Source organism: Caloenas nicobarica, chromosome 1 (genome assembly GCF_036013445.1).
Source record: "Caloenas nicobarica isolate bCalNic1 chromosome 1, bCalNic1.hap1, whole genome shotgun sequence".
Taxonomy (NCBI): Eukaryota; Metazoa; Chordata; class Aves; order Columbiformes; family Columbidae; genus Caloenas; species Caloenas nicobarica.
The window spans coordinates 98,873,507-99,161,864 of record NC_088245.1 but is presented as its reverse complement, the minus strand read 5'-3'; the positions used below and the strand labels follow the sequence as shown (position 1 = coordinate 99,161,864).

Here is a 288,358-nt window from a genome sequence, read left to right as displayed (position 1 = left end):
ATGGCATCAAGCCATTAGCAAGGTACAGGATGAAATTTAGCATGGGAAAAAGAGTGAACGTGGTCCCTGTGGCCAGGCCATGCTAGTTCCTGACTAACCACATGAACCATCTTCCCTTTTTTCCTGGGATGGGGTGTCAAGTTTGGATCAGGAGCAGCACAAGGGCAGCCCCAGCAGCAAATGCATGAGGGAATAGCACAAACACCACCCCAGATGTAATTGACTGTGCCATAAGCCAGATGCCTTGCCAGATGCCCAGGGGGCCTCTCAGTAAAGCCAAAGGCAAACAGAATTGGCCATCCTCTTGTCATGTCCCATGGAAAGGTAGGAGGGCTGGTGTCCACAGCTTCAAGAGAGTCTGGGGAAGTAGAGCTACCTGACTTTCTGTCCTGATTTGAGGCTTTGATTTGATAAAGATCCACTCTTACAGCTTTGAGTTGTTATAGTTGTTTTTTTCTTGCCTTTTATTTTCCCCAAACACTAACCTGGAAAGTGGAACTCCAGCACCCCAGGAGGGTATTACTGATGTGATGCAACATGGCAACATGTAACTACTGTCTCTTTCCTGCATTTCTACTCTCGAGTATTCTATAAAGACAGTATTTTTTCCAAAGCTGTGTTGTGCCAAGGACTCATTTAATCTGTACCTCACTGTGGCAAATAAGCTTTTTTTTTCCCCTGTAAATGACCATTACTCGATAGCTCTCCTTGCGGTGAATCTTGCCAAACTGTAAAGTTTTACACTGCGTTACATTAAGTTGCATCTTCTGAATAATGCAGGTGGATTATCAACTCTCATATTTTGAGTTTTCTCATGACTTTGGGTGATCCAAATAGCTGACCAGAGGTAGGTCCATTAATTAATATCACTGATAACTCAGAGCTTGTTTTCTGGCTCCCTCTTTTGAGAGGGAGATTTGTTTTGTTTGTTTGATTGCTCTTCATGCCATGTGTTCATGTCTGCCCAGGTTTTTACACTGTGCCTATCATTGTGAAACGTGAGATGACTGATAACTCTCTTCTAATTCACAGAACAGATACTGTCTCAGTAGCAGCACGTTTTGGCCTGAAAAGCAGTATTTGAGGCCTGACATGTAATATATGGATTTGTCTAAACTAATTAGTGCCACTTGCATCAGTGTTTTTATGATATAGATGTACACCCACTCAGAAAATCACTAAAGCTACAGAGTCAGCTGCCAGGCAGTCATTCCATCAACTTGTGTTCACTTCTGGGTTGGAAATGACTTGAAAGATGCTATAGAGGTGGAAGGCCCTCAAACACATCATCAGTCCCTTAAACAACATATTTTCCTACGACTCTGTTCATAGTCAAGTACTCTTTTATTAGTTTAGCCTCCGATTTTCACTAATTTCATTGAACTTCCTTGAAATTAGGTAAAATTCAGGTTTGGTTGATGTCAGTGATAAAACTTCTACAGCAATAAATACTGAATATATCTATTTTTAAGAAAACAGCATGAGAGTTGAGCTAAATTAATATGCATCGAGCACTGTGCAGCAGTGCCAGACAAATTGCCATACTCGAGCTTGCTTGTTGACAGTTGCCTTTAGTATTTCTAACATGCGTGGCCCTCTTTAATGCAGGCACATTCCAAGAACAGTTGGCCATATATATTTACTGGGCATCATAGACATGGTTCTGACACTCGTTCTCCAAGGAATTGTTCTGTGAGTCTCAAAATCATTCTAATAAACCAGAATATGTCTCCTTACATTTTGTTGAATGTAAAATTTCTGTGAAACCATTTAAAACTAGGCATGCAATGAAAGATCATATTTAGAAGTGATCAGCGTGTCTGACTTTCTGGACCTCAATGGCCTCCAGCTAACACCAGTGTAAATCACAAGCCTTTTACTGACACCCCCAAAGTTTTAAGCAAAAGCAATTGCCCTAAAAAAGAAAGGTATTAGGCTAGCTGGATGTTTTCACTGGTAAAGGAATCAAAAAGTGTTATTTATTTCAACCTGAACTCATCAGGCTTCTTCCTGATCTGCCTCTGTCTTCACTGCAAGAGGGAAATATGTTGGGTTTGCACTGCTGCTGGTCTCAGGTTTATGGTGAGCGAGGATTAGTAGTTACAGCTCCTCTGTTGGCACAAGTCTTATCCCACCACCACAGATCACTGGTCGCTCCCTTCTCAAACACCACAGCCCGTTCCTGGGGATTTGGTGGCTTCAGATGCCCTCCCAGACCAGGGATGTGTTGCGAGTGGGCAGGACTTTTCCCCATTCGTGGAATCTGTGGTGACACGAACTGGCCAAGCCTGGGCAAATAAAATCAACCCTCCTTTTCCAATAGGTTATAGTTCGTCTGAATAAACTCCATGGCAGGAGGACTGGACAGCCCAGAGGAAGCTGTCATAATTTCATACTGGCTAAGGTTGCCTGTGAACTTAATAAGAAACAGCCCAGTCTCCTTGTGCCATCTATGCTGCATAAGCATTTGGTACATTCACATGGGATTTAATCTGGGCGTTTAAAGCTGCCAGCATTAGCTTGTGATTGTGGGTCTTTACACCCATCTTTTGTGTGTGTTCTTCCTTGCAAATGTGTATTTGCTGCAGCACATTTTCAAAGGGAATTAAGAAAGAGAAAACTAAAAGCTACATGTATTATTATTCCTGTTTAATTTAATATCGGCTTACAAGGTGGAAATTAAAATTATTTTTCTGTCACTGTTATCTCCCTTCGTTTGGCAAAGATCAATTTCCTTCTTCTCCGCTGCTTACTAATAAGACATCTGAAAACTAAGATGGTTTTTATGTTTACTTCCTTGTTTAAATCAGCTTTCTCAACTAAGGACAGCTTTGGCAATGTATTTGCTTTTTAACTTGTGATTTCTGTGTTGGCTCAGATTCCGCTAGTGACAGAACATCAAACATGGAGAGGCTATATATTTTTAATTACTCAGGGATGCCCTTGTGCATAAGTACATGCAAATTAAACAAGCAGAATTCAAAACCTGTCCAGAACAGATTGCACACGTTACACAATCAGTCACATTTTGGGCTCAGAAATGATGGTGCATTATTTTGCTTCTCATGCTGACAAGTAGGGAGGTATCAGCCATCAGCTGGTACCATGACATGCCAGTGCTACTACTGCGTCTGACACTGCCAGGTTCGGTACCACTTTCTTGAGAGCTGACAAGCCAAGGTAGGTGGATAGCAATGCATGAATGCTCGAGTGTGAAAATCAGCTGAACAAGTAGTCTACGTGGAATACACCTTCCTACAAAGGAAATACTAGTGACCAGGAAGAGGATTAGAAAAAATAAGCAAAGTTGTTTGGAGTCCAAGCTGCATTTTATGAACTTGGTACTTGTACCCCGGTATCATTACAGCTCCAGCCAAGGTGTAATTATTTCAAAAGACAAAAACCTTCAGTGAAAATGTTGCAGTGTAAGGCAGTCACACCATAGGGAAAAGAAATATGGTCATCTGCATACTGCAGATGAGGAACTGAAACTCTAGAGACAGAGGTAGCACAGTGAGTATCCCTGCAGAGCTGACCATTCTTCCTGTAAGAAAAAGCTGAGCTTTTTCAAAAAGTCAAGTAATGTGTTCTGCAACACATTCACTTGGGATATTATCTCATACCCTTTAGACATTTCATTGTGTCAGAGTCTCCTTATTTAACAGCCTGGCATTTCTCTTTCATATTTTCTTTCCATTGCCCTTTCTTAAATTCCTATGCTCAGCATTATTAACAATTTTTTCCTCTACGGTGTTTATGCCTGGAATACCTATATAGCATTATCTTACCTTCTTCCTCTCAAACTTGATTATCCTTTGTTTATCCAGTTTATATGTATTGAAGTTTTAATCTTTCCTTCTCCTTCTTGAAAGAGTTGCTCTTGTCCTTCTTGGGGGGATGATGCCTGAAGGTTCATTTCAGCCCTGTCTTGCATGGTTCTATGACTTCCTTTAGTGACTCTGTATTCTTGGTGCAGTTGCACCCAGAACGGAAATCCAGTGAGCTCCTTCTGTGAAGACACACCTGGCTCTGTCCCCATGAGAGATCCAAGGTGACAACTCCTTGCATTGCACCCGCAGCAGTTCAGTCTGTATGAGCGGCCTGTCCCCCACCAAGTGTGCTCTTGCCAGCCACGTGCATGAGTGACCTGGGGCAAGGGCTCTGCATCTCCGGTTGCCTTCCAGCACAGAGCTGGTCTTGGGGCACCTCGTTCCTTCCCGGGGAGCCCGGTCCTGCCCTGCTGTACCGGGTGGTAGGCAGGTGTCTGGACACACTGCAGATGGTGAGTGCCAAGGCTGGAGTGCAAAGGCCGCAGCAGGTTGTGACCTGTCCCGACCTGCCAGAATAAAACCAGCCTTTTAATATCATCGGAGACGGGAGGGATGACTTTTCCGTTTAGGAAACAGGGACAAGCCTCAGCACCCAGTCGGTCTCCAGTGGGCAGTGAGCACGGTGGAGACGCCATGCGCGGGCGGAGGGGGTGGACGAGGAAAGGAAATCCCGGTCCTTCGCACCACCCTGCAGTTACAACCACAGCACGCACCCGGGCGGCGGGGGGCGGGCGGGCGCGCAGGAGGCGGTGGCGGAGGAGGAGGAGGGAGGTGGGGGCGAACGGCGGCGAAGGGAGGGAAAACCCCGGCTGGGCGGAACACGCCAGCCGGCGCGGTCCCAGTCTGCCGCGGCCGGGCTGCCCGTGCTGCCGGCGACTCCTTCTGCCCCCGCACGGTCCCCCCGGGGCCGGGGGCGGCGGTGCCCGCCGCGTCCCACCCGCAACTTTCCCCTCCCCCGTGGATGGCTTTCGTCGGAGACCTGCAGGGCAGCCGGGCGCTTGACACCTGTCCCCCATGGGCCGCCCCCGCGCCTAAGTTTGCGGGCGCCCGGCGCCCCCCCGCCGCCGCAGGGCGGGCTTGAAGCCGCGGCGGGGGCCGCGGTGCCCATGGCCGGGCGTCCCGCCGCGCCGAGGTGTCCGTGCGCGCCGCCCCGTCCCGCCCGCCGGGGAGCCGCCGCGCCCGCCGGAGCGCCGCAGCGGGGGCGCTGAGGGAGGCAGCCCCCGGCACACCGCCACCGGCTCGGCGCCAGCCGCCGTTGCCCGCCGGGTCCCTGGCGGCGGCGGGGCCGCGGGATCCGTCCGCACTCGCTGCCCCCGTGTAGTTGCCGAGTCGTCTGTCCTCGGCGGCGGCCCGCGGGTGACATGCAGTCCCTCATCTCTCCGGTGACCAAGGCTATCCTGGTGGCTTTGTTCATCTTCGCCATCCTGCTGATCCTCTACGTGATTCTGTGGTACATCTGCCGCGATGTGGATTGCGACCATGGGATCTGAGCCGCGCCGCGGGGCCAGGGCTTAGGGAGCCGGGATTCACCCCGCGGGGCCGGGAGCGGCAGCGGGAGCCCCGCCAGGCAGCAGCCGCCGCCACCGCGGCCGGAGCGGAGGAAGGGGAAGGAAAAAAAAAAAAAAAAAAAGAAGGGAAAAAAAAAGAGAGAGAGAGGAAAAAGCCGAGCCGAAAGAGCCCGGAGGACAACTGCAATCAAGAAACCAACCTGAGCTTGACCTTCAGAGACCAGGGTGACCCGGTGAGTCTCCGCTCTCCGCGGCGCGGGGGATGCGCGGGTGCGGCGGGGCTGCCTCTCTCCCGCCCCGCTCCCCTCTCATGCACACACACGCACACGGATGTGCCACACACACCCCAAGCCGCGCACACACACGCAGACACACGCACAGCCCGGTCTATGTGCGTGCCCGAGTGCCTGCTGCACACATGCATGCGTGTCCCCAGGCGACAAGCAGGAGCCGTCCTGCTGGCAGGGGGCAATTGTGCCTGTCCCTGTGTTCCCCACGCTTTAAATGACAACGCGCGAAAGGCAGCGCGCCCGCGGGAGCCGCCGGGGCCGGGCGCGGGTGCGGGAGGGCGGCGGGGCGGCTGCCGCGCTGCCTTTGCGGCCCCACATTGGTATGCAGGCGGTGGCTGCGCCGCCAGGCAGACCGAAAAGGTGAGCCCGGGGGATGGGGGAAAGGCAGCGCTTTATCTGCCCGGGGGCAAATCGGGGAAGTAACGCTAAAATGAAGGGGAAGATATCGGGTAGCCGGCGGGCAGCAGCAGGCAGACTTCGGGGAGGGGATGCGAAGTGGGATGAGTTTCTCCTTCCCGGGTGCAGGTTGGTGGAAAGAGGTGGGGGAGATGACAGAAAAATGTGTATTGGAAGTTCTGCATGGCAGCGGTCCTTGTCTGGTCTCACCGATGCTGCGTTTCCTACATGATAACCCCCGCAAAAGGGTTAATGCTTCAGGGTTAAACACATGCCCGAACCCGGCAATGTCAAAAAATGTTGATAAAAAAGTAGGCAATTGATGATCATGGACGTGCCAAGCGTGCTGGGACACTACAGAGGACGTATCCTGCCCAGCTGTTTTCCCACCTGAAAGAATTTGTCATTGGCTATTTCTGCTCCTATCGTTTGTTTGTATTGAATACCTTGTGCTAAAGTGGAGAGACAGCAACACATTGTGTTTAAAGTGAAAAAGACCTACTCAAAGAAAAATGGTCCTAAACACTTGGGCTGTAAATGTTTCTGTCCTTGACAGACAAGCTGTCAGGCATAGGAGCAAACTCCAGCTGCGAGCATTATCCTCCCTGGGGATGTATTCGGATGCCACAGGAGGCGGGTGCGTGTACGCAGTGAGGAATAAGACAAAAATCGTATTTGGGTTTAAAGAGTGGGAACGGGGACCTAGCCAAGTGTAAAGTGTGATTGAGTGATTCAAGCTGATTTGACATTGAATGTTGGTGACCGAAAACTCACCTTTGCAACAGGGGTCTGCGTTTGGAAGGAAACTGTTTGGAAGTCGATCCTCTTGCCGTTTTGGTTTGTGCTTCTGTTCAAATTGTATTTTGAAGGGTTTTTGACCTGACTAGTTGATCGAACATGACATTACCGTTAACGCACTCTACTAATGTGATTATAGCAGCAGTGACATCAATGTTTCCTTGCCCTGCAACTACAGTAGCCATGCATTTGTTTACTTCCCCTGTGCACACTCTGAAATGTCTGTTACTCAACAGCTCTGAACAGCAAGAGAAGAAGGGAGGAGGAAGAAGGAGGAAGATCTTAAAGGGATTTTAAAATGGCCATAGCTCTGTTTTCCTTATGTGTTTAATTATGCAGAAATAAAATAGCCTCCAAGTCCTCTTTTTTCTTTTATTCTTTTCAATTTCACCAGTCGGTACACTTGTTTTTACTGAAGTGCAAAAGCCTCTTCACACTTTGACATGTCAGGTTGTGTCACATGTTCCCTTCCAAATTAACAGCGGTGCGCACCTTCTGCCCCTCTCCCAGCTGGCAGGAGTGATACGGTTATAGAGGCTTTGCCATTTAGTGTTAATTATTTCACAGTAAACCAGTATTTCAAACTGTTATTTATAGAACTGGATGGAACATGGCAAATTAAAATGGTTTTCATGAATTTTTAAATATTGACAGATAATGCGTGTGTGTGATTAAATGACTGGAGTGTAGATATGACCAAATGTGTTTTATAGTACCCATCATAACTAACGTTAATCAGCTTAATATTTGCAGAAACTGTGAAACGGTCCATTCAGTTATTGTCTGACCATTAATGTTTCCAGCTGGCTCATTATTATTTTAAGCATATAGTTTCTAGGAGACAAGATCTAGAAAATGTTTTTTTTTCTAACAGCGTTTATTCTAAATAAAGCAAATATATATGTGTTTATATATAAATATGTATATGTGCATTTGTATAAACATGAATGGGTATTTTTCAGCCTAGTACAACTGAAAAATAAGCAGAGCAATAATTAGCAATTTTGTATTTGATTTGTAGTTGAAGCCACAGATTTGTTGCTTTGGATTGATACTATGCATGTTCATTATTGTGTATTAATAAGTGCAGAACCCTAAAGAACCCTTTCCTATTGCTACAATGCCTGATACAAGAGGATGAAATCCTGGCTTTGCTGAGGTCAGTGTGGAATTTTGCAGTTGATTTTAACAGAATCAGAAAAATAGTGACAGATTTGCATGTGAATTTGAAACAGCAGGATGTTACTGAAATTGAGGGAACTATTAAAACAGTAAACAAGGGCAAATCAGTTACACTGGAGTGCTTACAAACCTTAGTTTTATATTTATTTAAATGCTCAGAGCTTTGGTGATGATTTTATTTCTATTTAGTGTTATTAGGTGCTCCTGCCCCAACTCAACAGTTTTCACTGGCTTGCTTTCTCTTAATGTTTGGTGGTGTTTCAAAGGTGATACCTGAAATATCATCTGTGACTGAGGTACAGAGTACAAAAGCATCAGGTAGATATAGATCACCTGTAAGGATTTTTTGCCGTAAGATGGGTTGTAACATGACGAGTAGTACCTTTGTTCAAGCTGAAGACAACCTATGATCAGGTTCCTACTTGAGCCAAAAGAAATCTTTACCATTCTGCAGAAATTGGTAAAGTCAGAGGCTGAAAGTGTGTTATTAGTCCAAAAGCAATTTAATAGGCTATTCAAGCATTGTGTAAAAAGACATTTCAAAGCTTTTCTTTTTTGTGTGGAAAAGACTGTGAAGAAATTACCACTGCCTCACCAGCAGAAGTGTAATGAATTTTATGGATTAATTGCTACTGCAAGGCAGCATGCTGTAGCATGGTTCCAGAATCCCATCACATCTGACTTAAATGTGCAGTATGTTTCTGGATAAGTCATTCTTTACTCAATCTCTATTCTGGAAAATTCCCTGAATGTTTATTAAATATTTTCTGAAAGTGGCCTGCAAGTGTAACTGGTCAATGAACATCACAGGTTTGCTTATTTTCTAGTTCCTTCCTCATAAAATGGGTTAATAAGAGTCGGCGTCTTCATGGTATGCACTCTGTGCATCTTATACCATTTCCCTAAAACAGGCTTAAAATGAGCATTGCAGACCATTCCAGCGCAGGAGGGTCTCTGTAAAGACAGAAAGTTAGCCAAGGTCCAAGGATGGCCAGTGCTGCATCCTGGAGATGTCCTTGTATCGTATGAGTGCTCAGCTGTGCTTTCTCCCCTCCAGGTGAGTGTAAAGTTGAGTAACCTTCAGGCTGCTGTCAGGCAGGACACATAGATCTGCCCTACACAGCTCCAGCCTCTTTCAGTGGAGGGCTTGATGCGGGAGCGATTTTCTACTGTTTTTACGTGAGAGGTCAGACACGACGATTTTGTAATCATTCCTCGTGACCTTAAAATCTGTGACTCTTTGATTTTTAGTAATGTGACAAGCACTTGGTATGATTTGTGTGTTCATAAACAGCTTGGAGGTGGGATTAATTATATGATTTATGCCGTGATTATAACATGTGAAACTGGCAAGGCCCTTTAAATGACAAATTTTGGGGCACTGTTAGGGAATATGGTATCACTGTAACAGGCATATTAAACCTGCAGCATAAGCAGGCCATGTCTTCTTTCTTTGCTAGAATAGCGATCTTGTATTGGTAATGTTAATACAACCTCTGGTGGTGTCGTGATGGAGTTATAAAGGAGTGTTTGCCCTTCACAGAAAGAGCACACATAGGGTACATATGTCAGGGCTGGAACTGGATGTTGAAACGCACAGAAAACTTCCACTGCTGTTTCTCAACAGAGGGATTTTCCCCCAGTTTTTGTTTGATGCATAAGTGTTTTCTCCCTTCCCTCCTAAGCGGTAATCCTCTGAACTCTGGCTGTTCAGGGCATAATGCAGTTTGTAGACAAACTGCATAAATTGATTTTCTTGAAGTGGGCTGACAAAATGATGAGTGTATTGGAAAGCAGCACACACTTGCTTATTTGTTGTTCTACATTAAGCTAGATTTTTCAAGTTAATATCCTCTAAAATATCATTTAAAAAAAATGATCATGTTGCTTTTAATATGCATAGCCAATATGCTTCCTATAGTTGCACAGAAGCATCTGTTCTTGTTAGAGGCACTCTGATAGCTTTCAAAATTTTACCCAAACGAGAAAATTTAAGCTACAGCTTGGAGGGGCTCATAACATTGGCTGCTGTTGAGAATTACATCCTCAGTTTGAATGTTTCGATGTACTACTTTGGAATATTAAAGATTCTTACTGGCGTTTTCACCAGTCACCATTAAATGAAATCATATGCAGAGGATACCAATAAGGTGACATTCGGAGTTTCTTTGTAGAATGTATTATGAATGTGGATTATAGTTGAAAAAAAGATGTGGAAAAAATTGATTCTGGCTGGAAAGAAAGGAAAGGAATGGGAAAAGAAAGAAGGAAGAATGTTTCATCAAGATGGAAGAAGAGACACTCCAGAGTATGTAAATTTTTAAAAGTGCAGATAATGCAGAGTAAAATGCTAAGCATACAGAACAAAAATTGCCACTTTCCTTTACAGAAAGTATATATATATATGCATATACATGTATGTGTGTGCATATGTGCACGTACATATGTACAACCTATGTGATTGAATTAGAAATCTGCATCTCTAGAATGAGCTGAGAATCTTTACATGGGTGATTTTATTCCTTTATCCCTGAAGTCTGGCTCTATTATTGCCTAATATGCATTTACTTTAAAACCAGATATTATTGCAGATGTTTTCTCAAGGACTTTGTGATCAAATATGAGTGATATTGTACACTGAAATTATAAATGAATCATTCTTATAGAGAGAATGCTAACATTCTGTTCACTTTGAAAAAGAATGAGTTCAGGTTTTATGGACAGGAAGAAATACATTAATAACAAATAGATTTTGTGTCTTGTTTTTTCCACTGACCTCGAAGAGACAAAGCCCTCACATTCTAGAGAAAAAGCCTATTAGGTAATTAACTTATTATGACAAAAAATGTATGTGAGAAAAGAGCATCTCAGAGAGCAGATAGCAGAATTGTAATATTTTGGCTAAAACCAGTAATAGCCAATGCCTTCTTACAAAAGTACAAATCTTTTATGTAATATATGTTTTGTACTTATGTCTTTAAGTGCAAGGGAGGAAAGAAATCCCCTGAAGTTATGAGTGCTAAAACTTATGCATAGTGAAACCTGCTACATGGTCATGATGCTTTTTGGGTATTGTGGTGCCTGAGAGAATGTCTGGGTTTGTGTGGAACAGGGGAATGTGTGTGCCAAGAGCTGGGGAAAGAAAAAAAAAAAGGCTTTTGTATGAATAGCCTCTTCCATATTTGTTGCATATTGTTGTAAACCTGGACACATGAAGAAAGTTTTATTATATTTGTTATTCAGTATCCATTTAAGTGGTGGGTTGCATGCACTGTGAACCCTATTAAATGAATACCCAACAAACAGGTCATGATGACTACAGCAAAAAATAAAAAAGGTCTTCTTAAAGTTGAGGTCTTCATGCAAAATATATATGACATAGTTAGCTAACTTGCAGGACATGTTTCTTATACAGCTCTTTCAATTAATTTGTTTCTGAATGTACTATCATCACCACTCTTGTGAGATATGTATGTATAAATGGGTTTAAAACTTAATTTACAATCCATCTCTATTCTATTGACTTGTTTTTATTTTCTACTGTAGTACCATTCCGACATGCTTAATAGGGACTATAACTAAGTGGGAGTTTAATGAAGTCTTGGTATTGGTGAAGATAAAAGGAAGACACTGTGAGCACACAGAAGGACACTCATCAGGAGTTGTTTCTAGTGACCGACATAGTATAATTGAGCTGTAATGTGAGTTAAGAGCTAAGGAATATGCATTTATTCATTGATGCAATGAAGCAGAGAGATGGCACATTACTTCACCTATCAACCTCTGCCCTCAGGCCACTTCAGCCTTAGTATTCACCTCAGTTTGAGGATTCTGGCACAAAAGAATGTAGGATTTGCAGGAGTGTGAGCACTGCCAATCTGTGAGGTGAGATGAAGGTTTTTTTGTAAGGTTTCTCTACAAGGCTATCTCAGAGTATTCACTGTAAGTTCCTATAAGTCCTGTTAACCCTCCCTAGGGAACAAAAATGTGGCCTCAGGAAGCAAGTAGCAATAATGGTGATCGCAATTAATGCTACCAAGATTTGAAGAGAAATTTTATTCCAAGGTTCTTAGGGCACTGCCCAGAGCATTTTAGATCTGCCGTCCACATTTTATGCATGGAGAAAGAAAACTATGGGGGGATCCGGTGACTTTTTAAAGCCACCTAGCAGTTCGTTGACAACATACAGGATAGTCTTCAGCAGAAGAGAAGTTGTGTAGTCTCCATGCTTGGATGTTTTCAAGACTCTCTGAGCAATGTCGTCTGACCTCAAAGCTGACCCTGCTTTGAGCGGTAGAGCGGACTACAGACCTCCTGAGGTCCCTTCCAACTTGAATTTTCCTAGGATTGTCTGATTTTACAAAGTATGTACTCTTGGGAGTCTTCCACTGGAATGAGCAGTGGCTTCCTTGTAGGACACTCTCTCCCTTAACTCTGAATGTGTGCTAGCCAGGTAAACTTAAAAGATGGAGGCACAGAACTGTGACTGGGTCAGAGTAGGGATCTGTTCTCAGTAGCCATGACCATCCTTAGATTTTATACCTACAGCGCCTACGCAACATTTCTGGGTATGGCGTGGTCTGGAGCTGAAATGGCACACACACGGCAGTACACCCCTGGAGCAGAGTGACCACCATGCAGAGAATGAAGCCGTCACAGATAACAGTGGCCTGAAGGTTGAAGACAAAAATTACAATGTACTTATAGTCTGTTTAATTCTTACACCTCTGTGGGGACGCTAGCACATTTCTAGGAACTGGAAATTAATTCAGTTACATTGCTCTGACTATAATATAATCATGCTGGGCATACTCTTGTGCAGTATAATATTTTCCATTATATTGTCCAATTTCTATCTTTCTTTGTGTTTGTCTTCAGCTGTACAAAGCCTATTAACTACAATGTCCATATAGGTGGTTGATTCAGTAGGATATTCAGGTACTGCCTGGCTTCAATGTGAACCACTTCAAAAAGAGAAACGATCCCATGGGAACTGCACGCTTCAGCATCAAACCTGTTATCTCATGCCTAGGCTACTCACAGTTTATATTTAGGTAGAGAACAGAATATTAACTGGAGAAAAAAGACACTTAATGCAGAAGGCCATTATACTTTTTTTCTCCCAGGGAGAAAAAGCCTTCTCAGTGCTCGGATATTTGCCGTGACACCTGTCTGCCAATGGCAGTGCCAGGCAGGCACTGCTGAGAGCGGGGAAGTTTCACAAGGTGACAGTGGACCCACTTTATTCTGATGTTTCAGTGTACACCCAAGTTTATTGCAAAATTCAATACTAAGCTATAAAGAGTAATTGTTTTCAGTGCAAACCCAAAATAAATGAGAGCTGCAGTGCATCTGTTGTCAGGGGTTCAGACTTTGATTCTCTCACGTTAGTGCACAGACTCACTGCCACCCCCCTCATTAAACTCATGGAAAGCCACATTTGTATACCTCAGTTGATTTTTTTACTTGAAGATGTGTCAAATCATGATGAAAAACATTTTGAGCCTCAAAAAAAAACCAAACCAAAAAATCCCAGACTGTTTGAATGCATAAACTGCTATTTTGGAGATTTCTGAAGTGACTTTATTTTTTTTCTCATGTGGGCTTAGCGGCCTGGAGAGATTTTAAATTAAAGGCAGAAGAGAAAACGTGCTTTTTAGGTGAGTTTATGAAAGCTCTCTTAGTTCTAAAGCTAAATTATGGATGAAGCAGCAAGATCCTGTATTGTGTATTAAATTCACATGATGATTCCCTTTTTAAAATTTTACAGAGTACTCAGGTGAATTAACTGGATATAGATAGTATATTTAATGTATTTATTCCAGAACCTATTTCTTTGAGGAATTAAATGACTGACTGTTCCTGTCCCAGGAACAAGACGTTGACACCAAATTCCTTTAACTTGAGTCCATGCATTGAAGGTGCTGTGGATTCCAAGGATAAACGTGTGGCAGTATTATGAACTAGTATTACCATTTTGATCAGCCAAGGGTTTTTTCTTTTCTTTCTGGCTTTACCAATAAGGTCAGCGGGAAGGTAGAGCACAACAGAGGAGATGGGAACAGGCTTGGAAGACACTGTAGCCGCTATTGTGAGTCATTCTCTTTTAATCACATAGGAAAAATCCTATGGGCATGTGGGATGAGACATAAACGAAGGCAAAATTTTGCGTGCTGTGGAGCAGCTGCTCATTTGTTACAAACATTCAGCTGACTTTGGTGGAGTGGTGCCAATTTCTATTAGCAAAGGCTTTGGTTCTGAGGATACATATATGCATTAATAAATGGTTGAAGTTTTTCTTCAGGCTGCAGACAGTAACAGCCACGTAAGTGATGTAGCTAGGATGACATCCAGCCACCTTTGTCACTCTTCAGCCCATGTAGCCAAGTACCCTTTTTTTAAAAGTGATTTGGCAATGGTTGATGTGACACACAGACCTTAAAACTAATAATGCTTATTAATAACGTGTAATGTGTGTTCTGTATAAAGTGTTGCTAAATTCAGAGGCAGACTGCTAACCATGAGAAGAAAATGTTAATGGTATATGGTTGAAGTATATATCTATGTAATGCAAGCCTTTGGTTCAGCAGATTTCATGAAAAAAACTGAAAGAATCAGCACTCCAAAGAACCTCCGTATGTACCAAAAAGGAGCCATTCCAGGATAAGCTTGTGGGTATGCTCCTGCTATTTTTATGGATGTCAGCTAGGCAAACTAGACTTATATAGAGTTTGGTGCTCTAGATGATTAGAGAAATCAAGTGGTTCTTCTGATAACGGTAAAAATAAATAAAAGCCTCTTGAGATTCAGCAAGGAGAGGGCTAACAGAAAGACAGCATCCTGGTTGAGATATACTGGTGGTAGCTGCACTTCGGGGGATGAGAAGAGTTTCATAGGACACCTCACTAGTAGCTGGAACAAGAAATTAGTGTATAGTATGGCATGGATAGATGGATGGGTGGATGGTAGGAAGGCAAATCCTTTGGGAACTTGCATACCCCAGGTAAGTCTGGGCATGCCAGCCCTTGTGATGCATGTCTCACATGGAGACACCTTGAGGACAGAGGAGTCTCCCTTGATGGGGGCTATCCAGTGTCTGATGAGGAGATGAAGTGTAGAGCTAGACCATGAGGTCAGGACTTGTTGTATTGTGGCAGTCACCCTTTGGTGCAGGCTTGAAAACAAGCTGAAATACATGGTACTAAATGTATAGTGATGTGCCTTAACAACGCAATGTTGTGACCCAGTGTGGGCATGCATCAATGTGTTTAATTAATATTTTATTAAATAACATCTTCAGTTGTGTAGGAAGACGTATTTCTTAATTTGCCACTTTTAAGATAGCTGTTGCTTGACTTGAGCCTGTGAATAACCTGTCTCACATTCCTATGATGCCTGCATGGGTACTGTGACTTCAGTTCTCTTTGAGCTACAGTTCTGTGAGATCAGATGCTCGAACTGTGAAACTCATTTATTTTCCTCTTAACATTTCAGTTATGTAAAAGTTTTAAGACTGTAGATGTTGATCTCATTTTCAGCTGGATGTTGCCTACTGCTTGATTTCGGTTCTGACACAGTTTCTTCATGCTTATTTATCCTCATGTACAGCCCAACAGCCACCTACCAGCCTCATCCTCCTTCCACTGGAGCTATTCTTCTGGAAACCTGTGCTGGATTTCCCTTTCAACACTTAGGCAACGGTTTTTGTGTTCTGATAGAGGACAGGCTGAAAAATGCCAATTTATCATCACCTTTGAGCGTAACAAGAAAAGAATAAGCACTTTCAATGGAGAAAGTGATTATGTTTTTCCATCTCTTGCCATAATAGTAGCAGATGGCACTTGTGGCCCAGAATACACTGTCCTTTGAATGATGGTCCTTGCCAAGGAAAGCTTGATTTTGTTTTTCCATGTGTAAAAAGTTGATTTTTTTTTTTTTTAATGTAAAAGCAAAAGCAAGTCTTGTTCTTTACTTGCATGTTGCTGGTTTTTTACCAATCATCATGGTTCATTTTTTAAAACATTCTCTATGATATCTATTACATTATCATTTGCACCAAAAGGATTTGTTATTGTTAGTTTAAAGAGATGTTATGCATATGCACATATGTACATACCCATTGCCAATGAATATGTAATTATGCTTGGGAATAAAAATGGTCACTTCTCATTTGCCCATTTCACAGAATCACAGAATTGCTGGGTGTTGCAAGGGACCTCTGGAGATCATCTAGTCTAACCTACCTACTAAAGCACGTATACCTAGAGTAGATTTCCACCAAAAAGTCCTTGTTTTGCTTAGTCTTGGGTCACAGCTTATTACATGAGCTGGGTCAGTTCCCCAGAAATGAAGGGTGAGACTGCTTGGCTTGCAAAAGCAGCTCCTGGAATTCATTACAATCTGAAGCTCATATGGCTTTCCAATACATTTATGCCAATTCTTTGTGAGGAAAGGAGTGAGATGCAAAAAGATTCCATCATAATTTAAAGGTGCTTCTGAGCTAAGTTTCTGGATGGACTTTATCTCTGGTCAAGACGGTGGCCCGTCCATGACTGTCTCCTTTCCTCCTCAACACCTTTGGGTAGGGGATTCTTTGTTTCAAGAGCATCCTCAGCTTTGGCTCATGGTGGTGGAGTGCCCTTCTATCAATGCTGAAGTGTGGTGGGGACCCCATGGTCTTATAACTGACAACGCTCAGATTTGGAAAGTCTCTTGGTTTTCACCTGACCTGACATGCTCAGCTCTTACTTTTTTGGACAGCGTAGATGTGGTGCTTAGGGACATGGTTTAGAGATGAACTTGACAGTGCTAGGTTGACGGTTGGACTTGATGAGGTCTTTTCCAACCTAAACAATGCTATGATTTTATATGTATATGTATCTTTATATAAATTTTACAACTTAATATAAAATGTAAATGATAAAATTCTTATTATATAGTTTTTTATTAAAAAGTAATTCTAAATACAGAAACATAAATCAGGAAATGAGGAACTATTTAAGGAAAGGAGGAAGGAAGAGTTAATTTATGTTATATTGCTTATTAAGTATGTCATTGAAATATGACATTGCTTTATTATTTAGTTAAGGACAAAATGAATACATAAAAGAATAAACAATATTTCTTCTGTTAAGAAAACTGCTGTTCTTTGTCTCAGGGAGTTGACCAAAACATAAAAATATTTCTGTGAAGATCTCATGAAAGGTTTTTCTATTTATATTTGAGGATGGTTTGTGCATTTTTACAAAGAGCAAGATGTACTAGAAAAGGCCTGGTCAATTTGTAGAGAAAATTATTGATTTTTCCTGTAAGTTTAAGTGCACTGGTGTGGAAAGGATGGTCTTACACTTCTAAAGCAGTTTTCAAATGTAAACAGTGGTGAGCTTTGTCCAGCCTGCATTCGTGTTTTCTCAGGACCCAGCACCCTGGAGACACAATACTGTAGTAATAGGAATAATATCACTGTAAAAATAGAACAAAACCTGTAATAACAGGAATAATATCTAGCATCTATGCTGTAAATATAAAACTACATAGCACTGTGATGTCCAGACACTGACTGCTTTAAAGGAGAGGAGACTGAAGCTGAGGAGGCTGGGGGGACTTCCCTGAATTCGCCACTGGGACCATGGAAGAACCAGGCTGATAAACTGACTCTGCACATCCCAGTCCAGTGATCAACCCTTGAAACTGCTCTGGAATAAGATAATGATGTTGGTGATTACTGTGTTTTGATCTGAGAATGTAGTGGTAGTGGTTTACATATCACTACACTATCATTTTATGTAATTTTCCAAACATTTATAAATAATTCAAACTTCAGGTTGGATGTGGCACATCAAAGGTATCTTGTCACATCCCGTTGTCTTTTTACATCAAAGAAGCATTGGAGACAGTGCTGACATGTTATAGCCATTAAATAAAATGCAGCATTTTGTAGCGAGTGACATTTGAGTACCAGACTTTGGCTTATAAGGGGAAAGTAAGAGCTTTGCTAATATATCTGGTTAGAGCACTGCCATCCTGAGGACAGTCAGGGCAGCATATTGACACTGGAAACCTTTGTTATTTTAAAGAAAGACTAAACGCTGTTGTTGACAAGATGAAAGAAGGTTGTTGGGTGGAGAGGCCACGGTTGTTCATTGTGACCATTCCTCTTAAATAACATGTCATTATTTTAATGACACATTGTCCATGTCAGCTTATGCAGAAGTGGGAACTGCTGCTTTCTGCAAAAGGAAACAGCATCCCAGACTCAAATTGAAAACCAAAGCAAACCTAAACTTTAGGTTTGATTTTATTAATATGTAAAACTAGAGATGTTTGAAGATACGTTTGACCTTCAAACTCTTTTCTTAAATATGGGAACAACAGATGATGTTCCTGAATGTCTAAAGATTCGTGAACGACACCTTTAGAGATGGACATGGTGCAGACAAAGCCTAGAAACACTTGGGAAGGATTCAGAAGGCAGGACTGTCCAATAAATTAAGAAAGCATCCAACATAAGCAATGATTGGCCATAGCATGCTGGCAAAAACCAACACAGTTTTGTTGTTAGTCACACAAGAAAGGAAACAAAGCTCATTCTTTGTGAGGTCACCTAAACTGCTGTTGCCCTTTTTAAATTTGGAGAGTTGTGTTACAGACAGGAACACAAACTTCCCTGGGGTGCATGTGAAGAAGGTAATGCAAATGAAACCAATATGGAGAATCCTATTAGTGAGTGAAAATGCAATAACCTCCTGTGACAGGAGATTTGGGAAGTAATGTAGGCAATTTAAGGAGGTTTCAATCAATCTATTACAAGGCTCGCTAGGAGAGAAATGCCATTTTTCAATGAAAGCTTAAGAGATGTTCTATTTAAACTGTCTGGATATTATTAATACAACATGATTGCTTTTTTTAGGTACCGTAATAATTTTTGCAGCAAAGACATGTAGATAAAAGATCTGCAGGGATCATTAGTTTAATCTATTGAAATGTACAGTGCTCCACTGCCCTCTTTTGCCATGTACCTGGAAGAGCAGCAGTCACAGTAATGTGCCATCACAGCAATGGGCACCTTTCTCTTCCAAGGCTTGCACCTTTAAGTGGCTTGCAGACCAGTGACAGCATACAGGTCATCCTTTGGGACTCCTTGCTTTCTTGCTACAAAAGGAAAAATGCTGCAAATATGACCTCTTATTTTACGTGCCTGAGGATCAAATATTCATCCCTCACTTCTGCAGAATTTCCACTGAATTCTTAAGTGATAATTAGAATTTGATCTCAAACGGATTTGTTCAGAGGGTATTGCTATGCAAAACATCTAATAGGGAGCCTGAAGAAATGGAATTAAAGACTACATCATGGCTTGCTGTCCATAACCATTTCAGCCTGGTTAGTATTGCCTCTGTAAGCTATTTTGCAAATGAGAAAATCACCTTAATTGTTTATTTTCTGCCTATTTTTCTTATCAGGAAGAAATGTGTTTAGAAAATTCTGTGCTAGCCCTTCAAAATCTTCGTGTTATCAGGGCACATTTGAATAATTGTGTGTATAGTTATCTTTCTGTTTTTCACAGTTGGCAGTACCCTCTAGCAGCTTGAACAGTATTTTGGTTTTTCTACCATTTTGACACTGAAATTTATGTAGAGAAATAATAGCCTTGGGCTTATGTTGGTGTCTTATTGTCTTGCCAAGATATTTTTTTGCTTTCGCACAAGCACTACTGACAGTGAAAACACAGCTCTTGGAACTGTTTTTATCTGTTAGAGTTCCTGCAAAGTTCGTAAAGAATAATAATGCATCATAAGCAAATTAATCCATCCTAAAGCAGAGTTACCTTCTGGGTAAACTTGCCTGTATGCATTTTTACAGTTAGCATTTTCAGTTTAGTTTTTGTATTTTACGGGAATATGAGCCTTTAATGCACTAATTATTTGTACAAAAATATAAGTAGAAACATATAGAAACATATTACATAGAAAATGTTTATGCTTACATGTAACATGTGTCCTATTTTGTTGGAAATTATTGGACTGCCAATTACAAGATCTAGGTTCCCAACATCTAGCCAAGGTTCGCTTTTAACGTGAAGAGGTAATACTCCAAGGATACTCAACTTTTGTTCCTGTTATCATCAATGACAACTCATTTGTTGCCATTGAAAATATCCATTGAAGAGTTTTCAATGAATATTTCCACAAGTTAGCTAATAACCGTCATTGACATGTTGATGCAGTAGCATACCCATTGCTGTATTGAAGTCTGGGAGCAGGCGAGTTGGAGGGAAGAAATTGGGAAGACTCTTGGGGAGGCAAAAAGGCATTGCACAGCTTGAGAGAGCTTCCCCTTCCCTTCCCTTCCCTTCCCTTCCCTTCCCTTCCCTTCCCTTCCCTTCCCTTCCCTTCCCTTCCCTTCCCTTCCCTTCCCATTGCAAAGGTTCCTTTTTTCCCTTTTTCTTGTTTTAGAAAAAAACCTTATTTGAAGCCAAAAGCCCAGGAAGCTAAGTTATGCTTTCCGAGTGCTCAAAACTCGGTTTCCTACTTTCAAGTGATATTTTTGTAAACTCGTAATTTTGTTTTATTTGCTGAAGATAAAATGCATGAAGAACTGGAGCACCATGACACAGCACCAACGTAAAAACCTGTAATAGTAGGGCTTAACTACCACCCCATGGGATCAATGGAAAGCATCTACATTAGTGTTTTGCTTTGGATCAAGAAAATGCTTTTGAAATGAGACTGCTGCTGATCACCACTTCCCAGACTTTGGTTCATATCACAGAGCTCTCCCAGTGAGCGTGAGAGGGCTCTTCTTTAGGCATCACAGGATTCAGTCCAGAAGCCCTCCTGATGGGCTCCAGCTATCATTTATTTGTGATACTGGTCCCACACAGCTGCCAGAAAAACATGACCATCTTTTGGAAGTTACAGAATTTTCCAAAAGCTTCAACTGTAAGTGCTTCAAGCTCTAACTAGCTCTGAACCGACTCCAAAATGCTGCTTAGGACAGAATCCACAGAAGTGATTTTTTTCCCATGTTTTGTGGAATTTTTGCCTGTTTAAAGCAATCATTGATGGTCTCCAGAAACTTCACCTTTAAACTCCGTCTCATAACATTTAGGCAGTTTGTGTACCAGCAACTGAAGCTCCCTATCATGGGTATTTTACGAGATATCTGATGATTCTTCTTTATCTAGCAACATCCTGTACTTGATAGTATTTTTAGCTCTAGAAGTGTATAGCAGAAGCTGTAAAAATCTAATTTAATTAAGGTTAGTATCAAGAAAATACTAAAATGTTCATATTTTGTCTTCTGTAATTTGGGAATTTGTGTCATTATAGATATAGATAATTCTGCAATTCTCTTCTTTATGAGGCCATAGCTTTAATCTACAAAGCAGTTAGATACTTGCCATCAACTCAGATTAGTTTGAGATTTCACTTTGAATTTTTCCATTATATCATACAATATTTTTCTATTTCAATGATCAAATACAGTATGTCAGTGATCAAAATTTTCACCCAGTGTATTAAAGAGAGGTGTGTGCTGTTATTCCACCAAATTATTATTTTTTACATTATGAATGCACAATATTTTGTGGGTGTACCTGTGAAAAGATGCAAATTTCCAAAGATAAAATCATATTGGATAATGTCAGATTTTTCTAAGGAGATATAAAAAGAGAATTACTAGAGATTGTAGTATGTCTAGAGTGTAATAAAACATTTGATATTGTGTCTCACAAAGCACTATGTTGAAAACGAGAAGATTGGTTTTGGTACAGTAAACACTTGTGTCAACATTGACAAACTGGAGGACTGTATGAAAGGTGGCAGGTGTTAGAAATTAGACAGGGACATTTTCAGTGAGATATCTGAAAAGAAATTACAGGGCATACTTTATTTAACGTTTCATCAGTGGTCCGCTTTGACTACAGATTCCTTTGGTCAGGAACATCCTTGGTCTTGTGTTTCCCTGGTCTGTAGTAGACTTCCCTTGGTTACGGGGTGGTAATAATAATTGATTCAAAAATCAAGTATGTATTTTGCAAATTTCACTTTATCCATTTGCAAGACAAGTTTTGCTGCTCAGGGTTTAGTTTAGGGTCATCTCTTAAATGTTCAGGGGAGTCTTCCACTGGATCTATTATGTGGGATACATTAAGGCTGATTTTTTGGATGGCCACTCTTCCTGGGATCTTCTGTTTTGAGCAGCAACGGGAGAGGTCTCCATTCAGTATCTTATTTAATTACTTTGGGTCACCATCTAGACAGGTCTGTCACTCTCCATTAGCTAAACAGGAAGCTTGGAGGTCTTACTCTTTAGGCTCATCAAAGGCACATAAGCAAGTCCTAGTCCTGATGAAGTCTGTTCAAACCTTCTCCAATTATGACAGGATGAAGTTTGAGCAGATGTACCACAGTACTGCACTGCTGAGGTAACTAACAGAGGCTGTATTGTAAGAAATGGTCTGAATTTAATGTCAAAGGAGGGAGTTTGCCATTGTTGTTTGGAGAAATATGTATGTACATTAGCAGCACCGAGAGGAAAATTTAAGCTACCTTAAAACATAAAGTTTATTGACTCCTGAAATTCAAGCAGAGTGGAAATAAATGTTTCTAGGCAATCAATATCTCAAGCTGGTATTGTAGATTGGACTCTGGCAGAAGTGAAGACTCTCCTCTGAAGGCACTCAGCACAGTAGTCAGAAAGCCAGGCTGTTCCCACCATTGAGTTCAGTTTCCATCCTTTGGCACCAAGGAGAAACCAAAAGACGGAAGATGCAGCATCGGAGCTGTGGCTGGTATTGCATGGCAGTGGTGCATTGCCAGCGGTTCCGTGGTGACTAAATGAACACCGAAGACCAGCTGAACCAAGTGGCCGGTACCTTCCACCCGCGATGTGTCAACAGCAGCATCTGCCTCCAGATTTTAAGTGAGAAGAGCACAAAACTGACTTGGGGTAGAAAATGGTAATGAGCTAACATCACTGTGTGACTTGGCAAGCCAAAAAGAGCTCTTTAGTTCAAATGGCTTTAATATCAACCCACAAAAGTCACAACTGTAAACCCTACTTGCTGATAAGATAATTGTCTGGCACAGATAGAAACAAAGACCAAGGCCTCCATGGTCTGGACGTCCTACCTCAGTGTCCCGAGTCTGCAACAGGATGGTTTGAGACACTGACAGTACCATGACGATGGCTGCACACCTGAGGATCCAGCTGTCATCAGGGTTTCTAGGCCAAGTATATTCCGTCAGATTTGTATGTGGAATAATAGAAAAACTACAGAAGACTCAGCAGCATAAATTTAAATGTTAAATACATAGTCAACCTAATTAGCAAGAAAGTAAAAATATATTGAACAAGTCATCTGCCTTGAAAGGTACAAAGAACAGTGAGGGAAATGAGGTTTTTCAGTCTGTTTCCTCTTCAAAGGACTATGTTTAGCAACTGAAAAAACATAGTGAGTGTCCATGAAGGGCTGTGGAACAAGCGTTGAGTTGTACAGTACCTAGTCTGAGCAGAGCAAGCAAAAGGCTGTTGGGGGCTGGCTATGAGTCTGTGACAGATTCTTCCTTTGTGCCTCTTTATTTCTGAAATAAAAATGGAGAGGAAGGGTAATTATGCTTTAACATGGGATAGGCTAAGCAAGTCAACAGCTGAGTTGTTTCTGCTCGTGACTGGTAGGACTTGTGATTTTTGATTGTAACAACTAACTAATGATTCAGTAATGCTTGAAGTACTATTTCTACTTTATTTAATAATCTTAAGGAAAAAAACCCAAATTGGTATTTTTCTGAAAAGGGGAAAAATTAAAAATATTATTTTATTAAATAAATTAGAGAGAAATCTCTGTAATAGCTTGCAGTGTGAACATAATGGAGGGTAAACCAGAACAAAAGAAATGTACCGTCTGATAAAAGACTTCAGTGCAAAGAGATGTATGTTTTCAAAGAATCTTGTGAATAGCAATCAATTTTTATATTCATATGGTTTTATCGATTTGTTTATTTCACAAATTGTAATATCAATTTTTACAACATTTATTAAAAATACATTTTTTGCTTACTCTCCCTTCTCCCTAGAGGAACACCAATGAATGCCAAGTTTTCTTCTGAGATGCATAAAGATCCCATTGACTTTAATGAGAGCTTAATATCTACCCTTTGATGAGAGAATTTGTTCCTAAGATGTGTCCAATTAAAGAAGTGTCCAAAGAAAGATTCTCTTCATAATGGAGCTTTCATGAGAGTTACTAGTGACCTGCAGTGATTTTTTTCATGCAGTCAGTACATTCTTATTTCTGAAGCCCAGTGTTTTTGCTGAATGTGGAATGTTCAATAAAAAGCAACATTGCTGATCAGAGTGCTCTTGTTTTATGTTAGGTTTTCCTTTTTTATCACAGTGCCAGCTAACATTTTACCTGACATTTTAGAATCCAGCTAGAAATTTTTCACTTTGGATCTTTTGTCATGCTGAAGTCATGTGAGTGCTCCATGTTTTTAATAAAAAAAAAATGAGGTGGCATGTTGCTGCCCCTGTGATGAGGGAGACCCTGGGGCTCCATAGGGTGTCACTGAAGTCACTGAACCTCTGTGAAAACTCTGGTTCCACCTTTTCAATTTTCTTTGGGTTGTCTGCAAGTTTCTGAAAGCTGTGATACCCAGTTGTGGCTTCAGAGCAGTGTGAAAAACTTTGGCATGTGTGGATCCCATCAAAGACCCAGGTCTAGTAAAAAGAAGAAACGCAAACGAATAAAAAAGTGATGTAAAAATATAATTAAAAATGGTCTGAGACTAGCCCCTATGTTGGTGAAAACACGTGGAAAATTTAAAAGGGAAATTGCTGTAAGTACTGTGACAGTGATGACAGCTGTCATGATTGTGTTTGATTAGGTTGTGGTGTTTTTAAAATCCTCAACTTTGACTTTCTAGTTACATCTGATTACATTAGCCTCCCCATACTTTTAGGAAAAGCATGTGTCTAATGATCAGCATTGTAGAAAAAAGTTGCATCTTGTGCTGAAAGGTTCAAAGACTAGGTAACAGGTTTTTAAAAACAAAACAGAAGTTGTGGTTTAACCCGAGCTAGCAATATAACCATGATAGCCGCTCACTCACCCCCCTCCCCACCCCACCCCTGCTCCAAGTAGGAGAGAGAATCAAAAGGGAAGGGAGAACCTAGGGTTGAGATAAACATAGTTTAATAAATTAACAAAATGCTAATACAATACTAGTAAATATATGCATAAAATAGAAATAGAATATAATATAAAATAAAAGATATTCAATGTGATTTTTCATGAACTCCGTCCACACCGAGCAGCCAGTCCCAGGAAACAGCACCTGGTCCCAACAGCTGATCCCAGGGAGAGAAAAGAGGAAAAAAGGCAGAAAGGCCCAGAGGCCTCTAAAAATGGCAGGATGGCAAAGGCCGAACTAACAAAAGTCCCGAACAGCCCTCCCCTGGCTCTGACAAAGAGAGCAAAAAAGGTGAAGAAAACACGAGAGAGAGAGACGGGAAGATCCCAACTCTCCTTAAATATGAAGTGTGATGCTAATGGGATGGAATACTCTTATTGATCAGCCTGGATGTCAGTCAAGTTCTGCCCCATCCATGCCCCCCTTCCTCGATGCCTCCCACCTGTGGGCAGAGCGCTCAGAATGTCCTTGGTTCTCAGACCAGAGCAATTAAAATATTAATTCTGTGCTGGGGTGTTATCTTCTTGTTCTCAAACTAAGCCCAAATAATGACCGTGTTAGCTATGAAAAAGAAAGGTTTCTAACTGCAAGAAGAAAATTAACTCATTTTCAGACAAAGCAGCACAACAAAACAAAAACAAACAAAAGACAAATGAACAAAAAGCTAATTTTTTAGAGTGCTATTGTTTTTTAGGCTAATCAAGCTATTTTGAGATAGATGCCTGCTAGAATGTGCTAAAATAGATCGGGCTTGCCCAAGCCAGACATTCAGATGATGGTTCGGGATGACCTCTCCTGGTGGCAAGAGGCAGGAGCTGGGGGAGTCCCCAGAGGGAGATGCTGCCCAGCGAACTCACCACCTTGACAGAGGGGAGCCTGGCTCCCTGGAGGCCCCTCAGCCCCAGCTCTTCCTGGGCTTCACTGGGCTCCTGGGGCTCAGGTGGAAGCCAAGTGCCGCTTTATCTCACAGTCCTGAGCACTTGGCTCTGGCAGTGCTGGTTTACCAGCATACGCTGCTGGTGAATTTTATCCCCGGCGCTTGCGTTCCCACTGCTCCAAGAGCCATTTGCAAGGAGATTGCAAATTTCACGAGGCACTCGGCATTAAAAAGGTTTCTGTGCTGTATTCAGGTGCTTATTTTTATGAAAACCCATCTTTAGTTGGCACTGTTTTGAAGTAGCTGAGTGTCTGGTGAGACTTCTAAGGGTAATGCCCAGGCTGCCGGCAGGACGGGCACTGTGGCAGCACCTGAGCAGAACAAGAGCAGGAGATGCCCCAGCACCAGTGGTGGCACGCTGAGGAACACCTCATATTTTTCGGGAGTTCGTGGTTGGGAACTTTTGCAATAAGTCATATATCTGTTACTCTTCAGTGCTTGCTCAGGCACAGGCTGGGTGCTGAAGTTCATCAGGAAATCAGGAATATCACTATCCTACTTGGCAGTTTGGCAACATATTGAAAATCCCACCATCGGCCATCGGCTTCTCAGTGTGAGCGTGTCCCTGCTAATGACATTGGCTCAGATAAGCTTGTTAAGTGATGCAGACTGACATTTGCTCCTGGAGAGAGCTGCCTTTATTTGGGAAAGTCATCCGATATTAGAATGATTCATCTGCTACTTCAGGCTAGCTATTCAGTTTTCCTTCAAGTCAAATCAAATAGTTGCCATTGCCATGAAAAACAGGAAGGCAGGCAGAGTAAGAGAAAAGACACCTTCTTATTTAAATCAGGCATGATCTTATATCTTACTTCACTATACTGCTGAAGAAAATGGCAGGTTTTACTTCCAAATATTTAGATACTCCAAGCAATATTCAGTTGTAGCAACGCAGTTTTAGACTAAGCAAGAGCTAGTATTACAGTAGGAAGATTATCTAAGTATATTTAAATGCTCTTTATCTTAAATGGCAACATAATCTTTGAAAAAAAAACCCCAAACAGTGTGGGCCTCGTAAAATGGACATTGACACAGTCACAAAGTGGCAGCTGACCTGCAAGTGTGGTGTTGCCTAGCAATCCTTCACCATCAGGCAAATTGGGAAAGTGGGTTAGAGTGATTTTATGCCAGGGAAGAGGTAAATGCTAATTTTCTTCGGAAGATTCTGGTTTCTGTGGTTATGAGGAAGGACAGTAGCTCATAACCCTCTCTTCTTCCTTTTTTCTTTTTCTTTTTTATCAAGCTGAAGAGCATTTTCAAACAGATAATCAGTTCAAAGAAAAGTCTGGGAGAACACAAGTGCATTTGCTTCCAGAACACTAATTTAACAAACAGTTGATAAAACTGATAAGTTTGGAAGGGAAGAATGATAAATAACAGAAAGGGAATGTTTTTTTAACACTTCTGTCAAAGTTTTCTTAACCACTTTGATTTCTGGATCAGTTGCCAGAGTCCTGACCCTGCTGCAGAGTCTGTGCAGGTGGGATGCTGAACCTGCCTGGAGGCTCAGCTGCTGTCAGAGGCTGGGCCAGCCCACCTGAGCTCACCACAGGACCCCGGCCTGAGTTAACTGGTGGTCTGGGTTGAGAGGGATGAGACAGAAAAAGCTCACATGCTCACTGGCTCAAGTCATTAGGAAGCTCTTGTACCAATGCATCACAATGGAAAGGGAGTTATTTTGAATTTGGAAACTCGGTGGCAGAGGTTGAGAGTTTGATGGAGTTATTATAATAAACTTCTTCTCCTTCATCCCATTTTGATGTCTGATACACTTTTCATGCCTCCATAGCAGCAGGTAAGGAAGGGGGAGGCATTTTGTTTCACCCTGGTTGACTAGTCCAGACAGATATCTTACTGGATGTGAGCAGTAAGTTGAAAGCTTTGTCTATCAGACTTTCTGGTTATACTGTAGAAGATGACAGACTTTTTAGCAGGGCCTACTGCAACAGGACAAGGGGTGATGGTTTTACACTAAAGGAGAGGAGATTCAGGCTAGACATGAGGAAGACATTTTTTGCACTGAGGGTGGTGAAACCCTTGCACAGGTTGCCCAGAGAGGTGGTAGCTGCCCCATCCCTGGAGACATTCCAGGCCAGGCTGGACGCGGCTCTGAGCAACCTGATCTAGTTGAAGATGTTCCCGCTCATTGCAGGGGGTTGGACTAGATGACCTTTGAAGGTCCCTTCCAACCCAAACTATTCTATGATTCCATGATTCTTTGATTCTATATAGGATGCAACCATGCCTTCTGGTTGTACTGTGTAGCTGACAGAACACCTTTCCACTGTATGTGATAGAGGTGCACTCTCTTGCTCTTCCTGGAGATTTTTCCTGTGTCTTACAAATCACAAAAGGGTAGCTGTGGTTCCATCTCCTTCTCATTCCTCAAAAACACTGGGGGCCAGGCAGCTGTTGTGCTTCAAGAGTGTAGGGGCTCTAGGTGTGCCAAGCCTCTTTGTGTAAAACATATAAATTCCCTGTACTCCCTCCCACTTAGGTCTGCACAAAGCCTAAAGCCAGACCAAGCTCTCACTTCCAGAAGTTTCTGTATGGAATTAATGTTGCACTCTAATAAGTTGAGCTTGTAGCATCCCAGAAATACATCCACCCGAGAGGTGCAGCATGTTTGCTGTGTGTGACACATGAGTTGCTCTGTGCGAAGATCTTGAGAACTGAAGCATAGTATGGGGTATAGTAGGTGGAATATTCACGACTGTAATATGTATATTGTGTGATGGATTTCCATGGAAGCTATTACCAAATGTAGTAGATGCCCTCAGAAAATAAGCACAATAGCTTTTAATTTGCTCCTTATTTTAGCACATGGTCAAAGAGTGAAAAGAATTTAATACTTCTATCACTTAATCTGGAACTCTGACATTTCTGTAGCCAATGATAAATTATTTTCCAGGCACGTTTCAGAGTTTATTTAAACTGAGAGGTAGCTGTTATCTTTTTGAAATGTCAGAATGCTTGTCTGAGGAATACAGGTACTCCTCTCCTTTAAGTGGCATTAAGTATGTGAGAGCAGTATGCACAGGGTCAGATGCAGACCCCTTTGTGCAATGAACAACTCCCAAGTCATAGATCATCTCTTTATATAGGTATCCAAAAAGTTTTCAGCACATTTTTGTCTTGACCTTTTAACACAGCCAATAGTACTTCTGCTTGCTAGGCAACTGATTTTTGCTCATCTCTTGAGAGGTTAAAATGAAATAGCAGTGATTTTTTTAACCACTGCTTCAGAGAACTGCAGAAAGGAAAGATATTCAATCAGAATGCATAGCTTCAGGAAATCACCAGCTGCTATTGGGAAAATAACTGAAAATATTTCAGAATCCCCCACCGTTACAAATGGGACCGCTTGCCAGTGTACCATTTTTATGATAATTTCAAGAGGAGACAAAGCCTGATGACATGTATCATGACAGGGAAATCAAAGCTGCTTCCAGAGAGAGCAACTTCAAGCAGGAAGCAGTGAAAGAGTTTCCCAGTTCCTTTCAGATAAACATAAGCAATATGGAAATGCGGAAAATAAATTAAAACGCGGCATAAAAACTTATCTCCTAAGTAAGGTAGTGAAGAAAATCCCCTCAAAATGTACCTAAAACTTGCTGTGGGCGTGTGTTTTCCCGGTGTCATCACTTCAGCTTCCTGTGGCTTTGACAATAAAAACCAGAACCAAACCCTATTAATGATTTAGTAACAGTGAATTAAGTGACTATGCATGTTTTATTAATATTTGCCTTTTACCTTTATTGAGAGAGACTTTGCTAAACCATCAGAATCACTGTTTTTGGAAGGGAGGGGGGTGGAGTGACAAGCATGTTTCTGTTTGACAGAACAGTGAGAAAATGAATTTCCTTACCTGTAAGTTAAAATACAACATTTTAATCCAAAGTTCATACGAAGTCTGATCATATTCCCATCTTTATACAGACTTTGCTTTTGCAGGGTACTGCGCCAGCTTCCCATTCTCAGATGAACTGTGCAAAACTGCATCTGTCCATCTGCCTAACAGCAAACGCTCCCTGAAGAACTGTGAAGATGCTGACTGTGTTTGCATGGGCATCCCCTTAGCTCGCACGCCTCGTCTGTGCCCTCAGTGCCAAATTCACGGCCAGAACCTGCTCCCTCCCACTCTCAGCTGGAGCATTGGGCAGGTTAGCCAAGGCTGCAGAAGCTGGAGTCTGGATTTGGGGGGTCTGTGCTCGCTCTTCCCTGTCTTCATTAAGACAGCAGCCATCATGCAATGTCATTAGCTACTTGCCCTTTCCCAGCCTGGAAAAGTCACCTACGGAGCAAGAAGTGCCATTGAACCAAAGTGATAAGACTGACAAAGAAGCGCAGAGTGTTCCTGGCTTTGTCAAAAACATTTTGCTTACCAAACAGCGCAGCCTTGGCAGTCTGAGAGACCTTTAGCAGAGAGGAACTGTGGAAGAGGAGTTCTGGGCTCGTTTTGCTGTGCATGTCAGGCGGCGGCCAAAACCAGAGTAGCTGTGCTAACATGTGAAAAGTCATCTGATAAAAGGCTGCTGCCAAAGAGGCACAACTTGGAGGAGGAATAGCCTCAATACATTCTTTTTCTTGGTTTTGGTTCCAGAAGATGCCTCTGTCTCATGACTGTAATAATACTCAATCATCATGCTATAATTAAGGGCTTTTCGTGTAATCATCTGTAGAACTGATTACTTTGGGCTATACCCTGCTCATGCTGAGCTTCCTGGCAAAATTCCCACTGACATCAGTAAGAGAATGATCAGACCTTTCCTCAGCAGTTTACCACTATTGTTTGATAATACCATACTTTTCAGACAGTTCACAGTGGAGATTAAATATTTAGACTCTTAATTCTTGGAATATTAAAATGACACCATAAAGACAGCAGGCTCTTTCTCAGAAGCCCGAGTTTGTTCTGGTCATTATTGCTCCCAAGGAGTACAACAGCAAAACAAGGCATGAACAGGTACGAAAAAGATTTTATCCAAGAGGCTGAAAATGATAGAATCTCAAGGCATGAAAAACAGGATGGAGTATGAAAGATTTTATATTGCGGATGATGTAGCAACATTCACTTGCTTTTTCTTGCAGTTCAAAACAACAACCAATTAAACAATCAAACCCACTAAAAGTTCAAAAGACAATACACCCGCAGCTTTATTCATTATTTTAAAAAAAAAAAAAAGTGTTTCAACATTTTTTAGCCAAGTTTTGTCATTAACTCTGATGGGACCAGGATGGCCAGGAGATTAAGTAGGATCAGAAAAAGCGTTGGATGTTTATAGGGGTAGCCAGAACACACATGATGTGAACTCAATAAACTCTTGTCTGTAAAGGTTGAGAGCTTGCTTTTCAAAGTACGGAATGTATGTAATTCATTTTGACTTGAGCTGGAGTTCAGTGCAAGCAGCAGTGTTACAGAACAGACCTTAATTTCCTGTCACAAGGGCCGAGTGTCTCTATATTTGGATATTCTTGCTTTTCATAATTTGCACTGCAGTAGCAATTAAGGGATAACATGATAGACAATGATCCCATTGTGCTAGAAATAACAGTTGTTCATTACTCCAGAGGCCTTCGACTTTAAAGCCGAGGCAATTATTGGAGACAGTTTACTGAAAAGAGCAAATTCCTGCAGTGCTTGTATTTCGGCACCAAGTGTAGGTGCCTGAATGTGGAGGCCACTCCACTGAGTTCTTTTTTGGCCAGCGTGCAAGCAGGTCACTGCAGGTGACAGAGGTGCCTGAGTTTTGTGCAAGGGGACACTGCAGCTTTCCCTCTAGGGACCCTGGAGGTTGGGGCCGGTGAGCCCGGCCTGCTCACGTCGGGGACAGGGCAAGCACCCGGCTGTGGAACTGCGGCTCTCACTGTTGGGTGAGAGACACAACATTGCCGAACATTATTTCTTCCTCCTTCTGGTGAAGCTTTTGGTGCAGTTCACTGTCAGAAGGAGAACAGAAGGATGTTCTGCACTGCAGCTTGAGTTTTCAGTGAGCTAGGCGTTCATGAGTGTGTTCAGGAGGGCTGGTTGCCTCCATGTCCAGCTGAGGCGTCTCCTGTGAGGGTGTCACAGAAGGCATCCTGCCTGAGGACCCAGTTTCCATCCATGGAGAAGCAGATGAAGGTGTTACAGAGATGGGTCAGGGTGTGCAGGAGCACTTCTCCACCTCCCAGCATAACCATTTCCTTTACAGGTAGATAATGTGGGTGCACCTATGTTACCCTGCGCTGTGCTCTACCATAGGGCTTGTATGTTTCCATAGCATCTTAACTGCATTTCTTAAGGATTATACGTAACGAATACTTTCAAAAAGATCCAATCATAACTAATAGTTGCAGGGATATTCCAAATACCATGGATGACATGTAGATTTTTTTACAGCTACTTCTGCACCAGCAACAGCCCAGCTCGGCAGAAGCAGACCAGAGGAAAAAGGAGCTGGTACCCCAGAGTGGGTTCTCACAGAATCACAGAATGTTAGGGATTGGAAGGGATCTCAAAAGATCATCTAATCCAACCCCCCTGCCGGAGCAGGAACACCTAGGTGAGGTTACACAGGAAGGCGTCCAGGCGGGTTTTGAATGTCTCCAGAGAAGGAGACTCCACAACCTCCCTGGGCAGCCTGTTCCAGGGCTCTGTTACCCTCACTGAGAAGAAGTTTCTTCTCATATTTAAGTGGAACCTCCTGTGTTCCAGTTTGAACCCATTACCCCTTGTCCTATCATCGATTGTCACCGAGAAGAGCCTGGCTCCATCCTCGTGACACCCACCCTTCATATATTTATAAACATTGATGAGATCACCCCTCAGTCTCCTCTTCTCCAAGCTGAAGAGACCCAGCTCCCTCAGCCTTTCCTCATAAGGGAGATGCTCCACTCCCTTCATCATCTTTGTGGCCCTGCGCTGGACGCTCTCCAGCAGTTCCCTGTCCTTCCTGAACTGAGGGTCTCAGAACGGGACACAATATTCCAGATGAGGTCTCACCAGGGCAGAGTAGAGGGAGTAAACTCCAGGGGGTTTTCCTTCAGACTATGTCTGGTTTGATGGCACGGCCTGAGTGCCTGCACACGCTAGGAGTGTCTCATGAGGCATATCCCAGATGGCTCAGCGGTGCAAGCCAGGCAGGCTGCTGGGCCCTCACACAGAACGCCCCTTGGTCTCAACTAGAAGACCGGCGAAGGTGCACCCGCTACCTGCACTCGCATGTGCGTGAATTGTGTTGTCAGAAATACACTGAAAATCTGGTTTTATGCATGGCGCTTCAGCTGGCCGATCTCTTCTGTGAGCTGATGCACTGAGCCATTTTTCAAGAGGCACAACAGTCTGAAGCACAGTGCAAGACCCAGGGCTATGCTGCTTCTAATCCAAGCTCTCCCGTTAAATGCACACCTCTCTTCGTCCATCATTTAATCTGCTTATTTGCCTTGCTTGGATTTTATGAGGAGTCAATTTTGAGGACCTCAGTGTGAAGGTGTCTATATAACCAGGCACTGTACAAATACAGTAATAAAGCTTCTTAGTCATCATACTACTGGAAAGGAAGAAAAAGGAAGGAAGTGAGAAGAAAAGAAAAACCGCTTGATCAGGATATTGTCAAAGAGAAGAAGTGCTAAGAGGTGTCAAAACTTAGCTAGTAAAACAATAGTGGACGAAAAAAATTACTGTCAGCAATTTTTTTTTTTTTTTTCAAAATGCAAACATTTCCACAGTGCTGAAAATCTCATCCCAGCATCCTTGTTCAACACCAAAATATTCTGCTTTGTTAACTGGAAGTGTTTAATTTTCCTATTCCATTCATGTTGACTTTGTAATCATACTGGAATACCAAATTAAATATTACAATATGTTCCTACTAGGTACTGCAGATATTGATATATGTAGGACAGTGTTTTGACAGTATCTATATTTAATACCTAAGAATTGTAATTTTTCAAAATTCGTCTCTGAGAGGAATTTGAATTTTTTAATTCTGATTCAACGGGAAAACAAATGTTGAAATGTTAGCATTTCCCTGAGCGTGGAAATTCTTACCAGCTGTAATTATAATTATCCTAAATAATTTTGTTTCTGAAGCCAAATAGAGCAATGGCAGCTAGAATATGCAAGTCTACACATTGTAGTCTATTGATATTCGCAGCTTATGCTTTTCATTTGAGCAATTTTCCTTAATTTTTATTTTCTACTTGTGTATGCGACTTATGCAAGACACACTTATTGTAAAATAGCTTTCAGTCATTTAAATCTTTTGCTCTATTGTTTCTAACATCAGACATTTCAGCATTGGGATCTTAGCAAAGCATTAAATGTCTCTAATTTTATAAGATGACATTTGTTTGACCTGTTTCTTTATTGGTTAGGTTATGAGAGTAGAGAAAAATAGATCATTGATGTTCAAGGAAAAATACATATGGAAAGTTAAGATTTTTCCAGTAAATCATTCAAATATGAGCTCAAATCTTTTTTTGTATACAAGATTTTTTTTTCTTCAGTATTGCGTGTCTTTGTATGAGTATGTCTAAAGATATTCACAGCCCCAGGTGAAAGCCCAGAGGATTGAAGGGAAAGAACGCACCATCTGGAACATTTTTTTCAGTTTATACATTTATGTGATTTAGCCATACCCGCCAGCTCCGCACCTCGGCACCGAAGTCAACTGGCATTTTTCTAATTGTCCCAGGGGATTTACGGTTCTGCAGGCCAAATCCATCTTCCAGTCACACTTTTGCAACCCCACCAACTGTTAATGGCATTGTATGGGGGTAATTGAGGATGTAATTTGGTCTGCAGTTATGTAGAATCATGCAACACTTTTATTTTATTTTTCTCAGGGTCACTTTCTGCAGCAAAACACAGCTTGATTACAGGGGGGCTGCGGTCAGTAAATAAATTTGAGACTCGAATGCCATGTTGCAGAGATTGGTGCTAAAGCAGAATAATCCCAGTTTGGAGGACAGATCCTCTACAGCATTTACATTTTAGTTAGGGTTACTTTTTTTTCATCCTTGGGAAACCTGTTCTAAAAGCAGGCTGGCCACTCTGAGGACTGGAAAGGCGCCCCGAGGATCTATGAGATGGAAGATCGGCTCCTAGGTTGCTCAAAGAGGCTGCTGGAGAGAAACGAGGCCTTTTCGTTATGATCAATGTAGAGAAATATTTTTATGTTGGAACGTGATTTCAGCTGCACTTTTGTTTTCTGTTTGTCATCTATTGTAACAGACCCGAAAGGATGCTGGGTATTTCCAGCCAGTCCTCCCTCCCCATCCTCCCTTCTTCAATATTCTCAAATATTCTGCCCAGCTCTGCCTTTTCTGTTCATTTTGCAGTTGGATGTCATGTCCAAAGAGAACCAAAGCCTACCAAGTTGTGTTTCACAGACTTGCTGGGCTTCAAGTCTTGCGCTTAACGAGTTACCAGAGAAAATACTCAACCCAGGCATTTTGTATACTTCTTGTAGAAGGTACTAACAGCTGCCAGTTAGCTTTTGACAGAGGGTTTTCAGCCTGGCCATAGCACCAGGACTTTCATGGAGATAGTTGGCAGTATTGGCCACAAGACTGTGCAGCCCCTTTATCCTTCCTTGAGCTGGACCATACCCGCTGCTGGGTTGTTGCACCTTGTGACACACAAAATGACAGGTGAAGTTGAAACTTAATTTTAAGCTTTTAACTTCTCATGTCACTTGACTGTACCCTCTAAGGAAAGTGATTTATGATACTGGTTTTGCCCTCCTTGCTCTGCAATGACTGACAGGGAGTATCCATCTTAATTGCTGCTGTTTTGATTGGAATGGTGGGTGCTAAAGATGAAGGAGACAGTTACAGTGCTTTTTGGAACATTAGGAGGTGAAGAAATGCGCTTGAGGAACTGTCAGATTATTGGCGGGGGTGGGGGTGGAAGCAGAAAAAAAAAATGTCAGGAAACCAATGTTTGTTTGCTGACTCTACTAATAATTCCATGGGGGTTTTGTCATGTAATTGTCACTGATTTTAATAGATACATTACTTTCTAGATGCACACTAGGGCTTATTTCTTAGATTTGAATATTTGCAATGAGTTTCTTCTATAAGCAAATTAATAAGCACACTGACACTGACAAACAGGCAAAGCCAAAACTTTTGCAAATCCAACAATTATCACACAATTACTATGGGAGGATTTATTCTGCTTTCCAGACTGCCAGCAATACTGGCAGCACTGGCGGGCAATCAGCAGTGCTTGGAATTCTGGTAGGGACCCTCCTCCCTCCCCATCTAGCCCCTCGGAAGAGTCCTGGCATGGAGACATGAGAGCACGAGTTCAGGTTTCTCTGTAGAGATATCAGAGGCAGCAGGTTTACGCGTGAAGTGCAGGTACAAGGCAAAGAAGAAAGATAAACAGAAGCTTTGCAGATTGAAGCAAGGAAACAACATAATAAATAAATGACTAGGTAGATGAAATGCCACGCTTATTTTCTCATTTCCAAGCTCTGCCTAGGAAGGCTGGTAAACAAAACCAGTCAATCCGTGGAATGATTCCTAGATGAGAAAATGAGTTAATGCACAGCAGAGAGTGGGGCTGGTGGAAGGAGGCTGTGTGCGCCATCACTACCTGCTGGCTCATTTTCCTCTGAAACCAATGTTTCCTATTCATCATTAAAGATAATTTCTGGAGGTGCTGGACAGAGGTGACTAAACCACTCCGCACTTCAGATGCATGTGGCTTTGAGTCACTAATAATCTGGATTAGTTTTTGATCAGTGGCTACAAGTTACCAATAAATGTATCTTCAGGGTAGTGAAACCTATTCTCCTCTCCCTTTTAAATGTGGAATAAACTTGAAGTCAGTAGTGTGCCACTGATGCGTAGCAAGCTTAATTGAAGGTAAAATGATTTCTATTTGCAGGCACAATGCTAATACTGAAAGAAGAGCAAAGTTCCCCTTTGTGCAAGAGGCCTGAATGCAGCAAAAAATAACCTTCCGAGCACTCAAAATGATGTACTTCCTGACCGTCTCTAGAGGAGTGAGTGAATTTCATTCAAAGGACACAAAACAACCAAATATAAAAACTTCCAGTTGGTTGGATTTTGTACTGGATTCATTGTAGTTTTTATGAATGGAAACTGGCTGGTCTGGGAGAAAAAAAAAAAACCAAGCTGAAGTATATGTACTTAATAGGATCGTCATCCAGTGCAGTGATCAGAAAAATGGCTTGAGGTTATTAAGGGAAAATCATTGAAACTATCAGCCTAGTGCATAGCAAAAAACCCAAACAAGATAATAGATTGCAATAGATTACTCTATGTAAGCAAGAAAGTAACAGAGAACATGTCTGATTCTTGGTATATGGAAAATCATATTTTTCTGGGAGAAAACCTGAAGCATCTGTACCCTCAACAGTTGTGTTCATATTCACATATTACATAGTTTGCAGCTTGTATTTCAATGTGTACATCAAGTGTTTACTTTTAGAAAATTATATTGATTTATTTTTTTATCTTTTTTAGAAAAAGCATTGCAATACATACTACGAGCATAGAGAATGACACAGCAAAAGTAAGAGAGAAGTAATCAGCATGGTTCCCCCCCCAGCAGGAATGAATCGTTATAACTATAAATCAAACAAGCTATTATAGGGCTCAAACAGCCCTGAAAATTCCAAGTAGCAGCAGTAGATAATTAAAGAGGAAAAGCTGAGACCCAGCCTTACATTTAAAATGTTTCAAGAACTCATTGTGAATACCTTTGTTTTCTTTCTTTTTTTTTTTTTCCCTCTCTCACTCCCTCTCTCAAGTGGCAGCCAATAATAATTGGAAAAAGAAAAGTGCAGAAAAAACATTACTTACAAATTGTCCTTGGCAGAGTAGTGAGCCAACTGGAGAAGGGGCGATGCGGTCCTGGATTACTGATGGACAATGGCAGAGAGGGAGAACTTTTGTGTGCTGATGAGAGAGCAGATGCTGTTGAAGGCATTTTGTGGCATTAGATGAGGTTCTGTCTCGTCTCCATTGGCAGAACTGATCTCGTTACCCTCAGCACGTAAAGAGATTTCACCCTCCAACTGCAGGGCTCGATGGCTGTAATGAGGTGCACCAGTGCTGGAGACAGCCAAGAGAGCCTGGGAGCAGAATTTTAGGAAAACATCTCGCATCGTTGCCATTTGTATTTTCCTATGATCTCACAGTTAGAAATAAGGAAGAGAGCTGCACGGTATGACTAGCCAATTCTGTGCAGGCCTTAACAAGAACATCTCTTGTCCGTAGTTCACTTAATACTCATACTTCAATCTGTTCCTAATTTACTCTTGCAGTTTCGCAGTGTAAATATATTAAATTCTCTTTATACTGACACCTCTTGCTGTATATCAGTCTCAGTTACATTAATAGACACTCCATAGTACACTTTGAACAGGAGGTGTCTATATAAAAGTTAACAGATTGTATTGCATTGCGAACTCCCTCTGAAGAGACATAAAAGATCTTTTACAGTAAACAGGAAATGAGTAAGACGAGAAAGTATATAAAATAATGTCATTTAAAGATAGACTGGGAATTTTGCTTTTCTGCCTCATAATACAGAAATAAAGGGCTGTGCAATGAAATTAGAAGGTAATAAATTATAAAACACTAAAATATTTTGTTACACAACATATATGATCAGACCATGAAACCCAGCACAAGAGACTTATAAAATTCAAAATTAGTTTGGAGTCATCCATAATCCATATATCATATATATCTAAAGAGACAGTTAACAGTGGCAGGACAAAAAAAAATATTGATAATCTTCAGAATTTTGGTCTAACAACCATTACGAATTATTGGTATGATAGGTGGAGATGAGAAAGTAAGTGGAGATTATCATGTAGGAGGTTGTCTGCTAAGAAGATTTTAAACTTCCCTCCGAGATATCCAGTCCTGGTCATTTTAACAGATATATCCAAATCTGTGCTGATCTTCCATGTCATCCAATGTGGCTGTTCAGTGTTTGATCCTGTCCCTGAACTACAGATCACGCATTTGTCCATATGCATTTCTGAAGTTGAGTAAAATTTTCTTTCATAACATCATGATTTAAATTAACCTTTTTATTAGAGCAGGAACAGTTAATAATTAAATAGAGGGAAAACTAACCCTGCATGTAAAAACCCCTATGTTTTTGGGCCTGACTACAGGCAAATTTATGCCCTTTTGTGTAAATAAACCGTATTTTGATAAAGCAGTCAAGTTCTGTTTCGGTTTGTACTCTCCCTATTTAATCAACAACAGCAAGAGAGATAGAATCAGATCTTTGATCACTATTGATGGCTTATTGTAAACAGTTGGTTGCAAGATGATGCAAAACAAGAGCATGATTGATATTGTGACAAACATAAAACAAGGACAGCCAGATGCAGAATTCCATTTTTACCTTGATTCCTCCTTGAAAAAAATATTTAAACATAGTGAATTGGCTGTTAATAATCTCATTATTAGTAAGCAAAAACCCAATAAAAGACAAGCTGGCCACGAGTGAGATCGGTGCAAGACCCAACATGCAAGTTGCAGGAAACCCCCTTGTTTTGCAATTAGAAACCCAGCCAGCAGAATCATGAGCAGAAAGCCACTCATCCTGTATGCAATGTATGGTTTGGTTACTCACTTTTCTTTAATCTGGAACAGTAGTAAAGGCTCCTGAGTTTACACTTCTGATAGATAAAAACCTGTTTGCTAAGGCTTGCAACTTGAATGTGGTTACCAGGGAATTTGCTCCCCACCTACAATTTTTGTGTAACAAGTGCATGTTATAGCCAATTTAACTCTTTTATTGAAAGTAGTAACGACGCTCTAATGTGATTTATATAGAAAAAGATCCCTACTCTTTTGAGGAAAGAAGTAACAGCATAAACCAACTTCTTTAAACACTTTTAAGTCCTGAGTGCAGGAAATGCTATTCCCCTTTCACATGCTTAATGAAATTTCAAAATGCAATTTTACCTCTCTATACACATAAATGTGCATATACATTTAAAATATATATGTATATTCTGGTTTTTATTACAAGAAGTTGTCTAAACTCACTTTAGGAATCTAGACCTTAGATAAATCTGCTTTGAAGTGAGTCAGGTAGTAGGAAAACATCTTCTAGCTGGGATTGTGGAATAAAAGCTCTGCAATGCTAAACCAGCTTATCCTAAACTTACCAATTAACAGTCAAAGTGCCATGTAGTGGATCACTGGGCGATGGTCTTTTGCAAGGTCCTAGGAAAACAAAACAAACTCAGACTGGTTTTAAGAAGTAGCTTTAAAGATTGTAACTTTTCACTTGAATTATTGGTTGGTTTGGATGAAGGCCTTTTACTAGATGAAAAATACTTGTTATAAAACAGGCTTAAATCTTAGTTTTAAAAGCTTCTTATGCCTATGAACTACTTATGTCACTTTATAATGTCATTCTGCTACTTAAAAGAGTACTCTTTACACATACACAAAACCAAAAAATACAAACCAACCAACCAACCAAAACCCCACCACCACCAACCCAGAAACTAAAAATATATCTAACATATATACAAGCAGTGATATGCAAGTCCTTCATGTTAGGCTTATCGTCATTAAGTACTGAATGTAAATGGCTGATACTACTGAAACAGCAGCAGCAGATTAGAAAACAATACAAACTCAAGACTAATCTAGAATCTGAAATGCACTGTTTCTAACCACTGCACCTCTTGGGAATCCAAACATTATCCATCAGGTTCGAGCAATCTCAGCTCTCAGGGCAGCCAGCGAACTGAGAAATACCCACTTTGTTACACATTTGTGAGTCTCTAGTGAAAGCTTTTTAAAAATGGCTGATCTTTCATTCTGCACTGTCTCAGCAGACTGGGATGTGATGGTGGTGTTGAATTAAACTGCTGTCTTAATAGACTTGGAAATTAAACTATCATATTACGTATTATATATAATCAGGATAGTTTATTACTTTTGAAAAATATGAAGGCTAATATCATATGTATAATTGGAAGCAGACATCTTTAGATTATTCTGAAAGTGTATCCTTAACAACTGTCATAGTGAGCCCTTGGCTTTCTCCAGCCTTTAAATTATTTTTATCAGCAGAATGAATTATCTGTGATAATTTCTAGTGCATGTATTCTAGGGGGTCAAAGTACAATTCTGGAACATTTTATGGTTCCTCACAGACAAGTGTTAGAGAAGAAAGTTTAAGGTCTGAGCCTGGCTCTCTGTAGTTGTTCTTAAGGCAATTTGGCACTGATCGCACGATGATTTCCTTTTACACTGACAAAAAAGAGATGAAGAATGAAAAATAAAGCTTGGTGTTTATAGAGATTTGGATCACCCCAAGGACAAGGAATGAGAAACGTTTTTTTCAGATGTCTCCTCTTACCTCATCTATGTCACATGTGAATTTGTGCTCAAGAATAGCAGGACCTCTTTATTTCTTTTTTTTAACTTTTTGCTTTAAATTTAGAATGTTGAGTCTGCTCTTTTCTTGGCCTTGCTAGCTTTTTACACAGTTGTTTTGTGCTTAGTAAATTAATATAATGCTATAGAATATCCAAAATCCAAACCATTACTGCACAAGCCAAACATAAACAAGTTATATAACACTGCAATAATTAATTTATTAAAGTAAGTGGAAAATTCAAGGCGTACGTAATCTTTTTGGACAACTGACAGGCAGGTGTGATCAAGCGAACCGGGAATCCACTGATTGTAGGCAGATAGAGAGACAGGTTTGTCCGGGTGATTAGAAGGTAAAGTGAGATGGAATTGGGAAAAATGAGAGAGACCATTGGCTGTCCCAGGACAAGGAGAAGTAACAGTGCAGAGACAGCCGGGGGGTTTAGAGGAACCAGCTGCCACAGTAATAAACATCTCGGGAGATTCAGGAGCCAGGACCCATTGACAAACAGAACTGCAAAGCAGCTGTGCCAGAAAAGTGATAACAAGAAGTACAGAGCAAGCTTAAAGAACTGCTGGATGCTCTCCGATTCTCAGTAAACCCCTCAGTATATTTTATATAGAAAGGAGAAAGGTAACACAGGGCTTTGGGCATCTCCAGCTCAGGTCACTGTGTGCATCACTCCTGTTTGTGGTCCACCTCACTGTAAACCCCATGAGAACACCTCTGCCCAGGGTGGAGGGACAGCTGGCCCCAGCCCTGTCACAGGAAGGGAGGTTTTACTGCACCAGGGCTTTCCAGCTCCACTTGCTTTCAGGGATCCTCACTCTACAAACCAGATCAGCTCACGCAACATCACTGTTACTGAAAATTGCCCATCTTCATCCTTCCCACTGCATGCCATGATCTGGATTAGCAGAGAGATGGACCATTTTCTGGCAAAGGTAAACCAAAGCCAACCCGTGTCTAGCATTTCTCACAACTCTTTTCTGTTATCGGTATGTCTTCCTTTGCTCAGCATTTGCATCATATTTTGGCCTGATCTTCTTCCCTTCAGCTTGTTCTACGCATCTCTTTACCCATCACCACATTTGCTCTCTCATATGCCACAGCCTAGAGACAGGCAGTCGGAAACACCCCAGCCAGTCTTTAACAACAACAACAACAAAAATAAGAGATGCTCTTCCCATGTTGCATTTGCAGAGCACTGCAGGCAGGACCTGCCCACAAGGAGCCCAGGAAATAATCATAGAATCACAGAATCGTTTTGGTTGGAAGAGACCCTCAAGATCATCGAGTTCAAACATAACCTAACTCTAGCACTAAACTGTGTCCCTAAGAACCTCATCTGTACATCTTTTAAACCCCTCCAGGAATGGTGACTCAAACACTTCCCTGTGCGGCCTGTTCCAATGCCTGACAACCCTTTCCATGAATAAATTTTTCCTAATATCCAATCTGAACTTCCCCTGGTGTAACTTGAGGCCATCTGTGCAGTTAAGTACAAAAGCAGTGTAGGTCCTAAAGAGAACATGCATTAGCTCCAATTCAAGAAGTCGATTGGTGAAACAGGAATACATGAGGAAAAGTATCTTAACGCCGGTGTGAGGCACACACAACAGACCAGGGCACAAAGCCAGGTCACTTCAAGCAGTATGACAAGTTTCAAACACGTAAGAATAGCTCTCTTTGGGCAGCAGCAGATGTCTCCCCTGATTGTCGCAAACATCAGCCACAGCCATGACCACATGAGCATTTCTGTGTGGCACAACCCTTGCCCTTTTGTCCATTTCTGCACCGCTCTGAAGATCTTGACACCCACATGTCATCTCTCAGCTTCTTTGATCTGGCCACCCACCCATCATCAGTGTGAGGGCTCCCTGCTTGTTATGTGGAGTCGCTTGTTTATCTGTAACGGGTGAGACCTAATGCATCCTGCGTGCCCAAAACTAAGGCTCCCACATATTTGTGGGGTTCAGTCCCACCGTTTCCTGAGGCCGGCTGTGAGAGCTGTGACAGCGGTAGGTGCTGTCTTCAGGGAAGTGCCCACAGACAGCATGGATGAGACCACTGAACTCTGCTACCGAACCTTGAATACTAATAGTAGCAGTGTTGTCATAGCCCTGTTTGGCCAAGGGGACGGGCAGGGTTACGTGTGCCTGAAAGCTTGTCTGCTGTATTCTCCCACAGACCTTGCCTTGTGTAATATTGTTTACGTGGTACTCATGTTTTCTTGCAAGCAGATGCAACAAAAATACAGGTGCAGATCAACTTGTGATATCCAGTTTGTGATGGTTGATTCTGCTTTTTTATTTCCTTCACATTAGAACAGTGCTAACCAAGTTTCTGATGAAAGACATGTTTATCTTACTGTATTGCTAAGGTAGAAATCGTAGACACATGGATGACCTGGTGTCATGGAAAACTCTTGCTTCGGACCATAATCATCTTCTTGGCTGTTTGCTGAATGCTGACAAAATACTCTCACCTATGGGTTGGACAGTGTGCACAGGGTATGCCACAGGTGCTTGCAGACATCACTATACAAACATTGAAATAACCACACTGCAATTATTGACACTAGATATTTTTAACACAAAGGAACTAACTGTCAACAAATCCATTTTTATAGTGGGTATAATTAATCATTTTTTAATAGCATTATTTTATTAGTGTTGGAATATTGGCAGTCCACCTCGCTTGTTTAAATCTGCCTGAAATTCCACCGCTCCTCTCTCACCTCAACTAGTAGAAATAACACTGTGTCATTTTGCTGCAACAGCTTTTCCCTTACCCCACCCAAGACATGAAGGAGTGTATTAGCCAGGGTTGGATGTGGTATAGAAACTCAACACCTTGCTGTTATTTTGTTCTGATTTCCCCATGTAAGTCACTTACTTTGTTTCACTCTTGTTTTACTGTAGGCTTTTGTTTCTTTTCTTCTTTTTTTGTAAATATGCTGGATCTTAGCCCCCCCAATTTCTTAGCATGCTTTGTGCGCAGGATCTTGTCAAAGTGCTTTTGAAACTTTGTGTATGCTAGTCAATCAGTTTATCTTCTTATGGACATTTTCCAATAAAGTGCCGGAACTAGGTGAGAACTAATTTCCCACTGCCGATTCACCAAATCGAGTTGCCAAGTATAGTTTGTAGGCTTCTAATACTCCTGCTCAATTCTAAATAGATTTACATTTTTAAGTGTTTTATGACAGAAGCTGTTTTTAACAATAGCTTGTGTATTTTTGTTAGCAGCTTACCCGCTTCATACTTAGGTTTCTGCAGAAGTTTTGTATGCAAACACGTGTGTTTGGGGTTGTTTTAAAATTGTTTGAATTTAATTTTATTTTTTATTTTTGTTACTGCTGTTTTCTGCATGCCATCTTCTGACACTTTGGTCTCCCAAGTCTTGACTGAACTGTAGGGAGGACACTCAGATCTTATGTAATATGGAGCAAGGGTACTGGGGAGGATGCAAACCCAGCTCCAACTACTCATGCTCCAGGCTTTCCAAACCAGATACCTCCTGAAAGTGCGACATGTCCTGAATACTCAGATGCACAAATACAATAGTTGCTGCAGGGGCAGTTGCTTTAAAAAACCTGAGCAACTGTAATAAGCACATCGTGCGTCTTGCATAATAGCTGAGTAGTTAGAGAATTTAGTTGAAGAGGGGAAGTTGACCCTGTTCCAGGACTCTATTTGCACTTATTAGTCCATATTTTCTCTAATTCTTCTCTAGTCTAAAAACCTTAGGCTCTTCAGGGAATATGGACTGCAGCTCTGTCTCGCCGTTCCCACGAACTTAAATGCCAGGCTGAAAAGACTAAGATTTATTTTCTTTACTGTGTTCCTGGGCTTCACATGCTTGTCGCTATAGCTACACCAGCAAGGGTCAGTTTTTCCCAGTTGAACTATTGTATTGAAAAGTGAAGTATTTGAAAAAGACCAAGAAGAATCACAAGCCATCCCCATTCATGGGTAAATGTTGTAGCCCTGGTTCTGTTATGCAGAAGGTCAGTCTTACACCCATCTACTATCTTCCCCAGCGTTACTAAAGAGAAATAAGTATGTCCCATCAGATGATTGCCCACGGAAGAGGAGCCTGCTCTCAGTCCCCGGGACTTCCTACTGCGTAGCTTGCAGACACCTCTCCCCTTGACAAAGTTTCTTTCCCCTTCCAGGTAACCAAGCCTCCCCAAGCTACTACAGAGGGTGCCCAAGAGCTTCCTGCTCCATATGGTCCTGCTCTGCTCAAGTGCCCAATATTAGATAGATGATGCCTAGTTTGGGGATATCTAAAATGACTCTGTTTTTGCATGGAGTTGGTAGCCGGTCATGACTGGTATTCCCCAGGGCTCAGTATTGGGGCCGGTTCTGTTTAATCTCTTTATCGATGATTGGGACAAGTGGATTAAGTGCACCATCAGTAAGTTTGCAGATGATACCAAGTTGGGTGGGAGTGTTGATCTGCTGGAGGGTAGGAAGGTTCTACAGAGGGATCTGGACCAACTGGATCGTTGGGCCAAGGCCAATTGTATGAGGTTTAACAAGGCCAAGTGCCGGGTCCTGCCCTTGGGTCACAATGACCCCATGCAACCCTACAGGCTCAGGGAAGAGTGCCTGGAAAGCTACCCAGCAGTAAAGGACCCGGAGGTGATGGCTGACAGCTGGCTGAACATGAGCCAGCAGTGTTCCCAGGTGGCCAAAAAGGCCAATAGCATCCTGGCTTGTGTCAGAAATAGTGTGGTCAGCAGGACTAAAGAAGTGATTGTGCCACTGTACTCGGTGCTGTGAGGCCCCACCTTGAATACCGTGTTCAGTTTTGGGCCCCTCACCACATACAAGAAAGACATTGAGGTGCAGGAGAGAGTGCAGAGAAGAGCAACAAAGCTGATGAGGGGTCTGGAGCCCAAGCCTGATGAGGAGCAGCTGAGGGAACTGGAGCTGTTTAGCCTGGAGAAAAGGAGGCTGAGGGGAGACCTGATCGCTCTCTGCAACCACCTGAAAGGAGGTTGTAGCATGGAGAGTGTTGGTCTCTTTTCACAAGTAGTAAGTGATAGGACAAGAGGAAATGACCTCAAGTTGCGCCAGGGAAGATTTAGATTGGACATTAGGAAAAATTTCTTCATGGAAAGGGTTGTGAAACACTGGAACAGGCTGCCCAGGAAAGTGTTTGAGTCACCATCCCTGGAGGGCTTTAAAAGACATATAGATGAGGTTCTTAGGGACATGGTTTAGTGCTAGAGTTAGGTTATGGTTGGACTCAATGATCTTGAGGGTCTTTTCCAACCAAAATGATTCTATGATTCTAAAAAAAAAAAAAAAAAAAAAGGCATATGTAGCCCATCAGAGTTCTCTGCAGGTGCTCAAAACCCCACATGAATTCCAGAAGCAATCCCAACCCACTGTTTCCCAGCACTGCCTAATCTTATGAACATCTCCCTACTAAACCTGAAAGCTCCTCAGGCATTTAACTTTATTCACCCACACATGTTAAGGAGATTCTGTTTGGGGAAGATAGGTACTTATCTCTTGCCTCAAGTCCCACTGCAATTCAGCTTAGGAAGACAGGCATTTAAATCCCTTTTAGAAGCCTGAAAAATTAGCAGCAGTCAGAATTATGTCTGGCTTCTTCTAGCATGGGCCATCAGCTTTGACATACATGCAAAATGCAGAGAGCACGTCTCAAGCTAAGCATAGGAGTGGAAGTGTACATTTTTCCATTTGACAGGGATTGATGTGACACCATCCACATCTTACAAGACTGTCCCAGCTATGACGCCATGCCCAGGCAAAAAGCATCGATCTCTCCAACTGAACTTGAACCACTGCATGGTGAATACAAGGAGTTGTTGGCTCCATTTCTCATCTCAATAGGAGGAAAACCAAGGGGAGCAAACCCACATATCTGTAAAAGATGTGTCGTATGGGAGATTGTCATAGAACAAGCAAGAAAAATATGGCATAACCTCTTAACCCTCCACCCCGTGCCAGAGAGCATCTGAACTACTAGGATAACATTGAGTTCACTTTTGTCTGCTTTGATGTGGCCCTGTGCCTCGCACATTCCTGGCTGCGCGGGCTCTCAGCTGCAACACGTACCATCCATGCTACCCGATGGTTGCTGGTCATGCCATTCTGCTGGGAAGTTTGAGTTCAGGGCTTAATTAGAGTCTAGAAACATCACTCACTTCCTTTCTTATGGCTTTCTGCGTCTTTATGCAAAATGTGAGTGGAAGCACCGCGATCACTGCTTCATCAGTGCCAGTCCTGCAGGAGGGACAGATAGGCTGGAGCTTGTGTCGATGGAGCATTACCGGTGTTTCCCATGACTTTCCAAGAGGATATCTGTGCTCTAACCACAGGCTGCCTTTGCCCACTGGTGCTGTGAGGTCACTTACTTGTTGGTGGAAAGAAGGAAGCCCTCTAAGCACCTCAAAGGAAGCAGTTATCTTCTGCAGGTCTTCACAAGTGCCTCTCTCTGTCTGCTGGCCATACAGCAAAGCTGAGGCAATTCGATTGCTCCTTTCATCCCTTCCAGGGCTCAGACACCTAAAATTTCATTGAAGTAATAGATACCTCAGTGAGGTATCTAAAGTAGATGGATGAGATTCCAGCCTGAATACTTGAGGCTTTGCTGTTAATGATTGCAAGAAAAAAAACCCCAAAATATCAGTAAGTAAAGATGGTGACTACTGAAAACCAAAGAAAAGGAAGTATCAGTTAAAATTTGCATATGACACCATTTGAAAACAGTCTAAGACCTACAGCCTTTTGTTAATATTTTCATTTCTCCTTCATGTTCCATCAGCCTTTAGAAAAAATAATTTATTATAGCGTTGAAAGAAATTTTTCGCATCCTTTCTATGAAGCCATAGTCATGAACCATGGGGGGTTTAAAATAATTTTAACACCCTAAGAAAAAGTAGTGGGATCAATAAGACCATGATGCTAACACATTGGTTGTTCCCCACTTAGGCTAGTTCTTTGGATAGCGCTGTCTGAAAAAAAGACAGAGGAGAATTTATTTCCATAGCTTGAGTGTGCATTGATTGAGATTATTATACTAGAAAACCTGAGAAAGCCTGGTATATTTATATACAGATCATGTAAATACAATGTAGAGAAGTTTCTTATTTTAATGTTGCAAAGGGCTTTCATTAGTGCTGTAGTTCTGAGAGAAGGATGTAAAGCATCATAAAGGAGTCGAGATTTGATTTATACTGAGATAAGTTGAAGGAGTAATGCATCTTTACTAAATGTCAGCGTTTCTTCTTTCATGTCTTTTTATGTGACGCTCTTTCTACCACTCCATGCATGGCTGAGAACAATGTACATTAAGAATGAATCCCTCACAGATGTGACTTCATGATGTTCTGTTTATTATTTATGTTTGCATAATTCCATGTGTTAATAAAAAAATAAATAATTCACCCAAGATACATAAAATTAAATGGTTGGTTTTGTCCCGGAGCAACACCACACTGTGCTTTTACTTTATGCATATTTCTGAGAGCAGACAGAAAGTCAGTTCTGCTGAGTGATCTGATCCGACATTGAAAAAGTTTATTGTTAACTGTATTTTTTTTTTAGAAAGTATGTTTATTTTTTTAAGGAGGGTGGGGCGGAGAGATTACATTTCAAATGCACTTCCAGAACTTTGTTAGTTACCTAAGGATTTGAAATTGAATATATAGGTCAACGTCTCATCTTGTGAAACGACCGTTCATGGTTTTTGTTTTGTGATATTGAGGCTCATCTGTCTTTGTGAAGCGCTGCCAGTTCTCTGAATGAAAGCCACGACGTCAGGGCTGGGCGCTGCATTTCCCGGAGCCGAAACCAGCCATCTACCCGAAGAACCGGTAGGCAGGACGTGCTCTTCGGCCCCAAGTACTGGGCGCATTAAAAAATTAGGCTGAGGATTTAAAACTGACAAAACTTTCGAGGTAAACCCTGTGATACGCTGGGTATCACTGTACAGAATGCTTTCATCAGGCTGGTAGAAAGTTTAGACGCCTCGATGTACGAAGGCTGTGTACATAAAGCTGCACTTGGAGAAATCGGTATGTGCGACTGCCAGGGCTGCAGCCAGGAGAGGACTGAGCCTGACGGGTGCCCGAGGTGACGGGGTCGCGCCCAGACCGAGCGATGCCCGTGGGATTCAGCAGCAGCAGCCGCCCCTCACCAGTGCCAGAGAGAAGGGAAACCTTCAGACAACTCAGTGAGCGCCTTCAGCCACGGGGTTCTGAGGCAGACCCGGCTGCCTCACCCCCGCCCAGGCACTTCTCACCGCTTGTGGCTGTGACAGACCTGGCAGCCAGAGTCGCTGCAACCAAAACCCGACGGGACGGCCTCCCCGGGCGGCCTGCCACCGCGCCGCCGCCTCCTGCTGCTGAGTCACGCCACAGCGCAGCGCCGCTCCCCTCGCCCCCTGCCCCGCTCCCCGGGCGGCCCGGCGGGGGCCGAGCCGCCGCCCCGTCGCTACCGGCGACCGGTCACCCCGCCGCCGCCGCCCCGTCCCTCCCCGCGCCGGCCGCGGCGCGGCCCTTCCCCCGCCGCACATGCCCAGAAGGGCGGGAGCCGCGGCGCGCCCGGGCGCTGCTGCTGTGACAGCGGCGGCGCTTTCCCTTCCGCTGGGTGGGGGCTGCGCCGCGCCGCGCCCCCCCCCGGCCCGGCCCGCCGGCGGCGGCGGAGAGCCACCGCGCCACGGACAGGCCGCCCGCCGAGCTCCTTCCCCGCCTCGGCCCGAGCCAGCCGCCGCGGGGCGGGAGGCGGCCATGTCGCTATTGTCTGCGCTGGTGCCCTTGCTCCGGGTGTACCGCATCGGCCTCCTCGTCATGCTGCACCAGCTGCGCCGCCACCTCCGCCCGCGCTGCCCCCCGGCCCCAGGTGAGCACCTCAGCCGGCGCCGCGGGGCGGGGCGGCTGCGGGCTGGGGGGTGGCGGCCCCCGCCGCAGAGACGAGAAAAGTTTGCCGCGGTTCCCCCCCGCCCACCCCGCTGGAGGGCGGGGGCGGCAGCGCCGGTGCTGTGGGGAGAGCGGGGCCAAGAGCTCGCGGCCCGGCCGCGGGGTGAGCGGGCGGCCCGGCCAGGGCAGGGCAGCAGCGACCTTGCCCGCGGCGGCGGGTCGTCCGGGCCGCGCCGCTTCCCCGCAGCAAGGCAGGGGCTGAGGCACCGCCGTGGCTCCGGCCCGGGCCCGGCTGCCGCCGCCGCCGCCGGCTCCTCCCCCGCCCCCCTCCGCGGACAGGGCCCACCGCGCCGCCCGAGGGCAGCGGCCCCGGGGGGCTGCGGCTGGCGGGACGCCTTCCCCGCCCCCGCCGGACCCCGCCCTCGCTGCCGCCGGCGGGTGGTGGGCCCCGGCCCCTACCGCCCCGTCCGGCCCCCCGGGCCGCGGCCGCCCCGGACGCGGGGCGGGGCGGGGGGCCGGGCCCGTGACGGGCGCCTGGCTGCGCGGCGGCCTGACTGAGGCGGCGTGGGGGCTCCGCGGGCCGGGGGTCCCCGCATCTCCTCTCCTTCTTTTCGTGCTGCCTGACGGTTTCGCCTCAGACCTCGGCTCAGAGCCGCGCGGGCGCTGCTTCCCTCCGCCCAGGTAGGTGCTCGCAAGGCGGGCAGCGGCGGGCAGCCTCCCGCTGGCCCGGCCGCGGCGCCCGGCGCTGCTGCCGCCGCCCGCCGTGCCCCCGCCCGGTACCGGCCCCGCCGGCCGCTGTCCCCGCCCGCCCGGGCGGCTGGGACCTCCGGCCAGGCCTCCCTGCCCCCCCGGCCGCTCCGGGAGGGGAACGTACCCACGCTCTGAAAACTTGAGTCTCTGATAGCGGCTGTCACTCGCTGCCAGGCTTTAAGCTGACGAGCGAGTGACACTTGTAGTTTTCTCCAAGGGACTTCAGATCAGTTACTTGTTGGAGAAGTTACGCTTGTGAGCTTTTCCCGATTTGGGTCGATAGCAAGTTTAATCCTGACTAGAGGAAACTTTTTGAGTTGGCCAGAAAACAAGGATCTGAATTTCTTCTTTCCTTACATTACTCATAAAGACTTTAAAATGCTTCAAAGTTTATAAACTTACAGCAAACTATGAGTCCGGATGGATGCGTATGATACCATCAGAGCTGAGTGTACAACTTCATGCAAGTCAGTGTCTTTAACTTTCTCTCCTTAACAGCAAGTGAGCCTTTGTGACTCTAGTTTTAACCAGAGGAACAGTAAAAAAACCCCAAACAAACAGCACTGAGAGGGCATAGTGTTTCGGTAGGGAGATGAGGCAGGTGAGGACATTGTTTTAGAGAATATCTGCAGCACTGGGGAGGAGATGGGACACATACGCCACACAGAGTGTATTTGTGCATTTCATCACACGTGGCTTCCTCGGGTAACATTTTTTCCTACATTTAATTCATTCTTGATACTTCTGCGATAGGCTGGGATTCTCCTTTCTCGTTCTTGAAAGACGGAGATAAAACCCCCAAACAAATGAGAGAACTCTGGTGACAAAAAGGGCAGATGTGCCTACAGTTTGAAGTCATCTGAGCATTTTTCTAGCATTAGTTTTTCTTGGCAGAGTGAAGCTGAGTATTGTGCCTAGAGTGTGTAACACTTTCCAAATCTTTTTTCGAACCAGAGAGAAACAGCATGACGAAAATGTGACCCGAGTGTTTTGTTGCAGCCCAATTTTTAGCTGCTATTAAAAAAAAAAAAGTATTGAATTTGGAGATGCTGGAGGAAGGCACTGAAGATCCAACCTGTGAAATGTCAGCCGCCTGAGTAGGACCAGGGCAGATTTGACAGATGTGGAAAGTTTTCTTTCAGCCCTGACTTGGGGTGGTTTCTTCCAAGAACAAGAAGTTTCCTCTTCAGATAGTTGTTTGTGCGCAGTTCCTTCTTGGCAGTTACCTGCTGCCTTGCTTCGACTCACGGTGTCCAGACGTTGCTTAAAAAAGTGAATCAGCTTGTCAACGGGACCTTTTTTACCCAGATTAACCTCGTTTCCATAATAACTTCAAAATAGTGACTGCAGTGCAACAAAAAGCGAAAGTGTTGGTTAGAACATTCAGAATTAAAGCTTGGATCAGTAAACTACAGTTGCTGTAAGAAAATGCCAAGTAACTTTTCCAGGCAGTAACCTAGAAAGGTGCGTATTTTTAAAATTTTCTGTGTTTTTTTTGAGAGGGTGTCCAAATCTCTCATCGGTACAGGTGTTTTATTGTCAGGGTACCTTCCTGGGGAGAGCCTGGTGGTCGGAAGTGGGGCTGGGAAGGGCAGGACGGCAGAGTCAGTCGTGCGTCCGATCCCGTCTCCTTCGCCACGGTTCCCCAGACAGGGTTCTCACTCTTTATATGGCAGTGGTGCAGGTCTCCCCTGGAAGGTTTAAAACGGGGATGCCCAGTGGCTTGTCCTTGAGCTCTGTGGGTAAGCAAAGGGCTCTGGTGTCAGTGCAGCCCTTCTGCCTCCAGATTTTCTTGGAAAAGCTTGCTTGCTTGCACTTGCTGGAAAGAAGAGTTCAGGATTTCAATCCAAGTAAACTAAATTAGTTTCATTTTTATTTTCCTTTACCCTAGAGTTGCATGTGCTTCTGCATGGCTTTTGAAAGTGACTGTCTGTTCTGTCACATCCTACTGGGGTTCATCTAATTTTTGTAGGTGGGATTCAAGACAGCTTTTTGAAGAAAGAGGGGAGTTTGAGCTCTGAAATTTAGATTCAGTGCAACAACTTGGTAATTGTTTTGAGTTGCAATCCGAAAAGTTAGTAATATTTGCTAGCAGTGAGCCTCCCTGTCCCCCCAATACGCACTAGGGAAGTTGGTCTGAAATTCTCATCTTGGAGTTCAGGGAAGGATAAATGGGGGGCAGTCAGTGATTGCTTCGCTAACTCAAATCAGTGTGGAGTAGTAAAGAGGAACTTATGTTTTAACTTAAAACATTTTTCCAGGTACTAATCGCATAAATGGTATAACTGCTGATAGGTAGTGTAAACTGTGTTAGTGATCAGTGGTCTAAACAATTAATAGTTTCATTAGAAATTACCTTGGGTTTTGTTTTTTTTTTTTTTACAGTGCTTAATTAATTGAAGGGAAAAAAAAGCCCCTAAAGATCTTGACATAACCAGCTTTTTAAAACCAGAAATCTTATCAGTGGATTGATAAAAGGCAAACTAATATTAATTGTGACACCAGGATAATAACACTGGGAATGTGGTCACTGAAAGTCATCCTACTGATAACAAAAATGGTTAATTTAATAATATCTTTTAGTATTTTAAAAGCATCGTAAGGAACTTACTTGGCATCTTCCTCCTGCATTTTCTTTTCTTCTGCATGTTTCGTTGAAATTTCGTAGGGGAGGACTTAAATGCAGAGTATTTTGTAGTTTTGAAGTCCTCAGTAGTTAAATTTGATATCTGTGATGTTTAGAAAACTGGCTACTGAAGAAAGTGGTAGTGGCTGAGGTTCAGAAGACCTTGAAGCTGACTGCTGTTCTTCCTAAAAACGATTGAGATATAATTTGCCCCAATTTCTAGATAATCAGCGTCATCATTTGTACTGAGTTTCTTTAAAATTAATCGTGAAATATTAATTTAGGAACATGAATCTCTTAATTTCAGTTCATGTATTGAGGGCTTTTACTTTGTATGAATAAACCATCCTGCTCCAAGCCGTATGAGCTCCAGGTTGTAAAACATCCAGAGGTGGGTAGAAAAGCGACCAGGTAGGAACCATTGTCAGCAGACAGAAGCGATTAATCCCTCTCCCCGATGCATGCACCTGAGAGAGTTATTTAGGTAGTTTTAGAAGCAAGGAGACACTTGTTTTATGGTCGCCCCTGCGCTGAGTGAGGCAAGGGCTGTGCGGTGATGCCCACCATGTAGTTGGAGAGGCGCCATCGCTGTGTGCACATGGCGGGGCAGGCAGAGCTGACTCTGTGGGGTGGCTGCACACCCCGAGTTTCCTCACATCCCCGTGCTTGGTTTCACAACCCGAGTGACTCTCATATGGGTTTTGAACCTATTTTCTTCGCCACTGGGGAAGCCGAGCCCTGTCGTGGTGCAAGGGCGGCACCACTGCCCTCCGCAACGTGCGTCATCACTGGTGTTTCACTATTTTGGCCCAAGCCCTGTCCTAGAGAGGGGAGTCATGGGTTTGTGTTAGGGGAGTGAGAGGGGTCTGAGGAGGCAGCACAGCCGGTCCCAGGGAGAATGGGGATGAGGGGTTAGGGGTGGGAAAGCTTGACCCTTCCTCTTCTTCCTCCTGTGGCAGCTGGGTGGGCTGCAAGGCCGCAGGGAATCCTGTCTGCAGGCTCTTAAAAGCCTGGGTCCTGATACTGGCTGGTGTTGGTGTCCAGCTGCACAGAGGTGGTGAGGAAAACAGCAGCTTCTCGGAAGGTGCACTCTGTTTCAGTGTGGGTGGGAGGGAATTCAAGGGAGAAGGGAAAAGGCAGGTTTGTAGCCTGAAGGCTTCTGTGCGTGGAAGGGTTTTCAGCAAATCAAAGCGGTGCTAGTTTTTTATCATGGAAAGTTAGGCAAGCTGAAAGAGCGCATCTCCATCAGCTGCCCTTGTGCTTCGTGCCCAATGAATTTCATTCTGCGAGGTGCTGGTTTCTTCAGTTTGGCTCAGAATTGAAGCTGCTCTGTTTTTTGCCAAGTCTGGGCTATGAACACTTTATTTCACTCAAACAGGAAAAAATTTTGCTCTTCTTACAGAAAAACGAGAGGTATGATTGTGGGTTTTTTGCTTTGTTTTCTTTTAACCCCATAGTTCTAGTTATGCTGTATAACACTCAAGCTGCAGGGATGATTAGCAATTTATATGACAGTTGAAGTGTGATTTACAGCATTATAATACAGACTGTATTATAGTGACATAACCTAATCTGTGGCAATGCTATTCTATGCCACTAGCACCAAGTGCCAAATCCATCACAAAACAATGGCAAAGCTGTAATGTACATGAGAATGAAGGGTGGGGTGAGTCTGTAACACTCTTATGCTCTAAAATAACTTGTATTTTATCAGTTTGTGATGAACTTTTTATGATCCAAGGTGTGTCTTACTAATTTTAAATATTAAAGACGCATCAGCTCTTTTACTGCAGTGCCTTCCTCCATGTTTTCAGGAACTGTGTCATAACTGCAAAAGAATCAGATGTAATGAAATCTTGGGAGCCTCTCTACTTCTTGGAGACACCATGTCATAGATTGAAATTGAGGGATCTAAAAGCAATGATAATACGTACTGATACGACATATCTTGTCAATGCAGCCTGATGCTGTGGCAGAGTTACATCATTATACATTACACCACTTTGTCTTTCAAAATCATTAGTTTTTGTGAGATTTAATACCTTGGTGCTGTTGATATGAACATCTTTGGAATTAGGCAGCATTACCATGTTGAATCAATAGTTTATCCTGGCAACTTAAAAGGCACTGAATGTATCACAGTAGTGGGCATGCTAGTAATCAGAACATTGTCCCCCTCAGAAAAAACGAAAAACCAACCAAACAAAAAAAAGGTCTACACCCAGAAGTAAATCTTCAGAACAAATCCAATAAAATGCTTGCCTTGCATCTCTCATTCTGCTTCTAAACCAACAGCTGTGTCTAAATAAATATGTTTAGTTGTTTAGTCTTGGTAAACTTTTTTTTTTTTTTTTGGCATATTCTCTTGCAGCAATATGAAAAACTCAGATTGTTTCTTCCTCCCCCAGCCAGCCAGTCTTAGCAGCCGGGGATTTCTGGGCTCGGGCACAGGTGCAGCTCCTGCTGAGCAGAGAAAGAGCAATGCCATTGCTTTCAGGCTGGCTGCAGGGCTGCTCCTGATGTTTCTTTTGCTCTCTTTGCCTGGATTTTTGTGGAGGAGGTTGCATCCATGCTGAACTGATGGATTCCTTCTTCCTGATCCTGGCCAGGCCCCTGATGAAGGGCTTGTTGCTGTCGCGGTGGCTGGGCTGGTGGCGTGAAAGAAACAGATAAGCATCAGCGTGCAGCTATGCTGTGGCTTGGCTTTTTGGTGTGCCGACATCAGCTCTGGTGGGTGCCGGCTGCTGGCACTGTGCACAAAGACGCTGTTGGCCTCAGTATTACTTGCGTGTGACCATTTGCACGAGAAGCGTTTTCCTGTGCAGGTATGGAGGTAGAGATTGCCAAGTCTTGCCTTATCGCCACGCTCATCTCTACAGTGTCACCCCCTCCCGACGTTTGTAGCCTTTTGAAGAAAATACGGCAAAATTATTTTCCAGCTGATGTGGGTAATAACATTTATTAGTGCTTCCCTGTTTGCTTTTCCTGTAATTATAATGCACTGTTATTCCAGGAACCACGATTGTGAACTAGTAGTTCAGGAGATGGCTTTGATTTCAGAAAAAGGACGACAGGAAAGGTGTCAGACATGTATTGTTGATCTGCATGTAGGTTCAAACTACTTTTCCTTTTATTTCAGTCAGAAAACATCTTTACATTTCAGAGGAGCAGATTAATGCCATAATTTGCATCACAGATTTTTTTTATTATGTTTTCTTTTTCAAAGCAAAGGCTGGAACTAACAAAACTTCTTTTGAAATAAACAAACAACAAAACCTTTGCTCCTTCAGTATCAGGTTTCAATTGAAAAAAATGTTAATAGTGAAGTTCAGTAACTCTTAGGCAAGAGGATGCTGGTCTAGCCCTCACTATAGCTTAAGAGGTGGGATGACCGGTTTGTGTGACAGTAATGTATCAACTCTGTGGTGGTGGTTACGCTTTCTCTACCCAGAATTATGTAATTTCAGAAACAAGATTTACTTAGGTCTTCTAGCTCAGTTTCACAGCAGAATGTGATATTTTGAAACTCTTTTTAATTTTTCACTTTCCGATGGGCTTCTTGTAGGTCACACTTCCTGCAAATCTCATCTTTAAATTTGCAAATGTAATTAGTAAGGTAGGTTTCTTGATACGTTCACAGAAACACTGATTTCACATAGTTAAGTGTGGTCAAACTTGTGCTTTCTCATTGTATCTTTATCTTGCTGCCTTTATCAGGTACTCATTAATGAGTGACGGATCAAGAGGTGGGACGGTGGCCAAGAAGCGATGGAGAATAAAAGTTTAGAAGGTTCCCCATCAGACCTAAAGTTAGTGGCTCACCCAAGAGCAAAGAGTAAAGTGTGGAAGTACTTTGGGTTTGATACCAATGCAGAAGGATGCATTTTACAGTGGAAGAAGATCTACTGCCGTATTTGCATGGCACAGATCGCCTATTCAGGAAACACGTCCAACCTTTCCTACCACCTTGAGAAAAACCACCCTGACGAATTCTGTGAGTTTGTGAAAAGCAACACTGAGCAAATGAGGGAAGCCTTTGCCACCGCGTTTTCAAAAATCAAGCCGGAGTCGTCGCAGCAGGTTGTTCAGGATAGCCTCATCATGAAGACCTACCAAAACTACGAAAACAAAAAGCATCAGGAACTAACATCTGCTGTCATCAGCTTAATTTGCGAGGGCATGTATCCGGCCTCTATCGTTGACGAACCCACCTTCAAGGCCCTCTTGAGAACAGCAGACCCCAGGTATGAACTTCCGAGCCGGAAATACTTTTGTACAAAAGCTATTCCCGAAAAGTACAATGCCATCAGAGAAATTGTGCTGAAAGAGCTCACAGAGGTTCTGTGGTGTGGCATATCCACGGACATGTGGAGGAGTGAAAACCAGAACAGGTCGTACGTCACCGTGGCGGTTCACTTTCTCAGCAGCAGCCCTGCCAACTGCCTGGCGGTGAACTCGCGGTGCTTAAAAACGTTTGAAGTACCGGAGGATAATACGGCAGAGACTATTACGCGAGTCCTTTATGAGACGTTCATTGAGTGGGGGATCAATACAAAAGTCTTTGGTGCTACGACAGATTACAGTAAAGACATTGTTAAAGCTTGCTCTCTCCTAGATATTCCCGTGCAGATGCCTTGTTTGGGGCACACTTTTAACGCAGGAATACAACAAGCTTTTCAGCTCCCCAAACTCTGCAGCCTTCTTGCCAGGTGCCGTAAACTAGTGGAGTATTTTCAGCAGTCTACGGTCGCGATGTACATGCTGAGCGAGAAGCAGAAGCAGCAGAACATTCTCCACTGCATGCTGGTAAGTGACCGCGTGTCCTGGTGGGGCAGCACGCTCGCCATGCTGCAGCGCCTCAAGGAGCAGCAGTTCGTCATTGCGGCTGTTCTCGTGGAGGACAGCAACAACCACCACCTCATGCTGGAAGCCAGCGAGTGGAATACAATCGAAGGGCTGGTGGAGCTGCTGCAGCCTTTCAAGCAGGTTGCGGAGATGATGTCTGCTTCGAAGTACCCGACAATAAGTATGGTGAAGCCACTTCTCCACATGCTTCTGAATACTACCCTGAACATCAAAGAGAATGATTTGAAAGAAATCAGCATGGCAAAGGAGGTGATTGCTAAAGAGTTGTCAACCACTTACCAGCACACGCCTGAGATAGACATGTTTCTCAATGTTGCGACTTTCTTGGATCCCCGCTACAAAAAATTGCCTTTTCTTTCAGCCTTTGAGCGGCAGCAGGTTGAAAACAGAGTGGTGGAAGAAGCAAAAAGCCTGCTGGAAAAAGTAAAAGAAAACACCTTTAGGACTGAAGAGAAATTCTTTGCTGTTTCAGAAGAGCCCCCTGTGAAAAAAATCATCATCTCCTCTACTCCTCCCCCTACCAGTGTCATCAACAACATGCTTGCGGAGATCTTTTGCCAGACGGGAGGTGTGGAAGACCAGGAGGAATGGCACGCTCAGATTGTTGAGGAGTTGAGCAACTTCAAATCACAAAAGGTCCTCGGTTTGAACGAAGACCCGCTGAAGTGGTGGTCTGACAGACTAGCGCTGTTTCCAGTTTTACCAAAGGTTCTTCAAAAATACTGGTGTATTTTGGCCACAAGGGTCTTTCCTGAACGCCTTTTTGGTTCTTCTGCTAATGTTGTAAGTGCAAAGAGAAACCGGTTAGCCCCGGCTCATGTGGACGAGCAGATCTTTTTGTACGAGAACAGTCGGAATGGGTCTGAGGCAGAACCGGAGGATGAAGACGAAGGGGAGTGGGGTTTGGAACAGGAACAGATTTTTAATTTAAATGACTCGGTAAATGTAAACAACAATTTCTTTAATATCCGAGACAGTGGGTTTGTTTAACAGAACTGCTGCGGTACATTTAATAACAACAAAAAAAATAAGGTATTTGTCTTAAGTTACCAAAAATACTTCTGGTTTATGCTATGAATGCTGTAAATATTGAACAGTTGTAACAAACTTGATTTAGCTTCCATTGTCTATGTTTTTCCCACTGTCTTAAACCATGAATGACTTGTGATTAAACAGCACTGAAATGAATGAGGAAATAAATTCTACAAAGACTGTCATTTCTGACTGTGGCCCAGATTTCAGAAAGCACTTATCCATGAGCTTCCTTTCCACTTGCTTCAGTGGGAAGCAAACACATGCTTGTGTGCTTTCTGTCATTAAAATTTTTTCCTAATTTAGGACCCCGAGCAAGGGCGCTTTTAAGATTTATGCCTCCATTTGTAAATCGTATGTGACTCAGGATGTTAGCTTTAAATTTTGGATTTTAAAACATTATTTTAAAAATCCATACATCTGAGCAGTGAATATTTCTAGAGTATATCGATACTATGGAATGAAAAAAGATCTTGAGCCTGATTTTTCTTTTTCACTACCTCATGTCTTAGGCCTGGTCTATGGTAGAAAAGTTCAGCTGTCAATTAGGAGACTGATGTATTGTTATTTTAACTGATACTGTGCTGGCATAGGCTGTAGTGTGGATGCACTTATACTGGGATAAGTTATTTTTCTTTCCAGTGTGGTGTAAATGGTATAAACACTTCTAAACTGGTATTGCTGTGTCCACATTAGTCCGGTTTTACCATTTGACTGCAGCAGCTAAATGGCAAAACCTTTTTTTTTTTTTTTTCTCTCTCTTTATTTTACATGTGTGTGTCTAGGCAAGCCCTGATTGTGGTCTCTTGTGCTTTTACAAGGTGCTGAGGAAGCTCTTGGGGTCGGGGTGGCGTTGGGTCACCTTGGCTTTGTGCCGATGTCGGGGCCGATGCCGCATGGTGTGAAGCCGGCAAAGCATCAGGCCCCTCGGTGGCAGAGGGAGGGAGGGAAAGAGGGGGTGGGGAGGTGTGTATGGTCTAACAGTCTGTCTGTGTTATAAAATCCTTAACCTCTTAATTTAAATGGGGACTTTGCCCAGGGGTAGCTAGAAAATTTTGTCGGGGAGAAAAGCAAAATAAAAAGCTTTAATACTATGTAAATATATTTAAGAGAAGGGGACCCCTTCATTTCCCCACCTGTATTTAGTGAGTCTTTAAGATTGTTTCTTATTACGTTAGCACTTAAAAACTCTTTTTATTCTTTCTTCTGTCTCTTTCTGATTGAGTTTGTAGAGTGGACTTTAGTCTGCTCCAGTCTAATGTTTGAGTACTGTTTCTGATTAGTTGTTGTGTATTGTAGTTGCTCCCTTTGTGTATCTACGCCTCAGTGTTGTAAGCCCTTTTGAGAACTTGGAAAACAAGAAACAAAGAAAGAAAACCAACCCAAACCCCCCCCCCATCTCTTATGAAATGCTGCAGGTCATAAACAAGATTAGAGTTCACGCTTGGCATGGAGTGGGATGGCAGCCAGGATTTTTCCCTGAGGTGCGGAGAAGGACTCTTGGCAATGTCCAGTTATAGTCAAGGTTTGCTTAGCGTTTTATTTTTGTTGTTGGTGTCTTGCCCCCTACCCTGGCTTTAGTCCGTGACTGTATCAAGCACAACCTTTCTGGAGAGAGGTCTGTTGGAGACTGGCTGTTACTGTTCTGGAGGAAGAAAGTTGTGTCTTTTTATCATGGTGGTACCCTTGGTTGTGGAAAGGACCCAGCCAGGACTAATATACAAAAATAAGAATTGTGATGGAATTGAATTTATTGGCAGACAACTGCTCGTTTATATTTTGGTTTAATAGTTTTTGCATGTTTGAGTCCTCTCTGTTCTTTGTAGGTGGCGGGATAGGGAGGGTGGATGGGGAGGAAGGACAGAGGTTAAAGGAGCAGTGGAGTAATTAGTAGTGAACTACATGGCATGTTTAAGCTTGGGAAAAAATGCATCTAACAGGTGGTGTGGCTAATGTTTGGTTGTCAGTAAGCCTGGGCTTTCACCCTCCAGCCCCCTGAAAATTAACTTGCACTTGTACAAAGTACACACGCAGTGCATCCCGTTGAATGTTGCTACTCTCCATGTCCACTGAAGAGGTGTGTGTGATTGCCCAAGGTGCAAAACACAGGCTTGGCTTAAACTCCCACAGATATGTAGGCTACCTGTGAGGGCAGCAAAATAAGATTATGGAAGGGAGTGAGATACAGCAGGTCCCTTTTTGATGTTACCTGAGCTCCTGTGACACCGCTGTCAGGAAGACCTCTTGCTTTTTAAGTCCATTGAGTGCCAGTTTGCACCACCTCCGCCTACTCCCACCACCGCCAGCCCTCGAGGAGCTGCACAGATGCTGGCATAAGGCACGTGGATCCTCTCTTACAGGAGCCTAATTCAAAGCCATGCCCTCCCAGCCAAGGCAGAGCCCAGAGCCCTGCTCCCTGTTCAGCCCACCCCTCCTGGCAGCGTCCACCTCCTGTTTCCATCTCCATCTCCATCCTTCTAGGGCGAAACGTTCACAGCGATGCTTACAAGCAGTTTTACTGAAATCAGTGCAATGCACTACTCTCTTCCTTCCAGCTTCTTTTTATTTTTTTGGTATCCAAAATAAAACTGTAGTCGGTTCAATTGATGTGTCTCAGCATTCTTTTAAAAAAAGGAGAAGAAAAAAAAAGCAACACAAAGCCATTGTTAGTCCTACCCATTGTCTGTGAGATTTTTATTTAATGTTCTAAGCCTGGAATATTGTTAAATAAACCAGAAAAATAAGTTAGTTACTAGATTATTTGTCTGATGTGTGTTCGTATCTGCAGCACTTTATGACTTGGAACTCTTCTACAACAGTGGGAGGTTATATTCTAAGGTTTCGAAGCTATGCATTTATTTTCCTTTTGATCCTGTAAGTTATTTTAAAAAATGCTGTACGAATCTTTTGGATTAAAAAAATTATGAAGATGAAAAATCTCAGAAGTTTATAGACAGTTTATCTCGCTGAAATATGTGTGGTGTTTTTCATTTGACGACATAATTTACTGTTGTTTAGTTGGGTGGAGAACCAAACTTGCAGAGCTGTTTTAAATATTGCTACAACGTGAGTTAAACCGTGGTGTTATTGCCAAGGGTGGGCCCAGAACACATTTCCAAATTATACTCTAAAGACAGATTTATGTTCGTGTTTCTTGACAGCTGATTTGAATCCACAGCCTAATGTTTCCTTTTTGGTACAGCTGAGACATCTTTTTGGAGGGGCGACACAGGAACTTCAGCTTTTGAGCATTTTTGAATTTTTAAACATGCTTTCAAAGTGCATACTTGATGTCAAAAGAAGAAGAATTGCCCTTTGCCACCAGCTGAGTATTTCCAAATCAGGATTAACATTCAGCGGGCTAGACAAGGTTTCTTAGGGTTAACAACATAACGAAAGGGAGTTTTAAATGACTGACCAACCTTTGCACGCATTTCGCCTCTCTTTGCTGTCAGGGATTACTGTGAAGACAAAAGGAAAATGCCAAACCAAGCCGAAGTTGAAAAGGTGAATTTTTCCAGCAAACCGTGTCTGAGGTGCCTTGGTTTAAATGAAGAGAATAAAGTTCTGGATTATTTGCAGAAAAGGCATTTTGAGTTTCTATCGCAGCAGTGTATTAGATTAATTTGCAGGGTTTCCCTTGATGTCATTGTGATCCAATTAGCCTTACAGGAGCGTTTCTATGCAGTCAAGAGTATTAAAAGCAAAAGAAACACTAATTGGTTATCTGTAATATTTTATAAAACTTCTTAAAACTTAAAAAGTCATATGTAGTTTGCGGTTTTGTCCTTTTCGTGCGATAGCTTAAAAAGAAGGGGCTGCCTGAGGATATCATTTCTGAAGGAGGGTAAAGGAAATTTTATGCTTGAAAAAATGCATTTTAGTCTCTGCACACCATACTCTTTTGGGTGGTCTCCATTTCTGAGTGTCCTGCTCTGAGGATGATGCCTTTCTGAAGGTCTGGTGATCCTGGTTCTGGTGGTGCAGTGCTATCTACTCTGGGCTGTCTTTTTGGCTCTGCTGAGAAAACTCCTTGGCTGCGGCTCCTGGTCTCTTAGGTTTTGTGTTTGTGTGGTGGGTGGTGTTTTTTTTTTTTTTTTCCCCCCCAGGCCAACACTGTATGGTCTGTCGCACCATATTTCCTCTAAATTACTAGTCTTCTGCTAAATTCAAGATGGGTTTTATTTTTAGAGGATGTAGGGAAATGTACAGAAATTGGTTTTGTTTTTTTAGTAACATTATTTGGTGGTGTAGAGAGAACTCAAAGATACAGTGTAATTTTCCGTATGCCTTAAAAGCACATCAGCAAAGCATGTCTAATGACTTGACATTTGAACCAGAATTTCAAAACATCCCTACAGTTGCTCTATAATGCTGTCATTTTTACATAGAAAAACATTTTCTTTACGTTGAACAATAAAAATCAATTAAATAGATTTTTATGGCTTCTACAGTCATTTGCAGTGCTCCTGCAGGTGGGTTAAAATGCCACAAGGGAATTGAGTTTACTATGAAAAAAAACCAAAGCACTGTCTTTCAGCTTAGCTTGTGTTTTAAAAGACTCTTTTAGTGATCAAATTTGATTTATGTCTTTTTAAAAATGCAAAGGCTTACGCAGAAACTGTTTTCGAATGAGAGTGCCTCAGACTCTGAAATGTTAATATTATGATTTTTAAGCATTTATATTGACATTTCCACACAGGGTGGTATTGATTTCCCTTGCTGCCAGAAGAAAAGGTCAGTGTTCACAAAAGTGATGCTGCCATCTGCAATGCTTTGAAGTGATGATCAGATGTATCTTTTTTTTTTTCCAGAGATGTTGGAAAGACTATTACCTGCTGCATGCGTGTGCTGATTTCCATGTGTTACAATTATTTCCAATGACTTTAATTTGAAAAATCCTACTTTTATCTGTCTTGCCATCCTCTGTCCTGTCTCCTCTCCCTGTCCCTGCCTGGGCAGAGCGCCGGGTGGGAGCAGCGGGGAGGAGAAGTCCCACTCCCCGGTGTGATTTTCTTTTCTTAGAGAGAGGTTTTTCATTGAGAGCGGGTTAACTCGGTTGAAAATGAGTTTAAACGAGGTCCTTTTTCCAGCCCACTGGGGCTACGGCGCCTATGCCATGCTGCAAAAAGGCAGAGCCAGCAATTCCTCCCCCGTCAGCGATGTGCACTTGAACGTGTTGCTCAGTTGCACCAAAACTGACGGCATAAACTGAACCCGACTCCACGCAGCCGGGGAAACATGCTTGCGGTCAAAGGCACAATAAGCAATAGTACAATAGTCCTTATTGCACATCACGGTGGAAACAGGATGTGTGCTGCTCTGGTTATTTGGATTTTTAAGGTGTAAATGTCTTAAAATGATACTAGTTTGTGCTCTAGGCTGAAGCTGTGCATGGGAAATTTTGTGATTTTTTTCAAATACTTCTGTATTTAATGCTGACATAGAAAAGGGCGTTCCACGGCATTCAAATAAGGATTTTATATAGAGGCTAAAGCTACAATTCCTATTTGATCGATATCTTGGGCATAACATTTATAATGGTTTTACCGTTCCAAATACTGTGGCCAGAGAAACATGTACATTCAGCTCTCAAGCGGTAGGGCAGTCCTGGTTTTCAGTATGCCAGAGACAGGAGGGGATCCTTTCATTTGAAATAAATTAAGTAAGAAAGTTGTCTGTCTTTTAGTGCTTTCAGTTAGAAGACTAATTAAAATGCATCTGTAAATGTTTGTGATAGTATAATAGTTTATCTAGATACATCTGCAGAGAATTAATTCCTTTGGTTTACTTAGTACACTGAAAGCATGACTGTATTTGTCCATACCTGCATGTGCATGATGTCATGTTCAACAGTGATTCCCCAAGTAATGCAGAAAAAGTTATTTTTAAAAAGGCAAATTATTTGATTACATACAATTTTCTGAATGTCATTGTCCCCAGATACTTGCAGTCAGGAATGAGAAATTCATCTTTTGTCTCTCTGACAGATGCCACTTCGCTTTTAAAGTTTAGATATTTTGTGTCTGTATCACCCTTTCTTTATAGACAACTGCAATTGAAAGGGTTTCATTCTCTTGTTTTTCTTTTTTAATGTGCTTTTTTTTCTCATGAGTCATCAGTGAGGTTTACAGTGGTAGGAATTTAGAGTCATAACAAGGAAGATGTCAAGTCAGCATCAGGGAAGCTCGTGCCAGAAACATCCCGTCCCATGTTATGAACGCTGTGCTCCAGGGGAAACCTCCATCTTCTCAAACGCGGTTTTCTGATGTGTGTGTGAGAGAGAGAAAAATAAAGTGCTTTTCCAAACAATGCACAGTTCTGTTTTCTGGGTGATCAGTGCAGTTTGCTGTGATTTCGTGTGCTGGGATGCGCTCGGGGGTCTGGCCCTAGATTTAGGGTTCTTGGGCACACAGCAGAACTTACATGAACAGTATGAATTTGATAACAATTAAATCTGAAAAACTCAATTGCTTCATTGATGAGAACAAATGGGAAGTGGGTCCATCCAGGAAAAATTCTGCAATTGTAACAGGAATCTGCAATTCCTGTCTGAAATCCTGACAGCATTTAAAAATACGAAATGACTAACCTTCCCGTAATCTGACGTTTCAGAACTGTGTAAAACAAGTGTTACACATGTTTCTTGGTGTTTCCGTGCTGCTGGCAGTGAGCTCTGTTAACGATTCAAAACCCTGGGCTCCTAAATGGCCAGGCAGGAATTTCCAGTAATAAGGTAGCAGAGAAGAAGGGAAGAACAAGCTCTTATGGGATCCTGCCCTCTAGCATGGGAAGCCCAGGCTGAAATGCCTATTTCTGAATGATATTTTGACACAGCCTCTCATTTACCACAGACACACATTCACGTGCAATCCAAGAACTTGCCACGGATCATAAATCTGGCAGGTCCTGAGGGAGTGAGTGCTGTGGTGGGTGAGAAAGAGCCAGTCTTGTGGGTGAGGGGAGCCTTCTGTGTGTGGTATGTGTCTTTTCTTGTCCCTAATTTTAAGCCAGGTTTGCTTTCCAGTGCAAGTAGCATGTGCGTTACTGCTGGTCTTTGCTGTTATTTGCTGTCTGGTTCTTCTGGTCAAAGTGTAAGCGCGGGAGAATGTTACCTGCACGCTTTCAAGACATGGTGAAAGCAGGCAGAAGTTCACCTGTGCTGTGCGTGGTTTGCTGCCTGGTTTGCACCAACAGCAGGTTGAGGATGATATTCAGTTTACTGCATAGTGCTGCAAATGCGAGACTGGCCTTGCTGCTAGGAGATTTCTCCATGCCTGGTCAGAGAAATGAGGTGGGAAACGAGCAACCTTGTGCCTGTTGCATCTGAAAGTATGATGCAATCCCCAGGTGAGCCTAAAGTGCTCACATGAACTCGTTCTTTGGTAGTCTTGCAAACAGACTAACCACCTTTTTCATGCCCGCCAACTCCACCCCACCTCCCTGTTGTTACTTTGGCTGATGTCCGCAGAGATTTCACAGTTCTTTTTGGAGAGATAAATTCACAGATAATATAAGAAACCATTTGTCAGTCGTTAAGCGCATTGCATGTGCTTTTTGTGCCTTTTTTGGCAATGCGCACTAGAGCTGATGGAAGATAAAGTTCTTTTTTTACCCAGAGATGGGATCCACAAATGGCTGAAGCAGGTTGTACCTGAAAACTGGTAACCTCTTCCTGCAGTGAGGGGTTCAGCTCAGTCTGCACCATCGGGCTGTCGGCTGTGCTTCTGGCCCGTCTCTGGGCTCTTTAGGAAAGGTGCTGTGCTCTGCAGAGGGAAAACCGATTCCTCTGGAGTGTTTTCCCTGTGTTTTTGTGTTGTTGGGGTTCTTTCTGGTCTCTGCATGCCTGAAGGAAGGGAACGGGCCAGGGCTTTTCCCCTGATCCTGCTCTTTTCCTGGGCTGGTTGATGACCCTGAGAAGAGGGTTGTGCAGACAGTGGCACTGCTGGGTGGTAAGTTTGCAAACACCAAGACTGCAACGTTGTTAATTCATTTGATATTTATTTTCAGGCTAAGATTAAAATGATACAAGATACGGCCTAAAAAGGACCCTTCAGACCTTCTGCACTAACGACCTGAGTTAGGTTTCCAAATGTAGATTTGGGGATTTAATCCCTAAAATAGATCCATTTTGCGTGCTTTGCCTTCAGAACCACTAGAAGTGCTGGCATTGAACATATATCTCTTTAAATATATTTTAAATAGTGGTACTTTGAAGTGGGCTGCTTTTTTAGATACAAACCACAAGTTTTCATTTCCCATGTATCCATTTTGTCTTCAGGTGCACTTCAAATGTTCATATCCAGAAGATCATTCTGTCTAAGTGAGTTGCTCAAATACTTAAGGTACTAGGTATAGGTAGACTTTAGAAGTAAAAGAAATATTTTCCCCCATGACTTGTAAGCTGGAAGTCTTAATTATTCTGTTGTTGAGGGAGGCAATTGCAACTGTATTTTACCAAGACATGAGAGAACATGAAATGTAAGTAAGTACATTTTTTAAAGTAAAAATCTGAAAGTATGTGGATTAAGTTTAAGCACTCCCTTTTCTGCCCTGTTATGTACATGGTAGCAATATGGAACAGGACCCATGGTATTTCAGTGAGCATACAAGAACAACCTTCTTTTATCTAGTCATTACTCTGCTTGCTTGGATGTTTCAGTTTTGATGATTTGGTCTAAACAAGAATGAAATCAACTGTTTTAGCAGATATGAATGATCATTTCTATTGCTTGGTCCTTCCTTCCTTGATAAACAGGAACTTTTGCTCCGTGTTAATGTAAAACAAAGGAAAGAGAGCAAATGGGGGTCTAATGTCGTAGGTGGAAGGTTAGGTGGTTCCTTAGTGTTCATGCAGCTGAAGCATCAATGGATTTCAGGGCTGGGCAATGGATTGTGTTTGTGCCAATTAGAGCATTTGGGCCTAAAGAAGGGCAGATGGTATCTTGCGGGGAATATGTGGCCTTTGCTTTTAGGTCAGCACTACGCCAATAAATGTGATACTTCACGCTGAGCATTAGCTGGTTGTGCAGTTAGGAACTTCTGCAGTCACTCAGTGTCTCCGCTCTTTTGGGGCTGTTCAAAGTAGGATCTGCTCGTTTAGGTGACAGAGCAAACTCTGTTAGCATTAGAGATGCTGCAACTCAGGAAAATGAGCTATAAAATGTAATTGTTCCTTGACATTGTAAAAAGAGTTGTTTAACAAAATTCCACTCAGTCACACTGCAGCTGAAGGCACTGGAGGTTGTAGAAATGCAACTGAGGAAGGTAAAGCTTTACTGCTGGGCAGCTGGGTGGGTGCAGGTCTTTGGTCACGCAGGAGCTCGTGCAGACACCACCATGGGGCTGCCTACGTGGGACAAGTTGCACAATGAGAAATCTTATTTGGCTTAGATGTGAGCTCAGAAGCAGCCTCATAAAGTTTTGCAAGGCCGGAAGGCAGGAGGAAGTAGCCACGGACCCCGTGGTGTTATTTTTAGAGATATTTTTGTAGCAGAGTTGTAATACGTCAGTTTGCTTACACCATGCAGCTACTGTCCCACCACAAATGCTTTAATTGAGGCTCCCTCAGTGCTGGAGTGGTGTTGAAGTTACATGGGCACTGTCCTGTAATTCTTGATTCAACTCAGTTATGATAAAGCTTTTAGTGCATTGAACAAATAGAATCTTATGAAATATTTTGATACCTGTGTCACTAAGATTGTGTGGTTTTGCCTTGCCTTGCAGACAGGGCAAGATTCAAGATGTGGGCAGTTATGAAGTAGAAATATCACCATTATACATACACACATGCAGCCCCCTCTTGGTGTTTTCAGAAACTGTCACCTACCAGTTTAAAGCTTCCCATCCTTGCAGTTTCTAAATTACAGGTGTCATTATAGACACAGTGATCTTGGGTTCGTGGCTTTATCATAGTTTATGAATTACTGCATTAAAGCTGCAGATGTGGTGGAATATGCAAGGTTCAAATGGAATTATCATCAGCAAGGAAAGAAAATATTTGACAGCTACTATTCCTAAAGCAAATAACCAAAAAGGCAGTGATATTTTGCTTCACATCAAGATTGCTTTTAAGAAAAAAAAAAAAGTGCCATGGTATTGTAATAAAGTTATGACATTTGCGTTCCTTTCATGGTACTTATGCTCTGCTAGGAGAGGTTTAATGCTTCATAGAAAATTCATTGGGCAAGAAAACTACATCCCCCATCCTACCCAAATGGCCCTCTGAGTTGTGTGAGGCTGAGTAAGAGCACTTGGCCGTGATACTCTTCTGCTTTTTGTAGCATGACTACAGAGTGTGCTTTCTGAGACACAAACATTTCGCTGTCTGAGAGAATGTCTAACTATGATTGCTAATGTTGTTTGATATTTTACATGAGGCTGGAGAAAAAAAAAACCACCACAACAACAACAAAACACAAAACAAACCCCAAAACCAACCAAAACCAACCCCAACAAAAACCACAGAAACCTGGACCTTAAAAATGCACTGAACTTGTTTCTGAAGAAGGACCTTGAAGGAACAGTTAATTTTTTTTTTCTTTTTTTTCTTGTTGACACATTGGTAACACGGTGATGTAACTAAACAGCCTTCAAGTCTATGAGGAAATACTCATGTCCTATGAACTCTGTGCTGAGGTATTTTCTGTGACGCTGGCTCCACCGGCGTGAGAAGACAAAGTCGCACCAGATGAAAGCAAAGCTCCATCACCTCCTGACCTGGGACCTCATGCTGGTGTTTCTCACATGCGCAAACCAGGGATTGAAGTTAATGAGCCTTATGGATGTTCAATAAGTTTTTAATCTGCCATATTTTGTCTAGATCGAACGCCTCAGGCAAGGGTTTGATTGCCACCTTCAGTTGCCCGGGCATAGTGTGGCGCAGCAGGAGACGTGTGGTGCTCCGTGTTAGCGATTTGTATTGAAACAACTGATATTAGAGCCTGTACATCAAATGTTTTAAAAAGTCAACACAGAAGATGCTCTCTGCCCCAAGTAGGTTATTTGTAAAACTGAAACAGGTAGTTCTGTATAACAGCATTTTGACAAACATGTCAATCTGTCCTAGTTAAGGAAATTATGAATGACATTGGTGTCAGACCTCCTTCTTTAAAAAAAGTTCAGTGGTGCCATTGCAAATGGCTTATGAAGGATCCAACTGTCTTCGTATTACACAGAATGAAAGCAACTTTCTAAATATAAGTAAAACATTACTGGCACTACATTTTTACAAGCCAGGACTGACACAGTGAAGAAATGAGTTTGTAACTTTTTACTGAGTGTATCCCAGTGAGCAGAGTGCCTGCAGAGCAGCAAGTCCCAGATTTTTGGCAATTGGGTATTACCTGGATAACTGAAAATTAAGCTATTGTGCTATGAAATACTTCTTACAGGAGATATAAAAGGACTTCTTGGACAAAATTTTCCAAAATAGCATCATGTTAATGAATAAAGCCATCAAGTGTGAGTACAGAGATCATCTAATCTTTTGCCTGATAGAGTGCTTATGTGCTAATTAATGCCACGACCTATATGCCAGTCTCACTTGTGCATTCACAACTAGAGTTGCTGCATTGCACGATGTATGATTTTAACATTAAATAGTCTGCTGAAATTTAGTAGGAAAAAGGTCAAAAATGCAAAATCCATGTTCTCTCGATGATGCTGTACTTTCTAATTATATGGTACAGATATTTAAAGAGCAACTAACTCAAGCAAGTTTGAAGAGCTGCAGACACTGCCATCAGTAATGCCTGGTAGGTGCTAGCAGAGTTCTTTGCACTTGGTTGTAGGCACGTAACTTTATTCCTCCTGTAGTTTCTCATGGGTTTATTTTTGCAATTGATCTTTTAAAGTCATTATGTGTAATCATCCAGCACTTCAGGGAGGAAAGGGATGTTGGAAGATACAGACGAGTGTGAAACAACAATAATAGGTGGGCAGCGTTGTAGCCTGGATTTCAGCTTGAGCATGGCCATTAGGGTTGTACTATGGTGGCATATGTTTTTACTTGTTTATGCACAAATTTAATGAGCTTTATTGGGATTTTTGTTTCTATTAAGTGTAGCATGTCTTCTATCTATCTATCTATCTATCTATCTATCTATCTATCTCTTCCACCTCCATTTTTAAAGTTATTAAAAAAGTCTTATCTACTCAATATGCACATAGTAAAAACAGTTATAAAATGTTCTAGTGAGACACGGGTGAAAACCATGGGTTTTTTTCCAGTCTTCTAATCAAATTTTCAAAGAATACTTGTTCTTCCTTAAAAGTATATACACATCTACTTACATATACAGAAAATGATTGTAATTCAGCTATGAGGTCCGGTTTATTCAGTTCTAATTCTTCCAAGCTGCTACCCTCTGCCGTAAAGGACAAAGCCATGTTTACAAGTACAGTCCAGCTGACAGCCGGTGCCTGGTTTCACTGAGGGCTGTGGTGACAGGGACTGAGGCCGGGACCCGTGGGAGCCACCGTGGTGGCTCAGCAGGCAGCACGTGGCCAGCGTGGCCCTTCTGCCGACAGCATCTCTGTGGACATGGCCCGTTGCTTGCAAATGTATCAGGATCTGTGACAAAATGGGTTTGCAGCGTGCTCCCCTGGCTTGGCCCATGGCTGTTTGGAGGGGACATGTTGAGACGTCTTCCTGCTGGTCCCCAGCTTGTGCAAAAGCAAAAGGACTGGGGAAACATAAGGCTGGCAATATGCCTGTGCTCCCTGGAGGAATGTCTGTGCCATCACAAGAGTGTAGGTGATGAGATCCTGGTGAGTTGTTCCGGGTGCCCCTCTTCATATTAACATCGCTCCTGTCTGCCTCCGGTTTGACTGTGTCTGTTGCTTTTTCACCTGAACACTTGTCTTTCCCGGGGTAAACCTGCACAGGGCTGGCTTTGCCAGTGCGGGGTAGATACTGGTGTAGTGGTGTGCTGCTGTGCTTGGCAAAGCACTCTCTTCTAAAGGTACCACATCCATTAGTAGAGAAATGCTTGCAGAAGAACAGCTTGCTCAGTAAAACAATGTCTTTCTCCAGGCGAAATAGGGAATGCCAGCAACCGCATCTGGAGCAGAGCGTGGGCTTTTGCTGGTACAGCGGTGCTGGCCACGAGCTGCACTGGGACACAGACACATTAGCCAGATGCTGTAGCATGCCTTGGGAGGGAGGTGGTACTGTGGCCAAAATGAAGGTGGTGTAATGCTCTGCGCTGCCAGATTTTCTGTATGGAAAGCTGCAAAGCTTCAAATAAAATAAGATTAAAAAAAAGTTGATATGAGGTCTCTAGCAGCTGCTGGTATAGCTTGCAGAGAAGGGCGAGGCTCGCTTCGCTCTCCCTGCAAAGAGCTGCACGCCTTTTGCCTTCTGTATCACCAGTAATTTCTTCTGAGGGAGACCCTAACTCGTCGCAAAGACCCCTTGGAGACCAAGAGTGAGTGGGCTGCCTGTTTGGACCGTGTGTTAGAGGGGGCTGATGGAGGTGTAGGGCTGCAGTCTGGAGTAGCAGCTGCATTTTAGGGTCACGTATTTCAAATCACCAAGAAGTCAGCGGACAGTGTAAGGTGTGTGTTTGAAATGCAGGGCTTGCTTGTGCGTGGAAAAAGCCCTAGAGAGAGAAATATTGGAAACAGCAGAGAGCTGCCGAACAAGCCAGTGCAAGCTCTTAGGCTTTTTATTGCTCGAGCTCTTTCCCCTGCCCCCACTTGATATGTTTAAATACTAAATTCCTTTATGCTTCTCAAAAAAAAAAAAAAAAAAAAAGAAGAGAAAAGCTTTATTCAAATGATTTTCGTTACTTAGCATCAAACAGAAGTTAAATGTAGGTGTAACTTTTTGCTGTTGAATGTGAGGTGTAATATAAGGGCTGTAGACAGGTAACTGCTATCCATCAGCTTGGCGAGGTCCATCCTTTGAGAGGTGGCTCCAGGTATGTCAGTTGCCCTGGAAGTTGATTATCAGCTTGACGTGATGAAAATGAGACTATGAGACCTGTCATAATAAAGCAAGCGTCTTTCCCCCCCCAAAAAAAAAGACAAGAATAAAGAATCCTGCCTTGAAAGTATTTCACACCGAATGGGCTGTTGCAGGGCCATGTGATTTGAACTAGATCTGCTGGTCAGGTAGAACAGAAAGTTGGGGTGAAACCTGTTCGTGCCAATGCTGAAAGGCACTGGCATTTCCGTCTAATGTCCTTAGAAGGACTGTCAGGGTGCACTGTGACATATGGGCCTGTTTGAACAGCTGGTGAGATGAAATAGTTGGGGAGCGAGGTCTTGCCTGACCATGCAGATTGGCTGGTGTGGTCCTTGCAGCCTTCACCTCCCTTCTTGGAAGTAGGATGCTTGGGAGGTGTTGGTCAACAAAGACCCTCCTCTCTGTATAAAATCAGCTTTTCCCTTAAAAAAATGGACAGCTATTTATGGGAGGTAGTTAAATTTAAGAATAAAAATAGGACATTTTTGTCATACTCCTATACTCCTGACTTGTTTTGTGAGCAGTTGTGTTTCTTCAGAGGAGTGTGGTGATACTCTGTCTCAGGGGTGTCAAACTCATTTTCACCGGGGGCCACATCAGCCTCAGAGTTGCCTTCAAAGGGCCGAATGTAATTTTAGGACTGTATAAATGTAACTACTCCTACATATATACAGTCCTAAAATTACATTCGGCCCTTTGAAGGCAGCCATGAAGCTGATGTAGCCCCCGGTGAAAATGAATTTGACACCCCTGCTCTAAGTGAAATAGTAATAGCAGATAAAGACACTGTGGAATGATTGTCTCTTATACGAAGACAAACTTTGAGAGCTTTCGATCTGTGTGGTAACTCTGCATATTAAAAATCTTTAATGATTTTGATGAAGAGCAATTATAGTGCATGCACAGTAGCTCCTCTTTTAAGTTAACTGATTCCCTGAGTCCCGTGACTCTGCCTTAGATTAATGGCCTATGAAATTTCATGCAAAAATAAGTTTTTCACTGAGGAATAAAACCATCTAGTTTTTAAAAACAATATTTCAAAACAACTAGCTCTCTGTATTTCAAAGCAGCTACCTTCCTTGTGAAAACTTTGGTGCATATTTTATGAGGAACAAGCAAGATGAAAATTAAAAGATTGTGTGTGAGTATGAGATCACTTCAGTATGTGTTAAGAAAGAGCAAATCTGAAAAGAAATCAATGTTTTCCTAGAAAAGGACTATCATGAGATAGTTAGGAAATTATACATAGTACAGTTGAGACCTTTCTGTACGTGGACTTTCATACTCCATTTGAAACCCCTGACCCGCTCCCGTTATCATAGGAGAGAAAAATTAATACAAGTCTATCTTCGGAAAACAAATGTTGTAGCTGTCTTGAAGACAAAACTTTTGCATGCCCTTTTTACTTTCTCATTCCAACTGATTTTTAAGCGGTTTTGTGTACACAAAGCAGCTCTATCCAGAGGCTCAGGACGCTTCACTAAAACTCCCATCTAATATAAGAAGTCTCTTAAATAAAATAAAAATAAAACCACAAAGCTGTCTTCCATGATTAATTTGTGCTTCTGGAGGCCAGGTGGTGGCCCTGGGAGGTGACATGTGGCAGCTCAGAGCCCTGGGCAGCCGGGGCGTCAAGCTCGGGCATCGCCCCACACGGGGCAGCTCCCTCCAGGGCTGTGCAGCCCCACGAGCATCTGCATCCATCAACACGATCTTGTCCCACACACGCCAGGCGAGCCACAGCTTTGGGTGCCTACACTGAGGGGCAAATGGGCACCCACGTGAGCGATGATCTGTGGACAGCAATGGTCTGCAGGCAACCTTTAGCCACCTTCTGGACTCTTCCCCAGGCACTGGCTGCCTGAGGAAACTAATGTATTATCCAGGGCCTGGTTTGAAGGACGTGGAAGTAGAGTGGAGAGGGAGAGGAAGGGATGCTGAGGCTGTTTTCCATCTTTTTTATTAAGCCAGTAGCACCTGAGGGTTATCTCACATTAATGTCAATGTTGTAATGGCTCCTGATCATTAGTTGCTTCTGAAAATTTTAATAATATGGAAATGTGATTTTTAACATTTTATATTTTAATTAATTGAAGGTATCTCATGATAGCTTTAAATATGGATTGGTTTATGTGCTACACTTCCAGTTAACTAGATTTTTCCCAATAATCTCTCATCACCTTCTACTTCCTGATTCTAATTACTCGAGCTTTGTATGTGATAACAAGCACTTCAGTTCATAAGTGATTGCACAGTTTTCTGAAATGAAGTACTCCAGAAACTTTCAATTACCTTTTAAGTTCTGTATACCAACTCGTGACTTCTGCTTACTTATTTACGTGTGATGGAAATACTGTCACGCTGAAGCCATGGGAAGCAAAGGGGACTGTTTAAGTGGCAGCAGAGCATTTTGTCAGCTGGAACAGGCAGATCTGAATGTGACCTTCAGCTGGATGCTCTTAAGCTTGATTGGGATATGGAAATTACATTCTCTGTCTCTGGGAAGAGAGGAGATGCAGTTTAAAATACTCTTAATGATCTTGCCACTTTTTTTTTTTTTCTTCCCCCCACCCTGACTCTAATGTAGAAAGGGAATCTTTAAAGAATCTATTTTTCTGATGCACTGGTTGCCCAGCTGTATCTCTCGGTCTGCATTCTGAGCAAGGAGTGATGGAATGATTAATTCAATCTTTTAATAGCATGTGATCAGAATAAGAGCTGTTGGAATTCACTAAAAGTGATATTGGAGGTTGTGATACAATATCGTGTACTGTCTAGGAATATGATATTACTGTCAATACTGTCTTGAAAATTAAAAATGAAATATTTGGTCTTTTGAAAAGTATAGGTCATAGTGCAAAGTATAAATCGTTTGCTGTTAGCTTTTTGATTTCTGTGGTGAGATCCTAATAAGCAGTTAGCAATATTTCACTTTTGGTTTGGATTTCCAGTTGGACCATAAGTAGGTAGATCAATTTTTCCAGTCTGACCACAAGTAGAGCTATTACTCTTTGCTTCGGTTTCTGCATATGAAAGTGCTTATGAATATCTGAGTTTCAGCATTTTCTGAGCTTTGGATACTGTAAATATTCTCTGGACTCGAAGCTTTATGGCAGAAGCTTTCTTCTATGCAAGGTGTGGGGGCTTGCCTGCTTGGGTCAATTTCTGCATTATTTGGGATTAAATCAAGAGCAGCAGCTGTTTTGGTTGGTGCGTGTTGGTGGCGTTTGGTTGGGTTTTTTGTTTTGGTTTGGGTTTTTTTGTCTGTGTGGGTTTTTTGTTTGTTTGTTTTTTTGTTCCTCCCCTCCTCCCAGATGTCTCTGTTGTGAAACAACCAGCCCAGCATTTACAGTTTTCTGAAATAAGGTTTCTACATTGCAGCCAGTTGTGACATTTTCTCAGTTCATAATGGAGTAACAGACATGTCACTCTTAGCCAATTTTTTGTTTCTTTAGCATTTCAAAATCACTGTCATCACCCTGTTTTTTAGGTCAAAACTATAACCTAAATGCTAATTTTTCACAGTTAGATACGAAATTTCAAAAACCCTTATGAATTCTGTGCCACATTTCCTGGAGATAACTGTGTTTGTCAAGTTTTTTGAGATAGCTGGGACATGGTCTTTCCAAGAGAAGGCATTTTCTGGCATTACATACATTTTGCTTTGTTTTCCATTTATGGCTTCTTAAAACTGATCACTGGATTTCCGAGAAGGGTATGGAGAAATTTTACATTTATTGGGGATTTTTGGGGGAAGGAGAAGTGTCTTTACATGGCAGATGTTTGGTGAAGCTGGAGCTTTACACTGTTAGATTGTGAAGACTCTTTTTATGGTTGGGGTATGACTGAGAGCAAGGACTTGAGATGGTTTCTTACATCTTGAGGGATATAAACCATTCTGAGAGGTAGCCGCATCTACTTGTTAGCTTTTTGTAAAAGGCTGACACCTGGACAGTCTTCAGTTCCTGATGCAGAATGAAAAAAAAATTCTAACGTCTCTAACTTTTGCAGTATGGGAAAATTCTTTCTGGAGGTACAAGACTATGCAGAGCTATTTCCATTACCCCTATTTAAATCTCCTGAGATGAGCTCCTCTTTTTCATCTCTTATTTCACAACAGGAAAAAAAGATAATTACAAGATGACATGACTTGAAGAGCACCAGGGAGTTTTACATAAAATGACATTGCCTGAGGTATTGCACAGTTACATTTGCCCAGAGGGAGGGAGTATGGGAGTAAGTATCAGTAAATCTGTTCGAAAGATAACCAGATACTTTTTCTTGATTTAAAGATACACCTGTATATAACTTCCCTGTCTTTACTGTGACTGCAATGAAAGAGAAGAAAGCTAAAGAGAAAGATTTAATAGGTAAATACATAAAAGGAATGAAAGATAAGCAGGGCAGAGAATACATGGCAAATGGAAATCTGTCCTTTTCTATTCTTGTGATAGTATTTTCCCATGGAAGAAATGATATGGGTAAATGGATCCTTTAAATATATGCATATGTAGGGAATGGGTACTTTCTTCTTGGAGCTAGTTTTGAGTTTCTTCTCCTGGTATTTTTAAAAAATTCATTAGTCTTTCACATGTAGGGTGTGGCTGTGCAGTATACTGTAAGGAATTATTGGGATTTCGTCACATGATTGCAACAACCGTCTTGCCCTTGTTTCACAAAACCCCACATTAGATTTTTGTGATGTACCTTTTGTGAGCAAAGCCGGGGCTGCTCACCTATCAATGGCCTCGGCTGAGCCAAATTAACACTCTGCCCTTCAGCTTCTGCTCCTGTCGGAGCGTGGTGATGTCCCACACGCCTCTTGTATCTGGCTGTACAGCAATAAAGAGCAGCAAAGCTCTGTCTCTCTCTTCTCTTCCAGGCAATGGTGGCATTTTATGTCTTCATCCGAGTCCCTAGTTGGCGTCTGTCCCCAAGACAAAACGATTGCACAGTGGAGCAAAATACGCCACGTGTGGTGTAACACCAGTGGGTAGTCCTGTGCCAAGTATTCTTGCACAAGTTTGTCAATATGTGCTATTGGCCTTTATCTGAAATATCCTTGTTACTTGAGACCAGTGTTCCTCCAGCAAAAACCTGGCTCAAGCCAGGAATAGCAAGGATGTTTGAGATAAGGGCTAGCTTGTGATGGCAGAAGTTGCTTGATGCCAACCTGGAACTTGCGGAGTCGTGATATCACTAGTATAATTGATATCTGTAGATCTAAGGCAACTCTTCCATCTCTTATTTCTTTCTCTATCTCTTCTCTCTCTTCCTCCATCCCTTCCCAGAGATCGAGTGCTCTCCCATTCCTACGCATTCAGTTGGGAGCTTTGCTCCCAGAGCGGGCTGTGAGCAAACCTGGATTCCTGATGAATTTTTAGCAGATTTTAATAGTGCACGGTGGTATTTTCCAACTGTCTGATTTGTATAATGGTGTGTTCAATCTATCTATTTGGCAGTCATAAAAATTAGATTCAAATCTCTTATCTTTAGAAGAGTTTTGGCTAAAGGAACAAAGTACCTGAGAACAGCAAATGTGGCCAGATTTAGGACTCGGGAACTGCACCCTCCCTTCTACTTTTGCTTTCTTTTACCTTAGGGCACTTCCATATTTGTTGGGATCGAATTTCCTAATATCTCTCTGTAAAAATCAGCCTGAACTTGTATTGTAAAAAGATCAGATATGTGCTTCATCAAACCGTTTTTCAATGCAGCTTTGTTTCCCATTGTCTTAGAGAAACTCAATTCAGAAATGGCAAGAAAACTTCCCAGATTAACCATCCTCTTTAGTTTTCTTCATTCTCAGCCTCTTCCTTCTGGAGGAGGCAATATTCACCTTTTTTTCATGTGATCAATGAGCCTGATGCAGAAGGTCTGCACAGGATTTATTGAGAGAAAAGACAGCTTAAATCAGTTTGGAAAATTACCATCTATAATGTTTTCAAATACTGCAATTATCTTCTTCTCTGTGCAGGCCTTCTGACAAATCTAGCAGCATCACAAAGTCCAGGATCAATGTTAGTGAGGGTCCTGTTTGACAAATAAACCAAAAGCACTCAGAGTGTAGTCAGAAGACGTGTGAAAATGCAGCCTCCCGTGGCTCTTGTAGCCCTGCAGGACTTCTTCACTTGCAGACACTACAGTCACATGCTCTAGAAAACAGGGCACTGGAAATACATGTGCAAGTGCAGAGGAAATATTTTTCAGATTACTTTGGCAATAGTCGTAGCTTACCTTTCTATCCATCCGTGGTTACATTGCCTTGACTTACACCATCTTCCCCGCACCAAACCACACTTGATTTGCATCCGTAAGGAGCCATAGGCCAAGTGGTCTGTGCAGGTCTCCTTGCTGGGCCTTTTTTTGCCTTGAGGACAAACAGATTTATGATTGAGGCTTATTAATTAGCTTAGAGATGCGTCTCTTTCAGCTAAATACTTGGAAGTAGAGGGGAAGGTGAAGAGAGGGGGAAGGGTGTTGGAGCACTGGAAAATGACCTCTTCTTGACAATAAAACCCTTTTTCTTGTGTCTTTGAGAGTTTAATACTTCCTCCTTCTCTCCCTTCCAGACCCTACCTTCCATGCACACTTTTCCCTTTATCTGCATTTATCCTCTCTTTCCAAGAATCACTAGAAGAAATGTAGATAGGTGTGTCATGCAAATGAAATCTTTAGCGCAGCTTTTCATCCCCCTTCCAGCTGTTGCTGGAGAGATCCTGTATCTCAGGGCTTGGATTTTTGAGCACCAAAAGCTGTTGCTCTGAAAAACTGCCTTATTTAGGTTATTGTTATTTTTCTTTAGCAAAAAAGAAATATTTATTTCAGTCCTGTAATGCTGATGTGATAACTATTTTCTTACTACTGCACCAATTGATCTTACATATTTTCTAATGTGTAGATTTCTTTTACTATAGTTAGGTCTTGCTGTGGATACTGATGCTCCAATCTTGAGATACTGAACTCCAGTAATACTTGTTGCTATATAATACCTCCCAAGGCTCCTCAATGTGTTAATGAGATGAAAAATAAGAGGGAGGATGAGCTATTCTGCTTATTAATCCTTTGTAGTACAGCTTTCCCATGTGTTAAATGAGATATCTGGGGACGAGTGCTGGAATTGATTTTGGGAACTTGTATCTCCGGCTTCTGTGAAGGGCTTGTCATCTTGCCTGGAAATGTTATCACTTTGTCCCTGTAAGAAAACTGGCATGCTTGTCAAAAAGCTAAAGAAATTCTATAACCTTACAGAAGGCTTAAAGTTTTGTGGTTTTTGATGTTTTCGTTGGCAATTAAAAAAATTTCATTAGTCTGGCTCAGCAGATGTTTGCTGCTAACTCTGAAGAGACATTGCTTGTTCTCGTATTGACAAGGTTGGGAAGGGATGAAGATACACATTAGCTCCTTAGCTGGGTGACCACACTGCTTTGGTGTATCTGCTGACTCCCCCTGCTTTTGTGTCATTTGCTGCCTTGGTTCACTTTGGCCATTTGTGCAGGCTTGGTGGAAGCCTGCTGCCTTGGTTTGCATTATGACGCTGCTTGGGTTCCCAGATCTCCAGGCAGCCCAGGCAAATTGCTCCTGCTGTTCCAGCAACTGCCCATGTTGCACGTGTACGGAGGCGCTGCCAAATGTGGAAATGTCCATCTCACAGGCACGGGCTGCATATGTGGGCTCAAGTAGGATATCTCAGCCTGAAATACAGGCGATGGAGCTGTTATGAGTTTCCAGCATGGGTGAGTGTGAGATATTGTTTGTTGGTTCATGGACACGCAGCATTTTAAGACCTGTGTGTACCTCATGTAATGGTTAAACAAAAAACTTGGTTGTTAACAATCCACCTTGCCTATCGGTGGCTGTGTGGGAGGCTTCTTCAATTATAACAGGTCTTCTCCTGGCTGCTGACAGTCTTACGGCCATCTGGCTGCTGCTATTCCATTAATAGCACCTTAAGATACTATGCATTTGTAGGGTAAGGAACACATTTCCATGGTTTGGTTTCTCCTGCTGTTCTGGTTCTTCAACACTTTTCCCTTCCCATGAGTAACCCCAGAGCCAGCTTGTCCCTGGTACCTCCATTTCCTTGTGATTCCCGCCTTTCACTTCTTCTGCAGAAGTAGAGTAAGACAAAAGCTAGGAGGCTTGTCACCCAGCTGATGCAAAATTCCAGTTGTGCTTGGAAACAGATGCTCATCCTGGACAAATAAACTACCCTTGCACAATGTGTCCATTGATTCGAGGTGCATTGGAGCTGTTGGTTGTGTGCCAGTGGATCTGCATGTGTGCATGACAGTTGTTCATGTGTGGAAAGTCCTCTGGCTTGCAACTGCTGAAAGCAGCAGGATACCTTTTCACGGAAGGACTAGTCAGGCTGGTTGCCACCTACCTGGTTTCCAGCCTTAAAAGCCTTCAATCTTGATTGCATATTGATGTTCGTTAGGAAAATGGTAGGAAGCAGCAGAGGCAGAAGAGATTTTGGTGTGCAAATTTGGGAAGACCATTTGCATTTGAAAGATCATCTTCACAGGCTTAGGACAGGCTTAGGACCCACAACTTTTCTGCTGGTGGAAGCTGGTGTCTACAAGAAAAAAAGAAGATTGTCTGGTTTATTCCTTGGGACCTGAGTACCTTAAATTGTCTTCTGGTAGGATAGTCCTGGAATGATTTTTTTGAGCCTGGACCCCTGTTACTCGTTTTCTGCCAAAACAGAAGTTTACGGAGATGATACTCTGAGGCTCCCACAAAAGACTATTGCTCAAAGCTGCGTGGATTCCCCAGCAGTCTGCTGATTGACTCTCAGAGTAGCAAATGAATTATTTTTCTACATCTGCTTTGGAAGAGACCTTAATGGCTATAATCTTAGCACTGCCACAGTTGAAATCAGGGAAAAAGGGCTGCAGGTTTCTGGGACAGGAAAAACTACTCAGTAATTTGGTAGCAGACTGACCTGTATGAATTCTTTAGCTGACTAGAAAACCCCAGTTGTGCCTCGTCCTGTGGCATTAGATGAGGACTGACAATTACAGTTTGCCCTCTTTTTCTCACTGTCGCTAGACAGCAACAGCTCCAAACTTGGCATTCGTTATTCTGTCATCAAACTAAATTTTCATTGTGGTTTCTTTTCTTTTTTTTCTTTAAAAAAAAAATATATTATCTGTGGTTCTGCCAGTTACCTTCAGGCATAATATTCGCATATAAATTATTCAGTTATAGGAGGAAGGAATTGTCTGCAGGGGCCTCTTAAACACAAATGCCACCGAAGTCCCTGTGCTGAGTGCCCTGTTCAGGAGGTGCAGGCAGGGCCAGTGTGGCGCCTCTCAGGTGACCTGTCATCAGGGGCCTCTTGCAAAGCTCCTCAGATGCCTTCAGCAGTGCTCGTCTTTCTGGTCCGATAAGGACTGGAGACTGATTTAGACAATCTAAATTCTGCCTTTGGCCTTCAATGTCTTAAAAAGAGGGTTTACTGAAGAGATTAATATGAAGATATTATATTTTAATGTCCACATGACTCATAATGTTCCACAATGCAGATGCTGGATTAATAGAGTAGGAGATGGAACTTTGTAAAAATTTGATGCAATTTGCTTTTAATAAACTTTTAATACTTTTTAAAATATATTTTTTCTTCAAATGGGCTGTATTGTAAAGATTACAGAAAACCAAAGCAAGCAACTTTTAAGGGGAGCTCCTCTGAGGTTTTCATTGTCTGTGTTTACACAGTACATTTCTACAAGGAACAAAGTTTAATGCTTGTGTTTTAATTGACTAATTCAGTTACCTCCATCCTTAGTCCAGAGTTGAGATTTTGCCAGCAGGAACCGGTCACTGAAATGAAAGTGGTCATTGATATGGATTTGCGGTCTGTTTTATTTCTCTGTGGTCTTGGCAGTTGCAGAGATATTTTGACAGCCCTCTTTAAGAGTCCCTTAATTATTATTTTTAAAAATTACAGAATTGCCTTAAATTCTTTGCAGTATTGACTGTGCTTGAGGATGTCTCTGTACATGGAAGTTATTTCAGATTAAGGAGAACTATATTTAAAAGGACAATAATTATTTTAAAATAGCTTCATATCTGGATGTATTTGTTACAGAATAAGTCTGCCTTATTTTTCTGCTTTAGCTTAATCCACTTGCAAAACTGACAGGCTTATTTCTTCCAAATACATTGGGATGCCGGCAGAACCGGCAGCCTGGGAGAAGCCTCTCTGGCTTTGGTGTGATAAAGCAGCACTTAAGGTCTGCAGGCTGGTTTCTTCAAACACAAAGGGAAATTAGCAGCTGGTGGCTGGTCAGGGGATTTCATTAGCAGCAGGGCTGTAGGGTTCTCATGTCCCAGGTGAGATCACTGGCATTACGCCTCTGTAATTGAGATCAGTATCTACCCACTTATCGGGAGCAGAGGCAGAGAGAGAGCTGGGGTGTTTTAAATGAGGTGCAAGAAGCGCCAGAGGGAACCTCCTCGGTGTGGCAAAGCTGGTGGGTCCCCACTGCCTCTTGCCTGGGGGGGCTCCCAGCCTCCCGCCACGCTCGGCTCAACCTTTCACACAAAATAAACCAGTATCTGCTGAAAAACCAGGCTGAGCCCAGGTCTGCTTTGCAAGTTTGGTGTTTGGTTTCATTGTGGAAGAGATGTTTTCAGGCTGAAAAGGTGGGCGTTTTGCAAACTGTACCCGACAGTGGAGTCCTAGTGGGAACAGGGCACCAATAAACTGCTTTTCACTGTAGTTGCCAGTGGCTTACACATGCAGCCTGGGTTCGATCTTGCCCACTTTTGTTGATGTAAGAAGTAACAGTGTGTCATTTTCATAAAGATTCATTTTACATGAAGGTACTTGTCTTGATGGAAACAGTACACCTTTTCTGCAGATTAAAATTAATTTAAGATTAATAAAAATCAAAATTAAGGATTAATTGAGAGTTGGGTTTGTTTTGTTTTGTTTGTTTGTTTTCCCAACTGCAAAGCTGTATTTCAGTTTTTCTTTTTGTGCGTCCCATTTTTGCTGAAGTGAGCCGATATACTGAGATGTGTCATGCAGTTTTGTGTCAATTCAAAACCATGTTCTGTGGAAGCTGTACACTGTACTTGTAAATAAAATGGATACTGGCCATTTATCCATATGTCTGCAGCCCTCATTTCTCCCTTGCTGGGTGCTTTCTTAGTTCCTTGGAGCTAGCTGCTGCAAACAGACCTGTTTAAAGCTCTCTGTAAGACCGAATGCATCTCTGTGGTGGAGTCCGTCCATCTGTCATGCTCTTTTTTGCAGGTTGGTAATGTTCCTGGCTTGAGTGGCCATTGGGACCAAAAATCGTGCTTATCTTTGCATCCCTCATGGACAGGATAGGACTGGGTATTTTCTTTCATTGTGCTCTGATAGACACCATTTAATTGCAGTGATCCCTGTTACCACTTTGCTCTTCTGACCTCCCACTTTTCGTTCATGTTATTGCCCCTTTCCTAGTCCTGACTTCTTTTTCTCATTTGTTCTCATTAGTTTTCTTCTAAGCAAATTAATTTCTTCTAAGCGAATTAATTTTTCACTAAAATGTCTTCTTATTCAATAGGTAGATATAGTGGTGCAGTGACATGTATGCAACATGTGAAGTCCAAATGTCAGGTTGGCAGTGTGGTGTGAGGGTAGGAAGCAAGAGAAGGGGTGGGGAGGCAGAAGAGGAGAAAGCTACTCAGGCCCAAAGGAATGCAATTTCTCTTGAGGAAATTCCTTTTGTTGGTGTTGAAATAAGTTTTTCCAGATATAGTGAAATAAACAAAAATGGAAATGACTTAATTTTCCTTTTTTCTCCCAGTTCTATACCCAAATGCACAGGTGAAACGGGGACGAAAGATGCATGGGCAGAGAGAGCTCTGGGGAGGAAGCAACTTCACATCTCTGCAACTCGCTCTATCATGTGTCAGCAGAATTTTCAATCTAGTTTATGACCGGATTAGCTAAACTTTAAAAGAAAATTACTCAGTGGACTTCAGCTCATATTTTTACCTTCTAGATGGCATTTTCTTTACAAATACATATGCAGTTGCCACATGCAAAACTCACGCTTGTATCTGTCATGGCCAGAAATGGTCTTTCGTGCTTTAACACCAAGGCAATGCCAGTGTTCCCTGTATGGATTTACAGCTGTTCAGCCCCTCCGAATGGCTCTCGCAACGTGGACTTGACTCTTTGCAAGAGTTCATTTCTCAGAGCCCTGAACTTTCTGAGTGCTTAGCTCAAAAAGCTGTTTCAGGTTTGTCTGCTGTCTTACAAAGAGTGTTGCCCCATTCCTGGTTAAAAGGCCTGTCTCCTCTCAGCACACTTTTGGTACAAGGCAATGTGTTCCTTTTTTCATGTGGTCTAAAATGTGGAACAGTGGACATGAATCATTCAGGCATTGATTTTTCACTCCATGTCTGAAAGGGCTTGAGATTATCTGTCCTTGCCAAATTTCAAGTGTATCCAGTAATGCTGGGACACAAGAGCTGTTCACAGAGAGGTGACAACAACTCGTTTCACACTATGAACATTTATTTTTCTTCCTCTTAAAGTCTTTATATTCTGTCTGCATTTTGCAAACTACAAAACCTTTTTTTTTTTCCTTTACTGCTTCACTGATGGAGAACAGACCAGGAAAACATAATCTAAAAAGGTCAACTCTGATAAAGTAATAAGCAATTTAAAAATACTACCCAGAGCCGGCAATTTACCTAAGTATTTAGTGTCAAGTCTAGCTTTAATTTCTAGGCTTAACTCTTGAAAAAATGTGGGCATTTTTCATAGAGTTTGTTATCAGAAATATTTTTGGTGGAAATTACAGGACTGCTTATAACTAAACTAGAGCCCTTTAGGAAAGCTCTTGATGAAGTTTTATTTAACTTGATTTCTATATTTTACATGCAGGGATATCACTGTAATAGGAATTAACTTTCAAATACTTGCAAACCATTCTCGCTCTGCATGGGTGGGAAGAGTCATGCTGTTACCTGAAGAGAACAGAAATTCATGTTGAATTGTGCTGGAAAGAGTTATGTGTTTCAGAAAAGGTGAAATCTGAGTCCTTTTTGAAGTTGCTGTGAAGAAAACACCTTGTATGAACGCTAGTTCTGTGTTTCATAACCATATTAAAAATGAGCTTGTGTTGTACAACAAAGAAATCCCCTAAAAACCTAGAAATCAAGATAAATGAAAGTTGGCATCTTTTTAATATTTGTTATCTATAACATGGCCTACAGCCACTGCACCACAGGAAAATGAAGTACTCAGTGCCGTTTTCCCTGTACAAATACCTAGCAGCTTCTTCTGAAAAGCAAACAGAAGCTCACCTCAGTCACCTGAAGACATCACATAACGCTTCACAGGAAAGATCCACCACCTCATAAAAAATAATATTTGATATTTGACCTGAATCATGCCCCCTCCAAGCAGTTAAAAGACCTTTGCTCTCCTTTGGCGGGAGGGCTCCCTCCGTCTTGGAGGGGCGCATGGGGCAGCCCGTGGCTGGTGTGAGGGCGTGCAGGTGGGATGGCGACCACCCTGCCGGCTCTGTCCCAGCCACTTCTTGGCTCACTGGGCAGTTGAAGGGTTGCCTGGGGACATAGGAGACGTGGGCTGTGGGTCTAAGCCGCCCCTAGTAGGGGGGATTTGGGGAGTGTGCCCTGGGCTGAGGGGCGCTTGTTGGGGTTGAGGTGGTGTAGGGCCAGCCACGGGCATCGACGACGCTGGCTTCTTCAGGAGAGCGCTGGGGTGGGTGGGAAAAGCAGGTGGGGGTTTCATGCAAAAAATTGCCCTCTCCTTCCTTTGGGGGGCCAGGACCCTGTGATTTTCAAGAGGGAGAGTGCTCAGTTATGCAGGTAGATCAGATCAGCCGACTCCTGCCCTATAGATGCATCATCTTTGAGCTGTTGGCCGTTTCCTCTGTGTTACTAGTAGAGGCCTATCCTTTGTCAGTCAAGAAATTTGCAGGATATCATGCTGCCGATTGAATTTTTTTCCCCTGTATGCTTGAAGTAAACCATCCCTGAGCTGACTTGTAACAGCTGTCACCTTCCTCTGTAACAAAGTTAAGGTGAAAATTTTAAAGGGCAGATCACTGCAGGATGATGAAATGCATGCAAATAGAAATGAGAAACTTTCTGAACTGGGTGTTTGTCTTTCATGTTATTAAGCTCTGTCGTTAGTGAACTGTTAATACTGGAAAATTATAGCATAGTAAATAGTGGTGGATGCTCAGTAGTTTTTGTTTCCATAGAGAGTTTGCTTCTGAGATTGCTTACTGGCCTGGCTTGAGTGGTCTGTTAAGCTTACACCTCTTTAAAATACATCTTAACTTCTTAATCATCTTACTATTATGAACTAACCTTGCATTATTTCTTTTTTTTAAATATAGTTTTCCCTACACAAAATGGAAAGGTTGCCATAGTGACTGGAGGTGCTAAAGGAATTGGTTACCAAACTGTGAAGCATTTGGCAAGACTTGGCATGCACGTTATAATAGGTAAAGTCATTATTTTCTTAATATGAATGGGTTTTTTGTTTCAGAAACTTTTTTTTTTCTTTTAAGGAAGATTTTCTTTCTAGCATAAGTAAATATATGGCAGAGGAAGGTAGGAGAAGGTTTTGCTAGCATTTAGCACAAGTAAAAGTTAGGTTTATGTTTTGCTTTGCAAGATCTCAAAGAAAAGTGGATGAGATTTTTTTTCTGCAAAACTTGCAACAACTGGACTACTTTATGTAAGAAGTTAACAATAAGGTCATGAAAATACCTTAAAAATACGGGTATTACAGAAGTATTTTATTAGCTAATTACTTACTGAGAATGGACTCAACGTTAGGGTGCACGTGTTCATTAAGGGGAAATCTAATGAAAGCCTGGAAGGAATATTCCAGTATGTGGAGGGGGATGATTTGCATTATAAGGGCAGAGGAAACCCTTGTAACTTCATCCATGTAAATATTGAACATTTACTTCTCAGTTTGTCACTGTAGGTGGCCATTGTAAGCAAGGCAAGGAAATAAATACCATGAGAAGTTATTTTTTGTCAGTCTGAGATGGGCTGGACAGCTCACCTTCTGGAGATGTCTGTTTCTCTCCGTTGATAATAAAGAGTTTATAAAGGTGACTATGTTAGACTGAGACATCTGAAGTTAGGATGGGTGAATTTCTGTAGGAACTCCAAAAACGTCCTGAGCCTACAATTTCTTCTCTCCACTACAGACAATATTAGTTAGATTTTTTTTTCCTATTTTTGAAAGCTTTCTGTACTATACAGGGTGTTTCAAAAAGACGGACACAATTTCAAAGGTATCACAGCTTCAAATTGGGTCCATCTTTTTGAAACACCCTGTATATATATGCACTAATATAGCTACTGTTATAAACCTATATGTAAAATTATGAATACTCATATGTTTAAAATGCTACATTTTGGTCTCTTTGTCTTTCTTTAGCTAGATTTTTTTCCTAAAACACTGTAACTTTTACATCGTAAGGTCACTGAATGTTGGTATTTCATAATACACCAGCACAGTGGTAATGCCATTTTATTTAGCTTTTATACAGAATGTGCTCTCTCTAAGGTTTTGTAAACACATATTAAAAACACAAATAAACAAGAAAACCCCCACACCAAACAATAAACAAGAGCATAGTAGCCATGTATCTTTAGTGCAGTCAGTAACACTAGTGGAGTTGCCCTAGAATTGTAGAGGCGTAATGTGGAATACCACTTCCTCGTACACGTTTTAATAGATGTGTCAAAACCAAGCATCTGCAAAATGCAAGTAGGTGCTGGTATATGTAGCTAGATGCTAGATGTAGCTAGTGTACCTAGTTGTAGGTAAAGATGTCAGCATTAATATTTCACTAAAGGAGTCACTTTCCATGTTTACGTTGGACTGCAAAAATCTACTCAGTGGGAAAAAAAACGGCAATTTTCTTCTCTTTGCATGGGGTTGTGGAATCATAGAACATTGAAGACTTATTTTATACCATTTAATGTTTAGGATATTTTGTGTAACAAAACTCACTGTGAGATCTTTGGGAAAAGGAAGGTGATATTTAATTACAAAATCCATAAATAAGCTGGATTTTTTTCAACTCCCAATCAGGCTCCCTCATAGATCTCATTCACTCACACTCACACCTGTACTTTCACAAGCACCAAGAGGTGTGAGCTCATGTCGTCTGGCGAGTGTCACTTGTGTGCAGTGTGACAAAAGGCACGGCAGCTGGTGAGTCCTTATCCTGTCTCTGTGGTTCTGCTTGATCAGAAATGACAGGCCAGTTTATGGACAGATCTTTTATATCCTTTAGGAGTTGTCAGCTCTTAGTACATTATTCATTGTCTGGAGTATATAGGCTGTGTCTATAGCTTATTTTCTGGGTGGGCTAACAGGAAAGGTAATGGTATGGGCGAAATGCTGCTACCTGGACGTTATCCTCCTGCTGGCAGAGTGCGTGTTCATCTGCTGGCAAGTCCTCTGTGCTGTGGCCTTGACATAAACAACGCAGGAACAGTGTCCTAGAAACGTGTTCTTTATTTTCAGTGAGGGGCATTATTTTAACTCTTTGCTCTCCTCTTTCTTCTGGTACTTACAGTCATACACACTTCCATTCATTTTTCAATTGTACTGACCTTAATATTTGCATTACAAGTCTCTACAACTGTAAATTAATGAAATTAATTATAGGAAGCATTTGATGAGTAAGATTTTCCACTGATTCAATTATTTCAGGCAAACAGTGACCTAAGCACTGAGCCCAGTGAGTCACAGCCATCTTCTTGTCCTGTGAAATTCTTCAAAGCAAAGAAGCCCTGTCAGTAGAATGGATAGTCTCAGGCTTTGTTCCAGCTGCAAGATTAAAACAGTCTCAAAAGCACATTAAATGCAATGACCTTCCATCCTTGTTGCTAACTGTTGGCCCCAAGTGTCCAGAGTACGCTTCAAATACCTGCTGGCACATTGGCATACATTAGCACATTCAGCTTCAGGCCAGACGAGCAAAGATTTAAGTCTCTAATAAGACAGCAAGTGTGCTCAAGCTTCCTACTCTAGAAATATTTTCACACTATGTTTATATATAGGCCTGAACTTACATGAAAAAAGTCTGGATGTTAGGAGAATTTGGGCTGGCAAGGGAGGCTCGTGTAGCTCACAGTCAATCTTGCCCATTCACTGACTGTTTCCTTCCCATTATGAGAATTGAGTAATGGGAATATTTAGCACTAAAGAATGATATCCCTGCAGCAGGCAAATGAGTCAAACCTGAATGTGTAATGTGAAGATGATTCACCATTTGTGGTGGATGTGATTTTGACTCCGTTTGACTTTTTAGAGGAGTAAATGTTTGAAGTAACTTACTTTTAAATCCAGTCTGCCAATGGAATGAGGAAGACAAGTAAGTAGAAAGCATGTTACCTTGTGGAACATGGACAGACACCATGTGAAAAGGCAGTATGCTCACTCAGAGCATTTTCAGCAAGCAGTTGCACAGTGCTTCTACAGCTTCGTCTTTTCCAATCCCAACACTGGTGCACACGAGTCCTTTCTCCCACCAATGGTCTCCCTCTGTGGATGCTCTCGCTGGGAAAAAAAGTTGGCCTGAGTGCTGAAAGTCATTTTCTGTGGGTTTTTTTGCTAGATTTCATTGAGACTTTTTGCCAGGCTGTGATAGCATTACTCACAGTCAGCAGGGCTTTTACTCAGGAAAATCTCATGACAGGCTGTGAAAGCTACTGCCAGTGGTGAGTCTTCAGAATGAAGCCACACTGGGAGCTCCTGCTCCCTCCTAGCAATTTACTGCTTGATAAATAATCCTGAAATTTCATTTTCAGAGAGAGAAGGGAAATGACACACTGTTTTTGGTGCCTACTGACCAGTGACTGACACTGAAGATGGTGTTTTGTGTGCACTTACAAATAAATATGCTCTTGACAAATAGGACATTGAAAATCATGACATTCCGGTCATCCCAGTCATAAAACCCAGTAGATTCAACTCTGGTTCACAGTGTTGGCCACAGTTTTGTGTATCTGTATTTATACTGATTAGAAGCATAAACTCTTCACATTCCTACCACCCTTCATCACTGGGGTTTAATTTTAAGAGGATTCTGTGAGTGTGTGTTACAATTGTTGGCTTTAAAAAAGAGACCTTCAGTTTGATTTTTCCTTTTTTTCTCAGTATAGTAATAAAAGAAGGCTGGAAAAAAATGTGTGATAATATCTAATATAGAAACTTTGATAATCCTGTCTGATATTGGTGAATGAAAATCAAAAGATTTCCAGCTTGACAATGTTACACATATGCTGCTTGGTATAAAACACCAGGTTCAGGACAGTGTAATCAATCTTTAGTGTCTGAGTATATCAGTGTCACAATTTTCTAAGACAGGCTCACATTCTGAAGGAAACAGTCTCGTTATCTTTATATATATGTATATATATTCAAGTGACTTATTTGAGCTGTGCAATTTTGGCATAAACAAATGTTGTTCCATCACCAGACTCAGGACTTGTGTGTGACCTCTGTAAGTCCTGCAGGAGACCAAGCAAGAGATATTTCTGTCATCTCTTTTATTCACATTAGTTTCTAATTTCCAAGCTGCACTATAAATCAGACAATTCTTGTATTGTATAATACTGCAAAGTAACTTTAGAGGGAGAATTAAACCTTATCAAGCTGGTGCAATTGTTCCTTTTGAAAGATGGTTTGATTTAATTTCAATTCCTAAAAATTTATATTAGATAATTTAATAGTCTTTTCTCACCGTACATAGATGTATGAGGAGCTTGAGTTATAATTTTTGCTATAAAAGTATTTATCTTCCTAATTTTAACCAGGTTTTCTTAGGACTGAACGAGTTGTAGAGTTAGTCAAGAAGTGTCAAAATGTAACCAGCCTTTTAAAAGTGGATGATGGTTTCCTTTTTCATTGAGAAAATGCATAAAGATTGCCTTATAATTGTCATTCAGTTCAGTTTTTAACATATCAGTATGCTGTAATCAGGGTTATGAAAAACTCTACTTACAGTGTTGTCTGTTATTTATACACTATGCATGTGCACACAGCCACACACAGCCACACAGCCTTCCAAATCCATAAGAATTTCGTCAAACACGTTAGTCCCTCATGTCTGTTTGAACACAGTCACTGTCCTTCCTTTAAGAAGACTTTTTCCTTTTTTAAAAAAATATATATTTGTTTACGTTTATTCATTTTCGACATCCCACCTCTAAAATGTATAGATTTCTTTTATAATTGGCTGTAGTTTAAGATCACTTATTTATGAACAAACTCCTTACAGCATTCCTTGGGAAATTTGAAACTATTATTAAAATAGAGACGAATATCTGAAAAGACACTTAGACCACAAGAATTCTTTTTCGGACGGTAATCATCTAAAGTAGAAATGTAACTCAATCGACTGTGCAGGTGTATTGCATAGTAAAATACTTTGATTAACTGAGCTAAACTATCAAGTGGATGAGAGATATTTGGGTTGATATGGTTTGTTTGGATTTCTAGTAAAGTTAAAGCAAAATTCCAAAGGCTGTTATGGTACACAGCCCAAAGGGTAAGTACTAATGTCACTACATTCATACAATAACATTGCATGTTATGACAGAACATAGATGTAAAGGTTTATTTTTTTAGTAGAGGGGGTGTTACCACTGGAGTTCAACAGGGACATGTGTTAGAACCCGTGCTTTCAATGTATACTTTTAGAGGAGGAGCAAATAGTGAAGTGACAAGTCTTTCACATTGTATTATTATGAATTATTCAGGGTAATAAAGACCAGGGACATGTGTGAAGAACTGCAGGAAGACCATAAGAAGCTAAGTGTTACAAGGCATGTATAATTCAATGTAGATCAATATGGAGTGGTGGACATGGGGAAAATTCTTAACCCCAGAAAAAGAAATGATGGGTTCTGTGTTGACCCTGTCACCACTTTGGAGGAAGATCTTAGGGTTGAAATATTCTATGAAAACTCAGTGCTCAATAGCTTGCAGAAACCAAACCAAATATTAGAAAATTTTAGAAAAGGAACAAATAAAACAGACAAGGAGTTGATTCAACTGCATGAATCCTTTGTGTGCCAGCACCTTAAATGCTGTGTTGAGTTCTGGTCTGCCTATTTCAAAACGGATAGCATAAAAGTTTGAAGGGTCTAGAGGAAAACAAGCTTGTTGATGGTACGGAGAAGCATCCTTATGAGGAAAAAACAAATGGGTTTTGAGTCTTCAATCTGAAAATGTGTTCTGTACAGGCAACCGCTGTTCACTGTCTCTTCTGAAAGAAGTGTGTAAAATGAGCAGCTAAAAAAGACACAGTGCTTAGAAATAGCACAGCAATTGTTATAAACTCAGTATAAATAATGTACCACCCATCAGAAAAGAATTTAAAACAGTCTAAACCAAGCCACTGTGATTAAAAACATAATCTCTCAATAGCATAAAAGTATTTCTAGACTAGTGTCTTCTGCATAGGACCTTAAATCATCCTTACTACAGAAGTGTGTGGTGAGCAAATATGAGTGTTGAGCAGTTTTAGGAAGGATGTTGTGCATAGACCAGTGAGTGTGATTTTTATATTGAAAAAAATGTCAGGCATTATAAAAATACAGAGTTTAATATGCAATGATAAATTTTGGAAGAGTTAGTGCAATTTTTTTCTAGACATTTGTTTAAATTGTTAATCAAGCATTTATTAAATGCTTTGAAGAATCTAACAACTGTGTGAATTAATTTAATCTTGGTTTTCAAAAGCTTTTGGCAAGGTTCATGCCAAAAGATTTTAAAGTGGCTAGGTTGTCTTGAGATAAGAGAAAGATCTCTTGTAAATTAGTAACTGATTATGAGATGGAAAACAATGTTTAGGAGTTATTTGTAAGCTTTGGTTTGGAGCAAAGGGACTCCTGATCCCATAGGCATATCTTCAGTACATTTATTAAAGATAGTTACAGAAAAAAGGGTGAGCAGTGAGATGATGCATTTTGCATGAACATGTTTAGGATAGTCAAATTAATTTGACTATTGGTAATTAAGGAATTTGGTCTTCTGACACACAAGAAGAGGCTGAGAGAGCTGGGGCTGTTCAGCCTCAGAGGAGAAGGCTCAGGGGGGCATTTTCCATGTGTATAAATACCTGATGAGGACAGTAAGGAAGATGGAGCCAGGGTTTGCCCATAACTGGACAAGAGGCAATGGGTGCAAACCAAAACACAGGAAATTTCATTTAAGCATAAACCTCCACTTTTTTATGTTGAGGAGAGTCACAGGCAGCCCAGAGAGTCCTCATCCTTGGAGATAGTCAAAACTTGACTGGACATGGTCCTGGGTAACCAGCTGTAGCAGGAGGTGGGACTGGATGGTCCCCAGAGGTATCTTGTGAAATCTTAACCACTGTGAAGAATGGGGAACAATTCACACAATGTTGAATGACTGAGTTATGAAGGAATGGATAAATACAGTGTCAGTAAATGCAAATATTAATACTACATATGAGGAGAAACAACCACACCTCTATATTTATATTGATATAGAATCTAAATTGTGATTTACTGTTGGAAGCTCTTTGCACATCATATTTGACTTTTAATGCCAGTCATAAAGGCAAATATAATCTTATTACTTAGCAGGAAAGAAGATGAAAACAGGACGTGAGGAGTCCCTCTTCCTTTGGAGAAATCATAGATTCATCCTCTTGTGAATAATCAAAAGGAGTTTGGTCAAACTGCAAAAAAAGAGAGAGGGATGGTGAGGAGGATGGGATGGCTCTGTGCAAGGTAGGGCTAATAAACAAAGGTTCTACTGCTTGCAAACAGATGACCGAGGTGTGATATATAACTATGAATGGTATAGAGAAAGTGAATGAGAAGTAGTTATTCCCTGTCTTATTGTATACAAACTAGAGAACATCCAACAAAATAATAATTAAAAAAACCCTAAACAACCTGCTGATGTACAACTTTTAAATGTAATTAAGTAGGCTTGCATCAAAAGGAGTGTGGCCAGTGAGTTGAAGGAGGCGATTCTGCCCTTCTTCTCCATTCTGGTGAGACCCCACCTGGAGTCCTGTGTCCAGCTCTGGGGCCCCCAACATATGAGGGACGTGGACCTGTTGGAGTGAGTCCAGACGAGGCCACAAAAATGGTCAGAGGGCTGGAACATTTCTCCTGTGAAGACAGACTGAGAGAGCTGGGGTTGTTTAGCCTGGAGAGGTGTCCAGGGAAACCTAAAAGGAGCCTTCCAGTACCTAAAGGTAACCTAACAAGAAAGCTGGAAATGGATATTTTCAAGGCCATGTTGTGATAGGACAGGAAGCAATGGCTTTAAATTGAAACAGGGTAGGTTTAGATTAGATATGAAGAAGAAATTCTTCACTATGTGGTTGATGAGGCACTGGAACAGGCTGCCCAGAGAAGTCATGGATGCCCCATCCCTGGAGGTATTCAGGGACAGTTTAGTTGGGGCTTTGAGCAGCCTGGTCTAGTGGAAGATGTCCCTGCTCATTGCAGGGAGGTTGGAACTAGCTGATCTTTAAGGTCCCTTCCAACCCAAACCATTGCCAGATTCTAGGATTCTATGAAGTGCATCAAAACTCACAGAGCTTGTTGTCCCTGAACACTTTGGTGGCCAAGTGCTTGAATGAATTGAAAGTGCAATTAGATGACATAGTGGAGGACGGGTTCATTGAGAGACAAGATGTGCCCTTTGATTCAGGAAATCTCTGAAGCTTCTTGCTACTGGGAGGATATACTGGAAAATACCACTCCTGGAATTAATGCTGTCACTTATACCTTTTACTTAAGCATCTGCTACAGGTTATTGCTGGAAACAGGGCACTTGGTTTGATAAACAGGGTCCTTCTTACCTTCTCATTAGAACAGTTGGGTTTCTGAAGCCTAGGGCAAGAATGATGATTTATTTTCTCTTTGCAAACTGACATTCTCTTCCTTATTCAGTTTTGCTTCTTTTCTCAAAGGGAACACTTAGAACGAAATTTTTGCCTTTCATGTCAAAAACGCACGTATTTAATTGTGGCTGTGTATCATTAACAGGATGACAAAGGATGTGTGATGTCTCTGGGCATGTGTAAGCTTTGTATCATTTTCTCAATTTTTTTTTTAATACCAGGTCGCTTCCTAATATCTGGCTTTATTGAATAACAAATTCATGACTTGGAAGTTTGATAGATGAGACTCAAGATCTATATTACTTTTTCCTAAACAAGACCACAAGACCTTTTTTTTTTTTTTAATTGAAGACATTATCAACTTCTTTTAAAAAAAATCACTCATATTGTACGGAGTTCAAATTTCTCATCCTCAGATCTTTTTGGGGGCAGTCATTCCTCTCTCTTAGGCACATGCTATTTCTTGTGTGATGCCATGCAAACTCACAAAATCATAATCCTCATAACATCAACTGATAGAACTTTGTTTTTCTCTTGAGGCTTTGTGGGTACCCTTGCAAGCCCTGTCTTCAGGCTGGCACTCCAATTAAATCAGTTCCTCTTCAGTCATAATGAGGATTATGGTACTCAGAAGGAGGCACCTTAATTTGAATTTCCAGTTGGGATCTTTTTTATATTCTATTGCACAAAGACACCTAACCATTACCCTCTGCAACTCCTTAATCAGAATTTATTACCATCCTGCCAAGCTTCTCCTGGTGATACATGTATACATTAGAGTTTGGGCACCACATCTGAAGTTCGGTTAATTCGAGTGGTCAGGGGGGAGGAGGGAGGGCCATGGGGCAGGCTGCAAACCCTGGAAAGTCATTAATTGTTTCAGGGATTAACTGATACATAATTACAGCTAAATAATTCAGGAGATGAGTGTTTACCTCAAGTAGACAGGTTCCCCAGGCACTGGTGAAGGAGGGGGCTGCACTTGTCAGAGGCCGGGATGCGTGGGGAGGGCTGGGGCGTGATGTGCCGGGGTTTGCCACAGTGGGGTTCACCGCAGGCTGAGGGTGCCTTGGTGCACAGGCAGCTCTCGGGCTCCAGGCTGGAGGGGTCAGGTCTTTCTCTGGACCACCACGTCCTGGGTGGTTTGCATCTTCTTGGTGTTATCTCAAAAAGTTTTTGAAAGCTGGGAAATTCTGCTCCTACTAACTCTGGTTTGTGGTTTTATTCTCTCCAGGCAACCTTAAGCTCTACAGGCTGTATCATTGTTCACAGACTATTTTAAAGTTCTTTATAATGCCCTCCAGTGTGTTCCCTTGAAATGTCAAGATTACAAATTTCTATTTTTGCAAAACAGCAATCAGAAAAGGTCTCGCTTTTTTATTGGGATCAATTTTGTCCATAAATTATGAGCATGAGTAGCCATTATTCTTTTGGAGAGATTTTCACATTCAAAGAAATTAAAAATATTGTATAAAGAATACATATAGATGCATCAGGACCCCTTAACTAGGGATAGGGTAAATGTTCCCCAGCCAAGCTGGGTTTCTATGGGCTGTGGTTTTGTCATCATTATTCAGGCTGAGCAATCCTCTGTGATAATTCTATTGAAATCCCTGAAATAACTTTCAGAGTTCGGATCTATTTAAGTGATTAAGACAACGGAGCATAACCTTTAGGGTAAGATCCAAAGCCTATTGGTGCTGATAAGAATTTGTCTATATACTTCTGTGGCAGCTTTAGATAAATGTTTTGACTAGTGGTGTTTGTGTAGATGAATGTTGAAGACAAGAGTAATTTTTTGGGGCTAAAAGTTATATTTAAATCTATTTTCTATTTTTTTTTCCAACATGAGTTTCAGTATTATACTAAGAATTAGGATTTTCCGTGTCATTAAAATGTCATCTTATTTTATACAGGTGCATCCATTCAGACTTGAATAAACTTTTATGTCATTAGTTTTATTTTCAGAATTGATTGTAGTCAGCATTGTTTTAGAACCAGTCTCACCTGATTCTTTCACTATTCTGTGGGGACTACGTAGAAGAAAAACAACAGATACGGCAGTGAACAGCTTGCATAGACAATTCTTGAGACAACTATATCTATTTTGAGTTCCCAACAGACAGTTTAAATTAACATGAAAAGCAAGTTTATTATGGTTTGGGGTACTTTGATGATCTAAGCTCTCAAGACATTGAATCCCTTTTCTCAAAACTTTTGTTCAGATTCCCTCACTGCATAAAAAAACCATGGTCTGTCTTCCCATTCTTATCTTCCCCTCAAAACCACTTAAATCCAGAGTAGGCATGTCTTACACTACAGACGCTATAGCGCTTGAAATGGGTAAATTCTGGCATGGATGAATTCTGGCATGTCAAACATGTGAAAATTATGGTGAGTCATTGTGAAAAAGTCCAACCAGAGGGTTCTCCTACATATCACAAAGTTTTTTAAAGACTCACTACAGATACTCTGCTGAGGATCTAAACCAGCTGATAGTGGTAAGAATTTGACCCTCGCACAGTAAACTGTCCCCATCCTTAATTCAGAGCATGTACTCCTGTTCAGTGCACTTGAAAGTTGTGACCTTCAGTGACTCATTTTCATGAAGAAGATACAAATTATTTTTGATTTTTTCTAACCTAAAGCCTATTGCATTAGCTTGGTGACTTTAAAAGTATTTATGAATTTCAAATAATTAATGTGGTGCTTAAAAGGGGCTTGTTCTTTTTCATGCCTACCAGCCACTTTGCTTTGAGGATGGCAGAAGTATCTACCAGGAGAGAAGCAGTACAACAGTGCCATGGCCCTTTCCCCTCCCACCCATCCTCAGCAAGAGGATGCTGATCTCCTTAAGCTAACTCAGAAGCACAGTTTACTCTCCCAGACTTATGGTATCTTTCTGATATTGGTGTCTTTGAACTTTCAGTGAGGATTTTGGTCATTTGCTCAGTGTCTTTATTCTTTCTTACAGGATTTTCTTTGAAAGGAGTATTTCAAAAGCCTCCGTTACACTAGCAGCTTTCACTGAAGTTATTTCAATTTTGCGATACTCAGGCCTCCAGAAACTGGTTTTTAAATTCTCTGTTGAATCAGGCTGGAAACAGAGATTCAAAATTACTGTTTAGCAAAATAATTATTTTTTCCCAGTGGTCTAGAGTGAAAAATATGCAAATATGAATAAATGAGCTCATTTGGAAGGCACTGAGCTTTAATGAATAACCATTTATGTAAGAGCAAAATAAAGAAAATTAAAATTTGTTGTGAACACAAGCTCTTTTAAAAGAACAAATTAAGTGAACATACTGAGAGTTAAATCAAGACACTGGAGGCTTTAATAAGCCTGTTCTCTGCATGCAGAGTGCTGAATGAAAGAGGAATCAAATAAGACCTTCACAGAATTGGCACCAAAGTGGTTTTGTTTCTAGCCTAACTCCATCCGGTGTAATAACACACTGAGTTTGAAATCTTACTCTAGTACATCACTTGAGGTGAAACTGTGAGGAAAATTGATCCCTTGCCCATAACTCCTGTTCACAGATTTCCCCAGAAATGGCAGTTTCACTGGCGGGTTTGTTTGTTGATGCTGTGTCCTATATCTGGAAATTAGTATCAAGCTGAATGTTTCTGTTCTGTATAAGGCTGGATGGTTTTAAAGGGGAAAAATAACAACAGCAAGAAGAGTATACTGCAAATGACTGCTTTTTTGTGTGTGTTCATTTATTTCTTTGGTTTTTTCTTTTCTTTCTTTCTTGGTCAGTCTGAGCCATATAATTCCAGAGTTAATGGAATTTATAGAGAACAGTTATAGACCAGTATGACTTCAGGTTTCATGTGAGAATTATTTTCTCTCCAGTATCTAGAATGCTAAGTGTCTTTATTTTGGCTATTTACGTAAATATTGAGTCTTCTTGCATATCATGAAACACAGAGATGTGTTGCAAATTGTTGGTTTTTACTGCAGAACCACAGCAAAAATTCCATCCTCAAAACAATGCCTTAGCCTACCTCCTCAAAGTCATTGGGTTGTCCCAAAAATCTCCATTCAGTGCTCTGAGCCTGCAGCTAGTGCAGCCGATGGATGACGCATGATCTGTCTCAAAGGGCTTGCTCCTACTTTTTGAACACATTATCTGTGAGATCAAATTAATCCAGTTTAATAGCACTATAAAGCGTGTTCTAACATCTTAAAATAAATACGAACATGTACCAAATAATGTGAGGAGAAGGTTGAACCAGATGACTCCTGAGGTCCCTTCCAAGCTCAACTTAATCTGTGATGCTGTGATTCTTTCCTTACCTTTGATAGAGCTGATTATCTGTCACTGAAAAAAGAGAAGTGAGAAAAAGAAATGTAAAACCTGAAATTTCTGCTGCATAGCTAACCAGTGAATGAGAGGACAGGACACTTGTCAAAGGGCACAAGATGAAGCCTATATAGAAATCAAGGCAGAAGTTTATATAATCAGGAAATGGGGAAGGCAACTTTATGAAATTAATAAGAAATGTCAGCATTTATATACAATTTAGATTAAAAAAAAATAGGTATTTTGGTGCCTTATGCTTTGGAAAATATTTGTGGATGGATAAATGGAATGTTAAACTTCATTTAAAAAAATTGACTTGTACTACCGAGCATAATATTTTGCTTGTGATTTTATTTTGTCCTTTGATATAAATTATTATCAAACAATTGCCAGACAAATGCCAGACAAATGCCAGACAAATGCCAGACAACTGTTAACTGTCCACCCAAGCTGAATGGCACAAAAGGCATTTATTTGATGTTTAATCACATTTTCTGTTAGTGCTGGTAAAACTTTTCCAGAGTGTTTGGGTCAGGGTAGTGAGACCTTTCCTCCAACTGTGAAAGTCTTCATTTTGGAAAAAGAATGAGGAGAGCTCTGCTCTAACCTATAGTGAAGCTTTTGTAGAATCTGGATGTGATATAATTCACTTGGCTTAGAGATTTGCATCTCAGTTCAGGTGGTCCAGCCAGCAGATCATCACATCTTGCATGAATAAATGAGATAAGCAGGCAGAATTCATGTGAACAACACTGCATTTGTACAGCCCTCTTTGAAAACCTGTGCTGACTGACAATAACATATCAAACCTTCTCACTTAAAACTTTGTACCGGTTTTACACTGTGGTTATCTCTTCATAGTGGCATGCTTATATTCACTGTCCTTAAGTTGATTGCATCACTGATATTCCATTTTCTGTGTTGTAACAGCTGGAAACAGTGAGACTGAAGGCCAAGAAGCGGTGAGGCAAATACAAGAAGAAACTTTGACTGGAAAAGGTACCGTACTATATCCTTCTCTTTAAGGAACTCTTTGTTCCCCTCTTTTTGCTGGCATCTTCTTTTAAAAGTGGTGCTCTTGTGTATTGTTAAACATTTTTTAGTTTAGGGAAACTAATTCTTGAAGTGAATCTGACACAGAGGTAAAATGAGTAGGATATTTTTAAAAAGTATTTTCAGTTCTGTTTGACTTCCTTACTGTGTGTGATTGCAAAAGGGCTGGCTGCAAGTTACACTCTGCTTGTACATGTGTTTGGGTACAACGATTTAATAGCTGGGCAGAAAATCAGAATACTAGTCATTTCTGCTAAGGGGAGGATGACAGCAGGTGAGAGTGGGTGTGCTCTTTTTCATCGCTGGTCTTGCCTCCCATCATGTGTGTAATCCCATTAAAAAAGTGAGGTTTTTTGGAGGTAAGAGGTTTCTAAAAGAACAAGGGTGCCCAGTTGTGTTATCTGACACATGGTGAGAGCTTTTAATCCTTCACAAAATGAAACTATGTTCTTAAAAATAGATCGACCTTTCATATCAAGTCAAAATCCCTATGTTTTTATGCTTGTTCTGTTTCTTGTTGTGTTGGGTTGGTTTTTTTGTTTTGTTTTCTCTTTTTTTCTGTTTTGTTTAATCCGAGAGCTATTGTATTGGAGGAGGCATAAGGAGACCATACCTTGGTAACTATGAGAAAAAGCATATTGCACATTATCTGCTGTGTGGTTGTAATTTGCAGTTTATGATGGATGTTAGTGCATCTAATATTTCCATCTGTTGGATTCACTGGGTGTAGTTCCTAGTAGTGTACGATGATTCACTACTGCCACTTTGATGTATCATTTTTGGCAAAATAATAGGGCAGTGTTGCTACTCCACCCTGTTTAAGATCTTCATGGCTTCTGCTGAGATCTGATTCTGGTTTTGTGTGTCTAATAATTACTGTTATGATGATCAAAATACGTTAATTATTGTGTAAAAAACCCTTTCATTAAGATTTATCTTTTGACTTAAATAAATGTGCACCCATCATAGCCTCAGGATACATGTATGCTAGTTAAAAGCATCATAAATTAAGGCATAGTCAGAAGTATCATGAAAGGAAAAAGGTAATTATTACATAATTTAAACCTCTTGCTGGAAGTTTCTGTACAGAGACCAAAATCATTTGGAATTAATTATGTCACATGACCTGCGTAAAGCTGAATAAACCAGGGTCTGTCTTAATTTCTCACATCAGTGTGATCATAGGCTTTTCTAGAGCCCCGGTCTTTCTTGATTTTTCTGCATTAAGTAAGCTTTAACCTTTCAGTTATAAGCTTTGTCAAGATACAGCTGGCAGTTTGAGGAAGCTAAAGTTGTATCTGAAGTTGACTGAAGTTGTTCCTTATTTTAATTATAATGACTGAGGCTTTGGTAATCTCAGGCCCTGATAGATTTGGCCTAAAAACACACTGGAAGAGTATTGGCTCTCACTGATTGAGAGATATTTGTATTTGCAAGTGCATTATCCAGTACAAAGGAACTGTGCGAGTCTGAGCAGCAGTCGTGTCTTATTGCTTATCGATGAATTTGCATATTGCATATTGCATTTGTAATGAGATGTGTGTGCGGATACTGTGAGCAGGACCAAGCTGTGCAAGTATTTTGCCTTTTCACAGCTACGGCTCAACATCTCTTCAGTCATTCTGTAGAAACATTACCAGTTATTTTGACCTTTTTGGTTTTTTTGAGCATTTTCCATGGCCCATATGAAAAAGCTGCTTACAGAAACTGTTTCCATCTGAAATATTGGACTCTTGAAGAAGAACTACTCAGAACAGTATTGCTGGACAGCCAGTGTGATCAAGGATTAGGATAGCTGTCCTTCTTTTACCATGGACAAACTGTATGAGTGGGTGCCATCAGTTTGCTATCCTGATCTCAGTTCTCTAATAACAAGGGAAATCTCCTTGCTCATTAGCAGGTTAGACAGCAAAAGGGAGTAAAAGTCTTCTCTTTGTTACCTAGCTGAGCCATACACAGTACAAACATCCTCAAAAACAACTCCGGGAGAAGGCTAGACTTGTTGAATGCATGTAATTAGTGTTTTGGCTCACTGTCTGTCTGGGGCTTTGTCTGCTATCTAAGGGTAAGTAGTTCTACTTGACACAGTTTACACTTATTTCAGGGAGAAGGGAGATTGAAAGGTTGTACATAAATGGTTACTATGAAACAGCAGATGAGCAATCACGTGTTAACAGTTTCAGAGGAGATAAAAGATAGTAATAAAAAGGCAATGCACACAGGTGATGCTTTTTTGCTGCAGCATGGCAAGACATGAAGAAAGGACTGACAAAATTTCCAAATGCAGGGAGGCAGGAAGTCTGGTTTCCCATGCTGGAGGCATTCAAACCAGAGCCAATGTCAGAAGATGGTAGAGTATTGGAGAGGAAGGCAGTTGCAGCCATCCCTCTACAAAGCAGCAATGCTGAAGGACACAGAAAATCTTAGTAATGTGTCACATCACCTCTTCCTACCACCCACCCTCTCCCATGATGCTACACCAGAAATTCCAGTACTCTCTTAGGTTTCAGGTCTCTGTGCTGTGTTACCTATTGCTAAGTGTAAAGAGTGAGGAGGGAGGTGTGTAGCTGAGTGGAGGAGAATCAAGTACAGGTCCTTGGGGCATGTTAGACCCAATTCACTTGACCATCAGAACTGCCTTGATGATAAAGCAATCAAAGCCCTCAGATATCCAGAACAGACCAGAAGTGCCGCATTGTCATTAAAATTATCATATGGGCACTATTTTTAAAAGACCAAGGGCAACAGATTGCTACGCTCTGAATCACAAAGCTGGGAGAAGCCAGAATGATGTGGGCATTTATCTTACTTCCATTTGTTAAAGTGGGAACTTGTGTTGTTAATAGTAGCAATTATATGGCTGGGAAAATTGTTGGTGGCTAGGGATTGCCACACAGATATTCTAATTGTGTAAGTCTCAAATTTGCGTGCAGGGTGTGTCTGTGTTAGAGGGTTTGTTAGTTAGATCAGGAGAGCACTTTTCAGGCAACACTCAGCTGCTGCCCGCTCGCTGAGCACGGGTTCGCATCAGGAAGGGCACAGCAGGTCCTGACCTGGATTCGCTTTGGACAGAACTAGCCTGGGAGGTACAGCAGTAATAGGGCATTAGTACATATGAGCAAACTTAGAGCTTATCTGAACTAGGAATCCTAAAGACCTGTAGAAGTGCCTGTGTCAGGTCCCCAGCACAAAATGAGCTCTAAAGATTGGCTTATTTTGATCCAAACCACTCGTTAATGTAGCCATAACCATAGTTACCAGTCCTGAACAAACTACATTGAGTTATGGAACTGGGAAGTTTCTGTGATAAACTCAACTCTCAATGATACCAGAAAAATGTTTCCATGCACAGTATAGAATATATCTCCTGACTCAGTTACCGTCAGTTTACATCTCTGCAAATGAAAGCTGGTTTTAGCCTGATGATTACAAACATACAAATGTTGGAAACTAATATAAAAACATGAATGAAAGCTTCATTCATTCCAGCATAGGTTCATGAATGCCAATGGAATCAGCAATTAGCAAAAGTTTATGCATAAATATCACTTAGTACCAAGGAAAAGCTCCCACAACTGCAGTGTAGGAGCTGGAGTTGCAACTAGACTCAAAGGAGAAAAAAATTAAAAGTTAGTGAGAAAACATGGTGTAAAAATCATATTAAGGACAGACCTCTTCAAAAGGAGAAGCCTGTGTTTAATCTCACCCAACATTTTTGTGGCAATTCAAACAAAACCACAATTATAAAACTACGCGCTAAATCCACAGCATTCATGGGACTTTTATTTGAAGCCAGGTGAGAAAGAAAGAAGAGACTCTCTTCCCTTGGAGTCAGAGAAATGCAAAGTTAGCATGGTGGCAACCAAATTGTGTCATTTACAGTCTGACCCACATCAAGACAGCGTGGGCCAAGCAGTAGGAGGAACAATATCACCTTTAAAACACTGCAATTCACATGCATTCAACAAGCCTGGCTTTTTCCCAGAGCTTTCTCTTGGGGTGTTTGTGCTACATATGGCTTAGCCAGGGAATAAGGAAATGACAAAGTTTCTTCCTCTCTTTTGCAGTATAACCTGCTAACAAGCAAGGAGATTTTTGTTGCTATTACAGATCTGGGATCGAAGAGTTTACCCAAAAGAAGAAGGGGTGATCTAGCTGATAGGTACCAAGCATAATTGCAGAATATCTCATGGGTGGTTACTCCACTGACACTTCTGTATGTCAGGCACCAGTTTTAACAAAGCAGTCCACGTTTTTCCGCTCTGTACCAGACCATTTGTTGTTGGCTTTCCCTGTGGGCTAGAGAAAGCCAGCTGCTGAGAGTTCTCAAATTTCCAAACTTTTTGTTTTGTTTTTGCCCAAGAGTCAATGGCGGTACTCCCAGCACATGGGCCAGAGTTGTGGAAATCAGTTCAGCAAAGACCAATGTCTTGTTAAAGTCTGCTAAAATGTCACCCGGGACTTTTTCTTTGACATGATATGATGCTGTTATGGAAGTCATCCTCAAAACGGTCAAAAATAGTAGAAAATACTTGTAGTTGAGATGTATTTTCTATAAGTGTGCGTAAGTTTGTGTGAGTTTACGCTTGCTCATGTCAGATTTGTTTTTCATGGTGTAGTTTTGAGGTGTAAAACCATAACATCCTGAGCTTGTGGCAAGACTTGACGTGGCTACTCTGTCCCTTCTACCACATCCTGCCATTGGCATATCCTTTCTCCACCACTGCTGATGCTGAAAGACCTGTAGGATTGGTTTAAAGAGTTTCATAGCAGCAACAGTGCAGTTTCCATCTACATGGTTTCTTTTTTCATACTAGTGCATTATCTCCAGTATTTAGCTTTGGCAGGCCAAGGACTGCCCTCAGAGTCGTACGACTGAATGCCAGGCTCATGAAGACATCTTGAAAGACAGAGTGGTGATAAGAGAGAAAAGAAGTCTTGATCTGACAGTATGTCACTTTGCAGGACCCTGTGTGGAACTGCAGAGCTCTTCTGCTTTGTCACGTGATGAAGTGTAGAAGAGCCTTGCCTAGAGATTATGATTTCCTTTCTTTCTGTAGCCTCATCTAAGCTCCTATCAAGTATATTCAAGCCATATAAAAATATTTGAATCTTGAAGAATAGTGGATGTGTTAAACCTAGCCAAGTCTGTAAGAAATGGATCCTCCACATGCTCAAGGGATGGAAGACCCCTTCTTAGAGTCCAAGTAACTAACACAGGGGCTAATACAGTTTCTCTGTGCAGTTAGCACTTACATCTCTTACCCTGTAAAGCTGGTGACTTTTTGCTCCATATTAAGCAGGAAAGATTTTAATCCATGGAAAGGTATCTTCAGAGCCCTCTGATAAAATCATTTAAGTGAATAGCTTGCAAATCAATTGTCCTGCTTTTCTGTTAGTTTTATGTAATACTCTGATTCAAAAACATGGTTAAATTTATTGACCCTGCTTGCTCGTGTCTTTTTTGCTTTCCTTTTGACTTTCATTGTAACACGTTACAAGGTTTTTGCCCGGAGTGCTTGTGGACTTTTAAAATAATAGAGAATCCCCTATTTTTTGTGTTTCTTAAGACACCTTAGAAATTGAGTTGTCATGTTAAACGAGTGGCATTTCAGACATTAGGAGCAATATGAATATGGTTCACAGAGCTAAAGATAAGCTGCAGTTCTGAATAGTGAGATGGAGATAAAGTGTTTCAGATATAAAATGTATTCATAAAGCAGGCACAAGCTCTGCCTGTTGGTTTCCTAAATTCCCATTTCCATTGGAAATGTGAAACATATTTCATTAACAGGCTCTGCCACTAGGAAACATGATTTTCTCTTATTTAAATTGTTTCTAATTGAAACTTAGAGACAAAGAAGTGCACAGGTGTAGCTGTAGGCAGAATAGGAAGTCCTTTCAGATGTCTTGAAATGATTTTCTGACTGTAAATCATTGGAGGTTTGTGTGACTAATGGGACCAGAGCTCCGAGGTTAGGATTTTGCTGATTATGCTGCCCTACTGAAGGCAAACCAGAGAAATGGAATTTCAAAAGGAAATTGCCTCTGAAAGGCCATTTCACCTCTTTACAGGAATTTGATCCTCTTTTATGTACCTGTAGAGCCATGATATCAAGCAGTGGCCAGATAGAGGTGCTCCTGGGTTTGACACCTCCCACAGTATGCCATTATTTTGTTCAGTCCAAGCAGTGGTTGCGTGCAAGTTGCATGAGCTATTTCCAGACCTTGTCTATTCTCAAGAAAATTGCCAGCAAATACTGAAAGGCAAAGCCAAGAAAAAGGCAATTTGTTCTCTCTCTGGACTGCTTTCATATCTCTCTTCCAAGACCTCCTTTATGTAGTCCTAGCTTCTGTGGGTTGCACGTAGGTCTTTAGAAGTTAATTCACTTATAACAAGGAGAATATTTTCTGTGTAAATGCCATCAGCTTCTGCGCTAGGAATCCAGCTGCCAGGAGCATGGAGAATTTGTGGCCTGAAGTAAATGTGGGAAAGGCAGAGCCTGTATTTGAAGAACTTAGGGGCGGTGTGCGTATCCTTCCAGGCGTGAGCTGCATGTGAACCAAGACATTGTGGTCCACCTGACTGTGTCAGGGATGCCGGTATTTCCCTGTCAGCTTCATCCTCGCAACACTACGGCAAGGCTCCAGAGGGAGCATGGACAGAGAGCAGCATCTGCACCTCCGAAGGGCCAACACTAGCGTGTCCATGCTTAATTTGTGTTTTGAGGACCATTTTTTAATGGCAAAGAATCAAAGCTCTGAATGGATGTCCCAATTCCTGAATGAGTTAAGAGCCAGGCTCTTCTCAGTGGTGCCCAGTGGCAGGACCAGAGGCAATGGGCACCAACTCAAATGCAAGAAGTGCCAGTTAAACATAGGAAAACTATTTTTCTTTTATAGCACAAAGACTATTGTATACATTGGAGGGGAAGAAAGGAAAAAAAACAGTATAAGGAAAAAAGCAATTTCTGCTGTCCAAAACTTTGTCATGGCATTTGGGGGCTTCTGAACTGGGGGTTGGTGAAAAATTCATTTTCCAATCTAAAATCTTGCAGGCTTTTATACTTGGAAGTCAGCCCATGCAAAAATCCCATGACCCTACCTGGAACAATTTTTCATGAAGACAAAATATTTTCTAGAGATTTGCCTGTTTTGATGGGACTGTTTATTGGTGAAAGAGGGAGAAAAACATTTTTGCACTCATATCTGCAAAATAAAGCAGGGAAAGTGCCCCAGCCTGCAGAAGAGATTGACCAAAAATGTGGTAGCTTGGTTCAGGTCAGTCCGTATCAAAGGCTTTCATCCCAGTTAGTTCTGAGTTTCTTATGTATCAGACTATTGTGATATCAAAGATAATAATTGTTTCAGAATCTAGACCTTAAAATCTTCTTGAATTAATAAGCTGCTGCTTATCATTCTTTGTGTTGATTTGCAAATGAGTGCTATAATGGATTTTTTTTTTTAAAGAGAATTTCGCAAGTATTTTGTTTAAAACAAGATTTTGTTTAAAAATTCCACAAAATGGAAATGTCCTGTGGAAAACACTTATTTCATGTGAGTCTGAGACTACTTTCCCCATCTGAATATGAGGAAAAACTTCTTTATGTTGAGGGTGCCAGAGCACCAGAACAGGCTGCCCAGAGAAGTTGTGGAGTCTCCTTCTCTGGAGACATTCCCGTCTGGACACATTCCTGTGCAATCTGCTCTGGGTGAACCTGCTTTAGCAGGTGGGTTGGACCAGATGATCTCCAAAGGTCCCTTCCAACCCGGACCATTCTGTGATTCTGTGATTCCATCAATCTGGTATTTTTTTTTTTTTTACTTTGAGATTATGCAAAATCAGTTGTTCAGCCCCGGGCTAAGTTAAGTCTTCAAACGAGATTTCCTTCAAGATTTTGTTTCTGAATGCAGAAGGCAAAGCACATCTCCAGTGCCATGAAGGCCTTATGCTTATAAATCATAGGCCATAGCTAGTAGAGAGAGATGTCAAAAAATGTGCTTACTTGGTGTAGAACTGCAGCATGTCTGACAAGGCTGATGTAGCAAGTGGTTCTCATGAGAATCTTACTCAGGGTCTTCCTCCAGTTGAAATGATATCAAATGACTGGCTGAAGATTGCTATCTTAGAAGATACGTGAAATGATTTTTTAGTCTGAAATCATAATCCTGTAGTTACCTTGACAACTACCAGTGATATATAATTGCATTGTGTTTGCCTCTCCATGTGTCCTTTCAGTCTGTCCTATAGAGAGAATATAGATTTTTTTTTTTTTCTTTTTCTTTATTTGCTTGAATTGTAGCTCTGGTAACATGCTATTCAGAAAGCAGCATCCTTTTCTGTGTGTCCTCCTAGCAGGATAAAATAGTATATTTGCCTTTGCTTGAAAAAGAGAACTTGTGTCAGTGTTCACGTATTATCCAATTAACTGCCATACAGTGACTTTTTGTATAAATCTGAATTCAAACTGGCGCATTTGTGTTGATCAACCTGGGTATATATAAAGATTAAGTCTGAATAAATCTTGAGTTTCAAGTAATGAAAACGACGTCACCCTCTGCCTGTCTCCCACTTCAGGTGGATGAACAGAGCATATGATTGTACACTGTGTGGTGCTGGAGGAAGGCATCAGAGAATGGCAACTTGCATTTGCTGTGTGGAGCAGAGCAAAGCCGCGTGGACTTTCTCTTCATCTCAGTGTTGTCATAAGTAGAGAATTTAGGCTCATGTTTGCATTTATTGGTGAAAATTTGGGCCCCAAGGTGCATTAGGTGCCCAGTAGGTCTGCTGGCTCCCACTTACTGTTCTGGCAGAGTATGTGAATGGCGGTGGGCAGGACAATGTGGCCGCAGCAGCTCTGGGGAGCTGGCTGGAGCTGAGCACAGAGGTCCTTCAGCCCCTTGGAGCTCTCAAGTCTGGCTCCTGCCTCCGTGTGGACTGTCCAGGAGACACCCTGGGGCAGAGCCTGGGGTCTCATCCCCATGCCCTGGGTGCACATCCTGAAGTACGTGTTGGTGGTAGAGATCTTACCTACTCATTTTTCTGTTTAGATGAAGAAGAACTTATCAGGTGATGTAAAGTACTGGCACCAAAGTTAACGTTATGAGGATAGTCCAGAAATAACATTCATGGGCTATGTGAAAATCTAGCGACTCCATCCTTAGTCTCTTAAATGAATTTTACCTTATTTTCTGAAGATAAGACACTGAAATAAAGCTATGCTTTTGTGCTTTTCAGAAGTTGCATGCAAAAGGGCTGATCCATCCCTTCAGCTAGAAGGGTGCTACCCACCAACCCCAAGTTCGGGGATTTGTAGGGCAGCAGAATGAGGCCTGGACAGGGAATTTAATTCATTTCCTTCAGCCCACGGTAAGAAGCACGTGACGTGGGGAGTTTGGCTCCGGTGCAGCATGGTGGTGCACGGGGGACAGTTGTGTAACGAGTGGGTTGGAACTGAAAGGAGAGTGGTTGTGGGTCTGTGCCTGCCTGCTGTCTGTCCTGTGCAGCCTGGTGGGGGATGGACCTGAGTAGTACTCGCCCTGCTCTGGCTTCATGGACCCTTTCCACAAACCGCCATCTCAGTCACCCAGAGAGACCTTTTATAACACACCGTCTTCTGGTAGTCACAGAAGGTAAAAATTAGTTCTGTTTTTCCTTCAGTTTCTTTTTAGCACTGGGTGAGATTAAATGTAAGTGATGATATAAGGAGAATTCAGTCTCAGAGAATTGTATAAATTTACACTACTAGCAGTAAATTATTCTTTGACTTGCAAAGTAGATTTTTTCATTGAACCTTTTTATTTTTAAAACAGCATGGCATTCTCCTTGTTTTGCAGATTAATTTCAGGTAATCATTTTTCTATATTCTTTACTCCTTGAGTTAAATAAGTCTCAGCATCCTACTGCAATGGATGCTGTGAAAAGGAATTGATACATGTGCATTCAGAGAGCAGCTGAATTGGACAGGTAAAATGGGAGAAAATGGGGAAAAAAAGGAAAACAAAGGACAGAATGATGGCAGAAAAAATCACAACATGAATATCACATTCCATATTTCATTTTCTTTTTAAATGACCATATTTTTTAATTTAGTTTCAAATTTAATCCAGAATAAACAGTTCAGACACTAATATGCAAGTTAATAAGCCCAACAAAGCTGAGAGATACTAAAAAGAGAGATGAAAGGGAAACTAAAGAGAAGAAAAAAAAGCAAGGAGCAGAAAAGGATGTAGAAGCATATGAAGAGAGAGAGAAAGGAGAACCCGGAAAGACGTTACAGCCACATAAGTTTGAAGGAGCGTAAGATTATATCCAGAAAATACAATGCACAGGGGCTGTCTGGTTGTTATCGTATATGCTAAGCAGATTCTTAGTATATGAGTCCCTGAGGAGAGAACAGAAGTCACTCCATATTTCAGGATTTTGCTGTTGGGAGTTGCAGTCGTTGCACTAACGTAGTAGAGAAGCTCTCAGAGAGTCACGTCCCATTGACAGTGACACAGCTGTGACAGCCATGCCCGCTCACACGGCACGAGCTGGGCCAGCACAGCACACGCAAGGCTGATGCTTTGCTTTCAGTCTCATTTATATCTCCCAGGTGGTATGCAAGAGGGTATTGGCTTTGTTCTAGCCCTGAGCTTATGTATTTCCTCCTACCTTTCCATCAAGGAAATTGGTGTATTTTCCTTTCCCTTCTGTGTAATTAACTTTCCTAATCTTCTCTGAAGGACTTCCAAAGCATTCAGCATTCATGACATCATTGTATTTCCATCTCTGTCTCTCTCCCTCTTCTCCCTTTCTCTTTTCATCTCCCCCATTTCCCTCCCTTCCTTACTGTCTCTCTCCTTCTCTATCCCTGTCTGCCTCTCTTTCATTTTCTCATTATTTTAAGGAATGGGAAATACAGCTTTGTAACACACATCTTGCTATTTCGTGTTCTGTTTAAGATGGTATTCATGTTCTCATAGGAGTTGCTTAACATTCTCTGGTTTGTGTACTGTAAGCGAGCAGTAAGTATCAATGAGAACAGCCTGTACTTTCATCATGCCTTTCATTTTCAATTTAAAAAATGGTTCTAGGTTAATGGTGCTTGCATAGTCAGAAAAATTTGACATCTTTTGAAGGAGCAGTGTGATGTGCTATTCTGCATGTTTTATCCAATAAGCTAAGTTTTATTTAATCTCTTTTTAGCTGGTTTCTGAGATGGAGACACAAACCTACTGCCCAACTGGGAAAAACAAGCTCTTTCATTGATTTTTATGGGATTGGAAGAGTACACATAGATGATCTGGATTGCATGAAATCTTTTCTCTGGCAACTATTCTGTTAAATTTGTTTCAAAGCTGTCAGATTAAAAATCACAAAGTAAGAGTGACACGTTGCGTCCAGTGGGTGTTTGTGTCCTAGGCAGAGGCATCATGCTAGCCTTGGGAAAAGCCTAAAAGATAACTTCTGTTATTATTCAGTTGAAAACCAGAAAAAGAATGACTGAATCATTAAGCTAATTTTCTCTAAATGGGATGAAATAACCCCTGATGGGTTTTTCTCTCTTCCTGTGCTGCTTCTCTCTCTGCCCTCTTTGTCTCAGTGTCTCCCTGGCTTCTCCATTCCCACTGAACTATCCCTTCGTCCTTAAACCTTTCTTCTCAAGTCTCAGTTGTATGGGTTTCTAACTGTTTCTGTCTTTTTTATATCTCGGAACAGCAAGTTCTGAGTTGGACTGCCAAAGTCAAAGCAGAAATAGGTGTCAGTGGGTAGACACAGCAATTTAAACATATGAACTTAACCTCAAGTTATCCATCTATGTCTTTTCATCACTGCCCCCAAGCAGTTCCTTGGCAACGTGGATCTCTTTTGCCTTTGATGTGAGAGCTCTTTGCTCATCCCTGGTATCCATCTGGACCAATAGTGATATGCTCAGGCATCACCTCCTTCTCTAGGTTAGCAGGGAGAGCCCTTGAAGAAGGCAAGAAAGGAGCAGTGGGAAGGCCAGTTTGGCCAGAGGACCTCGCGTTTTGAAGCCCCTGAGCCCTGTGTGTGCTGGCTGTGCTCAGAGGAGCAGCACAAATTGCGGTGTGAGAGCCTGCACCTGCACCCTGCCAGCTGCCAAGGGAATGCTGATGGTACAGCAGCTCCTACACCATGTGCAGCCATGTGGCTGCACTAACAGCTGATGGTAAAGGCCATTGTCTTATGCAGAGGGGTCTGCCAGCTCTCAGAAAGGCTGAAGCATCTTAAAAGAGCAGAGGGCTGGCAGGAGAGGACACAAGCCTTGCTCAAGAGAGAAGGACCCCTGAAGGCTGTTGTGGCTCCACGCCTTGGAGACACAGAGGTTCCCCCTGCTACACAGGGACTGGAGGCTCGTGTTGCCCGGTGTGTTTTGTAAAGTCAGAAAATGAAAAGGAAGTACGGATCACCATTGCTAAAGTTTTGAAGCCCTCTTCATTCTTCCCCTTCTCTTCTGTGGTAGGTGCTGATGTATGCATTCGAAGTTCTTCTATCAGCATATATTGACACATTTCTCAAGCATTATTAAAATCTGGGAAATTCTTTTGGTGTTTTTATGTTCATGCTGAACATGAGCAGCAAGCATGTAGAAAGCAGTGAAACCATACTGGAGCTTTAGGAAGACAGGATGAAAAAAAACCTTAATGTTACGGTTCCTTTCCTGACATTTTTTTTTCAGTTGACCTGTATCCCTCCCTGCCAGGGGCCAAGCAACTCAAAAGCAATTCCTTAAAAACTGAGCAGTAAAGAGAGAGAAATATAATAATATTGCCAGAGCAGAACTTGATGTTTACACAGGACTAAGAAGAAATGTCAAGGATTCTGCACCTAATGGTTTGTATGATTACATTCAAGACATATGAATCACAAAGCTACTTGATTGTCGCATCTAAATATTTCTAGCTCTTTTTTGGAGGGAGTATTATAGCCTTCTAAATAATGTGGTTTGGGGCTGTAATTCCATCTCCTGTTGAAAACAAATGGTGACATTTCCATTGACTTGAATGCAGAGATTCTACCTCATAATTTTGAACGGTACAATATATTTCTTTTTCAGTGTACTGCCTTAATTAGAGTCTTGCCCCAGATTGAACAGTAGAGTGACAATTCCAACAATTCACCTGGACAATTACTTTGAGGTGTCCCAGAATTTTGATCCCTGTTGGCAACAAATTTGTGCTGGAAGGCATCGAGTCTCATGGCCCTTCAAATCTGAATCACAATAGCGGTGCATGCAGGTGCTGTTCCCATCCATCTGTGCACTTTCTACTAAAAGCTCCACAAACTAAATTTCTCTATTTCTTCAGTCAATAAGAACTGTAATTCAGCTACACATTTTAAAATGAGTACCTTGGAATATTTTTGTTTCGAATGAATTTAGAGTTAATTACAAGGATTTTTTGAAGGCTTCTAAAACCTTGTTTAGCCTGTATAGTGCTGAATAGCAGTGTGATTTCTCTACATGCTAGAGTTCATATATGCTAATCAGTCTGACTCCTTAGAAAACATTGTGTAGCACTGGGCTCCAGTTTACAGAGAAAGTAGCCTGTAAAGGTTGGCTATTAGCTGAAATCAGTTGCCTTTTATCTACCTGACAAAGAGCTGGAATCTCTGTATCTTGCATCCCAGTGCAATAAGTCTGAACCAGACTCTTCTGTATTAAGGAGGAGGAATGCAAGCCAAAAATAGTCTCTATAACTTTTGTTTTCTTTTATGCATGGTAGATACAGACAATAAGTCAAAGATCTTAGTTGCTTTGTATTATAACCCCCCATGTACCCAGTTACAAGCATTTTGTGGTCCTTTAAAGAATTTCTTATTTTGAAGAGATCACACTCATCCAGAATGATGTTTATTTTTCTCTTCTCTCATACAAAACCTTGCACTTATCTGCAATCATTCCTCTGTTAAGTGTTGCCTAATTGTGTACTTTTGCTTCATCTTTCGGGAAATTCCTAACACTCCTCCCAAACCTTGGTTAAGCTCAATGTTTCTGAGTTGTCAGCAACTTTCACCACCTGTTTATTCAGCTGGTTTTACAGAAAATTTGTAACACCTGGCACCTACGGCTTGTTTGGGTACAAAGCAAATGAACCTTTACGTTTCTCTTGAGAGCGCTCAGAATTGGCAGCAGGCAGAGGCAACGACTCTGCTCCTGATGAACAGGGCTATTAGTCAACTCTTAGACTCAGGTACATAGGGAAGGGTTCTCCTTGGGGCCCTAACAACTGGGCCTTCCTCCCTTCTTTCTTTTCTTTCTTTTCCTTCTTTGGTGTGTGGTGTGTGCAGAACAGAAAATGCTCAAATAAAACAAACAGGTATGATTTGGAAATGGGCAGTGTCTTTGCCCAAATCAACTCCATCTTCTAATAACAGATGTACTGATCTTTGTGGAACTGAAGAATGAGTCTCGCAGGTTGCAAAAGCAAGGCGCTGAAGGTGGCAGGCTTGGATGCAAGCTGCTGCTGTGTAGCACCTTTGCACAGAGGGTGTTTTATTCAGGAGCCCTCCTGTGTATTACCTACCTCAGTGTGTGGGTGTTAAGTCCACTGAGAAGATGGAAGAGCAAGTGATTAGACACAGAGCAGGGGGAATGCTTTGTTGACTAGTCAGAAACCTTGTCTGGAAAGTGAAGCTAATTTTAAGTGAATGCAGTAAGGAAATATGTAGGAAAAGATGAATAAATAAGGATTTTTTTTTTCCTTTTTGTTGGAGTAAGAGAAGTAGTCAGGGAAACAGGAGTTACCAGCAAGAACATCTGAAAGCCTTTGTAAAGGCATTTGTGAATACTGTGACATGTGTCTTTAACCTAAATATATTGAACTGAAAGTGATGCAGATACTAGCATGAACATACAGTGCTAGATAAATGCAAGATTTTTGAGTTGCTCTTTCATGGGACACATTAATTTTATCTCACAAGGGAGAGTTTTGAGAAATAGATACTAGCATCGAGAAGCAGTAATGGTGGAAGAGCAACAGCTGAAGGATGAGTGGGGTGCCAACTGCAGCTGGAGTGCTGCTGGCTATATTGGACACGACTGTATAAACACAGACCCTTCATCTTTTTTTAGTATGATAAATAAACAGTAGTTTATATTGAATCTCCATATTCAGTCACAAGAGTGATTTAAATTGTCGATTAAAAGGTCACTTCAGTGTCCTGGTGTATTTTGTGAAAGTCTCAGAAAGCAGAGGAAAAGGGTGGATGAGATACAGGAGTACTTTCTAAAGATGAGCAAGTTGGACTTTTTGATTACGGTCAGTTCAGCCTCTTAATTCAGGAGTATGCTTTGTGCTTTGGACTTTTTTTATTTAAAGGTACTGTTACAGTGAAGGTATTGTTACAGTGAAGATCTAAAAGCTTTGTTTCACTAAGTGACTCAGGGAGAACTATGAATCAAGATTTCTTTTGGCTAGGAATTAGTCTTTTCTTATGCAAGCTGAAAGTAAAGATTAATAAAGTGGATAATATTTTGTTTCTTCAGTAACATGTCAATAACAGTTTGTCTTTGGGAATTTCAGCCTTTCCAAATTCAATTTCAGCTGTCTTATGTATTTACTTACCTGTTTTAATTAAGAATTGGCGGGAATAAGAAAAAAAAATAACTTGTTTTGGAGCTGATATGATCTTAATTGAGAGTGTCTGGCTCTCACACTGTCATTGATCACTTATTTTTGTGAATTATATCAAGGCATGCATAAGGAATATGTAATACTCCCCCATGGCAATATCTAGCAGAAAGAGCTGAAAGAGCCCAGGTGTTTTAACACAGTGGTTTGAAAAAGCTCCAAAAATAGTGTGTGGTTTTGGAATCCTTGGAGGAGGCAGGGGACAACTTTCCAAACACCTGGACTCCTTGATCCACCTGTAGGATAAGCTCTCCTGCCTCAGACATTACAGCATATTAATCGCCTTGCCATGCTTGAACAATGCCCGCTCCTTCGTGGTGAAGCTTCAGAGAAAAGGCAGAATGTTTCTATGCAGACCCTGTGCCCCAGAAAATGTATTCTTCCTTGCCTTTTTCCCCGTCAGATTTGCAGAAAGACCAAAAGGCAGGGCGCTGGAGGAAAGGGGAAACAGATGCTTTAAGATGCTTCAGAGCTTCTATGTCCTTAGGTGTACTCCCTCCAGTGCCACACACAGAGGGAGAAGTATGGATGCTTACCTAAGTAATGGTCTGGTTTTTAACTAAAATGTAGTTTCTAAGTGGAGCCTTTCAAAATGTGCAGTAGTAATAGATCACGACGTAAGCTTGAGATGTTAAAATATGTAATGGCAGAAGCAGGGGTTTAGCTACATTTTTGCTGCTTTCCCACTCATCAAATCTAATGAGTTGGGATAAACCATGACAGGATATTGAGCCATGTAGAGACAAGTGGCAAAAGAGACCAATGAGTACAGCTGTGTAGGAGGGAAAAATGGGCACCGGTAGAGGGTGGGGTAAAAACGCAGTTTTGTCAGTGAAATAGTTTCATAATAAATGCATGACTTGAGCTGTTTCTTTCAACTCTCGTGTACACTATGAGCAAACTGATAGATTTTAAGGATATTTAAGCAAAAAATGTCATCCACTTTACTGAAAAAGTTGAACCCAATGAGATGTAAGATGAAGTAGTCAGCAGACTTTTCAGGAGGCTTTTATGGGAAGACCAAAGCAGCCCCAAAACTATGTCTGATGCAACTTAGGAAGAATCTATCATATGCATTATTAAGTGGTTAATTTGTTACCATTATTAAAAATTTGCCTGCTGTTGCCAGGCCTAACTTGAGCTTTTTGAAGTGCCTAGCGTCCATTTTTGAATCATGTTGTTCTTTTCTCTCCCAGATCAAAGAACCTTGGACCTATTTAGAAATGTTTAGACTATATTAGGCTCAGGTAAGGTGCCTGTTATGTAGTACCTGCCCATGTCGTGACTTTGAGTGATATACCCACATGATCCCTTTGAGAATGAGAAATGCAAACTCTCTGAGGTGTACAAACTAATTGACCTAGGAGGTGCTTCTGACCAGTGCCATCCTCACCTCATACTGAGGTGAGACAGAGGCACACATTTATGCTGATCAACACCTTTGTTTTTGCAGGGAAGTAATAAAGATACTTTGGAAGGCTAAGTTCTGCTAAGTTCTGGATAATCAGGGAAATCTACAGCATGCTCTCACCAAATTACTTGACTTGCAAGGGGTTATCAAATCCAATCCACTATGAACATGGGTGTTTTTCTAATTATTCCATAAGAAACAGGGTAGAATAAAATACTGTTAATATATGTTGCATGAAATATTATTGAGATCCTTGATTTTCTTAAATTTTAAGTTGGTGCTCAAGAGGGGAAAAAATCATATTTCAATGTTATGAGAGCTAGAGATTTCTAGACCTAGCAAGGTGGTTCTAGAGGGAAATATGTATATTCTAGAGGTTTGGACAAGGTATCTAATCCACCCTCCTGCATCAAAACCTCAGTCTCATCTACTGTAAGGACTATAAACAAGATCTTCCAGATACCGGTTATAGATATTTTTGTTCCCAAGGTGTCAGGAGACAGATAACATGGGTCTCCTCCCCAGACTCTACCCCATTCACATAGCAACAGAACCTTTTACGAGGAAGGAACGCAAGCACACTTCATGCAATTTTTATTCCTTGAAAGAAGTGAGGCCTTTCATTACCCAACATGATATCTCCTTTTTGAGAAACAGTCCTTTGGGGTAGCTAATGCTGGGTGTGCTGTGGTTCAGTCCGTCTAACCTCATCTGCGCTGTTGCTTAAACTCAGTCGCTGAGAAAGCTTTTGTGGACTGTGTTGAGTAACTTGTGGTCTTCTCACTTGCTGACATGTCTCTAAGGCACAGCTTGGACAGTTGGTATCTCTAAACCGCTGGTGGCTGGGAGCTGGTGGGAAATGCTGTGGGAAGCAGCAATAACTGATGGGCCAGACGAGCCCTCCTCCTGCTCGGTTTGGGTGGTGACCCACCGTGCTGGAAACAGCTCCTCTGTGTCGCTGGGTCTCACCTGCATTTACTGCAGCTGTTAGATGAGACTCACCAGGCCTGGCCCTGGGGAACTGGAGCACAATTGGCAGGCTGCAATTGGTGCTGCCCACAAGGATGAGGTTAGGGGCTTGAACTTGGGCTCTTCTGCTCCTCTCTGGCCCACTCTGGCACTGCATGGCACGCCTGGCCAACCTCAACCATTTGAGAGTTGGTCGAGTCCTCCAAGCTCTTCACCCAAACACCGTCACTAGTGACAGGAGAGAGACTGGCACATGTAAAAGCCAATTTTCTCTACCTCAGACACCTATTTAAAGGAGGGCAACATAAATTATTGGCTGGAGCTGGGCAGCTAATATCTAGGTGGCTGTAGTTAACTGAGATCACCTCCCTTTTTTCAGTTCCTTTGCTGCCTTGCATAATTCATTCTTTTACAGGGAAGACAAGTGTTTGCAGAATTAGTGAAACAACAGTTTAAAGGCTCCCAAGAAGATATATATTGAAGCATTTAAACCTGCTGTTAAACAATTTGTGTCTGTTTGTAGTAAAAGAACATTTCTATTTTTTTTTTTTTTTTTCCCACATGAGATAAGGGAGAAAGTAATTTGACAAATACACCTACCACTTCCAGACAAACTCAAGAGAGGCGTATGTTATGGTAGCTGGCCTCAGTCCAGCAAAGCCATTAGCCATGGGTAACTCTAACAAAAAGAGAACTTCTTAGCTCCACCTCCTTGTGCTTTTTATGGCATTGATCCTGTGTGTTGATCCATTTAGCCTATTAAGATAGAAAATTTGAGGACCCACAAGGCAAGGGCCACAATCAGGGTCAATATTATGTTTACCAGACCTCCCCGCCCCCAATGCCGAACCAGCCAGGCAAACTTTTTCCCACCCCCAAACCCAAAGACTTTTCCTACTCCACATTTTCTGTGTGTTATATGGTTACATGCCAGCCGTCATCCAGTCCTTTGGCCTCTGGGCTTGGGTGAAATCTGTCGGGACTCAAACGTGTCAGCCAAGATTTGAGCCCAAACTAAACATAGCCGGCATTCACAAGGAGAGAGGCAGCAGGTCTCTCTGGTGGTAACACTGTTGGATCCTCCCGGGTGCAAGCATTTTTCATCACAGGCACAGAAGGGAAGGCTTAATATTTGTAATGTTAAGATTTTTTTTTCTTTTTTTAGTTTCTGTTTAACTTTGAGGGTGAGGAGAACTGCATCATTGAAGGAAAGAGTAAAGGGCATTAAATCAGTTGTGCTATTTATGGAGTAAATGATTTAGATAAGGACCCATGAGAATTTTTCTTTAACTTTGCCAGTTTTAAATCTCTGTAACAGGAACACATCAGTGAGTTCTGGGATTTTTTTTTTTTCCTGAATGTACTGGAATTATGCAGTGCATTTTATACTTCTCTGTGTTTCTGGTGAACAGTTTTAGCTGCTCATGGGACTTCTGAAATGACCAAGTGGAGCACCTTTTATTTTCTTTGTGGTGTTTGTCAGTGTAAATGTGCTGAGGTGCACAATCTAGGAGTTAAGACCTGCATTGAAGCTCTGAAGTTTTAGGTTTTATAATTGTCTCAAGGCCAGGTGTGACCAACTGATTTTTTCCCCTTTTCAGCTCCTGTGCATGTGTATTGTTGTTTAAGCTCCAGGCACAGGAAAATCTTTGGGCTCCCAAACTGCCTGCTAGTTGTGCGAAACAGTAGCTATGCATCAGTGAGGTCCTTTTCCCTATAGCGGTTTGGAGAAGTGCTCATAGGTAAACTGAAGAGAAAACGTGAAAATTTTGAGAGTGACATCTGTGCTTGATCTGTTTGCCTACGTGTTGTCTACGAATATGCCTAGTCATACCTGATGTGTCAATATAGTGTGTGTTTGCTTTGTGCAGTGAGATGCAGCTGTCCATTCTGGAACTTCCAGAAATGTAATTTCCAGGCTAGCACAACACTGTAGGTTGTCTGACACCAAGTGCAAAGGCCAAGTCTTCATTGCCTGAAATGTAAGTCTTGTCTGTCCTGGAGAGATTTGCACAGTGCTGTGTGTGTACTTGCTGGTGAGATGCCTCTGGGCAGCATCAGTGTAACGCAGACATACCTCACCTTTCTCACTCCCTGTTTCATGCAGATGCTCCAAGCTCACAGCAGTGCCATCTGCCCCTGCCATGAGCAGAGAACCCTTTGCAGAAATGTTCCTTCCCATGCAAAGGTCACAGTCTGTCACCACCATCAACACCGCTTTCCTCTGTATATAGTTCAGCTGAAGCCATCTTTAAGCCAGACAGAAAAATAAGTCACTCACAGTGAAAAGAGCTCTTCAGCATGATCCAGATTGCCTCAGTCTAGCCCCTTGGGACTATCCATGCAGTGAGAGATGCTTCACTGTGAATAGGAGTGACAAAATCTGGCCCAAAGTTAGTTCCCCAAAAAAGCAAATATAGAAACTGTGACAGAAACACGTGCAGGGCCACCGAAATCTTTTTTCCACCCATGATCTTTCCCAGCGAGGTCTCTCTCTCAGAGAGTGACTGCGTCAGTTCGAAGCTTCACTATCATTGAAGGCTGACAAGGAGAAACATTGCCGATCCAGCTCAGAGAAACAGGCAATTTGCTTCTATAAAATTACACTTAGTAAAGCTTTTGGGAGTTTTTGTCAGGCATATCTGAATCACTCATATCTCAAACACACTCAGTCATGAGAGCAAGAGGGGGACATATGAGGATGAGAAGCTATCTAGACATAGAGAGTAACCTTTGATGAAGTTCACAAACCGTAGAAAGAGAACGTGTCAGCAACTCTGTGCAGTAATCTGGAAGTGCAGACTACCTGTTTTATTGTATTTTGTAGAGATTTTCAAAATGCTGAAATCCAGAAAACATGGGTTTGCACTACTACATAGATGCCTACCACCTGGTCCCTGGTGTGGTAGGAAGGTCCAGGCTTTTGTGAGAGGGACATTTCCTTGGCAGGCTGGTTTCATCTTCCCCAGCTCTGCTGAGAGCACACTGTGTATTCTCAGGTAAGTCACTTCCCTGCTGGCACTCCTGTCCATGCCCAGTAAACACCAGTGAGTGGGCAGGGGAAATCGGGCTGAGGTTTTCCGCGACTAGAGAATTGGATTCCCTTGGCATAAGGCTTGAGACCACTGAGCCAGCCGTAAAAACCAGGTTCTCTCATCCCCATGGCATGAATTAGCCACAGTAATCTTTGCAAGTGGAGCAGTAAGCAACAAAACTGCTAGTCAGAGATGGGCATACAGTTCTGCTTTTAGAAATATTAGCGGGTTTCTCTAGTCGTTTTATTGTGTTACACTCATTTGCCTGGGCTTATTTCACCTTTCATTTGTGCACTATGTCCATGCAAGGCACAGGGGCTCCATCTTCATTTTTGCCTGCACCAAGATTTCTTCAGAAATACCTCTAGTGTTGGGAGTGAAAGAGATGATTCTTGTTGTTGTTCTTCTTCAATTCTTCTCCCCCGCTCCCTTTTTTTTGTTTGTTTTTAGAGGTTTGTTTGTTTGTTTTTGTTTGGGGTTTTTTTTGTGTTTCTTTGTTTGGATTTGTTTGTTTGTTGTTGTTTTTGCTTTTCAGTTACAGATCCCAGATGTCAAATAGCAGCAGCAGCTGTCTGCATGGCAGATCCCTCAGGCTGCAGCTGGGTGAGGACTCCTGGACTTATTCTAGCTGTGTCATATAGATGGGCTGCAGATTATTTCTCTGAGCTGTCATGCTCCCCAAACGCCTCTAGCTTCCTTCTTTCCTTCTCTTATTCTAGTAATACATGGATCCTGAAAATTCAGCCATGGAAGAATCTGTCATGTAATGTGTACAAGGTCTGTGGATCAAAAGGATGGCCTATGTGTACATTATTCCTTTTACATAACTAAATTATTCAATTCATAAATAATACCAAATATTCCCAATATAGGATTAGATTAGGGATGCCTGTGTTCTTGAATACCTGGTATCTATGACAATAGCATTCTTTCTGAAGATGAAAGAAGAAACATTAATTCAGGAAGTCTGGTCTCTCTCTTTAAAATTATGTACTCCATGTCCAAATTGCTTGAATGGTACTTTTCTCTTCATAAAGTCAATGTGAGTAGTCTGACTGAACGTGAATGACAGTATACAGCTTCAGATTTCAACAAAAGAGTAAGAGATACATGCTCAAATAAGAGTAAATTTTCAGTAGAAGAGTGCATGTACAGTATACGCTATTATCTACAAAGGAGAGTTAAAAACAAATTAAAATCTCTTATTTGCCTTGCTGGATATATTTTTAGGTGCATCTGTGCTGGTGAATTTTCTTTACTAGTGGTTCCATACATGTAACTGAAAATTTTTAATGATGTGTTGTAGCACTGCGAAAATTACCACTGATATAGATGAAATCATAACAAAAGTATGGTTTTGCTTTGAACTACAATGCATGTTTTGTGGAAGCAGTATAATTTGAAAGTAAAGTATGATTTAGGTATTCTGATTAAACTTTTGTGTCCTGGCTGAGGATCAATAACACCTTGATAGCTGAATTATTTCATCTCAGATTATTTGGGCATATGCTTAAAGCTTCAAGGTAATATTTCAAAATATTTACTAATAATTTACCTCTCCAGTACTGTCAAGGATATTAACCATCTTGAAATAGTTTGTTCTGGAAACAGAATTGCTCATCAATTCAACTCCCTTTCCCTCTTGGGGAACATCAAGAAAATCAGTTTCACCTATTGAGACAAATACACTTTCTTTAAATGGTCTAATCACTCCTGTGCTCTGCTTTATCTCACTATTGTTTTCTTGAAATACTACCTGCAGCTAAAATTGAGGTGACTGTTGTAGGTATTTCAGTCCTATTTCTATTGCACCTTTCAAGAATTATTGATTTGGCTTGCAGACACAGTGCAGAATCCAGCTCAGAGCTTCACGAAAATGCAGAAATGCTGTGAAACAGTAGCTATAAACCCACAGAATTTTCAGCGCCAATAAAGGCAACTCCACTGTCATTTATTTAAAATCTAAAGCAGAGTATATGTTTCTGCTTTATAGTCACTGAATTATGTCTTGTGCATAATTTCTTAATGGGGCAGTTGTATAGCGTTCACTTGTGTGGCTTCCTCTAGCTGCTTCCGTGTAACTCCTAGTTCATCTTGCCACTTCCTACTCCCAGCTTTCCAAAGGACATTGCAAGGCAAATGTCACTACATGCCATTCTCACTGTAGTTGCCAATGCTTCTCTCTGTAGCTCAAAGAGAATAGTTTGGGTTGAAAGAGACTTTTAAAGGTCGTCTAGTCCAACACCCTGCAACGAGCAGGGACATCTTCAACTAGATGAGGTTGCTCAGAGCCCCGTCCAGCCTGGCCTGGAGTGTCTCCAGGGATGGGGCATCTACCACCTCTCTGGGCAACCTGTGCAAGGGTTTCACCACCCTCATTGTAAAAAATTTCTTCCTCATATCTAGCCTGAATCTCCCCTCTTTTAGTTTAAAACCATTACCTCTTGTTCTATTGTAACATGCCCTGCTAAAAAGTCTGTCCCCATCCTTCTTATAGGCCCCTTTTAAGTACTGAAAGGCCACAGTAAGGTTTCCCCAGAGCCTTCTCTTCTCCAGGCTGAACAACCCCAGCTCACTCAGCCTGTCCTCACAGCAGAGCTGTTCCAGCCCTCTGATCGTTTTTGTGTTGCTCCTCTGGCCCCTCTCCAACAGGCCCATGTCTTTCCTGTACTGAGGGCTCCAGAGCTGGATACAATGTATTGATTAATGTTGGCACTTTCACTTGGTTAAACCATGTGCAGTAACTTGTTGTGGTACTTCCTAATAGGAGACTAGTCTGTGTGCATTCTTGATTTCTCTGTCCTTGCTAGTCCAGAACAGAAACCTATTTTTCTCGTCTCCCCAGCAGCAATTCTTTCCCTGTTACCATTCTAAAGGAGGTACTCAATACAGTTGTTCAGCTCCTTTAGTTTCATCTTTTGTTGTTGTCAGTAAAGTTCCTGCTGGTCCTTTGTTGTGCTTCCAGTTAGTCAAATTCCTTATTCTCAGTCTCACATGACTGACTGATGAGATAGAGTGGCAAAACATCTTGACTGCTCCGAAACAGGCTATTGGAAACTTGCAGAAACATAATCTCCTAGATGTCTCACCACTCTCTGTTTCATGTCTTTCAGCAGGAGGCTTTGTTCCAAAAGCTCTTCCAGCTTATTTTTTTTTCTATCTTATTTTTGGATTTTTTAAATTAGTTTCTTTCTGATTTGGCTGTATTCATGAGGTGCAGTTATATTTAAAAATATACAGACAATCCAGAAGCTTCATTCAACACTTTATGACACCTAAGAGAGTCAGAGGCAGAGGCGTTCCACTTAGAAGTTGAATAATACAGGAAACTTCTCTTTTTTTTTTTTTCTTTTCTGCCCCGCCCCCTTGTTTTTTCCACCTGCATCAGATGTCAAACATGTAATCTCCAAATCTTATGCTTTGTCTTGCTTTCAGCTTATCTAAATTGCTGACCATCACAGTCGTTCTTTTCCCAAGCTTCAGATCATATCTGCTTCTGCTTTAAGGTTTTATAACTTAGATTATTTCATTAATTCTTCCTTTAAGCTCAGGCCTTTACCTCCTTTGGAGCCTGTACCAAAAAGCTGTTGGTTTGGCCAGGGGGAGGTTGAGTGCATCCACCACAGGTCTTGATCATTATCCTTCCTTTTTTTTCATTTAATTTTTCCCACTGAAGTAAATGTGCTTTCATTTGTTGTCTTCAGCACAAAGAACATCAAGCGCCACGTGTGTCACTGCAGGACTGTTATATATGTCAAACTGAACTAGTTTGTGCTTTGCTCTGTGAATGGTTCTGATCATGCAGGCCACCTCTCACCTGAGCTTGCTCATGGAAACTCAGTACCAAGAGGGTAAAGCACCCAATAGCAACGAAAATTTATAAATTAGAGAATTTTGTTTAGATTTTTTTTTCCACCATAAAGCATCATTGTAGCACCATGAAATGTCAGCAAGAGCTCAAATTGCAGGTTAGGAGAGAAATTCCAGTATGCCAGAGATGCAAGATTTGTGGTTTGGGTATGATACATTAACTGTATCGTATTGAAATAATCCTTCTGAAAGAACCCTCTACCAGTAGAGATGGAGAATAAATGTGGAGGAGATCCATCCTGGGGAACATGTAAGACAAACTGTGATATTCCAGCTTTCGTGTTTTCATGGGAGGGAAGATGGTGTTTTGCATTAAAAGTCTGGAAATAGATTAGTGGGTTCTTCTGCCAGGGAACCTGTGTTTCTTTAATGGTGCTAATATTGCACAAAATCATAAAGGAAATTGCATCTGAAGAGGAAATATAAGTCACAATAGGAACAAAACAAAGCCAGCCAAGAAGTGGTGTCAGTAAGAGTTGGCATTCAGCTTATTGATACATGCTAAAGGAAAACATATATCAAGTAAAAACATGGTACTTCTGTTCAAGCGATAACAACTGTGTTTAAACACTGTATTAAAATGCTTGAATTGAAAGCAATTGCTGTGCCATGGTGTGCCATGTTTCTGTTTCAATAAAATAGACTGAACCTGAGTTTGTGTCTTAGATAATACACAGCACCTCTGCAGCTTCTTGCAGAATTCAACCCGTGGGTACCCGAAACGTTCTCTTTTCATGGCCTATGGATGTATATATGTAGTAGATCATGATGAAATACTGCTCTTACCACAAAACCACAAGTATCTGCAGCTCAAGAGAGTATCTCTTGACTGATGAGAAGAGAATAAAGAAAGCATTAAAGTATTTCTGTGCATGACAGAAACAATTATTCATGTGGCAGATACCACATTATTTATTCAATGCCTATTTTGATTGCCTGGTGGGGTTCAGGACTCCTGTGAGTGATATTACCTGAGCAACAACTGACTGTTCCATCATAATTCTCCATTAGGATAAAGCCACAAAGCAAGGAAAATCCTGGAGTTAATTTGAATAAAAGACAGAGAAAGGCATGTACTGTGAGCCGCATTCCGTGACAGAGTCTTAATGTTGTGGAAAAATGCTAATTTAATCTGTTTGGTAGTATTGGCGAGCTTTCTGATGTCATTCAATACCACTTTATATTAACATTTTCTTCATTTGAAATGTCTTCATACATAATTATATATTTTCAGGTTGTTTGGTCAGAGGGGTGACACAACCAGAGAGGGAATATGAATGCAAGATGTACTGTGCACAGTAAAAGATTATGTCAAATAGTTGTTTTTTAAAAAGATGATAAACAAGAAAACCTCTAGGCAAACTGGATTTTCTATCTGAAATTCTGAGTTGATTCTGCATGAAGCCACAGTGTTATATAGTAATTGTTTTCCTTTTCCTGTATTTTCCTTTTTAATTTTTCAGGAAATGATGAGTCTAGTTACCAATTCCATATTTAATCATTTTCATAGAGGTCAAAATCCCTTGGAATTTGAAGCACTCCTTAATATGTATTTTATAATTAGCTGTAAAAATTTACATAATGAATTAAGTAGTTCATTTATTAATGTGATGTGTGTCTGTGTTTATAAGTCACAGACTCATGCCCAGTGCCCGTGGTCAGAAATTCTTAGCTAATCATTTCCTGTTCTGGAGCCTTTGAGTCTTCCAGTTAGCTTTAGTCAATCATCTCAACAAATTTATCATGGTTAAGAGGTTGCTAAGTGCTACAAATTAAAATGGTAGCATTTTTACACTTGTATTGCATATGCTGTCCATAGTCACTACTACTGGAGCAAAAGCACAAGGAAAACAAGACAAACTGTGTCTTGTCAAAGACATAATGCAGAAGAATACCCCAACTATATTCATACCCAAGTCTTGTATAATCTAAGTTCCCAGCTGGGAACTATTGCATCCAAATCTATGCATCTGAGTAAGTTTTTTTAAAAACTTTTGTAGTATTAAGCAGTATTGACCACTCACAGGCCATAGTGTGGAAATAGTTGTTTCCTACAACTTTCAAGTCAGTGGCAAAAGCCTGTAGCACCTGAGACGATGGCACAGTCTGAGGATGACACAGTTGTTGACCAACTTATATTGACAACTTCTTCAACTTGTAGTGAGGTGGGAAGAAAATACATGAAGGGAAGAGTTGTTTTTATAGGATATGATCATGGTAGTTTCCACTGACTAACGATATTACTTTCAATCTTCCTTTAGAGATAGTGTTTGTTTACATTTTAGGAGCTTCTGAAGTACTTGCTGGTTTTCTAGATGCTGTCCTGTCATTTGAAAAGCCAATCTGAACATGAAGTCACTGTAGTCATGACTCCTGCTGTCCTGCAAAGGGTGATGTGCCCACTGGTGAGTCATCAGATAACCATGACAACTCTACTAGATAGCAAAGTAGGACTAAAAGTAATGGGCAGAGGAGTGAAAAGTCTGCAGTAAACTCATTTTGTAGTGGATTTGCTTCTCTGAGCACTGAGACGGCCTGAAACTGGGGCTATGCCCTGCCCTGCCTAAATAGCACAACCAAGGCCTTACTTCTCTCATTTAGAGTATGGGTGTTCTTCATTAAGGCATGTTTGCTCATCTTAATAAGTTGTGTGAATCTGTTAAGTGGGGAGGCTTGACTTGAATTGATTTGCTTTGTTTAAACATGCTCTAGCTTTTGCTCATATATATAGTTCATAAAAAAAGAAACCTGTTTGAGTTTAGCCCAGTATCCCATGGTGATTACTTGAATGTGCTGTCAGAGCCAAGAGCTTTGAGTCTAGGATTTTTTTGGCAGCAGTGTAGCTGTGGTAATTTCAATGATATGGAAAACTGAACCACAATTTGAAAACCAAAAGGACTATTGCAACCCTGACCATTCAGAGATTGCTGAGTAATGTCCATTCAATATACGTAGGTTAAATTCATGATGCTTTATTATTTTAAGTAATTAATGTGGACCAAATCTATTCGAGAAGGCGTTCTCTACTTTAAGCATGCAGGTAGGAGGTTTATTTGGCTGTTTGGTTTAACCAACCACTTAAGAGTCAAGTAGAAGTTTTAGTGAAATTAATTTTGGCTAGTTAATACTTAAGAAAGCCTTTGAAGAATATTTATTGCCACATATTTGTTAGATTTTATTCATACGGGTTGAGAAATTACATCCTTTTGTCTCATAAGCAACTTCTCTTGTGAAAAGTATTTCAACAACTTTTTGGACCATCAGCAGTAATTTTTTCTTGATCAGAGCCTGCAAAGGCAAATTTATGGCTTGGATTTTCAATGGCTCCTGCCAGAGCGAGGCACTGAATCCCCCTGAATGCCATGTACTGTGAATGCTGATCCTTCACATTGACTAAAGCTGTCACATGTAATTATAACAAAGAACAATGTGAATTTGGTGTGCACAACTGTGGCCTTGGTTCAGTCAATGGGGATAGGAAACAGTTTTTTGATCTGACTGGAGTGCAGAGTGTTGTCTTCAGGACCTTCTCTGAGGCCGAATTCAGATTTCATGGGATTTCTTTCAATGGGAAAGTGGTTGATTCTCATAATTCAAATTTTTTTTGGTAAAATATTGTTTGCCCACATTCTTAATAGTTCTTACTCCTTTCTTGACAACTAGTGACTGAAAATACCGCTCTTGCACTGGAAAGTTTGCCTGTGAGTGTAGCAAACCTGGTTGCTTTTCTGCAGTTTGTACTCCACTCTTACTATAAATACTTGCTTAATACTTGGTATGGATGATGTTGGCTTTGAGAGAATGATGGTGGTGCAGGAGAAATGGATATAACTTGAAAGCTGGATCCTTATGTGGTTGATTGTGATGTATGAATGAAAGAAAATCGACGTGCTGAGGTGATCTGTAATCTTATGAAGGAAGCAGGTGCAAAGCAAAATGAAGTCTGAGAATCCATCTTTTCTGAAAAAAAAAAAAAAAGATTATATAACTGGTGTATTTTTTCCTCAACACGCATCTATATATCTGATGTAATCGAAGAATCAAGAAAAATGACATTGCTGAGTAATTTCTGGTAATTAGCTTAAACAGAGACAGATCTATGGAGGTACGTGCCATTTTGAGCAACCAGTAATTGTATTAGCTACACCTCACAGATGAACTTTGTCTTCTGTTTAACAGTAGGCTTGCCATCCTGTCTAACCAGGTGGCTTGCTAACCTTGAAGAGACAATTTTCTGCTTTTGAGAAAAGGTTTGAAAGCTGTGGCTATGATTTTAATGTGTTTGAGTAATCAATCAGTTTTATTGCTTGGCTGCCTTCCCAGCTCCTGGTTGCTTTTACTACTTAATTTTGCATCGAACAAGCAAATAAATGTTCTAATAGTATGTAAAGAAAACTGTTTTGATTGTCATGTTTTGAATTCCTAACAACAGCTTAAAGTATTACAGCTACAACCTATCAGCATATTGTGGCAAGTTTTGTGAATTAATTTCAGTAATGAGTATGAGAAAAATGCCACTAAAATCCTGCAGTACAGCTCTGACATGTTTTTCATAGCTATTTCCTTGTAGTTTTCGTCTAACGAGAATTCTTTTTCCTAGAAAACAAGTTTCTTGCTCTGTTTTGTAACAGTACAGTGTTTCTGAAAAGGGTCGGTTTGAATTGCGCTACAGCCTCTGTTGGTCTTCCACAATTTGGGTATCTCCAGGGCAAAGGAGGCTGTTGAAGTGTTGGATACCTGCTGACACGAGGAGCAAAGGATCCTTCACAGCAGGAGCAGGGTGCTTGGCCCAGGCAGCACCCTGTGCGCTGGTGGGCAGTGTGGGGTGCAGCCGAGCAGGGCACCCCGGGGAGAAAACATTCAATAGGTATTACCTGTAGCCTTTCTAGGCCAGATGTGGAAGGAGGTATCATCCAGGCACTCCAAAATGAAATTTGCTGTAGCTCTCTGAGACACCTCCCCACAGCAGCTAATGCTGGATTGTTTGCCATTTGAATTCCTGTCACCTCTTCTCCTTCTCAGTGGCTTCATACCTTCTTCGTGCTTGAGCCCATGCCAAGGGAATGGGGATGGGAAGGGAACAGCAAGGGAAGCCATCACTTGCTTTGGCTCTGACGAGTATTGTTAGTGCCAACTTACTATCTGCACCTCAAGGAAGTCCTAAGGACACCAATAATAGCCTTGGAAAAGCTCAACAAAGATCTGGTCAGCTGCTTCTGAATTGCGTAAATGATGTTGATGCAAAGTGCTTTCTAGAAAATGGTCTCTCCTGATGTTTCGTTGAAGGCGGCTGATTTCTGGTGGGTAGGGAGGTGGCTCCAGTTGGCAGAGTTAGAGTTTGGCCTGGAAAAGAAAGAAAAAAAATCTCATCGCCCAAATTACATACCTGTTTAATTGCTTGCTTTGCATTAGAATAATTTCACTGTTAACCTTAATAAATTGGAATAGCCCATAGGCCGCACAAAAGTAAGTAGGCAAGTCAAGGACTTGCCTTAACTCTTCTTTTATGTCCTCCCATTAGTTGAATGCATCAATCCCTGTTTTCCTAAAAAAAACCCAAACCCAACCCTAAAACAAAATTGGATCAAAAAAAAAATGACCCTAAGATTAAGGAAACTGAGAATGCACGCTTTGTGCAGGGCTGTGCAAAATCAGAAGAATGAGTGGCACATTAAAACCCTTAACTGTGAATATACGAACCTTTTTAATGACACTCCAAAAATCAGACTTGATGCAGCAAAATACATATGTTACACATACATAAGGTATTGGAAAAACCGGGGAAAGTGTAAGGGTGGATCAAGGAAATAACTGAACAACTGGAGAAAGTGCCCTAGAGGGAAAGTTAGGTGTTACCCAAGTATTTGCCAAGTGTTATTTGCTTATGCACAGCTCTACATCAAATTCCATACCAGAGCCAGCTTGCATCCTGCCAGTTTACACCCCAGGCAAAAAATCTGTGCTCAGTTTCTGTCTGACCATGCAGATTTTTCCTGGAATGGTCCGTTGTCATAAATTTGAAGAGAAAAAAGTCTAAAAGGTACTAAAACTAAAGGGCAGTGGGGAAAAAAAAAGGGCCGGGGAGGGGCAAACTAAAGCAATTAAGAACACTTTAGGGGGAGCTGAAAACTAACTAGTCATAATATAACATTTCTAATGGTTATAAAGGTTGCTGTATGATGTGTGGTCTTCTGTGAAGACTGGAACTAGATTTTAAAACTCAAGGCAAGGATGATACTATCTGAACTATGTCCCTCAGTTGAAGGCAAGCAAGGTCAAATGAGAAATTTGCTTTAATAACAAGGGTAATAAAACATAAAATGAAATAAAATGAAATGAAATGAAATAAAATAAAATAAAATAAAAAATAGAACAAAGTTTTCCAGAAGAGATGGATTTTTCATCTTGTCTAGGCTTAGATCAAAATAGCCTACCTTTCAGAAAGAAGAGTTTCTAGCTCAGAAATATAAATTAATGAGCTCACTGAATCTCTGAGAAAACTGTTATGATGTTAATAAGAAAAGATATGAGCCAGGGTAGTTGGATGAGTTGGTGGTTTCTTAGGAAAAGGACAAAAGCTGGGATAGATCAGCAGGTAATTCAGTTTCATTTTTCAGCATCACTGTAGAAGTAGCATGACAGACGCAAAGAGTGCATTCTCTCGTGGATAATTTTCATCGTATCTGGACACCCACTTTTACAGGAAAAAGTAACATCGCTAGTTGCTGCTTTTCAAGATATCTCTGACAAACGTAAAACTGGGTAACTCATTTACTTTCTTAATGCTCATAAATTTTACATAACTGCTAGAAATTATGTTCAAAAATGGGAATAGAAATGTTTTTATTTTCTTGTCATACTTGTTTATTCTAATCATCTAGGCAAATACTCAGATTCTCATATTTCTGATAAAGTCAGTGAAGGAGCTTCCTTTGAAAGAGCCAACCATCTTCGTCTGACCACGAGGAAACTGAAATGCCTCTCCAAAGCACTAAATTTGTGTAGGGTCTAGGTGCTACAGACTTCTCTTCAGACAACAAAGTGGGTTTTTTTCCGGATTTCTTTGTCAGTTTTCTTATCCTGTCCATATCTCTTCATTCTGTCCTGTAAAATATCTGTTCCTTTCTGTAGGAACAGAGTTACGTGAACGCTGTGCTTATTGGGAAAGTACTCCAAATAAATTAAAGTGGGAGACAGAAAGAATACCCAAATGCTAATACTTTACTACTTTCTACCTATTAATAAGCCAATTAATTCATGCTTTTATACAACTTTAAGAAGGACCAAAACTATTTTTTCCATGAAACTGTCAATGATGTATTAAGTACTGTGTTCAGACCATTGCATACAAAACTTGCAGTTGAAGTATAATTACCTCTAATTTTCAAGTGACTTCTGCTTGTTTCCTGTATGCAGTTCATTAAAATGCTTTCCAACATAGCAGAATTTCATTAAAGGAAAAGTAGAAAACAAAAAACACACACAACCTACTTGCTGTTCATCTATTAAAACATGTCCTGCATTTTCAAATCCATAAGCATTATGGCAGAGTAAGAACACGTTCATGAATGACAGCACTGATGTCTAATGAATCCTGTTAAGACATCAGGATTGGACTCATGAACTTTGAGTGAAGAGGGTCAGAGCAAGCTTGTCTATCCAAACCACTGGACTGCTTTAGTGTTGCACAGATTGCTGTGAGATCCCCCAGATCTGCAGATCCTGTAGAAGGAATGTCTAGCCAGATGTACATTTAAGTGATAGGACAGAGATTAGGGCCAAAAGAGTGTCATCTGACTCCACAAGTAACTGGAGGAAGGAGGACACAAGCTAGCAAGAGGTTGTTGCAGATGTAGACACCAGTCATGTGCAGATGGATTTCACTTACCCACTGTGGGTAAAATCAAGCAAGTTTGCACAGAGGGTCAGTGCAGGAACTATCTGAACACTGGAAAAAAAATTCTTTCAGTGGTAGGTGCAAAATATGAAGGAATAAGCAGAGAAGCTTTGAATTGACAATTCGCTCTTCCATTGTAACTGAGAGTATGGTAGAGGATGATGTGAGAGCACACTAGAAAAAGAAATCACAAGTCAAAGGAGATAAGACAGATCAATGGAAATTTTGATGGGACGTACACGTTGATTTATTCTCACGGCTACATAGTTCCTTGACTGCAGTTTGCTGCCAGGAACTTGGCCAGGCCAGGACAGCTACAGATCCACGATGTGCTGGTTGTGTCTGGGACAGTGCATCTGAAGCACTTTGGTTCCTCTGATTAGAATGCAAATCAAAAGTAGGGATTCTCAAGTGAAAAATAGGGGCACTCTGAGAGCTAGCTACAGTTTACAGACTGTAGGATGATGTAATGGTTTAACACCAGCCAGCAACCAACACCTGCCAGCAACTAAGCACCACACAGCCACTCACTCACTCCCCCACCTAAGTGAGATGGGAGGGAGAATAGAAAAAAACCTTGTGGGGTGAAATAAAGACAGTTTAATAGGATAGCAAAGGAAGAAATAATAATAATAATAATAATAATAATAATAATAATAATAATAATAATAATAATAATAATAATAAACAAATTATGCATAATGCAATTGCCCACCAGCCACTGACTGATGCCCAGCTCTTCCCTGAGCAGTGATCTCCCCCAGTCAGCTTCCCTCAAGTTTACACATTGAGCATGACATTGTATGCTGTGGAATATCCCTTTGGCCAGTTTGTGTCAGCTGTCCTGGCTGTGTCCCCTCCCAACTTCTTGTGCACTCCCCAACTTCTCCTTGGCAGGCCAGTATGAGAAGCTGAAAGTCCTTGCCTGCTCAGCAACAACTAAAACATCAGTGTGTTATTAACAGTCTTATTCTAAATCCAAAACACAGCACTATACAGCTACTAGGAAGAAAATGAACTCTATCCTAGCCAAAACCAGGACACGTGACTAAACTTGAAAGAAGTTTTAAAATCATTCATCACATTTAAAAAAGGCAAAAGATAACAGAGAGAAACCTCTGTTGTACACAAATCCAGACCAAAACCACCCAGCTAAAACCCCAGCCCTCTTCATGTTTATCTTTTCTCATAGTTCCTCATGGCCACTGGAGCATTTCTGAGATAAAGTAGTTAAAACTTTCCCGTCTAATTTAATTTTTCCAACTAAGTCAAGTCCAATTAATTGTTACTGTTGTATTCTTTGCGTGACTATAGCTTGCCATATATTTTCTTTTTCATTCTTGACATGCTTTGTTGGCTTGGTTTGGTTTGTTTGTTTGTTTCATTTTGTGAGATCAGCAAACGTTACGTCAAAATACTTCCTTTTCGCCTGCCCTCCCATTTTGTTTCCTATATAGACACAGAGATCTAGCAAAGAGGAAGGGCCCATATGTTAATAAGTCACTGTAATATTTGGTGGTAACTTTTTCTATACGCCCTGTATTGGTATGATGAGACTTAACAGAATTTTAATGGCAGATTTTCCAGTATGGCTTAGTTGAATGTCTTGATATTAAATTTTAATCATGTCAAATGAAGCTCTGTGTGGTGCAGTGAAATTCAGAAGAAGTATGCTGTGCTGATAAGCTGCAAACTGTTAATACTGAGATGGTTTTTGTCTGTCTGGTATCAAAAGTCTTCCCTGAGCCATAACATAAAATAAGTTTTCAGCTATAAACTCAAAGCTCATCTGTTAAAAATAACAGAGGAAAAGGAGGACATCAGTGGATTCAATGTTATTAGGATGAGTAAAGGTGACAAAGATAAGCCACTGTTGTAGCAGCTTAGATTTTCATATATCTGTGGAAAAGATAAATGATCCTAAGATGTATTTGGTCGTGTATACCCAAAGGAAATTAGGAAATATCAGAACCAACTTAGGTTGAATTCCATCTAAAACAGAGGATACTGTCCTGCTCTGTGTGTTCAACAAAGGTGAACCCAAGCTGAAATAGGGAAGGCTTTCTGAGGTAAACAGAGAGTATGCTTTAACGAAAGAAAAAAAAAAGACTAAAGGAGCTTGGCTGTTTTTGTCCAAAAATAAATGTGAGGGTACTCTTGCTGCCCATGGATATGTCAATGGGGCAAATATTAAAACAGTACAAATAAATTTACAGTAAAAAACAATTTACAAAAACAATGAGGTATAAACTAGCCAGGAATAGATTTAGGATGAAGTTAATTTCCCACCATCTGGAGGAGTGAGATTATGGATCAGGCTTCCCATAATTACCAGAGAACAGACCTGTTTCTAAAGTAGAAGCTGATGAGTTTATGAAGGGATATGACATAGTGCACGGGGATATACCCATGATTAGTGAAGGTCTGCTCACTCCAGGCTGCCTAACTTTAATTGCAAATAGATTGTTTGTACATAACCTTATACAGTAAAATAAAAATCAGAGTCTTCCAGCTCTTTTGCCTTTTCTTCCACAAACACAGAAAAAACCCTAAGAATTAGATAACATTTTTTATTGTTTATTATTGCAATGATTTCTATAGCTCAAGCAAGTTTGGGGCTCCCTTTTGTGAATAGGTGGTGATTAAAAGGCTTACAATAAAGAATTTACTACTAATTAAAGCAAGGCAGCCATTAAATTAATTTAGAAAATTGCATTGTATTTTCACTCTTAAGAGTTCTTAATAATTATTTGTTACAGATCAGTTTTTGCATTTCGATAGAGAAATAATTAATTACAAATATATATAATTGTTTTGCTGTATTTTACCCTTCTCAATAAACTCTGGCAATTTTGTTACAAAACTGTTTGAAACCCTGGGTTCAAGCAGCTCTCTAACACTCAAATAACACTGAATACTTTCCCCAGCTATGCTACATTTTAATGGATCAAGGACAGAGACTGCTGGAATCAATGTGCTAAGTGGCTAGGAAATAGCTCATAGGTTACAGAGCTGTCTTTTGCATGGTCTGATGACTTTTTAATGCTTTTTCCAAATCCATTTTTTTCCCACTGCATTCTTTTCAGGTAGATTGGGTAATGTGATATGAACTCTAAATTAGAAATTTTTCAGTTCCACTCTTTGTTGTGAATCTGATAGTCTTACCATTTGTCATCATCACAAACCAGGTATACGGGCCATCCTTGCACACATTGGTATGCTATCCACGTCGCCTTGCAGGAATGCAGAGCTGTGAACAGACAACTGGAAGTTGTAGCATTTGCCACACCAGTGTGTTGCCATTTGCCTGCTTTGATGTTCTTGCACATGATAGCACATCCTTTTGCTTCAAAGGGATCCCACTAAACTGTAGCTGCAGTAAGAGCCTACAGCAATCTATTTGTAGGAGAAATCACACCTCTTTTCTATGGCTCTTCTAATCATGTGATGCTTTAAAAATATAAACCATGTTGCATGATAGTCTTTCCTGCTCACCTCCATTCTTAGGTAAGGATTTTTCATAACTAGTGGCTTTTCTAGAGTTTTTTTTCATAAGGCTCTGCAGTCTGTGTTTTATTTTCCAAGTGTTTGAAAGGAGTGAGTTCTGCTCAAAATGTGGGAGTGCTAGGTTTCGGTCACTGGGACTATATTGGAGCTTTTCTTGCTCTTTCTAGAAGTTAAATGATGTTGAAAAAAGTACATTTTTCAATGTACTGATTTGTATCTTAAGAAAATTAAGTTGGAATATCTATGTATGATCCAGTATACTCTTAAGGTTCCACTAAACCAGGCATGGTATTTGACTTGGATTTGATATTGGAGCTATGTTGGTAGAACTTTGTGTTAAGCCATTGGATTTTAATTCAAGATGAAAGTTTCCTTCTTCAATCTTGCTCATGTTTTGGCAGAGCCCTTCAGCTTTTGAGGTTTTTTACGCAAGATGTGTTACATGTTACAGAATTAATACCACTTGTATTTATTTCCTTTTTATTTATTTTTATATATTTTTTAAGAATTATCTCTAAATATTCTTGGATTCTGAGTCTGACTGTTATTAATAGGTGACTTTGTCATGAGCTGACCACAGTATAAGAGAGGGAATATTGAGTTAACCTCTGAGAGAGCATGGATATATTCTTTAAATTGTATCAGTACCAGCTGTAAGTTTCTCTCTTGTGTCAGTCATCAGTTTTACCATCTTCCCACTAATAACTTGGCCTTATTTCCCCTCTTGTAGTTAAAACCAAATCTTATAGGCTAAAGTGACAGATTTGATGTTTCTGATGGGAATGAATGTGGGATATGCATTTTTCTTGAGATGTGTAATTCCAGCCCCTAGAAAGATTGCTCCCACTGTTCCATCGTACCACACACATCTTCTTCCTCCTCCTTTCATTGAAAAGCTCAAGAAGACAGAGTTCAGTTGAAAGGAGGGATGTGTAATTTATACCCTTCCTTACCATCAGCAAAAACAGATTTTAAAGAGGGACTGAAAGAATAGAAGAATGCAATTGCAGTGGAGGGAAATAGAGAAGTGACAGAAGGAGGGAAAGATGTTGCCCTGGTTTTCTGCTCCAGGCTAAGCTGTCCTGCCAGCTATTATGCAAAATGCACGATGATTCTACTCCCAGGACAAAATGGAGCAGCATAAACTGGCCCTTCCTAAGAGTAGGTTTACCTCAGCTCCAAAATGTAGTAGTCAGGAAGCCGAGGGCTGAGGAGAACACGCAATAGCTCTCGTTGTGGGCAGACTAACCCGGTCAATCCAGAGGAGCGTGGAAGGACTCCCTGCTCTGAGTGTGGACTACAAATGTCTTTTCCTCAACTTTGTGGGTGAAACATGACCTGTAACTTTCGAAATGTCATGAACTGTCACTCATATGCCTCGATTGCACACTTTTGGCCTTTTAACAGTTGCTGCTCATTTCAACTGAAGTAAAAAATTTATTGGCTGGATATTTTAGCCACAGTTGCCAGTGATAAAAGAAGTGTCGGCATTCATAATTCTGAAAAAAAAAAGAAAATTAAAAAATCTTTGCTTTTGTGCTTGTTGAATGCACAGGTTTTTTTGAGATAGTTTTGAAAACAGTCACAGAATCACAGAATCACAGAATCACAGAATGTTAGGGATTGGAAGGGACCTCAAAAGATCATCTAGTCCAATCCCCCTGCCAGGGCAGGAACACCTAGGTGAGGTTACACAGGAAGGCGTCCAGGCGGGTTTTGAATGTCTCCAGAGAAGGAGAAAAGAAGGAGAAGGAGTAGTAGGAGAAGGAGTCCTACATTAATGTAGTATAAAATCATAGCTGTGAATCACAGCTTACGCAGAAACAATGTAACTTCTGCTTATGCTTAGAAAATATATCTTAAAAGAGCAATGATCAAAACCAGGTTGATTAGAGCTAGAGAACATAGTAATTTAGAACAATGCAAGTCAAGCATCTCAAAGGGTTTATTTTCTGTTAGAAATTTAAATCTCCTAAAAAGCATTGCCAAGCTGTAACAAGTCCTTTATTCCACAAAAACAAAATTATGTGGAAAGTGAGTATTGCCCTCCAGCAAAATTGCATTCCTGGTTGCCCAAATGCCTTAAATTGTTCTCTCTGGCTCAGGCTTCCCTTTCTTCCTCATTGACTTAGCTGAGGCAACGGCAAAGAGATGTCTTCAGAGAATAAGAATGCAGTTGTTTCCAGAACAGGGGCAGGAAGTATTTGTGATCAATTTACCTTTTTCTTCATGACTTTTGTTCAATAGATAATGGGTGTTAGAGGGGGCTGAAGTCTTTCTGCTTCACCTCCTTCTCCTCGGGAAGGCAATTTTAAAACAGAAATGAAGACTGAATACTGTGGGAAGCCATCCACACAGACTGTTTGGGTCTATATTATAGATAGCTCTGCCTATCAGAAAGGAGCAAATTACAACTAACTTTCTCACTTTGAAATCCAAAAACTTTGAAGACATGTTATTAGACAGATACTAAACTGCTTGGGTAGAGACAGATGAAACTCTGCCTGGATAATGTAAAGTGAATCTCTCCTTAGGAAATACCAATTAGCTTGCAGTTTATAAATCTCAATATTTATTCAAGGAGACATAACAGGAAGCACTCCAGTGGTGTCATGAACAGCTCTCTACCCACTTGGTTATCATGCAAGGTAACCACTGTTGTCCTGCTTCCTCATCAGAGGACAGGAAGATGCAACTGTGACCACACAGGTTTTCCACATTTCAAGATAACTAACCCCATGGAGAAGAAGTAGCATCCTTGTTTCTTGCTAGCTTCCCTCAGCTAGTAGCCCATCAAGCTGTTCCGTAGCTTATCAAGAAATTATAGGTTCAACTCAGGAATGAGTAACTTAAGGGTCAAGCCCTGTGTGACATGGGAGGTCAGAAAGAAGGGCTATACTGGTGCTGATCAGTGCAACACCCAGTCTGGGGCAAGACTCCCTCTTCTTGCCAGGAGCCCTATGCTACAAATGTGGGCATACTTCAGCCATTCCCATGTTTTCTTTCCAGCTCGCTGTCTGAAGGCTAAATCCTTACTGAGCTTCTTAGAAAGATTTTGGGGTGATTTCCACCTAAAAGGTAATCATCCCTCTTTAATTCAGGTCAAGACTTGTATCGTTTCCAGGCTCACTGGAGAGGAGAGGATGCTTCCCAGCTCTTACATGCAGCAGCGCCTTATGTCTCTGCACTGTGCCTGCAGCCTGTGGAGAGCTGCCGCCAGCATCTGGGAAAAGGATATATTTCTTAGAAAAGCACAAGTTGATGGTTTGCTGCAAGCACAAACCTTCTGAAAGAAGATTTCTTCTTGGAGGGCATGGAGATAGGGAGGAGAGGATAAGGGAAGACAGGGAAGTGAAGCGAGTGGGTATGAAGGATGACTGGATGAAGATCAGTTTCTCCTTGGATGATTTTGGAGGCTGGTTGAAGGAAAACAGTTTTGTGCATCCATTAAAGCTGTTGGAACAAGCAATCTGCAGAGGTTGAGTACAGGGTAGTGAGGTCCCTTAGGAGAGAACACTAATTATTCTGAGAGGCTAATATTTGGATTCAGAGGATATTTCCAACCCAAACATAATTTGTGTATTAAAGCTGTTTCAGAGCCCAAGTGGCATCTGGACATCTGCCTCTTCGTGTCCACTAGCTACCACCACCGTTACAGTGCAGATGGCGGTATGTCTGCCTTGGGGTATAACTTATAATAGGGAGTGAAGGTCTGCAGTTGCCAGAAATTGAATTATCAACAGCCAGGGGTCTGAAAAAGTGGAAAAATTAAATAGAGATAAATCACAGAGCGTTGATGGCTGCCATCCAAGTATTCTGAAAGAACCAAACAACAAAGCAGCCAAGCTGCTAACTCAAATATATAATTTACCCTTAAAATTAGTGCTCTACCTGTCCATTAAAAATGCGTTGTTCCACAGCATTATACACATCTAACCAAATTTACTTCAGCCCCAGAAATAGTAGTAGAAGACATCTGTGTCACTTTTATGAAGTAACCACACAAGACACCAGGGCTGATTGTTCACTCAAAGTCTCACTGCAGCCCTGTTGCCCCCTCTCCCACAGGCAGAGCTGATGTATTTTCCAAGTTGGGTGCTGGATCATCTGCACATCTGGACAAGGGAGGGAGATGTGAAGGTGACCCACCACCTTACCCAGCACTGAGGTGGGTCGTGCAATCCGTGCCATGGCATCAGAGACCAGATTCAGCCCTCTGAAAGTGCAAGTGAAGCTGAGCCCTAAACATAGACTTAAGGAGGCACTGTTGTGGGTGAGAATGTGCTAAAAACAGGCAGTGTGGTTTTTATATGTTGCAGCATGCTGCACCAAAATTTTGCATCACAGACTTTTGATCTTGCAGCGCTGTTAATCTGGGGCTCTGCAGCAATTTGAAATGTATTTGAAAGGTATTATTCAGATCCAGACCTGCTGTTGAAGTTAGTCTGTGAGAACAGCAGATTTCCGATTTCTTTCCCAATATGTGAGAGTTTATCTTCCCCAAAAATGCTAGTTGGCATTAAGAAGAAATCAAAAACCTTCATAAGTCTTTAGATCCAGTATCCTGCCTGTTACAGTTCTCTACTCCCCATCTTCACAGTGTCAGGATCACAGCTATCACCACATTAGAAACAATCTATCGTGAGGAGAATTTCACGCTTCTTCATTAACCAAATGCTGATCATGCATCACAAAGTGTAGGAAGAATAATTTCATACATTATTAATTCCCTGCAGAGAATGAAAAATTTAAAACAGGTCTTGTCTTTCTGATCTTACGTTTGTTAGGTAAGAGTATGGGAAAAAATCCAGTTTACCTATATTTGAGTTATACTTGGGTATAAGCAGACTCCCCCTCTTAAAAGTTTGTCCCTGAAGAGTGTTCACCAAAGGAAAAAGCAGTGCTGTGAATATCACCTCTAAAAAGACAGACCCTTCTACCTACTGCAGGTTTCCTCCCCACTAACTAGAAAGCACAGGAAGAGTCATACACTTGTTATTCTTTTACCACAGCTATACATCTTGGTCGCCAGCAAGCTCAGCTGCCTTCATTGCAGTATGGTAAATGCATTGCTCCATACCTTGCACCCCTTCTGCACATGAGAAATTCAGACCTGGAGGAGTCTCTCAGCAACACCTTATTTTATGAGTTTAGCTGATGAAAGTATCTACAGAAAATCCAAAGACTGAATGGGAATGCAAAGACTTATCTGTACAGGTAGTTTTTTCTCTAGAGCTGGCATAAAGGGCAGTGACAAAGACTGTCATATATAAGCTGGATTTTTGAACAGCGGAAAGACTTAAGTATCTATTTTTGTTTACCTGGTACCTTCCCTGAGTGGTACCTTTAGGAAAAAAAAAATATACTGAAAAAAAGGGGTTTATGCAGTTAAAAGTGCCTATTGCTTTCCTAAATAGTCCCCAAATGAGAGTGTAGCCTTTCCAGCCAGACATAGCCTTCCCAGGGAAATTTCTTCTAATGAAGGGAAGAATTTCCATAAACTGTCTAATGAAAATGCTTATCAGCATGAGTTGATACTGGACAATATAGAGGAGACTCCTTCCTAAGGGTAAAAATTACCCAGATGACCAAAAGACAGTTTGCCTTCAAGAAGAATGAAAATATCAGAAGCATTGAATATTGAGCTGGAGGAGAAGAACCCTGTGGCTCCTTGCTCGGCGTGTCTGGCTTACATTGCCTGAAATTCCAGGTCAGCATTAGCAGGGAATTACTATGAAAGTGAATTACTTTAAAGCCCCATCACTAGATAGGGACAATACATTAGAGTGATCATGTTAAAAGTTCTGGAGGACCAGCAAGGGAGATGAGATGAGATGATGAGATGAGAACTAGCAAAGTAACAAAACAGGGTTGATGCAGGGAGAGAGATCTAAAGTTTCCTAAAGATAAATCCATCTCAAAAGAGAAAAAATAAAAGTCTTTCTTAAATGAATACATCCCTGAAAATAACAAGAAATATCTATTTGTATAGAGGTAAAAAGAGAAAGAAGGTAGAGTCCAGCAGACAGGGCAGCCTCTGAAGCAGCAATCAAGAGACTGATTCTATTCTTGGCATTTTATTCTCCTGCACTTCATTTTCCTATCACTTGGTTAGCTAGTAAGATATCTGCAGATTAGTAGCTGCAAGAGCTGTGTGACTTACAGAGCAGCAGCAAAACTGCCAGTTCTCACCTGGGATGCATAGCTATACTGTCATTAGTTTAGAAATTGTCGTGTCTTGCAGTCTGCTTAAGCTCAGTCTCAGTTATGTACGTACACAGTGACACCAAACCCAACTGCCAAAATTACCTTCTTTGACTCTCAGAATGTCTTTATCAATTAGAGTGTGCAATGATATCTCAATTTTTGTGTTGAGAAATTGCAGTTATTTCAGAGGAATTCACAATACAAAAAGAATTTAAACGCTCCCTACAAGACTCCTTATCTCTTTCCAGTATGAATTTTCTTTGTGTTACCCAGCTATCTGTGAGCCTCTGGCAAGATCCTCCTGGAAGTTCTCACTCTTTTTTTCCCCTAATCTTGAGTATGATGAATAACACTGAGTCATCATGCATGCCCAGTTCTCTGACTTTTCTCTCATTCTCTGTTCATTATTAGTTGAAACTCTGAACACTGGGATTCAAATCCCCTATTTTTTGAAGTTTCTAATGCAGAAGTTTAAATCTGAGTCAATGTCCCCAAGCTCCCTTTGCAGTCTATGGGGAGGAATAAACAGTTGTAGGACATGATTCATCTCATCTTAAACTAGATTTGTGAAACAGGTCAAATGAATCATTCCTTAGAAGCCCTCTACAGACCTAAGCTTGCTTAAGCATGAAAGAGAAACAGCCTAGTGTGAGATCTGGCGAAAAGGAAAAAGTAAGCTTATGCATCCTGATTCTTGTAGGAGTAGGAAAGGACAATGTCATTGCTACCCAAAGTTATTTATGTTCCCTTACCATAACCCAGGTAACATCCCAGGTATAGGTTGCCATGAGCCAGGACAAGCAGTTATACCGGCAGGCTTGTGTGGAAGGAGCAAAGAGGGGCAGGGATGCGAGGGGATGGTCAGAAACCAGGTTAGCTGTGACTAACCTGGCCCTGAAGCTGCACCACTGGTGGAAGGGGCAGCCCTGGCCTCTCGTGGATCCTCCATCCCAGCTGCCTGTTGTTGCTGCCTTCCCTCTACCAGCTCTGCTGCCTCTGGTGCCACAGGGGAGGTGTGACTTTGCTGATCCGTGTGAAGACAGTCTCCAAAGAAAGAGAAAAAGGAAAAAAAAGATTGATTGAAGCTGGATCTGAGACCTGCTCAAGCTCATTGTGTGGGTTCTAGGGCTGAGACAGGGGAAAAACCAGAAAACTTCTAGGGTAAAGGACGGCAGAGTTTGCAGAAATACATGTTATGAATAGTTCTTATGTCCAGAGCAAAAGATGCTGCATTCTGCACAGCTCAGAGTTATTCTTGCCTGGAGCTTGGAAATATTATTCCCTTCTTTGCTTTATTTCCTTTGACTCTGTGAGGTTTTTGTCCTTGAAGTACTACAAAGCAGAGACACTATCAGCCTCTCTGTGTTACTTCAGAGGGTGTGGAGCAGAATATTTGCTGAGGTGTTTTTGTGGTAATACCAAAGCTTATTACAAACATACTTCTTCACACTGGAGGTTTTTATTTTGGTGGTTTTGAAATGGTAAGCAGCTATACTTAGAAAATGCATGTTCTTTTCAGGAAATGTAGCCAATGGGAGGGTTGTTTTGCTATCACATAATGGTTCTCTGGTACTAAATTTTGCCCATGAATTGAAAATTGATTTAATGTATGAAATATCTAGATAGTGTGCTTACCAGCAGTCCTATTGGAATTGATTTTTTTCAGATCTCCAAGTATATATTTGATATTGGCCTACAGAAAGAAGCTCCTGCATGGCAGGACATGCTAGCTGCATTCTGAGTTTTGACTGAAACCTTTGATCCTTGCCAAAAAATAGCACAGAACAACCTGATCTATTTTTAAAAATCAGTAACGGAAGGTAAAGTTTAAATGACTGAGGGCTGCAATTGACCTCACCTGGTTCACATCTCTTGACAATTATATCCACGAGAGGACAGGAGAAGCCAGGCCTACATCGACGGTGACCAAGTGGCCCAGCTCGGTTCTGGGCCACTGCAGGAACTGGGGTATCATCAGCCCTGAGCTATTTTGGTCCAAAAGCAGGCTAATTGGATTTGGAGGTCCATTACTGTAGCAAATAAAACAAAAAGTCTGATCTACAGATATTATGGCTCTAGGAGTGCCTGTGATTAAGGTAGCTCTGTTTTAGCAAAACACTTTCTGAACAGCCTCTTCCTCACTGAAGCTCATGTTGATTCTCTCTCCAAAATGAATACATTGGGAATTTGAAGGCTTCTTTTTTTGTTGTTTTATAAGGTGATGAAAGTAGACTTTCACATTAAAAATAAATAAGTTACACTTGCTTGTGAACAGTAAGCTCTTCATACAGAAAAGAAATTCCGCAAGTCAAGAGGGGAACAGCTCAAGAGGAGTGCTGGTGCATGTTCTAGTCAGGGTACATGTCTAAGAATATATTCTGAAGGAGAAGGCTGCCAGCAAAAGATTGCTGGGCCTTTTTTTCTCCTCACTGGTACTCTTTCATATGCATGTATGTGTCCTTGATCATCAAATTATTCCAGTGATTTGGTACCCTAACTTTTGAGCTATGCAACCTAATATGCATTGAGAATGTGCAAGTTCAGAGCTGAGAACCTGGAAATATACTTTGCCGAACTATACCAGTTTAAATCAGTTAGTTGGGAACTTAGCCTCTTTTCTAGGAAGACTCATCCTCCTATCTTGCTCTGAAGTACATTTTGATTTTGTCAACTTGTAAAAACCTTGCTGACTTTTCTTTAATAGCTTGACTCTGTATTACTTCCAAAAAGCTCTTTACTTGAGTTTCATTTCAGCTGGGAAGTGTCAATATGAGGACACTGTGTTGTGTGTGTCACATATGTGCCATATATTCTGAGGCTTTAAATGAGCTATAAGTCACAGTGTAGAGCTAAGTCACTATAAGGAGTAGATGTCACCCAAGAAGAAAAAGAAAGATATCTGCAATTCACAAAATAGAGTGATGAAATTTAATATAAAAATGTGTTCACCAGTGAGCAAGAGGAAAACACATATAAAGGTATATAGAATCATAGATTCATAGAATAGTTTGGGTTGGAAGATACCTTTAAAGGTCATCTAGTCCAACACCCCTGCAATGAGGGTAATAATGGTATTAAGAGTATTCTAAACCATCTTCTCTTCTGTCCATAAATGATGGATCTTCAGATGCTCTCTGTGAGCTCTTCTGTCCCCATGAGGCTGAGGGAATTTACCTAGGCCTGCCCTCTTGTTTCTCGTTCCTATGCAGGTAAGGAAGCATACTTATCTGCGAACAGGATGAAGGCTGCCTTCCTTAATCCTCAAAAAGAGATACGACAAACATTTCCACTGCAACACTGGTGTGGCCATGTCATTTTCCCACCATTTTTCCACAGGGCTATAAATGGGCCTACGAAGGGCCAAAACCATATTTCCTTTCAACCTGTGTGAAGGCGCGCTCTTAGATACTAGAAGTGATGACAGAAGGGGTTCCCAAAACAGTTATTCAGTGGGGTAAAACCCAAGTCTTCCCATAGCAAGAGAGGATATCAGAGGACTTAGTCTCTCTGCAATCAGAAACCTGGGTGATGAGCACCTGAACTCAGGAGGAGGAGGAAAGACATGGCATCTAATTTTCAGCAAGCATATGAGGAAATTTTGTATGTATCTGTTCTTGTATTTACTATTCTAAAAGAATAAGCTCTCCCCTTCCCCTTCACCTGCGCCTCCAGTCAATAATCTGGAGGAAATTTCATTCATAGGAAGCTGAGATAACCTTTCTCACCCTGAGAGCTGGCTATGGATCCTACTGCTCTTGCCTTCATGCCAACACCTCTTAAGGTTACTCTCTGACAAGTTGATGCCAGCTTATTTATTTTCAAGGCCTGTCCCTGCTGAACGGAAAATATCAAATACTATACAGCAAAGCACTAGCGTATTTGGAAAACCTAGAGCATGCTATGTCTGTAGGAATTGTGCATATTTAAATAACATCCTACCTGGTGGTGCAATTAGCAGAGTCACTCATGGGCATTTCTCTTGCTTTACATGGACTGCCTCCTTTTTGTACTGCTCTTACGTTCCAGTGTTCTGGAAACATGATCTGTGAAGCTGTTCAGGAGGCTCTTCTGTGATGAGCTGATATTTTGGCAGTCATGGGAGCTGCTAGTAGTGATGGAACTGAAACACGTCTTGCCCTGGAGTTTTGCTTATTTTGATTAACCATTACACAAAAGCTACTGGGGTGTTTGTTGAATATAACAAGTTAAAGGATCACTGGACTAGCCACGCACTTCAGTTATGGAAGTTGAAGGTAGCTAAGTCAGATGGCTCAGTTTCCAGGAAAAAATTTCTTTTTTATTTTACTCTTTCACCTTTGAGAGAAAAAGCATCTCTCAGAAAGCTGAAGTCTTTTTTCCGCATTTCTCTTACTACAATAGGTTGAAACTACATGATTGAGAAATGACACTTTTCTTACAAAATGCCTTTTCTTACAATAGCTCTTTGAACAGACATTTTTCAAACCATCCTGAGGAAGAAAAAACCCCATGAATTGCAAATATTTGCATGAATTACTAATATTTGTTTGTGTCATGAACACCAATGCAGAGCACTTTTTTCACTGAATAGGCTGGAGGGTGACACACAGAGGCTGTTCACAGGGTGTAACATCAGGCATAGGAAGCTAATCTCTTTAGATTGCCTTTAAAGATAGTGGCATGAGAATGAGTGACTCAGAGAAGGAGCAGCTGAATTTAGGTGCTCTCACTTGTGTGCTGGAAGGCCATAGACAAACTAGTCTAACTGAAGTTGTGAGTGTATCTTTTAATGACTGTATCCAAGCCATATGTCTTTAAATATGCTCACTATTTTGATCCATGACAGTGCACTCACACAATTTGCCAGATGGATGTGTTCCATCTGTCTTTTTCTTCAATGGCATATCACAAGCATCAGTGTGAACAGTTAATCTGTGCTAGGGTTAGCCATGGTTTATTAATTCTATGAATAGTCTATGAAAGAAAAAGTGATCTGAAGAAGTGACACAAAATTATTCAGACTAATAAAGGAGAGCAGAGAAGACTGGCGCAGAATTAGTAAGATGCACAACAGGTGACAGCCAACATTTCGGTCCACAGTCGCATAAGTAAAACAGTTTGAAGGATTAGGAGCCAATGTTCTGCAAATTGTCACCATAACCACAGCTGGAATTAAGGGTAAACCAGTACCATAGATACGATTGCACATACTAGTTTTTTCTGTGCATTAATCAATATTTAATTCTTGTGAATGCTGGCTGCTAATGCAGAATGGGGAAGACTCTGGAGTACCTGTGGTGTATAATAGGAGCCAGAGAGGTCATCAAGTGCACAAGGCCAGGAGCATGGCATGAACAGGAGATGCTGTGTTTGCTGCATTTATGATGACTGTCTCTCATTATACAGCTCAATAGGCAATTGACTGGCACATGCCTTATTTACCTGTAGGTTTTTGTTTGTTTTTGTTTTCCTAGAAGTCCTTTTAAAGTAACCATCTTATAATCCTGAATAGCACGCTATGTTCTGTCATCATGCGTGTCTGAGCAAAGCTTGCATCCCAGCCTTTGTATTAGTCCCAGGCAATGTAGGAAAATTCTGTTAAGAGGAGTCATGTTCTGGCAATGGAGACTTATGTGTTTCCATACATACCCAGTTTGCAGACTGAATAACCCCAGGTTTCTTTAGCAACCTACAAGTGCTTTTTCATTTTCAACTCACAGTGTTGTCAAGTAATAGGCATAGTTTTGAGCTCAGCTGGTCAGAATTTCCAGAAGTTCTTTCCCTTCCTTTGGCAGCCTTGTTTTGGTTGAGAACAACTTTTGGGTTGACTGGAAGATATGTAAGCAGATGAGCAGAGCTTGCTGAGAAAGATGAGTGGATTCTGGGACACCTTACTTTGGGGAGAGGACCACAGGAGAAGGGAGATACCAACCTTGTCTCTGAAGACTGGACCAGCCAAAACCACTGTTTATTCGTGTCAGCAAGGACAGTGCAGTGAAAAAAAAAGAGGCAGGATCCAGTCAGTACTGCTTTCTGTCTTCTCCTTCTCACAGTTCATGCTTTTTCTCTCCTGAGGTTTGCCCCGCTTGATTTCCACCTGCTACCTTGCTGACAGAGGTTCTCTAGCTCTGCAATGCAGCATCTATCAGATGGTAGATATTTGCCTCATTAAGAGCACTTTCTTATAAACAACATCTCCATTGCACTGTCCAGGTGCTCAGAAGCATACTTACTTCTTTCAAGAGCAGGACAACATTTGTCCTTGCTGCTGTGCAGATGTCAAACTATAACTCTGTGAGGGAGAGCAGCAAATGATAGGGCAAATTCCTCAGTGACCCCTGTGGAGATACGGCAGCCAGAGAATAATACATCTGTGTGGAGCTTTTACAACATATTTTTGAGCATGAATATGTGACTCCCGAGCACCATTTTATATTATCTTGTCTAGGAACTCTTCTTCACGCTTTATTGGAGAAGTAACTTCCTGCTGGTATCTTTGGATACTGGATAGGTGGGTGGCAAATGGGAACAGGCAAGGCAATCTATTCTGTAGTCTTCTTTCCACCATGAACTATGAGTTCTCAGCTCCCTGTCATGCTGGGCAGAGTGGCAGCTTTCCCTGGAATGGATCACCTGCTTGTGCTTCTAACACAAAACAAGAAAGTGAAAGCATGATAGAAAACTGCTTTGGCATGAGTAATAAAAGAAAGTTGACTCTGATTTATGATTTCTGCTGAAGTGGAGTTGTAGCTGTCCATAATAATTTCAAAATGATGAGTGGAATGCAGAAAAAGTGGTACGTGGTAGGTGGCCTCCATCTCATCTTAATCTGATCTAAAGCCCAAACATTGCATTTTCCTGTGAGCTGATCACTGACTATCTCAGAAGCTACAGTCCCTGATCATTTACTCCAACATCTGTCCATTCTTCTGAATTTTCCTTCCATAGCAGACCAAGATTCCAGTTTCATGCTTTTTATGCCTCTGTGATACAGAAGAAATGTGCAAACAAACTCAACTGGGATGGCATGAGAAGCAAAAGATGGGAACTCTAGATGTTAAAAATAGAGGTGTGCTAATAGCGTGAAGAAGCAGATGGACAGAAATGGGGAAGTTGATCCGAAGGGTGACACTTGGAGGAGCATGAGGACTCGGGGGCTGTGTCAGGCTTTCCCAATGCTGGGGCTCCTCTGGGCTCCTGTGGGGCTCATGGTGTCAGAAAGCTCTCCAGGAGCCACCAGCTGCCTGTCCTTCGGGTCCTGTGACTGCAGTTAGTACGACCAAGCGAGCGGAGGGTGCACAGTGCAGCAACAGGCAGTGAGATGTGCAGGTGCTTGGTGGTGTCATGTGCGGTCAGGCAGCACAGATGGTGGGATCTGTACAGCTTCACGGAGGAGCAGTCTGCAAAAAATCACATCCAGTTCTCTGTTTCTGAAAAGATGCTGCACCAGGCACATACACAGTTGAAAGAAGGCAATTAGGCAAAGCAGCAATTGTAGCACCATCATATACATATCTATTCATATGTGAATAATGGCATAAGTAACTCTGTCTTTTGGGAAATTATACTCCTTTCATATTTTATTAGCTAATAACTTTCTGACAACTGAGTCATCAAATTGCAATAAAATAACAGTAAAATATTTTACCAGTGAATATTTTAGCTGGTGTCTGACAATTATGTACTCACTTGCTTTCATTGGAAATATTATTCAGGTAAGAACAAGGAATATATCCACTAGAAAAAAGAAATATTGGCATGTCTGTCATTCTAGAAATACATGAAAGCAAGGGGAAGTATAGGAGTAGGACAGACAACAAGGAGTAGAGTTAGAAAATAGAGTATTTCAGTAGCATTAGCTGCAGATATTCTGTATGTAGATTATATTCCCTATTTTTGTTTTTAATGGCATACAGCAAATCAAAGGAATCAGTTAGTTTTGAAAACGTATTATTAAAAGCATAATGACCACTATTGTCAATTGTTAGGTACTTGAACAATTTAAAGTCTAATGGCAGAGAAACCAAAAGGGTAAGAAGTAACATATCCAAGTATTAATTTTGGCAAACGTTTCTGTTTGCTTGTTGTTATTGCACATATTTATTCTTTTCACTCATACCTACTCCATACAGAAAACCTTTTGCCATCGTTTCTGAAAAGTGATTCAAGTCAAATTGCTCGTTCAGGTTTGGTCATTTGCTCACATTATTAAACACTCGTCATTATTAATTAAGACATTTGAAAAAATAGCTTGCTTAGTGTATTTGTGAATGCTTTGAAATATTCTCAGAACTAACCACTGTCCTTAGCTTCTGGATGTGTCATTCTTCAGTATACTGCTATCAAATTGAAATACTTGGACCATGGGACAAAGAAGAAACTCAGTTTCTGTTCACAGCCCTGCTGCTGAGGCGGCATGTGACTTGGAGCCATGTTTTGGCACTTTTTCTTGAGTGGAACAGCACCTCAGTTGACACGGCAATTGTGCCAGTGCAACCAGCTCCCCGGCAATGAGCCGCCATGCACCAATAAGCACAAACAAGGACTTTGGCCATTAATGTTTCTGCCCGGCGAGCAAAAAGAAGTTTGGAGTTTGATTTGTTTGTTTGTTTTCTTTTCCAAAGCATGTTCTGATCTGTTGATGGCAAGTGCTCTACAAATACTGAATATGATGACATGCTTCCTAAGTAAACAAGTAAATAAGCTTAGTAATTATAGCCTTGGCCTAGTATGGCATTACTGTGGGCACTGTACAGCCATAACAAGGGCAGCAGTTGCTCTGCAAAACCACAAAATTAAGGGAGTGGAGATCAGACAGACATAGCAAAAAGTTAATTCCCAGTGCCTGGGCACACTGGTTATCTAACCACCATTGTAGCTGGCAATGCAGAAAAAGAGAATTTTGAGGTCACATGAGGAGAGAGATTAAAATTTAGCTCAGTGAACGTTCTCAGGGGCCTGCTTTCCTTGCACATATAGTGTAATTAGCAAAATCCAGGAGAGTCAATAATGTTGCCACAGTCCATACAGATGGTGAAGAAGTGGTTGGACCTTGCACTGTGCCACAAAATACTGCAGGTAAGGGAAGTCCAATGCCTTCTGTACCGAGGTGAATATTTTGTATTAAAAGAGGCTCCTCCATTGGCAGTGTGAGCAGCTGCCTCCTAAGAAGCTGGTCATGCTTTCCCTAATCTCTGTCCTTGATGAGCTGCTTGGAGAAGCAGAGCAACAGCGAAGTCAGCATAAAGCTTTGCCAAGGTCTTTACTCCATTCGTTGTTGCACTAGTTACTAATAAGTTAGTACAACCAGATTCTGTGCATCTGAGCAATTACGGTGCTGTTCATGTGGTTTTATATAGCTGCTAGGCCACAAGATGAATGACCTGAACAACTCTCCTCTTTACAGGAGTTAATAAGTGTTACATTTCCTTACCACCTCCAGGTGTAGGACATTAGTGAAATTAGACAATATTGCAGACCTCCTAAAGCTCTATAGGGAGCTCAAGAAGTTGTCCAGTGTTATTCATGGGTCAGTGTCTTTGAAATGGTATGACTTTATAGCCATTTCAAAAAATATATATTAACACTATCTTAAAACTAGAATCTAAACTCTCTTTTTTTTTTTTTTAATGGAAAAGGCCACTGAGTAATTTATATAAATTTACTAAGACAATTTCAGAGGCCTAATACTACCTAGGTTCAAAATATATAAGGATTATTTAAGTCCTGTGTTGTGTAAAACTAAAGGAACTGTTCTTCTGTAAAGGATTTTAATAACAGCCATGACCGTCTTTTGTTATTTAGCTTGCTGTTGTGCCTGCAGGCCTTCCTAAAATCTTATTGTACAGACATGCTATAAAGAGACATCACAGCTCACAGCCTCGGTTGTGACAGGATGAAACAGTTTTGTGAACATCACTGATGGACCGGAGAAAAAAGTAACAGGAAAGGTCTCTTATTGCAGCCTGTGTTGGAGCCTGATTACCCAACAGGTTAACGTTCTTGTCAGAAAGGCTTTCTTCAGCACGTGTGAAGAACTCTATATCTGTAATTTTTCTTTTAAAGGCTGTCTCTTTCATAGGAAGAGGTGGGTGAAGCCATGTGCAAGGAAGAGGGTGGCTGTTCCTTCCCATGGAGCACAGGGGAGCAACCCTTGGACTGCAAGGTGGGAGGGCAGAGGGGAGCGGGGAAAACACAGTGAAGACCTGGACCCCCAGTCCTCAACTTTGGTGGCCAAAACCATCCTGGGTACTGGGTGTCTATGCAGAGGTTGCTACAGCTCAGGAAATCTGGGAGTTTGCTGAAATCAAACCAGACAGTAAGGACTAGGACTCACCCTGCAAGGACATAGTGAACAAGAGGACCATGCTTTGTACAGCCTTCACCTTTCTTTCTGCTGGACTTAGTCACTGGAGCTTGCTCAGTACTGTCTGACTTTCTGAGGTTGAAGCGCTTTTTTGTCTTCCTTAGAAAATTCACCTTATAGAAGAGGTTCAGGCAAATCCACCCCAGAGCCCTATTGTACAGGGTCTGGCTGTGGTGGAGTTGACATCTACCTGGCTTGGAGTCTCACCGTGACATGTAGCAATCCAGGAGAATAACATCTGCTCTAGAGACTGGCATTTTCTTGCTTAAAATGTAGCTAATGCCGAAACAAACCAAAAGCCTGGCATGCAATATGTATACTTTCTAAAAGGCTAAAACAAGTGGATGAGGTCGCAATTTTCTTTCTTTTTCCCCTTTGCAGAATTTATAAAGTATTTGGATTTTTTGTATGGGGATAGCTACTGCTGTTGGGGAACTACTGCTTGTTTTCACATCATAATGCAGGTTGTGGCTGTCATGCAAGGCGGGGCAACTGATGAAGAAGTGCTGGGAGAGTCAGGAGGTGAAAGCTGAAAAACAGGAACAGAATTTTCAGACTTGATGGGTTTAAAGTTATTGGGGAATTTAAGTAATATTTTTTGTTTTAATTAATTAAATTATTTTGCAGTGTTCTTGTGAAGGTCAATGGCTAGTGCTTTGGACAAAGGATGCTTTTGTTAGGGACATGTTTTCTTGAAAATAAAACCATACCAGTGTTAAATATATTTTGAGACACTGACACCCTGCCCCTTGACCAACATCATTGGCATAGGCAGACTGATGACCCCCTGCCACCCTGCATGTTGACTGACATGGGCAGTGTGGGCAGGATGCTACTCACAGTATCCATGTGAGGTGTGTTGCCCTCAAGTTGCACTGTCATTGCTGGAGCCAAGAGGTGCTGTGACTCTTATTTGCCTTCAAAAGGCATTTACGTGAGTGGTTGTTGGTGCCAGGTGACCCAGACACCAAGTATTCCTGGATGTCCACTGGAGGCACGGCATCATGTATGATGCCATGTTTGCTATCAGTGATCAGGTGAGTTGCTGTATAAGCATGCTGTTGCTCATCTTTCATGCTGCCTCAATAAATCTTTGCTTCATAATGTGTTGTCAGACTCCATCACTGTTTGTGCCACTGACACCGAGCAGATAATCTGGAAAAAACATGGGGTGGTATATCTGGCATCAGAAACACAGTGAAATATTGTGGTACCTCATGTGGCTTCTGTTCTCCCCATTTGAATTCTAGCTGCCATGTCTTGATCATCTCAACTCTGAAGAGCTGTAGCCACTCTTCCTAAATGGTAGCAGTAGAAAAAACATCAGGACTGGAACATGTTTGCTGTATTTGATACCTTTCTCCACCTCCTGGCAGCAGCATTTCTCATATTTGGTGTGTGAAAATTCAATAGTTTAAAAATAGAAGGGAAGAAGGAAGGAGAAAGAAGGAACTTCTGAGACCAGCTTCACCCATAACTTTCAAAAGCCTCATTTGTTTTTAGAATCTTTACTTTCCTGTTGAAATTATCACAGGAGTTCTTGTTGATGTCTATAAGTGTGTTTTTATATCATCGTAACTGACTTAACTCTGTTTTTGTTCATCTCCTCTTCTTTCCCAGTGGAGTTTTTATACTGTGATTTGGCTTCCATGAAGTCTATACGGCAATTTGTGCAGCGGTTTAGAGCAAAGAATTGTCCACTCCATGTCCTGGTGAATAATGGTGAGTTCTGTTTTTTTCTTCACATATCTGCAGGGGAAGATGTGACAAATGGGGCTCTCATCTATCACTTCGCATTTCAAATCAATTATCTGAACCATACAGCAGGTTACAATATGGCTGCATTAACAGAGATATTTTTCTAGCAGTTAAATTGCATTTTTGGATAAATTGTCAGCTGAGCAGACTGAAAGCTTTAGTGCCACCTCTGCTCGTGATGTTATTGCAAGTCCTGTTCCTTTGCTGTGTTTTTTAACTCTCCAGCACTAAAAGTCATGCGACTGCACAAGAACCCAAGCATCCATAATTTGAAAAAAAAAGCTGAGAGGAAAGTTGTACTTTATGTTTGTAGAAAACCTGTCCTTTCACCTTTATTAGCTTTCTCTCTATATATATTTTCCCTGTTTGAACACCTGTGTTTATTGCAGCTGCCTGGTGAGCTGAGTTCGAGGGTTAATCCATCTGAAGTATAATCTAGAAGTGACCTCAGAGCAGTCACTGCTTAGATCAAGGTGCTGCTGGAAAGCTGTTTATAAAGCTGCATCCTCAGTGGTCAGGGAACAAATTAAAAGGACAACATTTATCTTGCATTCATACAATTATCAAGTGAATCTCATTACTCTTAGGGATTTTAACTTTTGTTATTCAGGTACTTGCCTTTTAATTATGTTTTACAGCCATGGTATTTTTGGAAACCAATCCGTACAATATTTTTTGTCCAAAAACTCTGCATGGTCTGCCTGCACTTCCCTAAAGGGGAATTTTCACATCTGTTTAACTAGGGGAAAAACCCGCCAGCGACAATTTAGGCTTCTTGTAGAAGTTTGCTGCTGTTCTATGCTGCTGTTCTTGTTTTCGCAATTATTTGCATGTATTTTTGTTAAGGCATCCCGAAGAACATTTTCTGTTTTCCTGTGCACCCTTCAGTCCTATTGAAGGCAAACGTGCTGTAAATAAATGGATTTGTTACATTCGTTGATGCCTTAAAGAGTTCTCAGTAATACAAGCAAATATTGCAATAAAAATTCAAGAGTATTTTATTTCTTGATTGATATGAAACATTCATGAAATCTTCAATTAAACGTTCATTTTTTTTTGATTAGTCAAAAAAGCCTACCATTATTATTTTAATTGTATGATAATTAAAGATAGTGGATATTTAATCCTGGTTACCAAATCTTTCCAGTTTTACATGTCTGCTTCTGAAGATGCAGATTACAAACTGTTACACAGACGAGAACAACAGCATTTGAAAAAACAGCGTTTTGTGGAAAAAAATGCTTTGGAGATCTATGTACCCATCAGGCATCCCCTGCCTTCCACCAGTTGTCTGCATAAGCAAAGCCAGGACTGCAGCAGGGGCTTGGGGGCAGCCTGGGGAGAACTGATGGGTCTGAAGCAAAAGCACAGCTGTGAAACCCTCTTGAATAAAGGATTTAGTTCTGCCCTGGCTGCTGCTCAAGCAGGATGGATGAAAACTGCAGTTAAATATGTCATCTTAATCAAGAAACAAAGTTATATGTAAACAGATCTCCTGATGTGCCTAATATGGTACGAGACCAAAGAGTGCATGCCCTAAGCTTCTTTGAAGAAAGATGTTTGAGACTAATATAATATTTGCCTGTATCGGTCTATATTTTCGTGACCTTAAAGAAGGGCATTTGATTTGACTTAATGCTTGGTTACCAAAAGACAATTGGTAAAAGAAATCTGTCATTTGAGAAAATCCTGTTAGAAACTACAATGAAGTGAATGATCGAACTCTGCTTTTTGCTGAATCTTTAACAGAATCACAGAAGTGATCACATCTAAAGCTGCTGTAAAGCCTCCTCTATAATTAGGTTAGTCTCTACCACTACCTGGCAAATCACCAGCCTCCACTTCTGAAAGCTTTTTCCTGCATTTTTTTTAGTCCTTTTTGTTTGCTCTTGTAAGTAATCTGTAGCATTTAGTTTTGTTACTAGTTTCATAGTGAAAGCCCAAGTGATTTCTTGGTACACAAGAGGAAAATGAACCTACCCTGTGGAGAAGAAATGGTCTGATGCATAAACCTTTGAACAGCTGCTCTTGGCTTTCTATCAGGGTTGAGCACATCCAAGACAAATGCTGATGTTTGGTCTAACTGCTAGGCCTTTACTTTTCCCATCCTCTTTCTTTCCTTTTTTCTTTTCTCTTCTTTTTTTTTTTTTTCTTTTTTTTTTTTTTTTTTTCCCCCCACTTCAATGCAATGCACTAAGGAGGGAGATTCAGTCCATGGACTGCGGGGCTGGAGGCGCTGACTCAAAAGCCTCATCACAGTTGCCAGCTCCACTGCCTTCATCGCTTGATCCCATGGACACAATCTTGGGTGCCTGGAAGAAGACAATGCTTGCAATATTTGAGTGTCTGATGGGAATGAGCTGTTGGGCATATTGTCAGTGAGTGTGTATGCTTCCTGCCAGAAAACTCAGTTGTCAATAGGAAGGCATTTTTCATGACCAACAGGTGTCTTGCAGGACATCTCATAATGATATGGTTGATTTTCTTATGTCTCAGTGTATGCATCTAGAATAGTAGGTTTCTTGGTATCACCTAGTAATTTTTTATTTCTTACAGATCTTGAAGCTCTACAAGTCTTGATATGAAGAGGTATTTTTATTTTTTAGCATGTGAGGAAGAGCCTGTGGGTCAGGCACCTGCATAGTTCATTTGTAGGCAGTCGTATGCTGACCCAAAGTCTGTTGGGGCTAATGGAAAATCTCCATTAGGTTTTGAAAATTAGACTTTGTGTGGGTCCCATGACTTCTGATTCAGACCATCAGCAACCTAATAAGAATTTTCCTCTCTATCTTCAGACGACCAAGCATTTTATTATCAAGGACTGTACCCATTTATTATATTTAATGTAAAAATGCCAAAAACAATTACATTGCTTTTTTTTTTCCACATTATACTAGTATTATTTAATTGCTTTAAATCAAAATCTTTTAAACTGATTGATGTAATCATGTCTATATGTTAGTGATCTTTCCACATCTTATCTCCATGAATATGTATCCTGTATGTATGCGAAGGTATATGGTATTTGTTGTGGGCTTGTGTGAACTTATCAAAAAGCCAAAGATTTCAAGATGAATTGAGGAGAGTTCTAACATTATACAGGAATGCAAACTATGAAACTACATTGAAATATTATTAAAGGCAGGTGATTTGGCATTAATTACTGTCTAGGTAAATAATTGATATTGCATGTCTCACCTAAGGTCATTATGAAATTCAGCAGTTTTCCAGGTCACTGGTCATTTTTTTAAAAATGTATCTCCATCACTTACTCTCCATCACTTATCTAGCTCAAGGATCTAATTGGAAATTAAATTAATATTAAAATACTGAGGTTCAAAGTATTCTTCTAGAGCTAGACACCCAGGTCCCACAAAAATTTCTGTAAGGTTTAGGTATCCACCTAATTCAGGCACTTTAAGAAGTCTTACATGAACATTCAGGGTGTTCAAAATGGAGATTAGTGTACTAGCATCATCTCCTCTCTTTTTGTTATAGCTGATTTTAGCATATACATTTAACTTTCTAATTTCTAATTTAAAAGGAAAAAATTGGTTGAATGCACGCATTATTTCAGCTGACAAATAAAGGCCTGTTTTTCCATTACTATGCTTTCTGAATCAGTAATGTGCATGCTCAGCTCTTGTTTTTTTAAATAAACAAAACATATTAAAGATGCAAATAGACTATTACATAAACTTCAGAAAAATACTATGTGCTAATGCTAAAAAGAGAAAAATGCTATGACACAGAAAACAAATTCTTTTTCTTTGAAAAAATAAGTAGCTAGATAGTTGAACTATGAGCCACAGAAAGATGGATGCAGTAAAAGCAGTTTAAAAAACTTAATCTGACAGAAGGTCAGAAGAATATGTCTTCTAGTCTGCTAATTAGCAATTGGGTGCCGATTTTTCGGTTTTGTTTTTGAAAGGAACTGTGTCTTTGTACAGTTCAGAAACATTTAGCAAATTACAGCATGTACACTAGTGTAACTATTTAATGCATTCATTAAAATGGTATTGCTGTTAAGAGACATTAGAAAGTCTGCTATCTTCCTGTGGTTGCAAAAGGGACAGTTAGTAAAACACTTCATTAAATTCCACGAGCAGTACTCACCGTTTCATGCCAGCGAAGTTTTTTCTAACTTGAAGTCAGTAATTTTCTCCGTGTGCTAGAAATGTTTCTCAGCACCTTGTAGTTAATGTTTTTACTTTTGTGTTGTTTACAGTACTTAGCGATATTTAAACCAAGAGAGCTAACACCAAAATCACAACATCTTCAGTGATAACAAAATGCCTACAGATACTAAATGTGCATGGTCTAACTCATTAACAATGAAATACCAACTGCCTTCTCTGTTGCAGTTAATTGAATGGTTTGATTTTGGCTACAGATTGGGAAAGGAGGGGGAGCAAATGATGAGGATATTTAATATATTCCTTGGCATGCACACAAACACAAATAAATACCTTAGAGATTCAGGATATTATTAACCTATAGGTAGACAGATTACAGTTAATATATTTCAAGTTGAAGCCTATCTAAGCCAATTTAAAATCAGTATTTCGGAACTGCTGGCTAATTCAGAAGTTCGTAGTTTGTATTTCGTGGATCATCTCAGAAATCTCAGTCTCTTGATAGAATGAATTAGTCTCTATAAGCTTCCCTCTTTGATTCCTAAGGCACAACAAAAGCTGTATCAGTAAGTAACTATGTGAAATATATATTTTTTTATGTGTTACCTGCACACAGTTTAGCCATGTGCAGCCCAGTCATAATCCTTTGCAGGGAGCCATTTGTGTAGTCCCATGGATGCTGTCATGGTGGATCAGGTATTAAATTATTCTTGTGTTTCAGTATTTACAGGATCAGATCTTCTGAAGAAGTGTGAGATTTGGGGAGTGGGAACAAGTGGATATATCAAAACCATAAAATTGAAAGCTGTCTACCTATTCATATCTGTTATTGATTAGTTAGGTTTTACAATAGTTACATCATCACAGTAGGATCTACAAAAAGATCCTGTCCCACTGGATTAGGTAAGAGTGAGCTCCCCTCTCTGTAGCATCTGCAGGCTACACAGACTATAAGATGAGAACAAGAGAAACCCCAGAGAAGTGGAAATTCACTGGAGAAGACTTGAGGGAAAGTTAGCGAGGAAGGTTGCTCTTGTCTCCAGTGGAACTCAGATTTCATCCAAAATAATGCCCCTCCTCCAGCCACACAGAAAGGCTCTGGTGAACTCACGGTCTGGTCTGATATCTCATGAATCTCGTTCCAGTGTCTTGATTACAGCATCATGTTTCATCTTTGTCCTTCCTCAAAGACAAATCGGAGCAATACGTAAGCAAAGCTGAGATTCAAAAGGTGTAGAGGGACAGGGAGAAAGAGAGAGAAGGACAAGTAGAAGGGCAAGTGGCCCTTTACCTGTATGTAGTGGTTCTAGACATCATGGGAGAACTGGGCCTCTGAGTGATGTTTAGAGCTGGAAAAGGAAATTTATTTTGTGGGGGGATTAGCTTATAATGGATATCCCATGGATGATGGGTAAAACTAGAAGATTCATAAGGACACTAACATTCAGCATTAATGTGTTCTAAAATGAGAATACACTCTCAGAGCCATATTTTTTGAAGATGCTCAGTGCATGATAGATGCCATTTACTGAGTTTTTTCAGAGGAGGTCATCTTTATAAAAGAGATGACTGGAAAGTATGAGGAGGCCGACTGATCACACGCTGCTCTTTACAGGTGTTAGGTGCCTTGACTACTGGAAGTAACTTGTCTGGGCACATGTGTCAGAGCTCCATGACACTGCTGGTGCTATCCAACCCAGCCTGTTCAGAGCAACCGAGGATTGTGCAATGTCAACATTTACCCAGCATCCAGATTTTTAGCAGCAGTCATCAACTAGAACTTTTATTATACTTGGATAGCATTGTTGTCTGCCAGAGCGATATGTATCCTATAAAAATATATCAGATTTCTTATAAAAGGTTTCTTTTTATTAGAAGAACTAATAAGTTAGAAGAGTAACTTCAGGCTACTTCTGACTTTCAAACTATAAGGATTTCATTCATGAAAATCCTGACTTTTGTTTGATTCTATCTTTGTCTTTCTAATTATTTCCAAAGCTTTTTCTGTGTCTGTGATATAAGCACTTTGTGAAAAGGGAAATATCTCAGGCTCCACATGCTGCAGGTTCTTGACCCATTTGCTTTTATGTCCTGAATGAGAATGTTTTATCAGTGGAAGACAGATACAAAATTCAGCTATTGATGGATTAGGAAACTCAACTCGTTCTACTTAAGTGTGTGGAACATTTGCCACTGGCTTTTCTGAGACGCAGGAATGAGCCATGTTTTGTTCTTACCTAATCCTTTCATAGCTTTTAGGTAAAACTATTTTTTATACAAATTGCAAAACAAGCTATTTTACTTCTAAGAGAATTTCCGATTGAATTAAAAGGCTGTGACTGACTTTCCTATTTTCTGATTGTGAGTGGGATAAGTCACCATTGTGCCAACCATACGATTACTGAGAATATTTTTTTTCCAGCCAGACCCAATTATGAATGCTCTGATTTATTTTAGTATGAAAACAAAACCTCAGTTGCGGATCATATTTTCTTTTTTTAACTGATGCATTTTCTGGGGAACTAGCCTGTGCTTTGTGTGTTCCCTATGTAGCAGCGGGACATTGAATCAGAAAGTGAATCTGTTTTTAAGGAGTTGTTGCAGCCTGTTCAGTTTTGTGCTGGACCGAGATTTGATTGTTGTTCTCATAGTCCTTAAATGTGACTTGTCTGCAATTTTTTTCTATCTTTTCTTTAACCTACTGATAAACTAAGAGTTTGTCTTCAGTGGAAAGATGCTTTGCTTTAGCTCCTCTGGCACAGCTAATGTAGTCCACTTCTCCCTTGTGAGCATTATAGGTGGGTCTGGGAGGACTAGTAGTTGATATTACTCAATTTTCAGTTCTTTACTAGTTAGCCAAACTTTTAATATTTGGGCTAAGAGTTTCCATGCCAAGCATTTGCCTAAGGTTAATATATTTGTATTTAAAGATAAAAGAGTTCATCTGTTTCCAAGAATGGTAAGAAAAACATCTTGGAGTGTGTTTTGGTTTGTTTTGGTTTGGTTTTGGTTTTGGTTTTGTTTGTTTATTTATTTATTTATTTAACATCAAAAATTATGGCTAGTTTCTTTAGAAAAGCTCTGGTGTTATCACAGTTTGGAATGGGGACTTGCATGCAGGCAAGATGCTGCCTTTGTGTCAGAGGCAGATGTACCTTTTGCCACCAATGGAATATTACCATGCTGGGTTGAGTCAGAAGCCTGTTAAGCATTGCAGTCTGAAAAACATCTTTTATACTTTAAACGCTAAAGACTTTGCCTGTACCAAGCATGTCCTTAGTCAAGACTGAGCAGGTCTTTCTGCTGGAGTCACAACCCCGAGCTGTGGTGGGAACTGCTGTGTGCAGGCAAAGGCACTGGCAGCAAGGCTGGGCACCAGTGTCGCCTCTCCTCCCTGTGGCTATCTCTGAGCTGGGGTGCAGATGGGCACTGTGGCTCACTTCAGGCTCCTCCTGGTCTTTCCACTGTCCAAACTGGGGGCCTGGGTCCTCCATGACTTCCATGACCATTTTTTCTCCCATGAAAAGCAGACTATGGGATGGGGTGGATGGGAGGTGATGGTTGTCTGGGTTTTACCTTGGTATAGAGTTGAAATGTGACTGTGGAGCTGGGACATGATTTCAGCACTCTCAGGATCTAAACACCTCGCCAGATGTGGGAGGTGAGGGGATGTATCTGGTGACCTCAACTGGCTAGTGACCACATCTCTCTGGAAGAGCTGGCTCTTGCATTTTTAGGTATAGTGACAAAACCTGTGGTGTGAAAGAGGAAGAAGCCTGGTTTGAATGCAGATGGGACAAGAACGTAACTTCCAGATGGGGACCAGACTCTTTTCAGTGGTGCCCAACGATAGGATGAGGGGCAACGGGCACAAACCGAAGCATAGGAGGTTCCATCTGAATATGAGGAGAAACTTCTTTACTTTGAGGGTGCCAGAGCACTGGAACAGGCTGCCCAGGGAGGTTGTGGAGTCTCCTTCTCTGGAGACGTTCAAAACCTGCCTGTACGCATTCCTGTGCAATCTGCTCTAGGTAAACCTGCTTTAGCAGATGATCTCCAGAGGTCCCTTCTAACACCAACTATTCTGTGTGATTCCAAGAGATGTAGATACAAGAAGCCTTGGTGTAGAGAACTGAAATAAAAGAGAGATGTCTGAGGTTGGGAGGTTATAGGGTTGAGCCAACAGAAGGTGAAGAGCTCATGCAAGGAAACAGGACTGTCATGTGGCAACCATTAGAATGAGGGAAATCTTGATGGCAATGCACTTGAGTTTGCTGATTGAATTTTTAATTTATTTAAACTATGAATGTAGCATATATTGTTGTTCAATATCAGGAAATTCATAGGAGAGCAAATATGGGGGGAGGGAGCTGGGGTGGGTAATGGGGACGAAGAGAGGCATTAGGCAGGTTTGAAAGGTAAGGAGAGGTCTCAGTCAGAGTTCGCAAGTGCTTAGACACCACATAATTTATGAGGATTGAGTCCTTATCTTGAGGACTAGAGTCTCTCTGGTGCACAAACTGATTGAACATTTTCTTGCAGTGTGGGAATTCTTGACTGATGTCTTTTTTTGTGAGTTTACTGACATTTAACAGAGATTAGAATTATACCCCCTAGTGGGGATGTGATTGAAACCTCTCTCTTCTGTCTGGCCACTGACTTTGCCGTAACTCGTACAAATTAATTCTCATCTACCCCTGTGTCACATCTGGTTGTTACTGAAGAGGGAACGGGGAAGCTGGTGGGAGCCTCAGAGACATGGATCGTGGCTCGGTAAGGAAACCAGCCTCAGGAGCGAGGGAAGGGCGAGCCAGGCATGACTGGCAGATGCCTGCAGGACACAGAGTGAGATCTCATGAGATTCAGACACAAAGGAGCTGGAGTGACTGGGTAAGAAAATTAAGGAGAACGAACTTACCGTTTGCAGGGAAGCAGAGGCAGATGAAGCTGATATGCATGTCTGGGACTGAGCCTCTCCCCTCCTTCCTGCACAGATGCTGTTCCATGATAAGATCAGTGTCGGGTCACCAGATTTTGGGGGTAGGGCAGAGGGGACTGCAGCCCAGAGCTTTGGCTGGGAAGCAGCATGCCATTTTTCTCTTCACCAGGGCTGTGCATTTTGGCTGGCACAGGGAGTTGAGGGGGTTGTTAGGAAGCCAGAATGCCAAAATGGCAACAGGTGGTGCAGAGCCCCTTGCAAGGGAGTGGAAAACTGGAGCTGGAGGGAACTTGCTCAGTGCTGGGGCAGAGGCCCAGGCAGACTCCTGTGAAGGACCTTGTTCTGGGAAAAGGCAGGACAGACAGAACCTGCTGGAGGTGTCTCTCCTCTGCAACCTAGGGCTCAGTCCTGGCACTGCCCTGTTCTTGGTAGCTGTTTATCAAACTGGTTTTCATGGTGTCCAGTGCCTTCCAGGGAAGGTCCATGCACAGGACCCTGTCCCACCACCAGTGCCAGACAGGCTGACAGGACATGTCCTTGTGTCTCCCTAAGGTGAGATACAAGAGGATCTAGAGTTCGCACCATATTGGTGTGGACTCTAAGTATCATTTAGGTGTCATCATTACACCACGGGATAAAATTCCTTGCTTTCCTTCCATTTCCTTCCAGTTTGCTTTAACAAACAGCATATATATATATTCAGAACTCCAGAAGGTAGGAAGTACAGGACTCTGAACTACCTCCACCAGACTGGGGAGATAGGAAATAGGACCACAGCACTGGAAAGCTGTACCAATCTTAATCTGTATTTTTGTGTTTTTCTTCTTAACTGTTTGGATTTTTACCTTTTTCAGCTTTAATATACTATTAATTTGGCTTCTGTGTGTGGTCCTGTCTGGACTCATTAAGCTTTTCTGGGATACCAATAGGTGTGCAGCGTGCCAGCTCTGGACTCTGGGTTACAGACCCAGCTTAGCAAGCAGCGTGTCACAGCAGTGCTGCAAATTCACCTCTGTGCAGCCCACACAAGGCATACCTGTAAAAAGCAGTTCTGTGAGTACAGCTGTGTCTCCTGTAGGTGCTTCTGAGGGCAGTTCTTCTAATAAGGCATTGTACCTTCTCATTGCTCACTAGCTAGGAGAGATCCACAGGACGGATATATTCTGGCATAGCATAGCCCAACTGAACGAGGTGGAACAGGCAGTCTAGTATAAACAGCCCAGCCAGGGGATGCCGCTATAGGGTTATTGAGATGTTCACTCCGCTATAGCTGTCCCTAATCAGAAGGGGAGTGGCTATACTATTCTACAGCTAGACAGATTAGCCCATATATATTTTTGGTGTATGGGTGTGCAGAGCAGAGTGGTTTTGACACTCTGTTGAGTGACGTGGGTCACCACATGAGGCTGCACTCATGGAAAATCATAGAATCATTTTGGTTGGAAAAGACCCTCAAGATCATCAAGTCCAACAGTTAACCTGGCACTGTCACTAAACCATGTCCCTAAGCACCACATCTACACGTTTTTTAAGTACCTCCAGAGTTGGTGACGGCACCACTTCCCTGGGCAGCCTGTTCCAATGCCTGACAACCCTTTCCATGAAGAATTTTTTCCTAATATCCAATCTAAACGTCCTCTGGTGCAACTTGAGGCCATTTCCTCTTGTCCTATCACTTGCTACTCAGGAGAAAAGACCAACACCCTCCATGCTACAACCTCCTTTCAGGTAGTTGCAGACAGCGATCAGGTCTCCCCTCAGCCTCCTTTTCTCCAGGCTGAACAGCCCCAGCTCCCTCAGCTGCTCCTCATCAGACTTGTGCTCCAGACCCCTCACCAGCTTTGTTGCTCTTCTCTGCACTCTCTCCAGCACCTCAATGTTTTTCTTGTAGTGAGGACAATGCTGCTGAATGTATCAGTTACACCAGTACAAAGCCTGTATGGAGAAAAGACGTACTTTTACTTTGAGTTACTATCTCTATTAAGTTTTCCCCTTGGGAACTTTTTTGGTACAGTACATATCTCTTCCTTGTAGACAGCAAGAATTGGGTGAATGTGATTATTTAGGTTCACCTCCTGCTGTATAGGTGTTACATGTACGTGTACGCAGCTGACCTCTTGCGCTGTCTGCCCAGCCTTTGGGTTGCTGGGGATAAAAGGACTTGGCATGTGGGGCCACTGCCTCCAAACCCTCTTCCATGAGCCTGGCTGGGAAGGAAGACATTTTGTTCCGCATGCGGAAAAAGATACTTTAAATCTTTCATTCGTCGTGAGTTTAAGAGAACTACCTTTGAAAACCTCCAAGTAGCTCACTGTAAATAAATCTAGCTGAGTGAAATACTTGTGTTTTTAAAGCACTTAAAACATATTTTGCAGTGGAGATGAAGGATGTGTTCACAGTGGGAGGTACAGGAATTACAGCAATGCTTACCTTTGTCTGCAGTACAGGCAGGCATGGTACAAATTCTCCTATATAATCCAATAAAAATATGGCACGCCTGGCCTGTAGCATTTACAGCTGACATAAACTTTTTGTTTATGCTGTGTGCACTATCAGATCCATTATGCTCTTAAAATCACATAAGACTAATTCATTTATGGATCCCAAACCAAGAGTTTCCTTAGCAACTTTTATAGAAAATCATGATAAATTACTGTTTACAGAGACAGTTCTCTTGAGTTGTATTCATTTTTTGAGAGAAAAATATTACTATTGTCTCATCATAAAATTAAAAAGAATACATTTTTTATTCATTATAGCCAATTAAAATGTGTATAATTTAAATATATTATCTGAAATGCATAACTGCAGCACATTGGAATATATAGTATACCTATAAGAAGAATTAGTTTTCAGCATAGTTATGCAGCAAAATATTTTCCTTATTCTCTTTTATTTCTACTTTTGCAAAATCACACATTGATGTGTTATTTAGGCAGTTTTCTGCATGCATACTGTCAGTTTTTTGCCTAAATATTTCAATAACAGCTAATCAATTACAAAGTAAAAGCACACGTTTAGCTTACTTATTAATTCATTCTCTAATGCCGTACTGATCCTGGTGACATTTTTAAAAATAAATCTTCTGGAAACAAACCAGCTAAATGAGAGAGAAAAACATATAAGTACATTGTATCAGAACTGAGGTGTTTGACGTTAAAGGTTTGCATGCTGCCACTTCGAATTTCACATGCACTCCAAAAAACTGTGTAGACTGAGTGTTGATAATTAAAATATTGATAATTAAAATCAGAAATATACTGGGTTGAGTGGATTCCATACCAGAAGAATAAGTGAAATCATTCTTAGTATACAACGAAGAGGTAAAAACCAAATTTTTCTTTAATGTTTCAAACAGTATTGGTTTAATTGAAAGAATTAAAAATAGAAGCAACTTTCATTCTTTGAGTTACCATTCGAGGCCTTGAGTAAACCTGATGACGTTTCTGGACAAAAGAAAATCAATAGCATGCCACTTTTAGTATCTACTGAATGTTAGGTAGTTAATAATTTAAAAAAGAGAGCTTGCTGCTACAGTTACAAGGTTTTCCCTTTTGTCAGAAAAGCAGCCAGGTTCAGCTGCCTGTTGGGTGTTCCTTTGCATGCTCACTCTCTGTGAATTAAAATAGTTTCTCCTCAAATAAGAGAAACTGGCCTCAAATTGCAGGGCAAGATTTTTTAATAGCCTCAATAGAAACCACCTCAAAGATGAGCGCCATCAAAAAGCAAACAAAAAAAATCTTTCAAAGGTGGTTTGGATTAATATTATTTGACCAGCTCTTGAAGATAAAAAGGGAATCATATTAGAAACAAATGCAGGCAGAGGTGATTGTGCCTGCTCAAGGACTTGACCACAATTCCTTCTCAGAGGAAGCTCCTGAAGAATGAGCGAAATAATTTTCAAAAACATGTATCTTAACAGTTGTGCATTGCACAAGTGTAAATTTTTTCCATCTCCTGACCTGAGCTCAGGTCTGTTTTCTGCTTCCAGGACATGCAGCACAGATGGTGGAGACTAATTGGGGTGGAGGGCAGAGCCTCTCTGTGCTCTCAAGATCCCACGCCTCTCCAGAGGTGGAGGGGGCAGCTGCTGTAGCACAGGCATCCTTGGGGCTGATGTGAGCAGTGACAGCCTCCCCGGGTTTGCCTGCTGGTCATGATGCGAAGCTGAATGGCTATAGTAGTCATCTGCTGCACTTCTCTCCAGCCAAATTCCTCCATCCATTCCTCCAAGTCTGACTCAGCCGTCAGAAACGTGTGCGTGCATGGAGGTGCCCATAGCGAGTCCTGCAGCAGCCCTGGCAGACGCAGAAGCAGCAGTTGGGGGTCACATCAGCTCTGCTGTGCCAGGGTTGTTTTATGTTGGCTGTCTTTTCTTGGGCTTGCATTTTACCAGTGTTGCTGCAAATAGACCTCTAGCAAACCGCTTCCTCCTGCCTTCTCTGAGTGTCAGAGCTTTGGAGGGCAGGATGGGCTTCAGAGAGATGCAAATCATTTCCTTGTACCAGCCCTGGTGCTCGGAGATGGGATGCTGTTCTCATCTACCCTCCAGCAGCTCATGCTGAGCCCAGTCTCTGCTAAAACTCACACTGTAGCAGGCTGAGGTTTGGTCTGGCATTCTGGGGTTTATTGCTCTTCCCACCCTTTCTTTCTTCCCAGAAAACAAGAAGTCACAGCAGGACTTGTTTCACATTTCTGTGTGTCTGTAACCTTCATGCCAGTGTTCAGTCCTGGCCACTGTTCTAGATGTCATTATAGGCTGAATATGCAGGTTATGGAGGAAAGGGAAATCTGTTTCCAACTTTATGAGCAGTCACACTGTGCATCACAGCAGGTGCTGCTGAGGAAGGAGAATACAATGGGATACCTGACCAGACACCCTCTGATTTGTGACTTTCCATTGTTGAAGTTGAGATGTGACATGCAGAGAAACCACACCAGGCAGCTGGGTTTTCCCGTCGTTCTGAGGGATCTAGGAAAGTGGCTGTAATGACAGACAGATGCCACTCAGAGCTTTTGTAGAGCCCAATTGTGTAATTTGTGTTGTGTTTCTTTCATCATACCATCGGCCAGCTTTGCTCATGTCCAGTCGTAAGGTCTCCCAATGCAGGTACGCTGTTACACCCTAACCTTTGTTTACTCTGTCATTTTCTCTCATTTCTTCCCCTCATGCTGCTTCTCCAGTTTCTCCATTAAGCAATAGGCAGCCACTGGTGAATCACTATGGGTGTTGGCTGTGCTAAAAAGATCCTGAAAATGTCTCCTCCTCAGCCTGAGCAGCAGTAAGGAAGCAGGGCTGTCAGTTGCACCCCTTGCCCCCCCACCAAAGAAGGAATGGTGCAGATGCACAGCATGTGCAATTTAAAATGGTAATTTAATATGCCATCATTGGGCTGATGTCAAGAAATGCGATGTTAAAGGCTTTTTAATAGACACACGAAGTAGCATGAGGATGAAGCTGACTCTCACGTCTGTGAGCAGATACTGCTGTATCGCATCTATGTGTTTTCGAGAGAAAACAGCCTGTAACATTATTCTGCGTGAACCATGTCAATCTACATTTAAATGGCAGAGGTCAGGTCTACTTATATGATAATTAAATTTTAAGAAAATAAGAAAAAATTATGACATTCAAGTCCAACTTATAAAATTGAGCGGGATAGCCATCTCCCACACAGCCTGAGTACCCAATATAATTTATGCATGAGCTCAGGATTCTCTGCAAGATGCTGAAATCAACGTTGTGTGCTAGGGATGTGGATACTTATTTTAGGCACTGAGTTTGAAAATTGTGGTTTGCAGAAATATATGCAAAAATGTTGCCAAAATAAGTGTTCAAAACCTCATTTCAAGATGCAGCTGCTTGTAAGCACAGTAATTAAGATATATTGGGTAAATTTACTACATCTTTTCTCATACACACCAGTGAGACAGAAGTTGCAGATTTTAGATGAAGACTCAACAGATGTTTAAACTCCAGCCAGGACTCAGCAGAAAGCTGTCTGGGAGAGCAGGTCTGCTGATTTGGCTGGCCTTGTCTCCACTGCTCTGAGATCTTCGATGGAGGGAATGTTGTTGGCATCATCCAGCTCCCACCTATTGTAGATGAATTAATTATTGTTGTGGATTTGCAGCATTGAGCTCTGGCAGGACAGCAATGGGTTAACTCAACTTTTAGTGTGTTAAAAACACTTTTCAGAAATTAACTCATCCTCACAATTCTGCAGGGAGGGAGGGAGAGAGGGACAGAGTCAGTCTACCTGTTTTCTGGATAAAGGAACTGAAGTGGGGGTTTTGACATTTTTCTCAGCAGGCGTCAATCAGTTTTAGCTTTACACTTTACACTTCACATGCAGTCACTCCTTGCTCTAAATGCCCTGCAGCAGGAGATCTGTGCTCCCTATAGCTTGCTCCTTCTCTGAAATAAATCAACAGGTTTTACCTCTACTTTCTTCTCCAGCTGGGGTGATGCTGGTCCCTGAAAGGAAGACAGAGGATGGGTTTGAGGAGCACTTTGGCTTGAACTACTTGGGACACTTCCTGCTGACTAACCTCCTCTTGGATACGCTGAAGCAATCAGGAACGCACAGCCACAACGCTAGGATCATCACTGTCTCATCAGCCACGCATTATGTAGGCAAATTGCACCTGAATGACTTACAAAGCAGGTACTGACCCATTTTTGCTATTCACTCATCTGCAGTAAGGGTGTGCAGTTAGAACTCCAAGAAAATTGTTACTGAATACTGAATGTATGGGGGTTTGTTGCCTTTCTTATTAATATTTATTTATTTATTTATTAATGAACCATGATTCTCAAGCAGTTGCTAAATTTCCTTCAGACTTGAGCAAAGCTTGCAGCCTTCATTCAAAGATACAAATAATTTATAGCCTTGTAAATGGAGCCTTTTATTCTTAACTTTGAAAGCCATGCTTCCTTTCCGATGTGTCCACTGTTGGTGGTGGTTGTGGTGCAGACCCTGGACTCCTCACTGCCTCATCGGGGAGACTGGAATATTTCAAAATGGTTTGGATGAATAGTAATAGACTTTGTCCTCAAGTGAACCATAGAATCACAGAAAGTTCTGAGTTGGAAGGGACCTGTAAGGATCATCGAGTCCAACTCCTGTCCCTGCATAGGACAACCCCAAAATTCGCGCCATGTGTCTGAGAGGGTTGTCCAGTCTCTTCTTGAATACTGCCAGGCTTGGGGCCATCACTGCCTCCCTGGGGAGCCTGTTCCAGTGTTCCACCACCCTCTGGGTGAAGAACCTTTTCCTAATGTCCAACAGATGGGTGCAGACAGATGCCTGTGGCTGCCAGCTCCCTTCCCGCTGAGCGCAGGGCTGCTGACTTGGCTCTCGGGGGGCAGCCAGCCCCACCTGCCCAGCTGCCTCGCAGCTTCACTTGTCCCAAACACTGCCTGCTACCTCTTCCTCCCTGGCAGCTCTGTCCACTGGCCTGCAGCTCCTGGCATGCCATCTTCCCTTCCCTTCCCTTCCCTTCCCTTCCCAGATCCAAGTGCGTGGCCATCCCGGGTTTTTAACCCAGTAAGATGGGTTAAAATGCATGGCTGCATTCTGTCCAGCTACTTTGCTTTAGGAAAACTGCAGGTGAATGTCTCTGGGATGTTTCTAACACTAAGAAGACATTAAATGATCCAGTAAACGTCTCTGGTGGCACACAGGAACCATGTAGAGTTGTTTAGTTAATTGAGGACTGGGCAGGACAACTGAGATGCATTTCGCTATTTCCCCATGCAGTTACATATAGTAGTTACTTGCTTACTAACAGGTAAAATAGAGCCTGACTTCTGATGAGCTCCAGAGCATTTCTGCCTGCACAGAGCCAGTGTGAGTTTTGCATCACTTCCATGGAGAAATTCTGTCTCTGTCCTTTGACAGGAACTTCAGCACGTGTAAACAGGCACCTGGCCCTAGGTTTCGTTTTGGAACAAAGACTGAAATTAGAGAGCTGGGCTGTCTCCACTGCAGACATTTTACATATGAATGCTGCATTAAGCACGTCAAACTTTCTATTTGACTTCTGATTACATACTACAGCATCAGTTTTATTACAAGCACATTGTTTAAGCTCTGCAGGGTAGTTGCAGTTTAATCTCTTGCTTGTAAAACAACCACAGGAAATTACCCTTACTCTTCACTTGATGTATGTATTTATTGTTTCTGATGGGCATGTGCTGAATGGCACCACACAAGGGGACCAAGGGGAGTGTCATTAGTATTTCCTTAGGCTAAAGTACAGAATGCAAAATTAAATGTGGCTGTTCTGTGTCTCTAGATAACCATAGTTTCCTTGATTATAGCAAAGCCTTGTACTGTGAATCTTTAATTTAGGATCATCTTTACTTGTGATTCATCGTTATTAACTCATATTTTAAAGGAACCAGACATGTTTCAGTTAGGAAAGTTATGGCTGAGCATGAACAGTACCAATGTGATGTAAAAAATAATAATATACCGGTGAGATCTACCTCCAGCTTTTGCACCAAATCTTGCCCTTTACATTTCAGCATTACTGGCATAAGAAGAGCCATAAAGGATGACAGACTTTAGCTGATTTTGCCCACTCTTTCCTTTGTGGGTGCTCTGAATCTCCTGGGGGATGGCAGCGGTGCCTGCGTTTGGAGCACACAGGCACACTGGTGGGACCCAGAAGGACTATGGATTCAGCCCCAAACCTTTTCTTGATTGAGAGGGGGAAGAAGACACTCCTGTTGTTTGGTTTTGGTTTTGTTTGTTTGGTTGGTTGGTTTGTTGTTGTTGTTTTAGCCCAACTGCCAATAAGCCCCCACTTGGGTAAATAGTTATCACATAAATGGTGCTGCTAAAAACAGTGAGATCACTTGTGTGTTGGAGTGTGTGCGCACAGTATGAGTGGGTGGTTTAGCAGCCCTGGAGGATTGTTGCCGGGTACCATACACAGGCATTGCCCACACCACAGGGCCTTGGAGACGCCTTATGATTCAGAGCAGTGTTTAAGAGCTTAAATGGATGTGATAAAGACACCCTTGGTAAGCACTGTGGTGCGACAGCCTTCCACTAATTGCTGCAGTTTCCCAGTGATGCCATCCCTCATTTTTGCCGCTTGTATGAATAGGAAATCTTTCTAAAAACTTTATACTGACTTTTTCCTTATTCTGACTTGCACTAGTTAGCTGTAACTCATTTCATGACTTGGGTGTATGTTCCCAGATTGGCAGGAAGTCACACCCTTGCAGGAAGGCACCAAAACAATTTGAAGTCATTTATTCATGGTGGAGAAAGGGGGCTGTACTCTGGAAGAATTACTAGTGGCAGCAGACTGAATTGTTTACCATGCTCTTGTCCCATTATTCTTAGATTTTGGTTGGGCTAGTGTCCAAACTGAAGGTGAATGATGGTGGTGGAGGAGGGATCCATCCATCAAACATGGCAGAGAAGGAAAGGCAGAAGACTGTCTTGATGTAAAGGAGACAATAAACCAAGATTCAGTTCTCTACCACAAATTTTTCTATAGAATCATTCTTCCACTCGGGAGACTCTGGGTTGTCAGTCACAGTTGTGGCCATCGCTCCTCATTGCTTATACTTGCTGCTCAGAGTTCTGCTCTGAAGCCAGATGTCATCCATATCACAGTGACCTCAGGGCAACAGCATAACAAATAATTGTTAGAAGGTCCATCCCATGAACAGTATTAAATGCAGCTTGTGTTACTGTCTTCCATATTTCCATGTTTGTTTTCTGCTATTTTACCAATCTGATTTACCCCATGTTTGTCTTTTCAGCTCCTTTTTTGTGGGAGGGTTAATTTATTTCTTTTCTTGATTTTCTTTGCATGTTATATTATTTTTCTACCTTTGCCGTCTCTCTCTTCATGCCTGCCTGCTTGATTTCTATGGTCAGAGTTTCATCTTCACCTGTGTCTTTTGAGCTTTTTTGTCTCCATTGTTTTTTCCATCTCTAACTAATCCTTTTTTTCTTTCTCTGATTTGTTAGGTCTTATTTCTGCTAACCAGTTAATTTCCTGCTCTCCATTTGTCTTATCTTCTCCCCCTAGTCCCAGTCCTATTTCTCCCCTACAAATATCTTTTCTCCCCCTTCCTGCCCATCCCCTTCCCACACACACCAGTAAAAGAGGCACAGCATGGGTACATCAAGGCAGGACAGAGCTTGTTCCAAACTGGCAGGGCATAGCTTGTTTCATGTGTATTATTGAAAATGCAAACACACAAGAGCAATGACTGTTCTCCCAGTTCTTTTGCTGAAGGATATATGAAGAACATCAAACACCTTTGTGGTCTTTTAGATCCAGACCATTTTCAACGGCAATCACATGAGTCGACAAGGGGATCCCTAAGGCAAATCATTCTCCTTCATCCCTACTTCGAATATGACTGTTTTCAAGGAGGTGAAAGTTTAACAGAAACGCTATCTGCAAGTGTTTCAACAGTGATGATTTCAGTGGTGATGGTGCTAGACTCTAACAGCATAGCTGGGAGTGTCCTTTCTTCCTCTTTTGCCTGCCTTAAAGAATATTTCTGAAGTGAGTGAAGAAAAAATGTGGTCACAAGAGAACATGGCTGTCTGGTTTTAGCAAAAGCTTGGAGAACATTGTGCCATCCCATCGGGTTGAGAGGCTTCAACAGTTCACTGGAGTTCATGGTGCTCTTACAGGGCTGGGATGGAGGCCACTCCTTCAAGTACTCTACCTACTAAAGCAAGGAGGAATTTTAGGAAAATAAAGAAAAATATACCTTATTCCCTTTCCCAGACTGTGGGTCACACCTGAACATGTTCCCTTTCCCAGGGGTTAGCATCTTTGTGTGTTCTGTCTAGCTCTTCCTCCATGACTAACTACTCCTTTCATCATCCTCTCTTTTTGCATGCCAAATGGGCCCCGTAATGCTGTGAATCACAGGTCTATGAACTCCCCAGCCACAGTAACACAGCTCCTTTTCTGGTTCATGTCTCCTCTGTATTCAGGAATAGTCAGTCACACTTTTTCTGCTCTCTTTCCTCTACTTTCCAACTGCGGGAGTGAGTGTTTTCTGTAACTCTCCAAGCTGGTGCAGTCCCCAGATAATTTTTTTTTCCCCATAGCTGTAGTGCGTGAATCATGTCAGACACAATAGAGATCGAATGAAAGGAATTGCAAAAATCCCTGCTGCCACATGTGAATCCCAGCTGGTGTAAAATAGGGTAAACAGCTCTGCCCAGGACCTGGGAGGATGCTGGGGAGACAAGGCTGCTCCAGTTAATCTTTGTTAGCCAGTTCATCCGTGCTGTAACAGGAGGTGTCACATACTGATGGGAAAATCTGTCTACAAAGTCCCTGGAGTGGGGTGTTGTTCTTTACTTCTTGCATGTGTATGATGTTTGTTGGTAAGTTAAGTTGTATTAAGTTCAGGCAAAAGATCAAGGATTTTGTCCAGTCAGCATTGCTGAGATTTTGAAAATAAAGCACATGTTAAGAAATGAAAAGTAAAAATGTCAGATTTCATTTGGAAATTATTAATCAATTGTTCAGACCAAACCCACTGATTTAGGTAATTTCAGAATGTCTTATTTGTAATTGATTTATAATTAATGTTATGAGTACATTGTCGTTCATATTTTGAAGTATAATGTTGATCAAACTGAAATTCCAAACCTTTAATTTCTAGGCCATCCTGTTGGAGTAAGGTATCTCCATCAGTTTTAAATCACTTTTTTATGGTTTGATGAGTCAACATATTTTTAAATGAAAAGCTTTTTTTTAAAAAAAAAAAATCCCCATTGGTTCTTTCAGTGCCTTTTCATGACTGAGCTATCACTTGTAGTTTTTTAATTATCTCTGACTAGAAGAACTTATGGGTTGTACAAGATTTCCAATTCAAGCAAAAACAAATACAAAGCTGATGTAGCATAGTAGTAGCATAGTACTATTGTTTTATTTCCAATTTTTTAAATAATTAAGGAAAATTCCTAAGAGGAAGTAAGATGGATTTTAAATATTAGTCTTTTATTTGATAATTGTTTCAGTCAGTACAGAAGTTTTTCACAGTTACATATAAAGAGTTGTGCCACGGGACTGCCACTTAATAAAAATCTGTGAAAACTACAGAAACTGTAATCACAAAAGATTCTTCTAGACAATAAGATAGATACATGTTAGTATAGATTTTATTTTACTCAAGGAATATATGTTTTTGTTTGAGTTGTATTGTTTAAACAGCTTCCCCACAATGATTACATTGTGCATTCTGGTTCTATTTGCAAGATAAATCATGTTCCCTTGACAGGACCAAACACCAATACCAAATACCAACACCAAATACTACAGCACACTGCTGTATTCAGTTCAACATGTCCTTCCTGCAGTAGGTTTCCAAATTTTCTTGTCTATAGTTAGATGATAAATATTCAAATGCTTAATGCATATATATAAGAGTATTTCAGTCCTTCTTTGCAAAATGCTTGCTGTATAAATGCAAAAGGATTTGCTACTTTGCAAAATGAACCCTTACTTTAGCAGCAATTAGCATTAATTGCAAAAATTGACTTGCTGGCCTGGAAAATGAGTGTACTGGTGAAAGCACCGATCTCAAATTCCATAAATTAATTTAAAAAAATAAATGGGCTATTATTTCAACAGACCAATTCATCAATCCAAAAGACAGAGTTTTAGTTCATATGCAGCAATGTTTTATCCATGTTGCAGGCCACAGGTGATCCCAATCTGTTCCTGCAGCCAATAATGAAGAAATATCTATGTCAAGATGCCAGCTTTGGAAAGTTTTAACTTTACATTTGTCGGTGCATTTTCATCCTGTGTAATCAAAATACTTTTAGGGTTCATTGGTTTCTGAAGAACAGTGTAACACAACCATCACACAGATAACACCAGACTTAATATGTTCCCAGAAATTAAATGTAGCTACTTTGTGTGTCACAATGTTAAATTCTTTCTTGTCTAAAAGGGAGTAATGATCTTAACAAAGGATTATTAGTAATGGTTAATGATTTAACAGGACACAGTGTTTCTGGACTTTTTCAAAGTTGCAACATGTTGGGAGGTATGTGATAGTTGGGTGTTTCTGGGGCTCAACCTTTCCCTGCACAGTGGATTGGGTGGGTGAAGGTGACTTTCTATGGCACACAGGATGGTGGATCTCACAGACCTGCTGTTTTCCAAATCGACATGGTGGTTCAGTGGTGATTTCGAAGTTAATGTGCTGCACTCATGTGACGGAGAAGGCAAAAGGGACTTGTGGAGAATTGGGCCTGGGGATAACTTGTCACCTTTGAGAGGGGATGGTTAGTTTAACATCTCCCTGTGGGCAAAAAAGGCTCCTTAATGCTGAGCAAACCTTAAAAGTGTTGGAGTTCAGGTCCTGAGTGATCATTCAAATGGTTTTACTGTTCCTCAGTCCCTTTAACTATCACCATCCTCACAGTTCCTTTTCAGAAGGAAGTGTCCTTCAAGCTGCCCGGCGTAGCTGGAGAGAGCTGGCACACCTGCCTGTAAACCCCTGGAACAATGTGTTACGGGAAATGTTCAAAATGGTCAGCTTGCCTTCCACAAATCCCTTCTGAGTTCAGCCCCGTTGTTGCTCCTGGTTCTTCACAACCATACGTCCCTGATCTTGCCTCATGCATTTACAAGCCATAGTGGACGAAGCGAAGTCAGGTTGCTGCCTCTGTGATTACAAATGATGACTCTTAATGTTTTCTCTGCTCCTCATCCTAAATCTCTTCTTTCAGCAAAGGAGAACTTTGTCCCTCCAAGAACAGACCAGGCATTTGAATACTTAAACTTGTGAAGACAAATTGGTGTTTTGATTAAATCGAGTTCTCTATGAAATACATGAGTTTTATGAAAAATTTACTTTCTAAATAAAATAAATCACTGTAAAAAGTAAAATATTTCAGTCCCCGGGAGTTTCAATACTGCCAGCATATCTTATATATTTATAGCTTCATTGCTCCATCTCTTCTCGTTATGTGTCAGGTGCTGTGGTTGCTCTGCATTTCTTGTCATGGGAGGTGGAGACTGGCTGTATGTACATAGCACAGCCTCGGCATCCCAAGGGCAGAAACTGAGGAGCACAGTGGCTTTCTGAGAAGCTCAAGAGCTTTTGATGGTGATGCTAGCTATAATACTGCACTGGAGAAATGTCCAAATGAAAATATCATGATTTTTGCATGAAATCTTTCCGTTCTTAGCTCAAAGGTGGGGGGTGGTCAGTATTTGAATTGCCACCAAAGATCAGTCTGTCAAAACAGACTTTTTTCAGTAAGGGCTGTGGCAGGGCAGCCCTGTGACCGTGTGTTGGTTTTTCAGGGTTTGGACATTAAACCTCCGGTCCATTTCCTGGAAAGCCAAACCTGCCCGATTTCACTTGCTTCTGTTGTGTTTGCAAGTGGAAAGATCTCATGCACTTTGCTCCCAGGCCATGTTGTGCCCCTTCTTAGGAAATGCTTGGCTTTCCATTACAATTCTCTTGTTTAGAGTGCTCCAAGGTGAGATAGTATTGGGAAATTTATAAAACAAAACCAAAAAACAACTCTAAGGCTAAACAGTAGAGAAAGTGACCGCTGTCTCTGTCCCATATGGTTCTTTGAAATAACCACCTTGCAATGCTGACTGTGGACCACTTTGAGCCACTGTATGTTATTTGTTCAGCAGGATTTTTTTGTTTGCCTGAGTTGACTCGTTTATGTTCCATAAGTAAGATCCTCCTTTTTACAGACCCCTTTCATCTGCTTATTTAAATCCCGCATATTTTCTGGCAGCAGCCAAAGGCTGCTGGTGATGTACGGTCTCACACAAACAAAAGCCTTTCCTACCCTGTCTGGGCTATCAGTCATTTCATGAGTGCAGAAAACTTCCACATTTTAATCTCTCCTGTACTTGTCATTTCAGCTGTGTTCCTTCTTTAACTTAGCTGTCTTCCAAATGAGGGCGAGAATTCTCATGACTGTTTTTAACAAATAGTTGACTTTCTTTATGATCTTATTCCCAGTCTTAACTCATGTACTGGGACTTAGTCAGTTTTACCTCTCAGTTTGAAGCTGTGGTACTCATATCACCACTACATAAGAAAACTTTGAAAAAGCAGAAGTTGTTAGATTGTTTCAACCAAAAAAACCCCCTGATTTTCAGAATTATTTTTTGTGCTAGACTTGGTGGTCTCGTGTTGCTTCTGTGGACAGAGAGTGATGGCGTAAGACTTTCTGCACAGTATTTATAGACATCTTGGAGGAAAAAGGATTTTGCAGTCTCTGTACATTCAAGCAATGTTTCTCCTGGTAAGACAAACCAGTCCTTCAGCATGTTGAACATTTGCACTTGCAGAACACATTTGGTACCTCCTCAATTCCAAGGCAGTGCAGTGAGTTCAGCCCGTCACAAAATGAAACCTTACATTATCTTCAAATATACATGAACACATTTCATCTGCTAACCACAATAAGTGAACTGCACTAGATTTGAAGTGGCAGCATTTTATTATGCATAGCCAGACACTGTAGTTCCTTCTCAGACCCAGAATAAAAAGCCTAGAATCTGCAGCTGGTCTGGATAAATATGCACTAGTTTAAAAATTATTTTATTGAAACAGAAATAAGATTTGGGATTATTCAAGTTTTTGCTAGGCAATTTTATGTCCCTACTCGTGTTCTGGTGGAATAAACCATAAAAAGACCCATTGCTTCCTTTAACTTAAAAACTCTGTTGCAGGAGAACTAGGAAGCTTTCCAGAAGTGGGTGGAAAGTGCCTCAGAGCTCTTCTTGGTATAATCCAAGACATAATATTAAAAGATGTGTGACAATCTTCAATAACCTAAGATCCATATTATCCAAGAGATAATATTAAATGTTATATGGCAGTGATACTTCCCCATATCTCAAAAGGGTTATGAGGACACAGAATGTAGATCTTGCAGCCTTGATCTCTTTCTTGCCTACAGCAATGTAAAACCTTGCTTGCTTCTATTTATTTACTCATTCGTTTGTATGATGGAGATTTTAATTGGATGAAGGGATACCATTATGCTCAAATACCACTTAACACTGCATGCTATGAACTGACTGTAGAAAAATGATGCTTCAGAAGAGGCAATTTATATAATTCTTTATAAAGAGATATATTTTCTGGGAGAATGGAATCCAAGTAATGGAATTCAAGTAATTGCAACTTGAACTTGCCGTCAATATGTGAAAACATTGAAAGCATTTGAAATTAATGCCAATTTTATGCAAACAGAAATATTTCTTTAAATATTCTTTAATATTTAAAGAAATATTCTTTAAACATACCGATTCTGGTGAGACTTTGAGAAGACCAGTATTTTAGTCCATGTTTCATACATTTGAGAGCTGTGCTGAGCATACAGCAATGCAGCAGCACACAGCAAAGCAATCGGTAGAGCAGGAGGTGTCTTGACATCTCACCTCCTGCCATTAGGAGGAGGGATCAGCCAAATTAAAAATGATGCATAGATTCTACCCAGATGACAGTAATGCCCAGAATGACAAGCCCCTGCTTATTTTCCCTTTTGTACATTTTTATATAATAAAGACCTTCCAGGTTCCTTCACTAAATGTAGTCTTCCAAAGACAGTAAGTTAATTTTTGTTCACTCTGCATTTTCTACAAGCACTAAGAACGGGCTAGTTACTGAATGCTATGTATTTATACAGTGAAGTGCTGAAAGTTGGAAAGCATGGCTTGAAAAAAACCTCACAACCCAGCTTCCAGCTTGTGCCTCCTACTGAACTGTGGGTTAAGCCCAAAGCAGGAGTCACTGACTTGCAGAGAACTCAGCTGCTGCTAGTGAGACCATTACCAACATTTTATAGAGACCAGCTCTCAGCTCTGAGTCTCTACCCTTATGCTCATCCTCTAATGTTAAAAAGAAAAACTACTATTTTACTGCTGTTGAAAGATTTCAGAGAAAGCCTAGTTTTGGCCAGAGCTGTGCATGAGCAGCACATGGCACCAAGGGGCTCACTGCAGGAGGAAGCTCTACATGTGGTTGGTCTTTGTCCATGGGTCAGAACTAAAGGGCCAGGTGGGCTGCTCTGAAAGTGCCATCTGCCGCTGGCTGCTTAAGTAACCCTGGTGCGACCAGCTAGGACATGAAAGGTTTGTTTTTCATCTGTGTAGAACTACTCATTTTATTTATCAGTCTTGTAGCCAGCCTTTCCAATGTGTCCATCACAGGGTCGTGACAGCGCTTTAGGAGACCCTAATGCTTGAATCCTTATTCACTCAAATTACAGCTTCCGATGTTCTCAAATTCAAATACACGGGGTGTGCTAAGGCCACCTTGACTGTTATATGTGTATATATATATATTTTTTTAAGGCTACATATCAGGTAGATGAAAGAAATGTACAGGAAGTGTAGTTATTCAGCGAACACTGAAAATATCCAGGCATGTGTACTAAATGGGTGACTATATGGCAGCCTATTGTAGCAGCTGGTAACAGGACAGCACCTGTACAAAACTGTACCAAAATCTGAGTAAGCAGATACATTAACACTTTAGATTTTAGTTTTGTTTTACTAACGCATATGTTTATTTCTTTCAATTGACAATTTGTAGTGGTAATACACATATTCTAGTTTCTCCAATTCTATCTTTTTTTTTCCTCCATCTCTGTATTTCCTTTTTTTTTTTTTTTTTTGATTGAGGGAAAGTGACAGTGAGACTCAGCAAACGTGTTCATGGGATAAATATATGTACTACTGTCAGGAAGTCTGTTTAAATCTAATAAGCTATATTTAGGACTCAGGCTTTGGTTTATCATAGAAAGTGAGAAAGAAATGGCTTATGATAACCAGAAAACACATACATATATTCTGCAGTATATTTCTGTAGCTGTTTTGGAATAAACTGCAAAATCTATCAAGAATCTTGAAAAATCTTGTGCTGCATTCCCTGGAGAAAGAAAATTTAATACTGTGAAAGCTTCATGAGTGTTTAATAATAGTCTTATAAATTCTTGACTAAGCAATGGTGATGATGTATTGCAAGATTAATACATAAATCATTAGGAAACTCTAGTCATTTTAATACAGCAAGTCTGTGTTTTGCTTAATTCACTGATTCATCCTGAGGCATGCATTGAAATTTCGTGTGGCCTTTCATTAAAAACCCCAGCATGTCACCCACGTTTTGCATCACTTGTTTTTTAATGGAGCACACAGCAATCGGGTTGTTCTGCAGTTTGATCTCAGTGTACTCTGCCCTCCGGGCAAATTAACACACTGGAAATTGGGGAGTGTGGTGATGGGTGAAGGGAGGATGACAAGTGTTGTGTGAAGGAATTCCACATCAGGAAAACTTCTCTGCCAGCACCGACCAGGTCAAATGTAGCTGTGTGTCGGTCAGTGAATCCTAGGTCCTCTGAGCTTTTTGTTGAAGCAAGATGTGGCAGAGAAGGGAAAGGGGGCTGGCACTGCACCCTTGTTTCGGTCAGTCTGTATCGGCTTCTTCCACACGTGCGTGATGCAAAAGCAACTGTTAATGGAAGAGGAAAAGCTGAGAGCAACGTGAAAACCTGTGCACAGGAGGTGTGGGGGAAGTGGTATGTGCCAAGCAGCGATTTTGTTCCCCTGTTACTCAGTGGGTGCCCTGAGCTAACTTAATGCTCTTCACTAAACATGGTATCACTGGACGTAAGTGACAGACATCTACTGAACACAGACCGACTAAAGCCACACAGAAAAGAAACCAGAGTAAGACTAGCTGCCAAGGGACGTGCTTAACATGGATCTCATTTTCAAAGTTGGATAGCAGCTGAGTCCATATTTAAACACCTAATTAGCCACTGCAGGCTCTGGTTTGAAATTTGGCTTCTCATTCTTTTTTACAAATGCATTGCCCCAGCATTCTAGGGAGACTGCTGCAGGAGACAGCACCATGGAGATGAGTTGTAAAATCAGCTTCTGGTGAAAAAGAATAATATAATAATAATAATAATAATAAATAAATCAACAAACCACAAGGCACTCACTCACTCCAGAATCGAATGCTTACTTATTTTGTTCTGGCAAAAATACAAAACAATCCCTTTCTCTTCTCCCTAATTTTTGTAATGACAATTCAAACATCTAAGTTTATGTTGCAAAATATCTTAAGCCAAAACTAAGAATTTCTGCTAAAAAATAATTTAACAGAAAATGCATAGCCTGCCTTATGCTCCTCCTTTATCCATCGGTATAGAATCAATAAAACGCTATTTTAAAACGAAGAAGTTTTTGTGTATTGCTGCTCTCTTGGCCAGATTTCAAAGCAGCTAATTAAATCCTGCCTGCCTTAACTCCTGTAGTTTCCATTTAGTGAGCTGTGCATTGCCCTATTTTATCAGCACTGACTTGGCAAAATGCTCCAAGGGGGCATCCCCTAGGGGAGAACCATTTTCCATGGTAGGAACAGTGATCCACAGAGAGGCCCACTCAAGAGAGTGGGTGGGCATGAACTTCTCTAGGCTACCAACACCAGGCACACCCCTCCTTTCCACTGAACTTCTTCCCAGCAAGACCTTGCTCCACTTTCTTGGCTGCTGACTGTGCACAGGGCTGCCGTTCCACAGACGTGCTGTCTGGCATACCTGAGCCTGGTGGGCTCAGTATTTCTTTAGGATGGATCCCTGGGCAGTCAAACACCAGTACCTCCTACCTCTACAGCTGACTGGCCAGCGTGCATATGTACCACTGGGAGCTGGGAGGTGCCAGTCTTTTTCCTGGCTGGACATCTAGTTAGGAGGTAGAGTTTCTCAGCTTGAGAGTCTGCCTGCCTTGCTGTGAAATATCAATACCCTGTGTTTGTGGAGGTCCAAGCATCACAGGCACCTTCACGTGCACTGGTGTGCCAGCACAGTTTGCTGGTAGGCTGTGTCCTGCTTTGGGCTGGTTGGCCTCTTGTATGCACTTTCATTTCAGAAAGCTTTTAGAGCCTTCAGAAAATGAAAGCCTTGTGGAAATGCATAATGTCAATATTATAATTTTATTTAGTATACAATTCTAGTTTCATTCAATTGTGGCAAATGTACATACAGAGCAGAGAACACCGAGAGAGGCTAGGTTTAGATGCATAGACTTTAAAGCAGATGATTCTATGTGTAAAAGGAATGCATTTCTTTGGTTTTAAACTGAAATAGGATAGACTTAGATTGGATCTAAGGAGGAAATATTTTATTACGAGAATGGTGAGACACTGGAACAGGTTGCCCAGAGAAGTTGTGAATGTCCATCATTAAAAGTGTTCAGGACCATGATGGATGGGGCTTTGAGCAATCCAATCTAGTGAAAGATGTCCCTGTTCTTGGCAGGGGGGTTGGAGCTACATGATCCTTAAGGTCTCTTCCAACCCAAACCAATCTGTGATTCTACAAGTATGTGCATGGGAGACGCAGTTGTGGTACAGCTAGAGGAGCCTACATGCTCTGATTTTTCTGATGCGTAATGTTAAGACTGGATGTAATGACATCAAGTAACCAGTGATGATTTTTTTCAAATGCGGCATTTAAACAACATGATTCTCATAAGATGTGGTCTCAGAAGCAGTTATTCAACAAAAATCCTTCTCAGTTCTGTGTCACAGGTTATTCCTCTCTCGTATATAGTCCATTGATCTCAGATTCTTGGAAAGCAAAAAGCACACACAGAGAAAATGGGAACACAGCAGTTAATCATTCCAGGGGTTCTGCCAGAAGTGTCTGCTCCGTGTATCCAATTTTATATCCTTCGTATCTATAGTATGTTATTGAAGTCTGATTCCTCGCTGCCTTGCAAATCATTTGCATCTCTGCGCTGTGATATAAAAGGCTTCCTCACTGATTGGAGAGCTTTTTATATCTTCTCAGCACTCGTGTTTCTCTGACATACATATCTATGCAAAGTACAAGGCTTTTGAGGATCTGGCCCTTGTAGTTCACGCTTCATTGCCACAAGGTAAGTCAAAACAGCAGTCGCACAAAATGTGGGAATGGGAAGTCATGGGGAGCGTTCACCATCCTCCTGCCTGGCATCTGAAGGTTACTGAAGGCCAGACTAGACCTAGGCAGAGCAAGTCAGAGTAGTCCCCAGCCCTGCTTCCCTGCCAGCCACCTGCCAGGCAAGATCACTCTATTTCAACTTGGGAAGCGTGTCCCTTGCCCCAGCTTGTGTTCTCCACTAGTGGGGGAATGGTGGCACCGATGGAGAAGTGCCAGGGTTGGTTGCCAGCTGGCTGCTGGAGGCGGCTTCGGATGAGTGTTTCTTCCCATGGATGCCCCACATGGCTGCACGAGGGAGGCTCGTAGCAGCTGAGGATCTGGTCCTTCAAGTTAAAAGGGTTGAAATATGTATGAAGCATAAGGTGACATTTTGAGTGTCTCGGATCAGAGTACGGACATTCCTGAATTTAAAACCTAACTGCCATTTCCTGAATAATGCTGAGTCACTTTTATATTCATGAAGTGATTGTTCTTTATTCTTAAAATAGCCCATTTTACCCTGAGGCACAGGTGATACCTTTATGATGATGGAGCTACGTTATCCAGTGTGTTATAGCTCAAGCCATTGGTTGGTGCATGGGCTATTTATGATCAACTGTCCTTTTTTATTCTCTCTCAATTTATATAATGCTTTTGTAGCCTGTTTGTGATTTGCTTGAACAAAAATAGAGCAGGGGAAAAAAAAAAGGGGAAAAAAAAAAAGAGGAAAAAAAAAGAAAAGAGATGCACTGAAGAGTCAATGCTACTTTCTTTTACTTCCTGTAGCTGAGCTGTACAATTTACCATTGTGTCTCCAAGTTTCTGAGTCCATTCAGATGACATGAGCAGTTAAATTGCTTCAGTAGCCTTACACCTCTACAGAGTCAGCCTGTTCGCTAGCATCCAGGGTTTTCTGTCTTGAAGTGTACAGGATATTATAAATAAAGTATTCAATGAGAGTAAGATAACAAAAAGAACTCTGAGACATATTTGCTCTTCGTTCAAATAAAAACCTTGCATGTAGTAGCAACCACAGAAACCCAAAATCAGGCTTTTCAGCAGAGTAGGAGTCTCCGCACACCAGGCACTTGCTGCACTAAGGGTCAAGGTGTAGAGGATGAAGCCGTAGCTGCGGCTGTTGCAGAAGCAGGACAACAATTAGGGGGGAAGGAGAGAGCTGGGAAAGAGAGACCTGCTCCTCGGCGGGTGTCCCTCTGTCTCCTTCCACCAGCAGTAGCTCCTGCCCCATGGACCCAAACCTCTGGCTCCATATCAGCGGCAGCAGCGCTGCTTCCCCAGGCCCTGGCAGAGGCAAAGGGGATTGGGACCAAAGTTGGTTTACTGCACCCAGGAGCCCGTTGCTTTAGGCTCCCACCTACTTTGCCTATGAGCTGTCTGTAATGTCAGGAATTACCTTTGGTTCTGCTAAGCACAAAAAGGGATAGATGAGAGGCTGTAGTAATTGCAAGGGTGAATTATCGTGGCACAGGTATTTGTGGAAGTGATGCTGAGGCATCAGTCAGGAGGAGCATTTTAAGTGACATACCTGCTAATTTGCCTGGAACTATCCTGCTTATTAAAAAAAAAACCCTAACCAACCAAATAAACAAACAAACAAAAACGAACAAAAATAAAACCCTGCTGCCTTCATGCAGTGAAACCCAACTAACAGCAGTTCCTGGAAAGATTGACTTGAAAGAAAGGCAAATTCAGCTTCCACATGAGAGATGTGCACAGGAGACTCAACAGGTGATGTTTTGCCCCAACTCCCAGTATTTGGGTGCCTTTGTTGCACCTCCTGTTTGGCAAAGACCCGACCAGCCATCTTTGCTCTAAAGGCTGCATATGGCACAACTTGTGGTTACGCTTGCAGCTGCTGTCCTTGCCCCATCTTTTTATCCATCTCTTTAGCTGTGCATAATCTGGTTTGTGTCACTGGCGCAGGTGCCTTACTCATCTGTACCGTGCCCAACACAGGAGCCTTAATCAGAAACCAGTAGGTCTTACTGCAATACAAATAGTAATAACCAGGAGCAGTATGATCAGGCAGAGATTTACTGGGTGGGAACAGAGTATGTATGTGTAGGAAGAGGGCAGTGAGGAAGGGGAGAATAGTTTGAGGGCCTCTAGATGATGATATCCTGGAAATTGGTGCTTCGGCATTGCTAGTTTAAAGAGTTTGACACAGAGATTCTGTCAGGTACTGTGTATTTTTTTTTCCCCACCATAAATCAAACTTAGTGTTTGACAGAATAATCACCAGAACTCCAGCAAGCATTCCTGCCAGTGATAAGCTGTTTCTTATGACGACTCAATGTATAGCTGTTTGCTGGCTATTGCAAAATGAAGTACATTTGATGTTTGTGCAGTTCTGTTTTCCTTCTGATTATTTTTATGTGCATCTCCCTCTTTCTCTCCTGCATACAGATGTTCGTATTCACCTCATGGAGCCTATGCCCAAAGCAAGCTTGCCCTTGTGTTATTTACCTATCGACTACAGCATCTTCTGACTGCAAATGGAAGCCATGTGACTGCTAATGTAGTAGACCCTGGAGTAGTGAATACTGACCTCTACAAGCATGTCTTTTGGGTTGTAAAACTGGTGAAATGGGTGACAGCCTGGCTATTTTTCAAGGTATGCAATTTTTAAAATAATTTCTTTTGCTGTGCCCCTACACTGTGAGAGCTGCAGTCAGCACAGAGCTGAAGGTGTTTCGGAGTTTATCATAATGTATGGTATTTATTGCATTTATCTGTGCTGATGAGATGTACAAAATTGATAAAGGTAGACATTCCCTAGAACAAACACTTATTTTAAATGGAGGGAGTGAGCTCTCACAGTAAGGGAAAGGGAATGCCTTTCACTGTGCCCATGCGCTGGTTATCTCTGCCCTGATCTACCCGTGTGCCTTTGTGCATGCATGAGGGCAGAACACACAGAGCCAGAATATGCAAAGTGTTCCTCAGAAATGTCTCGTACGTCCTCTTAATGAGAAGCAGACATGATCTGGCATGGTCTGTGTGTACGCAACAGGTTATAGAGAAAAGGGCAAAGGGAAGAAGGAAGCTGTGCAAACATGGTGGTGGGAAGTGGCCATGCTCTTTGCAGGTCCAGACACTCATGGGACAGTTTTCATTTAGCTTTTTCATCCTAACACATACTTGTGGTAGTACCTGATTTTCTATTATATATTCCTGGTCTGCATTAGGAAACTTAAAGCTGTTCGATAAAACCAATACAGAAGTGGGGCAGACCCAGTTACAGTTAACTTCACTAAGATTTTGTAGTGGTATAAGTAGAACAATCTGAAATCAGTTCAGCTGCATAGGTGCAATCTCTTCACGCGGACAAGCCTTAAGAAGACTTGTGCTGAGAAAATGTACTGCTTCTAACTCTTTCAGAAAGTCGTTTTGGATTAAGTGAATGGAACCTGATTCCATTAGAGAAAATTAAATGTCCTAATTAAAATGAAGTATTTTAGATCAAGGGGCATGTCCCACAAAGCAAATTAATTTTAAACTTTGATATGGAAATATCACTAGTTTTAATTTTAGAAATGAAACTGGAGGCTGGAAGAGTGGCTGTAAAATAAGATGCAAACAAATAAACCTGTATTTAAAAAAATTAATAGTATCTTCTGAGTACACCTTGAATATTGCAATAAAATTGTAATAGGAATGCTCATAATATATAATGCATTCTTAAAGAAGCAGAATGCAGCTTTGCCAGACCGTATATATTAAACTTGTTTTGCCTCTTGTGATTACCGTTTTAAATATCAGTCTTGGATGGTGGTGTTTTTTCGTTGGACTTACTTCACCTTGCTAACATAAGAGTTTCATGTAGATGTTTAGGTTGTGCTCAGCATTTCCTCTAGAGCCACAAAATTCTGACAAAATTTCTGTGTCTGACAGTGAAAATTGAGTATCTTGTTGTTTACAGCACTCAATCCCATTCAGTTTTATTGGTGTGCCCAGGGAGACATTTTTGTATTAAATTGACCATGTTTAGACACTGAATGGAATGCCACTGAACACACTTAAAATTAGTTTGGATTTATCACAAGAGTGAGTCTCATACAGCTCTAATAGTAATGCCTCAACAGTTCCTGATCACTTCCTATTCTTTGGATGAGATACTGCTCTAGAGGAATTCTGCCTTACAAGTCGTGGACAGACATACTGACTGGCATGGAAGCACAGTATGTGTACTGCCCAAAAAGCAAATGCATCAGTTGCTTTTTGAGTCAGAATAACTTCAGGTTTGGATAACTGAATTCTTCAGTTATTGAGATTGATATTTTCTTATTTTTATATAACACTATTTGTTTTTCCTATAAGCCAAAGGAGAGGGAAACTCTTACTCTCACACTTCCCACTCTCCCTTAGACTTCTGAGTTACAGCTCCAACTTCTACTCTTTGCTTATTGCTTCTTGCTCAAGATATGTTTATGTATTCGGGATTGACTTCGCCTTCCTTTCTCACATTCAGGAGCACTTCATCACATAGGTACGCCCTGTTCTGCTCTGACTGTGCTGCATCTCAAGGTGATGTTTAGCTCCACAACAAGCTCACGTTGAAAGCCAGCCTGGCGATTTCAGTAGCATTGTACCAGGTGCTGTAGTATCCAGCATTCAAGCCTGGGTGGGTCTTGTGTTGGTCTCATGCACTAGGGTAAATTTCCCATGAGAAAAGTAAGGAAGCAAGTACAAGAAAATTCAGTTGTCTGATAATATTAGCTGATAGTTGGTATTATGGATTTCTTCTCCCCTGGAATTTCATTCCTGAGTGCACATATATGAATCTTCCTTCTAGGATTATGGCAGTAATGTAGTGAAAATGAGGTGATAGCTCTCTAATCACATCGGCTCTACTAACTTTTATCACCCTGAAGTATTCTGAATGTGTTTTCTAAATGTCTGCAAGAAATTGCTTCACCCACTGCAACCTGGTGTTCGTGAGAGACAACACAGCCCAAATAGCTCCGGTGAGGAAATGCATCACAGATTTATCACATCATGTTCCCTCAGGAGAAAGTCAACATGTTTTTTGACTTAATTCCAAAATATTGTGGCAGAGCCTCCACTACCTTTAAAGGCATTTCCACCGACACTGGTCCCAGTTGCATTCAAGTCAAATACCTCAGAGGGATTGCAGCTTGGCCCCCACCCTCGCTGGGCTTCTTGAATTTGAAACAGCTATATGTGGCAGACAAGGCTGTCGGCTCAACATCCGCCTCAGAGCCTCCTCAAGATATTTAGGTACTTAAGCAAATAAACCTACAGTCTCGTAAACAGACCATGATACGTACATATAATTTACTCAAAGTATTAACAGCTTGAGTTTCTCAGAACTATGAAACATTGTTTTCTGATCTTTGTACGTAGCTCAGAAAAATCTGTGCCAAATCAGTTTGGGTATTTTTTTTTTCCCCAACAAGCAGCAATGAGAGGCACCCCATAGAAATAAGAGAGGCCAAGCTAAAGGATCCAGTGACAATCATAAAAATTGTGAAATGAATGCCTGCCCTTTAGAAGTGATGGTTTCATTCTTTCTCAGCTTGAGTCTTTCTCAGGAAAGTTGTTGTCTGCTGTGATACTTGTTCTTTAAATTTCCATTTTGCAAATGTTTTCTCTATATTTCTAATAAACATGGATTGCACCTGTCACATGCAAGAGAGAAATTATCTTTATTCCTCAAAAAAAAATTTATTTCTACCCCTATGACTTCTCAGTAAATAAAAGCTGAAGAGCTGTCATAGTCCTCTGCAGAGTGTGGTGGAATATGTTATCCCTCAGGAATTCTTAACATAAAGTGATCTTTTTGAAGAGATAAAGTCCAAACTGATAAACAACAACTAATTAATAAGATAATAATAGCCTAAAAAGACACACATTGGGCACCAAGTTTCAGTTTAGCCAACTGTGCAATACACCAGTTTTAGCAATGGGTGCCGTCCAAGCTGGAAGCTGGAAAGGTACCATTTCTCTCCAAAGTATTTCTGCTTCTGATACAGATACTGAATATTCATTCTTAAGCCAGATGGTCTCTGCTCGTGATACAATTGAAATGCCTTAGAGCAAAAAAAAATGTTGACTCTCATTAATGTCCACTGGCAGGGACTGTTCTGCTTTGTACAACTTCATCACACCATTGAAGTAGAGACATTTCCCACATAGCAGCATTGTAAACTTCCCCAAAACCTTCTTTATGACAAGCTTGGTGAAGGTGTCATCAGATATAGAATATTCAGTACTTTCAGCTGCCTCAGATTGGTATTTAGAAGGCATAGTGGAAGGAAGACTGAGCTTCAGATCTTGTCTCAGCTGTCATTTCCAAAGACATAGTGCCATATAAGTGATTATTGACTGACAATCTGAAAATGAGTAGGATTAGTGACCCCTCCAGCCTGTAAAAGTGAAGGGAAAGGCTTCAGGAACACAGACTAGAAATCAGCCAATGTAAACTATTTCATTTCTTTCATCTGTCAAAATAGGCTTACCTTTAGTGTAATTTTCCTACAACATTTTAAAATAAATGCTTCCAGTATGTAAGTGCTGCTAGAAAACAAGATCTAAAGAACCTGGATTCATCATTCATGCCAGAGGACATAGTCATGCAGGTCTTACTGCAGCATTTCTTATTCAAACTGTTCCTTTGGCACTGTGAATGTAAAAAATTCATTTTGTCCTCCTCCCCGAGGTGTCAGAAGACAAACACATCACCACACAATAACGCCAGCTGTACAGAACAAGAATAATTGAGTTCTACAGCTGAACGCAGCAATTCATCAGCATCAACATCTTCGGTCCATGTGAGTGTGTGGTCCTCACATAAAGCTAGTCTAGAATTTTCTCACAAAATGAAAAGTCCTTACAGAAACATGTCATTTGCAGTTAATTTTTACAAAAGGGTTTTCAGATCAAAAGTAGGATTCTGGTCAAAATCAGAGAGAAGGAAATAGTTTACTTTATTCCAGTAACTGTGGTCTTTAAATAGGTCCTATTTTTGTACACATTGATACAGGAACTTAAGCTTCTGAGCCATCGGGCTTCCTTTTTTCCATCTAATAAATATAGGATTATTTGTACAGCCATAAAACAATTATAGGGGGAAAGTTGGAGAGATCCGCCTGAGAAGGATAATGAGCAATCCACCTTTGAGCTACCACATCCTGGTGATCTGGGTATTTTTCTTTGATGTGAATCCCTGGACTTGTGTAGGCACCCTGGACCTGCCTGTTACAGGGGATGCGGATGCAGCTTGGCTGCTTTATTTATTCTAACTGCTAAATGAGAAGGCTTAGGGGCATGGAATATTATGTATCTATCTTAATTAGGATTAGAACCCTCTAAAGTAGACTGACATAAAAAAGTGCATACCTACATAGCATTGGACCCTGGTCTGTACTGAACCTCTGGTCCCAAGATGTCATAATTTTTGTATGTGTTTTCTCAAGTCTAAGTAGCCAAAACGTGTCCTTTAAGAGATACACTGAGAGCGGCTGGAGGGTGTTTTGATGGCAGGAAAGTGTAGGATTTGCATTGCATGCCTTGTTGTATGACACACAGAAGGGTAAGGTTGCTGTATGGGACAGCACAAGATGGGTGGCATTGTGCAGGAGTGCACCAGAGGGAGGCAAGGCTGTTGAAGTTCTTGTTTATATTAATAACTCCTATTTGTAGCAGCTGCTGGTGTGATCTATCCCCAAACCACACCTAGTCTTCCTCTTGGAGGGTGCTAGTTGGAACAGGCTGAAACACAGCCATGGAGCAAGCAAAAAGTGAAGCAGTGTGCGCAGTCAGAGATCCATCTCGTGCCCTGTCCCACAGTTTTAGTTTGGTTAAAAAGAGAAAAGCTTTTTTTTTTTTTTTTTTTTTTCCCCTGACCACGTGAAATGAGAAGACTGCTTTCTGCCTTTCAAAAGAGTTCACAGGACAGGAAAACTGTCACCATACCTAATGCTGCCTCCAGGATTGACCCTTTTTATTCTGGAAAATGGTTTAAAGAAACACAGGTTAAGTCTACACTATGCACCATGTAAAAACCTAGGCTTGCCTTCTGTGAAATTGTTTTGGAGTGAAACTTTTGGACTAGTAAGTAACTTAAGTGTTGTGGTATCGTTTTTCTGGCAGGTCAGAAGCACACTGAAAACAGGTATTCGTACTGTGTAGGAAGGGGTTCATCCCAGACTCCTCTGTGGTAGAGGATTGTCGATTTAACTTGACAACTCAGACAGATTCTTTCATTCTATCTGAAAAGAATTCAATTTGTATTCAAAAGAGGAAAAAACCCCACAGTCTCTGTATTGCCGTAATGGGGAAAAGAGTAAGTAAACAGTTAAGATATTGTGAAAATATGTGAGCTTAACTACTGTTAGCACATCAGCACATATCATGTAATCTGTAATTATTTTCTTATTCAGAAGACAGAATTAGTTAGGAAAGACATTCTACATCAACCAATTTTTTTGCTAACATTTCTCGGCAGTACTAGCCCATGTATTTAGTCAATATATTTGCATGGTAATCTATTTGCAGTCATACTTGTTGAAAATGGAACAAACACAAAGAGAAAGATAATTTGCTGTGGACCAAACACATGCCAGGCACTCAGTGCTGATTCCTGTCAGTTTAAACAAAGGTAAATGCAATGCCTCTAATGTAAAGGTCTGAAAAAAGAGGTCGAAAGGTTGAGGAACTGGACAAAATCTTCTTGAAATTTCATCTATACCGTTAACCTTTCAGTTTTGATCCATAATCTTTATATTTAGGGGTTATAGCATCACACTACTGTACTTCTCCCTTGCACGCCTGGGAAGTTCTACATCCATCACCACATAATTAAAATTCCATTTTCTTTCGGTCAAGTAATATAATGCTGTTTGAAACTTGAGCCCACCGACAGCAGAATACAGGGCAGCCCCTAGTCTTTCTCATCAATGTATCAGTGTATTAGATACCTCTTTGAGAGAGAGGGTAAGAGAGAGGACCACACCAGCCCCCACCAAAGCGAACCATTCAGCAAGGGCAGGAACAGGAGTTACAGCCAGTTTCACTCTTCCATGTGAAAGAGCAATACGACTGAGTTAAGGAGAAAGACCACCAGCTTCCCATGGAAAATCTTTCTACTGAGCTTGTGGGTGAGCAGCAGTTTGGAATTAGAGCACTAAAATAAGGAGATGCAGTAGAGGAGGTTGTGGGAGTGCATATTCATATATATATATATATGTATATACATGGACAGTTTGCCATCAGGCGTGATGTGCATTATAGATCAATTAATATTTCCATGGGGATGACCTACCTAAATTCCTTATTATTTTGCTTCTTTTGAGTAATGTGTCTGTAACAAAACAATGCTGATAATATTTATGTTGCAGAGCCCCATCAGCTAAAGCCTCTACTTACTACAGAAAACTTAATTTTAGGAGGTTTTGGAGATTTACAGGCACTCCTTTCCCCCTCTGTGAATGTGACAGTCCTTAATTTACCAGTGATCCAAGAAGACCAAAAACCTTTTCAATATGAAGTAAGGAAACTCTTCCATGAACAACACAGACACAGTTTTTAATGACAGAAAATGCCAAGCTGTGCCAAGAAGCCAAAACCATCCCATTTTCCAGTGGTCTAAAGCATCTCTGCCTGGAAGCCACCTCCAACAGGGCTTCTAGTTCATAAATGTCTGTGATGTGAATGCCTGCATCAGAGCTGTTCGTCCAGTGACCTCGTTACAGGCACTGCTTGTACAGGATCTGTCTCATCCTCAGGTAAATATCTACAGCTGGCCAGATGAATCAAGTCCTTCAAATGCCAGTTTATCCCTGTGAAAGATGAAGTGGTCCTCTGGTGACTAGCTCAGCTGTAGACGCCTGTGCTGTATAAAGGTATAAAGTTAGTTAAGATGAACCCCATCTCAAGGTACAGGACACTGAATTTGTGTTATTTAGTAAACCAGCGATACTAGTAAAGAACTGAAGATAGTATGTTTTTGGATGTGCACAGGAGACAGTAGGAACTGGAAAGGTGTGTTTACATACCTGGGGCACAAGTAACCTGTAATCAAGCTGGTTTTTCAAATGGTAGCTCTAAGGTGTTTGTGATATCAGACCATTTCCCGTGTAAGTGAGAAATGTGTTCGTGGGCAGCCACAGATGAGGAAATCACAGTTACTTATGAAACGTATATCTCATCTATCTTTACAATCATGTGCCTCGGCTATTTATCACATAGATATTGCCATGCGTTTACATGGGTATTTGTATGTACTCCCTGCGTGTCTTTATAACAGTGTAATATATGTAATAAGAGAGAACCACGGCAAGCAAGCACTACCCACTATTTGAGGAAGAACTGAAAACAGCAAATACATTTTTTTTTAATAACAAGATAATCCAGAACCCAATTTGTGAGTCTCGAAAAATTTCAATTCAGAAGTCACTCGAATAACTCTGGCTTTAGTAATGACTGTAACAATTATGATTGCCAGCCCTAAACATTCATGTTTGCATTTTAGAAAGGGTACTGAGATACTGCAAGACATTGTTCATGTGGTTCATTTTGTTCTCATTATGTTCTCAGCTAAATACATGGGATTTGGTAGATTTTGATAGCTAAACATGAGAAGGCAACTTGGTGCAGTGGCTCTAGCCCCCATTTTTCTAGAAGGAACTTGATCACAGGTGCAGCGCAAACACAAGTCATTAATATAACCTGTCCAGAGTTAGTTGCTTCTGTACATTATTACATATTTAAACATTCTCTTTAAATTGGGTCTCTGAGTCTCTTCAGGGCAAATGACTAGATTTGGTTGTTGCCATCTGAGTGCTGGAAAGGGGAAGTAACCACAGGAGTTATGTTGCCACAGACCAGGCGCTCTGTGGGGAATACAGACCATACGCAGAAAAGGATTTGGATAAAACTGGAGCAATGTGCAATAAAACAAGGCAGGACTTGGACAGCTTATCATGGATGCAGTTTATAGGGGTATTTGTTTGGCCCTGTCACACAGATCTACTTTTCTGTCACTGACATAGGAAGTATGTGCTGCTGCTTGTCCTGGGCTCAGGCATGGTCTGAAAAAAAATAAGTTACTCCCACTGTCTCTTGATTGGTCCTCAAAATCTTGGAGCTAGCCACCACTAACTTACAAGCTTAACTAACCGTCCTATTGATGGTTACTTTTTGAATGAATAGTCCCTGTGTCTGGCAGCCCTGTGTTTTCATGGTTGTACAGTGAGCAACATTGTGCAATGGCTCTCCAGCTGCCTTGTGTCCCTGCAGCAGGCAGCGGTATGCTGAGGCTGTCTCAGGAAGAGTGGTGTTGATTGACTTATTCAATATTTTTGCCTGCCAAGCTCTTGAGATGCAAAATGCAGTCTTCCACAGCATCTGCCACTTGTTGCATACTATCCTAAGATGATTAAAAATGTAGAGAGAAAAAAGCTGTCCCATTGTTTTTGGAACTGAGAATATTGAAAATAAAATTACATGCTATGAGTATATTTTGACAGGTGGCTCTGTTCTAAAAACGAATGTGAAAAAGGCACTATGGGGAAACATGCTTGTCTCTTCTGTCAGGGTTATACATTGTCCAGATACAAATGTTATTTTTAAGCTGTGAATGCAGCTTGGTCATTTCTCAGAGAGGAGTTCAGTTATCACCACACTTATACATAATGACTAGTAATGACAACTTAGGTCCCCATTTTTCTTTACATATAGAATGATGATTTCCATCATCATAAAGTTTTGGTACTTCATCAGTGGCTTTGCATAAGTGTAGCTGATCAGAACCTGCTAAACAAGTAAATAACTCCTAAACGTAAAACCATCCACGTCCCAATCTTATTGTGTATTCTTATAGCAAGGATTGTCTGATCTGACCTCACATACTCCACATGGAGTACTGTCCTTATGTAAAGCATTTTACATCTCTGATCCCGCTCCGTGGAGGTTCTCCTTGGTCTGGGGCTGGCCTTTTGTATTTCTTGCCTTGTTTAGGTTTGTGGCATATGTGTCCTATTTTATATGCCTGTTATCAGGGGAAGTGGATTATGGCTGGCACAGATGCACCGAACCCTAATTGCTTTAGAGGGCCTGCAGGTCTCCGGAGGTGGTAAATACTTCAAATGTTTATAATACTAGATTCAGCTGATGTTGCTTGAAATCCATTCAACAAGCAGATCTGAAAGATAGGAAGCAAATAGTTTTACAAAGTATTTTTTTTCCTAAATATAATTGCCCTGTTAATATTATTTTATATACAGTCAGTGCTTGGTTTTGCTTTTAGTGGTGTGCTGAGTTTTTTCCCCTCACATTGGAGCAAGTCTATCTCATATGAAACGCTGTTTTCACTGCCAAAGGTATTCATCACCCAGTACCTTGACTGACTAACTTCTATGGGAGTTTCAACTCACCCTGCACAGCACTGGGTCAAAGGCAGGTTGCTGGTGACTCATCTATTTCCAGCCTCTTGAAAAAGTCATAAAATATAAAATGTGTTTGTGCTGAGGTACCTGGATTTGTCATCTCCAGGTCACTACACAACAGTTTACTCAGAGACGCAAAGGGGATTATAAAGCACATCCAGTGCTCAGAAGCAGCACTCATACCTGTGATGCACAATCTGTCCCACAGTTTTCTGGCTGGAAAGAAAACATCTGCAGTGTTAGGCTTTATGGATGTGAGCAGGTACCATTCCACTAAAGGATGGTACCGCTGCTGTCACTGTTACTATAAAGACAACACATCTTTCGTGTGTTGATTGCTGTTAGACTGCAGAAGATCCAGGCAACAACTTTTTTTTTTTCTTCTCTCTTTATTGACAAGTTATATCATGATATCTAGCAATAGTCTTTAATAAAAATAAAGAGGAGTGAAGTTGCTTTTAAGGAAATAATTTTGTCAAAACAAGAATGAATTGGAGCAAGCTGACTGGAAATGTATTTAATTTGAGAAATTAGAAAGAAAGAGAGAAAGAAAGAAAGAAAGAGAAAGAAAGAAAAAGAGAGAAAGAAGAGAGAAAGAGAAAGAAAGAGAGAAAGAGAGAAAGACAGAAAGAGAGAGAGAAAGGAAGGAAGGAAGGAAGAAAAGAGAAAGAAAGAGAGAAAGAGAGAAAGAGAGAAAGAGAGAAAGAAAGAAAGAAAGAAAGAAAGAAAGAAAGAAAGAAAGAAAGGGAAGGAAAGAAGGAAGGAAGGAAAGAAAAAGAAAGAAAGAAAGAGAGAAGGAAAGAGAGAAGGAAAGAGAGAAGGAAAGAGAGAAGGAAAGAGAGAAAGAGAGAAAGAGAGAAAGAGAGAAAGAGAGAAAGAAAGAGAGAAAGAGAGAAAGAGAGAAAGAAAGAGAGAAAGAGAGAAAGAGAGAAAGAGAGAAAGAGAGAAAAAGAAAGAAAGAAAGAAAGAAAGAAAGAAAGAAAGAAAGAAAGAAAGAAAGAAAGAAAGAAAGAAAGAAAGAAAGAAAGAAAGAAAGAAAGAAAGAAAGAAAGAAATGTGTTTCTGATTCTTGGAATCAGGCTCTGGAAGAGGCTTCTGCAGAGTAGTAGCTATAAGAAAACTGTTGTTTTTAAGACGGAGTTTAAATAGGTTTATGGAGAAGATTAGCTGATAGGATATCTGCAATATGAGGAGATCAGAGATGTCCCAGATGTCCCTGCAGTCCCCTGTTCCTTCTGAATATCTTTTGTATTTAGAATTTTTTTCCCTTCAGGTTTATCTGTTTTGCACCCATGCTGAAAAGAAAAAAATCCAGTGCAATATAAGGGTCTAAAAGCAAACATTTCTGAACAAACATTCATTGTGATTTTGAATGTGTTGAGTACCCAGCAAATCCTTCTTTAGGAAAACCTCTGGTGAAGATGTGCCACTTCTTGCACTTGCCTCCATCCTTGCCTTTTTGGACAAAAGTTCTCCCAGTTGTTTGCTGATGAGCTGTGTTGAACTGTGCTTCCAGCAATGCTGGCTCTTGTTTACAGAAGAAAAGTGAAGATGGGACTGTGGGTCAGACTGAAGAGCCTTCAATGAAAATTAGATCTTTTATTGTCCCGATGGATAAATCTGTGCATGTTATTAAAAATAAATTAGGCAAGGTACATTGTAAACAGAGCTGTAGAGATAGCTGACACAGCTACCCTGTTAATCTCTATCTGGGTTACCACAGGGTTCTTCTAGAAGTCGGTGCTCAAGACACCCCTTCCAGCAAGAGGCCAGGCAGCAAGGAGTACTGGTGACAATGGTACGAGGGACTGTATCTTCTCCAGTGCTTCCACAAGCAGCTCAAGGCCGTCGTCTTGGACCTTCCTGACTGTCTCGTTTGCATGTGAAGTACTGTTGAGATGACTGACTTTGGGGAGGCTTGTAGCCCCGCTGGAGGTCAGCTGAGGAGCTCCAACAGGCCATGTTCAGAGCAGACTAGCAGAGGTTTGCCCAATGAGGATTTCCATTCCTAAAATGGCCAGAACAGAGAGTTTGCTTCAGGATTTTGCCTGAGGGGAAGAAAGATATTCTTGCATTCCTGTTTTGTGATGGCACGTCCGCCTCACCTGAATTGGTGTTTTCACCACTACTTCTCATATTTTTCTTATGGAGAAGTTATACTGCATATTTTAAAATTGGAATTTTTTTTTTTTTTTTTGGGGTTTTGTGGACTTTTTCATTTAAACCATGATGTGGTATTGTAGAGCAATAGACCTGCTGCAAACTACTGATCATGGATCTGTTATGATAGCTAAGATGTGTCAATGCTCCAGGTTACTAGGTTAAAGCTTTGGCCTCTGATATGAATGGTTGCCTAGATTTAAAAATAAATCCTTTGGATTATACCAAAAATTTGAACTGTCAAGAAATAAACGGTGTGGTGAACTGAAACATAGGTCTCTTAAGCTGCCCTCAATTTAGCTGTATTTCAGTAATCTCTCATTCACCTTTCATTGCTGCCGGCAGCCTCTAGGGTTTCTTTTTTATTTATGATGGAAATATCTGTCTATGAATCATGTCACTGAGGTGTGTTTTTACCACTTCAAGGAATTAGTAAACAGTGCATAGTTTCTCTGGTAAAGAACACTGCATCGCTGGATTATTTGAGCCAATAGGTATTTCTTCATGTAAAAAGCTTTCTTGCATAAAAAAAAATAATTCCTTATTTTCATGTGTGGTAGGTGGAAGGTACTTTTGTTAAGTAAGTGAATATAACTTATAACTTCATTTCTTACTTTTCCATATTTTCGCTGTCAACACATATTTCTGTAAAACTTTTATAGACAATAGGTATTTAATAACAGGATTTTGCAAGTATTCTCTTATTACAGTTTAAAAGTGCCTTTATCATAGAAAAATGGATGTATCTAAAATGCAGCAGTCTGGCATACCTTTCATGTTTTGAAGTCCCTTTGCAAAGTCTGTGGAGACTAGATAATTTTCATGTCAAAATATCACTTACCTTCAAGCATAGAACTTTTTCATGTACTAAGTTATATTAATGAAAAATGTAATTTCTTTTTTAATCATAAACAAAAATGTAACCTACTGTAGATTTGCAAGTTAAAAATACATTATTAAGTAGTTTTCAACAATATTCTTTCACTCTTAATTTCAGTCACCTGCAATACCTAAGAGTTTTTAGGGAAGAGACAAATAGCTCTAATGAAATGCAAAGCACTAAATATTTTGGAAGACTGCAAGATCCTTTTCATTTGATCTGCTGTTTGTTATTGTCACTGTAGATTATGGATGAGAACAGCTGCAATTATCCTCTGATTAACATACTTTTGAATTGGAAGAAAGGACAAAGCTACAGTGCTGCTAGCAAGTAGTCAGCTAACCTCCTTTGCAGGCGTTTAAAATACCTCTTCACTGGGGCTTCTTGATAAAATGCATAGAGCTGGCTTTTCTGACAACCCGTGTAACATGATGGATGGTAGTAACCTTTTCTCTAAATTAAACTGGAAAACTAAGAGCCGGCAGGGCAGTGTGCTCGGATGCATGAGCTTAGGGATAAAAGCTTCCTTTCCTGCTCTTCACTCCATAAATACATATTTTTATGTGTATTTGTAATTTATGCCAATATATTCTGGGATATATTTTCATGTCCATTTCATTGAACCTCCGTCACACTTTATAGTTTTGAAATAATTATCTTTCTACTTATTTAATGTCGCAGCAGTTAGCGCAGGCCAGAGGACTGTCTAGATTTTATTTCCTTTTCTACACAAAAGCCAACCGTATGAGCGTGAGCAACTCTCTGCTACTCACAAATGAAGTTTATGCTGAGAAAATCTTCTGTCTCGTTTTGTAATTTCTCGTACTTGCCTAAATAAATGGAAAAAAAGCCCTGACTGATCTTCTTTGAAATTAGTTTACATTTTCAGAGAAGGACTTAAAGAGCATGCTTGGCTTCTGCATTTATTTTTGCTTAGAGAAGCATTTTCTGTAAGAACATGTACCTCAGTGCTACTTTCTCTTCAAATTTCTCTTTGTGGTTGTGTGGGGTTTTTTTGTTTGTTTGTTTGTTTGTTTTTTTCTGCTGTGGTGAAAAACAGCTATTTGTAAATTCTTCATTATATTAATTTAGAGTAGAAGAGGAATCTGCCTCATTTTTCAAGAACTAAACCACATTTCTCCATTTTATTATATTAGTGATTTAAAAATACTGATATTTTCTTCTGCAGAACTGTAGTAAGACACCCATGTCTGGTGATTTCTAGTTGCAGCTGGGTATTTATTCCTTTGAAAATCTCTCCCTGCTGTCAGATGCTGCTGGTAACTGTTGTCAGATGTTCAAGTAGCTGCGTGCCGATGGAAGGCGTGAAGTTGTCTATTCGTTTTCTAGGCAAAGACCAGATATTTGTTCTGGAGTAAGCAAACTGATTTGCAGTTAAAACCTAAAGTAAAGGTACGTAATTTTGGGCTATAAACCCACCACATCTCACACCACATGTGACTCAAAAAGAAAAATGTGAGGGCCTTGTACATCTGGGGTATTCATTCATGAAAGTGAAGAACAAATGCGTTATTCTCTCTCCTGTGTTAACAGAGGAGAATTCAGATTTGTGCCTTGGACTAGTTCATGCTTTTTCCCTTGCTCCACACAGAGCTGGTGATAAAAACAAGGCAAGGGGCTAGTTAGACCAGTGGGAGCTCATCAGTTCACTTTAGGAGAGGGTGATAAATCTGTCTCCCTGGGAGACTTCAGCAAGCGTTGAGGCACACAACCTCCAGCTCCAGCCACCTCACGTACTTCTAGTTACTCTGAGCAGTAAACCATTGCACACCAAAAAAGAATCTGGGAAGAGTTTAAAAATGTGAAGTCCTGTAGGGTTATACTGGGCCCATGAGTGGTGAGATCTTGATCATTTTGTGACTGGTAATGTCTTGTGCAAGAAAGAGCTTTGCACAGAGTCCTGTGGCTACAAGCGCTCTGGTAACAGTCAAGCCACTGCTGGCTGTTAGACTTATCCATCAGAAGTCTAGCTTTTGCATTTTATTCTACTGCCTTTAATATATTCACACTAACCTTTAATATAGTCACAGTATTACAGGCAGGAAAAATTACACTGGGACAAAGGAACAAAGGCAAATATTGCTGAAGAAATTTTAAATAATGTGCAGGTCTCTTGTGGGTATTGATTCATGTGCTTCATGGTGTCAATAATTGTTTGCGAACTGCAGCCACTTTTTCCTCTGAACAGAGCATTACTCCTGAAATATAGTCATTACTTATTGATTAGCTCTAGAGTTATTTTCATGCATCAGTAGTTCAGACAAAAAAATAAGTAGCACTTATTTTACAACAGTGTGTTAGATCCATACTTTGTTCATTAATAACTGAAATAATTCTTTAGAATATTTTTTTATTGCAGGGATCACATTGACATTTTCTATAGCTATAAGTCTCAAGATAAATGGAAAAAAGTCTTAAGGGCTTTTTTTTGTTTGTCGTTTGATTTGTTTGTGGTTTTTGATGGGGAAGTTGTAAATGTTCTGCTGTCTTGGGACAGGACTGCAATAAGAATGACATATTTGTCACTGTTTGATGCTAATGTAATTTCCTGTTTTTCCTACTGTATCACTGTCCTTTTAATCCCAATTGTTGGTAATGTGCTATTTTTTATTAAATGATGAGACCTGAAATTTGGCAAGGAGAAAATAATTAAAACTATTTGTTCCACAGACTGTCAGGAGCTATTAGGGATTAGACAAATATAAATTAAGGTTTTTTTTTTTCCCCAAGCCATGTTACGGACTTTGCAATGTTCACAAACAATTGCAGTCCTCTTTTATTGAGCACAGATTTAAAAATAAAGGTCAGTTATGTTTTGGTCACTAAGGAGTTTATATAATTGGTAAAAAACCAACGTTTAGACGGTCTTTATATAAAAAAGCGTGCTGCTTGGGACACTCTTGCTTCTCAGTCGTGGCTCCTTTACAGAGCTCAGGGACTGAAGACTAAACACATCATCTCATCTGATGTTTGCAGAGTGCAGTGAGACTTTGCACCTTGTCCCTCCAGCTGCAGGAGCAGCTCATGCCCCGGTGGGATCGTGCCTGATGCTGGTGGCCTCCACACCCTAAGACCAACCCCACTCGCACTTCTTCCCTGCAGCCCCAGGCATCCAGCAAAGCAGCGCGCTGTCACACCGTTGTTTTGAATGCCCCTTGCAATTTTGCTGCAAGAGGAGCCTTGTTTTCTGTCCTGCTCTAAGGGCTTGGCACTGCTTGCAGACCCGCCATTTGTCCTGTCGTCTCAGATTTGGCTGGGTCAAAGTGTTGATGAGTTTTCACCTAATATTTCCCGCTTCTTTCTTTACTATTAAAATGCTTGGGCTTGCTCCTTTGCTCCAGAGACAGTAAGAGCCATCTGCCCCTAGAGCTTGTGCTTTGAAGGCCACTCTCTACTTCTTCTTAGTTTCTGAAGGGGTTCAGTGACATGGATGGGTGATCTGAGGACAGCGAGTGGCAGTGCTGCACTGGGAGCCCCTGAGGAGACCCTCCTCTACATGGGACATGGGCTGCAAAAAAGGATCTGACCCAACAGGGGCAAGTGCCTGGTGTGCTGCTGTGGGAGCCATGCACAGTCAGGTTGCAAGGGGCCTGGCAAGAGGCATTTAGGAATTTAGGAGGAGGAAAAGGGAATAAACAAGAGCTGGGACTATCTGTGAGACTGTCATGGGGCATAATGAAAGTGCAGACGGAGAAACGGGTGAAAGTTTAGGCTGCAGACATGCTTTGCATACCGCCTAGAGAAGCGGAGACCTAATCTTGATTGGAACAATTCAATTCCACTGTGAAGCACTTATTAAATAACAATAGGCGGCTGCAGAGCTGTGCAGACTTGCAGGTGAAGAGCAGAATTTTAAGCAAGCTGCTGGGCAGGCAGGCGAGGCGGCGGGGAGGGGTGGGACAGGCGGTCTGCGCTGGTATCCAAGCCTCTGCTCAGACCTCAGCCCATATTTTTACGAGTTAAAAGCAGTTACTAAACCACAGCACAGTTCTGCATTAATTCAACTAGAATTTTTTCCAGGGAAGCAGAAGTTTAATCATCGGGAGCATCGCTGTTTGCAGCGTACCACCGCGAGTGAGCGGGGCGGCTCATTGATCGGACTCTCAAGGCAAGCAGACCTGTGTAGCAAAATGGCATTACCAAAGAGTGTAGTTCAATGCGGGCTCCCTAAACAAAGCAAATTATTTCAGCACCAGAGTCTGTAACACGTATTTATCGAACTGCAAAACCTCACAATATTTGTTTCCCATTCTAAACAACTGGTCTAACCTTTTAGCCAAAAAGCTCCATGAATACAAGCGCAACAGAAACTCTCCTGGCTCACTTAGTAAAAAGAAAACATTCATTCTCACTGCGTTATTTTGGCTATTGATAATTCTGCAAGTGTAAGTCTCTGGATCATAGCCACCTACGCCCTTAACCAGTCTGGTGTCAGAAGGTCTCTGCAGAGGCAGGAGCTGAGAATGAAATAAAAGGAATATGAAGATTTTCTAAGATTTTTTTTTTTTTTCAGTAGCAGGCTGGGGAGAGACTTCAGATGTGGAAGAGATTAAATATTTTTCTTCTTTCCAGTTTTTCATTGTCCTCCTTCAGGTAATGAGAAATGCCACTATGAATTTCATTTTTGGAACTCTAACCAGTTCTTCCTGTGTCATGAGCCAGAACGGTCACTTTAGTCGTTCACACAGGACTGGGGTTTACCGTGTCACCTGTACAGCAACATGACACTTCTGCCATGACTTCTGTTATCTGGCAAAGGAAACGAGGCCAGGGGAAGGACCACATCTGTCACCAAACCCAGTCCTGGCCTTTGCAGGGGAGACATTTTTCAAACTAATGTCTCCATCTGGTACCTTAATGAAAGTTTACAATAGACCTCCAGAATAAGTCTGGATATTAAAATTAACTTCAGTGGACAGTAAATCTGGGTCTCGGTACTTACTAGTACTTAAGACTTTTCAGTACATCCCACTTCCCTGCTTTCCTTTATCTGATCCACTGGCCAGAGCTACCACCTCTCTGCCCCTTTGCGAATGAATACTATTGTCACCCCTTCCCAGGCTAACACCCCCCTTGGCACTACGAGTACCAAGCTGCCCTTCTTTCAGACCGTTTAGCTGACTAAATGTGATGGGTTTAAACTCATAAGTAATTTTTTCAAGATGGAAGCTTTTCGCTTCCATTTCAGACCTTGAGAAGCATTTGTGTGGCTGAGAGCTTGTGTGTTTGCTCCCTCTATAATGAGCTCTGCAGTAAAAGATATGATGCCTCAAATCTTGTCTGACATTATTTTAGAAACATGACTAATCTCACTGAAATCAATGGCACTATTTGCCTGTCTAAAGTTATACATGTTCTTTGGGGCTCTTCTGAATTGAAGCCATCGATACGTTCCTTGGCGGACAGTAAAGAGCTCCAAGGCTGACTAATTTAAACAAAGGGGTTTAAGTTGCAGAGCTAAAACTCACTTTCTTTCTACACAACAAAAAGCTGGATTTGAATAGTAAGATTCAGTCCTCCTTTGCATTTGCATTTTTAGTTATTTTGTTAAAAACACATTGATTCTGGTGGGTTAGTAAGCATTCAGATATATTGATTTGCAACTGAATATAGACTTTGACATTAAATTTAGTACTTCTCTTGGGTAACTGAGAGGATAGGCTATGTAGACAGCTCCGTAATCATATGGCTTCAGAATCTTTTTGTGATGTGATCATTTTAGCAGTCTGTTGTGACAGAAAATGGGAACTGGTAATTTTGTTTATGAGATGACTAAGTTTTTTTACTTTTTTTTACAAGCTGCTTCCATATGAAATATAAGTTTAATTAAAATGAAGAGAACTGTCATTTTAAAAGGGTTTTATTACTTTAACACAAATATGTCAAACCTCTTGGGCACATTATTCTCATCAAAACCGAGGATGTATAATCTGTAATTACTGACTTGAATTAACTAGTCGTGTTTACTATATCTGTCAGAAAGATATGATTAGAAAATCTGAGCCACTGTCATCTATTTCTGTTCTTTCACTAATATGACTATTGGAAATTAGTTTACTCTTCTTGTTTTACATCTTTGGAGTATGTCACTAGGGGCAGACCTAAATTAAGCCCCTTGTTTACATCTTTTTGGGTTATCATTCAATATTAAATGCTGAAATTGTCAGCAACTGGAATTATAGGAAACATAAATTTGCAGAGAGGGAATTTCCCTCTCCACCACTCTGTCTTCTAGTCTGGGCTTTTTCCTCTCAGCTTGGGGGATATTGCAAAACAATAACTTAAACAAAATAACTATATAGAAAACAGAAACTCAGATCAGTTAGGGCATGGATAGCGCTAAATGGTATTTGACAATCTGCTTGAAACCTCTTCCAGCCAGCGCAGCCTCTGCAGATCTATCGTGTTTCAGTCCTGTAGAAAGGCTTGGAGTCAGTGAAGGGGAAAAGACAACAAAGGCTGAGACCCAGGGTGAGGGTAAGCGCTGTGAGATGATGTCTCTTTTTCCACACGGGAGCTTTGTGTGGAGCAGATCCATCAGCAGGACATGTTGCAGCCTAGCTAGCATGCCACTGCAACGTGGGCATCAGAAATTTAGGGGAAAGTGTATTTTTGCTTTCATCTCTCCCATCTTGCCAAGCGTAGTTTCATCTTGCATGCTATTAATGCAGAGAGTACCCATTTTGGGTTAGTTTGTGCGCTTTAGCATTTCTGTTCCCTGTCTTTGCTGGCACGGGCACATGGCCCGCCTGAGTCCTGGAGAAGAATTGTCCTCTGCTGACCCTCTGTGTGACCCAGGAAGGGATTTGCACCTTCTCACCTGAGCCACCTGGTTTCAGGGAGAGCCTCCAGTGGGCAGGTGAGGAGCTGGGCTGGCAGCCAGCCTCTCCCAGCCCCACTACCCGGCTGAGCCCATGGCTAGAAATAGCCCTGCTGCTGTTTGGGGTGCAAAATGGGGGCTGTAGCAATTTTAAACAGCAGAGGCTGTGAAATAGCTGCTGGCCTATGTAATTTTGGGTTATTTCGTTTTGTCTGGGCTCTGTACAGTCTTTACGCTTTTTGATCTCTTTGTAGTTAGTAAAAGTTTTCTATATTGTGGTTATCTTTTAAGTATTTGGGAGATCCATGCCTGTCCTCAGTGTTTATAAGTATTAAAAAAATTAAAAGTCCTCATAAGAAAGTTGTAAAGTCAGAGATGTAAGTGTCAGTTTCCATTTTCTGAGAAGGGAAAACAAGATTTATGGGCAAAGTGACTGGTCAAGTGTTAAACAGTAAGTAAGTAGAGATGATGGTAGGGGACTACAAGTCAGAGGTGGCCATATATCTTATTCCTGAAGTCATGTATTTTCAGCAAAAGCTGGCAAAGACATTTTACTTTGCATGAGCAAGCAGGTAATAAAATCAATTGTTCAGAAGTATATGCACTCAGGAGCACCCTCTTCAGCACTTAGGGCCTTGCTGTGTCTCCTACTCTTTGGGGCCAGTAAAAATGCAAATACCATTTCAAATGTAAATACTTCTGTATGCTTCTCTTTATTATTTCATTTTTATTTTGAAATCTGGCATCATTTGAAAGAGTTCAGCAAACTAAAGATGACCCACATAATGGTATAAAATAATGCATTAGTGAATGAAAGCTCTAAAGCTTTCATGGTTGTTTGTCACTTTAAGTCCTCTTTAATTTTGTTCCATTCACATTTTGATTCACATTTAAATTGTGTTTTCAGCTAAAAAAGTTGGAATATGTTATGAAATGATGCAGATGTTCCATCCACTACCTATCAAAGAGGTTGTGTCCCCAAGAGCTTTGTTGCAGGGAAGAGTAGTCTTATGCTCTTATTTATATTTCTCAGATAGTAATAGTTCAAAACTTAGCAGAATTAAAGCCCTGAATAGTTAATAAAAATATCAGGATGTTTCCTTAGCATATGTCTAGCATGAATACTAAGTTGTAATTAAGTATTCTTACATAATGATAGATCAGTCTGCATCTTGGAATGAAGAAGATTATATTGAATTGCTCACATGATACTGTAATTATGGCGATAGAGCTGGTAGTAAACAAATAAATTGTGTATTTTCCTTTACAAACACAGAAAAGGAGTAACAGCCTAGTACACAAGGAATCAGGATTAGGATTTAGGAGGCTTATTCTTTCCTCATCTCTTCTCCTGACCTGCACATTTCCTTCAGTAAATCACTTTGCCTGTCTGTGAAAAGAGGTGTTGCAGAAAATCCCAGATTATGTAAAGACAGCCAGGACAGTTCTGAGTGATTTAAGTCAGGCGTCCTCAGCAATAGGTACCTGTGGGACATCACCTGGTTTCCAGAGGAGACAGAGTGCCACGCTCCCCAGAGAGGCATCAGCATTTTGTGATGTATGTGTACTCTGTACTCTCTCAGCTCTCTCCTTTTGTTATTGCCTGCCTTACTTCCTAGAGACTGGATGTTCTTCCAGCAAGTGGCTGTCTCTGGCTGGATGTTTATGCAATGTCTGGGGCAGCAGGCTCCTATCTGTCAAATTTTGCATGTTGTTACTGAGCTGAGTGAGGTAACAAGTCTGATGTAATTTGGGTGGCTGCAATGATATCTCACTTCTGACTTTGAAGACACTGCTGTCTGTTGCAAAGCGAGCTTAAGGATCAGCCTTCAGGCAAAGTAATCTTCCTCAATGCACTTGACAAAATGAACGAAGGACTCGATTATGGTTAATGACTTTGACCCAAAGTTTCCAGTCTCTGCTCAAATTCTGTCATGTAAAGTTGGGTTCTTGTTTCTATTTTGAAAGTTGCTTAAAACTAAACATAATTCTTCTAGTCCTTCATTTCAGCAGCTTAGACAATGCAAAGTATGGATCCACAAACACTCCTGCTCAAATCACTGAAGTTACATTAAACTTCTAAATGAGAGAGATTCAGTTTGAAATTAAGAAACTTTTTTTTTTTTTTTTTTTGGTGGGACCTGCAAGTGAGGTCATTGTTGAAGCTGCTATTTGGAGTCAATGGAGATCTCTTCAGTGTGGCCTCAAAAGCTGGCCAGCCAACCGGGTCTTCATTCAGCTGCCCGATAACATCTGATAACATCTGATGCTATTTGACGTGACCCATGATATCCTGCTTGGTCTGAAGCAGCTGCTTTGGAAGAGTACACTTCAGAGCAATGGCCACTGTGTTCCTCAGTAAACCTTTGCTCATGTCTTGAGTCTGACTGAAAAGCCATCCCAGGGCTTCAGAGTAGAGGTGCCTGGCAATTTTCCAGAGGGATTTCTGAGAAGGCGTTGCTCTGACACAAAACGAAGTGAAAACTTCCACTGTTGACTCCATCAAAAGATTCATGGGAAATCAGGTGTTCAGGCCCAGGTGCCTGCCTGCTCCTTGGGCTCTGGGAGCTACAGGCTGACCCTGGCAGTCATGTGGTGACAGCTCCTTTCTTCTGTGGCCTACTTTGCAGACTTCCCAGCCACCTATGTGCGGGCTGATGTGAAGATGAGGTGGGGTTTCCCAGGCTCTCTGGATACCTGGATTTTCTTGAAAGATCTTTCCAGAAAATTTCGTTTCAATGGAAAGGGAAGGAGAGACTCAGGATTTGATACTCGCTGTGTCTGTTTGCCAGCTATCTCTGCTTCTGGTCTTTGCAGCGTATTATGCTAGGATGCTCAGGAAAAAAGCTTCTCTTTTTCCCAGAATAGACATGAATTATTCATACTATAAAAGTTCCTTTCCTCTGACATTTTGGTATTTTTTTAGTTTGAAAATCGCCTTGTGTTCTTAGTTCATCAATGTTTTGTCTTTTATTACATATTCTTATCTTCGATTCAGAAATTATTTCTCTGTAGCCACAACATTGTCAGGAGAAAGGCTTCACATTTTAACTGAGCCATTTCTGTTTGTAACTTCTGTTTCTTTTAAAGATGAATCTAAAGAATTTTATTATGGAGTGAATTTATTAAAGAATTCTCTTTGCCGTGAGTTGAGAATTGAAGAGAAATTAATTTGATGGTGCTGACTGGGTCTCTAGGGAGAACTGTATATTCAATAAAACGTCTCTATCTTTCAGGTCTATAATCAAAGCGGAAATTGGATAGAAGGAGAATAATAGTGAGCTACGTAGGAAAGAATAGGAGGAGAGAAAGAACACAGATGGAAGCCAGGGCTTTTGAGTGAAGGCAGAGATATCTGAAAAGCTGTGCTGCCAGACCTCTGGCAGCTTCGGCTTCCTGGGGATCTGACAGTTGGTCCTGGCCACCAGTCTCACCAGGACTTACAGTCAGCTGTTACAGCCTTTTTGATCAAACGTTGCTGAACATGTCCTTACACCTGCATCATGGTTTCCTTTCTAGCCTTTGGTTTCATCCTCAGTGGTTTTTTTGGCTAATTACTTTTTGGCTGAAATTTTCAAAGCAATGATCATGTTAGGAGGTCTGGACACTGCAGAAGTTACACAATGAGCTTTGAGCTCCTGTAGCCTGTGCCTTCACAAGAAGGCTGTGACACTAGAGTTGCTGTTGTTATTTCACCTTGGAGTCTTACACCCATAAGTAACCTGGTTTTGAAATGATTCAGTAGTTCAGAGATCGCAGTAATCAGTGTTCCCTGGAACACAGGTAATTTGTTTCTCACATGTTTGTTTTAGTATTCATGGGAATGCAATCCCACCTACTCCATTTCTGACAGTTTTCAAACTGTTCTGTGTTGCGGTGGCTTCATGTTTGCCTTTGGTCTTGAGAGTCAAGCAGTGCGTTAAGGGTGACTGGGTGTCTCTCCTCCATCAGTTGCCAGCAAGTAGATGAAAGACTTTGCTGTACCAAGTAACGGTAATTTAATGTTCTTATTCTTGTTGTTAAGCCTGTATGTGCACATGTATAGTACTGTTCAGGAATCCCAGATGATCATTGTTTTTCCTGAAGAAAAAGGCATAAAACTCTGGATATGCAGAGTTTTTCAGTCCAGAAGCAAGTCAGTAAAATACTAATATTTGCAAAGCATTACCAGAATAATTAATGTTGAGAAAGGTAAAGGAATGCTGGCAAAAGTGCCTGAGTATCCTGAGAAGATGGCCTGCTCAGTGCTTGCTGTGTCTTCCTAGCTGGAGCCTGGGAAATGTGTCACTAGCCAGAGACATGTCTTCTTGTCACCTGAGCCAGGAATGGCCTGATGGAAACCTGTCCATTCAAAAAAGCGAGGCCACAGAGCAAACACTGTGCACTCCTGTGCCAAAAAAAAAGAAGCCCTTAAAGCTTCTTTAGCTTGTCAGCCCATGGGTAAATTTTCCATATGAACTAAGAGATGCATGACATAATAGATGTAAGCACATGAGGCAGGACCACGATTATAAAACCAGTGTTGATGAGAGTTCCTACAGCAGTCTATTTAATATTGCTGATGAGGGGCATTCCACCAATACTTATTATATTCTGCATCACAAATTGCATGGATAGAGGTGCTTTAATATGTTCTCCCTAGCATTGAGCCATTTGTCCTGGGTTCACATCTGCCTGTTTGGCCCCTCCTTCCTGTCCCTCAAAAGGCAACTGCAATGTTGGTCATTGAGTTTGCCAGCTGCTTCCTGGTCTCTGTCCTCTTTGTCCAACCTTCTTTCCTACCATGTCTCCAGACAGCAGTATCCTGAAGTAATCAAATACAATCCAAGTACAATCAGCTGATTGCCTGGGCCAAGGGAGCAGTAAGTGAAGCTATTCCACAGTAAGTGTTCCTTGGATACCAAGGGTTGTATCACTACTGCTTTCTCAATCACACGGTTGACTCTGTTAACCAAGACAACTTGAAGTATGTGCATGCCGTCCATTCGAACTGTTTGTCATCGTGTTTAAGACACATAGCAAGGTTCTCACTGTTTGCTGCTACTTATTGAAAATGGTGCTGGGAAAGTGAATGGATTGCAGAAGAGGAATTACAGGAGCTTGTTTGTTTTGTTTCCTGTCCAGTTTCTCGTGGTTTCTGATGAATATACCATACTGTATGCCCAGGACTCTGAACTATGACTGTAGGTGAAGGTGGAACTGGATGAGTACATGGATTAACAAGGGAAGCACCACCAAGCCATCATGTACAACTGATGCAGACACACGATTTCCAAAGAGTTAAGCTGTTGTGCCTGTTGCAGACAAATGAAAAGGATGTGACATTTCATGGTGACGTGGCTGTAGGGACTGGCTGTCATCAGCTAACACATTTCGTGAGCGTTAGTACCTAGTCTTGACAAGATAATATGGCACTTAAAAATGCATTAATCAAAATGAGTTAACTGGCAAGTCTTAAAAAGACAAAACTAAACCACAAACCCTGTTAGTATATGTCCCAGTTTTCATAGACCAGAATATTCCATTTGATGCTCAGGGAAAATTATTCTATGTTGATGACTTACTGTTGATGAATATTTAAAAAAAGAAATATCAAAGCTTCTGTAATAAACCATCTTTTTCTTTGAGAATAGATAATGCCAAAATAACGTCATTTTGTGTACATAGACTGCATTTTGCTTAAATAAGCTAGTCACAAGCAATCTTTTATCTCCTTCTTCCACAGCCTACCCATGTAATGAGCAATACAAAAATACGTAATTTCAGTCAGACTTTTATTTACTGTTGAAGGGATACTGCAAACAAATAGTTAATTGCAAAAGAATGCAAAAGTCGTGATCAATACTGTAACAAGTAAACGTATCTGCAGATGCAGAATTAAATTAGGAAAAAGTTAAGAAGAAATCAGTTTTACTTGGATATGACAAAGGTATTAATTAGTTGCTTAGATGCTAATAATATAATAATTTGTGATCAAAAATCCAATTAAAAAAAGTTCAGCACAGTTAAGTTGGTAACTGAAGAGTGAAGTAGCATTGTAAAATTTATAAGAATACCTCTTAGGTATTGTCTTAGGACAAGTCCAACCAATTAATGAACACGATGCTACTGATCCTATATGTATATATATTATTCTATTACTGTTTTGTTTGTTTGTTTTTTAATTCTGACAATGTGTAGAGTATCCTCCCTGTGATTTGAATAATACCTATTATTACTGCCTGTCTACCTGCAACTTTTGGTATGATACTTCAGAGTCCCAAAGATGGAAACTTGTTCCTATTTGTATAGAGCATCATGACAAACATCCTGGGTATAATAGATCAAGGTACCGAAGCACTGGCTGGTGATTTCTGTGGCCTGTGATCAGGTGCTCTCCTTCCTGGAAGGCCATTGGCGTCAATGCATGGGTCAGATATATTGCGTTGACAGTAGTCTTCTGCTTGTGGTTGTTTTCTTTTCCAAGGGCTTTATGGTTCCTCCTCATCTTTTGATGGCCTGTCATGTGGTAAAAGAAGAGCTATAGGTCTCCCAGGAAATTTGGCAACCAGGAGTGGGGCTGCCACTGCTGTAACAATTAATCCTGCTCCCTGTCCAGGTACTCATGAGTTGCTCCAGCGGTTGCAACCCACTGCCAGCTTCTTCCTTCCCAAGAGCTTCTGAGGTGGTGGTACACAGGCAGGACGTGTGTGTGTGTGTCTGTGTGTTGCAGTTGATCCATGGATCTGTGGTAGATCCAACACTTTGGGAAAGCGTCTTGGCTGTGTGTGGGCAGGTGGATGTGTAGTGCTTTCAGGGTGGGTATGGGCATGATTCAGAGGTGAAATCGTAGCCATATGCTTTTCTTCTAGTCTCTCAAAACAGGTTGGTCATCCACCCAGCTCGAAGGCCAAGGCACTCCAGAGTTTCCTTTTTACCTTTATTAAAACAGAAAACATGCAAAAACAAGGAAGAGAACTTCAAGTAAGGGAACACTGAAGCTTTCAGCATTAATTAAGCACTTGGAAGATGGGATAGGACAATTAATTAATCATACGTATTCAACTCTGCTTCCCATTGCACTGGAAAAATTGTTTTCCTTTAACTTAAAATATGATATGCTAGTTGCTTAATGTATTATAGTATTTTTTTCTTTATGTGTTTAGATAATCACTTTTAGCAACAGGTGATAGAAACTAAATAGGAATTTTGCATAGAACCTTCTACTCAGCCTATTAGATAGGGTGGACAGGATGAAAAACAAATTAAGTCTTGTGGAAAGTTACACAAGCTGACCTTAATGGACAGTGACAATGTCACTGTACTTCTAGACTAGTCACAGTGTGGCCATGCAAGCACATTTATTATTGTCTGACTCTGGTCGATATTTTCTTTGTAGTGAAGAACAGGAAACTATTTGCCATAGAAAATGGCTTGGTGAAGGGCTACTGGGGCTGTGTGAATAAAACTAGTGACTGTCTTTAAACTCATACATAGCCTTTAATTAATGTATTTTATTTTATTTTGAATAGATCCCCTCTGGCAGGAACTTACCTGACATATCATGAAAAAAATTAAAATCTTGATATATCCTGAGAGAACTTTCCCATTGAATCAGCAAAGGTACAGAGTGTTGCTGATGCTGGAGGAAGATCCATACAGATGCATCTCTGAGGCTGTAGAGAGCTCTGCTCATAAAAACATAAACACAAAAATTCTGCTCACAGACAATTTTTTTAAAGCATTTTAGTTTTGAGCTGTTGTCATTAAGATTTTGGAGTGACCGACATTGACATTTATACTTGTTTGTGCTGAAGAGCTGTTGAACACAGGAACATAACATCCAGCAATGAAGTAATGGTTTATCTGTGTCACTAGATTTTTAAGTAAAGCACAGCAGTACCATAAAAGCTTTTGGTTTCTCTCTGTCATCCAGAATAATTTGCATAAAATATGAATACTTGTATTCATAATTGTTCTGCTGCTTTACAGTATTAATATATTTTGTACTGCATCATAGTTGATCGTGATAGTAGCCACTATGTGAGCATGTGGACTCCGGCTTTTTGGAGTCATCCCGATCCTGCAAAGAATTATGCATGCATGATTCCTTTATATTGTTTAAATAATCTACTGGATGTGAATAGCAGTATTTTCCATAAGATGGAGAATGGTGAAGAAGCAGTAGTAGTGTACTAAACTAAGGTAGGTAAGCACTTTGTGTTTTTAGGTAGCATCTCACAGTACAGTCACCTTAAAAATATTCCGGCAGTTACCCGGACCTGACTTTTTTTTTAGCGTACTGACGGATATTTCACTGAGAGAAAAGCCCGCTGAATAGCTGAGTTATCATATTATTTCATTAGGTGGCATTTGGAACAGGACATGCTGTCTTTGTGTGGTAGCTGATAGTAAAAGCTGGTTATTTTGTGGCCATTGAAGGGAAATATGGTGGTGTTACTGCTCTTCGCAGCCTGTTGGCATCAGTAGTTTTCTTTCAGACTGAACACCTTTCATCAAGGGCTTGGCATGGAATTAGTGGAGCTCTGTGCATGGAAGTACCTCTGCAGGGCACGTTCCTTCTTCAGCAATTCACTTTTTGGGGAATGTGCCTGTGGCCACACAGGAAATATGTTTTCTTCACAGATGCTGGGGCTGCTCTGCCCTGGCAGCAGCTGGAGAGGTCGCAGTTTGGGTAACCTTGTCTTATTGTGTGATTGTGTGACAAGGCTCTAACTTACTTGAAAATGAGACCAAATGCTAGGTGCATCAGATAAATTAATTATTTCTAATAAGTTGTGTTGTATTTATTGTACAGTGAGAAAACAAAGGAGTTGTTTCTTTTTAGAGTATCTGTGCCTTGTCACAAAAGGCTTAAAATGACTTAGATTTATATATATATATATATATATTTTTTTTTTTTAATTAGGCACTGGGTAACCTATTCAATGCTGTCTCATTTGTCAACTGAGTTCTTCAGAAAAAGACATCCTGTCAGGTGCAGCAGACAGAGCTATGAGCAGTATTGGTACTGTTAATGATTCAGGGAATGACTGCAAAGATTGTAAAATTACGCATTATTATCCAGCAGGTATTGATCGTAATTATATCACTGATATAGACAAAACATCAAATGCTGTGTTTTAAATATGCCCTTCAATAAAAGGAAAACATCTCATTGAAATAATTTCAGTGATACCTGTGTGATCCTGCTGAATGCAAAATGGAAGTATTTTGCTTATCCTTGGCATGAAAGGAGTTATTACTCTAAGCTATTCACTTATTAATTTTCATTTAATACTCATGATATATATCAAACATTATGGGTGTTTTGCCATTTTGCTTTATGACACTGCAGAACTCTGATAACTATGCTCTGAGTAAAATGTCATTCCCTGTTTTACCTGCCTGCTTGGATTGAACTGTGGAATCTTAATTTACAGTCATGATTTCCATGATCCTTTGCTCGTGTCATATTGTTGTTACAATGAGCATATTGTGCACACAGCATAGCCTTCATCTTCTTAAGGCAGAGTACAGACCCTTTCATCCTTGCAAAATGAATAATTAAACTAGGATTTTAATATTTGTGTTTGCTTTGGGGTTTATTAGCTCTAATTGTGGAAACTAAATCAATTATTTAGTATGCTCCATCTGACTAGCTCTTGAAAAAATGGACCAGAGTTTTCTATATATCTGTTCTGTGGCTTTAAGCTATCCCAAAATAGCACTGTTGTAGCAATGGAGTGTACTCTGCCAGTTGGATAGGTGGCATTTTTATCGTTGCCAGCCTGAGGTTTGCATAAGGACCCTGGTAAGGTCTTATGGTATAATGTAATTCTTCTACTGTACCTGCCTTGCCTGAATTTGTTTTGTTTTGTTTTGTTCTGTTTTGTTTTGTTTCTGTAGACTCCAGAGGAAGGAGCCTCTACAAGCATCTATGCAGCAGTATCACCCGAGATGGAAGGAGCTGGTGGCTGCTACCTTTACAATGAGGAAAGGACAAAATCAGCTGACGTAGCATATGATGAGGAGCTGCAGAGAAGGCTCTGGACAGAAAGCTGCAAGATGGTTGGGATTTCTGATGAATCTAGCAGAGTTCCCTAGAAAAAGCCACTTCCAGCTGGGTAGATGAAATGCATTGACAAGCATCTTAGGTGAATTCTTGCAGCATCAGTCATCATCTTGGAAATCACTGTTCAGTCCCAAAGGCAAACATGAACAGCTCTGTTCTTCACATGAACCCCTAGTCTGCTAGGGTGTGGGGGGAGTATTCCCGCAGAAAGATGTAGTGGTTGGTTTTAAATCTAACCATCAGTTTTGTAAACCATGATGTTTCAGTCTGTGATTAAAATACAATCTTTAACCTTGTGCAGAGTTGAGTTTTCATTTTTTTTCAATGCAAGAAAAGACTTTCCCTGGTGAGCATGTTGTGTCTGTGGTAGGTTGAACTTAAGCCACCTTTGTATATATAAAATACTTTTTTTATCCAGTCTTAAAAGATGCAGCTTTTTTCCTTAAGCTTCAATAATCTTTAGGACACTTTCTAATGAATGTCAGATTGTTCTAGTGTAGACACTTGGCATTCATGATTGTTATGTTGTTTCTATCATGACATTAGTTTTATATGTCAGCTTTTATCCAGAGGTTTTAACTGAAGGTCAGAACCAAAAAAAAAAAGGTAAATAAATAAGGTCTTCAGACAGGGTGTTGAATTCAGTCGTTTTCGGTCCTGAGTTCAGCTCTCCTTTAAAGGCAAGCCATAAGGAAAAGGAAGGGATCACACACAATAATGGCAACACAGGATTTGACAGAGGGTGCAGTCAGCCTCTTGTCTTGGCAGCGGGCTAAGATTACTTGCCCCCTTTTCTCCTGAACCCGAGTAAACTTGCATCTGCAACTTCTTGCATTTTCTTTGGCAAGAAGATTCACTCATGTACCGCCTGTTTCATGAAGGATTGCATCCTTTTGTTGGTTTTGAACGTAGTTCATATGAGGTTCAAAACTGGAGTTCTTGGTTTGGAAGAGACAGCAAACTGTTAATGCTTGCCCATTTTTTCCACGTTGCTAAGGGTTGTGGAGACTTCCAATATCCACCCCTTGAACTGTTTCTTTGCCATGTTGAAGAGTCGTCCCTGCCTACTCATCTGACTTAGCAGCAACAGGATATTTTCCCTTTTGTTATGTATTTATTTCCTTAAAATTTTCTGGCAGATATTTTAGCAAAGGTGATAAACCATGAGAATAATTTACAGAGAAACATCCCCTGGAAGTTTCAGTCAAGGTTAGAAATCTCCCCCAGACATCTAGAAAGCTCCAGGGACACCGTATAGCAGCCTTCCAGCACTTAAAGAGGACCTACAGGAAAGATGGGGAGGGACTCTTTATCAGGGACTGTAGCTGTAGGATGAGGGCTAATGACTTTAAACTGAAAGAGGGTAGATTTAGATTAGATATAATGAAGAAATCCTTCACCATGAGGGTGGTGAGGTACTGGAACAGGCTGCCTGGAGAAGTCATGGATGCCCCATCCCTGGAAGTCTTACAAGGCCAGGCTGGGTGAGGCTTTGAGTGACCTGGTCTAGTGGAAGGTGTCCCTGCCCATGGCAGGGGCTTGGAACTAGATCTTTGATGTCTCTTCTAATCCACACCACTCTGTGATTCAGTGATCTGTCCTTAGTGAGAGAAGGTTTCCAAGCATGCACTCTGTGACTAGGAAACCTGAACTCTTGCCGTTAATGGAATAAGCTCTACCCTACTCCCATCTCATTCATTTTAGGTGTCATCTGAATAAGCAGCATAATCCTATAAATGTCCTTGAATTTCCTTTTTTAAGATATACACAGCAAAAAACACCAATAGGTGGCCATAAAGCTTAGATTCACTTTAGGGCACTGGAAATCACTGCATGACAGAACTAAGTGCAAACACAGTGTTGTGCTCTCATTTGCAGAAGACTAGAAACCGTATGAACCTGTTCCTATGCACTGAACCCTGAACTAACAACCCTTTTGGACTTTTTAGCAAAAACCTGGTACTTCACTGACCATAACTCCAGCCTTTGGTTCCGAAAGAGATCACACCTAAGTGAGAGCAAGCATACTAATATGTCCAGAAAATAGCAAGGAGATGCAGAGGAAAAAAAAAAAAAGGCAGATGACAACAAAAATAATAAAAAATCTGAAGGAGAGGATATTTCCCCTCTGAATTAAACCATGCAAGATTTATTCCTAGCTTGTTAGAGTTAGTATATACAAGGGTTAGCAGCAGGAAATCTATCACTTGGGCACTATAGCACTTACTCTGTACGACTGGCTGACTTTTTTTTTTTGATAAGTGAATGTAGTGCTTGTGAAATGTGCCAGACTGACACTCTGGGAACTAAATTCCTCTGTTTATTCACGGATCATGCACAGGATGCAGTAAGCCTGCTAGACAGCCAACATTTTGATGTTGCCATAGCATTCCCACAGAACATCATTGCTGCTAGAAGTATGTCCAGAATTACTCAAACAAGATGGGACCAAATTACTTTCAGATTTAACTCTCTCTCAAAGCTCCATAATGTTTGCATGACCAGTTTCAAGTGGAATAGGGATTGGTAAAAGAGCGAACAGTTCAGAGAGCTAGTCATGCATCCAGTGTAATCTGAACCACTTGGTTAATGGTCTCAGTCCAAAGAAATCAGTTTTAACAACAATGAAAACATGGTTTGTGAGAACCAAGAACACAGATTGTGCCTGCGTGAAGGAAAAACAATATGTGTGCTAAATCCAGGGATTTCTAGAACAGTGCAATAACATGAACATATAGTAGAGCTAGTTGCAAAAGAGCTATTTCAGGAACTAAAAGCAGAAAACTTTGTCAGCTCTTCAATGTCACATATGCACGTGAGCTTGTCTTGAGCAAAATCCAGTGTTGTCATAAAATGCTGTGTATCGCTGGGGGCACTCTCTTGTGATGCTGCTGCAAAAATCCAAAATAATCCTCACCATATCTATGTAGGAAAAACTATATATATGAAGCATGTAGAAAGAGGACAATGATTTTCCTTCTGCACACAGAAACTGCAAGAGCTGATTTACTCTTCACATTTAAAGGATGTGGAATTTCTGGAGATCTGAGAAGCCTTGTTTTTCACTTCACTGAAGAAAAGACTGAGAGATTGCTTGAGTCCTTGCAGTAGGTGCATACGTGCAGAAAAAAATACCTGAGAGCTTTTTAGTCTTGCAAAGAAAGGCAAATCAAGCTCCAATAACTATAAACTGAAGTTAGACAAATTAGCCTTCCAACATGAAAACAGGCACTCTCTTGTAAGAGTAATTACATATTGGAACATGCAGATCTGATATCTGAAGACAATGAAAAGATACCTCTGAAAAGATACCTGGCAAGGAGGCCAGGTAAGCTCCTAAGCAAAGCAGGTCAATCACACGGAAGTAATACTTAGATTTTCCCTCATGTCCAAAGACACAGCACTTATTTTGATTAGTATGAGAGTGAGCCATTGCTCACAACTTCTGAAATGGATATTCCACACCGGTATTCTACCCAGGCTAATGTTTAATTCAAAAATCCAGGCGACTTTACCTAGACTCAAAAAGGACACAAAATCTACCATCCAGTTCAAGTCTGAAATCAACAGAAACATCTGCTAAGGGCCACCATGGTCTGATCTTATTGACCTCGGTGAGGGAATGAAACAATTTCAAACCAATATTTTATTCTTTTCTAAAAAAAGGATTACTTTTCTTTTTAAGCTCCCATGAAAAAGACAATTTAATCTCAAAAAAACCAAAAAAGAGGACAAAAAAGTTGTATACTGTTTTGAAGGATAGTTCAAAGAAATGTTATAGGTCTTACTGTTATCTAGGAATTTGATACGGCAATGTCATTTAAACAATGAATTTGCTCAGGAAATAAATAATGTGCTGACAAAGGGCTCTAAGTTTCTTAAGAGAAGTGTTAACTTTTTCATTAATTAATTGGTTCATTTGTGAACTGGGCGGGGGAAGTAATCATGTGCTGAAAGAATAAGTGCTGTAATTTTTCTGTGAATATGCTATTATTTGCACATAATAAAGTAGTTGCATCCTTGCTTCCAGCTCAAAATTGATTTAAACCCTAAATATGGAACCTCTAGCCACACTTCCACAATGATGTTTTATAAATATTTAACATTTATAATTCAATTTTTGAACAACTATCAATTACTTTAGTACACAATGAGAAGTAGTATAGCATAGAAACAAGGGACTTCATTATTTGATATCAGCCTTGCTACTGCTTCTTCCAACTGCATGGTAGTGTTAGACATAAATATAAGCATACATGTCAGATATTTAAATCCTGATCCTAAATAACCTATGCAAGCTTTGGCTCTTGTACAGTTCTGGCCTTAGACTGCCCTTGCTCATTATATGACATGGTTTATGCTCCAGCTGACTGCCTGGAAAGACAAAATCAAATTCCAGTGAAGTTAACATGAAATCTGTCACAGAAAAGATAAAATCACATGATTTTAAGAGAGGAAAGGCTGAGGGCACTGACCAATCTGCAAGAGTTGAAGAAGTCAGTGCCAAATGTGAAGTGTATTGCACAACATTAGGCCAAGGCGAACAGGTAAGTTGTTATCATGAACAATTTTTTTCCTTTTCAAAAGAAAACCCACTGTGTTTCAGCAACCCACTGTGGTAACATTGAGAATGCAGTGAGCATTGCCATGAGGAAAACAGACCTGTGCGTGGCAAAGAGTTATGTTTCCAGATGCAGGTAGTTATTGGGTTCCATATGATACCCATCAACCCTGGTTAGCATCTCTCTCTTTGGAAATGGATCCAAGCCAAGAATTCTTTTCACACTGGCAATCAAGAAGAGTCAAAAAGTAGTAGTGACCATCATTTATTTAGACAAAGAGTACCTAGATTGAAACCAATCACCTCAAAGTGAAAGACTTCATAATCTCACAAAACAAAAAGAAGAAGGAAAAAAAAGGCCAAAACCACAAAACCAGGCTATGGCACTTTCTGAGTGATATTAAACCTGGTCACGTCTTCACAGACAGAATGCAAGACACATTAAGATGGTAGGCAGGCTTAAGTCCTTTCCAAAGAACCTAGACCAACAAGCACAGCCTTCCTCTCTATCTTCACATTCCTTGAGCTCTGAAAATAATCTCAAGTAACATCACTGTTAAAGTTCACAACAAAGCAGATCCATTTAATATATTATTTAAATTCCTTTTTCTGAAACTAGTAACAAGATTTGTTTCAGCTTGCTCACATTTATGGAGTTCATTATTTAAGTCCATACTGATCTGCACATGTTCAAGATCTGTGGTGCATCTAAGGCTTTTTTAACACTACAGAAAGAAAAAAAATCCTTTTAAGAATTACAGCATAGCTAAGGGCTAAATCTAGCATTCTTTTCACAGGGAAGACTTCAATTGAAGACAGTGTTGGTTTTTTATAAGAAAACTAAGACTGTGCTCAAGAAAGTTAATGTAAAATATTTGCACAAAACTTTTCCCTTAATTACATTGTACAGCTCTGCTGAAGTTAATGATACATCCCAGAATCACTGTAAAAAGACACGTAACTTAATAGCAGAAGCAGCAATAAAAACCTTGTATCATTCACATTTCATAATGCCTCAGAACATTATCTTCGGAGTGAAAGTGCCTTCATGCTTCTATTGAAATATTAAAGCCCTCTCTTTGTTTCAAATAGATTAATCTAAAAAAATGTGCAATCTAAAAATTCCTCTGATAATGGCATATTGAGAAAAGAGAGTAGCATTCATCATACTTAAAATAAATCATCTAACATTTAAAATAAGTCATCTAACATTTAACATAATTCATCTAACAGCAGGATAGATAATTTAAGCCAGCCAGTCAGGCTCCATCTGTGGTCAGTGAGTGTAATACTTCTATCGGACAATTCCTCTGATGTATTTGAGTGTGAAATGAGTCATGATGCCATTTCTTTGACTGGCCAGAGAGGGAAAATAGACAAGTAGCCCAAGGTAAATGTCCAGCACTTGTACATTATTGAGCTCTAGTTGGCTCAGCCATGCAATCTCAGCTCTGCATGCAAACTGCCTAAATATCAATCTCTTCTCTCTCTTTTCTTTTCTTTTCTTTTCTTTTCTTTTCTTCTCTTTTCTTTTCTTTTCTTTTCTTTTCTTTTCTTTTCTTTTCTCTTTTCTTTTCTTTTCTTTTCTTTTTTCTTTTCTCCTCTTCTCTTCTCTTCTCTTCTCTTCTCTTCTCTTCTCTTCTCTTCTCTTCTCTTTTCTCTTCTCTCTTCTCTTCTCTCTTCTCTCTTCTCTTCTCTTCTCTACTCTTCTTTCTCTTCTCTTCTCTTCTCTCTTCTCCTCTTCTCTTCTCTTCTCTTCTCTTCTCTTCTCTTCTCTTCTCTTCTCTTCTCTTCTCTTCTCTTCTCTTCTATTCTCTTCTCTTCCCTTCTCTTCCCTTCTCTTCCCTTCTCTTCCCTTCTCTTCCCTTCTCTTCTCTTCTCTCTTCTCTTCTCTTCTCTTCTCTTCTCTTCTCTTCTCTTCTCTTCTCTTCTCTTCTCTTCTCTTCTCTTCTCTTCTCTTCTCTTCTCTTCTCTTCTCTTCTCTCTTCTTCTCTTCCCTTTTTTCTTTTTTTCATAGTTTCTTAGCTTAAAAGGCACCATAGTAAACTTAGAGTTTGATCTTCTACACAACAAAGATCAGCTATTTCTGATTTGAACTGGATTGTGTCTTCCAGAGAGTCATCAGTAGTTGTTTAAAATTTTCAAGTGAAACATAGAGCAACCTGGACATGTTATTTCCAGCCATAAATTGCCCTCAGCTTATAAACCTGAGCTTTATTTCAGCTCTCAGCTATTTCTTGTAGTTATTCTAGCACTTTGATCTGCTGGGCTGAAGAAGCCGTGTTCTGATCCTTGTGGAGAAGGCCAGGCAAGGAAGAAGTCATCTCTTGGCATATTTTTTATAACTTAGTCTGATTAAGATCTTTGAATCTTTCATTAGAAGACATGTTTTATATCTTGTAATCATTGTCTTGTCTCTTTGTGAATCTCATCCAATTTTTCAACTTCCTTCCTGCTTAGGGGATCTCAACAGCTGATTTGGATACATCCAGGTAATATAGCCTCACTACTCCATCTATTTTTCCTCTGTTCCTACACCCCAAGACCATATTGACCTTCCTCCCTGAAGCATCGTAGAGGACCTCAGATTCAGACACTCTATAAACCTTTTTCAGACCCACACAGTCTTATCCCTTAAATACAGCCCACTATATATTTTTCAAGTCGTGTGATCTAATAGAGCGCTGAATGCTTCTATTATTGTGATTTATTTCCACTGTTAAAGCCCTAAATCTGCACTAAAGAGTGCTTGAGTGGATTTTGGAGCTGTTGAGTTGGGAGGTGCAAGAGGCACCGAGAGCCGAAGCACTGACATCATGAAAATGTGCCATAGTTCAGTAATTAAAGCCATAGATAAAACAGTAAGCAGTGACCTGCCTTATCTGGTACAGAACTAATTACACCAAATCAGTCATTTCATTAATTTAACAAATTATTTCTGTTATTTATCACTCTAACAGAATCTCCCAGAAGAGGTTTTTCTCTCATCCCAGCTAGCATTAGCTGTATAAATGCATATTGCTCTGCACCTGTGAGGTGAAGAGATCCCCACCAATTACACAGTACTTCAACACAGTGCCGAAGCTTCAGCAAGTTGACTCCAAACCTTGGCTCTAGCAGTGATTTAGAAAAGCAATTAGGCTCTGAGGGTGGTTTTTTTAATTGAATACTAATTCTTCATTTTTAACTAATCTTTCCCTCTCATATGCAGCTTCTCCCAAGGCTGATAGAAACAAGTCTTGTTCTGTGCATCCTCTTGGCATGACAGTTCTGATTGCAACACCGTAACTCCCTCTTGCCCTGCTGGGTCTTATTCCTGGACACTGAATTCAAGCTGCAAATTTACAGCTTCTCTGCTTGTTAGGAGGGCAATCATTACCATCTGTTTTTTAGGACTCTAAACCACATTTCATACCGCATTTACTTAATACACAGTAGCTGTTATTGCATTTATCGCCACCTTTCTTGTAGAGCAGAAAACATTTTACTACCAGCCCATTCTCCAGGAAATACTGAAAAGTACAGTTGTCATCCTGCATCTGAATAAAAACCCAAGAAGAGGTATTTCCTGCAGAACACAGGTTCTGAAGTATTTATTTTGGAAAATCAAACTGGTATAAACGTGACGTTTCATTTAGATAGTGTCAATAAGGCAACGGAAATATTAATACTAAAAAAACTTTAAAATACTCTATTTTTCAGAACATGAAAAATATCAGCAGACTAATTTTTTAAAATACTTTGTAAATAGAAAAATTATGTTCAAGGTTGAAGTGATCTGGATCAATATGGCTGTGTTCCTCAGACTGTTTCACTTCAGACAGTGCAGCATTTTGCAGTGAAGTAGTTTTTTGAGACAAGCTCAGGACAAAGGTCTTTAGTGAAACACATCTTTCATTCTGTTCTGAAAATAAAATTCTATGTCTTCAGCAATTGTGCTTTGAAGAGATTTTTCTTTTGACGAAGATGACTTGATGATGTGAACTGTAGGAGAGGATTCACTGCACAGAAATCTTCCTTCCACATCACACTGCTAGGGCCCTTGAAGACCCAGAAAGGAAGACAGAGCATACACACTTGGTTTTTTTTATTCTTTTATCTCCATTTGTTTCAGTTATGAAGGCTGCATGAAAAGAAAAAAGAAGGAAATTATCAGCAATGTGCTTTCATTGGAAAAGAGCAAAAATGACAAAGCAGTTGACAAAAATGACAAAGCAGATCTCAATCACTATAAGCACTTCATGACCCTGCTGTATTCATATCTCAGTTTTAAACAGGCCCTTGAAGATTAGCTCTCAGCATCACAGGACTTGAGCAATTTGGTCCTATCTCTTAGGGGATGTGACATCTCCTCTTAAAATGAAAGGATCTTAGTGTCCGTACTTGTTCAACCTTAATTTCACAATAGCTGGTAACACAAAGTGGCTGCTGTTTTCAGTACAGCTGAAAAGGTCAAATTCTGGGTGTTGCTCTTTTTGAAATATCACCCTCTTGATTCACTGACAAATTCATGCAAGATCATTTTGATTTTATTTCAAAGGCTCTGAGGTCAGGAGAAAGCACCACAGTCATCTGAAAAACAACCTTCAAACTCAAATATCTGTGAAGTAGTTTTATGCTTTTATGCATGTGTTGATCCTGCAAATATCTTCCAATCCTGCATTCTTCTAAAGCAAATAAGAAGGTCTGTGTAATAGGTTAGATTGAATTTGTAAATTTTTCCTTTCCCTGAAGTTCTGTAAATCTACATGACCTAATTCTCCTGAGAGCTGATGTTTTGAGACATTGCAGTTAGACTATTCATCATGTGGGCTTATTAAAACACATTAGTATGAAAGCGTGTGCTTGAGCATATTCTAGGTAAATTGCTTTTAAGCATGTGCTCAAATTTCAGCATGTGCTTTACTGACTGGGGACTACAGTGTGCTGTATTGCAGATGTGGAATACATGAAAGAAAGGTTTTGAAATCACACCGAGGTAGGTATAATATACAGCACAAGTTGGAGGGCTAATTTCCATATTTGGAAGTTCGTCTTCAACACCAACTCTAACTCAAACATATGTTTAAACTTTAAGCCTTTTAGTTCAACACATTTTAGTCAGAAAATCATTGTGTCTGTATAATGTCCTGAGGAAAATGATAAAGTAATTAAAATATATTTTTAAAATAGAAAACTAAAATTAACCCTATATTGTTGAACAAATAGTCATATACCACAAGTTCAAACCACACATTAAAGCTCACTAAGGATGAGAGGTGCAGAATTTTGGGAGAAGACATGAGAGGATGATCCCCTTGTCAGAGTATTATAACTATAATAACTATTATTTGCACGTACTTGAGTATGTACAGTGCTACAAGACAACTTAAAGCTCTGCACTTTTTACAAGAGCATAAATTGGAGTGGTAACTGTATGTCAGTTTAAAATTGTTTATTTTCATGAATGGAAAACGAATAAATTCAGAACCACATAGATTTCATGTGTTCAAAAAGCAGTTGATTTGCAGAATACAGATGAACACTTGTACTTCTTCCTATTTTTCTTGTGTCCTCTTTCATTTTTAATGTCTTTTGTTAGTCAGGTGCAATAAAAACTTTAGATCAAACCTCTTGAGGTAAAATCCAAAACTCTGGGGAAAAATAAGAAAGATGAATTTGTTTAGCTTCTAAAAACATAACCACTTTGCCAAGATCCTCCAGCTGGCAGGATAGAAAAAATGTCTCTCCCAATCATAAATTGCCAATTCTAGAATGGCAGAGCAGCAGCTTTCCACCCTAATTACCTACAGCTGGCCTGCCTTTCACCTCCCCTCTGCTAGGCACAACAATAGCTTCCTCTTGCCATCTCTTCCATCTACCTTCTCCAAAAAGCATCCCAAGTTACGAAATACAGTTGAAAATTACTCCTATATTTGAGATGAGCCTGAACTGTAGCTGTCATGGGCTCACAGACAGGAGCAAGATGAGATCCATGTCATTCTCCAGACTAGCTGGTATGGCTGTGTGAAGAAATAGGCAAGCTTGCTGCTCATCAGCCTTTCAATGGGTCTAAAAAAATTTAAGAACTGGTCTTGAGACTAGTTGCTTACAGTTTATCTTCATTATGTTAATCAATTAGGTAGCTCGAAAGGTTGACTGACAGCTATGGGCTTGAGGGACTCTTTTCAGTCAAAGAAGGCAAAAGCTTACAATCCCAGGGGATGGAAAGAGTTGTGCAAAGGAAACTGAGGGGGCAGGAAAAGTTTTCATGGGATTTAGGTGGCCTGGATGTTACTCAAGATGAAACAAAAGTTTTAAAAAGCTGCTTTGTAGATGTTCTAAAAACACGGTGAGGCTGATGGGGCAAGATGTGGGTAATGCAGCGTGCAAGTGCTCTTAGTAACAATGAAAGTAAGCACTTCCTTAGATTAAACGTGTGCTGAGATGATGCACTGGACTGGGAGAGGCAGCAGGACTGGCAGCTCCCTGCTGCAGGTGATGTGCATTCGGGAGGCTACAGAAGCTCAGGCTTAAAGCTTTGCTTTTCTCCTGGATCCATGTCTCTCTGCAGCCTGGCAGAGCTTCTGCTTTGGCTGTGAAAGAGGAGACTGCCTGCCCAGAGCAGCTAATCCCTCACTGCTTGTGCTATTCTCCTGGTAAGAGGGAGATTAATTGGGGAGGAAGGTTAGAGGGGGATACCTGACTCACTCTCCTAGGGCTGAAGAGGCAGTAAGCTCAGTATTTTATGAACAAAACAGTCCCAGTGCCTGTTGTGGGGGTCCCAGCCTTACAAGCGGGTCTTACAAGAACTCAGAGTACAGAATATAGGTCAGATCATGAGAAGATGTGAGCATGGCTCTGTCTTGTTCTTGGGTAAGAGAGTTCATATGGGAGCACTGTAAAGATGGAGAAGGTCCAAGACGGGCACCGCAGCATTCTTGGCATCTGAGGGAACTGCAGGTAAGACAGGGAGGCTTCCAGTGAGTTAAAGTACTTCTACGGTTAAACAAGTCCTGAGCAGGATGGTTTTTAATAGAATATTTTGATACTAGAGTGTTCATATTCATTTGGGAGAAGAACAGGGAATTCCCTGTGGGAGTGCACAGTGCTGGTGTAGGCAGATCTGAGATACTTTGCTAACCTGTGGGAAAGCAGCGTAGGGCAGCTGCTGGCAGGGGGCTGAAAGGCACCTGCCTGACCTGGGCATCAGAAATCCTCCTTAGTCACAAACTGAGCTCCTCAAAAGTGACAGAAACAGCCCTGGCAGCAAAATGAAACTAGTACAAAAGCCAAACTGTTGCAAGGGATGGCCATTGTGCTCTTTTACATGCTTGTTCTTCTCCCTGCTTTGCTCCTACAGAGCATGAGACAGATGCAATTACAAACAGACCCAGATGTTAGGTGTCTAAATACATCCTGAGCACAGTGGGTACAGGAGTCTCTCTTTAAAACAGCCCAGTGTCTCTATCTCTCTAGACCGACTTTAGCTCTTATCTGGAAACACCATGGGGGTAAAGGACTGTTTAAGCCCAAAGGCAGTGGTGGTGGCATAAAGAGGAGTAATTCAGTGATGAATGAAATAGGCTGAACAGCAATATAAATTTTTTTATCATCTGAGGTTACAGCTCAGGAATAGTTTTAACGGGATTAGGGGGATTGAAGAAATTGAAGTATTTTTAGAAGTGGAATACCATTAGAGTGGGGATACGTATATACATTGCAGTGGACCTCAGATTGACCTGAGTGATTTTTTGCAAACCTAAATTCCTTGACACATTTAACATCATGCATTTATAGAGAGTGCAGTTTACCTTCTGGTGAATGCTAGTTACTTATGAAGACTGTTGAAGGGTTTTTAGGAATGACAGCCTTAGGCAAGCCTGCCACTAACGAAAACTTCTTTCACTGACTAAAATTGCAACAGGAAGGCAAAATTAATCAAAACTCCCATTGTAAGTGTTATTCAGGAAGCAATTAAGACACTCTAGCTTTAATCCACAGAAGAAGCTTGTGCTGTATCTCAGTGTCCAAGCACAAGGAGGGAAGAGAGAAATCCCCTACTGCCACTTTGGACATCTCTCTCCTTCCAGGGGTACGTGATTTCTGGCATGCTGAAAGGCTGCTCTCGAACAGACCGTCAAGTCCTTCTCAGTCTGCAGTAATTTCTCATTCATTCAATCCATATCCACACAACACAGGTTATGGCACGTTTGTCCTGATCACATCCAGGTGATTCTTTCAGGGCCAGAAGCTCCTCAGCAGCCACACGTGACGCTGCACAGGCCTGGTGCTCTATTTTCCAAGAACTGGGGAAACCTTCCCCAGGGTATTTTTTGGAGATAGCCTTTTCCTTTATAACTTTTGCTGTGAGTGGATTCAAGACAAGAAAACATCTCTGTAGGAGTAAAGGTAGAGACTAGCACCTGAAAAATGGCCTTGGGAATGGATGTGGGAGTTTGGGCCATTCCTAACACTGGGCAAAATAGATTGCATTTGGGAGAGGGAAAAAAAAAGAAGGTGCAGCTTTTTTTTCACTTCTGTACCTGACTTTTACATGAAGCCAGAAAGACTGGGATATGCTCTTACTGTATTCAGGTTACAAAGCAGAAAGTGTAGCACAGAGTAGAGAGACTCTGCTCTCCTGCAGTGTCCCAGTGTTGCTGCAGGGTCAGAGGTGAAGCTCTGAACCAGAAATGCTTCAAAGAAAGAAGGTGTTATGTTCAGATGTGAGATGTTCAAACCAATCCAAGTTTGAGAGAGACTTTGCTGTCTGTGCAGGCACAGCCTTAAAAGAGATGGAGGAACTGTTACAGAAAAAGATCTGGAGAAAGCCAGAGGATATAACTGATAAAGAGTAGAATGAAGGGATCAAACTTCAAAAAATCTGCAAAAGAAGAAATATTAGTCCCACTCACAGAGTTTGCTTCTAAATTTTAGGGTCCTAGTGGAATAGCCCTCGACTTCAATAACTGCATCACTCACCATAGTGGCAGTGGCAAGCAAGAGGATTCTTGGTTTTCCAGAGGGACTTCTTGTCTGGATGATTTAGGTAAGATAGTTAGGTAGACAGGAGCTTATCAAGGGCAAGATTGCAACAGGAAAGTAGGAAAAGGCAGAGCAGAAAACAAAAACAAACAAGAAATAAGCTGGCTAAGAAACACAACGAGAGATAGGACAGAGCAATTTCTAACACAGAAAGGGATAATGAATGATGCAAGATATGACAGACAAAGGAGATCCTCAGGGAGAAGACTGACCATGGAGAAGGCAGCTGCAGAAGAAAAAAGAATATAACCCCAGGTAAGCAGCTTGAAGAAAATGGAGTAAACAAGTGGAAACCTTCTCTTTGTTTCGAAAGGTCACCTTAGACATTGCTGCCTGGAGAACAACAGCTTTTGCTTATCACTATTTTAATGCTAGAGAGTGAGAGTTTCTGATTATTTCTGACCTCCTGTTTGTCTTGGAAGTAAATTCCTCACATGTTCTGTTTGCTTCATACATTTCTAAATTACTATCCTGATCTTCTTAGCATAATCTTTGAAACAGAGAACTGAAGCAAACATATTCTCTCTGGATCTGTGCCTCTGAGGCTGAGAGAAGAAATGAGCTTCAGTGACTAAGAGTCATTTAATTAAACATGGTGAATCAAGCTACAGCTCAATGCTGGGTCAGTTAGGTCTTTTTTAAAATTTCAGCTTTAATTCAAAACTTTGATCCTGACATCCTCTCTTCCAATTTACTGACACATTACTCCACGAAAATAGCTTAGAAGTTTCTCAACCCCCTTGAATTATGTCTCTGCCCACATTCTGCTCTCAAGCAAGCTGAAGTGCTCACTGTCTTCCACTCATTTGGCCTGGGTCAAAACCCCCGAACCTGGGAAAAGATCTTTCTTCTATAAGTTAAATAGGAACTCTGTTGGCTGCAACCTCTATAATCAGTGGAGAGAAGTGGCACACAATTCACTTTTAAGAGCACTGATTTATTTGTCACAGACTGAAGGCCTCTGAGGTCAAGATCAGACATCCAGCTTTTACACAGGATGAATCTTACTCTAGGTGTTCCTGCCAAGGAGGGAGGCAGGCAGTCCCAGAGCAGACCTAATGCATCTTGGCAGGAGCAAGAAGTACCTGACTTTCTGAAAGGGACCAAGCTGCCCAGAGAGGCTTGGAGCTACTTTAACCTGGGCTGGACAAAGCCTGAGCAAGCTTACATTGATCAAAAGTTCATCCTTCTTTGAGCAGAGGGTTGGAGCAGACGACTCACAGAAGTTCCCTCCCAGTCTGATGCGCCTGCTGAGACTAAAAAGTCCATGTCCCTGCAGAGTATCCTGATGGGAAACTTTGTCCTGAGGAGAGGAGAGGAGAGGAGAGGAGAGGAGAGGAGAGGAGAGGAGAGGAGAGGAGAGGAGAGGAGAGGAGAGGTGGGCAGTTCGCAGCTGAAGACACAGAACTGAAATCAAATATATGTAGATCAGGGAAAGGCTGGCTTGAGATCCACTCATTCAAGAAGAGAAATCCTAGTTTCTAGCTTGTCACAACTCCTTTTGTACCTTATCTTCAGTTGGTCATTAAGTCTGGAGCAAGGAGGGGAATAGTATGCTAAGAACAGTCAAAACCTAGCCCATGATTCTTGAACTTTGTATTAATAATACAACAGAAGATCTGTCCTGCCTAACCTTTGGTGTAGGTCATACACTCTAGTGTCAAGGCTCTAAGGACTCCAGCATTATAAAAAAAGGAGATTATCCTTGCACTGCATCTGCCACATAAAAGAAATCTATCAATATGCCTTTCTTAGCCTTTTGAAGTAAAGGGTACAAACATTCAACCCTCAGGATGGTCTTCTGGGCTACATATCTGGAATAGAGACACCTCAGTGAAGAGCTGAATAAGGTACCCGGGAGACGAGGCTCAACATTTCATTCATGCAAACTTTTAAACAGCTCCTGGCTCAAACAAACTGTCTTTTATCAAATTTTCCCCATGACAGAGGCTTATTCAGAGTCCTGGATTCAACTCTGGAGGACCGAGGGCCTCAAAACTGACCATGATGCACCAGTCTTTGAACAGACCTGGGCCTGGGAGCCCAACTTCTTGTTCTCCATCTAAAACCAGAGATCTGTCTCAGAGGTTCCTGTTTATCCTCTCCGTGTGGAAGGTGCTTCAGTGCCCATTGCACCAGTCCTGCTCCTTTTTCCCGTGTGTGACCTTTTTGTGCTATTGCAATACAACCCACAGGGTGTCTGACCATAAGCAAGTTCACATTTGAATGTTAAGCTGCATAATGAAAAAAAATTGTAAGAAAAAAGAAAATAAATTATAACACACAGGCTTATACATTTTTTGAGCAGGATCAGTCACTTCCTCATCTGCAACATGGGCAAAATCCAAATTTCGTCAGAAAGAATCTTTGATGATTAAAGGGTTGTTGGCAATAGAGCCACAGAGGCTAATTATGAATTCTCTGCTGCACTTCTCTCCGCTCTCTCGGATAGTAGGCTGGCATAATGGAAAGACTGTATCATTTTAGATCAAGAAGCAAGGAAGGATAAGATTTAAGGCTAGAGTCTGACCTGTCTTATCAATTTATAAACAGTAAGTCCTGCCATGGAAGTGGATAGAGCTATGTCAGTGCATCATCTGTAACTGTGATATTATTTCCTGTTTATAGGTTATGTACAAGCCAAATGACACAAAACATCTAATAGTTCTTTAATAATGAATGCCTATGACTGCCATACATGGGCTTCTGGATATCTGCAAGTTTTTCCTTTTCTTCCTTCTCACAGCCATGAAAGGTCTTTGTACAAATGAATGTCATAAAAGTACAAAGTTACCTTCCCTATAAACATACTGATTTTTCAAGAAGATATCTATGGCATGCTACAGACTATGTGTTAACCATTCTGTGCCTAAAAGACAACAGATTCTTCTCACCCTCCAGCAGATTTGATGCTCAAAAAGAGTTTTTTATTCTACTACAGCCATGTGTGACAGTAGGACTTTCTATTCTGAAGCTCTTTAAAAAATCATATTGCAATATTTTTTCTCATTTATAGTTTCATAGCACCGAAATAAAGGATGACACTGGATAAAAAATGTGCCCATAATCAGTGTTCTTGCATAGCAACAACAGGCTTATGAAAGGGTTGAGCTGCCTTAAAGGTCCAATCTCACAAGAACAGCAACCTTCAGCCTTTGAAAACAGTGGTCTATTTGGAGATTATTTCCTAAACCTGTTTCCCCTTTCATGCATGTTCACAAACATACTAGTTTTGCCTCAAAAATAAGATGCATGGAGAGCCCAGGGTGTTCTTTCATTGTTAGAAGAAAGGCTGAACACCTATCTCTGTGTGGATGCCAGACAACAAGGACAGCCGTGTCTGTATTTCAGTCATGTTTCTTTATCATCTGTGCTGTCCTGCCCATCTCCAGAGCACGGGAAACTGCTTAGGGGGATGTAATTCTCTTTAAAAGTCTGTCACTGTGAATTACTGAGAGGAAGAGGCAAATTACAGGGTAGTATAGCAGTACTTTGGTGCCAAAAAAATCCCAGACCTTTGTAGTGTTAGGAAATAATTTGCAGTGAGTATCCAAGTTTCCCTATATCATTTTCTTGAGGCTAGAAACATGTTAATGTCTTCTAGATAGAGAAACACAGGCTACACGTTAAAGGCACATTTGGAAAGAGAAGCCAGCACTTCCAGTTTCTACCACTGTGGAATTTTAGTCCTTAGACCCTGCATATAAACAACTGCCTCACATTTGACATGATCAGATCTGCCTATTTTTGTAAGGTTTCCCCCAGTGATACAGTAGCTGCATTTGCAGTTTGTTTGCCTCAATGTTTTGGGGTTTTTTTTCATCCGGGTTCAAAAATTGCATAACTATGGTGTCTTCAAGAAGCAGGATATTTATAATATAAAAGCAGATGAGCCTGGGGTGCTTTGGGAGACCGTAGGTCACATTTAAAACAACTTGCATGTAAAATTATTCAGCAAAAAGTAGTAGCCTGAAGTGAGTCACTGGTTCAGCTACTCTCTAGTGCAGTTAAGCAGCTGAGAAGAATTCATTACCAGTCCTTTTAGAATTGTCATTGATCCTTGAAATGAGACCATTCCTGCTTGTATTTTCAAAAGTTTTATTCAAGAAGGTTGTCCGTAAGGAAAAGATCAGCAGAAAGCCAATGCATCAACAGAACTTCATGCTAATCCTCGGAGCAGGGCAGGGGTGGGATGGAAGTCAAGAATACAAAATTAAGGAATATATCTTATGTTGGCTTTCTGCACAGCGGCAAATTTCAATTCTACAGAAACCTTAGAAGGGCAAAAAGACCCAAACAACAACCTCCCTCTCTTATTAACTGAATAATGATTAGAACTAAAAGTCAGTTCAAGCCAGTAGAGAGATTACTCAGAAAATGCCAATGCCGGTGGTCTATTCACACAGACAGACTTGGCTAAGACCCACAGATCCCTCATGGCCATCAGGTTCCCTAAAACTTTTGAAAAGTAAGCTGCAAACACATTAAAGAAAGATATCTTTCTTTTTTTTTTTTTTTTTTTTGTAAGGCTAGTAATGGCGATGGAACCATCATCCATTTGCAAGAGCCACTTAAAAGCAGAATCTTTCATTTATAGTAAATTGGTGCTACATCATGTGAAAGAATTCTTAAAAACAGATAGGGTGGACATAGTAATTTCCTCATTGTTTTTAACTGTACATGTTTAATTTGAAGGAAGTTCTTTGTCTCCACATAATAAAAACAACTGTTCCCTCCTAATATTCAACAGAATCTAAATTGGATTGATGCTAAATGATTACATTTTCCAGTGAAAGGGTTGCCCTTGAATTTCTTGCTGGCAGTCTCTCTGAAGACTTGTGTTTTACCCTTCTTATGTCCTTTCTGTCCAATCTGAAAAAAAAAAAAAACAACCCTTATTTTACTGTCAAATTTACAAATTAAACAACTTTCCTACAATGCATGGAGTGCCTGGCTGAATAGACTCTGATTAGCTGGCTGTGTCTGGGCTCACCACTAAGTACAAAGAAAAGAAGATAATTTAAAAAAATCTACTTCTTACACAATTTGAATAGAAAAAAAAAATCATTAAAATATGGACTTCCCTGAAATCGTAAAAAATTCCATGAAGTGAACATTTTTCACTCCTCCACCCCACTTTTTTTTTAAAACCATTTAGTTTTTTTCAACCAAACATTGATTTATATTTTTTTTGATCTGCATGTTCTTAGTTCAGGCGTAAGGAAGGAGGGCAGGGATTTAGTGCAGGAAGGTCTTTTTAACTAGTTTTTTAAAATTACCCTTCTCATGGTTTTCTGTGCTTTTTCATGTTTCTGTCTTTGAAATTTGCATTATTGGATGGAGTAAAGAGTGCATGCAGAAAGAGAAAAAGACTCAGAGAAAAAGATGTTTCAAAATATGAGTTTTTAAAAACAGAAACAGAAAGAAGTGACATTAAAAATAAAATTTCAAATTTATTTTAAACAACCCCACCTTTGCCAATGCAAAGGAGTGAACCACCCTTTCATGAGCTCTCTACAATAACATTTGTGATACCTGAAACTAGCTGGGAGTGGTTTTTTGCTCTTCTTTGGGTGCTTATAGAAATCACTTGTTTCAGTTCCATAACTGTGACTTTTCTTTGTCATTTCAGTCTTACATTTTAGTCACTCTTAGTGATTTTATGTAAATCATCAGCTTCATGGTTTCCAGTGAAGTCAATACTGTTCACAACAACTAAGCAAATACTGCAGTTCTTTGATGGGCACTTTTAGTAGTATTTTATGTTTTGGCATGTTTTGAGCAATATCCAAAATGCTTTTGCAGGGCTGATTGAAGCTAAGAAGCTTTATAAATAACTACGGTTAATGTTGCATAGAACTGAAAAACATTAGGCACAAGAAAGGCTGAAAGAGAAAATGGTTTTGATTTGTGTCTTGAAAAAATATTTCGGGTCTCTAGAAGTAGAAATTATTCTGCATCTCAGAAACAGGCTGCAGCATTTGGAGAAAAGCACAAGATTGCAGTCTAATTATAAAGGACCGTGCTTGTACCGTTTTCCCCATTTGTTACCACCAAAAACATTACACTAAATTAATTTAGCATTGTGCCATTTCATCTCGTTAAAATCTACATCAAGAGAATAAGCAAGAGAACAAAGTCATTTGCTCCCATACTTTATAAAAATGTTACTAGTGTATTTCACATGATGCAGAAGTCTCTGGCTTACCAGCAAGGGACTGCAGCGTTCTGGGTGGCGACAAACTGCAGAGAGCCCATTAGCTTCTGGGACGTAGTCTGCAGGACACAGACGTGTCTGTCCTCTATGAAGCGCTGCACAGTTGCATCGTGCAGCCAGGAGAGCAATGTGCCCCTGCTCGGGTGTGCAAGGCAGAGCAGAGATTGTGGGTTTGGTGATGGATGTCCCTCCTCAGGCTGCTGTGGTGCTTGCAGCAAAGCAGGGAGGGCCTGGCACAGCAGCTGTTTTCTGATGTGGAAGGTGTTGTGTACTCTCCATGAACCCTGATAGAGAGCTGAAATGACTAACAGGAATATCAGGGTAAAACACATGGTGAAGTGGGTAGTGAAAAGTCAAGGTAAGGGAATATCTTGCTGTTGCACCTTTGTCCCATCTCTTTTGGGCTGGACAGAGACAGGGCCACCCAAACGGGGTGGAAAAGAGCTGGCTTGGGCCTCCAGGGCACCCTCTGCCCCAGAGGAGTGGGGACCCAATGGACAGCATGTCCTGGTCAAATGCTGTCATCTCTGGACTACTGCATGAAATGCAGACCTGCTGATTGTTCACATCCAGCCTTTAACAGAGTCAGCTGGGTGTCACTAATTCCCCCTTTTGCTCTTCTGACTCCTCTCCAAAACACCAATATTCAAAGAGATTGATTGGTGGGAGAGGTCACAAATTTGCAGTTTCTCACAGATGGCCACTTTAGGTTGGCAGGGAAGCACCAATGTCCAGAAGAGAGGCCCATACCCTGCGTCCACCTTGGGTGACTTTGGTTACAAATCCCCTTCTTAAGGCCCTGTTGAAGTCTGTACCTTATCATAGGAGGGCAAGGGCATCAAGGTCTTCTTCTTGGCCCAGCACAAGTAGCATTTATTGCTTATTTCTACACCGGACACCAAAAGGCTAAAGCACCTTTCCTATTTGCACCTTCCCACCGGTCACACCAGGCTGATCTTCTGTTGCCTGTACAATCCTCGGTTACCTGTACAACCATCTGCCTGTTCTCTCTTTTACAGCTATGAAGCAGACTGATAGCTCTGGGTTTTTTACAAGGTTAAATATGTCCACTGAGACAGTCTCCTAAACTACAGGCATTTTATATCCAAACATCATGTTTAAATATCTTTAAGCCACTCATGCGCACAGATTTTCACTACATTTGCAATGGGCTAATAGCTGTTCTGAGTCTGTACCCTACTTGTGCACCTTTTGCCAACTAAAATGCCAACTGGCACTATGTGATCATTTTCAAATGCAAGGGCAGATGTCTCCTCTTGTAGGCAACGTGTAGGCAACGTGGCCAGGAAGGTGTGTTTCCTTTTTTTTTTTTTTTTTTTTTTTGCAGGGGGTGTGTGCACAACCATCTTTTTTCACTGGTATGGGAGAATTTTTCTGAAATGAAGCTTGGCTTCCCTGCTCTCATGAGCTCCCTTTTTTAAAAGAGCAAAGAGGTTCCTCATGAAAGATGCCAAGCCTGTGCAACTATAGAATAAAGATGTTGGGATTTCATTTTTGCTTTTTCATTTGGTCTGCTAGTGTGAATATTTTTGTCCATTCTCCTAACACCAAAGAACCTTGTACTGAGTGTTCTGTATGTGACTCAACTATTATCCTACTATTTAATTGGTATCTGACTGATAGGTGTAACACATGTTTATTCTTGCTATCTGAAAGAACTTTTAACAATTGCTCCATGAGATCCTTAGAAAAGCACCTTGGCACATCTGAGCTCGGCATCCCCAGTTTGTTTCCCCATTGCACTGGCAACATTTGATGGCTCTGAACTCTTGGAGGAGGAACCTTTGTTTCTTTTTCATTAGCTTTTCATTGCTCCTATTTCACTTCATGTTCCCTATGGACTATGAATCCTTTGCTCACAAACAAGGCTAACAGAGGCAGCATCTATATGCGGCTTTACTCAGACCATAGTTAAGATTTGGTATTACATGTATTTAATACAACATACAGACAGATGTATGTTTATTTGTCATACTACCTTGACATATGCAAAATAAACCAAAGGGCCCACAGGAACCTTTTTCTGTAGCCATTATTCTTTCATTTTCCTTATCCCTCTCACATCCCTCATATGCAAACATGAATTACAAACTCTTTGGGACAAAGACTGCTTCATTTTATTTGCCTATTGGCAACAGCAATGTTCCCCATGAGGAATGAATAAATAATAATTACATTTTATTTATTTAAGAGTGAGCAATGGAGGGTTACTTTTTTTTCTCTTTTTTTTTTTCTTTTTTTTTTTTTCCTCCAGAATACAAACAAACAGGTAAAAAAATCCTCTTTTGCTTCCTGTAATGTCTCTGGAGAGCTCCCTCAGGATTAATTTCAATTTGTGGAAACCTCTAATAGAGAGTGTTTTTCTTTACCACTTCAAGAGAAAAGATCATTGTCATAAAGAGATCTCTCCTCTGCAATTAGAAAAACATATTTTAGGGAGTAAACATATATTTAAAAAATCCTTTGTGAATGGAGTTGAAGATAAGTTAATCATCTTGTATTCTCTGTCTTTCCTGCCTTATTCTAAGAACTTCATCTCCCTCTAGATTAATAACAACACAAGAGTTAGACATGAGATAATTTACCACATCATTTATTTACACATTTTAATGAAGGAAAGATCATAGATGCATAACAGAGCTGAAGTTTGTTGTCAGTTGGGTTGAGATATGTATATAAATTCCAGGAACAACTTAGTCAGTACCGACACTATTTTAATTTTAAATGGAAATTATGCAGCTAACAAGTCGTACCCTGTCTTCTCATTGCTGTTGATCTGCAAAGCAGGAATCCTAGAGGGCATAATGTGAGATCTCAGAAAAAATAATTCTGAGAAATAAAATCTAATGTGTGCTTCTCCTGCTTTAGTTTTAACTGCACTGCTGCAGTATAGTAAAAAAATAAAAGCCATTTTAATATGCATTAAAGTTGGTGTTCTCTTATTTTGCAATCAAATAGCATGGACCTTAATCTTGATTGATATCAAGCCATTACCAATTAATTGGAAACGTCATAATTCAAGTACTTTATTAAACACTCGACAGTGACAGAATGAAGTTGGAGTAAAGTCGCCCTAACCCACAGCTGCCTTTGCCATATTTATCTATAAGGATGGGCATTTTTTCAAATGCTTAGAGATATTTATTCTACAGAACCAAACAGAGATAAAGATGCAGGAGCCAGGTGTCCATGAGCAGATGAGATGGGAGATGCAGACCTCGGAAATCGTAGGATGGTTTGGATTGGAAGCCACCTTAAAAATCATTTAGTTCCAACTCCCCTGCCATGGGCAGTGACACATTCCACTAGACCAGGTTGCTCAAAGCCCCATCCAACCTGATCTTAAACACTTTAATGGATGGGGCATCCACAACTTTCCTGGGAAGCCAGTTCCAGCGCCTCACCAGTCCAGGCACAGAGAGGTAAAACAAGAAAACACAGATATCCTGCTTCCAGCATTGCTTCTCTGTTTTACAGTAAACAGTCACACACACACCAGAAAAAAAAAAAAAAAAAAAAAGTTAGTTTGGATTAGAGAGTAAGAGAGTGCTCAAACAGGTAGGCAAGAAGCCTTCACCTCCTTGTGTGGTTGGAGGAGCCCTGGATCCTTCTCTGCAGGATGAATTAGCCCGGAAGAGCACATAACATTTTGATATAGATGTTTTCCTAGGAGGAGGTCAATATGAGCTGGAATCCACCCAGGATGGGGTGGGAACTGCTCCAATGCATTTTGTAAGACCGCTGTGTTACTATATGGAACAGGTGGGGAATGAGTCATTCACTTTCCCTTTGCATCGTACCTGTAGCTGCACCGGATGCAGACCCACCACGAGGGCATGTTTTGGAAACACCTATGGGACCAATCCTTTCAGGATTACTGGATGGAGGAATGAATGTTTGCTTTCCGTATGGCAGTTAAGTTGAGGCATGAACATGGTGTTGAGATGCCCAGTCCCATAGCAACTGGTGCATTTCTGGACATGCAACAAGGGATAACTCTGAAGCACTCAAAGTTTTTCAAGATCACAGGTTTGGGTGGAATATTTCTGTATTCCTGTGTTCAGGGGAGTATGGTGGAGCCAGCCAAGATGTCTGTACCTAAGTGTAGACATTCTCTCCCGTACCCAGGGAATAAAAAAAAATACAGATAGGCAGCATCTGAGAAAGCTTCAGAGAGTTAATAGCTGGGTGGTTTGGTGTTTATGCTGTCCTGTGCATAGTGTTAAAAATCCTTTGTTTACTGAGGGTCATTTTTTGGGGGAGGCCCTAGTGCAAAGTAACTCCCCCTTAAGCTTCTGACTTCTCCTTTTGATTCACAGAATCACAAAATGTTAGGGATTGGAAGGAACCTCAAAAGATCATCTAGTCCAATCCCCCTGCCAGGGCAGGAACACCTAGGTGAGGTTACACAGGAAGGTGTCCAGGCGGGTTTTGAATGTCTCCAGAGAAGGAGACTCCACAACTTCCCTGGGCAGCCTGTTCCAGTGTTATGTTACCCTCACTGAGAAGTTACTTCTCAAATTTAAGTGGAACCTCTTGTGTTCCAGTTTGCACCCATTACCCCTTGTCTTACCATTGGTTGTCACCAAGAAGAGCCTGGCTCCATCCTTGTGACACTCACCCTTTATATATTTATATACATTAATGAGGTCACCCCTCAGTCTCCTCTTATTCAAACTGAAGAGACCCAGCTCCCTCAGCCTTTCCTCATAAGGGAGATGCTCCACTCCCTTCATCATCTTCGTTGCCCTGCGCTGGACTCTCTCCAGCAGTTCCCTGTCCTTCTTGAACTGAGGGGCCCAGAACTGGACACAATATTTCAGATGAGGTCTCACCAGGGCAGAGTAGAGGGGAAGGAGAACCTCTCTCGACCTACTAACCACCCCCCTTCTAATACACCCCTGGATGCCATTGGCCTTCTTGGCTGCAAGGGCACAGTGCTGGCTCATGGTCATCCTGCTGTCCACCAGGACCCCCAGGTCCCTTTCCCCTACACTGCTCTCTAATAGGTCATTCCCCAACTTATACTGGAACCTGGGGTTGTTCCTGCCCAGATGCAAGACTCTACGCTCGCCCTTGTTATATTTCTCTAATTTTTTCCCCGCCCAACTCTCCAGCCTGCCCAGCTCTCGCTGGATGGCAGCACAGCCCTCTGGCGTGTCAGCCACTCCTCCCAGCTTGGTGTCATCAGCAAACTTGCTGATAGTACACTCTATTCCCTCATCCAAGTGATTGATGAATATATTGAATAGTACTGGTCCCCGTATTGACCCTTGAGGCACTCCACTAGATACAGGCCTCCAACTAGACTTTGCCCCATTGACCACAATTCTCTGGCTTCTTTCCTTCAGCCAGTTCACAGTCCACCTCACTACCCAATTGTCCAGACCACACTTCCTCAGTTTAGCTGTGAGGATGCTGTGGGAGACAGTGTCAAATGCTTTACTGAAGTCAAGGTAGACCACATCCACTGCTCTGCCATCGTCAGTCCACCTTGTTACGTCTTCATAAAAGGCTATGAGGTTGGTCAAACACGACTTCCCCTTGGTGAAGCCATGTTGACTGTCCCTGATGACCCTCTTATCCTTGATATGTCTTAAGATGGCACCAAGGATAAGGTGTTCCATCACTTTCCCAGGGATGGAGGTGAGGCTGACCGGTCTATAGTTACCCATGTCCTCCTTCTTGCCCTTTTTGAAGACCGGAGTGACATTTGCTTTCCTCCAGTCCTCAGGCACCTCTCCCATTTCCCACAACTTAGCAAAGATGATGGAGAGTGGCCTAGCAATGACTTCAGCCAGCTCCCTCAGCACCCACGAGTGCATCCCATCTGGAACCACGGATTTATGGATGTCCAGATTGTTTAATTGCTCCCTAACCCAGTCCTCATCAACCAAAGTAAACTCCTCCCTTGTCCTGCCTTCCTCTGGGGCCTCAGATGTACGGGGCTCCTCAGGACAGCCTCCGGCAGAGTAGACAGAGACAAAGAAGGCATTCAGTAACTCTGCCTTCTCTGTATCTTCTGTCACCAGGGCACCCACCCCATTCATCAGTGGGCCTACATTGCCACTGGTGTTAGCTTTATCTGCCACGTATTTGAAAAAGCTCTTTCTGTTGTCCTTGACCCCTCTCGCCAGGTTTAATTCTAAGGAGGCCTTAGCTTTCCTAGTTCCTCCCTACATTCTCTGAGAACAGCCTTGTATCCTTCCCAAGTGGCCAGCCCCTCCTTCCATCATCTGTAAACTCTCCTCTTCCACTTGAGTCTGCCCAGCAGTTCCCTGTTTAACCATGCAGGTCTCCTGGCTCCCTTCCTTGACTTGTGTCGGGATCTTGAGCTTGGTAGAAGTAGCCCCTGAATGGTAACCAACTATCTTGGGCCCCTTTACCTTCAAGCAGCCTTGCCCATGGGATTTCTCCTAGCAATTGTTTGAAAAGGCCAAAGTTCGCCCTGCTGAAGTCCAGGGCCTCAAGGACCTTCTGTGACAAGTTACTGCTCATGGTAAGATAAGGTGTACATGAAACCTATGTACAATTCTAGACTTGTTAGACAAATAATGTATAATTCTATCTATTCTTTGTTTCCTCTATGAGGAGGCAAAGATTAATTCATTTTCTTGGCCATTTCCTTAGTTAACATTTATATTTTCTTATTAGTAGGCAAATCAAAATTTCAGCCTTTTTTGCTTATATGAAGATATGAAAAGCATTTGTTATGGTTTAATTATTTCAGTCTATATCATCCTTAGATTAAGTCAGCAGAAATCCTCAGGACTGCTCTTTCATTTTCTCAGTGGATAAGTTCAAGTGTAAAAGGAGCAAGTGTAGGTCTTCCATGATACTTATGATTTATCAGTCCATATTTCCCTCAAAGTCATCTGTCTGAATCTTGACAGCCTTGCCAAAAAACCCTTTCCATGACCTGGGTTTACTTTCCCACATTCATCATCTCCATTTCATTTCTTTGTTAAACCTCCTTCCCTTGTCCCATTTATCACATCGTAATTAGACTTAGGAGCCCAAGCTGTACATTATTTTAAATCTTTGTTATCCATTGTATCAAATCTTTTTCTGAAATTGAGATCACATTACTCAAAACTACATGTTAGGAAATGTGTCACATGCTTTTTCTTCCATGTTGTTCCCTATGCACGGCAGAAAACTCTATCTGCAAAGTGACTTCATATGCAAGTTTCTGTTGAAACTTGTCTCAATTACAATGCCAAAAGTCTGACAGTGAGACAGCTGGCATGTTAAAACTGCTGCTTTTCATTACCTACCAGACTGCCTTTTCTGTGTTTTCTCCATCTGCTGCTTGTAACTATCTTTGGTCTCTTGTTACTGATCATGGGACAGACACTGTCTATTTACACACAAAATTCACAGTAGAGCTCTGGTTCCTAATGCGAGTGCCTAGCAGTATCTTACACTGGTAGAAGTATCTGAACTGACTTCAAAATGATCTGCAACAAGATAACAGGTATGTTACTTCTTATAAAAGTGTATGTGAAGTGATGTACTCATGATCCCCTTTTGTGAACATCTGATAAGCTGATTGCTGTGATGCCTAGAAGCCCTCTGCTGAAACAGGTGATATTCAACTCCCTACCAAGGCATTGTTCTTTCTCTAAAGTTACTGCTATTAATAAATGAAACATCATCTGAAATAAAGAAGATTTTATATACTACTAAACCCTACGTATTCCAATGTTTTCATTATTTCAGATGCCGTAGTTTCTTTTTGTTCTCACTTCTTCTGCTCCATAGGTGCGCATCATGCATTTCATTAGTTGAGTACGATTTGACAAAGTTATCCCTTATTGGTGCTTAAACCAAAACAAGCATATCATGATTAATGCAGAAGGAAAAGCTGCAATTCTATGCTGGAGACACAGTTAATGGACAGGTTTTTGGGGGTGTAGTATATTACTAAGATGTGATAGTATTAAAGTCTGAGAGATGAATGAAGCAGATGGAATTGCACTCTGAAAGCACAGCTATGGCTGGGGGCCTTCTTAAGGGTAGCTATTGCAAATATACATGTATATGCAAAGCAGCTGCCATTAATGGTCAGAAATTACGCCAAATAATTAAGAAGTATTTCTTATTTCAGCTGTTGTAAGTCTAATCACACAAGAGAAATCTAATGAACAAGAGAAAACGCATTCATCTGCTTTCCATAGAAATTAAGCAAATTTGAGGAAAGAAAAAAATGGTAGTAGGAGCTAATGAGTGGAGAAATCCCACCATTTGGAGTCAGCATTCTGAGCAGAAGCAGAAATACCTTAATAGGAAATAAAAGTTCCTGTCTATCTTGAGTTCCCTAACCTTTAGCTGTCATTCCCCTTAGCCATCTCTAAGGCTGGCACCCCACAAAGTGTCTCCCAGCTGTGCCCTCACAAGTCCTCTTATCAGGAAGATCTCCTTGAGCGGTCAGCTAAAACTCTGCCATCGTAGTTATTTGTCAGAGAACACTTTGTTAGCTTTCTGATTTAGTTCAGCTTTTCTGAAGAATCAATAAATGTGGGTGAGAGACTCCTGGGCAAAAGGGGCCGGTCAGTCCCTTGACACATGCTTCACCATTGTCACACGTGCTCTCCCCTGCCTCCTCCTGAGCCACGACCCCATCACAGCCTGTTGTTGAGGTTACTTTGAGTAGGAAGGACTCACAGCTACTTTGGCCAGGTTATCAGTGCCTGCAACCAGTGTTGAGGCAAAGGTTTAATTGGGGATGACCAATGAACTCCTTTAGTTTTCTCTACAAACTTTTCTGACAAGATTTGGCAATTAGAGGTGGGTGATACGGTTTTGATGACAGGCAAAGGAAATGCTGACTTGTTCAGGCTTCTAATGGGAACAAATGGTTGCAATTAAATGTTTTCAGAAGGATTCTTGGGGCATGGTGGACTTCTGGTAAAAGGCTGTGACAAATTGTTAGGGTGCTTACTTGAGCTAAGGAAACTGAGGGTCCAAGGCCCTACACTGCTTCATGCATGGGGTAGAACCTCAAACTTCTGCCTGTCAGGCAAGTACCTGGCCCAATCTGATGGCTGCATATGCACTAAAGCTTTCTGCCTTTGTAAAACCTGGATGAAGGCGAGGTTCACTCCACCTTCAAAACTTGAAAGAGTCTCAAAGTGAAGCTGTATTCCCTGAAAGCACTATATGTAGGACAGCAGAATCACTCTCTGTCCAAATCTCCCAGCACTTCAAAGAGTTCTTGTAATTTGTCAGTTCTCTTGAATGTCTTTCCAAGGAATGAACTGTTCTTTAGAGCTCTGTCTTTCTGTGGCAGTTTGTCAATGTTTTTTATACTATTAGGAGTTATTTTGTCTTCGCTCTTTCCTAATTTCTCAGAAGAGACCATTTTAATCACAGTTTCCACTGCTCTATCTAACACATTGAGCTTTTACTTCAGCAGGTCAGAAACGGTTTTTACTGAGTGGTCAGTGTATAATCACTCCTATGGTTCTCAATACCTTCCTCATTATTTATGCTCAATAATCCCCACAAAACCAAAAGGCAGACGATTATACTGGATGGCTAACTCCTAAGCAGCTTCTTTGTCACTGTAGAGCCAGCCACTGTGTCTAAATTTAAACACTGTGCTGCAAACACTCACAGCAAAGCGGAAGGAAGTACTAACAGGCAGTGGGCAGAGCTGGCCAGGTAATGTTTGCTGTCATTGAACAAGCAAAATATCCAACTCTGAAATCAGTGTCACTTTACCATGCTAGCACTAATGAATACAAATTAATGAGTGTAATGCCCATGGCCCCTTGCCTACTTCACTTGCGACTTTGATCTCTCATTTATGTGCAAAATTGATTGTGCTGAGATTAACCATCACTAAAGGGAAACAGAGCACAACAGGTAGTAGAATCACATCCTCAAGAAGTCATGTGCCCTTTTCTGCACTCTATTACTATGTATGTTTGAAAGGTCTTGCCTTTCTTCCAAGATGTCCACCACTGGCATAGCCAGAACAGATGATTTTATTGGAAATGAAAATGGGGGCTAATTCTGCAGACTCGAGAAAACATTCCAAGAGGTTACAAAATGCATTGATGCTGATGGATGTCCCAGCCTGTCATTTACAAACATCACTTCACTGCACACCCCTTTTGCCTGTTGAACAAGGACTTTTGAGGTCACAGAGAAACACAGTCCTGCTTTGTAACTATATTTTGCTTGGCCCAGTATCAATATTTTCAAAGTCCTACTTTATCAGGGCCCTTTGATGTGTAATGCCACATTGAAGTATATATTCTATAGCTATGCCTTGAGCTATTGTGTCTAATAGGCTTTCTCGTGGCTTTTCAAAAACATTAAACATATGTAAGGTTTAAGAAGATTCACAGGCAAGAAAGCCAGTATGCACGTTTATCCCTTACTAGGCTCAGCATGAGAGCATGAGACAACTTCAAAGCTTACAAACGGAAAATTCAAAAGGCTGAAGAAAGCTTTTGCCTGAAAGCAAACTTCTGATCAAGCACTTTCCCTGAATCTTCTGAAGTAGGGCAATATCAACAAGAGACCAAAATCAGCACAATAACCCTCGATCACATTTCTCTGAAATTTTTATTTCCTGTGACTCGATGTACATTACTGTTTCTTTGCACTTGAAAGCAAAATGACATTCTAACAGTAATGAATTCAAAGCACAGTCACTAAAGCTGAATCATGCCATGGGTGGATGCTGCTGTTCCAGAGTGACTGGATTACTCCTGCTCAGTTGGAAGATAGACTGAGCCCAGAGAGAGTAAGGCACTGCAGAAGATATGAACATTTTTTTGAGTATAGCCACCGCTCCCTTATTTATTTTTTTTTTTTAAATAGGAACAGGCTTGAATGTGTACAGTCAGGCAAACAAAAGTTTTATACTGTTTGTTTCAGAAACCAACCAAACAGTCAGAGCTTTGTCTTTCTCTTTTAGCCATGCTATGGTGTCATCGTTTCATCGTGGGGAGACAATAAAAAACCGCAGCAGATGTATTTTTCTTAACCCTCTTCCCTCTTCCTCCTTTCCCGACCCCTCTCCTCCCCCTTTTCACCAAGGACAGGCAATTTTGAGAGGGAAGGAAAAGAAGGACAGAGAGAATAGAGTTGGAAAATTTGAAAACGTTTTACTAATGCTACTAAATAAACATAGAGAAAAATAACGCAGAACAAATATTATAGAACCAGTCTTGCAATTCCCAGCAGCTGCTCCGGCAGGACCCTGCAGCCAACCGGAACTAGATTCAGTCTGTCACGAGGCCTCAGCTTGCAGGGACGGCAGAAAAGAAGCAGAGACAAAGAAGAAGTGAAGCGAAGCAGCAGAAGACCCAGCAGAAGAGAGAGCGAGTCCTTCTGGTCTCCACCTTTTATATCCAGGAAGTCGTGAATGGGATGGAATACTCCAATTGGTCAATTCATGGTCACCTGACTCAGACCACTTCCTCTCGTTGCTTCCCCAAATGACCCAGGACATATGGAAAACCAGTCGAGGGGAGAGAATTCTGCCCCCATAGTTTATGTTTCTTACTGGGGTCCCTTACTGGCCACAGTCTCACAATTAACAAGGCAAGGAAGGCATCTTTGTGTTCTCCAGAGACAACTCCAGTCTACATCACTTAGTGTTCCTCTGGACTGCATGGAGAGATTGGTCACCTCCAGAGGGTGATCTAGTCTACTGGACTCCAGTGACATCCACAGAGAGTTTACAGGAACAAGCAGGCAATACTGAGTGTCCTTATGCCCAACATTTATTCCTATTCTGAGATGGAGGAGGAAAAGTAATGAGAAAGAAGAATGAGAGTAGGGTTGGTTTGTTTACTTGTTTCAGCAGCCCAGAGGTGTCACATCCCATCCCCTGAGACGACCCTGAACAGTAGGTCACAACTGTACTGCTAAGGCATGGGCATGTCTGGTGCTCTGGTCCTTCCTCTGAGAACTGCTAGACCTCAGACCTTGATGGTCAAATATATTCATCCTCAAAAGTGTTGGGTCTGGAAAAGTAACCTATGTCCAGCCTTAACAACTAAGCCAGGACCTCTGATGCTTTTTTTTTTGTTGTCGTTCAGTTGGTTTGGTTGGTTTTTTGTTGTTGTTTGCTTGTTTGTTTGTTTTTGTGTCTGTGTGTGGTTTTGTTTGCTTAGTAGACTGGTTTTGTTTTTGTTTTTGGTGGTGATGGTTTTGGTTTTTGTTTGGTTTGGTTTGGTTTTGGTATTGGTTTTGGTCTTGGTTTTGGTTTTCATCCTCTGGTACTCCTGAATCCCCATCAGCATGGTAGATTGGCTTCTGCTGAAGGTCTGAACAGTGTGCCCCATGGCCTGTTGGCTGCGCGTATTGGAGAAGTGACCTCAGTACTCTTTGAGAAGAGTAAATCCTGGAACTTCCAGTTAGTCAAGGGGGGCTGCACTGCTGCTGGCTATAAAAATTATTTACACTACTGACAGCATTTAGTATTTTGGCCTTTTATCATGGATTTTATGTGAAGTCCAGGCACTTGTTGATCTAAATGTAGATTACAAGAGAACTGTTGACATGAAACTAACAGACACACCACTAGAGCAGGCATCAAAGTTTGGTGATGAATGTCAACATCCAATAAACTTCTAGCACGAAAAGGGAAGTATTAATTTAATCAAGATTTTCTAGCATTAGTCAATCCTGGAAAGATTGTACGGCTTTTGTGAAACTCACACTGGGACACAGGTATGTAAGCTCTACAAAGATAGTACGGAGCATGACAGGATCCTGCTGGAGTTACTGCAATATACCTTCAGAAATCAGCTGTCAAGAAAAACCAAGAAGGGCAAGGAAGATTAGTTTTCATCCATTACAATTCAGTCAAAAATATAATTCCTTGATTTCTTCCTGATTTCTTCTGTTATGACAGGTTATACTTGATCAAAACAGATCTTTTGTGATTTTCAAGTTTTAGACTTCACAACTAGATATTATAATAAATTATAGAGTATATACTGGGGAAAAACACTCTGTAGATAACAGGGAACAGGGTTCTGGATGGAAGTCACAGAAAAAATTTTGAAAGATTTCATCCTTTTGGTAGTTTTGTGCTAGTTGATTCTGTATTCTTTTTGTTTTGCTAATAGGGAGACATAAAGTCCATCTAAATGGCCATTGTAAATGTATAGGTATGAAAAGAATCTGCAGTCAAGAGGAACACATTTGTAACTGGTGACTGAGCATTTCGATTTACACTTCTGTGATTTCCTCAAAGTGTTTCCATTGAGTAACCAGGACCATTGCATTGATATTGACCTCTAACTTTAAAAATAATTAAAAAAATTACCAGTCTTTATTTTTCTTCTCCTTTCTTTGCTTTTATTTGTTTCTCTTCCTATCCGATTTCTCATCTACCATTCTGCATTCTTCTAATGCTACTGAGGTTAAATGCTGAAGTACCTGAGCCTCTGGACATGATATTTTCTGAAAGAAAACCAAGTGTTTAGAAAAGAGGTTGATGTGTCAAAACAAATGTACTTGTAGAAGCATGTTGGTTGTGATAAGTTTTGAGTGGAGCAGAGGTACAAGTTTGATGGGCAGGCTTTGTTTCTTGACGCTCTGCATTTGGGGAGGCCAGGCTTTCCCCATGACACTGGTCACAGCAAGTTGGCTCATGCTACAGCTTGCATGCTTTCCAAGTTTTCCTTCTGATGAAAGGCCAGAAATTTTAACTTTTCTTTCTAAATTATTAAAATATATTTTCAGAATTTTTTTGATTGTTTTTCAAACTAAGAATTCAACACTTAAAGCACCTCCATTTCAGACACTGCAATCTCCTTTTCCTTCACCATTCTTGTCTGTATGTTCCCACGGGAGAGCTGTTGTCCACTTCACTGACCCAGATGGAAAAAAAATGAATTGAGGAAATGCTGATTGATGCTATGCTTTTTTTAGTATTAGAAATTATATTTAAACATTAAGACAATAACATAAAAACTCATGGATGAAAAGGCATAAGGAAAAAAGAATAAAATAGAACTTTATTCTAATACCCCCTAAAGTATGAAATTAAATGAAAACAGGTCTTACTAAAATTTAAAAATCCATTGGGCATTTACTTTAGAATTACAAAGGGAAACAGCTATCTTAAACCGAAAACCTACTTCTCTTCTCCAGTGCACTGAAGCAACAACAACAAAACAACAGCAAAAGAATAGGAATAGTTCAAATAATCTTCTTTTTTTCTCCTTCTTTTCCATGTGGTAAAACTAAACCACAATTTTTCCTTCATCTTATTCCAAGGTACCACTTTCTCCTAGGAAATATCTGCTCAGTATCTGTCTTCACATGATGATCCTGTTTTGGTCCTTTTTCCTCCAAATGTCTCTTGCATTAATTGCAACTGCCAAAGTAATGAAATCAATGATGAATAATATCCAAAATAAAAGCTTTATCAAATACTAACTTGATTAATTGACTAGTTATTTTATGTATTAATAGATATTATGGTGGTCGTTGTTTTAGTTCCAGAATTTCTGTTGGCTACATCTCGAAAAGAAACATAATGTTTATTTTTTTTCAGACTGTTTGTTTTAGAAAATTAAAACAAACAAGTATTGTTTAGGCTCCAGAGCCTTGAGTAATATTGCTTTGACTATGAAGAAAACACTGGCATTGTACATATTTTTTTTTTTTTCAAAATTGTCTGCTTTGAAAAACAAAACAGGTGAGTGCACTCTCTGATTTCAAGTGTCTACAGGAAGCTGGGTTTCAGACTGCTGTTCTGTCCAGCTGAGTCTGACTGATAGACCTTCCACAGCTCTTATACCTACCCCTCACAGACACAGCTAAGTTGCAGCCCTGGTGAAAGACATCCACAGGTTAGAGACCACCAAACAGATCCCTCCCATGCCTGAAAGTCCATTCCCTATCGTTTCTGCCTGCTGGGACTCCCCCTGCCTCACCAATAAAAGCATTTTGCAAAGGCATGTGATAAAGGAGACAGACAGCTGCATGGGTCGCACCCGGAGTTTGACCCAGCCAGGGCAAAGCATTTGCTTCAAACCCTTTCTGCGGTTAAACACAACCTGTTGATGGCAAAAGCCGAGGTGCCCTGCTGCATCGCTCTGTTCTCCACAGGCAGGGCCAGGGAGAGATGTGCCATCAACCAGTAAAATAATAAAAGCTGCCCACAAAAACAACCGAGCGTCAGGTTCACTCAGCATCATCTGATAACCCCGTGGAACAGGTGATCAATATTCATCAGCATCACGGCTCTCTTGCTAGTGATGGTTAATGGGCTGATAATGCCATCCTCCTTGTAGCCAAATCCCATCAGGGGCCAGACAGCTGGAGCTAAAGGAGAAAACTTATCAGATCTGGCAGGAGGCAGTTTAGGAGGCTAAAATTAACCTTGGACCATTCACAAAAAGAACTAATTGTTTGTGACTGTTAGATTCCTGCCAGTGGCAAAGGTTTATGACTGCATAGATCTTAACCTGATATTAGGTTTTCTGCAGCAGGAAAAAAGAAATAAAATCCCAGGGTTATTTTAACCCTCCCCCACAAAGAAATATAAATTACTGTATATATAATGACAACTAAAACTTTACGCGTTTGTGCTACAATGATTCAAGTTGCTTCAGGACTACAGAACATATTGTGAATTCATGAGCTTCATCGAGAAAAAAAAAAAGAAAAGCCTGTCCAAAAACCCTAAGTCTGCTGAATTACACTGACTTTATTAAAACCTCCAGTGATATCATTTCCTCTCCTTCCTCTCCCAGCAATACACAAGCTGGAAGCTGGTTTTAACTGAAGAATTGTCAGTGGGAACTTATGAAAAAAAGAGGCAAACAAACAAGTGGTGTAACTAAAGGTGGTGGTAGAATTTACTTCAGGATCTGAGGATGTTGCAAGAGATGGAAGATGTAACATTTGGCAATATTCTTGACTTACAGGTCTCCTGACTTTCGGGCATAGTGATGCTCAGCAAATGTACTGCATAACAGAACTACAGAGCAAACCCCGGTATGAGAACCTGGAAACACACGCCCGTGCAGGTTGCCTGCGGAAAGAGAGAACTCAGAGCTCGAGAACAAGTTTGCTTCAGAGAAGAAGAAAAACACTTGGTGAAACCACAAGATAACTTGGCAAGTGAGAAGCCAGCACATTTAGTCCAACAAAGAGAGAGGAATAGACAGACAAGGAACCTTTGGTAGCTGGTACAGACAATACTGGAACCAGCATCAAGACAGAGACCTTGTTAGAAAAAATAAAATTAAATTCCCACTGTAGGAGCTGATGTAGAGAAAGCAAGAACTGAGAAATGGGATTAGAACTAAGAGGATCTCGAAAATAACAGGGAGAACCCTACTGGGTGTTCTTGGCATCAAGACAAGAACTTACGCTATAGTGCGCCAAGGTTGTCTACACTAGACTAGAATGATCAAAGATGAGAAGGTTCAAGTTGTCTCTCTGGAACTCATCGCATTCCCAAGAGATTAATATAAAGGCATAGCAAGAAAAAATAAAAACAAGCAACAGGAATTGTTTATGATAAGAAAGGTTTGACTTCCAGTTGCAGATACACAGTCAAGTAAAAACAGTTTTTCTTGAAGGATTGACACCATGCAGGTGCCTGGGGTACTGAGGCGTGATATGGATGATTTAAAAGTGAGAAATAGAAGAGTGGGGAAGTGAAGTGATCTGGAGACACTTCTGAATCACCGTAATGTTTAAATCTGGGCAAAGAGGGCTCAGGTAAATGAGGATTCAGTAGAAGATTGGATTTTGGAGGGTTGGTAGGAGAGGTTGTTAAAAAAATTCTCCTGAGACAGTTGGATGAGCCAGTGATAAACCGTGAGAGTTAAATGTATATATGGATCAAAGATCTCTGTAATGTGACTGTGGAGATGAATAAATACTGAAAGTTATGCACTCAGTGAGAGATTTCAATTTCTAGATGTATATCACCTGAGAATGAGAAATGTGAGAACTGCTGGAAGTCCAGCTGCATTATACATAATGGAAGATATTCATACAAGTAGAATATGTTCTTCATCCATAAGACGCAAGGAATATGAAGGAAATTAGTGTGATTTGCTTGAACCTGGAAGAGTGGATAGGAATATTTTAAAGAAAGCAAGGAAACTGTTAAGTGCATTTCCTTATATTTTAAAGAAAGCAAGGAAACTGTTAAGTGCATTTCCTTATCTTTTCCACAGAGCATGTCTGACACCAGATTTCTTTCATGTTTCTCTCAGAAGATCTTTGTTAGCTAGAAAATGAATACATTGATGACAAAGTCACTTAACAATACAACTTTCAGTGTTAAGCTAAACCACTTCCAAGAGCAGTGTTACCTCTCCATCAGAAGAAACTTGGGCAGACGTGCAACAAACCAAGTTTGCAAACATGTGTCTAAGTCTGTGTATGAATGGCAGAGGCTGTGTAAGGCAGATTGGCTTCTATTTCTTCCGTGTCTCTTGCATGCAAATCACATTAAAAATAACCAGAAGAGCAAAACTTCAGGATACTGGTCCTTGGGCTAAATATCCATTTGAGACTGTTTCTCTGACAGCACAAACATCTCAGTTGAAAGGAACTTGATTGGAATTATTTCTTATATGCCACAGTCATCTTCAACAAGATTACCTGGAAGAGAAAGGTAACCATGCATTTATTTTCCTTGGCATACCTCCAAGAACCAAACATTTTGGCCCTTTCCAGCACTATTATTGCTTCTTTTCACTACAAGCCACAGCACAAAAATCATACTAGAAGGTGTTGCAGTAATAATAATTCCTTTACCATAAATAAATATTATTATGATTAATATAATATAATGATGGTAGTACCTGTATTAGGTAATAATTAAAGAAACTAGCTATATTATGGAAACACTTCAACTTCAGTCTTTAACACTAGTGTTAACAAAACAAAGGTAAGATGTGGAGTTAATTCTAATGTATTGATAAGTCAGAAGCAAAGATAGTATAAATACCACCCTACATTCAGGATATGGGTAAGAAACATTTCATTTATGGGTAATAACAAATGCTAGGAGCTTTTTATCTAAACACAAGACAGAGACCAAGCCATACAGAAATGCCTCCTTCAGTGTTGTCATGGGACTGAGACACAGAGAACGAAAATGGTCCAAAATACCACAGACAAACATTGAAAAGGCAGACAAAAACACAGCAGGAAGGCATGGAAATCAATTGAACTTGCATGAGAAATGTGAATAGATACAAAAGTAAATTTGATGCTCCCTGCCATTCCCCCAAGCTAACAGAACCAATATTTCCACCTGAACAAATGACAATCAAATAACCATTCCTCCCCCAAAATACATCGCTCAATAAAAGCAAAGTTCATTGCAAATATTTTTGTCTATATTTGTCTAAATAAAATGACTTAAAATAAATGTGATTCTGATGAATAAAATTCCATCAATCAGTTCTGAGGAAAAAAACCCAAAACAGCATTACAAAGCCCAACATTGAAAAAAACCAACCAACCCCCTTCCAACCCTAAGATAAAAACCCGTGTAATAAAAGATTGCAACCATTCTAGTACTGCCCATTGAAGCATCTGTCCCTTGGCTATAGTTTCGATGCTCGTGAACCTGTAGCAAAACAAAGAAATCACCTTTACTGCTGATAAGCAGCAAGATATTTAGATGGCAGACACTTGGATGTAAAAAGTCTATTTCCTCTAACAATTAGTTCTGCATCTTTCTTGGTGGAAGTATAAAGAATTCTTTCCTTATTAAGAATATTTTATACTTACAGCTATGGATATGACCATGGTTGGATTTTGGTTGGTAAGTAAATCTTTTTTTTCCCAAATTGATCTCAAACAGTTTTGTCAATATAGTTATCATGTCAAAACAATGTGGATAAGCAAAATACTTAACTAAGAACACTTTTAATAAAAACAAGGAAGTAGTTTCATAAGAGGTACATCATTGATCACCCTCATCGTTGGACTATATAAGATTATATGTCAAGGCTTTCTTATTCTGTTCAGCTGGAGCTTTTTCATGTTTTTATTAAATATTTAATAGCAAAGTGAGTATGAAGTGAAACACAAACCTCTCACTTCCCAGGCAAGCATTCTAACATTTTAGAAGACATTCCAGTTATTTCTTTGGCCAATAAATGTTTACTATTTCTTCTTCCATTTTGCCTCCAAGTTTATCTCACTAGCGTTAAAATGTTTTTGGACATAAATTCTGAAAAAATAATCAAGATGGTTTATTCCGAAATTTCTGATATATCATTTTATTTGTTCAAAGCTATTTGGAAAATCTGACTAGGAGTTTTAAAATAGCTTTGAATCAACCTAAACATTATTTTTATGGCAAAATTTAAATTATACAGTTCTACTCATGACAACTCACTTCTGTTACTTATATTATTTTTAATATTGCATCCAAAAATTTCACAGCTGTTCCTGAAGGGGAACAGAACAAAAATAACCCTGACAAGTTCATTTTGAAGTGCTCCTCCCACAAGTCTATACACTTAAATAGTCAAAACAGAGTATTTAGATATATAACAGTGTCAGGAAAAAAAATTCTTCAAAAACAGTAGAGAACAGACGGTTTTCAAAGTGTGTGATACATTGCACGTTGAAACAACTTTCATCATTTTTACTGTCTACTGATTTTTGCTGGCTGTATTATAGCTTCGCTAAACGACAAAGCTAATGACACAAGATGCTTAATACATTCAAAGGCCAAAGTGCTAAGAACAGGTTGCCTTCATTTTCTTTATCTTTCATTATTCAAGTGGCTGCTTGTAATATTTAAATGGGTCAGCCAAGTCATAGCATTCACTGCAGAAGCTCATTAGTGCTCATTACCTTATGACCGCTACACTGCCAGGCAGGGCAAGTGACATGTGCAATGCACCAAGGAGGATGGGTGAAGTGACAGAGACAGCAAAAAGGAGGAAGAAGCTCTTTACCCTCAAAGAAAATTGCTCCTTTCATCTTACCAACAGCTTCACAGTTGCCCATCAGTCCTGTACTTCTAGAACAATCTAAGGCCCCTTCCAGGAATTAAATACTTATATCAACTGGGGACTTTCTCTGTTTTTAGAATCCTGAGATGGAAAAAAATAGGGTTTGGCAGCAGCAGTAGTCTCTGGATGTGTGTTTGTATCCATACCTGTCCACCACAGAACTCTGGGATGTTCATTTTGTGATACTTGCTCACATTTCCAGTCCTATTCCTCCCTCTAGAAGACAAATAGAAAGCAGATTGGCACCACCTGAACAGAATGCCTTGGCAGCATTTGTTCTCTTTTTACTGGATATGTTGTTTCTCCTATGAGTGAATATAAAATTACCAAGCATTATTGGCAGCTCAGACCTACACTGCACCATCCGAATATTTTGTAAATTTTTAAGTACTCAGCAACTTTTTTCTTTTCTTCCCCAAGCTCCCCCAGCCATGTGAGTAAGCCCGGACCGGCAAGACAAGGGCTGTCTCTTACATGAGGCTGACAGCTCCAGCTGGGCACAGAGCTAATCGCAGCTACTGCGTGGTACCTGGCTCCTGGCCTTCAGCCTCTAATTACACTTTGGCACTTAAACTTGGAATTATTGATTGGGGAAACATTTTATGACAATCATGTGGAAATGTTTAGCTGCTCGCTCCTTAATGATATTACTGAAAACATTTTGTAGCTCATTTGACCATCCTTTCGTCTTGGCACTGAGAGGCTTTACCTTCATACAAAGAAGTCCATGCTCCACAGAAGACTTCACACCTAGGCTGCCAGCTGCCAGCCGTTTACAGAGATGCATAATGTTCTGTGTGGAGCTCATTTTGTTCTGGTAAAGAGAATGATTTAAGAGTGTAGAAAGATAACATTGTGCTTAAACACACAGAGACATATAACCGGGCTCATATACACGCATAAAAAATTGAATGAGGGTTATGAATACGAAGAGGAAGAAGTGATAGTAAAATAAGAAAATAAAAAATTAACCCATTACCATTTTATAGTACTTCCCTTCAACTTAGAATTACACACACTTTTCTAAGTTTTTATTTTTTTTAGTATCTAGGATAATTGCATACAAAAGCTTTCATCATGCTGGAGAGATTAACGTACTTCAGTACAAAGGCCCTGTTACCTCTAGCATAGTCTCATTCATGTTGGTTTGAAATCCTTCTGGGATGTTTTGAATCCTGCAACAACATACTGTAGGATTAACAATACTTCTTTGATATTTATACTCTGATAACAACAAGGGAGCACAACAATAAGAAAAGCTCTATTGTGCCAGGAACCCTAGCAACAGCATCAAAAAGGTTAATCCCTCATTTCATCATATCCTGATGCTTTGCTGATATTCCCCACTGAAACTGTTCATCTGCAGCCTTCTGCAATTTGCAAAAGACAGACTGTGTCTGGTTTTGAGGGTGGGGAATTTTTCCTTAATTCAAATGATGAAAAATGAAATTTGTATTGGTTCAGTAAAAATCAAAAGAATTCTTGAGGCAAAAAACCTTTTTTTTTTGGTGTGTGAAATGGAATCACTGGAACAATGCAAGGAGCAATGCAGTAAGCTGCTGAAGGTGGCTGGGATTAAAGAAAGGTTTGAAGCTGTTCACATGGAATGATCTAAGAAAAAAATAGCGAATAGTGGATTTTAATGATATATTAGAGAAGTAGATGAGCTCTGAGGCAGATGCTTTAGTTCAGAACCTTTATAATATGTCTTCATTTTCCCTCCTCTATTATATATTGCAATAAAAAAGACCAGGTTTTTTTTAATTGCATATTAAGCTAAAGAGTGACAGGAAAACATCTCTTGTGCTGTGTGTTACTCAAATATGAAATATGAGTTTTCTTTGCAGTTCCATTTTATTGCTAAGCACTCACAGAAAATTTCTTGTCTGTTGAGATATAGGGTCACAGCTGGGAAATGGCTACAAAACACTGAATGGCTCTTCACTGAATAGCCATGGAAGCCACATAGATCTTTCCTCTTGATTTTTTGTAGCTAGAAGGGGTATTTAAGTGCCTGTTTTAGGCACCTAAGCTAGTCTTCCTTCTTAGATACAGAAAACAGTTGTATGGAAATTCAGGTCATCAAACTACAATGGTTGCTTTTAATGAAAGTTTTGAAGAAGCCTCTTTTTCTCACTGGCTAGAGAGGGAAATCAATCCTGACCCCAGATTTTTCACAGTACGATGTTGTTGACAGTCTATACTTCATTAAATCAGCCCAGAATTTAGGGATTCCACATGCAGAGTCTCAAGGGCAGTATCTAAGGGATACATTTTCATATTGTTGACATTGCCTCCAATCAAAACTACAGAGAAATTCAGGATAAGAGCCAGCAGTCCACATCCACGTTCCTAGCATGTGAGCTACAAAACCTCATCCTCAGAGACCTCTTCCTGCTGATGATCCAAAGGGGCATTTTGCCAAGGCAGCCTGGCAACCTGAGCTTTTTGCGTCCTTACCCTTAGTCGGTTTGCTGCTGAATGACAAATCAGACAGCTGAAAAAAGTCACCCTGCCAAAAAAAAGGAGCACACACACACACACACACACAAACACACGTTTCCTTGCTGTGGAGGGAGAGGATTTTTTTCCATTGGCTGTGTCTGCATAAGCAGTAAACACCAGGCTCCGGCAGCTGGAATTGCTGCACTGACTTGGATGTCCCTGGAGAAGAGCAGAGGAAAGGCAAAAAGTGCCAGGGTAAACTGCAGGTTCATACCTGCTCTGATTTACTCCCCTGAGTTTCACAACAATTTTGGAAACAGTGACTAGGAAAGCTGCACAAACATTCTACTAAGTTATGTTTTGATTGGCCTTTAAGCTCTATAAATCTTAAGCAGCCCTCATTAAGTGATCCATACACAGCAACCATTTAGCATTGTGTATATACAGATTGCTTCTTGCGTCTCCAAAGAAACTTTGTGTCAACATTTAGTTGAATGCTCAGATTCTTTTCTGTAGAGCATGACGCAAAACTAAAGAGCCCAATCATAATGGAGGGTCGTTTTTTTTTCATTATTTGTGCAAAGAGTATCCTTTGAATATTCAGTGAATTAGAGCTCATCTTTCTTTCAAGCAAATCTGTCTCCTTAAGAAAAATAAAGTACTGTGGAACTTGCAGTGTATATGACTATTTCCCTCGTTCTCTACTAAATCAAAGTATGCTTTCAAATTTGGAAGTGAGCCATGCCATAATTAGAGACATTTCAGTTAGTTGCAAAGGGGGCTGACAAGTAGCAAAATAGATTTTAAAGATACCTTCATTAGAACTTGTAATCAGAATTGGAAAAACGTCTCCTCAAGCTGGAGAAGGACAAAAGAGCAACAGAGAGCAAAAGGCTTTTTTTTTTTTTTTTTTTTTTTACTTTTAACGGTGAAGACTCAATACTGTGCTGGGACGGAAGAACAGTGGCTTCTACACGACTTGTTATGTTGCAGACTAATGTTGATGTGAATGTGACACACACTGAAGATAGCTCGCCTATTGCATGTATTCAAACTTAACACCTGGACTCCCCATTAAGTCTATTGGATGTATCTGGAGGTATGTGCCTGCTCTGGGGATGCCTACCATGTCATCTGATAACAGAAGGAGCCTGACCAACTCTTCTGGAGATGTCCAAATTTTTCACCAACATAGGTGAGTGTAAATAAAAATGGTCCTAAGATAACTGTCATGGAAGTGTGAAGGGTGAGTCAGTGAACTGAGATGTGAGCAGCAAGTGAGAAGGTCACAAGTTTTGGTATATTGCCCACATTCAAATAACAAACTACTGTCTAATTTATTTTTGCAAGACATGGGTCTTAGTGCATAGGAGAAAGAAACATGCACTCATTTACATGAATAACTTTTCTTCAACTACAGAATGATACACAGAGTTCATCTAGATGTGGATCTTTATAGGTGTTATGACAGCCAATCTCTTGTGGTTTGGAGGGTGGGACAAATCCAAACATCAGTGTGCAGTAGGCAGCTCCAGACATGATATGCTCATGATACCAGATGTTTCAGGAGTCTGTTTCTACCCTTGAAGCCAAGGGCAGTTATAATTCCATCTCCTGTGAAAGAAGCTTCAAGATAATAAGAGAAGTATCAATGGGAGGATCTGCTGGTAGTCATTTATCTGTGGTATTAGCACAGTTTTGAAGGCAGGAACCAAGCCATAGTTCTGTTCTCCTGTTTCAACATCACTCTAGTGCCTATCAGCTGTATTTCTCCACCAGGTATAACACATTTCAGCACTTACTAGAGGCCTAACAGTCCAGTTTGAGGATGTGGTGACTGCAAATGCTGAGGTAACCTTTCTTTAAAGCTCAGTTGCTCCGTTTTCTGTGAGGGGTGTAACTAATTGACATTAAGAGCACCCCTTGTCCCAAAACATGGCTTTAGCAGGAAAGCTGCCATTACTGGCAAAATTCATATTAGCAGTGGGATGTAATGGGTGCCAGACATGCACCCTTAGAATACAATATGTAAAGGGCATGTGGGCTTCCCATGCCACTGATGGCTGCTCTAGTGTATGTGCTCCAGATTAATCAACAGATCAAGCAGTGAACCCAATACAATGCAGTGATTCTCAACACAAGAAAATTATGCAGTGCCCATTCTGTTTATGGGCATTCTCAGAAATAATTCATTGTAAGACTGGAAAGCTAATTGATTTCTCTGGACCTTTGATACTGGATTTCACAACAGGAGCTGTTGTGACCACATTCTTTTATTCATTAAACCACAGTTTTACATGTCTTACCATTACTGTTCTGCTTGGTTTCAAGGCTTTGGTGACATCCATTGAGTACAACATCTTGGAAATGTCTTATTAGATCCTCTATGCTCAAGGGTTTTTCCAGCATTTTACCTAGATACAACACCCAAAACTTTATCTGTATACCTCAGATAAGAAATTAAGTTTTTTTTCTCAGTTACATAGAATTTATTTCTTTGTTACATCTGTCCTCCAGTACAGCCTCCCAGGCAGAACAGTTACGACAGGGCATAGCCACTGTACAAAGGAACCACTACACTGAAAATTTTGACTTGCAGAGATACTTGAGCTAGTTTGATACAGCCTGCATAAATATCTACTTTGGGATCTTGATGGGTCCCATAGTCTGTCCTTAGCCTCTGGTTATTAATAGCTTCACTGTTGTGAAGATCCTAGCTTACACATTTGAAAGTCTCCATGAGCTGCAATTTATCTTCTAAGTTCTGGCATAGATATAACCTTAAAAATAAAAGGAATGTCTGTGCCTACTCAGTTCTTAGCCTCTTTACAGAAGAGGTTGAGTTGTAGCTGCTGCCGTTGCAACTTATGTGATGTGCCTGACAACTGGAATTGAAGAGAGAACATGAAATGTAATTTTCCATTATTAGGCAAATATGTACGACACCACTACAACATACAGTAGACAAAAAAGTCCTCTTGGTAAATAGTGAGTAGCATGAGAGATTAATTAATCAATACAAGTGGAGGCGATCGAACACTGAAACCATGTTTACTCCACACTGTGGTCTGACTTCATACTTGGTTTGTGTGTTTTAACCTGTGAAAGGACAGCAGTGCCTGAAAACCTAAAGAAAGCAGGATATGACTCAAGTATTAGTTTATACAAGTGTCTTGGGTCTGGCTGAGACGAAGTCAACTTTCTTCTTGGCAACCCATTTAGTGCTGTTTGGGATTTGTGATAACACAGCAGCGGTTAGGTACTGCTGAGCAGTTCTTGCACAGCATCAACGCTCTCCCTGTTTCTCATTCTGCCACCACAGCGAGTAGGCTGATGGTGGGCAAGAAGCTGGGAGGGGACCAAGGTGGGACAGCTGGCCCCAACTGACCAAAGGGACATCCCATATCCTATGACATTGTGCTCAGAGGTAAAGCTGGGTGGGCAGGTGGGATGGGTACTTTTTCCAAGGTAGCTGCTGCTCAGACACTGGCTGGGCATCAGTCTGCTAGTGGGAGGTGTTGAATAATGGTCTTTGCATCGCTTGTTTGCGTGATTTATTTTTGTTTGGTTTTGTTTGTTCGTTTTGGGTTTTTTTGTTTTGTTATTGTTGTTGTTTGTTTGCTTTTTGGTGTAGTTGTTGTTTTGGTTTGGGTTTTTGTTTTGTTTTGGGCTTTTTTTGTCCTCTTTGCTTCACCTATTAAACTGTCTTTATCTCAAACCTCAAGTTTTTTATACTTTTGGTCTTCCGATTCTCTACTCGATCCCTCTGGATGATAGTGAGCAAGTGGTTGGTTGGTGCCTACTTGCTGGCCAGAGTTAATGTCAGCCCTCTACAGCATGTCAGTTCCTTGTTTTGAGAGAAGTAAATAATAAAAGACAACAGCCTAATTATAAATCAAATATTTTTAGCTGTTAGAGATATCACGCTTGGTGTGGAATCATTAATCAACTTAATTGCTGAATGTAGATGTCAAATATATTTAAAAATAAAGGGTTTTCAGTCTTCTCCTAAATCAAAATGGTACAACTGTATAACTATAGTGGCAACTAGTATTACCTTATATTAAAAAGGACATTTTATGAGAGAGTATGGTATGTGAAGACCGTGTGTATGCATCAACTTTAACCACAACTTCAGTTTATATTCTGTATAGTATATTACCAAAATAATGGACCTCACGCACTCAATTTAAGAAATTTGTAACCTTTTACTCCTTTGACATTTTTTAAGTTGGAAATCTTTTCATAGAGATCCTTTCCCTGAAATAGCACAAACTTAACACTCACATGTTAGTGAACCCAAGAATTTCTGCAAGAGGCAGAGAGCAGGGGCAGCAGTAAACCCTATTTCAGAGTACATCTCTTCCCTTTATCCTAGAGGTTGGCAAAATTACCATGGGAGTGAAAAACAGCCACCAAATATATGAACCTGTCTCCAAAATCCATGATGTTTTCCAGATTTCCCTCTCTTAACTTCAACTTCTTGTCCTCCCACAGCTTTCACAATAAAAAGGGCAAACCTCAGAGTAATCTGATAATTACTTATGTATTTCTGGATTCAGTCTTAGATAAGCGAGGACTCTCCACTGCATACAGGTGTAAAAATATACCTCCCACAGAAATATGCAACCTGAAGAAAATTCAGAGAACTAAAAAGCAATTTAAATCAAAGACTCTTCACACTTTTAAAATTTCTGAATTAGTTGATCTGAAATACAATAAAAATTTTATGCATATTTATTTTTACTTTAGTAAAGCATCCCTAATTTATAGCACAGAGGATGAAGCTGATAGTGAAAGGACAGCTGGGTTGATTACTTTGCTTCATTCATAATGCAATTTTCTTCCCCTCCTGACATGTGAAATATCTCAGTGATTCTATGTTCTCTCTCCCTTACTCTAAAAGTACCAAGGAAAATATCTTCCCTCTGACTGAGCAGATAGTTAATTTTAAATTAAAGATCTGTGTCCAGGCACAATGCGCATATATCTCTGTTGCATAGCAAATGACTTGTAACTGGAGTTACCAGTGTTGGGTTTTTTGACCTCCAAACAGTTAATTAACATGTGTCTTAAGTGAGTAGTGTGGGACTGATACCACAAGTGATAATGCAAAAGGGTTTGGCAGTTTGAGTCCAGCAGGATGGCAATACTGACTGCTGTTTAAAGGACCTGGGATCTTGGTTGGAGGTTACAGCAGAGGAGATCTTGGGAGATGCAGTGTAGCTGAGTATGTGCTCTACTTCCATGCTGAAAAAAGCCTTTGGGGATGCAAGAATCATTGCTTTCCTGGATCAGTAACTGCAGACAAATTAAAAAAAAAAAAGTTAAAAAGGTATTTAATAAGTCAGGCAAGACAGGACTTTGGATATGGGATTCACACCATGGGTATAAAACAACAGTAAAAATGGTGGGATCCATTGCTCAGGCAAGTAACAGGGACAGAAATCTTCAGCTCAGAGGGAAGAAGCCTCCTGAAGTGCTTCAGTTCCCTTGCTGTGATGGAGAAAAAACCACTTGTGACAGCATCACCACCCCAGTTGAGGCATCTAAGTCAGCCCAGCTATCCCTCTGGAGGCCTTCAGTCACCTCTTCACATGCAGGTAAGAAAGGACTGGAAGAGACTGTGTCACCAAACTGGAAAATTCTAGGTGCAAGTTAGATGTCTGAGGTGGACAGGCTGGTTCTTAAACCATTTTTCCTTCCTGCTCCCGTTCTATTCATTCTTGCAGTTATTTTCTGTAAATTGCCCAGGAAGCCAGTGGAACAAGTATGTCATCCACCTTTCTTCATGCCACACGCAAGTTAAATTTATCTTTAATTCACCTGTGTGTAGTGTAGTTTCACAATGACTGGCTGCTAAACAGTACTTAATTCAGCCATGCAGAACTGCAAATCACAGGAACAATGAATCATCGTTTATGTAAACCAGAAAATCTAGCTCTGTGCTAAGAATAATTCAATCTGTCTATAAAAAGGATTGTCCACAAATAGCTTCTTCTCTCTAAAGTGCTTCTACCTGGCTGAAGTTCTCCAAGGACTGGTTCTTTCCTTCACTCCTTTGAAAGTTCAATGACGAGAGGAAAGTCAGAAGTGCTAGCATTAGTCCAAATGATGAGAAAAGCTTTGTTGTGTCTCCCACCCTCCTCTCATTTGTTTATATTCTCTTTTTCAAACAGTTCTCCAAAACATTGTATTTCTCTGAAGGAGTTGTAGGAACATGCCAATGTATGTAAGTACTCTCTGATCTCATTTCTATGTTTTCAAAGTTTTGTTTTAGGGTTAATTTAAACCAACTTCAAGCAGCAGTGCATTCTGTCAAAGATGAGTGTCATATGCCTTAACATTCAAAATCTGATTTCTCGTTACTTGGCAGATCAGTTAACGAAGGGGTGGCCTGGAGATTGAAAGGTTTGTAAAGTTTTTCAAGTAAAGTTTTAAAAGCCTTGTTGGATTTCATGGCTCCTTTAAATCAAGTAATTTGTATTTGACAAATACTGTATTCCTTCCTTCCTTCCTTCCTTCCTTCCTTCCTTCCTTCCTTCCTTCCTTCCTTCTTTCCTTCCTTCCTTCCTTCCTTCCTTCCTTCCTTCCTTCCTTCCTCTCCCATAATCCATAAGCCATGCCAAAATAAAAATTCTTTGCATTTCTGGCCAGAACACTCATTTTAATAACTTTTTTTTTTCTGTGAAATGTAGTTGAATCTTGACTTCAAAAATACGAATTATGGGATCACAGAATGGCTGAGGTAGGAAGGCACCTCTGGAGATCATTCAGTCTTGGCCCCTGGTCTAAGTGGGGTCAGCTAGAGTAGGTTGTTTGGGTTGTGGGCAGCTATGTTTTGAATATCTCCAAGGATGCAGATTCCACCACCCGTCTGAAAACCTCTTCCAGTGTTCTACCACCCTTGACCACCCTCACAGTAAATAAGAGTTCGGGACTTTTAATCCTGAAATGGAATATCCTGTGTTTCAGTTTGTGCCCATTGCCTCTTGTTTTCTCACTGTATATCACTGAAAAGAGCCTTGCTTCATCTTTACTCCCTCCATCAGATATTTTTATGCATGGATAAGATCCCTCTGAGTCTTCAACTCTCCAGGCTGAACAGTCCCATCTCTCTTAGCCTCTCCTCATATCAGAGATACTCCAATCGCTTAACTACTTTAGCAGCCTTTCTCTCTACTCACTCCAGTATGTCCATGTCTCTCCTGTATTAGAGAGCCCAGAACTGAACCCAGCACTTCAGATGTGTCTCACCAGTGTTGAGCAGATGGGAAGGATCACCTCTAACTTGTTGGCAACACTGCTCCTAATGCAGGCTAGCAGACTGTTGGCCACCTCTGCCACAACGATGCACTCCTGGCTCAAGGTTGACTTGTTGCCCATCAGGATCCTCAGGGTCTTTTTTGCAAAGCTTCTTTACAGCTGGTGAGTCCCCAGCCTGTGCTGGTACAAGAGGTTATTCATTTCCAGATAAAGGGTCTTGCTTTTCACTTCTGTTGAACAACATGGGATTCTGGTCAGCCCATTTCTCCAGCATCTCAAGGTCACTGTCAACATGAACTCAGGTCTATAATTTGCTTTTCAAGTCATTTTAATATATAATGAAGCAAGTTCATGAACTCAGATTGAAAAAACAATTCTTACCCTATTCATTACAACAATCCTTACCATATTCATTATAAAGACCAAAACTTAGTTTTTGTTTGAACTAGAGCTGCTCTTTTAGAGAAGCATTCAAATGTAATTACCATTTTCCAGTAATAAGAAGAAAACAAGTAAACAAAACTCCTTCCTTTCTCTGAAGCTATAAACCTTGAAAACTCCCATCTTATTTTTCTGCTAAGAATGTATCTAACTTTGACTTGCAGTTGGCTGAATTTTGTCTTTAGATTGAAAAACTATGTATTCTCAGGCTTGAATTTCCCATATCAAAACTCAAGTCCATGGTCAATTGTATTTTTCCTTAAATCTCCCAAAAATTTGGTGAGTACCCTGTAACTACTGTGATAAGATGTATCTCCTCACCCATTGCATCATTCTCAGGTGTCTCTTAGTTGTCTTTACATTCTCCCTTGAGCTGTTGAAAGTAGGATACAATACCAAGTCCTCATAGCAGTTACACTAGTACTGAAATACAATAGTAATAGAGGTAGGGTTTGTTTGCTGAAGTGTAGGTGTCTAGTGAAAATTTAGGTGCACAAGTGTATCTTGTTTACTTTCCAGCTGCCAACCCAAATGGGTCTTCATCCTTGGTTATATCTGTGCTATGTGCTTGGGTGTTTTGGGTGCTGAAAAACAATTCATACGGCACCGGACATCTGTTCAGGCAGCTGAGTTTTACCTGCAGTGTCCCTACACACAGTTCATCAGTTAATGCATACATCCACTCTATTATGTTAATCTCTTGATCATAACATTGCATGAGAAATGACATTCATCTAAATATTTATCTCTTTTTTTTTTCTTTTTTTTTTTTTCTTTTTTTTTTTTTTTTCCGGAGTCATTTCTTCCTAGGCTAGCAGCTGTTCTCCTACTTGTCCTACAGTCTTATTCTTTTTCTTGGCTTTGGTTGTACACTTCAGTTTGTGCTGAAATTTCCACTTTATGGAACAAATTAGAATACATCCAAACCATGTTCTCATTATGGTTCCAATCTTTGCAGTCTTTGAATATCAGAAAGCTGTATAACAATATAAGAAAATTGTTTTTATGTTATCTTCAAAGGCTAGAAGGATCTCATTTTAAAAAACGTCCTTTAAAGTGATTTACTCCTTATGATTACAGGTGGAGACATACCAATCAACCTTCTAATGAAAGGTAAGTTTCTTTCATATCATTCAGTCTTCTGAATGATTTAATGCAGTATAACATTTCAGATGCCTTACAGAAATCTTAATGTGTCAACACCTTGTGTAATCTCAGTCTGTTTCATTTTCTGTTCTGCACTTGGAAGAATTATAGGGTTACCTGTTTATTGTATGTTTTGTCCTTTGGCTTATATTTTGTATGTACTTAAAGAAAGTTACATCAGCATTAAGACTGTCATGAAGTGATGCAGTCATACAGATGCAAGAGATTTATTTAAACAAAAGGAAAGTGGATTTTATCCTTGCTGATGCTAATGGGCCAGTACATCTTCATGAATCATAAAAGAACAAAGTGCCCTCATCTATACAAACATTTAGCTAAAGTCTAGCAGGATGGCACCCTGAGAGTAGCTTGAGGACAAGGAGAAAATGGTGACTGAAGGAGAAAGAGCAGCAGAGTGTAGTTTGAGCTGCACCATGGCATTGTTTACTGTCCTAGGGTGGGAACCTGAGGATGATTTGGAAATCATACAAATGTCCAGAAAAGATATTAGTGGTTGAGATTGATCTTAACATTCCTGCTAGTAGGAGGTAGGGGAGGACTACCTCTTTGAGATTAGTAGGGCTAACTTCTGGTTCTGCTGGGCTCAGCAGAAGGTGCAGAATAGTTCTTAGATAAGGGAATATTTGTCTGTCTGTCCCTGGCATGCTTTCTATGGAATGGTGGGGACGCAATGGAAAGGAACTTGGGAATATTTTCAAGTGGGACTTTATGTTCCACTCATGTGGGAGATGGCTTATCACTATTTGATTCACCCCCTTCTTCTTCAATATTTCTTTTTCATCAGATATGCAATGTTAAACATTTAAATTAATTATAATATCATTACATCATCCTCAATGCTCCTCAAAGGTGTCATTTCTTTGGTTATGAAATTCCTGAACTGTAAAAAAAAACCCCTCAAAAACCAAAAATGAAAACCAAAGCAAAAAACCCCACTCAAACCCCAAAACTATTACAAGCAGAAAAAAATATGTGTTTTATATAAAATTTTCACAGCAAGCCTCATTTTCAAAAGTATTGTGATCTATGGTCATCTTTACATAACTCAAAACTCCCATCCAGATGCACCAAAATGAGCAGCACTTAAAACTGAAGAGAAACAGAAATCACTCCACTAGAACTATAAGCATATTTATGTGACAATTAATTCTGTCTTAAATTTTATGGTGAAAGTTTGATGGTAAAAAAAAATGTAAAGATAATTTCACAAAAAATATACGCTCATTTTTTTTACACATATCCATTCAAACATATCTATTTCTATATACTTAAGATGGAACTTTTAACTGCATTTCTCTCTTTAAGTTATTCAGTTATGAAACAACAGTGCTATTTAACTCTGTTCTCTGGGTACAAATATCTGGTGGGAGTTGGGAAAGGATCCAGGTAACTTAAGATACAGTACTGTTGGATGAGGGAAGCATGAAGACAAAAGATGCACAATCTCTCCAACATTATCCAGCTGTTCTTTTCCTCTCAGTGTTAAAATTGCAGTAGTTCTTATAGACAACTGATTACTTTTAAAATGTTTCCAGAATATCTTATTCAGCTAAGTAGGTGTTTTTCTTTAGTCCTATTGTACAATCAACCTGCATGAGTAACTGTCTAAGAATGTTTACAGGACATTTAATCAGCAGGAGATACATTTACAGAGGTAATAGGAAATCCCCTGTGGCTATGTACCTAATTTAGTAATCTTTAAAGCTTAGTATGTTTACTGTTACAGCTGAGGACTGGTACTGTCAAAAAATTCTCAGCATAGAAAGAAAATTCAGCACCTCATCTACCTAAAGTAAAATGCCCCAAGTTTCAGGAAGATCTAGCTGTTCTGTAGATCATGGAATTATGGTCCTTGTGTCCTGAAAAGATTAAGTAGAAATTCGTCTATGAAAAAATAAAAAAGACCCCAGAAATCTTTTAGATTATTTTTCTCTATGGATGCAGAGTAACAAAAGGAGTGGTCTTTCATACTTGTGTATTAAAAATGGAACCTACATTCTCAACACAGAGAAAAAGAAAATTCCCCAAAACCTAAGAAACAAGCATCAACAGTGAAAAAAGATTGGAAAGACCCCTTTGTTATATCCTTCAAATCATACCAGATCAGAGCTGGCATGGCCAGCTGCCACCCATCAATACCACATACTGTGTTCGGTCCCTGGCTCTTCTATCCCATATTCTGAAATTCCACTTATTCCACCCTGATAGAGATGAGCAATGTGTACCTGAAAGCATTAATCAAATTGAAAAACAAAAAAATAAAATTATATTATCTGGGATTAGCCAGAATATTTTATCTACTCATTTTCTTCCAGCTCATGTTGGAATTAATTCCTTTTAGGAAAAAATGGGAGCTGAAATGCTATTCTTATCTTTTGATTTAAATGTGATACATCACATAAGGTTTTGTATAGAATGAAGTTAAGAAAGGTGCTGTAACATTACATAATGCCACAGGAACTGATGCAATATGACAAAGCACAGTCTGAACCATATTATTCCTGACATTTAAGCAGATTTTGTCTTATTTTTAATTAAACTTTGCACTACTAAGCCCAGATGCTTTGGACTGAACATTTCCCTTGATGCTCTGGGGCGGCATAGTAGCTTTCATTGTTATTTTTGCTTGCAGGCAGGTTCCATCTCTGGTGATACACCACGTTTTGTTTGACAGAATGAAGAAGAGACCAGATTGCTTGGTAAAACTAAGAAAAGGAGAAAATTGAGATTGTAGAGCCTATTTTACCAATGTAAAAAAAAAAAATCAGTAAAGTACTTAAGCACATGCTCAAGACTACTGGTGTCACTGGTACTCTTGAGAAGCTTAATGGTAAACACTTGCTTAAGTCTCTGTTAGATAAAACCTCCTGCACTATCAATAGTGTCAAAAGGGGGAAAAGGGCACAAATGAAGAAACAACAGAGTGGAGCTGTTCACAACATAAAGCACAAATTGAAGGATCATCTAGGAGGGAAAAGGTCGTGTAGTATTTTCCACATGTAAAGCCAGGTTGCATCACTAAAATCAGATATGTCTTGTACAATTCTCCTGCCTTGATGTTTTATCTGAGAAAATAAATATTCATGACTAAGAGTCACAAAATACAGGACCACGAAAAATAAAAGCTGATCCTCTATTAAACAGGGAAACTTTGAAAAAGTCAACCAAAAAAGCAACATCAAAAAAACAGCTCTGACATACGAGGTCTCCATTTCCAAAAAGGACTAGAAAGTTATCGATTGCAAATTAACTCCCTCACAGATGTCAAAGAGAATAGCTATAATGATAATGATGCTTAAAAATAATTATTTTTGCAAGCTCCTGGCTTCTGAATCTAAGCCTCCTTTCACATGCCCTGACCCTGAGGCTGGCTTCTAACCAAGTTCTGGATGAAATTCAGAGAATCTTAATGGCTGTTTTGAATGATGCTGTGCTGATTTTGACTGGGATAGAGTTAGTTTTCTTCATAGTAGCTAGTAAGGGGCTATGGTTTGGATTTGTGCTGGAAAAAAGTGTTGATAACACAGGGGTGTTTTACTTACTGCTGAGCAGGGCTTGCACATAGTCAAGGCCTTTTCATCTTCTCACACAATCCCACCAGCAAGGAGGCTGGGGGTGCACAAGATGTTGGGAGGTGACACAGCTGGGACAGCTGACCCCAGCTGACCAAAGGGATATTCCACAGCATATGACATCATGCTCAGTATATAAAACTGGGGGAAGAAGAAGGAAGGGGTGGACATTCAGAGTGATGGCATTTGTCTTCCCAAGTAGCTGTTACGTGTGATGGAGTCTAGCTTTCCTGGATGTGGCTGAACATCTGCCTGCCCATGGAAAGTGGTGAATGAATCCCTTGTTTTGCTTTGCTTGCATATGTGGCTTTTGCTATTCTTGTTAAACTGTCCTTATCTCAACCTACAAGTTTTCTCACTTTTACTCTTCCAATTCTCTCCCTCATCCCACCAGGGGCAAGTGAACAAGTGGGTGCTTGGTGTTTAGGTGGGGTTAAACCAGGACAGATGTCAGTGCAGAAGGCAGGATTGTTTGAAGTAACTTTACATCTACAGTATAGATAACATTCTTGTAGATTAGTTAAACTCTAGGTACCCTGAGACCCAAATGGATTATCCACTCCACACTAGCTGCTATGTTGTCCATACCTGTTTGTGGGGTTTTTTTTCATGAAAACTTAAATTTCATGTCATGGTCCTAGACTACAGAGATGTGTATCACAAAAGCTGCTACAGCGGGCACATGCTGTTTTTCTCCTCCCTGTGACTGGTCCCTGTGCAGTGTTGGCAGGACCACACTACCCTCATTAACCATCTCCAGCTGCAGGGCTTCCTAATGTTGCATCAGTTTGTGCAGGAGATGCTCAAGTCTGTCTGCAAAACACCCTGTACATGCTCTCCCTGACTCTAGAAAGGCTGCTCCAAACTGAGCCATGGTACAAACTGCAGCAGAGAATCAAGAATATTTATTACTTACACAGGGGAAGCAATTAGGGATGAGACTATGACTTCTCCTTTAAAGACATGAATGATATTCCTTATAAATCGTATAAATCCCTGTTTTCTGTGATGCACGGAAAGAGTGGAGCAGAGCACAGACAGGCAAAACTAAAAGTCACCCTTCAGCCAGCTTTTTATTATGCAATGCTGCAGTGCTTGTGCCGTAAGGGTGACTGAGCAATCTTCTAGATGAAAATCAGCTGTGAAGAATAAAATGCCAGCACAATCTTCTGATGGTTGGTTTTCAGTGCTCCCTCTGTTGAGTATTTCTACCCTTATAAATATTGTATGCTTAATCTGTATATTACTGGGCTTAATGTTAGAGGTGAACATGAGGCCAGAGAGGCAAGGAAGGAGTTAAGTGCTGTGCCACCACTTCGCTTGGTTGCAGGTTCCCTAGCCAAAGGTTTTCGTGCATGAATTTAACTGATGTGATAAGACACACCTGTCAAACCTTTGAAAGGTGACGGGTGACTTTGTGTACTGCCCTGGAAAGGCAGCAATTTAGAGTGATGAGCTCTGAGAAAAAAAATTCTTTCAAGGTCTCCAACTGTGCATGCAAAAAGACTGAGGTACATATTTGAATCACTTTGAAAATAAATATACATAATATTAGAGCTATGATTTCATCATAGTATTGCTTATTTCTAGGCACTGCACAGATTTGCTTACCTCTGAACCACTATTTTCCTCTTTCCAAGATGTACCTCTGTACAATGAGAGTGTTATCTGACTTCCTTGCCTCGGTTTGTACTATATTATCCCACCTGAATGCACTGACAACCCTACAGTGCAAACTCTCAGAGTATAAAATACCATCAGAGACAAGATCCCAGAGCAAATAGCTTGCAAAGAATTGCTGTAACTATGGCTGAAACCAAGTGGGTTCCTCTTGCCTGGAATTAAAAAGTTTGGGATGGATAACAAAGTTTTTCTAGGGTTAAGATTAGGATGGAGAAGGACAACACCAAGGGAAGTTCTAGATGTAATCCTATGGGTGCGATCCTATGAACTGCCTGACAATATCACTGAGGGTAGCAGATGCATACAGTTCTACTCCTGTTCATATTAAGTTTTCTTCAATCAAATCTTTCGCAGCAAATTTTGTGGAAAAGGCCAAGCCAAGATGTTTAGAGTTAGAAATACTTCTTTTTTTTCCTCATAATATCAATAATAGATTTATGTTTCTAGTCCACCATCCCTGCATTTATTGGAATAGTCAGTGGGCAAGTGGAACCATATGGTCCGGGCCTGTCCTGTCCTGTCCTGCCCTGCCCTGTCCCCCCATTTCCCCCCCAACTCCCTATGTATCCAGATGAACCATGGGCATTTGCACAATTTTCCCTATAAAGGGGTCAGGAGCAGAATGTGGCCCTTCCTATTTGCTTGCATGAGGGAAGAGAGGAGTCTGAAATTTTCAAAGATTGTTGGTTTATTTGGTGGTTTTGTGGGTTTTTGGATTGTTTTGGGTTTGGTTTTGTTTTTCAAGAGGCCAAATGAGAAAAATCTGATGTATTTTGATGAAAAGCCAACTCTGGTAAAAGACTAGATTTTAAAGAATCACCTTTTGAAAACACTTTGCTTTTTTGTTTACTTTAAAATAACACTATTGTTAAATGTATGCCAGTTGTAAAGAACTGAGCAGGGAATGCAGTGTATTTGCCTTATATTAGTATCTACTTGTTGTTAGATGGGATTCATGTCTTCTCTGGGCCAGAAGAGTGACAGTCGGTGTGCTGACCGGCATGCGTTCATACCCGTCCAGATACGGCTACCTGGAGACCGACGAGATACAGTGCTCCCTTGGAGATAACAATGACAGTCAACAACTGGACATTAACTTCTTAACAACTGCCAGCCAAGGGTGACAGAGCATGTGCAAATGCTGTGACTTGACTTTCAAGCCAAGGACCAAGGTCTCTGGGTGCTTTACTAGGAAAGCAATTGCCTGATGCGGGGGGAGTGAATGAATCCTGGAGGTGGTGAGACAGAGAAGTGAGTAATGCTGCCAGCAGGGATGCGTGTGCAGGTTTCGTTTTCTTCATTTAAAGCTGAAGGGACTCTTAATAACTAACACCTTGTTTTCAAAGGTTATTGCAAACCTGACTCGTGCCCTGTCAGCACAAGACGTCAGACTGCGCTGCAGCTGCTGAAAACTTGAGTCCCTGGGACACCTAAAGGAGCTCACAGCAGGAGCCTTGTTTAGGAGAGGAGTCCAGGTTGAGCAATAAACAGGCATGTCTTGGCTAAAAGCCAAAGGTGACTTTGCTCCTTGGACCTGGCGACCAGCTGAAATATTTTGTTTTCACTTCTCAAAATGAAGTGTCTCTTATCAGCCCCTAAATAATTGTAACAGTTACAGAGAGTTTCTAGAAGATTTATCCATTCTGGAGTGGAAGAAACTTTGAATTAATGGGAAGGCATCCATTCCACCCTATCCTTTGTCACTGAAAACATCGTTCTGCATGGGCAACTTGGGTGACCATCTTTCACCTTCTGAAAGAGCAGCTCATAATAACGGCCTTGAGGAGGCTTGCAGATGAGAAAAGATAAGATCTGTTAATCACTGTTGCCTGGTTCCATTCTTGTGCCATGTTAGATCCAAACAGTGAGTTGTCAGAAGGGCAAGAATCAATTTTAAGCAGTAAAATACATTACACTTTGTAGTCCACTAGATTGTTCCAATATAGATGAATGCCTTTTTATTATTTTTTTTTTAAGCAGCTGTCAAGTGCATGGCAAGCAAGATAAATCTTCCCATTTTCTGCGTGTTTTGATCAGCACATCCACAAGACTAACCTCTGCTATTATGTTTTTGCACTTGATATTTTTTCATCTAGGTTACAGGTATATTTTTAAATAGAAAATCATAATTCAGAATGCATGACAATCAAGGAAAATTTAGTACATACTAAAAATAAAAGTTACAGGTTTTTTCTTACATTTTAATTTTATTTTGTTTTATTTTTTGAAGAATGAAAGAGAAGAAATCTTATGTTTGTATTACAAACTTCTTTACCTACTTGTAACAGCAAGCATACACCTCTCTATGAGCTTCATGTAGCTTTGCATTTTTTCTTGTTAAGAAAATCTTTACTAAACAGGAACTTTTAGGAGCTGTCTGGAACAAACTGGTCATGCAATGACAGTAAAAAATAATTGAAGATGGATGTTTGCCGAGTAAAACTACTCAAGACACAGGAAGGAAGAAAAGACACCTGAAGTTGTAGTTATTCTCTGCTGCTTAAGACTGTGACCGGCTCCATCTGATTGCAGTGTGCATGGCTGTACACACAAGCACGAGAGATTGCACCTCCACCTTGCAAAGCATATGTCAGGCATCAAGTCAAAGTTAGTTTCTAGGCTCCCTCTACAGTCAATGGAGAAAAGCAGTTTCCTCTGGAGGGCAGTTTCCTCTGCTTTCCTTGGACTTGTGTTTCACTGACTTCAAGATGACTTCATACAGATTTGTGAACAACGAAGCAAATTGCCTATGTGCTTGAGCACCTTAATAGTAAAGGTTGGAGCATGGAAATGGCTACCTCTGCTTATAATTTTCCATTCATCATTTAACAATTTTCCATATATATTTGACAAAAAAAGCCTTAAGTATTTGTAGGTATCTGTGAAGATGTCTTCTATCGTCCATGACAAAATGAGACCTTTGATCAGTTTCATCAGTTTATGATTTTTATGTAGGTAATATTTATTTTAATACATTAATTCTAGGCTTTAATAAAGATTCATATATAGGTTTTGAATTATTTCATTTAAAGCCATTAAGTGGAGCTATGTTCCCCCTCAACTATAATCTTATCAAGAGATCTATCATTTGAGAATTTGTTACCATCAGCTGTAATTAGCATGGGGTAACTTACATCCTTTATAGTGCTATCTTCTTCACTGCACTAACCATGATATATGGAAAATATACCAGGATTCCAGAGAGTTTTATCCACCATAACTCTCTGAAGATATAGCAAGTTTGGTTCAGTCAATTTCCTAAGCCATTCCTGACTGCGAACTCATCTCTGTTGAATGATGAGATTTTGTTCTGGTTTTCTTCTTTTTTTTTTTCTTTTTTTTTTTTTTTTTTTTTAAAGGACACTGCTGAAATCATTCTTTCTTCTTAAGGAGCATGCTGTAGAAGGAGATCTTCAAGGAGATCTGAGTGCTATATTCACACAATAGACAAGAACAAGTTGTTCCTGTGACAAATACAGAAGATGAACGTTAGGATAACCTTTGTGTTAAAGACTTTGTGTGAATTTAAATGAGAACTAAAAAAAGAGAGGGGTCAGACAAAAGGCACTGAGATAAATTATCTCATGTCAAAACATACAAAATTGATTCTTCTTTGGAGAATTAAATTAATATGAATATTACAAATGCAGTAACCAGCTGCAAAAAGAGAAAGGGAGGAAGGGACTTTTTCTGTTACCTAAAATGGGTTCTGTCAAAGTCAAGGTGAGAACAGCTGTAAGTAGTTTCTGAGTTAGTATTCACTGCTCCTAACCCTGGGCGCTAGACTCTGCCAGCAGACACTGATACTGTGTTTACTAACAAAAAATGGACCTTATTAAGAGTTACAGAGAATCTCAAAATCCAAGTTAGTAATAATTATAGCACTCCAGATCTGATAACTAGCAGAGAACTAGTCCTCTCGCAGCATACTTTTGTTAGCATTACATACTGAACAAAAGCTAATAATTAATTGTGAAACAAAGCTTTGTTTTCACAGAGTGCAGTGATTAATGCTCCATTGGATTGTCCCACCATGGCCACTGTGTTTTAATTAAAAATACCAGGCTACAGTGGTATTTGAAAGCATGCAGGTGTGGTGGTTGTAACCCTCCCCCCGGGCTGCCTCGATACCTGAGCAAGCAGGCATGTCAGGAGGGAACAATTCCCATTATGCAGGTGTAGCGAGCCAAAGCAGTGGGGCAGCCCATCCCTGCTCTCAGAGCTCCTACCATGTGGGAAAAACCTCTCTTCCTCCTGGGAAAGGTGGCAACGATGGGTTGCTCCTGGCACCTGGCACACCTGCTACCTGGATGGTAGCACGAGCAGGATGGTACCAGGACTTCACAATCTGAAAAGTTCTGGACATAGACAAATGGTGGAAAGCACCAGAAATTACCTCATTCTAAGTGTGGCCAGAGTGGAAATTTACTGACTAAAGTCAATGATTTCACGGCCCTATAAACAGCCATCCTAAAGTGAGACCCTTTGAGCTCTCCTGGTGGCAGTGGCTGTGACCAGCATCTCCCTCTGATGGGGACTCTGACAGATCTAGTTTAGTGACAATTCAGTGATCATCTACTGACGATCTCACAAGGATCTGAAGGCCAGATTTTGCAAGGATGTGGGTGAAAATAGATTTCTCACATCTCAAAAACCACTCGTTGAGAATGCTTATGTATTTAAAGTGAGTAATTCACTAAGTTTGAGAGGGAAATTTGAGCAATAGGTATGCCTACACATGTAATCACATGTCTATGTATTAATGTGTACAAGTGTGTGTGTGACTTATAAACTTGTCTCTGTGTGTTTTTATCCCCATATCTATATGATTGTTTATATGCATATGATTTGATTTATCCCTTTTGTAACTATAGTGTGACCCTGCCATCAAATCTGTAATCAGTTTGTTTCAATTATAACAAACTCCATTGAAATACTTTAAATCACTTTATTGATCAACTATCTATTAAGTGTTATTAGAAATCATATATTAAACCTGTGATCTACCTCAATAAATTTCAAATTGGTGCCAAACTGAAGCAGTTAAATTTCATTCTGCAACAGCAGGTTTAAGTCACTCTGATTTGTTCTATACTCTTGTCTTTAAATTAAATGAACAATAAAACCCCTACATTATCAGGCTGGAAGGACTGACATATTTCTGTACTTGGCTTTGAAAAGGAAATTTTTCTTGACATTGTGAACACTAGATCCTGGATTCATTGTTGGTGCTGAATCTTCTGACGGAGTAAAGGTGGGAGTTGGACTTATACATCAAGAACACTACAGTTTCTCGGTAAGATATCCAAACTGTAAAATACCCAAGAAAGCAGTAACTACTTTTCTAAGTTTTGATTTTTAGTCAGAGAAGATACAAATGCCAAAAGACTAAGTTCTTCAAATATGGTAGAGAGTAAAAATTAAAGACAGAATTTTGTTTGAAGGCCACATAAGCTAGGAATAACTATCTCAGGAATAACCTGAGGATCACAATGAAATTCTTATAGAAAATGCATTGTATTAATAAATAAAGACAAAGAATTAAATTATACAGTACCCTAAAAAATATGACAGGAACATTTGGGAATATGGAAATGATGCTGATATTACAAATGCCTGTGTGAAAACTCTACAATTCACAATAGACAGGAACTTGAATTCTACTCAATACCACCAGCAGGCATGCTCAGCTTTTGCATTACTATGCACACGTTTTCTAGAAACATAATAAAACAGGTGATGATCTCTACAGTTGCCCTACACAGGCAGACAGGCAGGCTTGCTCTTCTCTCCCACATGCATCCTGTTGGGGGAAACCTGAAGCGAGACCACAACAGTCCTCAGATGAAAACCTAGACAGTCTCCTCAGGCCTCCAGGATGAGCTGGGAATCCCCAGTTACTTTAATAACTAAGCACATTATTTTCTGGGAAGATGACTGGTGGTAGTAGTTTTCATAACTTAGCTTTTTCAGAGGTATGTGTAGGTGTAACAGAACACGGATATCTTTGTATAAGGTTATAAATACAGTAAACTGCGTATGTCTACGACAGAAATGTTACAGTGGCATCAACGGATAAATAGATAATGTGTAACTCTCCCTTTCTCTAAAGCTTATAGGAGTGCTTTGAATGCTTTGTTCTACTGCTGAATATTTTTCCACACTCTTTTCCTCTATCTTCCCATACCTCTAAGGTGAAAATTTTTTCTGTTCCCAAAGCGGCCTGCTCCTACACCACCAAGATGTCTCTTCTTGGGCAGTTGAATAAATGCTGCTATCCCCTGCCTGGCTGATGAACAGCACAGCACTGCAGGCAGAATGAAAATTGTGTATTTACTGAGGACTCCCATAGTAGTGCAGCTTTCTAATAAATTAGGTATACATAAGCTTCACTTACATAGATTACCCCAGATCTCTTCACCTACTCTCTGTCTCCTTGACCAACTGCAGAAAAGTCTGATAAAAGCTATTTTGAAACTGCTCCTCTAAAGGAGCTATATTTGATTCTCCACTGAATCCCCAGCCTCCTCTTCCCACAGACCCCCTGGCATAACTCAGATGGGTTATGGCCTTGTCCGTACACCGAGTTGGGCGCCTCCACTCAGGAACAGCTCTAGCACAGAGCCAGCGTGTTTCCTCAAGCTAGAGTTTCCCAGCCTGGAGACTACAGCAGTGTCCCTGGCTAATGGAGCTGCCTCGCGGCTCCTCTGGTTGCACCAACACCACTGCCTGTGGAGCTGGAATGTGAAACCCTGTCAGAGAACTAGTCTGCGTGTGTGTGTTTCTAGGCAACCCAGATGTCATTGAATGATCCTCAGAAGGTCTCCACAAAAAGTGACATGCATACAGCTCAGAGGGATACCCAGAGAAGGACTGACCAGTGAGGGATGAGAGAGGCTGGGGACAGAGCTCCTTGAAGTAGCTATGCTGCTGAGGCGTATGAAGAAACCACAGTCCCAACGGTGGAGCGGCTACCTTGCTGTCAGCTGTCACAGTGCCACAGTTTTGGCTCTTCTAACCTCAAGGTGGCTACTTTGCCATTTGCAAATGCCTGGTGGCTTTGTGCCCGTGGGCTTATGGAAACATCCGATTTGTGTGTATGTCAACATTGGCTCGATGCAAATATATGTGCATTAACTTCCGAAATTCCATTCCTACCGTTGCTTGCATGGGAATAATTTTAGCTTTCTAGAAATGTGTTTCATTTAGATTGCCTATCTGCTTTTAACATTAGTATTTTCAATATAGATCTTTGGTAAGGTCGCCAGGTGCCCCAGTGTAATGAGTGTCCTGTTTTCATAATGAGATGCACAGAGATGGTAAGGTGCCCCAGTTTTTAAAACTGTTAGAAAGTCTTCTGTTGCCTTGGATGCATAATTATTAAGCCTTTGTGAAGGAGGAAAAGAGGATTGTCACAGGAAGGAGAGGCATTTTAAAATGACAGCAAAGTAAAATACTATTTTTTCATTTTTTGTTGAAAGTGCATCAAACTCTCCCTGATCATTTGCTGTTATGTTTTTCTGCCATACCAGGTTGTTCATACCCATAAATATTTCAACTGAAATTCAGATTTAAATGAGCAGTAATTTTATTCCTTGTAAAGATGTGCAGTTGCAGCTGTCAAGAAAGCTATCAGATTTTATTCCACCTGATGATTTTTTTCCTAAAACTACTGCAGAAACTGAAGCCAGCTCACCAATCTGATCCATCTTTTGTTTTGCAACCAAAATCCTTTGTTAATATTTTTTTTCAAATTAATAGCTAGTTTATATCACACTTACATGCTAAGCAAAAGTATTGCTTGTTCTTCCCTAATTTCATCTAAAATTTGAATGAATCTGAAGAGATGAGTGACTGGTGCCAAGGCAAGTGATTCATAGTGTCAGCCCTCATTTTCAATAGCTAGCTCCAGGCATAACTGCTGAAAGTCCCACCTCCAGATGTGGGCTTCGGTACCTTCCTGTCCACAGTCAAGCTCATAAAAATTAAAACCAAAGGGATGTCAAGAAGAAAAGAAGAATACAAAAGGTTAAAAAAGGCCATCTGTTTTGGTAACAGCAACAAGCTGTACTTAGTCATGGTTGGATTTAAATACTCTTTTAGGTGAGCAATGTGCTTCCATTCAAATGTCTTAATCAGAGCTATAAAGCAAAGCATTTGAGCCAAGTGAGGAAGGTAATATGTGACATTAAATAATATAGGTATCCTTGAAATTATATACAACAGCATACTTCATTCCTCTGCTCTTCTCTTTGTATCCATTTAACACTTTCCCTACCAGTCAAGGACAATAATTACTAGTTTTGTGGATTCCTCAGGGAATCCCTTAAGTCAGTTCTTTCAAATTGGTGGGCTTTCACTATCTCCACATATATTTGGGTAATAATGCAAAATTCAGTCCCCTTCTGCTAAAACTATGCTTTTATATCACTCTTGAACAACTCAAAGCCCAATGGAGAAAGCAAAATGGAACAAAATCTGCCTCTTTTTTAGACATTATTTTTATTAGAGAACACACTGATGATGATGCGATCTCTTAAAATATGTAGTATGCTATAATTCCCTGCTTAAATAAAACTATATGGCACTAGTATGTTTCATTTGTGAACCTTATTTCTTAATTTCAGCTCTCAACTGGATCTGCATGTGTGTTCTTCAGAGTCAAGCACTCTGGTACAAGAGTCAAGAAGGCTTTCTAAGAAGAATTTGGTTAGATTCTCACATTGTAGAACAGATACTTATGCATGTCCAAGAGTCCTGCAAGCAGAGCATAAGCTCTATGAATGCGTTTCTATAGATGTAAAAGAATAAAACAGGTCGCTCCTTAGCTCTTGACCTGAAAGGGATCACTGGTGTTCTGCTAGGACTCATTATAGCACTTTTTGCACAGGCTTTTTCATTAAAACCTCTCATCCTCCTAAAGGGGGTGGGGAAACTGAACCTAGGAGATAAAAAGCCCACAATAACTGCACACATGAGGCCTAACATGATTGAAATAATAAGCATCACACTGTGCTCAATGGCACTTCAACTAGTATAACTAGGGTATAAAACATTAAACATGTCTCCAATGCAAAATATGTTAAATTAAAACCACAGCAGCAAGTCTGGGAGAGCATTATGGTGCAGGCTAGACTGCTGTCAGTCTAAGTGTGCTCGTAAAGATGGGAAAGGTTTACTGACATGGCCATGCAGTCCGTGCTTTTCTCCAGAGTACACCATATGACGGAAAGGTTGATCCCATCACTGATAAACTGCCAGTGATTTCCATGAAACTTCAGCCAGGTCCTAAATCCTGAGTTTTTCATTAGATCCTGGCCTGAATACCGAGATGGCCACAGCCTCTGGCTCCTCTAAAGTGGCTGCCATCCCCGAGGCCAGAGGGCTGGGTCTGCAGGGACAGCTGTCTGATGACACCAGCTCAGCAGGCAGCAGTCTTCAGAAGGCATGACAAGTGTTGGGAAGTATTAGGAGAAGAAAAGAGGTGAAACAGCATCATCATCATGTCGCAGTATAAATCAACGGGGTGTTTGCATCTTTAACCCTTAATAGAGATTTTAGTTCTCCATCTGAGAGGAGATAAAGTATGAGTAGGAAAGATCCAATGAAGGCAATGAGAAAGGCCAAAGGAGAAGAGAGCTTCTAAATGAGGAATGACTAAATAGACTAAGGGCTCACCAGGTGGGAAATTGAGGGGACACAGCACAGGTGATACGCTGACTGACCTCACCGTCAACAGGGAATGGATTTTCCCTGTCTCTTTCACTGCAAGAAGCAAGGGTATCTAATGAAACTAGCAAGCGGCAGATTTAAAACAAGGAAAAGGAGATTGTTTTTCACATATTGTATATGCAAACCATAAATCTTACAACTGGATGTAGTGGAATTAAAAGTTTGCATGAGATCAAGAAGAAGCTGGACAAATCAAGGGGGTAAAAAATGTATTAGTGACTACCAAAGGCAAAGACCACGTCCATATTCAAGGAGTCTCTGAGATACAGTTTGCACAAGACTGGAACGATATTTTGAGAAAGTATTTCTGAGTATGTTCATATTGCTAAATAATTGTTATTGTTAAATTTTTGTGCTGCTTTTATGTCACCAAACTTCCTGGGAACTGCTGGAGGACACAGGACTGTCTAGACTTTTCTTGGCCTAACCCTTTCTACAATTTTATGTTTAATACATTAAAAATTGAACTGGAAAGATGTAAAAATAAAGCCCATCATTTAAAATAGGGGGAAGATACACTAGGAGATTTTTTTGTTGGTGTTGTTTAAATTATATCCCACTGTGGCTCTTTGTGAAACTGATCTTTCATGGTTTCAATCATCCTGGGGGCAGCAAAAATATGTAACTCTTTTGCAGATAGTAAGTGCTATAAATAATTTACACTGGATTACTGGCTCTCTGGAACATCACTATTGCCTTTGACAATTCACTGGTCTCTTTGGGAAAAGAAACAATTTCTGATGTACTAAGCTTTGCCTAATAAAATGGCTCCTATAGTTTTCTATCACATGTCAATTTTGACTTCTCTGACAAACTGAAAATCTGTTGATTATCAGCAAAATCATCCAAAATACACGGAATACACTGGAACATACCAAGAATTACTTGTTGTACAAAGTCATTCTGAATAATACTATTTCATCAGATGCATTTGGTCTCTCTGGTTACAGAAAAATGATATGTGTCGTGGAAAATGCAAATGTGGCCACTGTTGTCAGGTTGCATTAGTGTGATAAAAATGACGATAGGCTCTGCAGCCCACACACCAGACCTGTAATGACAAGCAATCTCCAACTATCTTCTGTTGTTATTTTGAGAAAGGAGGTATAAATTTGAAAGATTTGAGTGTTACTTGAACTTAAGCAGAAGCCTATTTTCTGTAGCAGAACTTATTCTTCTGATTTATGGCACAGATTTAGGTCTCTGGGCCTTTCAAAACACCTGAATGCACTTCTTTACATTTCACTTCAAACTACGTAGCTACATTGCCTGTAGCTACATAAGATTTGGATTGATTTTTATAAATTTTCTTGCTTTCTGTCATAGAAATGGGCAGGTTAATAGCATCTGAAACAGTTCAAGTTATTGCATTTCTGAACTGAAATAATCTATACCTGCCCACAACATAATCTTTATACAGTCAATAACTTTTATGACAGCATCTGTCTATTGAATGTGAAAGAGAGAAGCAGAGTATAGTTGGCTGTAATTAGCATTGAGCAGTACATTAAATAGACTGAGATTAATTTTCCACTGTCATGAATGATTGTTCCACTGTCATTCCAAAATGCCTGAGTGTCCATTTTGATGCGTAAAAGTTGCTGGAAAGGAGTAAAAAACAAAACAAAACAAACCAAAACAAAACAACAAAAAAAGAAAAATGATGTAGCTATCTCATTTGTTTGTCTTTGTGTCACTGAGGAATGATATGCACCACTTTCTACACTGTGCCTTTTATGTGATGTGAATTGTTTTTCTTACATCTAAGAAAACTGAAGACTACTGTAGAAAAGGGAACTAAACCGATTTCATCTGCTGATGAACTTCTTTATTTGTTTTGGTTTGTTTTTTTTTCCTTGGAGAAATTATGCCCATAATTGGGCATAATAAGTAATTGATACTCAGATTTTTTTTATTTTTTTTTACTACTCTTATGAGTAAAACTCTATGGAGAGAAAGAAGTAGATAATTAATTTATGCCCAGGTTACAGAAAAAGCTATCGTGAAAATAAATGAAACATTTTCTTCTTGAGTTTCAAAGTACTGTTTCTTTACTGATTATACTTCAGAAAGACACATTTTTGTCAGCTGTAGTAAACCGTCTCATTTCTGAAGATGTGAGAGATTCGGTACTTTTTATTGTAATCATTAACTATACTGATATCAGAAACCAAGTAGAGAAGACAAGGAAGGGATATTATGATATCGCTTTTAGAGTAATTTTTCAGATTAGAGATATTTGGGGAGATTCAGATAGCTGCTGAATTCTGCAATCAGTGTAAGCCATTACAAAGTATAATTTTCACTCTGTAAAAATATCGTTGAGAACAACTATCTAGAAAAAAAATTGTCTGAGCTTCTACTGAAGCATATGCAACATAGCCATCTTCAAAAATTAAATCAACTTTTGCTTCGATAAATTGGAATTCATTGTCAATCTCAATGGGATATGGACTGCAAACGTAAGCTTTGTGAATCTAATATTGGTCTTCTTGAAGACAAGGATGTTTAGCATACTCAGCAATTTTTCTGACATATATCTGGTTTTGTTTGTCTTGCTCTTCATGTCCGTTCCCATTCTTCTTGTTTGTGATTCTTCAATACACGATGTGGGATGTACTTGATCACTGCTAGCAAATTATCATGTCTCACATTTTAGTGAAGTACAACATCTACAGAAAGACAAAGGTGGACAAAGCCACAAGGAAAAAGAAGAGCGTGTGGCTGGTATGACTCCACAATTGTCATAGGCAAATCAAGCTGCCCTGGAGCAAACAACCGAGCCTTTGGAGTTCAGAAGAGGAGTGGTGTTCTGCTACATGGGGAAACTTGGCATGGAGGGGACAAAGAATGGCACTCAGCAAGTCATTAGCCACAAGAGAGCAGAGGCAGAGGTTGCATGGGAAGTCTGTACAGTGCACCATCTCCCATTGTTAAGAAAGGAATAAGGTTGTTTTAGGGTGTTGTTCAGAGCTGTCACCAAAACATGAGGATACTTGTCTGAAAAATTGAAGTGTCTGCCCCGGACCCTACTGCATTTGTACTTCTTCAGGTCCTTGGAGGTGTCTCACTTCTGCAGCAGAGCCACAATCTTCACACTGTGGTGGTGTTCAGCAGAATATTTTCACACCAAGACTGTGCCTTAAAACCCCAAGCCAGAAGCACTGCTTGGGCTCTGTTTCGGTACAAAATTCTTATAATTCATGACCCGGTAGAGTGAGCTCCAGACCCAGAGAAGAGCTATT

The 288,358-nt window shown here is 40.8% G+C and overlaps 2 protein-coding genes across 5 annotated transcripts; both read left to right on the top strand.

Annotated features, from left to right (window-relative positions):
- The first annotated feature begins 50,040 nt into the window (after nucleotides 1-50,040).
- On the top strand, nucleotides 50,041-219,292 carry DHRSX (dehydrogenase/reductase X-linked). The gene is made up of 7 exons (XM_065626670.1): nucleotides 50,041-50,409; nucleotides 88,054-88,161; nucleotides 101,826-101,894; nucleotides 156,449-156,550; nucleotides 172,122-172,329; nucleotides 189,058-189,265; nucleotides 218,831-219,292. The coding sequence occupies exons 1-7, from the start codon at nucleotides 50,082-50,084 to the stop codon at nucleotides 219,026-219,028; spliced, it is 1,221 nt and encodes a 406-aa protein (XP_065482742.1). The 5' UTR covers nucleotides 50,041-50,081; the 3' UTR covers nucleotides 219,029-219,292.
- On the top strand, nucleotides 50,321-60,528 carry ZBED1 (zinc finger BED-type containing 1). 4 transcript variants are annotated; one of them, XM_065626667.1, is made up of 3 exons: nucleotides 50,321-50,409; nucleotides 57,368-57,418; nucleotides 57,520-60,528. In XM_065626667.1, the coding sequence occupies exon 3, from the start codon at nucleotides 57,571-57,573 to the stop codon at nucleotides 59,656-59,658; it is 2,088 nt and encodes a 695-aa protein (XP_065482739.1). In that variant the 5' UTR covers nucleotides 50,321-50,409; nucleotides 57,368-57,418; nucleotides 57,520-57,570; the 3' UTR covers nucleotides 59,659-60,528. The 4 variants fall into 4 exon arrangements, with proteins under 4 accessions (XP_065482739.1, XP_065482738.1, XP_065482741.1 ...); XM_065626668.1 differs by lacking the exon at nucleotides 50,321-50,409 and adding an exon at nucleotides 56,895-56,909; XM_065626666.1 differs by lacking the exon at nucleotides 57,368-57,418 and having other exon boundaries at nucleotides 50,322-50,409.
- Nucleotides 219,293-288,358: the final 69,066 nt, after the last annotated feature.

Bases quoted from the DNA above. Each gene is read 5' to 3' on its own strand.
- ZBED1 (XM_065626667.1), top strand. From the start codon at position 57,571: ATGGAGAATAAAAGTTTAGAAGGTTCCCCATCAGACCTAAAGTTAGTG.
- DHRSX (XM_065626670.1), top strand. From the start codon at position 50,082: ATGCCCAGAAGGGCGGGAGCCGCGGCGCGCCCGGGCGCTGCTGCTGTG. The intron at 50,410-88,053 runs GTGAGCACCTCA...TTTTAAATATAG, and splicing joins GCGCTGCCCCCCGGCCCCAG to TTTTCCCTACACAAAATGGA. The intron at 101,895-156,448 runs GTACCGTACTAT...CTTCTTTCCCAG, and splicing joins AGAAACTTTGACTGGAAAAG to TGGAGTTTTTATACTGTGAT.